The following is a 281,437-nucleotide window of genomic DNA, read 5'->3' on the forward strand; positions in this document are numbered from 1 at the left end:
CCGCCTGCCCCTTTAAGGCCGAGTGAGGGCACGTCTGCTCCTCTCCTCCCTCTTCCGCCCGGACTCTGGGTGCGGAGCTGTGCGCACGCGCGCACCCGCCGAGCGCCCAATCGCCGCGCCCGGTTGGTGAGGGGGTCACGGAGCGAGGGCTGTGATTGGCGCAGCGCAGCGAGGGGGGCGTGGTTTGTGAGGCCCCGCCCCGTCCCGCTCCCAGCGCGCCCCGCGCGGTGAAGAAGCGGCGGCCGCGCGCCGGGGGCATTTTGTGTCGGCGGCGGCGGCTCAGGCACAAGATGGCGGCGGCGGCCGAGTGAGGGGCCGGCGGCCGCCGCGACCCCGAGAGTGCCCCCTTCTCCCCCGCTATTCCCCCCGCCTTTACAAAGCACCTCGCGGGCCGCTTTTCGTCTTTCTGGAGGGCGCCGAGAGCAGGGGAGCGGGGCAGAGCCGCGCAGGGGGGGCGCCCGCCCGAGGGGCCCGGCTGGAGCTGAGAGCAAGGACCGTCCTTGGCTGCGCCGCTCTCCCCCCCCTCCCCTCCCTGGCCCCTTTCCCCTTCTCGGGGGCAGCTGTAGAGGCCTCATTGTCCCGCCGAGCCGGCCGGGAGGGCCTGAGAGCCGCCTCTCGCTATGGCGAGCAGCAGCGGCTCCAAGGCCGAGTTCATTGTCGGAGGCAAATACAAGCTGGTGCGGAAGATCGGGTCAGGCTCCTTCGGGGACATCTACCTGGCGATCAACATCACCAACGGGGAGGTAAGGGCCGCTCGCATTCCTCAGCCGCTCGGGACCAGCCCTGGCCTCTCCGAGCTCCCCCTGCCCCCGGCTGTGCCCCCCATGTCCTCGGGGAAGGGGGCGAGGTGCGGACCCGCCGTTGGGGGACCAACCCCCAGCCCCCCGAGGGTCCTCACCCTTCCCCTTGGGTCTTCACCCACCCCCGAGGGTCTACACGCTCTCGGGAGCGTAGGGAGAGGAAAACCTCCATTGTGGGAAAACATATTTAAACGAATTTTGTGCCTTATGAACGGCCACAGTCGTCCCTCGCCCGCCATTGATCTACTCCCCATTTGCCTTAGCTGGGGAACACTTTGTATCTGGTTTCATCAACACGAATAGAAACAAAGAAGATTCCCCTGTTTCTCCAGCTTTTTCTTTGTTGTTTTTTTTTTCTTTTCTTTCTCCCCCTCACGACTCTTAAGCTGTAAAGAAGAAACACCCACGTATGTTCTTCCTCACTTAAATGGTTCTGAAGACTCCACATCTCCAGCTCAATTGCATGACCTGGGATGGATATTTATGTTACAACTCATCGCGATATGGATTTTATTTGAAGACGCGACAAAATGCAGCACGTCGAGCTCCGCAAAAAAAATAAATAAATATATACCTCAGAGCGTTGTGTGGGGAGTGTTGAAGTGCTTTGGCCCTTAAACCTCAGTGTTTGGTAGACACTGCCCTGACTTCTTGTTCCCTCTCACTGCAGGAAGTTGCTGTGAAGTTAGAGTCTCAGAAGGCTCGGCATCCCCAGCTGCTGTATGAAAGCAAATTGTACAAGATCCTGCAGGGAGGAGTTGGCATCCCACATATACGGTAGGAATCGTCCATGTATGCCAGTGACTTTTCTCTGTGTTAGTACGACTTTTTTTTTTTTTTCTGTCTTGCTTTTTAGGGTGTATAGTTAGTAGTTACATACTTTTTAGTGTGAGATAGGGCAGCTCCATGAAAAGGAAATTTATCTGTGAGGGATTGGGCTGATGGGGAGGAAAATGCTCCGTTCCAAGCTCTCTAACTCGCTGGTTCCTCCCCACTGGTCGCTGTCTTTATCGTACGTACTGTGCTTTGAAAGTGAGATATCCAGCAGTCCCTGAGCCGTGAGAAATTCTTATAGTGATTAGAACAAAGTGTGAGGAGGCTGTTTCTCCGAGACCCCGTGTTCCAGCTGAGGCCGGGAGTTGGGAGCCGGCCCTGGAAATGGCTGCTTTCTTTTGTTGCCTTTTTTTTTTTTTTTTTTTTTTTTTTTTTGTTCCAACATGTCTTCCTGCTCTGCTCAGAAAATGGCGGATGGACGTGATTAACCCTCCCCCTTCTCCTGTTGGGACAAGGGACGTGCTCGGGCTTGTGTCTTTTCCTTTCATAGTTATGAGCCGCGAGCCTTGAGACTGCGGAGAACCTGGAGCAAGAATGAAATGGCAGCTCCTTTCTGGTGCCCGCAACAGATGCGTCACCAGGGTTTCCCGCACGGTTAAAGTGCCAGGATTAATCCGTCCCAATTGGTCATTATGCGGCTCCTCATTTCCTATTCCATCAGGAACTTTCAGTAGGGTTTAATAATTCCCTGATCTGGGAGAAAAATTCTGGCGCAGGACTCCAGGAGGAGTTATTCCTCGTGGGATTATTGAGGTGTTATCCTGGGTTCGTGCCCAGCTCCTGGATCTGGACATCAGAATAGTTACATGAAACTTCAGTTTTCTCCAGAAAGACTTTGTACAAGTTGTTCTTTTTTTGAATCTTTGTTAATAATTATTTTCAAAGTTAGTATTTCTTCCTTTTGCACAATGGCATAAAGGACTTTTGTTCGTTTAGCTGCAGAAACTGTTTCAGTTCATGTTTGTGTCAAACTATGGATTCCATTTCATTTAACCCTTCCTGACTTCGGACATGCACCTGGATCAGTCGTGGCATTTGTGGCTATTTTAAAGTTATAAAGATGACGTAGTCAAGATTCTGTATTATTTTCAACAGAGCATAGAACAAATCTGCATTTCTGAGGTTAATAGCTCCCTCCTCCTTCCCCTAAAACACAACTGGCTCTGATCCTGAGCCAGAGGAGATTCTGTTGTCCTGGCCATCTGTCCTCATTTACTACAGCCTTTTGCAGGGATACAATAAACATACCTGAATTAAACAGAATACTTGCAGCTTCAGCAGAGTTGGTGATGCGAAAACAGATGTAGTCTTTCTTCTAGACTACAATTCCCTTCTTTTCTCAAACGTGGGTGCCTTTATTTCACAACTGGAAGAATAGGAATCGCGTTTTGGAAAGGTCTCACGGTATAGTTACATGCTAAAACAGGGATAACTGGGAAAACAGCCAGAGCAAGGAGATATCAGGTGTTTCATTGCAAAACTGGAAAAACAGGCATCTTTAAACTACTTTTTTTAAAAGTAAATGACTGTTTGGTGTTATAATGAGGCCTAATTTGCAAATTTTTTGACTTTTCCATGTAACAGAAGTGAAATGCTATTTATTTCCTTGTATTTGGTTGAAATGCCCTTTGAAATACTGAAGGTAATCTTACATGCTGAAAAACTTGCTTCTTAAGATGACTGCTGTAGTTGAAGCTAGTTTTCTTTCATTTGTATTTGATGTTCTTGTAACTCCCAAAAATAATACAAGGTTACAAAGAATTAATAAGAATGAACCACTGAGGCAGCACTCAAATTGATTCATAGACTCATTGTGCTGAAGGTGTGTAATGTATTGGATAATGGCAGTCAGTCCCTTCCAGGTTCTCACAGTGTTAATCTTTGTAATATTTTTCTAAAAAAGTGTCTTTTAGGAAATTTTTGAAAATGCCCTTTTTGTTTTCAGAAGCAGCATTAATTTTAAATCTGTTTGTATGTGCGAGATGCTGCTTGACAGCTTCTTTGGGCTGCTGTTCCTGGTTGTCTTCTTGCTGTATGACAGCTGGTGATGTTTGAGGAAATCTAAACCAGTGTTCCTAGGTTTACTTTCTGTAAGAGGAAGCTGAGCAAGGGACTCAGCACAGTTCTTGTGTCAAGTGTTAAAATGTTCTGTGTTTAGTAGAAATAGAATCCGTGGTGCTCTGTATCCAAGTCAGTGTATTACTTGGTACTTAGGTCACTTTGCATATGTCATTGATAATCCATGTGCCACCATTGTTTTATAATAATATGCTGTCACGTTGGAATAAGCTGTTCCTGCCTCAGTGTATTCAGAAGGATGAATCAAACTGAAGGAAAACCAATACATTTGTTAAAATTTCTGTAATGTGACACCTTTAAACAAAAGCAGCACAAAGAGATAATTTGATAGAAAATTAACAAATCATTCTAAGCTTTTCCCATTACCATTTACTTTATAAATGAACTCAGCAGTACTTTTACCTCAGCGCTGCACATCTTGGACACAGAGGCAGAGTTTCCTATTCCTCAGTTAGGAATGAGGGACGACTTCTGTGTTTTTCACGTACTTAAGTGATGAAGTGGCCAAGATCAGCTTCCTGGAAGTTGCATTATGTGACTTTGCCTCACTCGAGTGGTCTCTGCTGTGGTTTTGTGACTCACAAAGCTGAAATAATAGGTGAGTTGTACATTGCTCATTCATTTTGGGCTCCTGTTCTTAAAACTGAGTTCTACCCTTTAGATGTCATTAGAAGTTCTTAGAAATTATAAGGTCACAAGTTACCTAGAACCAAGCCATTTTTTTTATAGCCTTTAAGGTTGATTTGATAGACTTTCTGGCTGATTTTAAAACAGTTAATGAAAAAACATCTGAGTTTTGGAGTTAAAAGTTTTATATTGCTTCTGTGGGGTCAGGGGTGAACCTTCACCCGTGTGGGGGGGTGAACAGGGGACCTTGGTACTTAATTCCACTGTAACAGAACATGTTGTTTGCACAGAAAATAACTATAAATGAGGTTGGAATGTTCTTTGAATATTCTCTGAATATTCCAAACCCTCTTAGATTTGCTAATCTTTTGAGTTTGTTTCTTATTGTTGTGTCCTGGAAGAGTAGCAAAGTTTCTGAACTTGTCTCTGAAGTTTCACAAAACCTTCCATAAATACTCCACAGATTTTTAAAGCTGCGGGTTGTTCTTGATGTACAAATTTTGGTTAATTATTACCTTAATTTTTCACAAAAGACTCTTGAGCCGAGCTTAACGTTGTAACAATCTGATCTGCCTTTAGGACACAATGCACAGCCCCAGCATTCTGCTGGGCTTACTCTCATTGTTCTCACTCGTCAGCTGTCCTTTGCTTTTTTCCTCTGTTTTTCAGTGACAAAGCATTTTGAGCTGTAATCTTGTTAACTGGGCACTGATCCTATTAGTTTGGACTCTCTACCTTTATTCCCGAATTCCTAGTTCTGGCTTGGAGGAATGCAGCAGAGTGTGTTTTGATTTTGGATGTTTGTTCACAGTGTAACTGTAAAACACTCTTGACAAAAGCAATTATTCAAATTACTTTTGACAGCCACCCTCGATTTTTTTGCCATTTATGGTGTTTATCAGCTATTTCTCACATCCTCGAGGAAGATTAGCTTTAAATACTCTTTCAGATGTGCATTTAAAAAGTGGACTTCAGACTTCTGACAGTATCATGGGATAACCTGTTTTTGTTATCAGTTTTAAACGGAAAACAGCTCTGCTGGAACCAGTTGTGGCTGGTGAGGCATTAGAATTGTTGCACTTAACAGGAAGAAAGACTAGTGAGTGTGAAAAAGAGATTGCATGTGGTTTTGCTTGAAAGTTAATCGAGGTGATATTTGAGTTTAGTTATTTGTAAGTTTAAAAACAAACAAAAAAAAAATACTTAGTGGTGTTTTTTCCAGATATTCTCTTGCAAACTGAACAAATTATTCTCCACATTTCTGAATTTTTCAGTGCAGTACTTAGAAATATTTTGATGTTGTGAAGTTCTCAATTGAGTTGAGAAATCTTAAAGTTTCTGGCAAAAAAAAATGTATAAAAGAATCTACAGTTTTTGTGCTTCTGGTTGCTTACTGCCATGCTGCTGAATAATTATTAATAACAGAATCGTCCCTTATTCATCTTCACTAAATAGTACATATAATGGAAAACTGTGGTCAAGTTTGGTAATCTTAAGAGATGTTCTCACAACCGATTTTGCTTTAAGCACTTGTAATCGTGATCTTTTAGCAGTGCTTAAAAGCCTGTATATATACCTCTCAAACACCTTCATTTTAAAGTGTTTTCACAGTAACTTCCTGCAGCATAAAAAAACGCAGAGCAAGCCACCAAAAAAAGCCCCAAACCACCACCAGAAAAACAGAAAAATACCCATGAAACCCACAAACAACCCCACCCCTCAAACAGAAATGAGAAGGAAGGTTCTATCAGTACAGCCTCCTATTATAACTTTCTAATATTACTAAAGGCTGCATATTGAAGGGTAGAACCACTCTGGTAGATAAGGAGAAGCCTCTAGTTCTTGTAGCTCGAAATAAAATGGAAACTAGTATTTTAAATGACTACCTAAAGTGCCTCTACTAAGCAAGTAAATGTATTTAAAAAAAAAAATCTATTTCCTGTTTTCTAACAACCTTAACTTCTGTCTTAATTGGCCTTTGTGGACTCTGTAGAAGCATCCAGGAGAGGTCACAGTTTGAAAGGAAATGGAGCTGTCTTATTTTAATTTTTATTTTTTCTCCTTGCCTTAAATGAGCCTTTGCAGTTTCAGGTCAGTGTTACTCCTGTTTGAAACAGCAGAGGTAACACTAAAACACTCTTTTTCCTCAGCAGTGTGTCTTGTCCCCACTGTGGATTAATGGCTCACCTTCTGAACTGAATTGAAACTTCTGACTTTTGCAGGAGAAACTTGACTCCTCACTTCCTACCAGGTGCTAGTGTACCTTATTAAACAGCTCCACAAAACAGCGAGTCAGCTGCATGTTTGCAACATAAAACTGGGCAGATGAAAGCACCTTATTGCTGAGGAGAGGAGTTGTGCTGACATACTTGATGTGTTCATATTGCTCTCAGAACTGTACAAAAAGTGATACAGAATTTTATTTATAGAGTGTATCCAACTCCATAGCGTAGGGTGTTCATGGCTGTGTCTTTATTTAGTACTTGGGTGGCCTAATTCATGCTCTCCATGGCAACTAACGTTAGGTGACATCTGCTAAGTATTCCACTTCAGTATTTCAGTCATGCCATATTATGCTCATTTATATTACTCCTAGCTGGCTAACAGTTAAGTGCTTTTCCAGTTTCAGGGGAGATAAGTTAGAAATATAAAATATGTGTCAATTTAGACATGAGTCTTTGACGGATTACCTTTCTTTTATGTGTTGCTTCAGTGTCAAAGACTGAAGTTAGTGTATTTTTACAGACATGATATACTTTCCAGTTTGTCTGCAACGTCATTATTTGTCAGGAGATGTCTGTGCTGAGCAGTCTAGAACATGAGAGCAGAAAGGACCACTTTGGTCCAAATCCAGCACCTGTTTTGGGCAGTGGGCTATTCTTTCTGTGAATCAGTCAGGTGCAACATCAAAACTTTCTAGGCCAGCAGGGCAGTGCTCATGGTTGTGTTGTTGGGCAGAGAGAGCTGCTGTACCTAAACATAATGGTTGTACTTGAGCGATTTTATTTGTTAATAACCTTCTCCCTCTTCCTGTCCTCCTGTATGTATAAAGAATAGTTGCATAACTCTGTAACTGCCTTGCTGAACTGTTTAAATACATGATTGCACAGGTCACCACCTTCTCATTTTTCTTGAGGTCTCTTTTCTGTCCTTGTTGAGGTTTGGGTTTCCTTTCCTCAATGTTTGTGACAGAGCTTGCAGCACTGATCCCAATTACTTCAGTTTCTGCTTAGAACAGCTGCACTTTTACTGCTCAGGATTACTTGGTATTTTTCGGTGATATCAGAGCTCTGTGATTATAGGGAGGTCAGTGTTGTCTCTTTAGTCACACCATCTGACTAATGCCTTGTTCAGAGACTTTTGTATAAATGACTTACGGCTTGCAGAACTGGGATACAGTTCCAGAGTGTTCATCAGTTCAGTGTCATTTGGTTTTCTGTAGGATGTCTGAATCCTTTGTGTTCATGAGGCCTTCCAGACTGGCATGTTCCCCTCATGTGCCTGCTGACTTGTCAAACTTGCTAATTAGGTGATCTCAGGTAATTCTAGTAGTTAAGTTCTTTCCCGCTTTCCTGTTCACTGTACATTTTTGTTCTAACAGCTTTTTTATCCACCTTAGTTCTGATAATCTCCGTTTTTGTCACATGAATTCTTCCACTTGTTGCTGGGAAACTAATTACATAGGACTACACAGAGTAATCATAGGGTCACATACCATAATTTATGAAAGTGGCAAAAGTTTATGTGGTGTCAAAGAAGTCAAAATCACCCTTTTTGTAATGTGAGCATCAAGGTTTCTGGAAGTGTAAAGGTTTGAGTTTAAATATTCAAGTGTTAGAAGCATTGCACTTCCCTGCAGTGAGGCACCAGGGGATATTTCTTGTCTCACAAAAGCATGACCTCCTGCAGTTCTGTTTGTAATTCCAGGTTGCCACAGTATCCACTGGAATAGTCAGTGATGGAGTTGACAGAAACCTTTAGTGGAGGATGGGCTGCCTGGCAAAGCAGGTGTTGATCGAGGAGAGCTTTTATTGAGTTGGAACAAAATAGTCTTGTCACACTTGCTCTGGTGGTGAGAAGAGTTTCTTGACACTGAGCTCATGTTCTGTTGTTTTTTTATATGATATACTATATTACATATATTAATACACAACATTATATATTGAATTTTTATATTTTATATTATAACCTGTAGGCAAAGTGAGGTGCCATTATGCTCATAGTGCCTTTACTACCTTCATGGTTTCTGAATGCTGGGAATTGGGGTTTCTTCACCAGTGACTAACAACTGTCATTTAGCAAGTCAGTTAATTTAGTTCATCTTGATCTGAATTTGATTTTTTTTTATGTGAATCTTCTGAATCCTTTTATTTATCGCTAGACCTGTCACACATCTTTGGTAATTGTGCTGGGTTTTAATTACTAGTACCAGTGTAGTGGATGAAACTTCTGGTTATCAACTAAAATTGTGTAAGTGGCACAGTAGTCACATTGAGCCTGTGCCTGCATTCTGTTTGCCCTTCACCCACCTTTCTTTGCTTGTTGACCTATTTCTGACCCTTCCAGAGGAGGATACACTAGATGTGAAGAAAATACTGTAGTAACTAAATAAAATATTTTTGTAGTTAAATAAAAAACACAAACCAAACTATTAACAAACACTTTCTCAAACATTTCTTTTGTTCTTGACATTATTTACCAAATAAACAGTTGCTGAAATGGACATTATAGTATTTTTGAAAGATGCAGCTCTGAAAGCGCAGAAGGATTTTAAGTTCGGGGAGACCTGACTACAGTATTTGCCACCAAGTAGTAGATGTGCTTCAAGACTTCACTTGCTTGTCTCAAGATTGGTTAAGAGAATCAAAAAAACCACCCCCTGTGAGTTAAAGTGAACATCCACTTATGTGATCTGGCATCATACCTGTTGTATATTATTTGGAAACCAAGCAAACCACTGTGTCACGTGACTTAGTTGTTCACTAGGACTACAATACTGAGATGCAAAAGGTTAGAGAATTTCTGCTGCCTGCATGTGCTGGGACCGTAGATCAGCCTCTGAAACCACGTGATTTGGAAGCTTGTTGACGTGGCAGGTGTTGGTCTTTCACATCAGAGAAGTCACTGAAGTCAAATGAAGGTCTCTGTGCTCAGCCTTGAACCATGCTCTGATAGCTTCATAAAGGGTATTTACTGCGTTCTGAGTGATCTGGAGTCATTTGATAAGTAGCTTTAAACGGAGGAGGGAAGGGAGAGTGACGAAGCATTTTCCTGCCTGTGAGCTTGGGCACACCTTGGCAGATGAGTATGGACCAGGGTTCCTAACAGCTGTGTCAGGTGTTCCAGTGTGACACTGCCAGTTAAAGGGTAAACTGAACTATTCCTCATAATTCCGTCCTGTGAATGTTTTGTGTAAAGGAAATATTCCTAATGGGATGTAAAGCACTGTGAGAATCAATTAGAGAAATAATGAATTTTCCTAGTCTAATAAATTAGCTTCTCTTTTTGAAATAATCCATTTTATGTAAGTCTGCCAAACCCAAAGTGAGCTCTCAAGTAGTTAAATCTCTTGCTCCTGCTTTTCTCTCCCCTCCAAAACTCTCCCTGTTTAAATGTGTTGCTGCTGTTGCTTCCTCAACTTCAGTATGAGAGAGTGGACTTCCAAATGTGTGTGGGGAAAAAAAAGGTCCATGGAGTCCCTTATAGGGACATGTGTGTTCTGAAATAGCAGTGTCATCTAATAATTGCCCAGGGCTTTGTATGGATCATTCCCTTGGTAGTTCACTGCAAGTTTCCTTCCTGATGCAGTATTAGGAGTTTCAAGATTTCTCTTTGGGACACCAGCTTTTACATATCATAATATCCAACTTTTCTCAAGAAGAGACAAGACTTTGCTGTTTTTACACTCACAGCTGCCAGTAGTAGCAGTTCCTAGATTTCGAATGGACATGATGTAGCCTTACTTTTTAATCCCATTTTCCCTGGAAATGTTCCAAGGGAAATGAAAACTTACTTGGAGTGTTAGCAAAGTAAATAAAACACAAGTTACTCCAATACTCCGGAAGAAGTTCCAGTTGCCAGTAGTGAAATGAATAGGTGCCACAGTCTTCTGTGAGGAACTACAGGCAGGTAATAATGAAAATGAAATGTTAAGCTCTTCTGTCTTATTTCTTTATCTTGCAGAGCTGAATATGCTTTCCACCAGTGCAGAATGATCAGGAGATTAAAATTTTCTTGTGCCTATGTAGGACAAATGGAGGTTGTGCAATCAACCTGAATTACTGCACTTAACTCAGCAGACAGATCCCTGTAGAGGAACCAAAGGCTTTTTAAACTGTACCTCCCAGGGTGGGCTTACTTTGCATCAGCTCCACTTTTTCTGTGATGCTGTAACTAAATTTTCTTAGCTCAGTTGAAAGCTGATCTTTGATCCTTTTCCCTTACACGGTATCTCTTGGGCCCTGAACCATTACTGTGCTGAACAATTACACTCAGCATCTGACTTGGATTTCCATTTCTTGAAAAAAAATTCTATTTAGATCTTGATTTACTACTTGGAATGCTTCAGTTTAGCTCTTTACTCTCCAGACTTTTTCCTAAACAAACCTAAATTTCATGGGACAGACTCCCTAGGCAGGTAACTTGGTCCAGGTTTTATTATTCCAGATGACCATAATGTTTTGTTTTCAGCTGTGACCTGTGGAGCTGTTTAGAGGGCAGTGTCAAAAGCTGTTTACATTGGTGACTTCGATAGGAACCAAGAAGTAGATTTGTAGGCCTCATTAATAATTCTTGAACTGAAGCTGGTCATTAAGAACTTCTCTCCACAGTATCTCATTTTGACGCTCCATCTTCCAGATTTTAAATTCTCTACTTGGTTGCTCTTGCAGTTGAAAGTAGCTGCTGATCACTCCTTAGGAAGGGTCTAGGCAGGCAGGTCTTCTTAAAATACATAAGTTTCATGGCTTGATATCAGGCTGCAGTGTAAATATTAACCTTTTTTTTGATATTACAAATAATACCATCAGCATTTGTTCCTAGTTGAGTCACTGGTAAGTTTGGGGTCTTTTTGTGCATTGTCGTACATTCAGTGAATTTTTAGAAGGCAAAAACTGATAAATAGCACTTACAGCCTTGGTATGGTCATTAACATGTTGGAGGAAAACTGTTCTGTTGACATTCGGTTTGAATGAGTGCTTGCAAAATATGTATTTTCTGCCTCTCATTTTGATGTAGGGAATGAATAAAGGTCCTAGATTGATCTGTAAAACAAAGAGTGTGAGCCACATATATAACTTTTATCAAGTTTATAACAATGCAGCATGAAGTGCATGGTTTCTGCTAGAATCCTGACAGTGGGAAGATACAGACCTGAAACAAATCCAAATATAGAATCTTTTCTCTGTGCTTTGTAAACATTTTACTTTACTACCCCAACTAAGCTTGGAATCCTATGGGTACCAAGGAATTTGTTGACTTTATCAGTGGTAACTATTTTCATGTTAGACATCTATGCATTAGTCTACTGGAGTCGTTTCCTAAAGTGGAAATACAGTGTCTATACAGATGTTTAAGTCACAGATGCTACTTTGAGCTGAATCCTGATTTTTTTTTTTATTTTTTTTTTTTTTTTAATCTGAATGCTCTTATTATGAGGCGCAGTCTTGATGTATCTTGTCTGTGCCACTGTTGTTGGAAACTTCAGTTCTCTTCCAGGAGGGAGCTAATCAGTGTCTTATCCCTGGGCTACTGGCACTAGACCCTTGTTATAAGGACTAGGTGCTTAGCAAAGGCAAAATTGCAGCCTTTTGATCAATAAGGTGTCATGTCAGCATTATAAACAGCTTTTCATACAACTGTCACTTAACTGGGGATTTGGAACATGCAGAAGGACTGGAGAGGAGAATGTTCAAGTTCTGTCTTTCAGTGCCCATTTAAAATATGGAAATTCACAGCTGAGATGGGCTGGAGTGAAGGCTGTAACTCCAGGTCTTCTCAGTCAGTTTAGGTGGTGAGATACTACCCCCCAGTTGCACATACAAAGCAGTGCTAGCAGTGCTAGACATGGATTGCAAAGAAAAATAAGCATGGAAGGACTTCTGCTTGTCCTCACAGCATTGGCGACCTTTATTTTATGCTCAAAATTGATATATCAGGCACTTAAAGGTGAATATCAGAGTCTGGCTGCAATTAGTGTTTTGTTACATATGTATTTTGCTTTTATGGCACTTAAGTGCTTTTGCCTTTATCATGTTGAAAATATAATGAAGAGCCTTTATATTCTACTTAATTGGACAGTAGAACTTGATTGCCATTTTTTTAATTTGGAAATAAATTAAGGCATAGTATATGAGTTAACTGCATGAGCTGCTTTGGTTTGAGCAGAGAACTGAAACCTGAAAACAAAGCCGAAAGCATGTAAAGATGGTTCTGTGAAGTGAAATGATGCAGGAAACAATGAGTGTAAGGTGTCCTGCAGATGAGTTTCAGTCCAGCTGTTGTACATACACCTCAGGACACTGGCACGTAATGGCTGCTGCTTTGCTTGCATTTTGGTTCTGCTGTTTGGTATTTCAGTTGCCAAAGCCTAGTAGTGGTTTTTCTTGAGGGCGAATTAAATGTGCACACGCACACTGGCCAGCTTGTGTATTCTGGTTTGTGCTCAGACTTCTGTTTCCAGGAAAAATAAGACGCTGCTGGCCTTAGTTTCTCGTTAGCTTTTCAAGACTGAACTTTAGTCAACCATGTGCCCTTGCAGCCAGGAGGGCTGGTGGTATCCTGGGCTGCATTAGGATTCCTGCTAATGCTGGATCATTTTCTTTGTTGCAGGTGGTATGGTCAAGAAAAGGACTACAATGTTCTAGTCATGGATCTTCTTGGGCCCAGCCTGGAAGACCTCTTCAACTTCTGTTCTCGCAGGTTTACGATGAAAACAGTACTTATGCTAGCAGACCAGGTATGTACAGCCTTGCTGGGAGGAAGACAAAAACCCCAAGGGATTTTGTGCGATGTTGTTCTTTTTAAATGGGTTAAATAATGTCTAATGCAGAGTTTTATTCATCGAAGTGAACACTTGATCTATATAGGACAAAATAATGGTGGTTTCTGTGAGCCCTGGCCTACAAAATGTGCATAGTGGGAGGACAGTGCAGCTACCAGCTCCTTCATCTGCAGACCCAACAAGGGTAACTTTGTTAAGGTATCAAGACTAATAAGGGTGGATTAACTCCCAGTATCAGCCATGGAGGTAGAAGGTCTGAAGCAGTCTCCAGTTACGGTCTGATTCAGTGGGACCTGTTACGTGTTGGCCAGCTGTGGGGACATGTGGGGTTTGTTCTTACTGACTGTCCCTGTGCACTCACACTCTCCTGTAACTTCTAGGACCAGACCATGAGCTAATAAATACTGTCTTGCTTGTTTGGTCCTCAAAGACCAGTTCTTAAAGCTGTTAGTGGAGATGCCACTCCTCAGACTTAATCAAGGCTTCTAAAACTGAAGTCTTAAGCCTTTTTTTCTAGCAGTTGATACTTTTCCAACTTCTTCATGAGAATACAGCATTTCAAATGGGCAGCCATATTTATTTCTTGCTACTTAATGAGTAGCTTGATTGTGCTGCTTCAGCTCCTTGAAAAGCAGTGAGTGTTTCTGGAGTTGAATTTTCAATGGTAGTTTAAATTTCATCTAATATTACGTAATTGATGTCAGTACCAAGCTGTCACTTGGCCAGATGCTCGTAGAATCCCAGGCTCTTGGCCAAGGAAGCTCATGGCATTTGTATGGAGACAAGGGGTCAGCTGTCCCTGTTCTCAGCTGCCCCAAGAGAGTGGTGTGCTTGCTTTGGAGAGCCACTTGCCTGCTCACTTAGCTCTAGTCTGGGTGTTCCAGCATCTCCAGGGAATCTGTGAGGATTTTGTGCAGTATTCCTTCGGGTGACAAACACTAATTCTTTGTCACCTGGGAAACATAGAGGGAACGTGTGATATCGGTGCTCACAGCTGGTTTTTAGGGCATAGTCCAGTAGAGCAGCTGTCAGGGTCACTATGTAGCAATTCAGGTGGTTAAAGGCTGCAGGCAGAGCGTGTGAGGAGCTGGGAAGCTGTGCCACATAACCCATGTGACCCCTGTGCTGGGCTCGCACAGGAGGTGGTGTGACCCCGTCTGATGATGCAGATGTTCCAGAGTTCCTCTGCGGCTCCACTGCTGACAGATATTCCAGGATCACAGTAGCCTAGATATGACAGGATGGGCCACAATCAAGTTGTTACTTGCTCCATGAAAACTTACCTGGAAAAGTGACGTTCGATGATAAATGAATAACCAGATGAATGAGTAACTGGGGTGGGGGAGGGAATGAGCTTTAAAATTGTCTTGTGTTTGAAGTAAGAGAAAGAAATGGTTCTTTAATGGGATGCTATAGTTAGAAACATGAACTTCAGTATCTGGGAAATAGTTCAGATATTTCATCTGCCAGTTGCTAACCAAGGTTATGGAATTTTAACATATAAGAAAGATAAATTTATTTGAACAATATTTAAAAAAAAATGGTTTTCATTAAGCAAATACAGAAACTGAAGTTGCACGGGAAGGTAACACTAAAAACTTATGTTTTCATTGGAGGTTTAAGTGAATTGTGTTCTCTCATTGAAATCTTATGTGTTTTGTTGCTGGTTTTTTTTACAGATGATCAGTAGAATTGAATATGTGCACACAAAGAATTTTATACACAGAGACATTAAACCAGATAACTTCCTAATGGGTATTGGGCGTCACTGTAATAAGGTTAGTCTAAAGCTCTTTGTTTAAAAATCCAAAGAGAATGCCTGTGTGATTTGATTCAAGCTGCACAACTTTTGTAAAATTGATTGCTAAAACTTATGTTTTGGATGCTAAACCACAGTTCTTTGAGGTGAGAACTTGGTTTTTTTGGTACCCACTTCTGAATGCAGTGGCATACATGTGGGTCTCTTGACTCATCTAGATGATTTCTGGACTTGCAACAAGATTGTAAACTAACCCTATAGAATACTTAGCTACTCCTTTCACTGCTGGAGTTTTGTTATTGACATGACTGTTGTACTAGAATTTTTTTCCTCAATAATAAAGTCAAATCTTATCTTTGGCTTTGGGCCTGACTTCTGGGATGAAAACAATTTGTGCCAACGTGGGAGCTCCTGACCCACCAGTCATCAAGGCATTAAATCTTGCAATGACAGACTGGTAAAGAGAACACTTCGTCCATCGGAATTGTGGATAAGATTAAGACTCAACATTTAGATGCCTTTATAAATAAAAGAAATTATGCAAATATGTTGATGGAAAACTGTTAAGCTATAAAGTACTTGAATATGTTGTACGACAAACTTTTTTAAAATTTACTTTGTGGGGGGAAAAAAAAAAGCTGGGGGGGCGGGCTGAGGTTGTTGCACTTTTGGGGCTGGGTAAACATAGTCAGAAGTGCATGTTTCCTGTTGAAAATCTTACATAGAGGACAACTTTTTATTTTTAGTTTTCTTGAGTGAAATATGCTTAACCCTGCAATTGATATGTCGAGCTCGGGCAGACAGGCAGCATTGGCAATGCATTAAGCATGCTACTGAATAGCAATTAACTTCAGGACAAATGTATGTGATCAAGCTGTTTATTGGAAGCAAGATTCCCACTTATCTTCTCTATATGCCATCTGAGAATGTCTCATCTCTTTAGGCACTACTAGTATTAAAAATGTTTACCTTTGTTTGCCTGTATGAATGCCAACTTCAGGGCCATGAACATTAGAAGGGGAAAGCTTGAATAACATGAGATAACAGCTTTTGTCTGAAGAGGTGCAATGCACTGAGTGTTTAGATACAACCATTGTTGGAAAAGTTTGTAATTTCAGCTGAAAGACAGTCTTTATGTAATCTTGTTGCTGTTAAACTTTGCTTGTTCCCAAGTTTCATACTTTCACTCTGTACAGCTCTATTTTTCTCTGCTGTGTTGAGCAGTTAGGCTCCTTAGTTTTCTGGCATGACTTATAGTATAACTTGAAAACTTTTATTTTTGTTTTTTCCTAGTTTTCTGATTTCCAATTGTTCTTTTTTGGGCCATTTTTCTATACTTTTGCACAGTCATGCTAGGTTGGCATTACTGCACTGTAGTTCATCTTCGTGTGGATTAATGGCCTAGAAATTGCTGCTGTGCTTACTTTAGAAGAGGAACACATTAGATTTGCATCAACTGAAACAAAGTACAAAATTACCTGTAAACCATTATATTTTTTTCCCCATTAGTAGCTTAGTTAGGGAGTCACACAATGATATGGTGGTAAAACACTGTGGGCATGGGCTTCATTTATGTTTCAGGGGGTTAGAAATTAGGGAGATAGTTCCTGATCCAAGTGCAAATTGATAGTTTTACAGAGCAAAATGAGGAATAGTTTACTTCAGTTTGGAAACAAGTGCTTTATCTAAGAAACACTTGCCACCATACAGTATTTGATGTTTCTTTTTCTAACTAAGTACAGTTTTGGGGTTTTTAGAGATGACTATACACAGTTTAAAGAAAATCAGCCACAGAGTCTAGAATAGCATGGTAATCTTGTTCCAGTAGCTTCCTGTCAGTTATATTTTAAAAAAATTATATTGATTTTTTTCCAAATTCCAATTTGGTGATTGGGAGAAATTTTGCTCCCACCTTAAAAGATGAATTTCCAGCTCTGCTAGTAATAAGCCCTGCATGCTTATGAAAGTAAACTTTAAGGTGACTAAATGCCTTCTACCTCTTCCTTACTGAAGATTTACTTTTTCTAAATGTCTTTTGGGGGAAGGGCAGTTTGTGGAACCAAAGGCTGCTTTTGTAAGCAAAAACTTTAATTTCCTTTTTTAATAGAGCCAAATGTCACCATTGCTATCCCTGGTCAAGGCAGTGCCATTTTGGAGCGGCTCACAGTTGAAATTTACTTTGTCACATCTTTCAAATTTTCTCCTTGGAAAAAAAAAAAATAATAATAACGATGATAATAAAAAAAAGATGGAAATATACATAGTTTTTTTGAAAACTACAGTGCTTGGTGGAAGAAGGATGGCATTTGGCTACCCTGTTCTTTCTCGAACGCCTCGGTGTTGCCTGTCTGCGCCGGCCAATGTTGCAATGTAAGCAATACTGTTTGATGCACTGCCACCCTCTATTGTTTGTTCAGTGTTTAGAATCTCCAGTGGGGAAGAGGAAAAGAAGCATGACTGTTAGTACTTCTCAGGACCCATCTTTCTCAGGATTAAACCAGGTCTGAACTGTCTCCTATTCCAACCTCAACCCCAAATTCATGTGCTTTATTTTGGTTTTGGTTTTTTTTTTTTTTTCCATTTTTTTTTTGTTTTGGTTTTTGTTTTTCTGGAGAATGTAGATCTTGCAAAAGCACCTCTTATGTTGGCATTATTCAGACATACTTGGCAAACATGTAACATTACTAAGATGTTTTCCTGTGGCGCTTGTTTAAATTGTGGAATTGTTTCTGAACTTTGATAGGGCTAAATGTGCGTGCTTGATTTCAGGTGCAGGTTTGATTTTTGGCCTTTAAAACTCAAAGGCAATCTACTGAATGTGTTGAAGGATAGACATGCCACCCTGGTGAAATATCAGGGCTCCTGCTTGCCTTCCCGAAGGGTTCCTGCAATGTCTGTGGATGCACGTGGAAAAATTCTGTTATTGCTTCAGCCAGACTCCTTCCTGTACAGTGTTTGTTCAAAATCTCCCCAAATGTGTAATGAAGACTAATATTTTCATCCATTGTGGTCCTAAAATGAAACTAGTCCAACAAGTTGTGTCTTAGAGAAGCATGAGCTTATCTTGTAGTGTTAAATGTGGTGTTTCTTCTCTTTAAAAGAAGATGAATTGGATAGAAAGGAAGACATACGCCAGTTGATAGCAGGACAGCTGGAAATTGCTGAATATGAATCATAGCTGAGGAGTTTGGTCATAGAATTGTTCCATAGCTTTCCACAATAGTCTCCATGGATTAAATCCCAGGCAGATAGCTGCTGTACACAAGCTGACAGCCTTCTGTTGTCTGCTTCTGAAACTTTCTTATCAGAGGCAGAGACTTTGATCTACTTCTCTAGTTGCTCTTGGCAAAAATTGTGCCCTAATTCTCCAGTTTCCTGCTGATAGTGCAACAAACAGAGTTAAGGTGGTACGAGGTTATCTGCGGGAATACGTCTGTTCCTGCTGACTGGCATCAGGATGCTCTGTGCTCCTCCAAACTGGGCTGTGTCTTCTGATTTAATTCTTACTCCTTTGCCTTCCACCCATCTGGAGGGAAATACAGAATCATCTTAAGCGGGGGAACAGATTAAACCTCCCCAGGGAAATTGGTGCTGTAAAATAATACCCAGTTATTTGACTGGCATAAACCAGGTCTGTGTTCTGGACCAAATCAGTAAATAAGGGATTGCGTTTGAGCTCAGACTTTGCTTCTACAGAAGTCACATTTGCAGTGTTGTAATCACATAAAACTTTGCACTGTCTGCTTTGGGAGTTCCGTATCAGAACTGCTGTGCCTTGTGTTTTCATATAAATCATGGCAAGACTTCAACCCCAGGTTTTCTGCTCCAACACCAGTAGTTAAGAGGTTTTTAGCTTCTCTTCTCCCTGTCTAGACTACTGTCGTCTTACACCAGAATTCTAAAACATAGCTACTGTGTAATTCAGAAACTTTCAGTATCCTGGATACTTCTGTGTTGAGTGTCACTTTGTAATTCACAGCACTTCCAGTGTGCCAGAGTAACTCTTTGTTGCAGCCTTGGTACACCTACATATAGTCTCCAGTTTGCTTTTAAAGCTGCATCTTCTGTTCTCTAATCAGCTTTAAGCTGATACTGAGTTGCTTTTACTGAGACTTTATTGAACCTTAAATGTCTTCTTTCCCTCACATCCTTGCCCCACTCAAGTTACTTTTGCAGCATTCATCAGTCTGTAGGGGTTGTAGTCCTTGATCCTGTAGCATTAATCCAGACTTGGATTCAGGAGCTCATGATGTGGAGCTTGAAGACTAATGCTAATTTGAAACGTTCCTTAGGTACTTCTGCCTCAGCTTTTTTTTGCCTAGTCCTGAAATCTTGTGAGAAGGTACTGTCTGGATTAACCCTTTTATGTGGGCTGGCTGTCAGCTCACTGATAGCACACACTCGGGTGTTGCTAAATATCAAATCATTGGGCAAGCTTGGTTATTAAAAACCCAGATTGGCTTCAATTATGAGGCTTCAGCTTCCTGGCTGTTGCAAAATCATTAGTGACTGTCATGCTGCTGTGATAGTGTCTTGGCAGTCTTACTGAGCTGAGAGCAAGATGTCTTGTTTGCTGTTGAAGGTTTTGGCCTTGGTGCTCTGCAAAATGGTCACTGTTCTTTGAGACAGAAGGTTGCAGGATGTGCATCATGTGCATTAAGCTGCTGAGCTGCCATTAACTCTGTGTGTGTGACCTGCTCCAGTGCCAGTGGGGTTCCTGGTGTGCTTTCACTGTGCCAGTTCCTTCCTCAACTGCACTGTAGTCATCGAGCTCATGTGATAGGAACTGCAATAGTAATATAAAATAATTGTAGAACTAAGCTGCAGATGCTGAGTAGCACAATCTAATCTATTCCAGTGGATTGAGAAAAGGCTTAAACTAATTCACCATTAAGTTTTTAACTGACTAGTTAAAGCTGGTTGCGCCTCTGCACTGTTACTTTGCTTCTTTTAACTGTAGGCTGTTACATTGTCTGGGTGTCTTAAAATGTAGCTAATGCTCACTGAAAGAAATTGGGAATTTCTTGAATTGTATAGGAATATAACCTATTTTCATTTTTCTTTAAGTTATTCCTTATTGACTTTGGTTTGGCCAAAAAGTACCGGGACAACAGGACAAGGCAACACATACCATACAGAGAAGACAAAAATCTCACTGGCACAGCTCGATACGCCAGCATCAATGCACATCTTGGCATTGAGCAGAGGTGAGTGCAGTGTTCATGCTGTGCTTGGGAGGCTGCAAGGTGATCTCTGTAAGCTTCTCAAGTGTCTGAACTAATTTTATATAAATAAGGGTATCCACCCTTTTGTAAGTGTTTTTCTTTTTGGCTGCCTGTGCAAGGGTAGGGGAAAAATCCAAGCACCTCATTTGCTTCTTGAAGAGACTCTGTGTCTTGCAGACATGAGGTGGACACTGTGCATACTGTTTTGGCTTTTTAAAGGCTAAGGCATACTTTGATGTGGATATGTTGGAGGACCTTCACAAAGGTGTACTTTGCTGATGTGTTGGTACCTGTTGACACCACTGTTGCCTGGCTTGAGATGGCTTTCTGTAACTAGAGTGTTCTAAAGCTGATGTCTTGTTTTCTCACTCTCTTCAAGTCAGTTAACTATTATTTCTCCTTTTGCCTGCAAACAAGACTTAAATATCTCCATTTACGCCGTATTTTAGTTTCTGGTATAGTCAAAGTCATGTGTCTGAATGTATGTATGCATGTGTGTGTGTGTCTGTGTGTGTATATATATGTTTGAGCTTTGCTTAATCATAAACACGTTTTTATCATCTAGATCAAAAACATACTGCTCCTTCAGTATCCCAGCAGTGGTTCAGTGGAGAGAGCACTCTGAGTTGGTTGGAAGTGTTAGGTACTGAAGAGATATTAAAGAAATGGCTCTCTTCTCTTCCTTACCTATGTGCCTAAATATTCTAATATAAAAGTGTAATACTGTGGCTTTACCACATGATGCTGAGGTCACTTGTTTGGTTAAAACTTCATGAATGTCTGTGACTCTGACCTTCATTTTAATCAAGATGGGAACAACAGAATTTCTAGTGGTCAACTTCAGCAGAACATGCAATCCACAAATACTTGGTGCTTTAAAATGTTCCATGTTCTTCTTTGCTTTAATTTCCTTAAGGGTATTTTATTGCCTGTCAGTGTCATTATTTAAGCCTACTTGACATGTGGGTCAAGGAGAGTAAATGACAGGTGTAATTTCTGAAGTAAGTGCATTTCATAGATCCCAAGCAGCTCTGGTAAGGGAATAGCTGTGCAAGCACCTGAGACTGAAGGAGGGATTTGCAAAGGGTTGTTGCTTTTGAATTTAATTGGAGTCTTACAGCATATCTGCTGGTAATGGGAAATCTGTTATGATTAGAAACCTAACTTGGTACGTGCTAAAAGCTGCTAAACTGTCTAGATCAAGCTAGTGGTGAGACAAGTAATAAATTCCTGCAATCAGGAGAAACCAGTTCTGAAATTCATGGCAGAATATTACAGCTGTTAGTCCTGTGCTTTTATCTGTTGCAGAACATGTTTTCCTGTAGGTAGTGACGGCTGCGCTCAAGGAGCTGTTTGCTGTGTTATCTGTTTTAGTAATGGAGAGTGTTATCCTGTTTTCCAAAGCCTGAAAATCACTTCTATCAGTATATGCTCAAATTTAATGTACCCCTTAGCGATGTGCAAAACTAAATGTTTCCTACAACAGAATCATGACATTAAACCTTGAAACAATGAGCTGGATGGGGGATGGAAACTATTCACGCCTTTGTTTCTGAATTTATCACTGCCTCCTAAGGAAACGTAATTTTATGTCATGGCCCCATACAGGTTCCATGAATCCTGTTGATGATTAAAATCTGCAATTCTAATAGAATTAGCAAGTTTTGCAGGCTGGAGTTTGTGGTCTCAGTATAATTTCTCGTCCCTCTGTCTTTGTCTGTGGTTTCATGTTGCAGCTGAGATGATCTCAGAGCGAGCTGCTGTCGAGGGGAGAGAACCAATCCTCTCTTCCCTGACCCATTAGTGCTTTTTTGGCCTTGTGATAAAAGCTTTAGAGAGCCAAGGTGATCTTCTGGGATAGCTTCCTGAACTCGTTCCCCAAAGGGTTAGAGAGTTGACTCACCATTTAAATCCTTTTATTGCAGATCTGGATGGCAGAGCAGCAGCAATATCCACCAGATTCTCTCCATAAGGGAGCTGGGAGGAGAAAAATAAGTTATTTTTCTGTCTCATGTTAAATAGATGTCAGCTGCAGAGGGGCAGTCAGGAGGAATCTGATTTTACCACAACTGGGAAGAGGCAACTTTGCCAAGAGGGAAAAAAGTCATGGAGTGTGTTTTCCACTTCAGTGAACTGTACTAGTCTTAGCACTCATGAAAGCTGTGTAGCAAAGTACAGTGGTATTCACGGGGCTGACGTGGGGATCTGGAGCATGTGCAGAAAACATTTGAAACCTTTACATGAGAGTTGGTGTGCAAGTTCTCAGTGAAGTCTCTGGATGGGTCACTTTGGAGTTCTCCAACTGCCCCAAAACAGGCCTCTTATGGGAAGAAAGCAGAGGCACCTCTCAGATTGATACATGCACTTTCAATATTGCTTGTTTTTTAAAAAAAACAAACAAAAAAAAAACCAACCAAACAGAAACAAACAAACAAACAAAACCCCCAAACAAGCAAAACAAAACAAACAAACAAACAAAACAAACCAGAAAATTCAGAGTTTTTTCACAGAAGTGAAGGAAGGAGCCCCCTTTTGGGGCTGGATGTTCAGAATTGATCCCAGACTGAGACAAGGTTCAGGGAAAAATCTTCATTAAGGAAGTGGTGCATTCCATGGTTCCTACAAGAAAAACTTCCATTTCTATCCAAGCTACTTTATAAAGCAGGAAAGACATTTAATTTTTCTTTAATTTTCCAAAGTTTTTCTTTCCCAAATTAATGTAACTGCAGATGAAAAGAACACACAATACTTACTGAGTATTCCTTGCTTGAAAAATGAATAGGATCCCCTTCTGCTGGGGAAGACTTTTTACAGTGGAATCGTGAGCACATCAGTTTTTTAGCTGTACTAGAAAGAGATCTTTGCATCAAAGCTTAGATTTTATCCCTCAATTATTTTTTAATTTAAATTTTTGAACGCTTGCACTATTTGGAATAAAGTGTGAAATGCCAGAATTTGTAATTCATTGTGGTTTTCCTCTTTTCTGCAGTCGTCGGGATGACATGGAGTCTCTAGGCTATGTATTGATGTACTTTAACAGAACCAGTCTGCCTTGGCAAGGATTAAAGGTAAGTTGTGTTGCTTTTTTTTTTTTCTCCCCCCACCTTGCCTTTTTGCTTTTCGTTTTTTTTCATGTTTGGGTATCATGCTTCTGTCTGCTGATCAGGATAGGTGGGTTTATATAATGTTCAGCTTCAGTTATACAAAGCAGCTTTTCCCAAAGCATGATATTTATAGAATGTGGATTCTGCCTCTTGCGCAGCAGGCAAAATGTGCATTGTTTGATTGTCTCAAAATTTATGCTAAACAATAGCTTACGTCATCTTTGCCAATTATTATTGTCCTGTTGTAGTCTGAGTCCCTTCTGGGAAATAGAAAATAACATTTGTTAGTGGCTTTTTGAATTGCTGTAGAGAGCATGGAAATAATCTCTTGCGTGGCAAGTTCAGCCTCAGTGGTATCTTCAGTCCAGGTTATGGCACCACTGAGTGATTATTGGCTGCAACAGGCTTGTTCCAGTATTTCCATGTATGGGAGCCAACTACAAGCATGGCAGATATTTCTGTTATATAGACCTCAGTGATTTATTTCCTCGTTTTAATTGTTTTTCTTCCTCCATATGAGAGTTTTGTAGCTCCAGTGGTGTTGCAGCTGCAAGTTTTCTAAAAAGGCAGCAGCTTGTGAGACACTGGAACTCTTCAGCTGCAAATGAATGTAACGGGTGCTTACTGAAACACCAGGCAGCCCTGAATGGGGCACTGAGTGGGAATTAATACAAATTTGGCAAATGTAAATGCAAGTCTGGTCTGTTTAATGGACAAAAGCAGCAGCTAGAGCTACACGAGCTGTGCCATGTGATGGAAGCATTAGACTGCGACAAATGGTATTAAACTGTGTCCAAATCTTAATACCAGATTGACCTTCATTCTCTTTGCAATAAGTGTGTGGGACTTGGAGATTTCACATAAAATACTTATGGTTGACCAAAGGATTTTTGTCATTTTTTTTTTTTTTTTACTGCTGTCCTTGTTAATCCAGTGTTGCACAATATCTCTTATATTGTGACCTACATGTTCCACAGGCTGCAACAAAGAAGCAAAAGTATGAAAAGATTAGTGAAAAGAAAATGTCCACTCCTGTTGAGGTTTTGTGTAAGGTAAGAGTTTCCAAGTGATGTCATACTGTGAAATGGAAATTCCTTTATTGTTTGTTTTGTTGTTTGTGGATTTTTTTCTAAACTAAAGCCAAAGTATTAGATAGTCTCACATGGTATTTGCTGCTGAATAATATTCTCTGGCAGGCACTGGGTGCCTTGTGTTTGGCCACCCAGCTAGACTGTGAATATGTGTAACAGGGCAGGCATTTTCTGCTGCTTCTTGGCGTAGTTTGTGCCACCATCATTCAGGTCTTGCTGGCTGTTGGCTGTGCAAGCTGTCCAGCTCTCTTAAGTCAGGCTTGTTCAGTTCTTCACCTTCTACAGTGGAAGCTTTACATGTAGAAGTAAATAAATAACCAAGGTAGAGCTGTCTGGCTTGCCCACATACACTTGTTTCTGCTTCAAGATTGTTCATATTGTATACTCTAACACAGGTAGAGGCTGTAGTGGAATTGGATGCAAGTGAGCTTTTAGAGCCCTGCTCCACAATTATGTTTTTCCAGTATTGTCCATTGGATCTTCAGATTTCTCTTGCACTGTGGCAGCTACGTGCTTGTTAACAAAGGTCCTTGAGAACATGGGGTAGTTTCTGCACATCAAGCAGCAGCACCAGGGATTGCACTTTCTACTACTGCACATATCTCTTAGTCTGACAGTATCTTTCAGAGTGTTGAACTGTTCATAGAATCATAGAATGGTTTGGGTTGGAAGGCACCTTAAAGATCACTTTCTTCCACCCCACTGCTGGGACAGGGACACCTTCCACTAGGCCAGGTTGTTCTAAGCCCCTTCCAAACTGGCCTTAAACACTTCCAGGGATGCTATACCCTATATTTTCTTTATCCTACTACCTGTTTTCAGGTAGACTTTAATATAGCATTAAATGTATAAAAATATAAGACAGGAAATCTTTGAAAAAGGTTTTCATGATTTAAGTTTTCACACTTAGTACCATTAACTGATCTTGCCTCTAGTATGCTCAGGTAAATTATCAAGGAAATGACTGGAATCTCATAAGAGACAATTGCCTCTTATTATTTTAGAGACTTCGTTAACAAGAACGAGGTTTAATTAGGATGAACTAAGTGCTTTATAAGTAAGTATTTTGAAGGTTTTGGTAGCAGAGAAGTTGTGATTGCAAAACATGCATCAGGTAACAATTCTGGGGAAGGAATGTGTACCTGGGGGTCTTGCTGATCAAATCCACTTTCTGAAATTCAGAATTAAATCAATAACTAGGGGCAAGGTGGTATTAATTTACAAATTTTCAGCCAGTTTGTCTCTGCCGTTATAGAAAGAAGCACATCTTTTTGCCTTCTTATAGGGTTGTTAGAAGCTTTTTGCTGCAAGCCATGGCTTGATTAACACTGTTGATTTACAGGGATTCCCTGCAGAATTTGCCATGTATCTGAACTACTGTCGTGGCCTGCGCTTTGAAGAGGCACCAGATTACATGTATCTGAGGCAATTATTCCGTATTCTTTTCAGGTCAGTCTCAAGGTGGAAAAGTACAGAAATTTGTCAGGGCTTTAATAGTTGGGAACTGCTCTGTGGGACTTGCACTGTAGAGAGCAGCTCTCTATGTGTGTAGTGTAGGGAGTTCTTCTGCTCCTTTCTTTCAGAGTTTGAAAAGCTGTTTAAATGACCTGAAAAATATGTTCAATGTTAAATATTCAATGTTAAACATAAAGGAAAAAGATTCTCTGGGTTTTGCATTGTGTGATGTAACTACTAATGGTAGAGGGTTGAGCCCATGCTTTAAATTCTGTTGCAAGTAGCTTAAAAAAATTGACCCCTTGTAAAAGTTGGAAGGTTTTTATGTTTGGAAATTGGTCGTGGGACTAGCAGTGGTGCCCAGGAGATGGGTTTCAGTGGAGAGGAATAGTGCTGCTTCACTGAGCTTGTTAGAACAACCAGAACATAAACTCAGCCTTACGGAGTGAAGAGCGTCTGTCCAAAGAAGAGCTGGTACTGATCTCTCAAGTCTCCCTCCAGGTGTCTGGAATCCAAAGCAGTTTCTATTCAGCGATGTACAATACTGCAGTCTCTCCCTTAAAATTACATATATTGAAAAAAGCTCAGAAACTCAGTGCAGGCAGTGGGTAAGCTGGGTTGGGAGGAAGAGCTGCTTCCACAAGTACAGACCTTTGTGTAACCAGTGAAGAAACACTGCTGGATGGTTTTCGGTCTTACTGCAAGAATCCCTTTAAGTTACTAATACTTAGCATTTCTATACCATTCATAATCTCTAAAGCAGCTTATAGAAGGAGTTATCCTCTAGTTCTGGTATTTCAGGGAAGGCTTGGTATTGGCAATAAGGAAGCCACGATGTGTTACAGTAAAATATTTCCCTCTTTTTTAGGACCTTGAACCACCAATATGACTACACATTCGACTGGACAATGTTAAAGCAGAAAGCAGCACAGCAGGCAGCCTCTTCCAGTGGGCAGGGGCAGCAGGCCCAAACCCCCACAGGCAAGCAAACTGACAAATCCAAGAGTAACATGAAAGGTTAGTAGCCAAGAACCAAGTGACGTTACAGGAAAAAAAAAATTACACTAATTTGGACAATGTCGGCAATTTAAGTGTTAGATCAAGGAGGTGGTTTAAAAAACGTATTTGGCTGTTAAATTAAAAAGCAAAACCAAAAGACGTCCTTGGAGAATTTGACTACTAACTTTATACCAAAATGTCCTTGTTATTCATATCATTTCTTCTGGGGATGTTGGGTCATTTTAACCACTGCATCTTTTGCTCCCGCATTAACCACTTTCCAAAAACAAGAAACTGACTTGGTGTTGGGAATGTGACATTTTAATTTATTTTTATTTATATATACATATATACATATATATATATTTATATATATATATAAATATATAATGCAATCCAAAATCCTAGACCTAACACTTCTTAAGGGATAATTCTCATTAACTAGGCAAGGATCTAGAGACTTTGGGTTCTGCTATGTGGCAGCTGGTATAGTGCTGTGGGTTTGCTTCTGTTCTTTATGCATCAAACATGGGAAACAGAAAATTGTGAGTGATCTGGCTTCCTCCAGTGGGTTTGTGTTGAGTCATTTGGTCCAGAGTTAAAAGCAGGGACCAGTGAGCTCAAAATGTCTTGCCTAAATCAAGCAGTAACCCCAAACTGCTGTGGACTGCCAAGTCACAATTTTCTGAGGTATCTGGGTGCTCTGGGGTGGGGCTTAAGGTTTCTTGATGATTTGAAATATTTCTAGGTTATGGTTTCAAAGGGAAATGTTGTGACATGTTCGGGATGTAATTGTGTAATAACTGAAAACTGAGTTCTGAAAAGGCACATACAATTTTTTTTCCACACGATCTAGAAGCTTTTAATATACTTTTTTTTTGTGATGTAAATCTGCTAGTGCTGGTAAGTCACTGGGATAAAACTGCCACAGCTAGTGACTGCTACAGTCTTATAATGAAACCAATTCCTCAAGCTGAGCTGTGGATAAAATTAAAGCTAACAAGATTGTACAAGTGAGACTAGAAAAGCAAGGTCTAAGTTCTATACTGAGGTATTGCTAATACTTGCTGCTCTTCAGTACATCTTGTCTATCATATTTATATATATAAAATTATATATTCAGCTAACATGACAGACTTGGAAGTCAAAGAAACGCAGGAGTGTTTACAATAAACGTATCAAAACATTGTTTTTTGTGTATCGTGGCAGCATTCAAACCTTACCAGGTGTCTTTAGTCAGAATAGCTGTCCAAAAATGTAACACTTCATCCAGAAAAAAATGAAGTAGTAAAATACCTACTGCTCTTCCTGAGGTTAAAAAAAAAAAATAAAAAAAATTTCATGGGCTGCATTAAATGTCTGACTTTCAGCATAAAGAGTCCAGGTTGTTTGGCTGCAGCTGACAGATGTTCCAACACTGAAGGCTGTAAACCAGTTCCCTCAGCTGAAACACCAGGATGTAGCAGACTGGGTGATTAAGCATCTGGGCTTAGTTGCTTGCTGCAATACAGAAGCTCTGACTGAAGTCCAGAACACAGCCCAGTTTGGGTGTGGAGAGGTTGGCTGTTAGAGCAGAAGATAATCTGAGAAAAAAATGCACATTCTTCACAACAGCTCGAGTTTAAAGTGAAGGGCTTGCAGGAGGTGATGATCTGTAAGCAGAAGCTGCCCTGAAAATGAAGTTGGACCCTCGTGAAATACTGTTTCGCTCACGTATTCTGAGGTTTCATGTGCTGCTCTCCTGGCTCAGGCTGTCTCTGACCAAGTGCTGTGTGTAAGTGCAAGGTCATTAAAATGAATATCTGCCTCTGCCTTGTAGTGGTGCTTTGGTGCCAGAGTGCAAAGCTGAGCTGACAGGCAGGAGGAACTGGGAAGCTGCCTTGCCATGGAGCCTTAGAGACCTTTTCTGTTTCCTCATGGACATTCCTTATCACACTGTCCTTTGGGAACGAGACCCATTGCTGTAGCTACAGTGAAGTTCCTGGGTTTTTAGCAGAATTTCATTGGCTCTTGCACGGAGTAGCAGCCTTTTAAGGATATTTTTCCTTTTTTCCTCCCCATCCTAAAGAAAGGCTTGTGACCTTCGAATCGATCAAGCTGTAATGTCAGCAAAGCATTAAAGTATTGCTTGGCAAACATCTGAAGACTTCAGATGCTTAATCTCTTCATCAAAGTAAAGATTCCAGATTTCTAAAATCCTACATGCCATTTTGTGTGGAATGTTGTCTATTAAAGAAGACTGTTTTGAACCCAAAAAAGCTAAGTTTACAGAGGAATCTGCGTGGCTTTTGTGTTGCTATCACATTGGAGATCAATGAAATACCTGGTTATTTTCCAGAGTTCAGTTAAATTCTGTTTTAGTTGTTGCTGTAGCAAAGCCTGCATGGAAATGGCTTAAAAGGCTTCATGGTGTCAGATTCTACCCCTCTAATAACCAAATCCAGTTCAAGAGGAGTCCTAGAAATAGCAATTTACAGATGCATTTCTTTATAAAGTGCAAGTACTATTCAAGATGTGCATCTGGGAATGGTGAGCAGACAATCTCCAGATGTTTACTCATTTGCAGGTACTCCTGGCTTCCTGAACTCAGATCTATGTTAAATAATTTCTGAGTCCTGTAGGTTATTCAGGATGAATATTCTGTCTGGTTCCAGAGTAACCTGTTCTGTCCATGGCATTTTTCTCTTCTGTTTTTTTCCGTGTCCCTCTCTGGAACTCTGTACCATGTCTTTTGTATAACAGCAAGATCAGCTGGTTTTGAACTTGAAAGAGGTGAACTGTTTGAATAAGCTCAGCTTCTTTGCTGACTCAAAGAAGTTTGGCCCTTGCTCTCTTGACAGCGTTGTTCAGGTGTGATTTGTAACAGTGCTCACAGTCAGCTTTCCTCAATCATAAAACTGACTCAGGCAGTCAATCTGCAGGATAAAGTCTCCCAGTTCCATTGTGAGAGGTGTTTTTAGTTCGTGTCAGTGGAGAGTTCTGTGAGCCTGTCATTAACATTTGCTGGACGCCCGTGGTCGTGGCAGGATTTCTCAGCACAGACTGTTAGTTCTCTACTTAAGAATTATTAGCTAGTTGACAACTAAGTATTTTTCACTGCACTGCTTGTCTAGAGAAACAGAATAGACAGAGCTTGAGAGCTTCAAGTTGAGGAGCTTGTTAGGGTATGACAGGACAGTTGCTTTTCCCCATGGATCAGATCTGCAGCTCTGATGGTAATAAAGCAATTTGAGTATCCCTCACGTAGCACAGAGATTATCAAAGTTTTGGGTAACAGCCCAGAGAGGGACAAGGAGTGATGAATGTGCAGGTTTGAGCTGGCCTTGTATGTAGTGAAGATCTGATAAAGAGATGCCAACAAACTCTTCAGCACGCTCTTCATACCAGCAGTGATGCATGTGTTCCATGAGTGTCTCTATTTCATATGACAGCTGTGGTTGGGCTGTGTCTTAACAGGACTTGGAAAGGATGTTGTGAGTTGATTCCAGTTCCCTGTTACTTTCTCTAGCTGTAAATGGATGTTCTCTTGCCTGTAATACCTTGGATTTGAGGTATTCTAACAAATAGCAGCATATAGTTTGTTAGCACATCCTTTGTCCTTGGGTTCAGGGTCCCATTTTTCATTTGAAACGTGCAGGTTTCTAAAGCAATGAGTTAATCTGTTTCTTCCCACACTCTCCTCCTTTGTTGACTTAGTTTTGGCTGCTTGGATGGAGAAAGTGGTTCAAATGATGAATCAGTGTTCACTGCTGAGCACACTAAATGGAAAAACAGCGTAACTCTTGGTTGTATGTATCTAGTAAGGGTTAGGGAACTAAGGAATCTCTGGGGTTTCTGTGTGAATTTGCAGTCAAATGGGAATGGCCGTCTTAATTCTGGTGCAGGATTTTTTTTTTTTTATATGACTACTGCTGGATCAAGAGAATTGTCCTTCAGTGCATTAAGATTCAAACAAAGCTATTGAACCTCTTCTAAATGACCTGTAGCCTGTTCTGGAAGAGTTAAAGCTGTTTTCTGAGTGCTGTCCAGATACATTTGGGATAGAATGTCAGGCTATTAAGACTTGTTTGCACTTGCTTCTCTCTGGATGACAGCACAAGCTATAGCTGAGGTCAGCTTTGTCTGTATTTCACTGTGAAGAGATTTCTGTTGCAAAAACTCAAGAGCTGTTGCTCAGCTGAATTCATCCGTGGACAGACCATCCTTTTTGGAGGGCATCCAGAACGGAAACTCGCTTGGCAAAGTGATCTTCGGTTGAGACTCCCGTTACCTCTGTAAAGCACAGTGCTGCCACCTGAGTCACCAGGAATGAGCACGAAGGGAAGACTGGCTTAGCTTGCAGTAACTGGTTCTTGGAGATCTGTGTGTATTCCTTCACTCTCCGTATCCCACAATGTCTCGAATTTGTCATTTGGAGTGCTGAACATTAAGAGAATTGTTCTTGATGCCCCACCTACCCTGTCATGTGAGTTTTCACATGTCCTTCCAAGGACAGAGGTGTGCTGGGTCCCTGGTCACTGTCACAGGTTCTGGCTTCTGTTTCGTCTGCCCAGAGAATGGTGCATGTGGGCATGTGGTGACACCAGTTACTGTAAGGTAAGTCATGCCCATGCCTCTCCCTTCTGTCCGTGTGACAGTGCCGTGCTGTGTCTCCGAAGAGCACACTGCAGTCAGATGACAGTTTGACATTCAGGGATATAAACATGAGACACTGCCGACAAGTAGAAAACAATCCTATGAAATTACATCCTGTTTCCTAGTGGCAATAACACGTCTTGTTTTCAAACTGTTGGTCTGAATTCCCGCTTGAGGAATGTGGCATCCAGCTGGTGCATAAGCCTGTTTTCCAGTGCCAGCAGTAGGTGTGAGCGAGAGGTGCTTGTTTGAACTAAAGGGTGTTGGTTAAACATCATTACCTTCGGAAATGGACGCCAGGAACTCTGCAATTCCAAGATGGAGCAGCATTTTCCCCTTTGAATGACCATAACTGATGTTTAGTTCTCCTGCTGTGAAGGCTGTTTCTCGTTTTCATCCCGTATCAGTAAGTTGCCCTTGTCTTTATCTTGCAGGTTTCTGAGCATGGCGAGGATGGGACAAAGCAGAGCAGATTGGAGCAGGACTTGTCACTCCCCAAATCCTAGAAATTTTAGTTCATACGTACACTTGCCAGTGGCTGTGGGCAACCATTTACTTGGTGTAAAGAACTTAATATCAGTATAAACTGGCTCTGGGCAGTGTCAGTGATGCTGCACTTTGAGTTGTAGCAGCTGTAATTGTGAATATTACTGAGATAGTGAAACATGGTGTCCAGTTTTCTATTGCATTTTTTTCAAGTGGAAAAGTTAACTAATGATTGACACACAAGTGGAGAAAATTGTGCATATGCCAATTTTTGTTACCTTTTTACTTTGAACTACACTGCTTATGAGATCTCATTGTTTTGGAAGAATGGCATGAACAGTCTTCGGCAACAGTTGTGATAATTGTAAATGCTCACAATTGTGCACTCTTTTCTGGTTATTCCTCCCTGGGTTTTGAAAGTTGTACACTTAAAACATTCTTAAAGTTGTTGGCTTCTATGTGCAACATACCAAGCCAGCTGACATGGTAGTAACCAAAGATTCCAGTTTTTAAGCATATGAAAGACTCTGCCTGCTTACCTGTGCTAGAAATAACAGCATCTAAAGTGAAGACTTAAGAGAAACTTAGCGACTACTAGATAATCTTTAGGACTCTGCATTAACTCTATAATGTTCTTGGTAAAAGGAAAAACAGCATATTTGTCACGAAATTTAGTTAACATCTTACAACTGAACCTGTATGTAAGTTGCTTAGATAAATGTAATCACTGTAAACATCTATATGATCTGGGATTTTGTTTTTATTTTGAAGCGGGAGCTTTTTTGTTTACAAGTTCATTAAAAACTAAAAAACTGTTTCTGTAAGGAAATGAAATTTTTTTAATTTGCCTTGTTAATTCAGTTTAAGAAATTTACATTACCCTGTTTTTAAACCAAGTTTTGAGGCCATTTGTTAAGCAAAAGAAGTCATATTTCTTTCTAAATCATTTTAGATTTAGTGTTGTAACTCTTCCTCATTTTGTTTTTAAATAAATTTTGTATTTTTTCCTTGAGGGGGAAGGGGCAGTCTTGCATTTTTATAACTTGTTGTTTGAGACCAGCCCTCTATTCTAAGATTGGATTTTTTTAAAATGAAGTGGCATCTTTTGCAGACCCGGGATTGGCAGCCTCCGAGCATCGCCATGTCATGCATCGGCTGGACTGACTTGTGATTGCTAGTTTTGAGAAAAATATGAATGGTTTGAAAATTTGGATGGTTTTAAACCAAGGCATTTTCTTTCAAGTTCTTGTGAAGTGGATATGACCAGATTTACTCTTGTTCTTGGGGGCAGCCTCGCACCATGCAGAGTTCACATTGGTTACTGCCCCAGGCTGTCTTCCTTCTCACTCCTATTCTAGCCCAGCTGAAAGAAAGAAATACTTTTATTGCTGGTAATTCTTTAACAGTGTAATTTATTCCTTTATAGCATGTCAGAATAAATTAAAAAAATGTCTGAAAATGATGCTGCCAGACGCCTATTGTGTAAATGTTGTTTGTATATTTGCTTTTCAGACAGTTTTCACGCATGTAGCAGAGTTCCTGCTCACAGTTCATAGTTTTAGTGTTTGAAAAGGTCTTTCTTTCATTTTGGAAACCATTTCTTCAGGATCTTAACACACCATGCACTCTCAGCCATCCCGGAGTGATGATCTGGATCAAGGTTCCCTGTGGTCACTGTGTGCTTCCTTTAGGAGAAGGAGGTGCCCTGAGATGTGAAACTTTAGGTGGAGAACATTATGTGCTAATAAACGTTTGTATAGATAATCTGAGAGTAGAGGGAGGCAGAGAGTCTGCCGGCCTTCAGAGATATCTCTGCACACTTGGAAACTTCGGAGGCACAGTGGGCTCTGTGTTACCTGGAAGGTGGAAGAAGAAATGTAGCTTGTTCCCCTGGCTAGGATGATTTTCTAGGCTGAGTACAGCCCCATCCAAATAAGGATGGTTTTCAAGCAATGCCTCCTGTAACAACTGGTATGTTTCTAAGAACTGGTATCTGGAGTACTCTGTGATGTCCTTATCCGTGATTGCTGCTGTCTAGGCAACATGTCTGACAACACGCCTTGGCAGGAGGGGAAGAAGCTTCAATGAAATGCCTTCTTGGCAGCAGAGTGGCTGCTTGGAATTGTTTTGGCATCGCTTTTCTTGCTTTGACATGAGATACTTGAAAGTTGGAGAAAATCAGTTGGTTTCAGGAGAATAAATAATTTTCTCTGTCCGCTAAATTTGCTCATGACTCTGAGGAGGGTTTTAGAAACAAGACTCCCCTTGATGAGCTCTGTAAGCAAGATTATTCAGTCTACTTGGGGTGTCAAAATGCCTTGGTTTGTAGTTCTTGGACCTGCAAGTCCTGTGGGAGGAGTGTGAAGTCCAGTCTGCCTTTCAGATGTTAGTAGAGTTTACTTCTGCACAGAAGTGTGGGCTTAGTGTCAGCTGTTGTGTTTTGCAGCAGCAGGCTGTGCCAGACATTGTGAGTGGTGAATGAGATGCCCACCTTCCTGAACGAGACACTGTGGTACCAAACACCCATTTGCTCTGCGTTCTCTGGTTTGTCACAAAGACTTCAGCCTGAAAGCATTAAAAACTGTGTGTGGATCTTGACTCCTGGTCGCAGCTCTGCAAAGGTTTGGTGTTGGGAGGTTTACCTGCAAAGTGAAAAACTTCTTCAAGCAGTCACAGGCCCTTTACAAGGAATTGTCGTTGGAACAGAGGCTGTAAAGCAAAGAACTGCGTCCTCGTGCTCCCTGGAAAGTGCCAGAATTTGGGTAATGACATTAGGCTGTGACAACAGGTTCTGAGTCATCTCACTAAGCTGCGTACAGGGTTTCAAAGCAATTTATTAACCTCCTTATACCAACTCTGAGAGGCTTCCTAAGGCCACCTTTTAAAGGATTGCTTAATTGGGAGCACGGAGTGCCCATGTGCGGCGTACTGGTTCATTATTTTTAACCTATTTAAGCCATTCCTTGTTAGAAGCAATTGAGAGCCTTTTTTTCTTCTCCTATAAAGGCCCTGAAAAGAACAGGTTGCTCTGGGTCTCAATTATTAGTAATGGCACTCTCTGCCTTGCCTGCTGTTCTGTGTGGTGTTGGTAACAAGTGACAAACTCACGCCCTGGCTGTTGAAAACACTAGGTATGTTTTTGGTAGGTCTCAAGTCTGTCCAGCATGTGCCACCCTAAGTTTTGGGGGGGGGGGGGGGGGGGGGGGGGGGTGTTTTGCTAATTTCTGTGGAATTCTGTCTGTCTAGGTGTTATTTGTCAAGCTTAACTGTTGCCTTGCTCTGCTCTTGTGGTGTTGTGCCTCTTCTGTCTGTTGGCTTTTTCATGTGTGTTACTTGTTGGGAACTTGGTGCTTTGTGCTGTGATTTTTCCTGCAATGGACTGTTGGCAGAGGTGGAGTTGCTTCAGTTGCAGGAGCAGGAGCTTGGGCTGGTTGCCTCCCTGCAGTCCTTTCCATCTGGATTTTTTCTGTGATCCCGAGCTGGCTTTTTGCATAAGGCTTTAATTTCTCTTGACAGAGTTCTCCAATTTAGAAGATTTGTTGCTTAGCCAGCTCTGTCAGCCCCATCTGCTCCTGACTTAATTGCAGTGAAATCATCATGATTTCATATCAGCTTGATGTCATAATACACGTTTGTGAGCAGGGCAGGCTCCAGACAAAAAGGAAAAGTGGGCTGGGAGGAAGAGCAGTCTGCTCCGAGCACTAATGCCTCTGGAAAGATGCGGCGAGGGATGACACAGAGGAAGTGCCCACCCTCCTAATAGAGCCTGAGTGGAAGGACTGTGTCCGTGGTGTGTTCTAATGTGGAAATGGCTCTTAATGTAATCCTCGTTAGCCAGGGCTAAACAGGAAGGGGGGAGGGCGGTACCGGGTCTGTCTGTGAAGAATTGAGATTGAAGGTTGTGCTGGGACACAGGTCCTTCGTCCTTCCCAGCTGCATTAATGAAGCCTTTCAGAACAGACCCAGGGCTGTGTCCCTGTTTTTAAATGAACCACAGTGGGCTCAGCTGCTTTGCAAAGCTTAGTACCAAAGGTGTAAAATTGACTAAATTAAGATGCTAACTTGACTTTTTGCATTATGTGATATGACTATTGCTAGTGCTGAATTTTGGTAGCTAGAAAGGGGGAGAAGCCAGGGAGTATTCCTGCACTGGACTCGAGGGATTGGGTTTCTAAGCATTTCTGTCCATAAATAACTGTGAAGGTGTGATGTAGCTCCTTTCTCAGAGAACAGCTTGGCATTTTGATACCAAGGACTGCTGCTAAATGTACCTGAGCACAGTCGGTCCTCACTGTTGTGTCTTCCCTACCCAGGAGCCTTTTGTTCCTGTTGACAATGTGGGTTGGTTTTTGTTAAACACAGCTGATTAACTTATTTAACTTATTTCTTTCCCCCTCTGAGTTTAGGAGTCCACTGGTGGGCATGGCTGGCAGAAAAGCTGTTTCCGAGGTGCAGGTCAAGCTATAGAACTCAGTGGTCATCTTCCAACAGCTGCAGGACTCTTAGCTCCTTGTGCTGCTCCCTGGTCACCCTTGAAATAAAGAGTGAGCCTTGAGCTATTTTGCAGGTGGCAGACTTTCTGAACTTTGTTTTAAATAAAAGCAATTTGAGAAGGTTGGAAGACCTTGAAGAAATGTACATGCTGTCATACAGGGTAGACTGGCTTTTGAGCTTTCCTTGTTGCAGTCAAAGCCCCTGTGTGCATGATAAATCCAGGCCTTCCCCTTTACAGCCCTGTGAATGGCCCAGGGCAAGTGCCTGGCTCAGCATAACCTGGTCCCTGGCAAAGGTGGGGCAGTGGTACTTGCGTGACTCAGCTGTGCTTTGTGGGAGGTCATGATCCACCAGATGAGCAAATCCTCCCTTTCCCTTTCTTGTACCTCAGCTGAGTCCTTCGTATGTAGCTGTGGCACACACCAATGCCAAAGCAGTGTGGTGGGACTTTTCCATCATGTGTTTAACTGGGACTCCCCAGAGCTTAAGACTGGGCTCCTGGGCAGAGCTTACCTTGATGTGTCTGGCTCCCCTGAGCTGCTACACTTTCTTCTCACAGTTTTATGTACCAACTGGTAACTGCTTCTCACCACCATGGGGGAATTAAAGATTCCTGAGCCCATTTCTGCAAGGATTCTTCACAAATCCCACTGTCTCCAAGTGCACACAGTGGGCTGACCCCGGGAACAGCCTGGGGATTGCAGCTGGCTCTGGTGTTCAGCAGCTGGACCAGGCTATGTGGCCTCTGCTGATGGCATCTGCCAGATCCTCATCTGGTGGAGCTGCAGGCAGGGCTTTGCCCTGGTTGGGCAGAGAGAAGCAGGAACGGTTTTCCTGCCTTGCCAGCTACAGTCAGAGAGTGGGGGAGGAGAGCAGAGAGGTAAGGCTAGAAACTGGTGCAAGTCCTCTGAGCTGAGAAAAATCACTTAGGCAGCAAATAGATTTGTTCTTGTGCACTGATGGCTTCCCCCCGGCACAGCCCTGACTTGTGCTGAGCTCTGGGATCCTCCTCCTCCTCACTGGCTGGTGTTGGGCCAGGGCTGTTTGCAGCAGGTGCCGCTGGGTCAGGGTCACCTGAGGGGACAAAGGCTGTGAACAGCACCGGGAGTGTGGGCACAGTGGAGTGTGTGTGTTAGTGTTCGTTTTGGGGCTGGAACTTCCATTGTGCCAGTCAAACCTCAGGTAGCTCCTACTGCACGGCACTGTTGGAAGAGCAGGTGTGGCCAGAAATCCCTGCTGACTCACGCCCTGGAAGTGCCAGCCTGCCTTCCCAAGACCCCCTTCTTTGGGAAGGAAAGGTAGGGAATCCAGCTGTGGCCATTCTTCCCTTGGGCTGCCCAGGAAGTGTTCACTCATGGCTTTTACCAGATGGGCCTGTGCTGTGCTGTTTGTGCCTGGGGAGCCGAGCGGGTCGATAACCCCTGTCTGTGCCGCACCCCTGGCGTGGGAAGGTGCTGCTGTGCCGGGGCTGGGCTGATGCGGTCGGAGCGCGTTCCCGCCTGGTTTGCCTGGAGCTGTTAACAAATCCCATAAACTGATTATGGCCGTAAGTCCCTGATGCTCAGTGACTTTTCTCCCTCTCACTGTCAGCTTTTAACATTGTGCCTCCTGACCCTCCCTGTGCCGCTGGCGGGGGGTCCTGGCCGCGGGCATCAAGGTGGGTGTGAGCTGGGCATGGGGCTGGATCGCGTGCCAGCAACCAGCAGGCTCTGCCAGCGAGTTCCCAGGAGATGAAATGCAGGCTTGGGAACTTGATGCTGATTGGAAGTGGCTTGTTTTTGCTTCCCAACATGCAAACAGCTCTGGTCTGATCTGACTGCACTCAACCTTTCCTAGTGAAAGGCTCTCAGGGTTTGTCAGCCTGCTGTTCCCACTCCTGTTCTGTGTCTCCCAAAATCCCAGCTCTTGTGCTGACAGGATGCTGTTGGTGGCCATGGAGAGGTGCAGTCACGGCACTGGACAGACTGGCTCAGTTGTGGCCAGGCAGCTCTTTCCTGGGCTGGCTTTTCTGAGGAGGGAGTTCATCATGTGTGGCAGGGAACACCTGGGCGTCAATGGGACGCGCAGCACAGGGTGTGTTTAAATGTGTTTATGGCCCTTCTTGGGTGGGGAGGAGGGGGAGGAAGCAGTTGATCCAGCACAACCCCTATCCCAGTGTCAAGATTGTGCAGGTATCTGCCTCTTCTTTCCTGGAGCATTCTGGTTTGTGTCCCTCTTTGGGAAGCCCCTGTCCACTGGTGAGGGAAAACCTGGTGCCCCCCTCCTGCTCTCCTCCCACCACCTCCCCTGCCTTGCTGTTCCTGAGGGTTCAGCAGCCGGGCAGGCCATGAAAGCGGAGCCGGTGCCGCTTTCCTCTCCTCGGTTGCTGAGTGACTGGTAAACACAGCAGAGGCAGTGCTGGGGGGGGCTGGGTGCCCTTCACCCCCTACCTGGAACCAGGCACAGCTGTGCCAGGGGAGCCTGGCAGCTGGGGTGGCACTGAGGGACCCTCCTTGAAGGGCAGATGACCCACTGGCCTGGCACAGTGAGGCCCAGTCAGATGAGAACAGCCTCGGCCTGCCTTGCCCCAGCCCGGTGTGTGGGACATGCTGGTGACCCTCTGCAGGAGTCCTTGCCCAGCCTAGGGGGCTGTGGCTGTGGAAGGTGGCTTGTTTCTGATCCCAGCCTTTGTTTTGGCTGCCCAAAGGAGCTCTGCTGCTGGAGTAGCTCTGTGCTGAGGCTCCCTGAGGATGGCCAGAGGGTCCCAGAGCTGTAGCATCCCCGTGGTGGCTGTCAAACACCCAGTTCCAGCAACTTCCCTGTAACCTCTAGGAAGAGGTTTAAATACAAGATACTGGAGCAAGCAGGACACAAACAAGCCTGTTGCCCATTCAGCTCTTCCAGGCCACTTCCTAGGCTTGCATGGGGAGTAATGGTGAGCCTGTGTGGATCCGGTGTGTGTGGGGCTGCAGTGGGGCCATCACTCCCAGGGCTGGCAGGCTGTGCTGCTGGCAGGTAATGGGAGAGGGAAGCTGTGCTTGGAGCAATCCTGCTGCTCTAAATAGCTTGCCAGCTGCTGATGTTTGTTAACATGGCTGAGCCGAGTTCCTGCGGGAATGTGAGGTACTCCCGGATCAGTGTTGCAAGGGGAGCTTTGTGGGATGGGAAGGAATCCCAAATGCCAGGATACACTTTCCAGGAAAGAAGTGTTTATGCCCAAATCCCATTTCTGGAAGGGCAGGGCCACCTCCTCTATGGATCTATGGCTGCTTTTATTTTTGCTGTGGTAATTGAGAGCTGGGGATGAAATCCTGACCTCAGCCATTCTGCCAACATCCTGGGAGCTAAAGGCTGACCCCGCTCCCTGTCTGTTCCCACAGCTCTCCAGCTGCCCTGGAGCTGACTGCTGGCAACTTGAAGGTGTTGCCCTGGTCTGGACACCTGCATGTCTGCTCTGGAGGGGGTTCAGAAGTGTTGGTCCAGCCCAGAGCTCGGTCCCAGCTGCATCTTACTCCCTTCTGCTCTGGATGAGTCCTCACCCTGAAGCAGGGGACCAGCAGGGAGCACCCCGGCTGTGTGTGGGCAGCTGCTGTGGAGGTGCACTGGACCTGGTGTGGCAGCTCTATCTGCTCCCAGCCTGCCTGCCAGCATGCTCAGGAGAGTGGGAAAGCTGGGGATATCCCTGGCAGGGCTTACCCTGCCGTCCTTGGACCTGCAGCTCTGTGCCAGCAGCCTCTGGGAAAAGGTCTGGTTCTGCTAAAAACCCCATGGATGATCTTAGGTGAACACAAAGCAGCTGAAGCCTTGAGGTCATCCTTGTGCCTGGCTGCCAGGGCTGTGGCAGCCCATGGAGCTGCACCCCTAGAGGTACAGTTGCTGGGGAACCTGCCATATCTTTTTTTGCCCCCAAGAAAAAGGTTTTCTGCAGCACTTTGAGTGCAGAGGTGGATCTGGAAGGGCAGCTGTGCCAGGCTACAGCTGCTGAAGTGACTTAACAGCTCCACTGCAAGAGCCCCTGAAGGAGGTGGGTGGCAGCATGGGCAGAACATGGCAGGACCAGGTCAGGGCTTGCATCCTCTCGGGGTCAGCTGTGTGCCTGCCTGACTAACCTGTGGCTGCTGTTTGGGGCGTAGGCAAGTGCCTGTGGTGCTGTGCATGTCAGTTTTAAATGAAGTATTGGAAGTATTTTACATCTGCTCAATAACACAGCTCAGCCTGGCTGCCCTCTCAAACCCACCTACCCACTTTCTGGGCCCCCACTGTTCAGCTCCAGAAAAAAGAAACTTTTCTTTCAGAGGGGGAGAGAATAAGCTGCTCCTTCCTCCAGCTCCCATCAGGAGGAGCGTGATAAATCAGTAGCGTCTAGTCTGGCTTTGCCTGATAGCTGGAGTACGGAGGTGTTGCTGATGGAAAGCTGAGTGCAGCTCAGCTCAGTGTGGGAAGTGCTTTGGCTTAAAACGTGTGAGCTGCCACCCCGTCTCCTTCCTGCAGAGAGGCCTCCAGGTGCAGTGTCAGCTCCTGCCGGGGTTGGTCCGGGACAGCTGGCTTTCCCAGGCTCTGGAGCAGGAGAGGAGGCTGCCAGCTCCGGGAGGCAGTGCTCTCTGGGAGGAGAGATACGCCTCTGACTTGCACGTCCTGTCAGATAAGCACCAACGCCTTCTTTTCAAAGCTGCCAGGGAGCTGAACCACTGCTCCTGCTGTCAGCAGGATTTCATAAGGCAAACGTGTCTTTGGCTCTTCACCCCTTGGGAAAGGTCCCCTCCTGCACTGCTCCCACCTTCCAGCTCAGAGGATCATCGTGGCTCTGGCAGGAGAGGGGCTGGGAGCTCCCTGACCATTGCTGCCCCTTCCCTTGTGCCCACCCTGCACCTCTCTCCTGGTCCCTTCATCTGCTTTTGGGGCCCTGAGGCTGGTTGAGTCCTGGCTGGTGGCAGGGAATGTCCCCTGGCTCGTGGGCTCAGGAAACAATGTGCAATGTGAGGTTCTTTCCAGACTGGGCTTCTCTTCCCCAGCAATAAAAACTTTCAGGGCAGTTCTTAAAAAGCTCTGAACTCTGGAGCTGCTGGGCTCAGCCTGGTTTGTGCTGTGCTACCCCCAAGCAGCCTGTTCAGCTCCTTCATCCCACTTAGCCCAGATTTTCTTCTATATAGGTCACTCATTAATTGAGGGCAAGTACAAAGTTGCTCTGTTACTCCTAGTTCTCCAAAGCCGGACAGACCCACTTTGGGAGCTGCCAGACCTGGGGCAAAGCTGAGTGGTGAAATCCCCTTTGGCTGCTGCAGCTCTGGCTGGATTCAGCAGCTGCAGGACTTTGGTCTCTGGTGTGCAAAGCTGGGCAGGGCAGGTTGGGGCTGACTCTCTCTCAAAGGCCCTGTGAAAGCCCAACCCTGGCTTGTTTGCAGGAAGAGAACAGTAAAAGTCTGGGTTGTGGCTGTTGGGAGGGAGGGAGCAGTCCCGATCTGGCAGGATGGGGTTGTATCCTCCATGGTGGAGGGGAAGCAAGTGCTCTGTGTGTTCCTGCCCCTGAGAACTGCTCAGCTCAGGGCTGCTTGTACCTGACCAGGTGCTGGGGGAGGTGGCAGCAGGGGTGCAGACCCCAGCAAAGACTCAGTGCTGGCGACAGGGAACATTGTGAACTTTGCCATCCCCACCCTCAGAGCGTGCCATCACTGGGCTGTGCAGACCCCAGGGGTGCCCCAGCTGTAAGGGGATCCCACAGGGCCCATCCCAGCAGCTCCTGCCCTGCGCAGGCTCTGACTCCCAGCTCTTTATCTGTGTGTATTTAGCTTTCCTTGCTTGTTTCCATGCAAACAAGTGTGGATCGAGGGAGCCAGCTGCAGCCTCTCCTTCCCTGCTCCATGGACCAAAGTCCAGCTGGGAGCACAGTCACAGCCATCTTGTATCTATGGGACTTTTTGCTGCCCAGGGAGAGGTCTGCTGGAGCAGGACAAGCCATGGACAGAGTCCCACCACCTTGAGCATGTCATTACTCTGCTCTGGATGGTCTGGGGTGGCAGAAAACCAGCCCCAAGCTGCACAGGAGCTGATCCCCAGGCCTGATGTACGGCTTAACAAAGTTTGGGGACCCAGTGCAAGCACTTGGGCTGCTTCCCCAGGGGAGAAGGAGGGATAAAGCCGGAGCCAGGCCCGTGGCGCTGAGGTGGGGGTGTGCCTTGAATCCATATTGGTTCGTGACAACCCCTGGGCGATGGTGACAAGGGGAGCAGGGCTGACAGCTGCTCTCTGGGGCTGAGCCTGTGCAGAGCCTGTGCAAAGTTGTGTGCGGTCTCTGCTCTCAGGGCAGGGCCAGCCAGAGGAGGATCAAAGGCAGTCCTGGTTCCAGGCCCCAAGGGGATGCGGGGAGGAGGGAAACACGTGGGAAACTGCCCTGTTGGTGATGGGCTGGTGCTGCCTCATCCCTTGCTGGGTGCGTTCAGCTTTACTGGGCTGCCAGGAGGGAGTGGGGCCAGGCGAGCCGGCCCGCTGGGTGCTGGGCCAGGCTCAGCAGGTTTGGAGCTGCTCACCACGCAGGGAGAGCCAAGAGCTGCTGATGGAGGGGCTTTTGGTGTGGGATGAGCATGCAGGGCTGTACCTCCCTCCCCAGGGATGGGCTGGGTACCACGGGACCGTGCTGTGGGGGGCTCCCACCGAGACCCTTTGTGCTGCCCCGGCTGGCAGGGCGGGTGCTGGCAGTGCCCTGCCCATGCTTTGCTCAGCCAGGACAAGGCTGCCGAGTTCCTGCCCCGGCGGGTTTGGCACCGCAGGGATGGGGCGCGCCGGGCAGGCCTGGCAAGTGCTGGCTGGGACACGACCTTCCCGGGAGCTGACTCAGCAGAGTGGGTGGCTGCGAGCCCAGGCTGGGAGCTCCTGGGTGCTGGGAAGGATGAGCCCCGTGGCAGGCACAGCCACCCACATCCCCGGCCCTGTGCAGGGCTGGCAGCCGCTGCCACACTTCCCCCCCTCTCCATGACTCCAGGGCTCCTGGGGGGGGCCGTGTCTGTCCCCTCCCTCTCCCCCTCCAGCTTCCCACGCACTTGCTAATCCCACACCACTGCGGCAGCCAGAGCGGCTCAGCTCTGCAGGGCTGGGTTTGTGGGGCAGCTCCTGTCCTGGGGGCCCTGGGGTGCTGGAAGCCCCCCCAGGATCTGAACAACACAATCCTGCTAGGATGGAGCAGCCCAAGCCCAGATCCCCATGTTTCCAGCATAGCTCAGGGAGCTGGGGGACTGGTCTCTGGAGCCCGTGATAGGTGTGGGGCAGGTCAATGCACTGCAGAGGGCCCCTGGAAGGGCCGTGGGTAGCAGGCAGCAGCAGGGATGGACAGGAAGGCCCTGGGGATGCAGGTGGGCTCCACTGCTGCTCTGCTGTGTGCAGGTGTGTGTGCACGCCCTCACCCTGCTCCCAGCCCTGCCGAGCCCTTGGAAAACCTGCGTGTGCAAAAAGCCCTAATCTAGGAGCCTTTCCCCAGCCCAGGGGTGCCTTGCCCTTGGCAGGGGACAAGCTGCGGCACTCCAAACCACCTTGGAGCCCTGCACTGAAGCACAGTGCTGTGAGGGCCGCGATGCTGAGTGTGCTGGATACTCCAGCTGGCACCCGGGCACATTTCACCCATGCCTTGGAGCTTGGAGAAGGGGCACGGGGTGCCCTGCTGTGGGTACCAGTGCGAGCCGATGGGTTCCAGGCATGTGGATGCCAGTGGTCGTCCAAGGGCTGGCACACCAGCACCTACCACCCCCTTACTTAAAATGCCTGTGTTTCCCTGCAGGCCCTGGCAGGGGAGCATTGCTGGCCCCCCCCGGGGGCCCTGTGCCGAGGCCAGCGCAGGACACAGGGATTAGTTTTAAGCCGATTGCTGCAGCCGTTGACGAAGCACTGAGGTACTCACTGGGCTGTGGGCTGGTGGCTCACGGGGGGAGCACAGCCACCATGGGCCTGGGGAGGATTTCCCCCTTCCCCAATCCATTTGGTTTGGCAAACATCGCCCTGATGCCTCTAGGAGTGAGGGTAACCCTCCTCTGTCCTGCCCCAGCTCAGGGGGGACACTCAGGACCCTCCTGCCCACCTCCACCCTGGGCACCCACAGTGACAAAGCTCCCTTCCTGGCACAGGGAAGGCTGCGGGTGCTGGGGTTTGGCTGCCAGCACAGTACTCTCTTTAATTAGGCAGTAAGAGACCCCCAATAGTTTTTTTGGAGGGATATGGAACAGCACACAGATCTGTGAGGAGATGGAGTGCAGGCAGGGAAGCACAAGCAGGCAGTCCCTGTGGGCAGAGGAGGATTTAGGGCTGCCGAGTTTTTGTGAAGACTATGCAGGACTCTTGGAGGGGTGGAAGGGGAAAATCTGCCCAAAAAAGGGAATGTGGCAGCTTGGCCTCCTCTCTTCGGTGCTTTGCAGAGAGCAGGGAACATGGGGGGCTCATCCTGCCAGGAAAAGAGGAAGAATGAGCACATCTGCCTGCAAGAGCAGGGAAAGCAGCCCTGCTCTGCCACTGCTGCCGTTTCCCTGCTCCCTCCTCCGTGTTCAGGCAGGGGCTGTGCCAGGGGGTGCTGCTGCTCCCAGGTGGTGCAGGTTTTGCCGGCTGAGTCAGGACAACACCCTTCCCGGCACAGCAGGCCCGCGGCACGGGGTGGCTGGTCCTGGGCCAGCTGGGGAGGCTGAGCTGAGCTGTGCTGAGTGTCTGAGCCCTCCCCAGGGACCTGTGCCAACGTCGTCTCACCACTGGGGAAACTGAGGCAGGGAGCATGCGGTGCCTGTGATCGGTGCTGGGGTGGCATCTTTCCCAGGGCAGTGGGGCTCCCCTTGCTGTCCGTGCCCACCCTAGCTCAGCTCTGGACTCTGCCAACCCCAGCTGAACCACGGAGAGGGATGAGGCTTTGCTCTCCCATCCCACACTGCCCTGCCATCCTCACCCCCACCAGAGCCCTGGCTGGGTTGTTCTGGAGGCAAAGGACAGGAGATGTGTGCCTCAGTTTCCCTATCAGGTAGCTGGGTCAGCACTCCAGGCTTTATGCCCAGAGCTGCTGGAGCTGTGCGTAACCCTTGTGCTTGGAGCTGGGGATGCACCCGGCAGATAGCAAGGAGCGGGGCTGAAACCACCCAGCTGGAAGCTGGTAGAGGTGGGGAGCTAAACCCCAGCCCAGCTTTGGTGCCTGGGAGGAGACTGGTGTGTCCCTGCAGCGTCTGGGGCAGCTGGTTCACAGGCAAGCTGGGGGCAGGTCAGGAATTCTTTGATTAAAGGGACTTTTTTGGCCAGAAATTGCTAATATTGTCCAAGCCTAAATCTCTCTCAGGGACAGGGTCACCCTTGACAAATTTTCTGGCTGAAAATAAAGGGGGGAAAAGAAAGAAGGAAGCAATCAAAGCTCTCTGAGCTGGCATTTCCTGAACTAAGTGCCGTATTTTTTTAATTTGGGTGTGTGCGAGAGACATGGCTTTCCCTCCTGCACCGGCATGTCGTGTAACCCCCCAACAACCAAAATCAAAACAAACTGCTTGGAAAGGGTTGAAACAGAGCAGTTGGAGCCATGGCAAACCGACAGAGCTGTCAGGGGGAGGAGCGGGGTGTGGATTTTGCCTTGCCATTTCCAGAGAGCTTTTGTGAATTCCACTTTTCCTTCTCATGTGGGGTGTGGAAAGGACTTTCCCCATCCCTGCCCCTCTCTTGGCTGGGTTTGGGGTGGCGTCTTGGGCGGGTTCTCCTAAACCCCACTGGGGTGCCCATTCCGTCTCCCCAAAGGAGCTGCCGGTTTCTGGGTCCCGGCAGAACAGGCAGCGAGCGCCGCAGCCGTGGGATGTGGGAATGGATGGAATGGTGCCCGTGGGGAGGTGCTGGGCACGGGCAGCGCGGGCATCGTGTCCCACCTGCGTCAGCATCCCCCGGGGCGGGCTGGGTGCTGCCGCCTGCGCCCGCTGAGTCAGCGGGACGGGTGTGGAGGCAGTTGGTTGGCCCCGTTGGAGCTGGGAACAGGCTGGGTGGGAACAGGGCTGCGGGGTGTGCCAGGCCGGCGGCATGGTGGGGGTTGTGTCGGCATCCCAGGGCTGTCCCCGGGGTCCTGTCTCTGGGGTGGGTGTCTGCCCACCTCGAGGCGGATGGGGGTGGCTGGAGGACTAAGGCTGGCCCAGGGATAGGCAGGGACGGGCAGGGCAGGGACGGGCAGGGCTGGGCCTGCCTGCTCCCGTCTGGGCAGCAGCGCCACCTGCCGGTCGTCTGAGCGGCCTGCTGCCTGTATCTGCCTGTGCCTGCACCTGCCTGGACCTGCCTGCTGCCTGTGCTTCTCCGACCCTGGGTCTGCCTGCTGCCTGTACATGCCTGCTGCACCTGCCTTCTTTTTCTATCTCTGGCCTGTGCCTGCCCACACCCAGCCCTGTGCAGGCAGGGCCCGATGCAGGCATGACCTGGTGCAGGCAGTGGGGCCCAGTGCTGGCAGGGCATGATCAGTGAAGGGTGCCTGGGGGCTGCAGGGAGATACCCCAGCCCTGGCAGCTGCTGCCTGGGTTACTGTCATTGCCCAACAGGCAACATATCAGTTCCTTTTGTAGGAGCTCAGCAGGGCTGGGAATGGCAGGGATGTGCTGACAGACAGCACAGGAGGGAGAGAGCAGCCCCCCAAGGCCGTGCTCTGCAGGTGGCTCTTGTCCCTCTTTTCTGCCCCAAACTGTGCTGGCACCAGCCTTTTGCCTCCCACCCTCTTCCCAGCCCCAAAGGACCAGCTGGGACAGAGTCACTCAGTATCTGAGACCTTTATTGACCTGGGGTGGCCTGGGCAGGGCAGGAGGGGTGTGTGTGGCTGTCCACCAGCCACATCCTCCTGCAGGATGACCAACGGGGACATCCATCACCCCTCGGTGTGGGGAGCTGGGTTACCCACCTCCCCATGTTTGGGATACCCAGAGAATCCCCCTCCCAGCCGCCCCTCCCCCGTGGTGGCCCTGTACCTCCATTGCTGGCTCTTCTGCAGGCTGTGGCTCCCCACGGGATGGGCTGCCGAGCCGTGGCCCCAAGAACAGTATTTCCAGGAATCCCCAACGTAGCACCTAAGGGATTCCTGGGAAAACTGGACCCTGAGGACACGGCAACCCAGACTCTTTGCCAGCCCTGTGCATCCTCATCGCTGTCCAGGCTCCGCATGTGGCTGACGGGGGGAAACCTCTGCCACATCCCTGCTGTGCCCCCACATTTCTGTGTGACCCTTCCCACTGTGCCCAGTGCCAGGCCAAGGGTCCCAAGCAGACACAGGGGTCCCTCTGCTGCAAGGAGAAACCTCCTCACCCTCCTCTCCCTCCTTGCCTTCTGCAGGGAACTGGAGCTTTGGGATGAGCCCTTTCCTGTAGCCAGGGCTCAGCTCTCCTTGTGTCACTTGTCCCGCTGGGTGGGGCATCCCGGTGGTCCCCAGGGTGCGCAGTTCCTCCCTTCCCGAGCTACAGTGCTTCATCTCAGACTCCCAATTGACCAGAGATGCAGCACTGCACCTTGGGCTGGGAGACATGGAGGTGTTCCGTGGTCACACTCGCTGCGGCCGACGTGTGTCCGTGGGTCGGGACACAGCAAGGCTGTGTGTCTGCCTGCCCGGCTGGGTGCAGGCAAAGGGGTGTCCCTGCCTCCAGAGCTAAGTGCCCGTTCTGCGTCCAGTCTCAACATGATGGCAGGACAGACCTGGGCTTGGTAGCTCAGGCTGGTCCAAGCTGTGCAGGGACAGACAGGGATAGGGACATGAGGCCAGTGCAGAAAGTAAGAGGGTGAGGGTGATGGGAGTTCCCCCAGGGAGGGGAGAACAGGACTTTGGGTATCACATAGCACATTCATCCCTGCCCTCTGCCCCTTCTCCACCTTGGAGGATGAGGAGTATGTGGTAACTCCTGCTGTCCCTCCCCACCCTTGTCCTTGTCCCTGTCCCCAGGAGAGCCTGCAGCTGGCCAGCACCTCGGCCTCCCAAGCTCAGGCCTCGGCCGTTCCCAGGGTGGCAGAGCTGAGCCCACCCCTTTCCATGGGCAAGGACCAGGTGCTGTGGGATGAAAACACCTTGAACCTTCACCCCCGGGTCTGGACCGGCTTCAGCCCATCTGGCCTCAAGGGCGAGGATCCGGGGGGAAGCAGGAGGCGAGGGAGGCTGGAGGGAGCAGCTGAGCCCAGAAACGTCCTTTGCAGGCGAACACTAACATCCTGAGCAGAGCCGGAACGCGATAAACAGACCATCTATCACAGCCGCGGCCCCGGCAGCCGCGGCGCTCCCAGCGGCCTGATGAGAAGCAGATGGTGCCTCTCTGCCGTGAGCCCCTGCATCCGGACCGGCCCCCCTGCCGGGTGCACCCAGCTGGGACCCGGGGCACAAACCACCCCGTGCAATGGGCCGGGCTCTCCCGTCTGATGCCTCTTGTCCTTTGGGGGAAAGAGCCCCGCGAAGCCCCGCGCTTGTGGCATCCATTGCTCAGGAACGAGGGTTGGAAGCAGCCTTGTCCAGCACGAGGTTGTCTCTGTACTAGCCACAGCCAGGCCTGCCCTGAGCCCTGGCCAAGTGTGAGAACAGCCACAGGGACCCAGAACTAGGGGAGGTGCTGCAGGGACCTTCCTGACACCCTGTGCCTTTGCAGAGCCTCTTCCCGGCCCTGTGCAAGCCCCCAGGAAGGGGCAGCTGTGCTATCAGCAGGAGCAATGTGCAGCACTGCAGTGTGCCCTGGGAGCCAGCCCCTGGGAGCCAGCCTTGGGATCCAACGCCTAGGAACCAGGCCCTGGGAGCCAACCCCTGTGAACTAGCCCCTGGGATCCAACCCTGAGATCCAGACCCTGGGAGCCAGTCCCTGGGATTCAGCCCCCTTGGCATGGCTGGGCAGGTTTTCCCACAGCATATCCCTGCCTGTGCCCAGGGAAAGGGCCTGTGGCGATGCCTGTGTTGGGATGCTGGCTCTGCCCATCTCTCGCCACTGGCCATGTTTCTGGAGCTGTACAGTCCTCTTGTGTGTTCAGCAGCTTCAGTGTCCTCAAGGACCCCCACAGCTGAGCCTGTAAGACACAGAGGATATCAGTCAGCACGGCGGTACAGAGCTGAGTGTGGAGCCACAAGCCCTTGGGTCCCACCCTGGGCAGCTGCTGTGGGTCACTTTTGGGTGCCCAGCAACCCCATGGTACTGAAGAGAGCAATGCCAACAACTCTGTGCACACAACAAACCCTACAATAGACACTCAAAGTCCTCCCTTTGTTGCTCAAAGCCCATGGGCGTGGAGCACGTCCTCCTCTCCTGGGGTGGGTGGCTGGTCCCCAGGTGTGTGGGGAGCCCTGCAGTGGGCCTGGGGATAGGCCCTGTCCTCTCCCTGCCACTGTCCCAGCCCTGGTGGGAAAAGACAGGACAAAGCCCCCGTGGTATAGGGCTGGGAGAGCTCAGCTGCCGTCCCCAGGGAGGTGGCGGTGGGGGAAGGAACGCCGAGAGAGGCTGGAGGAATGTGCTGGGCTGCACATCCCGCTGGGTTGGAGGCAAAACATCTGCCGTAGCTCACCCACCCCTGCCTGAGAGTAGGTCTCAGGGCGGAGAGGCACCCCCATCTCCCCTCCAGTCTCCTCCAGATGGGACAAAAAAGCCATCACTGCTGGGCCTGTGCTTTCCCCCTTGTCTCTACTTGCGGTTTTCTCCCAATTTCCCAATGAAAGACAACTGCCACAAACATGCCACGTGGTCACCACACTCACACTGGGCACCACCACCCTGGGGGACACCAATGCCCCCTGAACAGAGCCTGCCGGGAGAGCTACAGCCCCAGGTTGCTCATCCCCTCGCTCGTGTGGGTGCGAACACACCACATGGGTTCGGAAGAATCCGGAATAACAAATGGCTGGATTGTGGTCCTGCCAGTGCTGGGGGTCCACCAGCCACCACACATCCCTGGACTGAGCCTGTCCAGAGGGTGCCCAAGGCATGGTGTGCGTGCCCAGGCCATCCCCCCGCTCCTTCCTCGGTCAGCCCAGCTCAGCTGGCACTGCCCATGCCCCAGCCCTCTGCTCACCTCCAGCCTTTGCCTCTGCCGAGCTGTGTCCCTCTGCCTACCCTGCCGCTGCCGGTGGGTGCCAGGAGGATGGGAGCAGGCGAGTGCTCTGTGGCCACGAGCTGCCTCCCCGGCAGCACTGGGCTGAGTCAGAGCTTGGCCCTCCCCGTGGTTACAACACAGCGCCCTTTCCCCTCTCCAGGCAGGCCGCGGCTGCAGGAAATGTCCTTTTTTAATAGCAGTTGGGATTTTTTCCTCCTCGAAATTCCCCAGCCCTGCAAGGCCAGACTGGGCCTTTTGAGGGACTCATGAGCCCCCAGCCAGGAGGGCTCTGCTACCGGCTCGCTGGCTGGAAGAAGGCACTGGGTGATGCTCAGCCCCTTTCCCCTCCTCTCAGCACCCAAAATCGTGATCTCCACCAGCCATCAGAACTCCATCCCTGCCCCAGATGAGCTTTGACCCATCTCTGGTCATCAGCTTCCCAAACAGCCCTGATGCCACCTCCGGTTGGCTGAGGTAGCACCAGGCAAGGTAAATCCTACCCAAGGACCCCCTTGGGTGCCCCTTCCAGGGTGATGTAGGGGAACGTGCCCTTGCTGGAAGGATTCGACTTAAGGAGAAATTTAAAGAACTGACCCCAGGGCAGCTCCTGCTGCATGTTGGGTCCCTTTCAGGCAGCAATCACACAGGGATGCTGCTCTCTGGCACTTTGCAGCACAAGCTGGTGGCAGAACAGCTCCAATGCTCCTTCCAATGGGCACTGGGGCCTTCCAGCTCTCCCAGCATCTCCATCCTGTCCCCCACAGACCATGGTGGCCTCTGTGGAGGAGAGGTGCCTCCTCTCTCCCTTCCTTCCTCCCTCCCTCCCTCGCCAGCGCTGGTATTAAATCAAAGGTTTATGAGAAAATGGAGGGGCCAGGGGAGATCCTAATCTGGTCACAGGCTGATTAACCCCGAGTTCAGGCTGAGGTCCTGATGCTCAGCTATAAATAGCTCTGCCTTCCCTTTCCCATCCTCCTGCCGGGGCTGCGTGCCTGCCCTTTTATGGTCAAAAAGGCAGATTTGGAGACCGAGCGGCCCCCATCTCCCATGCTGGGGGAGAGCCAAGGGGGCCCAGGGGGATGCTGCTCTTTCTCTCTGGGCTTTGCTGGGATAAATTATAATGCCAAGAACAAAGAAGCAGGTTTGGGGGGCTGAGAGCAGGGGATGGGTGCAGAGGAGAGAGCGCATCTGGTTTGTCCTCCTTCCTCTTGGGGCTGCAGCGAGGGAGAAATCACCTAATTTGGTGTCTCTGAAGAGCTGAGATCCTCCACACCCCATTTGAGGCACAGGGTGGTGGCATGGAATGGATGGATGGAGAGAGCCCAGGGACAAACAAGGCCTCTGTCACCTCCTTGTTGACACCTCCCTGTTTGTCTCCCCAGGGCAGGGGACTGACCTTGCTGTCTCTGTGGGACCACCACTGTGCCCAGTCCTGTGCTACCACGTAGAACCCACTGGTTCTTGCAAAGCCACTGGTGCCAGCACTGTGATGAGAGGCTGAAACCCTCCAGCAACAGAGCCTGGCTTTTGGATGATGAGCCTCCAGAGGGGCAGGAGCAGCAGAATGGGGACTGATGATTGGAAGAAGCCATGGAAGCTAAGGAAGAGCTCAGGCACGCAGGTCATCTCTTTTCTCATGGCCTCAGCTCTTCCCTGCTGCCGCCGGCCCTCAGAGCACCATCTCCCCATGCTTAGCTGGTTTCCTCCTCCCAGAGCTGTCTCTCCCACACTGGGCAGCACAGCCCTGAGCCCCCCACCCCTCCTGTGCTGGAAGGTGTTTTGGGAGTGTGGGGAGCCCTGCTGGTGAGGGCTGGAGCCTGGTGCCGGCCCCGGGGCACACGGAGCGTGGGAGCGGGTGCCGGCACCAGCCCTCCTGCTTTGTTTACACGTCACATTCCCGGTCTGGAGGAAGTGGTGCAGGGGTGAAGTCCCAGCGGGGACAGGCCAGCACGTCACAAACCTCCAGCCCTCGCTGGAAAGGGCTGGTGGGAACCCAGAGCGCTGCAGGGAGAGCTCCCTGTGGACACTGTTCCCAAGCAGTGTGGGATGGCTGCGCCAGCATCCTCCTTGCTCCTGAGTGTGCTCCTCACCTCACTCTTACATGGCTCCCAGGTGGAACTGGCTGAGGGGACACTCAGCATGGAGAGCATGCAGGAGCTCACATGAGGCCAGCAAAGAGCCTGGAGCTGGAGCAGGCAGGGAGCAGCCAGACTCCCTCCCCTCTGGCAGAGGCACAGCCATGGTGTGGCTGGAGCTCATTAAGCTGCCAGAACTTTGGCTGCTTATCCCAATTCTATCATCTTATCTCTGCTCCAGCAAGGGAGAGGGGGAGTGGGGATGTGTGTGCAGCATTGCCTGGACATGAGAGGAGCCCAGTTTGTAATTCATGTCCCCCACAGGCCCCAGCTTTCCCAGCCCTGCCTTCTGCCCACCCAGCTGAGCAGTTAAAGACACTAAAAGAAAATGCCCTAAATGGTTCGAGTTCCCATGACACCAGAGATGAGATGTGGGAAAAGATGGAGCACAAAGTTACATTGGGATTGATGTAACAGGCACTGTAGCCCTGCAGTGCCCGTGCAGCCGGGCTGCCCTGTGCCAGCAGAGCCTCTGGCAGGGCCCATGGACACTGGAGGTGGGGAATAGTAAACATGAAATTTAAAAAATAAGATTGAAAAGGGAGAGGAATAAAAGGAAGGACAGAACTGCAGTGAGGGATCTCAGGTAAGAAGGCCAGGTTGAGAGGGAGAGAGATGTTGCCCTATGTATCAGTGAGCTGGTCCCACAGTGAGCACTAGGGTGGCCTGTTGGCCACCACAGAGCATCTGCCCCACATGTGGCACATTGGATGTCACAGCCCCGTCCCCAGGCCCTGTCTGCTGCTATTCCTTGTCCCAGCGCCTCCCAGGGAGAAGCAGCGCTACCCACAGCCCTGTACTGCCCACCATGCCAGGGATGTCCCTGCAGAGTGGGGAGATGTGCTCCCTCCCAGAGGTCTCAGGGCAAAGACCACACCACCAACCAGCACCCACATATCCTGCTGCCACAGGGTGGGAAGCCTCCAGCATTTCCAGCACATCCCACCTCCCTGCAGCCACTGGGAAAGGGGCTTAAGAGCACTGGTGTACTCCCATCCCAACGTAGGTCCAGCTGGGGCCGAGCCCCACAAGATTCACACTGGGGCAGGTGGCACTGGTGCCCTGCAGGGCTGGCTGTGGCCTGGGCAGCCCCACCAGGATGCTGCCTCCTTCACCCTGACCATCTCCTGCAGCTCTGGTGCTGCATGGCACTGGGCTTCTCAATTTTGGTGACAGTAGGACAGGGAAGATGCTGGAGCTCAGGAGCTCCCATATGTCTCACATGAAGCAGAGCCTGGGCAGGCTGGCTCAGTCCAACCCCACACAAGTCTGTCACCTGCCCAGCTGACAGCCACACAGTGTGCACCCAGTGCAGACACAAGGCTGGCCTGGGGGCCTGCTGGCCCTCCAAAAGCGCCGTCCCTATCCCCACAGGCAGTGAGGCTGTCCCAGCTTGTCCACCAGCACAAAGCAGCTTCATCTCTCACCTTGACCCAGCAATGGGAAAATGCTCACTCACAGCAGCCACCCCCGAGGGGGCTCATCCCCACAGCACTGTCTCTGCAATGGGCTCCCCCCGTGCTGCTCTGCAGAGCCCGGCTCTGCTTCCCCCTGCCCCTGGACAGTGCTGGCACAGCCACATCAGCTCCACACTCAGCTGCACAGGCTGAGTGTGCATTGAGGATTTGGATGTCACTGCTGGGAAGGGTCCCTGTCCATACCTGCATCCCTGTAGCAGCTCAGGTCACCCACTGGCCCCTTTCACTGCCCCAGTCTGGTGTTACTGTGGTGTGGGACAGAAAAGCCCTGATCCCCCCAGGTAACTGTGTCCCTGGCTCTGCATGGGATCTGACTCCAGCCTCTGTCCTTTGTCTCCCTGACCATGCCAGCTTCTGTCCCTGCTGTCCCTGCCCTAAGCCAAAGGGCTGGGTTACCCTGAGGGCTGGGGGAGCACCAGCACCTCCTGGCCAGTGACCCCCTTGGTGGCTATTAGAGGAGGAGGTAGAGGAGACCCCGCTCCTCTGCACACCCTCCGTCAGCCCAGCTGGTGGGTGCTGCTGGTGGGCACACACTGTCCCAGCTCCCCCAAAATCCCCAGGGCAGACTGGCAGCATGTCCCCACTGCCCTGGGGAGGCCAGAGCCAGGCATGGAGCAGGGCTGAGATGAACCCTGTGAATGCACATTGTCCTGGGCAGCCAAAGGGATTTGGGATTCAGCAGCAGCAAGCAGTCCCCAGCACCCACTGGCCTTCAGCCACAGGACATGCATTGGGCTTCATCCCTCCCAGCTGGAGCCTTTCCCTGTGCAGGATCTGCTCCAGTTGCCTCCTCTATGCTCCTGGCCAAGGTCAGAGGATGGTGAAACAGCTCCAGAGCTCAGATTTCCAGCCTCTTGCCTCATCACTAAGCTTTCCCTGCCTCTGCTGCACACAGGCTCAGGTGCTGGGGCCACCCTGGGGAGCATTGGGTCCCCAGTCCAGCACTGCCTGTGCTCCTGCCTGTGGGATGGCTGTGCCATGCCACTGCCCAGCACTCTGCCATGGCATGGCAGTGACCAACAGAGCAGTGCCCACCACAACCAGAGCCCTCACCGGCCAGGAGGCAGCAGTGCCGTGGGCTGAGGATGCAATTCACCATGGCCCTGCTCACCAGGAGCTGCATCAGGATACACCACTGTGCACCAGCTCTCCCCACTCAGCCCTGGGCAAGGAGCAGCAGCAGGATGTCAGGGATGAGCAAAGGGCTTTGGAGGAACAAGCCTTGGAAAAGCCTGATCAAGAACAAGGCTGGTTTTTGGACAGAAAAGTAGACCGAGAGTAAAAAAAGGGCCCTTAATCATCTGCAGACTGCCTCTTGACAAGTGTGGAGGGAAATGCCACTCTATCCAGCAGCCACCCAGAGCTGCAGCCTGTCTAGACACAGCCTTCCCCGAATTCCTACTGATAACTTCTTGGGAAATCTTTGGCGGAAGTGTCTGCCTGTGTTTGTTGGAAGTTAACTTCTCTCCCATCGGCCAGCGGCAGGGAGGCCATGCCATTGCCCTTCCAAGGGCTCCCTGGATGCTACACAGGGGATGGGGAGCGAGGGCAGGCACAGGCGGGGTAGTCCTGTGCCTGGGACGTTGCCACTGGGACAGGGACACAGGTCATGTCACACCAGTGGCTCCCCAACCCCACGTGCAGCATCCCAGTGTCAAGATGCCACAACTTCCCCAGGAGCAGCCAGCAACAACAGGAAGCCCTTAAAGCACAGCGGGATGGGGACAGACTGGGACCATGGTGGCCGTGTCTGCCCTGAGAAGTTGCAGTGCCCTGGTTACTGTCACTGTCCCTTTGCAGAGGGACACATGCCCCCCTAGGGATGGTATCACACCCTGGTTGGACCCAGTGTCCTCGAGCTCAACCTGAATAGAAGCTGGTGGTTGTCCCTGCAGAGGAAGGAGGCAGGGAGACACAGCAGCTTATTGGAATGGCACAGTGTCCCCAGGTGACCCACTGCTGAAACAGCTACTACTGTCCTGCCATCACCTGCTGCCCTCCCCCTGCCCTTCCCTCCTGCCCGGTGTCCAGGCCAGGGCTCAGGGACTGGCTCCTACAGGGTCACACCAGCTGCTGCTGCAGCTCCAGGTGTTTGAGGATGTGGCCACCGTTCCCCCGGTGTGTGATGGAGCCAGGGAAACACCAGCAGCTGGAATAACACCAGTGGGGCCAGCTGGGGCCATGGCCAGGAGGACAGAGCAGGGCAGTGGCACAGGCTGGGCTGCAGTTGGGGTCCCAAAAGCTGCAGACCGTGGGATGCTCTCAGTCGGTGTGAGGGTGCTGCGTAGGGCAGCTCCAACACCCTGCAAACCTCTGGCACTGAGCCCCAGCCCCATCCCAGCTTGTTTTCCTCAGAAAGCGGCAGCAACACAGCCATCCAGAGGAGGTAAGCGAGCAGCCCATTTCCCCACAGTGTGGGGAGCCCACCCGCCTGGGCTTGCCTCCGGCTTCCCCTTTTATTCCATCCTAGACATACACAGAGCAGAAAGCAATTCCTTCCCCAGACCTGGGAGGGCCCTTCCCCACATCTGAAAAGCTGGATGAGACCTGCCAAGCCAAGATGGATCTGTTGGGACAGACTTTGAGGAACCCCTTTGCCTCGGATCACCTAGCTCTGAGGTGGCTTCGGCCATTCCTCACCAGCTCTGTGCCCGGCAGGAGCTCCACTCTCCTCCTGGAGTGGGGGCACCTCAGCCCACCTCCCTGAAGCCAGCTGGGCTGAGAACGCCGGAATGGGCTGGCAGAGGGAGATGCTGGAGGAGCCCTGCCTGTCCCTGCCCACGCCCGGGGCAGGCAGCAGACAGAGCAGGAGCTCCCAGGCTGCCGGGGAGTCTCAGCACCAAGCACCCCCCATTCCCGCCACCCCACGCACCCTCCCATGCACCCTCCCGCTCCCTCCATCCGCGGGCACCCACCTGCAGCCCCGCGCCCGCGGCGGGCACCGCGGGGACACGGCCACGTGCCCGCCACCTCCTCCTGGCACATTATAACCCGCCACTGGGACCCCGGCGCTGCCAGCCGGGGTTTTTTAAGCGGCTGGCATGGGAGCCCTCGGGGAAAAACTCCTTCCAGGCTGCTCAGAAGCTGGAAAACCTTTTTCTTTTTACCTTATATGAGCTGCCGGAGGAGGCCAGGCTGCCGACGGGCACCGCTGTCAGGGGCGCCGAGGGGATCCATTGGCTGGGGTGCCGTCACGTGGCCCCTCCGCCGTGACCCGCCGCCGCACAGCCCAGTGTTGCTTTTACCCCCTAAGGAAGGGCCGCTTGACAATTTTCATATTTCTTCTAAATTTGGAGATTTCAGACAATGCTGGGAGGCTTGGCTTGGGATGCCAGAGGCCCATGTGGAAGTCATTAAGTCGGAGAGGGGGAGCGAGGGAAGGAGGGCTGGGGGGAGAGGGGGGGAGGAGAGCGGCCAGGGCTGCGCTGGCTGCCAGCAACGCGCCTGGGAACCCAGACCATCCCTCCCGGAGAAAGTTGTTTGCAATAACCGACTTCCTCCGGGGACGGTGCACGGGGGGGAACGCACATCCCACCACCGGTGGGGTGGGGGTCCAGCAGGGCTGGCTGTGGGGCCGGGGCGGCGCTGGAGTCCATCCTGCCGGCCGGGCCGAGGGAAGGAAGCGGAGATGCTCCCTGGCCCAGCTGGAGGTGGCTCGTGACTCCCATTACTTTGAAAAGCTCCATCTGGCCTGGGAAAAAAGGCGTTTCGGCAGCCACAGGGCTCTCACAGGGCTGCCCGTGTGTGCAGGGTGAGATCCTCAAGTGCTGGCAGGGTTGGGACCCCCACGGGATGGTGGTGGCGAGGCCAGGGCTGCAGGGCTGGATGCACGTGGCACCTTTCCCGGGTTTCAGCGGCGCAGGGAGCCTGTGTGGGAGCTCCGTCACCACGGGGCTGTGTTGGTCCTGGCCCCTCCCGGCCCTGTGTGGACCACGAGTCCATGTATGGCTTCCAGCCGGCACTGGGGCCCCCTTAATGAGCAGCCAGTTGGCAGTTCAGGCGGGAAACACCCAGCACCAAAGCGCCTTCATCCTCCTACTCTGGCCATCGGCCCCCGGCATGGCAAGGAAGGGATGTCTCTGCTCCGGACACCGCTGCTCTGCATGAGCCCCTCCAGGCAATACAGAGCTGTGCTGAGACCCCCCCCAGGCAGGGAATCCAGAGCAGAGCAGCACACAATAACCGAGGGAGTGTCAGGGAGCAAGGGGAGGCACCACCAGCTTCTCCTCTGTGTCTGCAGGGTGATGACACTCCCTGAGGGAAGCAAAGAGCTGGCCTCTGGGGTCTCATGTCCTGAGAGGATCCTGGTTCCTGCGAAGGAGCTTGATCCTGAGCCATGCACAGGCACAGTGGCAGCTCCTGAGTGCTCCAGGTGCCAGAGGCAAGTGCACGTGTTGTCACAACCTCAGTGGGACAAATGTGGAGTAAGAGTCTGGCAGGGTAGGACTTCTACCAGTAACACATCCCAGAGGTACTGGGAAAGACTCAGGCCCCTGAGTCTGTTGGTACAGTCCCAAAGCCAGGGCCAGGGCCAGGGCCAGGACCCCTCTACCATCATGCCAGGCTTTGTAAAGGGATGGTGTGGAGTGTTTGGCGTCTCCCCAGCTCACTTCTGGACTTACGCACCATGAAAGCCACTGCTACAGGAGCTGAACATCCCTGCAGCACCTCTGTGTGTGTACCTGGGACATCCCTCATCCCAGAGGGTGCTACCCTGCCAGCTGCAGTAAAGGAGAAGCAGCGAACCAGACTGTGCTGGACAAGGCACCAGAAAGAAACCCCGAGGGATGCCCAGCGCCTGTCAGGAGAGCAGGAACAGGAGTGGCAGTGCTTGGACCTGCTGGCAGCATGGCCAGACCCAGGGGGGAGAGGCAGCAGGTGTCCTCCAAAGAGCATGGAACTGGCCAGGAATATGAAGCACTTTCCGGGGGCTGCTGGCAGCAGACTGGGGAAAAAACCCAATCCTTGTTTTGAGTGCTGCACACACACAGGTCCCGTGGCCTCCTGGCAGGACAAGCCTTGGTTTTGCCAGGGCCTAGGGACAGCCAGTCCCCAGCAGGTCTGTCCACTGTCACCAGGGCACGGGAACAAGCCTAGGCTAGGCTGGACATGCAGTGGGAACTGCACAGAACACAACCCACAGCAGGGTTGTCCTTCTCCCTCTGCTGTAGATAATCTTGGTGCGCAGCACAGAGCTAGGACAGTGTGTGTGGCATGTCCCCAGGCCACGATGTGGCTGTCCATGGGCACAGAGCCCTCCCACACCACTTCCAGTCCCCATACCCCTTACCCCTTGCTGTGTCAGGCAAGGGGTATCAAGCTCATCCCCGTCCCATGCCCTGGAAGCCCAGCAGCCTCCCCAGGAGCCGGCATAGAGATCTCCCAGCCCTGCCACCCTCCAGCCCCTCTCCCATCTCCTCTCAGTGGGCTGGCTTTGAGTGAGGCACAACTAACGGCTGTCATTAAACAAACCCTATAATTAGAAAGCAGGTTTCCTAAATGAAGTGAAAAATGTAATGTTAGCCTCTGTTTGTTCGCTGGATGCTGCTCTCTTGTTCCATGACCCAGAGGGGTCGTGCCCTGTGGTTTCTGAGAAGCCTTAATAAGGTAATGTTTAGGAGGTTACTATCTTTACAGCTCTTGTCTTATTACAACTCCATAAGAAAAACATTTGGGGCAAAGCAGGATTCCTTGGCGCGAGTTTGTTTTTGTTACTCCTTCGCTAAGATGCTGCCCAGCCATCCCTCCTCACCACAGATTCAGTTTCAGTATCTTCAGGAAAGTGACTTTTTTTCCCACTTCCCGCTGACCTCCAGGCCCCCTGGCTGGGTGTGAGGGCATGGGTCAAGCAGCAGGTCCCAGGCCGGTTGGGAGGGGACCACTGGCTACCAGTTGCACACACAGTGATGCCACCGGGCAGTGATGGAGAGGGAGTCCCTGGGCAGGCTCTGTATGGCTGCTTCCACCTACAAGCAATACGAGAAACCCTTCTCCTACAAGCCCTGCTAAGACCCAAACCCAACAAGTTTACAGTCTTTTCATCTGCTGCCTGATATCAGAGGAGGCTGCTGGGGGGCAGGAGGACATTTCTCGGCCCGTATATTATTACAGCCACTGCCTCCCTCACCCCCATGTAGGGCAAGACTCTGTGATTTATGGGTGAGCTGGGCTGGAGTGGCTCTGAAGGTGACCTTCAGGACTGGCCTGTGCTGCTCTGTGAATCTCTGCCCACCCTAGACTGCTAAAACAGCAGCATGGAGGAGCAGGGAATGGGGACCAGAGCAGAAGACTGTCTGCCCTTACTTCAAACAACCAGTTCCCGTCTAATGATGATTACCCAGAAGCTCAGGAGACCCTGCATGTGCTGCAGTGGTCCCATGCCCAGGGACACAGGGAGAAGTTTAACATGAGCACAACCAACCAGGACAGTCGTCAGTGTACTGCCAAGCTTTCCATTTACCTCTGCCTTTTGCCTTGCCCTGGGAAACTGGGAACTGGGATGCCTGCCCACAAGCAAAAGTCACCAAAGCCCTAAAAATAAGAGGCTTTCTCCTCATAAACCCAGAGGGCATCACTACCCTGGAAGCATATACCTGGGAGCATCCTCCAGCCTGGTGGCCTTGGAGGGAAGGCCGTGGGGATGGCTCCAGGCTGCTCTATGTACCCAACATGGGGCTGGAGGGTCAGCCCTTCCTGCAGCCAGGAGCTGGGATGCAGAGAGCATCCTGACAAGATTATGTCTCCCCTTTGCAATCCAGCACAAAGTGGAGCCACCCCTTCAGAGCACTCAGGGGTTGGTGTCCAACTCCCTGGCTTAGGTGCAGGAGAAAGGAAAACTGAGCTATTTGGAAACCCTGCGTTGCCCGTCCCTGCTCTGCACTGAGCCCATGAGCCCAAAAGTCTAGGGAGGGTAGGAGGGCAAGCACAGGGGTCATGGAGGGAGCAAGGCATGGGGCCAGGTGCCCGTTGGGCTCAGCAGGCTGATGGGATATGTGCCTGGGTAGCCTTGGTGATCCTTGTAGCCTCCCTGCCCCAGAGGAGACTGTGGCTTTGCCCCACTCCATCCTATGAGGAGCTGGGGCTACCTCACAGAGAGTACCCAAAGGGTCTCGCTGGGACCAAGGTCTGTCCGTGCCTTGCACTCACACCAGCCTCTCCAGTGCCACCATCGGGGAGCCACATGTGGGGCACCAGGGCAGGGAGCCGCTGCCGGCCCCGCTCCAGGAGCTGAGCCGGGCAGAGGTGGAAGGAAGAGGGTGTTTCCAGCACTGGGAGCAAGAGAACAGGCTTTTTCCATCAGGTGCTCTGTCTCCAGGAGCAGAAGGCAAAAGAAAACAAAAGGCAGGAGAGGAGCGGGGCGGGAGGAACCTGCGCGTCTGGATCGTGTAACCAGCGACGTGCTGTAAACGCTGGGCGGCTGATGGATGTGCCGGCGGGGAGCGTCAGGATGTGCTGGATACGCATCTTCCCTCCCTCCCCGCCGTCCCGGCGCTGCCTGCAGCCGCTCTCCTGACGCCTCCGGCCCCCCGAGAGCCTCCTGTCCGGGAGGTGGGCAGCTTGGGGTGCTGCTGACCCCCTGGCCCCAGCCCCAGAGGACAACCCTGCTCAGCTCTGCCGCCCGACGCCGAAGCTTGGCTGTTATCTCCCGAGTGTGATCCAAAGGGCGTGATTTACAGCCAGCCCAGAGCATCACCCAGCTCCCCGCCCGGGGAGGCAGAAGGGCTGCCGGGACAGCTGGATTAGGGCTATATAAATAATATTGTCCACTGATGCAGAGCCCTGGCACGGCGAGACCCCGGGCTGCCAACACGGTCACCCTCCTACCCGCAGCACCTCAGCACTGCATTGGGCAATGCCCCTTTCCTGCCATGGGAAAGCCCTTCCTGCCAGGATGAGGTCGCTGGGAAGAGTGCTGGCATCATGGGGACACAGAAGGGCATGGGTCCTTGTCTCACAACAGCTGCCAGGAGGAGAGGAATGATGAATTCCTGGCCACCCTGTCCAGCCGTGCTGTGTCTCTGTGTTTATGTGGTGGCAGGAGCTGGCAGAATTAAGCACTTTTTGGGGTTTTTTTCCCTTTTTTGAGGACAGGGAGTTTTAATTCCCAACAAACAATGTTCTTTTTCCAGCAAGCTTAAAATAAGCCTTTTTGGCTCGGGCGTCTCCGGAGCTGCTCACGCGCCGAGTGGGCCGTTGTGCAAATATGGATGTGAGCTCCGTGCTGGGCCGGCTCTACCTGCTGGGGGGAGCGGGGGGATGCAGGAGGCCCTCGGCTCTGGCCCTCCTCACGGGGCTGGCTCTGGCCAGGACAGCTCGCTGGAACACACTTTCCTTTGATGAGTGGAAAATGTTGCTCACGTGGAGATAGGATGTGCCGTGGCCGTGCCGGAGCCTCCCGCCAGACCCATCCGTCTGGCCCAGGTGTGGGTGTGTGCTCGGCTGTGCTGGGGCCTCACAAACCCCATGAGGAGCCAGGCTTGGGAGCAGCCTGGTACCCGGAGAAGCTGCTATGCCCTGCAGAGTGGCACCAGCAGTGATGCTACCCACTGTGGGACCACAGACCCCACACCAGAGGCTCCTGCCCAGGCAGGGGCATTCTTGCTTGTGGAAAAAGGCAAAAAGCTATTTTCTGCCAGTGTGGAACTGTGGTCTGATTTCTCCCCTTTCCCTTACCCGTGGTCCCCCGTTGTGTGCTCTACCACATGCTCCCTGCCCAGTGCATCCCTCCCACTGAGCATGGCAGGACAGAGCTGCCCTGCATCCCTCTATCCGAGGACCTCCAGCTGGGCTGGGGCACAGTCGTGGGTTCCATGATGGTTACCCTGGCAAACAAGCACCTGTGTTTCCTTGGGGTAGGTAGAGCCTATCTTCATGACCCCTCCTGCCCATTTTGGGGGGCCTGTTCCCACTCTCCAGGCTCTGCTTTCCACCTAAGTTTCCCATAGCAGTGAGGCAATGTGGTAGGGAGGTCGGAGGGGTGAGCACCTACAACAAAACCAAAAGCACATCTCTCCCCTCCCAGGGAAGCCTTGTGGGGTTTCCAGCCCTTCCCAGCCATCCAACCCCAGCACATTCTGCTCCCACAGGGATGGCATTGCAGCCAGCATGGGCACACAGAGTGCTCCAGCCAGCCTGTCCCAGCCTGGAGGCAGAGGCTGGCCATGACCCAGCCGCCCGCGCATCCCAACCCCTTCCCTCGCGCGAGGCCGGTGGGGAAAAGCCTCCCGCGCCCGCCCCTGCCTCCCCCAGCTTATCAAATTTGGCCATGTCTGAAAAGCCCTGGTTTCCTTTTCACCAAAAAAGATCAAAACTGGGTAATTGGCTGCCGGCACAGATGCCTCTGCGCCTCTCTCATGTGTAAACAGCATTGCCGAGCGCTGACACAACGCAGGCGGCCGCGGCACACGCAGGCGCCCCCGGCCTGGGGCTGCTTCACCAGCCCTTCTGGGGGTCACAGAATAGGGGGTGAAGTCGCTGGGTGCAGGCAGGGGCTGGCTCAGCACCCCAGAAAAGGCTGGTGGCAGAGGGCCGGGTGCTGCTGTATGCCTGGTGAAGCACAGGCGGCTCCTGCGACAGCCAGGTCCCCTCTGCCAGGTCCCAAGGTGACAAACGGGACACTGTGCTCAGTGCACAGCATCAGATTTCACCCCAGGGGACAGCAAAGCCTGCAAAATGCTGTGCTGGGGCTGTCCTTGGGGATGTTAACATGGGTTGGGCTGGGTGGGAGCAGCTGGGCTGTGTTTCCTGGGGCTGGTAGGGGGAGAGGGACAGTGGCTTTTACCCCATTTGCAGAGTTTTCTGGAGGCCCAGTTCATGGACTGGGAAAAGGAAGTGGAAATTTCCCACTGCCCTACAAAGCTCAAGGGCCTTCAAATCCCTGAGGTTGTGCAGTGAGTCGGGAGAAGGAGGGAAACTCATCACCCAGTGCTGCCACCAAAGGAGCAGGGCAGAGCCTGCTGCCCGGGAGCGTGGGGAACAGCGCCGGGTCCCCCGCCTGCGGCTGGGGCTGGGAGGGGAGGAGACCGGGATGCAGGGAGGGATGGAGGGCGGGATGGAGGGGCGGAGGAATGCAGGAAGGGATGGAGAGGAGGAGGGATGCAGACTGAGATGCTGTTGGGTGGCGGACAGCACCATCGCGTGGTACCTGACCGCAGGGACAGCGACAGCCCAGGGCAGCCCCCTCTCCCCCGTCCCTGGGGACGGAGCATTACAGCCGGCACCCCTGTGTCTCACTTTCTCCTCCCGCAGCACCCTGCACCCTGATGCTTGGCCCCAGAAGCCAGAGCATCACCCACCACTAACACCCACTGCCCTGCAGCTCTGGGGACCCGACCCACGGCCAGCTGTGGGCACAGCTGCTGCATTTGCAGGGGCAGGAGTTGAGAACGGGTGTGAGGACAGCAGGAGGGGAAGGGTTTGGGGACAGACAGACCAGGGATGCAGAGAATGATGGGTGTCATCACCTCACTGCTGGGCAGAAGAGTTCCTGAGGACAGAGCTGCTGGTGGTGACACATGGAAGGCAGAGCCCAAACCCCCTCCCCAGGGCAGGTTATTGCCCAGGGAGCCCCTCTGGGCTGCCTGGTCCAGGGGGGACTCATCACCAACCACAGCCACTACCACCACCGTGGAGCCAGTGCCCAGAGCAGCGGAGGGTGGCCAAGTCCCAGACCACACTGGCCCCTTGCCCTGCCGGCGCCGAGCCTCCCTGGCACCTTGGGGACCGGACACACCTCTGGCGGGGCACAGCCAGGGGCTGGGGCTTTCCCTTTTTAGCTCCCCAGCTCTCTGGTGCCAGCCACACTGCAGGACAGCGGCCGGCAGCCCCTCCGCGGCCATGGAGCGGGCTCCAAACCTGGTAGGTGACTCCACAGTGGTTCAGGGCTTGCTCCTCATTTTCCTTCCTTAATATAATTATTTGCATGGTTGTTTACGGGTGGCTAGCTGGGTTTGTTTGCTTTGGAGATGCCTGCTGCAGCCCGCCAGGGCCATCGCCCCCCCATGGCTGGCATGGTGAAGATGCAACAGCCTCGGAGAGCAAAGCTGGGACAGTCCGAACGGACCGTCCGGCACCAGAGGGGGAAAACAGCCCTGGCCAAGTGGTCCTTGTCCCAGGGCACTGCACACCCATGGGCAGGGTGTGGGGCTGCCTCAGCTGACTGCAGGGACACAAATAGCAGGGAGCAGGACTACAGAAAGCAACTTTGTTCACTGTTGGGCAGACTGCCGGGTGTCAGCACACGGCAGCTCGGCCCCGCGAGCCGGAGGGAGAAGGGAAGGAAAAAGCATCTTTTCTCTCTCACCGTCCTCAGAGGACAGAGGGAGGGAGAGGAAGGTTTGGATAAAGATCCCATTCTTGACTGTCTCATCTCTAAAGCTCCTTTTAAACTAAAGGCTGCCCAGGTACAGCCTGAGCTGAGGGTGTACCCATCCCTCCCAGCATGCAGCTGCTGGGTGGGCAGCGAAGGGACTGGGCACATCTTGGGCAGCACAGGGACACTTTTGGCAACACAAATCGCCAGCTGCAGGGCGAGGGTCTTCACAGCGACATGCATCAGCTGGGGTTATCATGACCCTGTGCTCACCATCCCTGCAAACTGCTCTCAATGTTTCCATGGGTTTCACCTGCAGGCCAGCACTCCTTTAGGGGTTGCACGTGCTATCCCAAAGTCAATGCAGTCCTGCCATCACCTGCTGACCCCTGGGAAGTGGGAGAGCTCCCCTTCCATGCCAGTCCTGCAGCCACACACCATCCTCCTTCTTCCTCAGCTTCTCCTCTGCATCTTCACCTTTGCCATGGTCCTGGTCCCTGAGGCAAAGGACCAAAGCAAGGCAGCGAAGGGCAGGAGAAGGGGCCTGGCACGGCCCCCAACAGCCACCCCTGCCCTTGCCTGGGCCCCAGATGACCCTTACACCACCATGGCAGACTACGAGCACAGCATCCAGGACATGGTGCGCCAGCTGAGGAACAGCTCTGAGCCAGGTGACACCAAGTGCCAGGTCAACCTGAGGCTCTGGAGGTCCAACCGGAGGAGCCTGTCCCCCTGGGCCTACAGGTGAGCTTGGGGCAGGGACCCTGGGGACATGCATGCTTTCTGTGCCAGAAAGCACTGCAGCAGCCACCGGTCCAGCATCACGAGTCTGTGGTGGCTGCTGAAGGGTGCAATAGGATGTGATGCAGAACCCCATTTCACCCTGGGGAGGCATTTCCCTCTCCAGCCACCCACTGCTCCCATCTCACCGTTTCTCCAGCCTCATCTCGTTTTCCATTTCCTCCAGCATAAACCATGATGCAACACGGATCCCAGCAGACATCCCCGAGGCCCGATGCCTCTGCACTGGCTGCATCAACCCCTTCACGATGCAGGAGGACCGCACCATGGCCAGCATTCCCATCTACAGCCGGCTCCCTGTCCGCCGGCTGCTCTGCCAGGTGCCAGGAGAGGTGGGGCACAAGCCCTCTGGGAAGAAGAAGTGCAACAAGAAGTACCAGATGGTCATGGAGACCATCGCCGTGGGCTGCACCTGCATCTTCTGAGGTTGCAAAGCTAACCCCTGCAGCTACCCATAGGCATCTAACCAGCTTGCTCTTGCTTCCCGAGCTTGCCCAGCCCTCTGGGAGAGGGTCACCTGGTTGAGCATCAGGGTGGGGGAGCCCCTGCGCAAAGCCATGGCAGCTCCAGGAGCTCCCCGAAATTCCCCTGCAGACTCCATAAGCCTGAGCCCAAGCAGCCACTTTGGGGACACCCAGTGAAGAGGGACCCCCTGCAAGTCCCCCAGCTATGCAGTGGCGTGGCCTTGCAGCGAGACATCCACTGCCCTGAGCCACTGAGCCTCCAGGGCTCAGCAGGACAGGCTAGGGGACAGAGGGATGCAGCTGCCTGCTGGTCCCTCTGGCTGGGCAGGATCAGGCCTCCTCCCTTCCCAAAGTCCCCACTTGCCTTCGTTCCTTCCATCGGTGCAACAGCTCTGGTAGCACCCAGCTCTCCCCAGTCCTCCCACAAGTTCCTCTGCCCCAAGCCAGGCAGTCCAGGGTGAGTGGCCAGTGGTTTGGGCAGTTTCTGAGGTCTTCAATAAAGTGCATTGCTGGCCCCCGTCTCGGCCCTTGACGCTGCCCCTCTGCCCTGCCCGCCCAGGGTCGGGGTGCCCAGCTTCTCCCACCGAGACTCTTCTGTCTCCCCCAGAGCTCAGAGAAGCCTGAACACCCCCAGAAACAGAGAGCACCCGTCAGGACCTGAGACAGCCCACACTGCAGCCCATTCCCGGGGCACCAAGCCCCTGAGCAGGGTTAAGCTCCATGCACGCATGGCATGGCAGAGGCTGTGGGACCTCCTGCCCCAGCCAGGGCCAGCCCTACCACCGAGTTCCACAGGGGCAAAGCCAGGAAGGCAGGAGGGACTGTAGTGGGAGCTAGGTAGCTCATAGGATGCCCTCATCTGCTGCCAATGCCAGCCAGCCTCTCCCCTGGAAGCCCCCTTGAGATACCTCCTAAACACAGATGCACAGTGACCCTTTTTCACAGGAGAAGGCACAGGCTCCTCTCCAGTAAAGCCTGTGGAGGGGGAACAGGGAAACTGAGGCACGTGGCACAGACACAGCAACACTGGGCAGGAACTGTATTCCTGAAGGTGATGCACATTCCAGTCATCTGGGACACAGCCTGTCCCTTATCCCCCAGCCCCAAACCCCTGGTCTCCCCAAGGCAATAAATACTCCCCAGGCTGCCCCACACCGAAGCTCCTGGTCCACTGCCCTCCGGGCGTCACAGCTCCGTCTTCACCTTGTGCATCAAGTCCTTCTGGTCGATTTTCTCCAGGTCCTGATGCCAGCGGTTATAAGCCAGCAGGGCCACGTTTTTGGCCGCCACTGCTATCATCTCCATGGAGCTGGCCACCCACTCCACACCGCTGAGGTAGAAGAGGTTTTCATGGAGCACGATGGGCGGGAGGGACTTGGCGGCGTCGTAGCGGGGATACGTCTGCCACTCTGTCACCTGCACCGAGTAGTAGGACCTGAAGAGGGTCTTCAGCTGGTGCTTGTCCAGTGGTTGCTGGGAGAGGACACGCCACACCGCAGCCTCCTGGGGCTGCTTGCGCCGGAACGCTGCCGAGATGTTGACGGGACAGATGTTATCCATGGCGTTGAAGAAGAGGTCGGGGGTGTCGGTGGTGAGGATGCTGGTGAAAGGGAAGAGCTTGGGGTCGGGGAAGCCAAAGTAGGAGGAGTTGAGGTAGCCGTGCACCACGGAGGTGACGGAGGGCTGGAAGGCTCCGGGGAAGTCAGCAATGGGTGGCTCAAAGTTCTCAAAGGTAAAGTTGCTCCTGCTGGGATGCAGGGGCGTCGTCACAACCACCATGTCGTAGAAAGCTGAGCCCTGGCCTTCGCTGGTCTCATAGTGTACCTGGTACAGGGCTCTCCCCTCTGAAAAGAGACAGTGGACAGTTAGGAGTGGCCCTGAGACTCCAGTGGTATTGCCCTGGCCCTCTCTTTTCTAGCACGGCCTCCATGCTACTGGTTTTCCAGTACACACTAGTGCTCGACCATAGCACCTGATGGTTATGGATGAGTTGCTGACACTTTAGGACAGCAGAAAAACTTGATCAAGACTGTGGGAGAAAGTTTCCAGAGAAGGCCAGCCCACCTCCCAGATCCCAGCTATCCCACTCTTCTTTTGTGCTCGATGGGGGAGCAAGTCTGCAACAAGGATGGTGACATAGGGAGACCTGAAGGACATGAGGGAGGGAGGGAGGGGAACCTCAGGGTTGACTTCTGCACTGCAGGGTCCTCACTGGGTCAGACAAGGAGATGAGACAGACAGACCCCTTCACCCTCGCCCAAATGCCTTACCAGGACCAGGATGCCCTCCAGTCCCAGCATCTCCATGCTGCCACCACCAACCTCCCGCCTTGGTGAACTCAGACCCTCACCCAGACCCACACCCAAGCTGGCGGCACCCAGAGCAGAACCCGTGCCCAGGCTCACCCGAGCTGTGCAGGGAGATGCCCGTCACCCTGGCTGGGATGACGTTGGCTTTGGTCACCTTCAGCAGACCTGAACACACCAGCTTATTCCCTCCTTCCACCGCCCAGGTGCTGCCCTGGGCTCCCGCCAGGGACATGGCTCCTGTGAAGAGGAAGAGGAGGGCGGCTCAACAGCCTGCCCGCAGAGGGGGTGCTGAGGAGAGTCACACAGGGAGGAGAGGGGTCCCTGGCTTCACCTGCGAAGGCGGGCACCAGCACGGACTGGCCGTAGCTGGAGCGCAGGACGGCCGCGATGACGTCGTCCACGAAGCGCTGTGTGACCCCCACCTCCAGCAAGGACTCGGCCACCGAGCGCTGCGTCATGTTGACGAAGGCATCACCCCCCAGCGAGCGCAGCAGCTCCTCCAGGCTGGAGAAGGCGTAGCCATGAGCCTGGTACTTGTAAATCCTGGAGGGGACAGGAGCACAGGGCAACCGGTGATGTGCCAGCGCTGGGAAAAATCCGCTGTGCCTCCCCAGCCCCGCAGGCTCTCCTACCTCATGAACTTCTCCATCACCTCCTCCACCCACATCTGCAGGCGCAGGAAACTGATGCCATAGTGCCACCAGAGCCGGAAGAGGTTGAGCAGGTACCAGTCGGTCTCCTCCAGGACGAAGTGCTCCCCGCTGAATATGGCACTCTTCCCGGCCACCTCACGCCGGTGCTTGAGGCCTGCCAGGAGCAGAGGGACCCCGGCCCCACTGGGCTCGCACAGCTCCATGGGGCTGGCTGGCTGCTGGGAAAGGTCAGTGCCCAACACCTCCACAGCAGGGATATGGGTAAAGATGCTCTTGGAGGAGCATCAGGGAGCGTGAGACCCCAGGGCATTGGGACCCCAGCCGGATCCTGTACATTAGGGCGTCCCATGGAGTTACTGCTGCCTACTGGGAAAAACTGGTGGGATTTTTTGAACAACCCCCTCCACACTAACTCCATCAGACCCCTCACCCTGATGGTCTGCTGGGCTACCCGATCCCTTTCTCCTCAGGGCACAACAGGGCTGGGGTGCACGGACAGCAGGGGGATCACCGCATGCCTGGGGTGTTGGGGGGGACTGGCAGAAACCCTCCCCACTGCCCCAAGCACAGAGCCCAGGGGTCCTGCAGCCCCCCAGCTCAGGGAGGGAGGCCATGCAAGTGCTGGGATGCCCATGCTCACCCAGGATCTTGACGAAGTCCTGCATGTGGAGGCTGAGGGCGTGGATGGAGGCTCCCCGGCTCTCATACTGCTGCTTGTTGACGGTGACGGTGGCCAGCCTTCCGCCCACGCCCGCCGCCTCGTACACGTCCAGCTGCACCTGCGGCCCGAAGTGCTGCTGCAGGAAGTAAGCGGCGGCCGAGCCCCCCAGCCCGGCGCCCACCACGGCTGCGGGCAGAGAGCGGCGAGGGGGCCGGGTCAGCAGGGCCCCGGGGGACCCGCCGCTGCCCCCGGCCGTGCTCTCCGGCCGCGGGGGGAAGGGACCAGCACCGCCTGCGAGGGCGGGGATGCCGCTGGGATGCGCTGGGATGCAGCGGGGACAGGGATGCAGCGGGGACAGGGATGCAGGGCAGCGCGCCCCGCGCCCGCCGCGCAGGGGTGCGGAACCCCCTCTCCCGGCCCCGGCGGGGCAGGCGGGCAGGAGGTGGCCCGGTGCTGCTGCCGGTACCCGGGCCGGGCGCCCCCCTCCCCACCCCGTGCCATTGCCCCGCTCCCCTCGTTACCGATGGATCGCGGCGCGGCGCGGGCGGCGGCGGGCGCGGCCAGGAGCGCGGCCAGGGCCGGCAGGAGCAGCGCGGCGGGCGGCGGGGCCATGGCGCGGAGAGCGGGGCCCGGCAGCGCCCGCCCCGGCCCGCCCCTCACCGCAGGCTCGGCCCCCGCGCCCCCCGCCACCGCCCAGCCCCGCCCGCCCGGAGCCCGGAGCTCGGAGCCCGGAGCCCGTCCCGGCCGGCGGAGGCGGGGCCGGCGGTGTGCCCGAGGAGGGGGGGATGCGGGGCACGGCATCCCCGCGGGCCTTGGGATGACTAATCCCCCCGGCAGACTGGCACTGAGGGGCAGAGAGGACCCTCGCATCCCAAACCGCTGGTTGGGGCACACGGACAACCCCAGGCAAAGCCACGGCGAGCATCCTCCCTGCCCTACGCTCCGGGATGCTCGGCAGCATCCCGCTCGCCATCGAGGGCCCAAGCCCAGGAGCTGCCCCGGCACCACCTCTCTCCTGATGCCAGTGTGCTGGGGATACAGCATAGGGCAGTGTTTAGGCCACGCTGCTGCCAGAGCAGGTTTTCCATGTGCTCCATCTGCACATGGAGGATGCATACAGCGCTCAGTACCCGGAGCAGGCTGGAGCCTGCATGGCTCATGCATCAGCAAGGGCATTTCAAGCTTTTGCTTGTACTTTCTGCCCTGGGCAAAACAATGAGCCTGACAGCAAGCAGCTTGTGCCAAGGGGATCCCACAGGAGCCTGCTGCTACTCAGATTTCAAAGGATAGCAAAGGCTGAGCAAAAACTCCAGAACAGGTTGGACATGTAATCACAAACCCAGAGCCTACTGTAGCCCAGAGTTGGCTCCCTACTAAGGAACAAAATTTTGTTTGAGAATACACCACCTGAACTTTGTCTCAGGAAAGTGCAACACAAGCACAGGCCCCCTCTTTTTCCCAGCCAGGAACCACTTCAGAGTTCCTGCATGGGGGAACACATACAACCCTGAAACTCGAGCATGAACATTTTGGGGGAGCAGAGACAGAAACTACCATTGCTCAGCTCACCTGAGTCGTTACAACTGGCAGAATTGACCCACCAGGATGGGGAGATGATGCTCCCAAAGCAGCTTAAAACACAACACACAAATGTCTTTGCAGCATGCCTCAGGTTTTAACAAGCTCTTACTTAAGCAGCCTGATTTCACCATGGCTGTGGGCGACAAGAAATCTGCTGTGCACACAGCAGGGCTCTGAGGAGCCGGGTCAGCACTGCTCCCAATCCCCTCCCTCTCATGGCAGCCCATGCCCTGCTTGCAGGCATTCTGGAATACTGTGCCATAAGCAAAATGCTCTGCCCCTCGCTCACAAGCTGTGATGCTTTTCTGCAGATGGCAGTGGTTGTGGTTTGAGAACTCCCAACTCTCACTGTTGCTGCAGACAAAAACCAGCAGAGCCAGAAATTACCTAACACAGCAGCAGGATTTCCTGGTCCAGTCTGGTTGCAACAAGCAATGCCATCATGGAGAACACTGAGCATTTCAGGCAGAATGAAGAAAAGGCCCTATAATGGGACATCACCTCTGCATCACATCTGACTTTGCTGGCACAGAAATACAGATCTCACCTCCTAAAGGCCATTTGTAAATGGTCTTTTGCAGATGCTTTTGTACTAGTGAGAAGTGCCCAGGGGCATTCAAAGCTCTGGGAGAACAAGACCCACCCACATGGCACCAACTTTCAAGGCAAAGCCAGGAATTGAGGCCCAGTTATTTTGCAGAGGATGCAGGAAGGGAGAATGTGATCTGTTACACCCCACAGAGAAAGCCTCTTCTTTTCTCCAACAAATCCCCCCAGAGAGGAGCTCTTCATTGCGGACTATAGTGAGTAATGGCTTCAAACTGAGAGTAGGCTTAGATTAGATATTATAAAGAAATTCTTGGTTGTGAGGGTGGTGAGGCCCTGGCACAGGTTGCCCAGAGAAACTGTGGCTGTCCCATCCCTGGAAGTGTCCAAGGCCAGGTTGGACAGGGCTTGGAGCAACCTGCTCTAGTGGAAGGTGTCCCTGAACATGGTGGGGGGGTGGAAGGAGATGATCTTTAAGGTCCCTTCCAACCCAAACCATTCTATGATTCTAAGTGCTGCCATGGACCACAGCCCTTATCACAACTGGATCAGGAATAGAGAGAAACCTTCCAGTGCGCAGTCCCAGATGGTTGGAGTTGGAACTAGCAGCAGTTTGGGACAGGGAAAAAGGAAAGAGAAGCAACTGCAATTCCTTTGTTTTATTTGCAAATGGACAGTATCTGGACATCTAAAGGAAATCAGCCCTTTCCAACATTAACTCAAATGTTGTTGTCAACTACTTGCACCTCTCCCACGTGTCGGTCTCTGTCTTTCATACAGCCAGAACCTTTGGGTAAAAAAAGAGCACAGAAATACACAAAAAAAATACAGTATTTACAGGTTTCCCACCAACTAAATGGATTTAGATTTTTGGAGATTAGCAACGCTTTGTTCATTTGACTTTGCAAGTAATATCAAAACACCTAAAGTTTTAAAATAAAAAAATACTACAATATTCACAATATAAAACTTAAATACTTTTTTTTTTTCTTTTAATTAAGGGACTGCTAATAGCTATTGACTGATCACAGCTCTTTCAACAGAAGCTCTGCTGCTGAAGCACTGAGAAGTCAAGGTTCACGAAGTGACATTCACATTCTGCACTGCTTCTGGTCAGTTGAGACATTGCCATGATCATGACAGTGGCGCTGGAGACTTGTCCAGGGGATCCACTCAAACAGGTCCTGCCGACAGGGCATGGCAAGGCCACAGAAGGTGGCAAATGCCCATATTCAGGGTGGCTGCCCACTTCCCAAGGGTGGAAATGCAGGTCCACAAACCACCACATCTTGTCTAGTAGTCTGCATTCCCAGCTCCAGCTCTTCGTGGCTGGGCAAACTAAGCAGAAATTGCTAAGAAGAACATGACACTTTCTCTCCTCTGATATTCTCTCCCTGCTAATGTATTCCTGTGTTTTATTAAACAGTCAGTCATTGGATAAAGTGACCAGAGAGAAGCAGCTCATGCGTCAATCTCCTCTCTGCAAGAGTTACACAAACAGGGCAGACAAGGCAGCAACGACCTACAGAGGAGAAATTCTTACACCCACCCTTACACAGTCTCATCCATGACAGAAGAGATCATTAAGTGTGCTTGAAAGGCAAGAGAATCAAATTTTGCCTAGGAAATCTGGATTCTGTGATGGAATCCGGGTTTGGTTATTTCATTTTCACTTCACCATCCAAAGGAAGTAGAAACTAGGACCAACAACAGCTACAGGATTTATCTCTTTGGTAATATCTGTGAAAGAGTCTCTCAGCAATGGGTATCATAAAAGCCAGATAGGATCCTGTACAAGTTCCATAGGTTCAACTGGGAAAATAGCTTGCCCAAAATTAAACAGGGCTTCTGTGAGGGCGGGAAAGACTGCACAGGAACTGGATCCCTCAGATTCCTGCTCCACCACACAACAGTGCCTTGGTGAAAGTGGATCCCAGATACACAAGCTGAATCAATATTCTCTTAGTACAGACAGAAGGTCTGGAGTGCATTTTAGGATATTTCTTTAAGGCAAAAATGGATGGGTACTGGCTGAGGAGACAGGCAGGATTTGCAAACAGTCCCACGTTGGACAGAGTAGCTGCAGAATAATTTCAGAGTCTAGTGGTTTCATGGATGAGTTTAAGGAAGATCTGGATCCCATCACTTCTGGTCACACACTACTTTTAAATCTGTCTCAAGTAAGCTGCAGCCTTTCTATGACTGAAACCTACCTGTTGTGTAAAATGCCTTTGTTTTGTTTGGTTCCTTATAACTAAAGTTTCACATTCAAAGTTAGTTTCCATAACCAGCTCTCTCCTCATACTGCAAAAAGACTCAGCTGATATAGCAGAGGCTGAAGAGGCAGCAGACAACCCAATTGCTTCTTCCAGCTGAGGACAGAGTTTCCTCAGAACAGGTTGGAGACAATTTTGAGAGAGAAAAGCAAGACTTGCATTGCCACATTTCATATTTTTTCTATGCCTTTCTGGAGAAACAGCGTACCCTGGTGACCTGGTCAGCACAGACACCAGCAAAACAATGAACAGGAAGTTCTGTTTATCTCTGAAATTCCCAACAATGTGTTAAAACAAGAAGTTAGTTCAAAGTGAGCTAATGCTGCCAGGAAGTAGTTTCAGGGTTGAAATCTCAAGTACCACCCTGAGAACATACTATGCAGAGGCAGAAACCCACACTCCAAAAGGTATCCACTACCAAGTCACTCCACACTTGGCACTAAAACAGGTCGCATGGAGCATGTTAGAAATGTGCATCTTCCTTAAATTTCTGGAATGACAACCCACTAGCTGCACACAGTCTCCGAGATGAAAGACTGTTGATAGCTGCAGTAACCTTGAAGTCCACCACAAAAGGGTTTTGCAACCAAAGCCTGCAAAGAATGGGAGAAGAACAAGCTTTCTTCCAAACCAGTGATGGCATCCACTATAAATAAAACATTTTTGGAAGTGGATCTGTCGTGCCATGGATCCAATTCCAAAAAGTCAAAAGGCAGCAATTAACAAATCAGGCAGAAACAACCTGAAAACAACCATTCCTGGTTTTGTGTAGTGCACACCATAGCTGGCTTATCTGTTCTTCTGTCATTTGACTGCTTGCTGCTCTGCAAAGGGTTAAAACTCTGATCTTCCTCAGTGACTGCATCCTTTCAGCTGAGACAAATGGACTCCCAGGCAATAGGGCCACTGGGAAATACATATGCTGTGACAACAACGTGCCTCCAACTAAGAGGACAGCTCGAGGTCAGCTTTCGCTTCCTCAGCCTTCTGCTTCTCTTGCTTCCTTGTCACCGCTGCTAAAATTGGTTCAAGGGCACTTGAGACTTTTAGCAGAGAAGATTTTCCTCCTCGCATCAAAACCCAAAAGGTTTAATATTTACTGTGACCACGCAAAAGTAGAATCTGAATGGGAACTGGAAGTTAGTGTTATCTGAGGATCATTACTGCAGAGCTGAGAAAATAGAGCAGTCCAGATTTCCTTCTTAAGGGCACATCTCCATTTTGCCAGCGGCTGCAACAAAGAGGACATAGTTTATCATGCTTGAAAGCTGCACAAATACCCATCAGGGAAGAGAAATTACTCTCCTCTAAAATATACATTTTGGTTGGAGAATAAGAGATTTGAGAACAGTTTTTTGCCCCCAACACAAATCACTATTCCCTGTTTTACTTTTGGGCAAGGAGGCAAAGTGAAATTTTACCTGGAGAAGAAATACTAATACGTTAGTCTGACCTAACAACAGAATTCTCTTTAAACACTCATCTCTATTCAACTGTTGTACAACAGAGATTCCATGAATTCAGGATTGTTTTCCTGAAGCGACATAAGAAAAAGCTGCCCCTAAATGTCATTTCAAGTGATCATCTTCATCCCCATCCGAGGGCCTGGGGACAAGGGAAGACACCAAAACCAGCTGATAATGATACTTGTCCCTTTGGACTTTTCCGAGTGCTTTACAAAGGAAAAGCCTCACCACATCCCTGTGAGGTAGGTCAGTAAGTATTATTATAGTCCCTTAATATAGCTATGGAAACCAAGGCAGAGAAGTTACTTCCCTGAAGGCCACTGCAGGAGTCTGTCTCAGAGATGGAGCCGGGAGACAAGATTCCTTAGCTCTCAGGGAATTTCCCTTTCTCTCCCATATCTCTTCCCCATACAAATCTTAATGGAGAAATGAGCAAAGGAGAAAGGGGCTACAGTGCCACGTTTCTGACAAATAGCAGGACTTCTACTACTACTCCATGGACCCCAGAAAGTATTATTAAATACACAAGTACCTTCGAATCAATGGCAAAATGACCGCACACACTATCAAGAAGCCATCAGACGATACAAACCTAGCTCAATAAATAAGTAAATACATGCAGCTGCAGCTCTGAGTGCTGGGGGGGTGGTCCCCAGCTCAGGAAGGTCCCAGACGGCAGTGGGGGAGCCCAGGTCACTCCTGTGACTCCACGGCCACGCCGACGAGCGCGTGTCTGATGGTGCGGCCGTGCAGTTTGTAGCCGTCCTGCGTCACCAGCGCGATCGTGCCCGGCTGCATCCCCTCGGCCGGGACGTGGCAGACGATCTCGTGGTCGTAGGGGTCATATCTGCCACCAACAGGGTTCATCTTCTGAAGGCCGTGCTTGGCAAACACACTTTGCAACTTGGCCTCTATGAGGGAGAGGCCTTCGTAGATCTTCTTCAGGGCTGGGTTTGGGTTACTGGGCTCCGCTTCTCCCGCGGCGCTCTCGGCAGTCTTCTCCAAGATATCTGCTACCTCCACGAGGTCCCTGCAGAAACTCTGGATGCCTACGGGCACAAAGAAGCACTAAGAAAATGGAGGGCAGTTTACAGAACATACAGAGCTACAGTACCAATGACAGACACAAAGTCACAGCAGTTGGAAAGCATCTCTAAAGCTGCTAATTGATTTGAACTGTTAATTTAGTGAGAGCAGACGGTGTCTTCTGTAACCAAAGCTTTAACATTAATAGTAATCTAAGGACTCTCCAAATCAAGACATATGCAGGAAATGTACACCTATACATATAAACATACAGATATCTATATGTCGGGTATTCCTGACAAAGTAGAAAATTAGTATTCCACTCCAAATAGTTTTTTTGCAACTAACACTTGTCATTTAGGACTCTGCTCTGCACCCTCTCATACAGTCCCACTGACTTCACTGTTTTGCCAAGCAGCTCACACAAATGCCACGGGGAACAAACACAATGTGGGGAAGTAAAAACAATACATGTCTATTCAAAAGTACATCCCCAATTTTATTTATAAGTTAAAAGCACTGTGGCTCAAAAAACCCCTCTCAATATCAATTATCCCACTGATTATCCCCAAACTCATCAGCCATTTTGTAGCTCCACAGGTAGAAGGTAAGAAAATACAGTAGCTCTAATTTCAAGGCTACTAGAGTTAACTACCAATAAACCCCATGAGATTCATGCATTATGGAGAAAAACAGTTTCTCGTTCTCAGAGATGGTCCTGACAGAGTCCAAGGATTAAACAGAACCTTTTTCCCCCTTCACCTGCCTCTGTTGCCAAAGCCACAAATTCAGGTCATTTCACCAACAATAAAATACTTCTTTTAGAAATTTTAAATATTTGATACAGGGATTGACAATTGTTGTCCCAGGCAGGATCTACCTCCTAAAAGCTAGAGCAGAAGGGAAGAGGCTGTTAATACAGCAAAGGAGATCACAACCTGATGACACAGCTGAGTGTGAAATACACCCTGCTGGAGCCAATCCTCAGCATACAGCCGAGCCTGTAATTTCAACCAAGTCAGCAGAACTACACTGAGCTGCACTGGGCCTATTTTTTTTTTAAATAGTCACAAAACAGTCCCTGAGGTAAACCTGATAAGACAGGACACAGCTGGACATACAGAGAAAATAGCGAGTAAGCCCAGACACCAAGAGCCCAGGCCAAACATCATGCCAGACTTCACAATGAACAAAGGAGGGCAGGACTGGGGGAGAGAAAAGCTGTTGATCAGCAATTTACACTCAGGCAGGCAGGCCACTGGAGTAAACACAGCCCTTTTGCTTACCAAAGAGCTTGGCATCTTCCACAAACTTCTGTGTTCTCCTCCGGACGTTCTCGGAATCTGCCAAAGCTTTCCGGTATCGCTCCTGTAACCACAACAGCAAGGGGAGACATCAAACAAGGACGTAAAACCCATTTCCTGACAGTGGTGAACCCCTCAGAAATGCTTTAAAAAGAGTCCTTGTCACATCAGAAGGTTGTGCCAGGCTCCTGCATTTTTATAACATGCAAACCCAAGTCCTTCTACTGATTAACCAAAACCTGCAACTCCCTCAAAAGATGCAGGCGAAGGCCAGAAGTATTCTGGGCACTGAATGACTGAATTCAACTGAACATCAGCTCTCAGGTTGCTGCTTTTTTTGTGACTCACTGTGGCTATTGAGACACCTTTTTCTGCAGCAGGCAGCTGATGGTCTCAGCCACAGATCGATGACCACATGATTTATCACTCAGTGCAGGATTCTCAGGGTGATTATGTCAAGAATTGCCCAGTGAAGCAGTATTTAATTCTCTCCTTAGTCACATGTGCTCTTCAATACGTAATGTGATCCCTACTATTTCCCTCACATCACTGTCACTGAAAAGGACATTCCTTCTTGGACAATCTGGACCCAGTGGGACACAAAGCTGTTAGAGAGCATCCAAAGGAAGGACATGAAAATGGTGAAGGGTATAGAGGGACCACGTGAGGAGCAGTTGAGGGCACTGGGCTTGTTCAGCTGGAGGAGACTGAGGTCAGACCTCACCAGGGTTTGCAGCTTCCTCACGAGGGGCAGCTCCGATCTCTGCTCTGTGTGACCCACGACAGGACCTGAGGGAGCGGCTGGAGCTGTGTCAGGGCAGAGTTAGGTTGGATATTAGGAAAAGGTTCTTCCCCCAAAGGGTGGTTAAGCACTGAACAGTCTCCCCAGGGCAGTGGTCACGGCCCCAAGGCTGCCAGAACTCAAGGAATGTTTGGACAACACTCCCAGGCACACGGTGGGATTGTTGGGGTGTCCAGTGCCAGGAGTGGGACTTGGATGATTCCTGTGGGTCCCTTCCAACTCAGGATATTCTGTGGTTCTATGACAATACACAATCCTGATCAGCACAAAAGTACTGCCCCTGGCTCTGTACAGTGCTGTGAAAGAACTGACCAGACCAGCTCCAACACACAGCCTTGCCTGCCAGGATTGTGCTGTCAGTGTCCTGCTGCTGGTACTACTGACAGATGGTGTTTTTGGGGAATGCAGACTGGAGTTTCCCCCTCTCACGCTCAGAGCACAGCTGCTCTGAAGGCTGCCACAGCACAGCAACACTGTTTGTGTGTGTTACAGCATTTATGGAGAAGTCCAGGGCTGAAAGACAGACCAAGTCAAGGGGACTGAACCAAAGACATCATGGTGCCACCAGCACCACACTCACAGTCAAATCTCGGACTTGTTCTTCCAATTTGATGGCTTTGTGCTCCAAGGCACAGTCAGAAAGGGGATGCTTGGGCTCGTCATGGGGATCTTCTGGGCCACACTCATCTCCTGTACTTCTCTGCTGAGCTGCAGTGCTGAAAACACAGGGGGACCCTCTGAAATGCAAACTAGTGACAAAGAAGGAAAGTTAATATCATCAGGGTCATTGAGAATTCTAGTTTAGTGTCGGTACTAAAAACAGGCTCTCTTAAAGAAGATACATAGGATTCTAGACACAATTTTAGCTCTTTTCAGCAAATACAGACAATTAGCACAGAAACACAAAGAGACTGGTGTTTTTAAATTCTTTTATTGTAGACTCACATGGCACTACAGAGGCTGTACACCACTTCTCTGGCATACCTTGAAAAGAGTTAGATTTTCACAGAATCACTGAGGTTGGAAAAGACCTCCAAGGTCATCGAATCCAACCTGTGACTGATCCCCACCTTGTCAACCAGACCAGAGCACTGAGTGCCACATCCAGTCATTCCCTGAACACCTCCAGGGATGGGGACTCCACCACCTCTTGGATCTTTTTCAACCTAAATGATTCTGTGATTCCTTGATTCTGTTTCACTCTCCCTCCTACTACACTTGCTTTTACAAACTGACCTAGACAGGGCCCATTCCTGCCAGCATGAGGCCAAATCCTCAGCCACGCCTCCCTCTCACACCTTACACTAGGAAGAGTCTGCAGAACAAAGTACAATTTATTGCCAAAGCACCTCCACTCAGGAAACATTTCAGCATACACTTTACAAGGGTGTCTCCTTTTTTGGGAACACCTGAGCTCTTCCTCTCAGCAGGGCTTTCAACATCCTCTTTATGCAATGTCCTATAGCCCCTGTATACAATGTTTTGCAAACATTAAATGCACATCCAGTCTGTGAAATTCAGCAAAGCCCAGAAATCCCTGCACTGGCACTGACTCCACCCCTGTGGTTATACAGCACAGTTCCACACCACACAGAGACACTAAGTTAGGTCCCAGAATCGATACAGCTGAGTTCACACTACCAGGCCTGTTCCATTAAGCTTTTTTACATTTTAGCAAGGCTATATTGCTCATGCATGGTGTAACAGAAGTGCACAGTTTATTTTGGGGTCTATCAAACCAAGAGACTTTAGTGTTGTTCAGCAGTCCAGCTGAGCTTACAATTTGCTCCTCTTATTCCAGTACTGGAGTTGAGCAGAATTAAGTTTCAGGGAGTTAAACCAGATGAAAACTAACCCTACAGAACAAAAAGACTTTTCTCTCTGTGTCCCTGAATAGGTTTGCTGACAGATCAGATAGACGAGTGCAAGTGCCAATACCAGAGGAGACAAACACGTGAAGCCTGGTGAGATGTGGGGAACGGATGAGGTGTCCCCCTTTGGGTGGCAGGCAAGTGGTTCAGACTGGCTCATCTATAGGACCAAAGCACAATTCAAGAGATCTGTATCTGCCCAAAGACCACCAAGCACCTCCTACCACCCAGTGTTTAGCAGCCCAGATGCTCCCTCATTTAGTCTTTAACACCAGGTTGTTGAAAGTCCCACAACACTAATGACAAACTTCCTTTTCCCACCTGAAGACATTTGCATACGCATTTTTTATGAAGTGGGTACTTAAAATATGATCTCTATGTTAAACCACTCACTCCTTTTCAACAAATTACTTGCCAAATACAAGTTTGAAAGTGCTTCTGCTACTTACACTTGCTCTAGGATAGGACCTTCCTCAGACTACTCTAAAAAACCAGGTGAGGGGCTGTCCCAGGGCTCCTTTCAAAAAGCTGCCCAGCTATTGTGGGCTCCAGGAATGCTAACACAGGAAAAAACCCCCACATTTTATCCCTGGCTGCAGATAGATCTGTTTGGGGCACAAGACTCCATCTTGAATGATTTTTAAAATGCTTGTCAACTTACTTTGTTGACTGATTAACACAACAGTTCCTCAAATTTACAAAAAGCAGACTAGACTGGAGGGGAGGAGAGAGCAGGACCCCCTTCACCAAGCCTTCACAATCAATCTGTGAAGCTTTCTTTGCACATAAAGGTGTGTCCACACTAAGCACCAACTACAAGCTTTGTCCTTTACGAAATGTCTCACGTTTCATTTAAAGAGCTGCAGGGAAGGAAATCAGCCACGCCACAGATGAACCAAGCAACCTGAAATGCAGCTGAGAAATCTTGCTGGGCCTCTCACAGATTAGACTCTGGTGTCTTAAAAATAGGCTGTGCAACTCAGTTAACTCTTTTGCACCCAAGAAGCAAAGCTTGGTGAGACATTTTCTTCTGTAAGAGAGTTACTCTACAGGAATGGGTGTGTTTTGGAGCGTAGGAGGAGAGGGGCACGGATGAGCCGGTGCCTCAGCTCCAGGGACTTGCCTACGTGGAGCAGGGAGCTCCCTGCATGGACTCCTCTCTCCAGCCTGTGAAACCAACTTAGAGAACACTCCCCCGTGCAGGGACATGCCCCGGGTATCACATGCTGCTCAGATGAGCCTGCCTTAAAAGTTGTAGGCAAGAAACCAGAGCCACAGACTGGCTCCAAAGGGAGTTCCTAGGAAGGATTCTTATGGAGGACTGAAAATGCCACTCAATTTACTTCTTCCTTCAGGATGAAAAAAAATACTCCACAGAAAAGGGCAAGTGCTATTTACAGCCTGTCCACTGACTCTGCTCCATCTCCTAAACACTGCCTTGATCACAGCTGCCCTAAAAGTAGGCAGAAATCCCACGGGAGGAAGTTGACACATCCTTAAGTGACAGACACGTGGAAGTCTCAGGGCGTGTGAAGGGGTTACACAAGTAAGCTGGTGATACCAAAAGATTTACAAAGGGATGTCACAGAAAGCCAAACAGATCAGATGTAGCAGAGAAGTTGATTGCAGCCATATGGTTTAAGCCACTTGGTTATAAAGATTAGAATTTAAATGATGAGAACAGGTCTCTGGTCAGATATACAATAGTATCACCTCCTTCTGGAGCACAGGCAGGATAGCACCATTCCCGAACATCCCAAAGTGACTGTCATGCTCCCTCTAAATGCAAGGGTCCTTCCCCACCCCTCCTAAAACACTCCTTCCTCCTCCCAAATCAGCATGACAAAGCACACAACTGCTGAGACACACAGAAACATCTGCATCAGTGTTTCTTCTCTGATGAGCTTGCTTTGGAAGGAAATCTAATTACTCCCAATTCCTTTGCTCTGTTTCATCAGGGAGTGATACCAAAGACTAACCCAGTCAAGCAGGGATTGTCTTGCTCTGCTCTGCACTGGGGTGGCCTCAGAGTCCTGGGGGCAGTTTTGGGCCCCACAAGGTAAGAAAGATCTAAAGCTGCTAGAGAGCATCCAAAGGAGGGACATGAAGATGGTGAAGGGTCTGGAGGGGCCACATGAGGAGCGACTGAGGGTACTTGGCTTGTTCAGCTGGAGAAGAGGAGACTGAGTGGAGACCTCACCACTGTCTGCAGCTTCCTCACCTATATCTGCTCTCTGTGACCAGCAACAGGACCCAAGGGAACAGCTGGAGCTGTTGACACAGGGAAGGGTTAGGTTGGATATCAGGAAAAGGTTCTTCCCCCCAGAGGGTGGTTGGGCACTGAACAGGCTCCCCAGGGCAGTGGTCACGGCCCCAAGGCTGCCAGAGCTCAAGGAGTGTTTGGGCAATGCTCTTGGGCACATGGTGGGATTGTTGGGGTGTCCTCTGCAGAGCTAGGAGTTGGACTCAATGATCCCTGTGGGTCCCTTGCAACTCAGGATATTCTCTGATTCTATAACACTATGTGGATTCTTCTTCAATAAAGCTGGAGAACAAGCTTTTGCAGTGCACCTCCACACAGGATGGCTGTAAATTGGGCAGGAGGCTCCCTAAGCCAGTCCAGGGTAAGGAGTCCCAAGTTGGGAGCCTGGGCCCCACCACCCCTGCCTTGCTGATGGAGCTGTTCCCATTGGGAGCGACCCAGGCAGGGCCACAAAGAATTTTGTGTACAAAGAGAAGCTTCACATCAACAGCACGTCCCAGGATCCTCCACAACAGAAGCCTGTTGAGCTCCATCAGTCACCTATTTCACACTCGGTGCACATTTTAGGAGGGGCAAAGCAGTTTTCACACATATGACGGAACATGAAAGAGGCAGAATTTCCTGACACACATCTTTCCATTTAGCCCCAAACACATTTACTTCTATTACACGCTGTAGAATTATGTTATTGCATTTAAGTGGTCTTTTGGTGGTGTTTCTTTTCTGAAGAAAAAAAATCTAATAAGCATTTTGACTTTTTTCCTTTTTGCCTGTCCACATTTCACCCAAATACCCAAAGCACCATTATGGATTTCCCTCTAATAAGCCATATACCATGACGTCCAAAAACATGACCGGGCACTGTTTTTCTGCCTAAATATTGACACAATTAAATGGATTCTCTTCCTGTGACCACCCAGAACACGTTGATAGCACGGGTGCTGCCTCACCACCAAAAATAAAAACCAGGGAGCGCATTAAACATGTAGTTCATGAATAAATGGTTCGGATGGGCGAGACACAGAAACCACGCGCAGTGGCAGGAAACCACCACACAACGTGACTCGGCGAGCACGGAAACCTTCTTCCTTGAAAATTAATTTTTTTTTACTCAAAAAGTCATATTTTTCCAGGAAAGAACTCGGTTATTGGAGCCTAATTTTACTCCAGGCCCTGCTGAGTAGCCGGGGGTCGGCAGCGTGTGGGTCCGGGCGGTGATGCGGGGACCTCCCGGGGGATGATGCTCGAGCGGCGGGGTCTGGGTGCGGGTGCGGGTGCGGATGCGGGTCCGGGTCCGGGTCCGAAACCAGATCCGGGTCTGAGTCTGGGTCCGGGTCCGCTCCCGCCCCCGGCGCAGCGCCTGCCCGGGCCCGGCCCCGCGGCGCTGCCACGTCTCGCCCCGAGCCCTCCACGGGAGCGGGACCCCTCGGGTCCCCCCCAGCCCGCCCCATTCCGCCCCACTCCGCCCCACGTACCTGCCCTGCCTCGCCGAGCCGCAGACCGGCAGGAGGGTCCCGAAGCGCCGCAGGGAGCGGGCGGCCATGGCCCCGCAGAGCGCCGGGATGGAGGGATGAGGCGGCCGCGATGCGCCGGCGCCGCCGACAACTACAGATCCCAGAGGGCCCTGCGGGGAGCGGCGGGCGGTGCCTCGGCAGGACCGGTCGGGGATGCGGGGGGTGCCCCGCCCGGCCCCGGGCACGCCGCTCCGGGATGCCGGGAGTGGAGTCAGGGCATACAGCGCTCGTCCCCCTGGACTCGGACCTGGGCCTGGACACGGCTCCTGGACACGGCTTCGGCAGCCCGGGGCTCGGCTCCGGACACAGCTCCGGTCCCCCAGCCCCGGACACACGGCTCCCGCCACTGGCTACGCGGTGTAAGGGGTGATAATGGGACGGGTTTCACCTCTTCAGTAAAGGAGTACGAGAGGCTCGGTGAGACCAGGCCGAGCTGAGGTGGAGGAGACAGCGAGTGGTCCTCACTTGCTGGTGAATAAACATTAACGAAACCCCAAAACCTTGACCAAGGCTGCCTCACAACTGGGGGCTACCCCACGGGGAGCCACCATGAACGATGGGGGGGAACTTTTTACAAGGGTCTGGAGTGACAGGAGAAGGGGGAACGGCTTCCTACTGAGAGAGCAGGGATGGATGGGATACTGGAAAAGAATTCTTCCCTATGAGGATGGTGAGGCCCTGGCACAGGTTGCCCAGAGAAGCTGTGGCTGCCCCATCCCTGGAAGTGTTCAAGGCCAGGTTGGACAGGGCTTGGAGCAACTTGGTCTAGTGGAAGGTATCTCTGCCCATGGCAGGGGTGGAACGAGATGGTCTTCAAGGTCTCTTCCAGCCCAAATCACTCTGAGATTCTCTGGTATGCTTTCATAGGCTGTGGTAGCAGGCAGCTGAGCACAGAGTTCTGAGCTAACAGCAATCACTAATCCTGTATACAAGATTCCCCCAGTCTGCCCATCCAAGCTGCCGCAGGAGTGCTGAACTCACCCCAGACCCACCCTGGCCTGTTTCCCTGTGAGCAGGAGTAGCTTTCCTGCCACACTCCCTCAGCCAGAGGAACCAGCGGGCCAGTGCCAGTGTTTTTATTAAAAGCTGCTTACCTAGTTACTAACACAGGGCTTTGAAAGAGTGAGCTCCAGAGGTTAATTGTGGCAGTGATAGCATGAGTGGGTGATGGTCCGACTCCCTTGTTCCCAGCACAAAAGCCTGGGCCTTTCCTTTTCATTCCTGTCCCTTGTTTCTGCCTGTGCTGAATGACCTTCTTCTATTTCTCTGTTCTGTTCCAATCCCCCCATTTGATAGCACTTCTGTGGTTTTGTTTTTTTTTTTTTTATACTTCCCCTCGCTCCATTTTGACCACATGCCTTGGCAACCTGTGTCTGACTGCGGCAGCAATAGTGTGAATGCACTGTTGGCTAGGACACAGCCCTGCCCCCTTCCCACTCCCCTGAAAGCCACAGGACTAGGGCAGAGAGCAGGGCTGCCTCCAGCCTCAGCCCTTTACAGCACTTCTAAGCTGTTTAGCAAAGGTGAGAGGTGTCCGCTGTTAATTTGCTTTCAGATGCTGACACTTGAGCTTCCTTCATTCCCAAGGGAAAGCAGCATGCCCTCACCCTTACTGCCTGGAAGACAAGGATATATTGGACGAAGGCACTTGGTTGAGGCACAGCAAGGTCGAGACATGAGGAACCCTGAGATGAGACCCTGCAGAGCTGGGAGCAGTGAGCAGGGTGAATGATCAGCATCTCTGAAGTGTCTGGTCCTGAGCAGCTCATGAATTCCAATACTAAGGGAGCTAAAAATCCCCAATGAGTCCATGGTTGCTTTGGAAAGTGTTGGCCTGGACACACGCTGATCCTGATAAATCAGAGCGCCTGCCAGGCAGTGCCAACTGCCAGCTCCCAGGCTCTCCCCTCCTTCCTTATGCACCACCACGGGCACACACACCTTATGTTGAGCTCCTGGCTCTGGGGCAGGCTCTCCCCAGAGATGGGTTTCCCAGTAGTATGTGACCCTGATCCACAAGGGACTCTCCCTTTCCCCACCCGCCTCCCAAATCCCACTCCCGCCCTCTGTCCCCTGGTTTGTAGTGTTGCCCATGAGGCAGACGGTGCCACAGTGGTGGGGTCTGGGAGAATGTCTCTTCCCACCATGCCTTCCCAGAACCCTCCCAGTGTCTTGGAGAAAGGGGGCTTGTAGCTCCTCCTTGAGCTCCAGTGTCCATCAGGGGCTTGGCAGGCTGGCTTAAGTCTGCTTCTTTTCCCATTCCTGCATAAAAAGATAAAATAAAAGCAGGGGATGAGGAGACATTGCTGGAGAAGGAAACACAGAGCCCTTCAAAGGCATCTCTCCCTACTGGGGGCTTTAGACCATCCCAGCATTTTCCAGTGCCGGGGTTGCTGCTGCTGCCCTGGGGATTTTAGAAGCAGTGCTTTCCCAGTGCTCACCCAGCCCTGCACCTCCCAAATTTCCCTGCAATCCGGGCCCATGCCAGCAGTGAGTGTGCTGTACTGAGTCAGCCTGCCTGCAGGGGACCCTGGCAGCTTTGGGGAAGGGAACACTCCCAGTTCCCAAAGCAAGGGGGATGGGACAAAGACTGAGAATTCCCACGGGGCCAGGGAGGAGAGGGAGAGTAAAGCAGGACCTTGGCCTTCCGCAGCACATTTCCCTTGTTGGCAGGGATGATGGAGGGACTTCTCTTCCTCAGCTCAGCTGCACAGTTAACAGGGACCAAGTGCTCAGGGGGGCTCCCATTTGGTTTGTTTGTAGCTTCCTGTGGAAAGGAGGGAGCAAGAAGGAGAAGGGTTTAGGAGACCCAGAAAGCAAGGACAACCAGATTTAAAAAAAAAAAGCACAGACTATCATGAGGTCAAAACTGCTGTGGCCAAACCTAATTGACACACTTCTGTCCACAATGGGACAAAGCCACAGGGATATCCCCTCTTCCCCAAGTGCTGCTCCCCTTACACGCTGTTGGTGGTGGAAGTTGGAGCTGTGACAGAGAGGGACAAGGGATGCATACCCCATTCTCAGCCTTGGTGGTCACGGCCAGCCCCAGGGCCGGCCCTCCTGCCAGCGACTGCTTCAGCTGCTCCTTTACTTCGGTCAGCTTGAGCTCCAGGTCGACGCGGCGCTCCTCCTTCTGCCGGCACTGCTCCTCCAGCGCGGCCACCCGCTGCTCCAGCTCCTGCAGCTTTGTCCCTGCTGGCACAACGCACGCAGCTCAGTGCCTTGGCCTGGGGATGAGGCTACGGGGATGGAGAATCCACCCATCGTCCTGGATGGGGACACTAGATGGGGCTGCCAGCCCAGCAGTGTGCTGCAGCCAGCCCGGCTCACAGCCACATGGTCACTGCCAGCCCAGTGTCCCCGTGCCACCCCAGCTCTGCACCTCCCCGCTGTGCCCGAGCGCCTTCGAGCAGCCGCAGTGCTCGGGCGGCACCAACCTACCCGTGCTGCCCTTCATGGCTTCCCGCAGCTCTCGCTTCTCTTTCCGCAGCAACATCAGCTCGCTGCGGATCGATGCCTTCTCCTTCTCCAGCTTCTCCTTCTCTGTCAGGAATCGCCGGGCATCCTCCTCAGCCCGGTTCTTCCCATACCTGTACTGGTTGGCACCTGCACGCACAAGGGGAGCCCATAGTGAAGGCTGTGACCCCGAATGCACCAGTGCCATCCACAGTCCAGCTGAGCTGGCACGGCAAAACCCATCACCAGTGTGCTGGGGTCGGCTGGCCCCAGCTTGGCTGCAGACCCCTCTGGGAAACAGCCCCCCATACCGGCCAGGGCCCCCCCGGGAGGTTTGTGGCCGAGGACCCCCACTCACTCGAGGCATGTCTCTTCACTTTCACTTGCGGGTCCACCCGCCGTGACTTCTCGCTGCAGGAGGAGGCATGGCGCTTCACCTGGGCTCCCGCTGGCCGCCCTGGCTCCTCCTCGGCCTGTGTGGGGACAGGAGGGAGAGCGTGCTGAAACACCTATGGGGCCATCACAGCCTGGCCAAGGCTCCTCAGGGCACTTTCAGCAGTGGGAGAGGGAGAGACATGAAGTCATGCTCACCTGAACCTTCTCATACGGGACGTCATCGTACACCACACGGGAGGAGTCTGGCTGGTGATCCTGGGAGGAGCTGGCCCACCTGCAGAAGGAGGGATGGGGTCTTCCTTTCCAGGATGTCCTTGCCAGCCCTTCAGGTAGCCCTTCTATCTCAGAGGGATTCCTGCATTGCTCTCCCAGCTTCATTCATGAGCACTCTACCCTGCCCTACCCATCCCAAGTCCTTCATCAGCTTTGATGAAAGACTTTCTGCTTTCCATCCTGCCCAAGGGGAAACTGCCCAAGGGAAACAACCCCTGGGACACTGACTCTCCCCAGGATGACAGCACAAACCACATTCGAGCCTGTGCTTTTTCTAGGGAGCCCACAGGGCTAAGGATTGCTATCTCCAGCCCAACACTCAGGCCCAGGCACAGCAGGAGGACAGCCTTACAGGTAGGAGTGCCTCACAGCCGTCACTATGTTGGCAATCGTCTCCACATCCACGTAGTCATAGTGCAAGGCCTCTGGTGCTGTCTTGGAGCCTGTCTCCACCAAGAGAAGACCCAGCCAGCGACCCAGGTCTTCGGAGCAGCTTGCCTGCAAGAGAGAGAAAGGGTTGGGGTGCATCCCCAGCTCCCAGACCATTGCCCTCGCTCCTGCCTCCTGACGAAAAGTCTTGCTGTGCATGAATCACCCTCTGCACCCAAAGAGTATGTGCAAGACTTGGGAGGTTCAAGAGAAAGCCCACAGGCATATGCAGGAATCCCAAACCCCCAGCCAGCCCCTGCAACCTGCCTGCTTCAGCCCTGCCAGCCTCCTCCCTGCTCCAGCCTGCAAGTACCTGCATGGCTGCTCCGAGCTCACCTAAATGATACCCTGGGATTCCTTAACATACAGGAGAGGGGAAAAGAAGGCACTGCTTACATGGGAGTGTTGATCATCACAAGGGGTGCTCCCCCAGCTTGGCAATCCCCTCCTCACAGGCCTGGCACACCCTGCCCACCTCGCTGTCACTCACCTCCAGCGCGGTCACCTCCTGCCCGTTGCGCAGGATGCGGAAGGCGAAGGGGTGTTTGGGGCCCAGCCCCGGGACCACCTCGCAGCCCCGCAGCACGATGGCGTTCATGTGGGTCCGTAGGTCGGTGCGGTCCTTGTGGAAGTAGAGGGTGTTGCCCTTGAGGCGACACCAGCGCTCCTTCCAGCACTGGTTAACCAGGACACTGAGGTAGCCTGAGAGTGGCAGGGGGAGGGAAGGGTATCAGTGCCTGCTTGGTCGGACCTCAGGCAGGTTTTAATGAGACATAGCTGCCCAGAGATTACAGCATGGCTTCCTTCTCATTCAGTCCTTCTGTTTCCCCACAGAGAACCAGCTGGGACACCCTGAGCCCAGGTGAGGTGCCAGCTTGGTACCACAGAGTCTCACAAGCCTGTTCTCTGGGACATGGGTGACCACTCACCCCTTCCCCACTCACCACAGGAAATGCACAGCATTTCATAGCCTGTGGTACTGTCACAGCCCTCCAGCAGATTGGTGACTTGTCCCCACCCCACTATCCCCTTACCCCCTACAGCCATGCAGGGGAGAAGGATGTCACTCCCCACTGCTCCCACTCCCACCTGACCCGAGCCCTGTCTTTGTCCCTGGCCCACACGAACCGCAGCAGGGGATGTCCTCCTCAGTGGAGGAGGTCTGTGTGTCCTCAGCAGAAGGCTTCTTCTTGGAGAAGCTGATGATCCTGGTGATCTTTTTCCCTGCTGCTCGGCTCATCGAGCCCTTCAGGTCAGCCAAGCCGCTCTTTTTGCCTTTCCCTGGAAGGAAAGGATAGGGTAGCTGTGTGCCCCTGGTGCATGTCCTGGCCTCCCCCCTCACTGGAGAGAGTGCTCCCAGCTGTGGTGCCCCTGGGTGGGGCAGGGGCTATACCGTGCTCGCTGTGCTCCCTGCGGGCCGCTGGGGATCCGGTGTCACCCATGGCCGTGCTGTCCGAGTCCGAGGTGTGCTTCTCCTGGGACAGCCGCTGTGGGGGGAACGGAGCAGAACCCTGTCAGCCATGCCCCCTGTGCAGACCCCAGCAACGGCCACTGTTAGCCTTTCGCTCCCCTCCACAGGGCTGAGATGTCCCCAAGCCCCCTTCTTGCTCCCATTCCCCAGCACAGGAAGTCCCGCAGAGTTGCTGTGAGAATGGGAAGGGCTCCTTGTGCAGCCCCAGGAGTTTGGGGCTCCCCCAGCCCTATGTTCCCCAGGCTTGGCTGCAGCAGCCCCATGCAACATCTTGGTAGGGCCCTTAGAAACCATCACCTTATCCAGATCCATCTTGCACGGCATCACTGGGGAGGTGGGAGCTTCAATCCCGCTCGCTGCTGGGCTGCTGGCTTCCTTTATCACCTGCAGAGACAGCTCCAGCAGTCAATGAAAATGGACCTGAGGGCCAGGGCTGCCCTCCCTGGCTCAACTCCTTCACTGCCAGAGTTAGGCTGAACTGTGGGGTTAGATCCTGATCTCCATGGTACAGGGCAGAGAGCCCTGCTCAGGGCACAAGCCTGGCTTGCCTGTGGGATTGCACACACTTTGGCCCCTTCAAAACTGCAATCAGTTTTGTGGATTTTGTCAGGGATTTTGGAAATGTCAGAGGTGAGAGACTTGGGTCCCAAACCAGAGTCATTCTACCAGCACAGGACACTTAGAGAGCCCCTTGTTTTACAGGCAGACACAGTGTGGCTTGTCCTGGCTGTGTAAAATAACCCTGTTCTCCCACATTTGGGGTAACAGCTGGGTTTGTGCTGTGCTCAGAGGCTCCTTTCCCACCCGTGGCCCCTTCCCCGCAGCCCCCGCTTCCCGCCCCTGAACAAAGGCAGGAAAGGGCCACAGGGAAGAGGAGGGGGAGAGCAAACATCCCCACCCGCGGGGGCTATCAGTGCTGGAGACGCCCAGGCCCTGGGAAGCAGCCGGTCAGCCCCTCCAGCCGATAAGACACAGGAGCAAAGCCCCCTTCCCATTCCAGGGGGGTAAGACCTTTCCCAGGGAAACCCCCTCCCCACTTCAGCCAGGGAGGATGCCAAGGGGAGTCAGTGGCCCCTGGGGAGAAGCCGTGGTACCTTCAGCCACTCCTCAGCCTGCTCCTTGCTCTGCACAGCCAACACCAGCGCCTCGGCCCCCGGCAGCGAGAACCGCAGCTCGTGCTTCTTGCGCCGCCCGTCCTTGGGGACGTAAATGACATTGCAGGTGCCCAGGGGCACCTCCACATGTGGCTGCCGGTCCTTGGAGCTTTTGTAGCACTACGGGAAGCAAAGAGAACTGCTCAGCTCAGAACAGGGCTCAGCTAAAACCTGTCTGTCTGGCTGTCATGCCGGGGGTCCCTCCTGGTCCCTCACAGGTGGTACAGATGAAAGTGGCTCAGGCTATGCAATAGCCTCACTGGTGGAGGCCTGCAGGGTGCCTTCCCACTCCATGGTGTCTCAAAACTGTGAGCCCTCCAAGGGAAGTGAGGGCAGCCCACTGCATGTGCTGCAGGGCAGTGGCAGCCTTGGGGATGGGGCTTGGCTTGGAAAGTGCTATTTTTCTTCAGCTCAAACACTGTCATAACCCACCAAGGGGGTTTCTGTCCCCCCCCAACTCAGGCTCACCAGCAGTTTGCTGTCCCGTATGATGGTGAGTTGCTTGGCCCACTGTCCGAAGCGCTTCTTGCGCAACAGGAAAGCACAAATCCTGCAATCCTTCACCAGGTTCATGGAGGCTTCCTCTGATGGCCACTGGTGTGTCAGCTGCTGGCTCTTCCCCTCCTCCTCCTCCTCGTCATACGACTCGTAAGAGCTGCTCATGGCGTCCGAGTCATTGTCTGGAAGGAAACAGGGGAGTCACCCCAAAAGGTACTCTGGGACCCTGCCTGCCAGGCACCCTCACTGCCAGGGCACTGCCAGCACACTGCCAGGGCTCCCTGCATCCAGTGGACTCCAGCACAGAGCCTGGGCTGGGTGCTAGAATAGGTAGATTCCATGTCAACTTCTGGAAACAGCAGCGTTTGGCCCCAGACATCTCCATTTCCCCTTGAATCTTGGCAGGATGCTCATGGGCCAAGCGCCAGTCCCAGGTGTGTCTATCCAGACCCCTTGGCTGGCTTATTTCTTTCAGAGGCTCAGACTTTGAAAGCCTGGATTAAACTTCTACCTGCAATGGAGTCTGACGTGGGTCTTCTGCCCCACACCTCCCACGCAGGGCACGGAGGAGCGGGGCTGTCCTTCCCCAACCCTCCTCTGCCATGGCAGAGGCTCCTCACGCAGGGCACAAGAGCTGCACAGGCAGGGACATCCCTCCCAGTGCTGGTGACAGACACAGCACCGATTGCATCAGCATGAGGGCTCTGGCCTGTGTGACAAGCAGCACTTCACGCTCCTTGCTTTTTGCCCAGCAGTCTCTAACATGTGAGTGGGTCTTCAGCCTCAACCCCACCAGTGCTCAAGCCCCACCTTAGGGCTGGATTTGTCAAAAAGCTCTCCCCTCCCTGTCGAGGGCACCCAGATACCTACAGGAATTTTTTTGCTCCCCATTTATCCTGGTGACGGGGTAGTTGCTGTCTGCATCCTCGTAATAGCCATCCTCGATGGAGTTGGGGGGGCTGGAGCTGTCTGCAGAGGAAGCAGAGGGAGCTGGGGCTGTTACACTGGTTTCCCATCATAGATGCTCCAAGCAGTGAGCCTGTGAGCTGGGGCAGAGCCAAGCACACCTTCCCAGGTCATCTCAGTCCCCTGTGGCTCTGACCTCTCCCCACCGCCCCATTCCCAGTGGAGCTGAAGCAAACAATTCCTTGCAGTAACAGTGCAGTGGGATGGGAAGGGAGTGGGACAGGAGCGATGCTGGTGGGAGCAGGGACAATTCCTTCCCCAAGATGAGCTGCCTGGTTTTCCAGGGAGGCAGGCAGGTGTGGGGATGCAGTAGGCAGCTTGTGGGGCTTCCCCTACCCTCCTGCTGCCTCAGCACGGAGCAGAACTTACTGCGGGAGGTGATGTACTCAGGGGCCTTGCCGGGGCCCAGGGGAAGGGCTTCCTCGTAGTAATCCTCAGGTGGGGGAGTGGTGGGCAGTGGTGGAGCAGGATCCACAGGAACCTACGGCAGAAACACCACCTGCATTATCTAGGCAGTGGAGAGGGTCATGAATCCCAGCCCTGGCCACCACCACGTCCCCACGCAGGTGCAGAGCAGACCTTGCAGGTGGGCACCCAGGGACTTACAGTTTTTGCTGTCTGGCTCCTTGACAGCTCCAAGCCAACACCATCACTGGCATCCCCCTCCTCCTCCTGCATGTCCTGGAGGTCCTGCAGGTTACAGTCTGCCCAGGGTAAATGGAGAGGGTGAAGGGAGCAGGAAAATAGAGCTGGCCTCCCCAGCCGTGCCCTCCAGGGATCCCCAAGGCAATCACCCATGGCCTGTCACTGGGAAGGTGCTGGGAGATGGGCATCACTGGTAAACACAGCTGGTGCATGGGTTCCCTGTGGTCAGCCCCTAGACAGCTAGAGGGGAGTGGGAGCAAGAGCCTGGGATGATGATGTCCACCCTGGATACAAGGATGCAGCTTTCACTCTTCTTTCCTGGAGGGAAGGGACTTCAAGAGGAACCCCAGGACCAGCACTACATCCACCCATCATGACCCCCTGGGGCATCACTCCAGGTCAGCCACACGTACCAAACTCCTCAAAGAGAGACTCCACGAAGCTGGTGCCATTGCTCAGGGATGCTGTGTTGACATACATGTAGTCCACATCCTTCCCTGGAAACAAGGGGGATGCTCTGAGCCCGGGGCAGGCAGGGTGGCCAGGGCAAACACCGGCACACTCCTCCCCACAAACACCAGCCCAAGGACACGGGACATGGGCACTCCTCCAGTGCAGGCACCCAGGGAGTGGAGGAGCCCCCAGGGATGCTGCTGCCCCTCCAGGAGAACAGGAAGGGGGGAAGGGTGTGAAGCCTCAGGTGCACGGTCCTCCTGGCCTTCCCGAGGAAACCCCTGTGCTCAGCAGAAACTGTGGCAGGAAGAGCTCTGCAGGGCGGTGTTTCCGCAGGGAGCAGCCCCCCTGCAGCCACAACAGGGCTGCTGCCAGGCCCCGCTCCTGGGGCACGGAGGAGCTGGGAAGTGAAAGCAGGGAGCAAAGTGCCCTGAGGGTGCTGAGCAGGCGTTGGGCTCATCCCCCCTTAAGAAAATTTTCCCTGCCCTGCTGGGGCTGTGGTCAGGACCTGCCCCTGGGAACAGCCACTGGGCACCACAGCACAGGGACACAGACCTGCAGGTGGCTGTAGCTTCTGCAGGATGCTGGAGACAGCCAGCTTCTGCTCCTGCGTGGTGGCACTCAGGTACTCATGGTCCAGCAGCTTGAGCAAGATGCTGAGCTCTGGCAGGAGCTGGTCCAGCACTGGGGAGAGCAGGAAAAAGCCCATCAACAAGGGGATATCAGGGTGCTGGCATTAAGACAAGGCAGAAATAGGACCAGGATGAGGGTTTTTCCCAGTTAAGTGCACATATGCTCTTTCCATGCACAAGCTCTTCCACCTGCACGCAGACTCCAGGATGCAGTCTGTGAATGGAAACACCAGCTCCACAGGCTACTGGACCTCTGTCAAAGGGCTTAGCACACATTTTTTTCCATGCAGATAAAACTACACCCCTGTCTTCCTCACCATGTATCATTGCTGCTGGTGCCCCCTCGCTGGGAGGTCACAGAGGGAAAGGATGGAAAGGAAAGCCAGGTGCCATCTCCAGAGCCAACTGGCAGTGCCACCCAGAGATGTTCTCCTCACCCCTCATCTGCTGGGGGATGTTTGTATTCCCCTGCTGTGTTCAAACCATCAGTTTTTACAAAACAAAAGCACACTGCAGCTTGGGGTACCCATGTGGCAAGGCTCCCAAAAGCACTTGGATGTTTCAATGTCAGAGCAGAGCTACAAAAAAAATTCACCACTGAAGGTAAAATTTACTGTGATGACAGCAGCTGACCAACAGCTTTGGGAAAACATGTTGGCCAAGGATGGGAAGGACTTAACAAGGCAAGCTCTGGACTTCAAATCGCTCATAAGCTCCCACACCCTCTCTTCTACACGTGCATCAACATCCTCATCCCAGGTCTTTTCCTGTACCTTATCTCCTCCAAGCAGGATAAGACAAAACTGAGCTGGATCCAAAGCCAAGCCTCTGTTCTACCCAGGACCACACACCCACACAGCTCCACTGGCCTCCAGGGCAGCTCCAGTAGGATCCAGTAACTGAGATGGCCTGAATTGGAGAGGCCAAGCCCAGGAACACAAGCAAACCTGGAGCTCTGGAGGCTACAGAGGGCAGAAAAAGGAGCTGCATTTTCTTCCAGTGTAGGATTCTTTCTTAGCAGCAACTGAAAGTCCTCACAGCACAGCTGAGGTGGCACACAGCTGGATTTGGGTCTCCAGGGACACGAGGAGAGGCCAGGGGTCACCACAGAGGCAGCTTGGATGTGCTGACTTATGGGGATGGCTTGTAGGGAGGGGAGAGCATGTGCCCCAGAAGCCCAGAGCCCCTGCCTGGGCTGTACCTGTCCCCACCACTCCCCTCCAGACTCTGCCAGGAGAAGGGCCTTGGCAGAGCAGAGATGGGCAGCAGGGAGGGCTGGCATTGGGTATATTCCCCAGGGGAAGGGGAGGATGCTGTGTCGCTGATGGGATTCCCCATATTCATGTAAGGAGTATGGAGCGAGTCCGGCATTGTTGCCCAAAGCAGGGACAGTGCAGTAAAACCAACTAGTGATTCAAAGGGTTTTGGCTGAAGAGGAGCCCAGCATGAGCGGGTTGAGGTGGATCAGTGCCCAGCCAAGATGAGCCCCCAGGCAAGGAGACAGTATGTCCAGCCCCAAATTGTCACCTTCCCGGGATGGGAGGCAGGATGTGCCTCACAAGTCTCTTCCTGCCTCCCCAGCTTCTATCTCCACAGACCTTCTGCTTCCTCCTCCCTCCCCAGTGCCAAGCTAAACAGCAGCCTCAGCCGTTTTGGCCAGAGCAGCCTTGCCAGTGCCCATCTCCCAAGGGCAGGCCAATCCAGGACAGGTAGCCTCCCAGGCTCCAGGAGAAACAAGCAAGCCTGGGGAGCTGTAAGCATCCCCCAGACTGTGGGGAAGGAGAGGGCAACCACGAGAAGTGGGACTCCAGCTCCTTGAGCTGGAATAACATCCCACAGCTGACAGGCAGCCACAAGACCCAGGTCCTGCTGATGCTCTGCTCACTGGCCCTCTCCAGCACACACCTCCCACGGTGGGGACCTACTCTGACTATGTGAGAGCCTTGTGCTTAATGTACAAGGGTGAGCACCCAGCTCCCATGGCCCCTCTGCAGAGGTAGGAAGGGAGGGAAGAGGGGCAGATCTTCCCTGGGAGGTTTGCAGAGTGCTGCACAGGCAGGATGGGAGCAGGCTCCTGCTCAATGATGCAGTGGTGGTCTCTAGGCTGGGTGGGACATCCTCCCCTGCAGGGCTTGGAGAGGCAGGGGACCAGTAAGGAAGCAGCTGGGATAAAAAGCAATATATCCCCTGTCCACCCAGCACCTGCAACCATCTAGGGAGTCACCCATCTTCCTGCTGCCCCAGCTCAGCAGGCTCTCACCTGGCCATGAGCTCCCACAGAGGGGATGGGGGCCATGCACGCTCCCTACACTGGCTTCACACAGCACACTGAAGCCCAGCAGGGATGATCACCAGCATCTCCATTCCCACTGCACACAAAAGCCCAGGCAGGGATGTTCACCATCATCCCCATCCCCTGCCACATGTAGGACATCTGCCATCACGGCCACCAGCTCTTGTGTCAGGGCTCTGGGCCAGCCGGGGGCAGAAGGGCAGGCGGGTTTCTATTAATAGTCTCAAAGCAGGCTGTGAGGGGGGTGAGGAGACCCCACAGCACACAGGAGCCGAGGGTGCCCGATAAGCCAGGCCTGTGGCCCGGCATGGCAGGGGGGTGAGCTCACCAGCACCGCCCCGAGCGCCGGCGCTGAGCCGGGCACACGCAGCACGGCAGACGTGGAGCGAGCTCTGAAGGAGCCTTTGTTTCCCCCCAGCTGAGCTGTCCCCTCCGTCTCCCTTGTTAAACATCCTCCAAAATACAAGGGGGAGGGAGGGGGCAGTCAAAGAGGCCTGTGATCCCAGGAGGGCACACAGCCTGCTGAGCAGAGCCTCTGCCTGGGGGAGCGGAGGGAGGGAAGGAATTAATTTCCTATGCTCTTTAGGCTTCCACTCTAAAGAAGGTCAAGGGGGTGCCTGCAGGAAGCAAGGGGAGATTGCTCCAGGGGTGCAACAGTGGATGATGTGACTAACCCAAGCCTGGCAAGCAAGGACCAGAACATCATTCCTGCAATAGCTGGTGGGAGTGAGCACAGACCCTGCACAAATGGCATCTGAGCCCACACCACAGCAGGCAGGGGACCTGAATCCTGAGCTGAGAGTGGGCGCTGGTGTCAGTGCACAACTCTGGCCTTGGGGGCTCTGAGCTCGGGGAGAGAGGCGGCAGCGGGACATCAAAGGGCTCCTGGAGGAGGCGGCGGTCGGATACCAGATCAGCCACAGGCGCTGAGCAGGTGACACGGCCGAAAAGGGACCTCGTGTCCCCCGCCCCCTGAGCCTGGGGACACCTCCGGCCCCGCGCCTGCCTCTGGTGCTGGCAAATGGCTCCCACCTGCTGCTTTCTGCTGGGGTTTCTTTTCGACTGAAATCATGTGGGATCACACCGCTTCTCTGCACTCAGGCTTTGGACACAGCCATGTCAGGATGCCTCCTGGAGGAGCCTGCCCTCCCAAAAACCCACTCCTCTCCACGTTTGCAGCCTGTCCCACTGCCATGGCAGAATGGGGAGATGCCCATGAGATCTCTGAGCCTGGGAAGGCCAGAAGCCATGGCAGCAGATGGCTTTAACATCAGCTAAGAGGGCTGGATGGGCTGGGGGGACCCAGGGCAGCTTTGCTGGGACAGGGTGAGCCGGGGGACCAGCACCAGGACACTGCTGCCATTTAGGACAATGGGGCAGTATTTCCTCTGCTGCTAAATCCTGCCCTAGAAGCAGCACCAAGCACAGTGCTGGCAGAGGAGCTGCATCCCGTCCATCATCCCACCACCTCTCTCCACCCTGCACCCAGGCCAGCTCTATTTTTAGACTCCACAAGTGCTCCCCCTCCTCAGGGACCTGTTTTCACAGCACAGAGATAAGGGTTTGGACATAGCCTGCAGCTGCAGAGCCTGTCACCCCCTCCCTGGCCTCTGCTCCATCACAGAAGCAAAAATTAGGTCTTACTCCAGCAACCTGCGGAGAGGAGGAAGAGGAAGAGGAGGAAGAGTCTCCAGCCAAGCCAAAGCAGGAGTTTCCTGGTGTACAGACTCAGCTTTTGCAGGGGGAGAGATAAGACAATCACATGGAGTTTTCATCCCAAGAAAAGCCAGTCTGTAGCCTGAGAAAACCCCGGGGAGGGGAGATGCTGGAGGAGATGCTGAATCACACCACTGTAATGCAGTGGGAGGTGCACAGGGACCTGCCCCTGGCCATGCTTCCTCCCACACCAGGTGATGGCTGGGGTTGAGGGGGCCTGGGGGGAAATCGGATGCTGGGAGTAACAGCCATTGTTTGTAGCTAAAATAAAAACCAAGCACAAATAAATCCTTCCTGTTGGCATAGGCAGGGCCCTGGGACACTCTGCCTGCCTGCACAGGGCTCCTTACAGCTACCATGGGCAGTAAACAAATGTTTATAGCTCCTGGGATGCCATAAATAGGTGGGGTGTGGGCTGAGGAAGGGTCTATCCCAGCACCCACTGACACCCCAGGAAGAGCCCTGCAGGGAGGTCCCTGTGGGACAAACAGACCCAGCCCTGCCAAAGGAGCTGTTTGTAGCACACAAACCATGCTGACCTCTCCAAGGGCTGATGTTGAGTCACCTGCAAGAGGCACCTAATGCCAGGACATGCCTCCATGTCTCACTTCCTGCCCCAGCACGGGCATCACCAGGGGGGTGTTGCCCAAAGTGGGTGCTGACAGCCCCCTCCAGCCCCAACGTGCTACTTCCCACCCCTGCAGAGCCAGCTGTCCCCTGCTGCTGCTCTCTGAGGAAGCCCATGGCCTGCTGAGCTCTCAGGGCACTTCCTGTTCCCATTCCCATTCCCAAGGAGGTTTTCTTTCCAACAGAGAGGAGGCAGGTGCACAGCCAGCAAGGAAGTGCCTTGGTGGGGGCGTCATGGTGCTCCCAGAATTGTTCCTTTGTGCAGGAGACAGGAGGACAGAGCACTGCCTGCACCCTGCCTGTGGCCACTGCTCCTCTGGTGTGGACAGGAGTGCCCTGCCAAGTGAGCAGGAGAGGGGTAGCATTCAGCCCCCGGAGATGGCAGGGCCGAGCAGGGCACCCTCGCCATCCATCTCTGCTTCCCTGCCAGCCATCACCTGCTGGGTGTGGGGCAGACTGGGATGGGCTGCTGGGGCCAGGAACAGCAGCCTGGAAAGTACCTCCTCCTCCCAGTCTGTGCTGCTATGGAACAACTTGGCCGGAGGGGTTTTAGGGAAAAGCCAACCATTAATGATCACACTTGAGCTCTGGCAACATCCTGTAACAGTGGAAGATTTGCTAAGGGGCCACTCTGTGCACATGAATCATCTCCTCCCTGGAAACAAGGGCCCCTTGAGTGGGGCGGATGGGGGGAGCGCCTCTGACTCGGCATCTGACAATGTCAGCAGGAGCTGAGCGCTTGGGACTGGTTCCTGCATGGCCAGGAGCCCTCCACCCTCCCTGGCTCTCCAACTGCCCCAGCTGGTGCCTCTTCCCACCCCTTGCTGTGATAGCTCCCTGGATTCTGACAGCCATCCCTGCTCCCCCAGCAGCTGTCTCTCAGCTTGGGTGCCACAGCATCCCTGAGCATTGTGGAGCACAAGGTGAGCTCAAATTTTGTTCCCCAAACTCTCAGCACCTCCTTGCTGCCTCCCCACTCCCTTCCCTGCCATGGGTGGGGCACCCCCCACACCCCCCAGGCTGCAGCAGGCAGAGCAGCAATGCACATCTCCTGGGGACCTCGTCATGGTGACCTCACAATAACTCATACCCTTAGCTGATAACCTTGGAAAATCAGTCTTGGGAGATGAACATGAAACCTGGTTGCTCGAGGGGGCAGAAAGTCTCTTGCTGGCTCTGCCTCCCTGTGCAATTGCATGCTGGATTCTCTCCTTACACAGAGGAGCCCACAGGATTTTCAGGGCCTCTCCTCTAGTCCTGGGAGAGGGGTGGATGAGCAAGCAGAGAGGTTAGACAGCACAAGGGGTGGCCTGGCTGTGCCTCCAGAGCCTCCTCATTGGTGGCCCCATCTGCTCCAGACGCACTCCTCAGCACTGACAGCAGCTTGGGGGGTATTCCTTTCCCAGCACAGCTCCAGTGGCACCAGTTTAGCTGCTTTCAGCAGTCCCAGTGCCTTTGCCAGCAGCAGCTCACCTCCCCAGTATAAATAGCCATGCACAAACCCTTATCTCATGGCCTCGCTCCAGCCGCTTGCTCACCCCAGCAGAGACCAGACGAGCAGCAAGTCCAGCCTGGGCCAAGTGGCAGAGCTGCCCTCTCAGCCAGGCTCTTCCCAAGCCCTTCTGCTTCCCTGGCCCTCTGTGCAGAGGGGTTTCTCAGAGTCCTCACCACCTCCCAAAAGGGGGAAAAGAGCAAGGAGAGCTGTAGCTCTACCCAGAGCACCCAGCCAGGCACAAGGGAATTGGACGCAGAAGTGAGACTTCAAATATCCCCATCTGAGTGCACTTTTTCCTGGAGTAGAGACAGTTTCACACCCTCCAGAGTCTTAAACTAGGAAACAGGAGTCCTGAATAGAGGGAAATGTAATTACAGGCTGACAGAGCTTGTAAAGGGCAAAGATTATCGCCTGCATTCATGCCCCTGCCAGCTCACACACTGCAGGAACCATCACTCACTCTGTGGGGCCCAACAAGCCTCTTCTCTATGTAACTGGATTAATGAAGAGACTGAAAAACAAGGGGATCCTGGCAGTTCCCTTCCCACCCAGCCCAGCAGCACACTCCTTGCAGAATGTCCCAAGGGGAGGGTTGTGGACTGCAACTGGACCCCCAGGATGAGTCCAGGCTCTCCTGGTGATACCCACACTCAGCGCATGGCTATGAGAGGAAAATCTCTGCCTCAGCAGCAGCACCTCACCCTGCACACTCCCCTTGGCTCCCCAGTCCTTGGGCAGTGACTCACCAGCAGAGCCGTGGGACATCAGAGGGACTGAGGCTCTCTGCATGGAATCGCTGCTGGAAGAAATCCTTGTTGGGCTGCAGGGTATGTCCTTCCTCACAGCTGCTTCACAAGTGGTGCAGGTAATAATTAACAGGCTGATTAAATTACCCACAAGCATCTCCTGAAACCCAGGCAGGTAATGATCCCCCAGTGCCCTATGCTGTAGCAGGACCCCTTCTCCAGGGGCTGTTCCCCCAGCTTGTCAGCCATTTCTCTGCCTCCTGGAGAAGTCAGTGGCTGTTTGCTTTAGCTCACCAAAAGCAAACTTTATCCCACTGACCCGAAGAGGCTGCAGCTGCCCCCACCCCAGAGGAGGAGTGGGTGGTTTCTGGGTGGCCCCCTTCTTACTGCTGAGCACTGCAAGACATTGAGCAAATAAAAGCACCAAGGTGAGATATCTTGGAGTGACCCTGCTGTGTCCATAGGCAGGGCACGGGCAGCTTCCTCCCTCTGCCTGCTCTGCCCCAGACCCCTGAGCCCTGGGGGGCTCCTAACCCCAGGTACAAGCTGTTTCTAGCCACAGCTCAACACAATCAGCTGTGCAAATTCACATGGACCAGATTCAGTACCTCCAGACTACATTTCAAAACTCGGTGCCAGGCTCAGCAGGCACATGGCAGGACGCTCACCCAGCCAGCCTGGGAGCAGACCTCGGAGGCTCCTGGCTGGAAAACACATTTAAATAATGAATGAAAAAGAAAGGTTTGAGATGCCCTTTAAAGGAATAGTCAGGCAGGGGCAAGACCTGCTGAGTAATGTATAAAAAACAAGCTTCAGGCAGAGGAGAGATGTTAGGATTACTCAGAACCCAGAATAAACTGTGTTTTCTCCAACCAAAATTTTGGTGTCGGCCTTTTCCAAACAAACTCCACAGCGCAAGGAGCAGCAGGTTGGCCTGGGCTCCCCTCCAACACTGGGAGAGGCCCTGGGACGGGTGCCACAACCATTTGCCCACCCCTGTGACCACCCTCCATGGCAGGCAGAGCACTGGGAAGCCTCTGTGGGTCACACCTTCTTGCCTGTGGCTGTCTCGGAGCTGCGGGGACCTGAAGCTCTCAGCTCTGTGTAGTCCTTGGTCTCCACCAAACCTGAGCCTCCAGGACAGCTGGAATTACAGCTGGTTGTAGGCATCGTGGTGGGAAACCCTGTGACTCAGCACCCTGGGGCTGATGCCGGCATGTCCTTCCCACTGCCCTGCACCCAGGCAGGCATGGCCATGCCACCACCCAGGGCCAGATCCAGCCCCCATATCTCTAAAATGGGCACCTCAGCCCCTCTGGTGACGATGGCAAGATTTCTGCATCCCAAAAGACACCTCTTTGTGTCCCATACATCCCTCTTCCCCAAAGCCAAGATCCAAAATGCCTCAGATGCAATACCCAACCTGTGGGAGTGAGACACAGGAAGGCCAGCAGGGCTGACACATCTTCCTAGGAGGAAGAGTCACATGAGGAGGTTGTGGCTGGACCCTCAGAAGGAGAGGAGGGTCCAGGACCCTCACCAAGCAGCTTGATGGGCAGGGCGGGTGTGGGATTTGCAGAAAGGAGCTGGTGGATCAATCATCATCCACCTCCACTTTCCCAAATGCTTTCAACAGCATTGCATGATATGGACACTTATTTTCAGAGGTGGTGGGAGGAGAAACCATAGACTTCCTGTGGGGGAAGTATCTCTGGGGACCTGGGAGGAGGGAGATATACATCCAGCACTCAGCCCCCGATGTTGGCATCCCTGCCCTGACCTCAAAAATGCCCAGGAGTTCTGGAGCTGTGCTGGGCACGAGTCCTCCCTGCATGGCGTGGGGATTGGGACCCTCTCAGTGGCCACCTCAGCCCTGTCCCAATGTTCCCAGGCCGGGGCAGGCAGGGCACAGCAGAGGGTGTCACTGTTTGGGGGCCAGGGCCGTGCTGCTCCAGAGGACCCTCAGAGAGCAGGATAAGCGTATTTTCTCAGCTGAGAACAGCCCTTCCGTTTCCTTCCCTTGCCAAGCTCCGCCGGGAGCATCAGGTGCAGCAGCAAGGCCACCATCCGACAGCACTTCCTACCCGCTTAACCCCTGCGGGGCAGGGCTGGAGGGGCAGGAAAGCCGGTTTATCCCGGCGGGAATGCTGACGAGCTTGAGCACAGGGGAAGATGAGACTGACTACTCTGGTCGTTGCCGATGGCTCCACCAGTGCTGGGACTGGTTCACCCCATACCTGTTTGTAACTCCAGGACACACAGCCAGCTATCAAACCTGTTGCTACATAACTTCTGTTCCTGACTCTGTCCTTCACAACCTTGGATTCCCAAAGTGTTTCCCAAAACTTTGGACCGCATAAAATGGGCACTTGAATACACCGGACAAGGAGCCAAAATGGGGCTGTTCCCCTCCCACAAAGTTGGGTGGGTTTAATGTTCAAAAAACCCCAGAAGAAAGCCAAAGCCATTCTTCAAACTGCTCCTTGCACATCTCCTACTAATTGCCAGTGATCAGAGCATACCAGTGTTGCCCGGAGCTCCCTCTTATCACTTCCAGGATCACATGCACATGAAACCCACTTCAAAAAAAAAAAAAAAAAGTATTTTGAGCATGGAAACCCCTTGCAGCAAAGCTCTGTTTTTGTTCCAAACTGTTACGAAATGTCAGTGTTTTCCCTTGCCTGCCAAAGAGCCGGCTTTGATGCGATGGGAGGCATATCAGCAGCAGAAAGGGAAAGGGCTGCAGCAGCCATGCCGTGGGGGGAGGCCCAAAGAGGTTATTTTCATCCTTTCCCACTGCAGAGGCTGCAGATCGTCAAGCCAGCATCCACAGAGGGACCTGAGCTCCCCAAATGCCACTGCTTTTAGTGCCTTAGGGCGATGACAGGCTGCTGCTGGCTGCCAGGGTGCCCTCCCTGCCCTCTTCACCTCGTGGGTGCCCTGGCAGGGGTGCCAGCTCCTTGTTTGTGCAGAGCTGGCAGAGACTATGCTGAGCTCCTTGGGAGGTTTCCAACCCGATTGTCCTGCTGCTGCCCTGGAAGAGTGATATTTAATAGATATTTTACAGGATGGAGAGTTATGCCATCAATTCTAAGGTTCCTCATATGCAGGAGATGTGTGTTCCTCAGGAGAGAGCGTTAGCTGTGCCAGACTAGGTAGTAGGGAAGGGTTAAGGGGTCTGGGATGCCAGAAACCACTTCAAGCCTCCACTCTGCTGTTATCTTCTGTCCCCAGCAAGTTATTTGGCTACTGAAAAACAGGCAAATCTTGGGTCAAACCCTGTGTTCTCTCTCTGTCCTCCTCTGAGAAGGCTTCCCACTGTTTGGGATGAGACAACTTCTTCAAAACCTTAAACAAAGTTTTCCTGGGCAGGGATAAGAACCTCCTGCCAGCTGCAGGCACATCGGAGCTCAGTTGTGCTCCGTAGCAAAGGGCATGTCAGCCTCGCAGCTCAGCACATTTGCTCCGGAAAAGAGCATTTCCAGGTCAAGAGCAAACGCGGGAAGGAGGCAGGTTTTCCAGACAGCCCAGGCAGATAGGACAGTCCCCAGGGCTCCTGGATGGAGGACACTACTCCCTCAGCAGCCTCCTTCCCCTCTCCAGCAGCTCCTCTGCAGCAGGAGCCCGTGCAGGGCAGGCAGGTCTGTGCCCCTCCAGAGCAGCCAGGCTGGCTTCAGCAGGGACCCAGTACCTCCAGCGAGACCTATTTCCCTGGTTAAACCAAGGCTGCACAAAGGATACTGGAAGAACCAGAGGGGCAAACAGCTCCAGCGCTTCCCTGTTCCACGCGTATCAGCATCCCCGGGGCTGCCCCTCCCACCCCACTTTGCCCAGCATTAAGGGGAAGGGGCAGCCCGAGGGGGGCTCAGCCCCTTCCCCACGCGCTGCCGGGCTATAAACAGGCGGTGGCCCCGGGCAGCTGAGTTTCCAGCGGAAGGAATGGCTGCAATGCGGAGGAGAGCTCGGCACTTGCCTGGCTCGCTAACAGCTGGCCCGGTCAGTGTTTCTCACCCACTCCGCACCCCTTTCACCGGCGCGGGGCCGGCGGGATTCCTGCTGCCAGCTTGAGGAGGCAGGTCAGAAATGATCCGGGCTCCCTCCCACCAGTTCTGCAACCTCCCCATTCCTGTGGGCGAGCTGGAGCCAAGTTTATCCCTGACACATCTCCACCGGCTTTGCTGGATTTAGACCCCAGATAAGTTTGGTGCAGCACCTAAATTCTGGTGGCACAAAAGGTCATGGAAGAGGCACTAATGAGGAGAAGCCATGTGTGAGCACAGGCCTGTTAGAGCAAAGGCTCTGGCACAGATTACCTCCCAAATCACACACTGTGAGCTGTGTTCTCCATCAGCACAACCTGAAACAACTCCCCCAACAGCCCACAGCATCATTTCCCCCATTTAGCCACTGGTGTAGAGCTGAGCCCTGCTTTGGGTGCTGCCCAGCCTGCTGGGGAAGGCAGCAGGCTCAGCTGGCGCATGGAAAGCACTGAAGAAGTTGGCAGATCATAAAGTCAGGATACACCAACTAGAAGTTGGCAGATCATAAAGTCAGGACACCAGGGCCTGAGCAGAGCTCCAGGTGAAGAAAGGGGCTGCCAGACAGCTGGGAATGGGGCACAGAGTTCCTGCCCACCACCCTTTGTATTAGGGAAGGGAGTCTGGAGAGAACCCTCTGCTTTCCCTCCATGCGTCACAGACCCCCAGAGGGATCCAGTGGCTCTGGATGATGAGCAGGAGGATCTGGAGGAGGTTTACATTAGCAAAGAGCCATCCAGGTGCCAACAGCAATTCATCACAAGCACTCAAAACAAAGCAGGCAGGCGCTGCTGCTGCTACCATACCAGGCACCAGCAAGGGGGATGAAACAGCAGAGAGGCTCTTCCCTGGCAAGGCCAACCTGCGGAGAGGCCAAACTGTGCCCAGACATCATGCTTCCACAGTATGCTGGGCATCCTCTGCCACAAGGTCCCAGGATTGATTTTTGGGGTGGACTGCGATGCAAGTAGGGTAACCTCCCATCAGCTTGCACAGCAGGAGAACAGGGAAGCCAAGACCCTCTGCTCTCCCATTGGTGATGTCCTCTGGGACCCTGCAGGACAGCTCTGGCGTCACATGTCATTTGACAACACTCCTTCTGCAACAGCACCCTCCTTCAGAGCTGGCAAAGGCACTCAGGCTGGCAGGCAGGGCGAGCTGCAGCCACAGGGGAAGGTGGAGGAAGGCTGTCCCTGTCACCAGCCCTGTCCCCTCCCGGGCTGCAGGGCACTGACACTGCTCTCTGAGCACCATGAGCTGTGTTTCCACAAGTCTCACACTCCTCATAACTGTGTTTCCACTGCGGAAACACCACCCCATCCTTTTACATCGGGAAGGGGAACTCTTGACCCTTGGGTCTTTCTGGTGCTGACCCACAGCTGCAGACACAGCAGTGCCTGAACTCCCCTGGGATTTCAGCGTGGTCCCAGCCTGCGGAGCCAGATTGTACCTCTCTGTTATCATTTTTGGCTGGTGCTTCTGTAGCACCTCCAAGGACAGGTCAAGGGCCAGGACCCCTGTGCTACATCATGTCACCAGCTGCTCCTCCTCTGCAGCCCCAGGCCCCTGCTCAGCAGCAGCAAACAGCAAGCCCCCTGAAAGTTTTCCTCTGCTCCTTCCAGGGACCTGCCAGCCCTAGCAGAAAGCCAGGACCTTCTCTACAAAGTTGGCCCAAAGCCCCTGGCAGGTTTATACATATCCCAGATCAAAGCCTAACAGCTACGTGAGCCCAATGCCACAAGCTGCAGGCAGGAATCATACACATGTGGGAACGCAGCCACTTCCCAACAGGGTGGGGATCAGGCCCTCCGTGGCTTTATGAGACCACTGACATCTTCCCCAGATAGGGAAACCCTCTAAATCTAATCAGCTCTATCTCGAAATGTCACCTCCCTTTCTATGACCACAATTTCCCCTAACAAGTGCTTACACCCTATAGACTTCCTTGCAGGCTGATGGCTTTTTACCCATCTGACCAGCAAAGGGAAACTGGCACTAGTTTGTGCCCCAACTGGCTCTGCCGCCAGACTGGTGAGGGGTAAAGGCACCCTGGGAGCAGGGTCCCACATCGAGCCGGTGAGACGCACCCGCTTGGTTGGGATGGGATGCGCGATCTCCAGCCTGGAACTGGGATGGGAAACCCTTCTCTCCTCCGCGCCGTGCTCCAGGGAAAGGGGATGCTCGTCCCTTCCCTTCTCGTCCCGTCCCGTCCCGTCCCCTCTTACCACTGAGCCGGTCCATGGTCCCGGAGCCGCGGGCAGCACCGGCCGCCCCGGGAGGCGCGGGCAGGCGAGTGTCACGGGCAGCAGCCGCCCAGCGGGGCCGGGTCTCGGTTCGGAGCGGCCAATCCCTTCGTCCGCCCCTCCCTCGGTGCACGGCAGCGCCGAGCACCGGCACGGCCCGGCACCGCACCGGGACACAGCCCGGGGGAGGGTTCCCCGCCGGCAGCACGGGCGGAAGGGTTGTCTCCAGAGACGGGGACCCTCCGTGTGCAGCCCTGCAGCGCCCACCTCCCACGACCCCCCTTGCGCGGCTGGGGGTGTCCCGGGTCCCCCTCATCCCTACATCCCCACCAGGTGCTGCCGCACACCGGGCGTTGATCATCCCCCGCAGCACCCAGAGACCCCCCTGGGAAGGGCGGGGGTCTAGAGTGGGGCACCTTCACCTGCCCGCGGGGGTTGTTGGGTTGGGCAACTTCGGTTTGGGGAAAACATACCGAATTCCCACACCCAAACACACATGCTGTGAGCAAACACAGCTACCTCAAAACCCCTTCCGTATCTGCTCCTTCCTGGTGCCCCTCATGTGCCCGGCATCTGCCGGGCCACGGTGCTCATGCCACTATCACTGTCCCTCTCCCCTCAAGGGAGATCTGGGCTCGGGAGACTTTTGGGGTGTGAGAGAGTGCCCCACGTGTGGCAGCAAGGACAGTGGCTCCTGACATCCCTCTGGGGATGCAAGGTTGTGACAGAAATATGTAAATCACACATACCCTGTTATCGCTTGGGAAAGCAATAATTGAAATATCAGACGGGCATTAGCAACTGGCCTCGAGAAATTCCCCATTTGGGGCACACTCAGCCCAGGATTGCTGTGAGGCAGCAGCCTCTCTCACCTCTCCATGGCTGGGAGCCAGCTCCTGCCCAGACACTGCTCCCTGCCTGGACGGTGTCTGCTGGTCCCTCCTGTCTGGATCAAGCCCTGATTTTCTCTCATAATGTGGGGTCATCTGTGGTCAGAGGTGCTCATAAGCCAGGGCTGCCAACACTGGCAGGCTCGGGCTGCTTTGTGGCTGGGAATTGCAGAGCAGCCAAATGAGAGGATGGGCTCAGGTAGGGATTGCTTCCAGGGCAGGTGGTGACACCTTCTGCACAACCCATGAGGGACCCACGAGGTGTTTGCTGCCCCAGAATGGTATGAGCCAGAGAGGCTGCCTTGGCTCTGGGAGGGAGCACCGTGTCCTGCCTCAGTTTCCCCACCTTTGTCATGCAGGAGAACAGTCAGTTACTGTCCAAAAAATTATTTCAAAATTAAAAGACTCCTGCAGTTCTGTTATTATTGTTATTAATAACATCCTCCAGGCTTTATCACTGAAACTGCTGCTGGAGATGGAAGTTTCCTGTAGCCACAAACAGTTAAGCTTGATTTAAGGAGCCCTAGTTTATATAAGTAAAACAATTATAAATAAAATTGGTTCAATTAGTGCTGCTCTAAAGCAGACAGGAGTGGTTACCAGGGAAATGGTGCAATCTCCACCTCAGTCCCCAGCCTCTCCCATGTTGGTGCAAAGCTCCCAGAGCTGGGGTTGCTCCTAATGGGAGATCTCCTGTCTTGAGCCCCCTGCACTCTGGCAAACTCCTGCAAGGGGCCCCACATGTCTCTGTTGCCTCACACAGGAACCTTGTGATGGCTTTTTGGGCAACAAGCTGGGCAACATTTTATGGCAAGGAGAGCATTCAATCCACTCGATGGGAGACACCAGGACAGGAGGGGGGACCAGAACAGGCAGAAGCAGACCGTGCCCTTGGCACAGTGAAGGCAAAACCCTTGCTGTACCCTCAGAGGAACCCTGCTGACCTGGCTCCTGCAGAGATATCCTACAGCTTCCTGGCCTGTTTGTAACGGTTCAGTCCTGTCACATGTCTGAAAATTGTGATGGACAAGCAAATAGGAAACCAGAGCACCACAGATACCAGGAAAAATGTTTGTGTGGAAACAACCTTATTAGTTTTATGAAAAAAATAAGCCAACCCCCCCCAACCCAATAGTTTGCAGTGGAGGGAATGCTGAATGGTCCTGGGAATATCCGTCATTCCCAGAGGCTTGCAGAGGGATTCATCAGAGACTCAGGCATCCATGATGGGGTAATTCAGGTAAACCCAGGAGAGGTCCAGCAGTTAGTGGGACTGGCATCCCCACCTCCCTGTCTCTGATCTTTCCCCCAGCTCCCAGCTGGAATACCCCCACCACTCCCCCATGAGTGCTGAGGCCTCAGAGCCACAGAGCTGGGGCCCAGGACTGGGTACCCCAAGGTGTCCCCTCTCGACTCTGGATAACCTCAAGAACAGCAAGAAACAGCACAAGGCAGGAGGTGGCTTTGGCTATTTCATTTAAGAAGAGGTTGGTTTTGGGATGGCCTGGAAAGCTGCCGTTCCGGCACTTTGGGAGGATAAACTGGTAATATGGGGTTTGCAGGGAAAGCCAACAGCCCTGGAGGCATCGGAGCTCAGGCTATCACCTTGGACATGGGGGTGCACCCAGCTCCCCATGGGGTCCTCAACACTTCTCTGTCCCATGCCCCAAGCTCTGCATTTCTGATCCCGAAGGTGCCCCCAGTCATGGCATGTAAAGGCAGGGAGGGCTTTAAGGAGCTCCTACTGAGATCCCACTTTCCCGCAGTTGTGCCCAGTGCCTTTTCCAACCCGTAAGTAAATACACAGAGCAGCTGAGCAGAGGGGGATGGGACACCCCTATCCCAAACCCATCCCAGAGCCCTGCTCTCCCCCAGCCCTGGGTGCTGTGGCTGCAGCAGGAAAATCTTCCCCCACTCCATCATGTGCCTGTGGGGCAGCAGTGACAGACACCAAGTGCTTCAGGAACCATGTGGCTTTAGCCCCTGGGGAGAACCCACAGATTGATACAGAAACAAGGTTGGAAAAGTAAAGGAAACACAGAGCATGAAATGATCTGCAAGACTCCAATTCACTCTCAGGGGAGCAGAGGGCACCTCTGCCCCATACAGCACCGAGAATCATGTAGAGCTGCAATATAGAGATCTCTCTATGTATATATTTATAGGTATGTATATATTTATAGTGCACTGCATTTAAAACAGTCGGGCCTGCTTCTTCAGCTCATTCCTCTTCCACAGGGCCAGGCGGTCGAACTCAGCAATGGTCATGCCGAAGATCTGGTAGAATTCCTCCTGGGAAAGGTGCCGCTGGGGAGAGATAGGATGCTGGGCCAGAGCTGGGGACTCTGGCCACCACCCGGGGCCAACAGCAACCACCCAGGCTGGAGGGGCTCTGAGGGCATCTCCTGCCCACTTGGGGCAATGGAGTGGCACAACTCTCAGCACTTCTCACTCTGGAGAGGGGGAGAACCTGCCTCCCTCCTGCCCCTGCCAAACACAATCGTGCTGTGGGCACGAGGAACAGCTCTGCTCGGCCAGTGGAGCAGCAGGACCACTGTGACAGTGCTCTGGGGGAGACACAGAGATGCTTCTACACATCCATGAGCCCCTCACAGCCACATGCTGCCTGCTGGGGCTAAAGGGACACCCTGTGGGATCAGGTCCCTCTGTGCCCTGAAGAGATTGTCCCCAGTGGAGAAGGCTCTTCTCACCTCTAACCGAGTCCTGTCCACATCTTTGGGCAGCTGGTTCCTCCCCCTTGTCTTCACCAGGAGCAGCTCATAGGGGTATATCTGCACAGGGACAGGAAGACCATGAGGCAGCTCCGGAGCCAGAGGAAGACAACTGAGGCACACTTGGGAATGAGGCCATGGGGGCCACCAGGGCAAAACCTCCTCCTGCCATGTCTAGCAGTGTTTGGGCGGCACAACTGACTCCAGCGACTGGATGGGACAAGGCATAGGAGGGACTTGCTCTCAGGGTGATCCTGATCCACCTTAAATCCCCTTGGTGGCTCTGGAATAGCATGCTCACTTTGCAAAACCAGGAGTGACCCAGGTACAAGTGTGAGTAGGAAATCATAGCACAACCACCTTTCTCTGTTCCTCACCCAGGAGACAGTTCTGCTCATCCGAGTGCTTGGGACCCTGGCAGGAGGGGGTGGACTCTGGTCCAGGCCCCACAGTCCTGGGACGGGGCTGTCATGTAGGGGATGGAGGGGGACGAAGGCAGGGCATTGCAGGAAGAGGGCAAAACTTCCCCCTGAAGAGCCTGGGGACACACAGACACATCTCCGGGACTCCCACCTCTGGCTGACAGCCAAGCCTTGCAGCAGAAGCATCTTAGCATCTTACCTTGTACTCTGTGGGGAGAGAAAAAAGAGAGACATGAGCCATGCTGACCCCTCCGCTGCCGGGATCTCCCACCATCCTCCCTCCAGCCTCATTTTCCAGAACTGCCTGCAGGTGGCAGCCCCACAGGATTTGGCTCTGGAATGCCTACAGGGTCCCTGGCCCCGTGGCCCCTTACCTCGCATCCCCCAGTTGACGGCATTCGTGCTGTCGTAGTGGAAAAGCTCAGCGCTGGGAGGCTGTGGGAGGAACAGAGGGAGGAGGAGTAAGAGGGGGTCTCCTCCAGACACTCAGCATGGCATCTCCCATGTTCCCAGGAGAGAAGGCACCCCACCATGCCAAAGCAGGACCTGCTCCCCACACCTGGCAGGAGGGAAACTGAGGCAGAAGGAGGTAAAGTGACAAGCCTAAGTCATACAGAGGCAGGACCAGAGCTCCTGGTCCCAAGCAATCACTAGCCCAGGATAGGAAGCAAAGCTCTTGTGCTGGAAAGCAACATCAGTATCTCTTTGCAACATGCCTGTGGAAGGTTCAGGGCAGGTACTGCCTGAACAAGGCACTTTGGACCCCAATAAAGGTCATTTTGGATTGGCACAGGGCAACAGTGACAGCAGGGATGCAGAGAAGGGAGAAGCAGGACACCCTAATCTTGGAAGGGCAGCACTGGGGGCTTTAAGGAGCCTGGGAAGAATGACAAACAGCACAGAGGTGCCTGGCGGCAGCTGGATGTGAACAGGAGGCACTTACCCTGTGCAGCCCATTCCTCCTGTAGGCAGGAAGGGAGGCCGACTTAGAAATGAGGGGATCTGCAAAGAAGCCAGCAAGACGTGTAAGAGAAAATGCAGGGATGAGCCTCACATCCCAGGACAGCACCCACTGGGCCACCCTACCTCTGTGCTCCCACAGAGCTGTCACTACCCAGCTCCACAGTCACCCAGCTCTGTCTCCTTCCAGCTCTGTCTCCTTCCAGCTCCAACTCATTTCCAGCCTGGCTTCCTCCTGTGCTGATATTCCTCTCCCTAAAATCCCTTTCCCATGGCAGCCTTCCCTCTTCACCCTTCAGCACAACACATTCTCATCTCTCAGTTTCTCTGACTTATCCTCTCCCAGCACTGCCACCAGCTCTGCCCTGGTTCAGCTCTACCCTCACACAGGCTTTCAAGGGCTCCTTTTTTGCTTCCCTTCTTCCCTCCCTGGTTCCAGCACCTCCTCCAGCTTGGGTTCTGGACCCCCCAGCCATGGGGGACCAGCCGTGGAGGGCTGTAGGGTCACACACTCACCGCTGTCGGCCAGGTAGTGGGTTCTGGGAGCTGCAAGGAGAGCAGAGCCAGGTGTCAGGGAGGACCAAGCACCCCATGCCATGCAGTGCTGCCTGTTCCCAGCCCCATGGGTCCTCCTTGGGGCTCCCTGGAGCCCCACAGGGCTGAGTGGCTCCCTGAGCATCTCCAAACAGCCCCAGCTCCATGAGGGCAGACGTGCCATGAAGATGGAGACCATGGAGCAGGCAGGGCCATCTGTGCTGCCAGGCTCCCAAGCACCCCCAGCCCCATCATAGCCCTAAGGACAGAGGAGCTGGGTGTCCTGGGTGCTGTGTGGTAAGAGCAGTGCAAGCAAGGCAGCCCCGAGGCTGCTCAGCAGGTCTGGGGTGCCAGGAGGTCCCAGAGGTGCCATTAGTGAAGCACACGTGCAGCCAGCCCAAACAGGTCAGACCAACCCCAGCGTGGCTGTGATACCAGATTCTCAAGGGACCCTTCAGCCACCCCACAAGGCACTTCACCAGGTTGCCTGGACACCCACTGGGTGATGCCCCTTCCCAGCTGGGACACAGGGAAGGAATGGAGCTCTCCAGAGACAAAAAGAGCTTTCCTAGGCCAACTCTGTGCCCAGCACCTCTCCTTTCCCCTCCCCTTCCTAGTCTCGTTCTTCCCTCTCCACCCCAGCAAACTTCCCAGAGGGGCTGGGGCCATACTGGGTGGGACAGACAGACAGACAAGGTCATTCTTACAGCCATTGAGGGAGCCCTCATAGCCAGTCGTGTGCAGGGCTTCTCTGCTGCTGGCCGAGCTGCGAGGGGGTGTCCAGGGGTCTGCATAGGAGTTGGACCGAGCCTTCATCTCCTCCCTCAGGATCAGCCTGCCAATGCCACTCTGGATCTGGATAGAGGAGGGAAAGCCACCTCGCACCCCTCCTTTCCCTGCCCAGCCCTCCCTGCCCACTGGCACATCATGACAGGGCATGGCATCTTCTGACATGGGCTCAGCACCTCCCATCTGCTCCCTGACCCCTGGGGATGAGGTGCTGGGGTAGGGTGCCCCAGTAAGGGGGTGTGCTCCCCTTCCTTCAGACCCTGTGCTGGGGGTGGCCAAGGTGGGGAGAGATGGCACAGGACAGCAGGGATAGTGGTGGCCCCTTCTTGGGTGGCAGAACTAGGCTGAGCCTCCTCCCCAAAGCCAACCAGGGGTGGTTTGCTGTCAGCTCTCCGTCACTGGGCTGTGGGCAGGGACATCACTCACCTTGTGCATGCCCCGGTCGTACCCATCCTCCTCACCACCTGACGAGAACCTCCGGGCCCGGGGTGCTGCAAGGAGACATGTGAGGGGGTCAGATGGGACCAAAAGTGAAGGCAGGTAGGGAGGAGACATTCCCAACCACATGGGGACAGTTGAGTCCCAGGGGCTCCCAGGATTTTGGGGTCACTTTGGCAGGTACCTCAGCCCAATGCCACCTTCGGGTCCAGGCACAACTCAGAGCAAGGTTCCCTCCTAGGAAGTGGCTGGGTTTGGAGGTAGGAATGGGTTTCCCTTTCTCACAGTCCAGCAGGCATTTATTACCTTTGGGCGAGCCTTGGAAGGGCCAGTACTCTGACTCGGAGTGGTAGTACGGATCCGGAGAGTAGGCAGGGCTGTACTTGGATGACTGCGCAATGTCTTCACTGGTTTTGCTTTTTGTGGCTGCAGAGGGGTTGTCTGCAAAAGGAGCAGGTAGAGCTATAGCGAGGGCTTGCAAAGATCCACTCTGGGATGAAGGCAAATCCTCTCCCCTCCCCAGTGACTGCCAGCGACTCATGGCTAGGACAGCCTGTAGCAGAGCTGGGAATAATCAAACTGCTGACATCTCCTCGAGACAAGGGTGCTGAGGCAGATGGTGGGGACAGTGACAAGCAGAGGGGCTGTTGCTGACGTGGATGGGAAGGGACCCAAATAGCTGAGAGCCCATGGCACCACAGGCACTGGCTCCTGCATAGTGCTCACCCCAATCCCAGTCCCACCAGTGCCACCAACCTCCCTGTGCTCTCCTGTCACCTGTAAGTGAGAGAGGGGATGGAGGAAAGCTCAGTCCCAGAAGGGAAAGGGCTTGGGTTACTGCCAAGGGAAGGTGGCAGTGGGCTGTGCAGGAGGGAGGGAGCAGAGGGGCTCTGGCAGGGGCTTGGCCCCCATGGCAGGGACACACACAGATTGAGTCTCAGCAGCATAGGTGAGAAACCCTAGTGCCCTAGGGGAGTTCTGCTGCACCAGAGGCCGGGAGACTCACAGGGGAAGGAACACCAAGGACAGGAGGTGTAGCAGGGCCATCCCACCACCTCCAGCAGGCACAGGGGACCCAGCCAACAGCAGGTACTTACAGCAGGAGGAGCAGCCAGCAGCGGGGCAGTGGGAGTTGGGCAGGAGGGAAGGGAAAGTCCAGGGAGAGAGAGGAGACACAGTTACTGCTGGGGGGAGCTGCTGTCCCTCTATGTGCAGAAGCAAGTGGGGACAGTGCAATCCATCCCCACGAGAGACACCAAACACCCTCCCCACCCTGCAACACCTCCCAGGCCTGTTTCACCCTGGAGCATCTATCCAGGATGGGCTGTGACTTTTCTCCAGGGCTCCATGTGAAACTACAAATTACCTTCTTCATCATGTTTCTGAGGCTGCTCTGGCTCCTGGCCTCAGCAGACAACGGCCACCCTTGAACCTTCTGCCACCCCATCATTGCCTTGCTCGCCCTCCCACAGCTACCCTGGTGTTGCTGACAGCTTTCTCCTCCACCCCTCATAGCAGGGATGTGGTCCAAAGTAGCATCTTTCTCCCACTGAACCTTGCACTCTGCTGCCCAGAGGGGAGCCAGGAGCATCAGACCACCAAAGCCCAGCACTCCAACATCTTGTCCTGATGCCTGCCCTCATCTCCCACCCTGCCCCTGGACATGACTCAGCTGGACTGAGCCCCATGCTGGTCCTGTCCCCCTGGGGACATGGGGATGGACACACAGCAGGCAGATCGTACCATGGCGCTTGTAGATGGGGGGCTTCCGGTAGATGTTACTCTCGCCGGCAGCTGGTGGAAGAAGAGAGAAAGAAAAGGAAGAAAGAAGGGAAGAAGGGGAAAGGAGAGATCAGTGTGGGCGTGCCGAGAGTGGGCAGGACAGAGGTCCTGCAGGAGACACTACCCCCACAACCACACTTCCATCGCACGACTGCCTCCGGGCCCACGTGTCCCACGGGAGCGCAGCTCCAGGCCGGCGTGCCGGGCAGCAAGAGCGCGGTCCCGGGCAGCAGGAGGGCGGTCCCGGGCTGCCTGCGGGCAGTGGTGAGCAGAGGCCATGCAGTGAGCACCCAGCGTCAGCATGCACGGGTGCGGCGGGCACAGCCAGAGCCACCGGCCGCCCCTGCCAGCCGGCAGCGAGGCATCACCGCTCACCCCGCGGCGGTTTCTCGGGGTGCCAGCACCTAGAAGAACCGCCTGTGAGCTACCTGGGGTGAGACAACATCAGCCAAAGCCTCTTTCCGCAGCAGAGAGAGAAAAGAGCGAGTTGGGAGGGAAAGCGAACTGGAGCCTGGCGCCGAGAGCTGCAGCCCCCGCGCGGGGGCCAGGCAGCAGAGCTGGCGGAGCAGGGAGGGGGCCATCCATAAACCACTGACCGGCAGCGGGAGGGCAGGGCAGGGCAGGGCGGGCAGCGGGGCCAAACCCTGGCAGGGATGGGATGGGAGCTGGGGACATGGTGGGGAGCCTCTGAGTGTCCTCATGGTGCTATCCCACAGCATCAGCTACGCACTGTGGAGAGTGCCATGCTTTGGAGGAGGACGAGGGCAGTGAGAGATGCTTACAGCTGAGTGGGGTTGTCTGGGGTTCTGACCCCCCTGCATGTGCTGAAGGATGATGGGCAGCTCTGCCTGCTTCCCACCCCACTCTCCGTTTCTGCCCGCTCCGTCCCCGTTCCCGTGGGCTCTGCGTGGCCGGGAGCGGGTGGTGGCCCTTACCTGGTGGCCCCCTGCAATCCCTGCAGAAGGGGAGCAGGCATCTGGCAAGCCCAGAAGATCTGGGGGGAGGGAGCAGCGGGCCCTAGGGGGAGTATAAAATAGTCATCTGTAGCGGGTGGGTGTGGAAAGGCCTCCGGCAGACACGCTTCGGCTGGTGATCCTGGGGGGAGGCAGGGGAGGGGGCAGGCTCTCACCAGGGGACTCATCTTCGAGTGGGGAGTGGAGGAAGGTCAGGGAAGAGGGAGAAGAGGGATGTTGCAAGGATCAAGCAGACTCCGGGTGGCTCTGGGACCTCCGGGTGGTGATGGGGGGGGAGGAGGGTTCAAGCTGCAGGTCCTGTTTATGGATGGCCTCTACCAGGGGTAGATCCTGCTGCCAGCTGGCTCTAGGCAGGCGGCGGAGCTACGCATGCGACACAGCGGGGACGGCACATGCGGGCATGCCACAGACACGGCGCTTCCCCAGGGACTGGGGCGCTCCAGAGCCTACCTGGGATGTGGAAATGCTTGGGTGCTTGGTATGAGGTTGGAGTGGAGGACCTCACATCTAACTGGCTATAGTAGGGGGAGCTGCGCCCACTCTCGGTGCCTACGCGGTGCCGAGCAGAAGCAGCCGTAAGTGACCGAGAGAGAGAACAAGAGGCAGAAGAAAATGGGTGTTAAATGCAGCGGTGTTAGAACAGCAGGGGTGACCCATGTGGTGGGACTGTGTCACAGGGATGTGAGCCGGGCCGTGATCCAGGATAGGGAGTGATGGAGCAGGGGGAGATTTCCCACATCTCCGGAGGAAGACGGGATGCAGAGGAAACCCCGTGTGCAGGTGCTGGTACAGGACAGCCAGCTGCCCCACCGCTGGTGACAGGAAAGCCGAGCGTGCTGCAGAGACAAACGGTGACGGACCCTTGGCGGTGAAGCGCTGGGGTTTGCAGGACCTCTGGACTTACTGACCTCAGGTTTTCCCGGTCATTCCTTCCCAGCTCCAAAGGACAGGAGACATGGCACAGGCACACTCTGCTTCCCCCCGACATGCTCCGGGGTGTGCGTGCATGCACGGGTGCACGTGTAAGGACCTCCCTTACAGCACTGGTTGGGCACAAGCACACTCGTGCACACCCATCCCAGAGCTACCAAGACAGCTGAGGGGCTCTTCACCGGATCTGGAGGTCACCTGCCTCCCCACCCCATCCTCCATGAGCCCCAGCTCAGGTCTGAGCCACAAAGCCTTCTTAGTCTTTCCTTGCTGCTCACAAGACAAGAGTCGGGGGAACCAGAGGATGCACAGATCAGAGTTGGTCACTGCCTCCCTGGTGGATGCCCCCCCCAGGCCTCCTGCTTGCCAGAGGAGAGACCACAGAAGTCTCAGTGGCATTTTGGTGATTCCCACTCCACTTGGGGGTCTGAGCTTAGCTCAGCCTGGGGTTGCAGCTGAAATCCTCACCTGAGCGGTAGAAATGGTGGGGGGACCTGGGGATGGTGGGGGACATGCCCTGGCGGCTGTAGGTGGGGGAGTCGATGTAGCCAGGGCTGGAGGCTCGCCTCTGCCGCGTGTCAAAGCTCTCATAGATGTCCTGGGGATGGGAAAGTTGTGGAGAGAGTGATGTTAGAGCTGGTAGGAGGTGTCCCATGGATAGGGATTCCTGTGCCTGGGGCAGCCCGGGAGGGTGCTCTGCAGTGTGACACTATGGGCAGTGCATGTCCTGGCTAGAGGGGGTCCCCACCCTGCTCTGCCTCCCTTGCTGCTAAAGCACAGGCAGCAAAGCCCAGAGTTTGAGACCAGGGGACAGTGTCCAGCCAGAGGCTCTTTGCCTGGAGATTGTCTCCTTCCCCTGTGCTTGGTTTTGCACCCCGGGTCCATTCTGCCAGGGAGGGATTGCACCCTGTTCTCCTCAGGGCCTGAAGGACAGGGCTCTCCTGGACAGGGGTCCCACCCTGGGGAAGCCAACAGCTGTGGGGGGGATGATCAGCAGACCCCCAGCTGTCCCTGGGCAGAGGGACATCCTGCAGCAGCAGTAGGTGACAGACCTCCCAGTGCCCGCAGGGGCATTACCTGCGAGTATGGGGAGAGGGTCCCCAGGGACTGGAGGCAGCAGGAGGCAAAGTGGGGAGGAAAAGAGAGAGAGACAGCACATGGTTAAGAGGAGCAGTGACAGACCAGGATTCCACAGCAGCTCATTTTCTCCAAGTTACAGCTGCCAGGCATTTAGGGTGGCTGGTGGTACAGGACACTGGGTAGGAAGCCCCTGGCCAAGAGGGGAACTAGCACGAGGAATCAGCAGCCTGCACCCCTTCTCAGAAACCTCAGTGGAGCAGCTGCAAGGGGGGAAGGCAGCTGCTGGCTTCTGGGTGCTCCACAGTGGGCCATGGCCATGCTGCCTGCACCAAGCCTGGGGGGGCTGGAGGAAGCCAGGCTTTGGACAAAACCTTGGGGCTGGTGATGTAAAGAGATGCTCCTCCTGCTGGCCATCACCAAGTCCCCTTCAAAGACTACCTCAGGTGCCCCATCTCTGTGTGAGCTGCTCAGACCTTCTCTTCCATGGACTTACTGAGCTCATCCAGCAGTCCCAGCCTGTGTGGGCAGGCAGGATAGTCCCATGCCACATGCTGCTGGGGCATCATCTCATCACACTCTTGTGGAAATGCACTGACCAAGCCCCTTCTCCTGCCTGCAGGGCCAGCACCAAACAGGGCAGCCCTGCCATGCTCCAGGGGTGCTGGGCTAGGCTGGGTGGCCAGGAGTATTGTGTGCCAGGGGCCAGGCTTTGGGCTGAGCCTGGGGATCGTCTGTCCCTCCACCCTGGAGGGATGCACATGTGCTGCTGTGTGACCTCCTCCTCCCCCGCTGTGGGCTGTGATGGGCTCCTCCCCTGCCACATCACTCCTCCCACGCAGTGCTATCCCTGCAGTCGGGTCTGTGACTGGTAAGGTCACTGGGGACTGGTAAGGTCACTGGTTTCTTTCTTATTGTACAGCAGCAGCATCAACACCCTATTTTCAGCCCAGGCCCTCTTCCTGGTGGCAATGAGTCTCCAGGAGAGATCCTACCCCCACTCCTGCCTCCCTGCAGTATTCCCACTGGAGTGAGTGAACTCACACACAATTCTCCCCCAAACTGGGGCCTGGTCCCTGTGCATCCCAGCACTGGGCATATCAACACTCAGTACCTCCCCATAGCTATATCTCTCCAGTGTCTCATCCGACGTGTATCTGTGATAGGGCTCGTAGGAAATGAGGTCAGGACGCTGCACTTCGTAGATGGCTTTAATCTTGGGAAGAGCTGCCAGGTCTTTGTAATTAAGGATCTCATTATCCACTTTAGCCTAGGGAGAGGGAGAGACAGAGACAGAGAGACAGAAAGGAAGAGGAGGAGAGAAGGAAGGGAAGGCTGGAACGCACAGTGTGGAGCAGGCAGAGCCCACCGTCACCCCAGCAGCAGGAAGAGGTAAGAGGAGATGCCTGAGAGGCAGCAGTGGGTAGGGGCAGAGGAGCTGGGAGGGTAGGACTGTGCCCCTCCGAGTGCTCCTGATCTGTGCCAATTGCACTGGTGGCACAGCACGGCACTGGGGCAAGGGGACACGGCTTGTCCATGCTGTCCCCAAATGCTGGGCTTGTCCCTGGGGGACACCTCACACTGAAGAGCAGCTCTGGAAACTGCTGATGCCCTCCTTGGGGCCCTGGATGAGGGGCAGAGCTGTACTTACGCAGATGACACGGTTTGGGGAGCCAATGCTGGAACCAGGAGGGGAGATGGAGGTTTCCGACGTCCTTCTGTGCTGTGGAGGCAGAAAGGTGGAAGGCAGGTGAGAGCATGGCAAAGAGGGACCCCTGAGGCACATGCTGGGTACAGAAGCCAAATAGTTGGTTTGGGGGCAAAATTTCACTGAAGGTCCAGTTTTTCTGCACTTTCACCTGCTGCCTGTGCCCATGGCTGTTCAGGCTGCCCTGCATCCAGCTCTCAGGGACAGATCTGGAGTGGCCTGCCAAGACCCCGCTGACAGCTGTTCCCATGGCCAGTCAGGTGCAGAGAGGGGTGTGGGCACTGTGAGGGGACTGCTGTGCCCCCTCCCCAGGCAGGTGTCCATTAATAGCCATGGCCACCCACCATCCTCTGGGCAGCCTCGGGAAGCCACTCCAAGCTTAGACACTGCCACAACGTTCCTCTCCTGCAGGGACCTGGGGGCATCCCCTGGGATGTGCCACCTCTTAAGATGCCCCTTACCCTGCTGCCTACCTTCAGCTTCTTCTCTGCTCTGGCCGCCTGCTTGCAGATCGGGTGCCACACTTCAGAGCCTGCAACACAGCAAAGGGAAAGTGTTTCAGCTCCACACACAGCCCACCCCCACTGCCAGGGATCATCCAGGTACCCCTGCCATGGGAGAATCCCATCCTGTCCCTGCCATCTCCAGCAGTGCCATAGGAACATGCCTGGTGGGAAGCCTCAAGACATTGGGGGCTGTGCGTCTGTATTAAGGAATGAAACAGCTCCCGAGCACTGAGGAACAGTGGCCAAACCTACTAAACTGTGACAGGCAAGCAGGAGTTACTGAGAGAAAAGAAATCCTCCCTCTGGAGGTGCTGGAAACAGCCCCTAAAACAGGTCTAAGGGGATAAGCTCCTGCCAAAACCAAACCCAAGCCATCCATCTGTGCTGAGTGAAAGCTTTACCCCTCCAGTGCTGCTTGCCAGCTAACCTGGGCTGGGGGAGCTGGGGATGGACCACCCTCCCCTGGGGCTGGGGAGAGCAGGGAGACAAGCACCCTGCACCCCTCCCAGGCTCTGTTCACTGGGAGAAGTCCAGGGACACATCCAGGCGTGCCCAGCAGTGCTCCCCAGCTGTGCAGGGAGACTCGCAGGGAACAAAAAGCTTCTGATGAGGAACAGTCTCCTCCAGCTCAGTGGCAGGGAAGGTTTCACGGAGAGAAATGATTGCCACCCTAACCAGGAAGAGTGCAGGTGCTGGGGAGCAGTGGAAGGGGGTATTGCTGCACAAAGAGGCCCTTTCAGTGCCATAGCGACCCAAACCCCAAAGTCCCCCCAGCCAGGACACCCACACACACCCATTCTGGTCCACACCCCAACACAGGGCCAGGGGTCTCTCCTCACCCCTACCTGTGAGGTACATCTCCTCTCCTTCTGTGAACATCTGGTGGCAGCGGACACATCTGGCACAGGTGGGGTGGTAGTGCTTCCCTCCTGCCTGCAAGGGTGAGCAGAGAACAGGGACCCCTGAGCAAGGCAGGACATGGTGACCTGCTCGTGTCCCTGAGGGCGAGTGACCCTGACAGCCCTCACTGCTGCAGACAATGACAAGGTGAAGGGGACAAAACTGCCCGCGGTGGCCTCAGAGACCTTCACATCAACATGGAGAAAACCAGAGACCACTTAATCACGAGTGTTTCTGACCTGCTGGACTACGAGTCAGACCGTGAATTTTCTGATCTCCTTGAGATTTCCAACACACAGGAAAGCAGAACCAGGAGATCCCAAACCCCCAGGGAAGGTACCCTACAAACCCTAATCGATCATCCCTGCACTCTGCAAATAGCCCAGGCCCTCTGCAGCAGCACTCAGCTAAGCAGCCATGCTTTGCACTAGCTCCTCCTCTACAGCTTTGAAAAAACCCAGCAAATTTGGCCCAGGATGTCACAACGGGGAAGCAGTAAAGGGAGAAGAAGGACCCCAAAGATAAACCTCCCAAAGCAAAGGTTTCTTCTTGCTGCCAGACCCTCCCTGGCTACCACTGCCAGCTCCTCCCTAAAGACACTTTTCTCTTTTGGTGGAGCGATGCCCAAACTTCAGTGCTAGTGACATGCTCTTCCCCAGCTGAGAGGAAGGTAGGCTGCTCCTTTTGCTTTTTGACAGGGATAACAGCTTAAATTGGGAGCTTGCTCCCCCTCAAAGTGTCTCCTAGCATTTCAATTATAGGCTCGCTTTCTGGGCTGGGAGCCCAGAAAAGAACTTTTTACTCCCATAATAATCCAAGAGACGAAGAAGAAGAATTGAAGGTGGCAGAGGGAAGATGAGGCTCTCACAGACAAAGAAGGGGGGTTATGATAGAGGGGGCTGGAGCCAGTTTGAAACAGGGAGAATCAACAGGGAAATCTGCTGCGAGGATAACTGAGAACCTGCTCATGTGTTGCCCATAGAAATCAGCCTGGAATTCAGTGTCCTTGGGGTGCAAATGGCAGCCAGTGGCCTTCCCCCTCCAGTTTATAACAAAAATGAGCGGAAGGTTTCAGTGCAGGCAGGGGAAATGAGTTTGGACCCCTCTTCCTTTCCTCCTTCCCCCATCCCTCTCTGAATCTGGGAAGGGTTTAGTGCTCTTGCACTCTACCAGTACCCTCAACAGCTTGCTGTGCTGACAGTAAGGAAAAAACCCCATATATATCCACCTTTTCCTAACTGCTGTCACAGGTCAGACTGTGCTAAAAGGGGATGCTTTGCAGATCAGGATGTGGGTGTTCAAGGCCAGGTTGGATGGGTCTAGTGGAAGGTGTCCCTGCCCATGGCAAGTTGTTGGAACGAGATGAGCTTTAAAGTCTCTTCCAACATAAACCATTCTATGATTCTAAGATGCCATGTGGAGGGAGACTGGCTGCTCCCCTGTGGTATGTACCAGCCCAGTCCCAAATTGCTTTTCATCACAGATCTCTCCAAAAGCCACTCAACATCTCAACACCCGCACTCCTCCTGAGCAGTAACCCTCCAAACCATGCACAAACCTTGTTCCTTTTGCATTGTTTAATGCTACAGCTTGTACAAGGCTGGTAGAGGCTGCAAGGGATAACTGCTTGTTATCACTTGGGTCCCTTAAAGACTCATTAATCATCTAAGCCTGGCTGCACAGCTTGGAGCAGTTGGGAATGCCTGAAGGTTGCTGGGATAGCATGAGGAGCCTCCTTAATGCCTAAAATTATTTAAAGGCACCCTTTCCATTTCACACTCTGACAGAAAAGACAATTAAAGCCTCTGGATTTATAGATGATTCAATACTGTGAGCAAGCACATACTAGGGAGGGTAAGGAGAGTGGGCTGCATGGCCCCTGAACCTGGAACAGATGCCCCAACCCTGGAAGAGTTCACGGTCAGGTTGGACAGGGGTTGGAGCAACCACGTCTAGTGGAAGATGCCCCTGCCCATGGCAGGGGGTTGGAACAAGATGATCTTTAAGGTCCCTTCCAACCCAACCCATTCTGTGATTCTATGACAGGGGTCTCAGGTCCCCTCTGATTCCTCTCACCCCCCTCACACACTGAACATCCTATACCACATAACACCCCCCCCTGCTCACACTTCTGGGTGGCTGAGGGTGCTCTATCCCAGCACGGGGCTATTGGGGACCAGACTTCCCAGGGGAGCAGCAGCAGGGATTTGATGTCTGGGGAGCCTCTGGCTTTGCCCTGCTCCATTCAGACATTTGCTGATGAAGTGACCCCGTGATGGGCAGCCAGCCCCTGGCAGCTGCTGCAGTGCTGAGCTCATGCTCCCAGCAGCCAGTGCTGGGACTGCTGCTGAAGCCTGGAGTCAGCAGAAAGCCTTCCCAGGCAGAGGCAGCCCCCCAGAGAGGGGGAAGATGCTGAAAGGTTCCTGCCAACTGGACCCAGCTTCAGAGAGGCTCCTTGGAAGGCTGAGTGTTCCCAGGCCAGCCCAGCTGGTAGGACTTGGTAGACTGTGAGTGAAACAGGCTGGAGATGTCCTGGAACAACCCTCAGCAGGTTGGAGACCTACAGAGTCAGTCACCCAGCCCACAGCACCTGTGACCTCATTGTGGAGTCACGGTACCTCTGATTTTGGGATACAGTTTCCTACTGCTGCAATCTGGGGATGACAGAGATGTGGGAGCCCTTCCATCCTGCTCAACTGTGCAGAAAGGGAGGTCTCAGGAGTGACTGAGAAAGCTTTCAGCACTGCTGCCTCTGTGTCACCACAGCCCAGCTCCAGGGGCTCTAAAAATCACAACAGGCTTCCTTCTGACATCTTTCTCTGAGCCTCCTGAGCCTTTGGGTTACCCTCAGACTGGATTTTTTTCCCCCTTGCATACATTGGGGTATAAACAGAAAGCATGACAGGACATGCCACTTCCAGGAGCAGGAGCCACAGGCAGGAGCCACAGGCAGGAGCCACTGGCAGCCACCTGGCTGCCAGGAAGAACCAGCCCTGATGGACCTCTCTGTCCCTCCCCAACAGCAACCCTTACTCCCCTCACCGGCTGTGCAGCCCCATCATCACCCAAAACACACTGCACAGCCACCTTGCTGTGGGATCCCTGTGGAATCCCTGCATCTCTCCGTGGCTCTGCCAGAGCAGCTCCTACTGTCCAGCAATGCGATGAGCAAAGCCCCCTCTGATTTGGACCACTGAAGGAGACCCCCTGCTCCAACTGCTGCCCTGCAAAGGAGTGTGCCATGGGGACTGCTGCCCATGGGTAGGGTGCTGCAGCCCCTCACCCAGGTTCTGCAGTGGGCAGCCGTGCTGGATATGTTTCCAAGGCAACAGGCAGGCTGCCGGCACACGGATGGGCTCAGAAGGCAGGCTGGGGTGAGTGTGCTGGGGACATCCAGAGCCAGGCATGGCAGCAGCTGTTTAAGGCTAATGTCCCCACATCTTGGGCTCCACATCCAAGCCATTCTGGCTGTTTCCAGAGCTCAGGCATCCAAGCCACCTCTCTTAAGCTCTGGTGCTCCTTCCCCACTCCCACTCTCCAGAGAAGGTGTGTCCACACACCTGCTGCAGGAAGAGCCATGGCCCCCAGCGATGGAGGGTAGCATGACAGGGGGGCAGGATGAGTCAACTCCCACACCTCCCCAAGGCATGTCCCTATCACAGACCAGGATGGGGCGGCTGTGGCCCCAGGACTCACCTCCAGGACCCGGCCACTGATGTACCGGTCACAGGTCTCGCATTTGATGCCGAACTGGGCATGGTAGTCAGACTCACAGTATGGGATGCCATCCCTGTGGGAGAGGGAGGAGAAGGGGTTAGCAGTGGGTGAGTGAACAGTCCCTTGCTGCAGCCCCAGCCCCTCGGGGCAGAGCCTGGCAGTGCTGCCAGGAAGGTGGCACTCACTTGCTGATGTACTCGCCAGTGAGGATGATCCCACACGTTTGGCACTTGAAGCAGCTGACGTGCCACTGCTTCTCCAGGGCCAGGAGGGACTGGCCTTGCTTGATCTCCTCCTTACAGCCAGCACAGTCTGGGGACACAGAAGCGGCGGGGGGGAGTGTGGGACCATGGCAGCACAGCAGGAACACCCAAATCTGCTGGCCCACACCAAGGCACCCCAGTCATCCAACCTGGCACACCCCTCACACCCAGAGGAAAACCCTGCCCCAGAGAACTTCACTAGGGATGATGCTGTTATAAACACCCAGCTCCTGAGACCACTCCAGGGGTAGCCTCTTGGGGATCATTTCTTTATGGAAATACACCACCTCTGCTTATTCCCAGCATATGAACCAGGAGGAAGGCTGGAGCTGGCACCTCTGTGGTACTGCTGGCACCCAGCCACGCACCCACCACAGCACAGAGCTGGGTCTCCCCGCTGGGTGACAAGTTTGAGCCAGGGCCAGGGACTATGCTGTCCTGGCAGGTCCCCAGGGGCTGCCTCGAGGCAGGAGCAGTGGGAAGTGTCTGGCAGCGAGCGCGGCAGAGGAAGGGCTGTGCTCTCCGGCAGCCACGTCCGGCCCCGCTGCAGTATTTACGAGACTCCCTTCCTTCCCTGCTTCCCCTGGCTCCCATCAAGGCTGGGAGCAGGAAGCACATGGGCCTCGGACGCCTGACCTTGACTCTTCCTTGTCCTCTTCTCCCCCTGGGCAGCAGGTCTGCCCGGATGGGATTTCTCCTTAACCCCCTCTGTGCCATGGCACTGCACAGGCAGCGGGAGCAGACAGGGTGTTCCACTCAGCCCATCCCAAGCTACTCTGTGCCAAGTCCCCACCCCCTGGACAAAGCTAAGGGGGGAGGATTTGTGACCCCTAGAAAAAAGCAAGCTGAGCCAGGATCCATTTCCTCTCTCTGGTTTGGAGTTGCTCGCAGGATTGGAGCTGCAGAGAGAGGCTCAACATCCTCCTCCTAGGGATGCCATCCCTGCAGAGTGCACCAGCATGGGCTCCAGCCCACACATCTCCCCTGCCACCCTTCTGGGTGGCACTGCCAGGGCAACTGGGGCTGTGAGTGACACATGCAGTAGGCAGGCTACATCTGCCTGCAGCTGTCCATGAATAAAGCATGATGCCCTCAGGTAACCCCAGCAGGGAGGAGCACTGGTGGGAAGGGGATGGGATGGGAAGGGAGAGGAAGGCGAGGGGCAGAGCGTGTGGCTGCCCTGGCACTGCTACAGGAGATAGTGGCTGCTGTGGGTCAGGCACAGCCTGGCTCTGGGCAGCTCAGGGCGCGATGGAGGAAGGTGGATGGATCCCTGTCCTCTGGCTGAGGCTCATTTGAACCCTGTCACATCTCTTAATTCTGTCAAGGCCGTGGTGAGAGCTGGGGGGAGGCAGCTTGAGGGGGGGGCTCCCAGGGGCACCAACTTGTAAGTCAACCCATGCAGCCACCAGCAGTGCCGCCATGGTGACGGAGTGACCACAGTCCTGGTTCTGGCCCTGGCTGCAGGACTCTGCTTCAGGCACTGATCTCCAGGGCATGCCAAGCATGGCATGAAGGGAAGGTAATCCCAACCTGAGGTCAAAAGCAAGGCCAAATCCACCCAAAAGAGCTTGTCCACTGCTGCAGCTGAGTTTTAGCAGGGGTTCATCACGGCAAGCGGATGAGTGTAAAAAGCCTTTCAGTACTTGTAGAGGCAGCAAGGAATGCCAGCGCTCGGACAGTCAGGTGAGTAGTCCCAGGGTCTGCACTTGGACACAGAACTTGGTGCAGCTGAGCACAAAGCAACTGACTCAGAGCAAACTCAGCTCCAAAACCTTTCCATGACCTCAGACAGCGCCCGCCAGGGTGGCGGCACCTGCCCAGGTCACAAACAGGCCAAGGGAGTTTCCGAAACCAGCAGTGACCTGCAATCCTGGGTGGAGCCACAGGACTACCCTGTTCCTCCTCCTCCGAAACCTCTGTGAACACCAGTGGCCCCTAAGCCTGTTTTGTCACCCTCCCCAAGCATTGTCCACAGGCATGAGGTCCTGCTCCTCGTAGCCATCACATAACAGGAGAGCAGTCAACTTACGGCTCGGCCCGTGGATCTTGATGGGTTTGGTGCTGATGAGAGAGTGGGAGCAGTTTTGGCAGACGCAGTCCTTCCCGCTGAATGTGACCTTGTCTCCGATGGGGAAGGGCTTCCTGTGGCCAAGGAGAGGGGGGGAGGTGTGAGCTGCTCATTCCCATGCACGCAGTGCTTGAGGCTGCCCGGTAGCTCCCACCCCAGGGGCCAGCGGGACCCTCGGTGCCAGGGAGCAGAGGGGCTCCAGGCAAGGGCTACGAGGGGAGGCAGCGAGGGTGCACATGTGCTGGGGTGGGAGGACCAAGGGAGGTCTCCAGGCTGCAAAGGGAACGGCTGGAACCATTTAATTGCCTCCCAAGGGTTTCCACTTAGAGAACACAGAGAAAGTGCCTGCTGTGATGCTGAGCGGGGCACAAGGAGCTGCAGGCTAATGAAGACCCCTCTGTCTGGTGCACAGCCAAGAGCTGCTCAAGGCTTCTCCAAGGGATCATGAAGGCTTGGTGACGATTTCCACTCACCTGCAGGTGCTGCAGACAAAGCACTTGGGGTGGTAGGTCCTCCCCAGGGCGGAGATGACCTCTCCAGTGATGAAGTCCCCACAGCTGTCGCAGCGGGTCCCATAGAGCTGCTGGTAGTCGTGGGTGCAGATGTACTCCTGGTTCTTAAAGAAGAAGCCCGACTGTGCCAGGTCGCAGCCGCACACTGGAGGGGAGGACACGCACCCGTCACGGGGACAGTGGGCAGGTCCAGCCCAGGATCCCTGAGCCCACTTCTGCTGCCTCTCCAGCAGCAGTCCCAGGGCATCCCTGGGGACACAGCTTCCTGCAGGTATCTCAGAGGGTTTCCCTTCCCACCAGAGGGCTGGGGCCTTCTCCCAGCACCACAAGATGTCAGTGTTGGGCTGTGGCGGGGTGCAGGATGGTACTGCCTGGACAGCAGGGCTGGGCGCTCCCAGAGGAAATCTCAGGGCTGGGAGGGAGCCTCTACAGCCCCCCCTGCACCACGAACAAACAGCTCGGCAGGGCCAGTGGCATCCTCTCCTGGACCCACTGCACCTGGCTGAGGCTCAGCCCCTCCTTTTGACCTTCTCATTGTGTCAGGAAGCTGAGAACAGGACTAGCAAAGAGTTGGGAATGCCCTAGGGACAACTAGGGAGAGGTCTTCTCCATGCCCTGGGGCTGCCTCTGTGATGAGCCATCCCCACTCCCTGGCCTGGACATGAAGCTGTGCCCTAATGGGAATAGGTCCTGGGACACACTGGGGTTGGAGCTCTCAGTGCTTGTTTTTCCATAGGTGTCTAGCCCAACCTCGCTTCCTTCCCTGCTGTGGGAACCGTGGGTGGTGCACAGCCCATCACAGTAATCCAAGGAGATGTGGCCAGCCCCAGCCTCAGCATCATTTCCCTCCTACGAGTTCTCCATCCAGAGAGACCTCGAGAGCATCAGACCCTGGAGGGCACATCTGGCCTGGCACAAGGACCAGGTCCTGGGGCCTTTGCACAATGCCCATCACCCATCCTGCAGGGTGATGGGGTGGAGGGGGGACTACAGAGTGACTGAGCACCTGCTGGTACAGCCCATCTTGGTCTCTGTTTTACCCTTCAGGCCTGAGCACCCCTCTGTCCTGTCCCTGCACATCCTGCCTGCACCTGCAGGCCAGCCCACACAGTAGCCACCCTCCCCAGGGTGGCAAGGGACAGCTGGACCCACTGCTGCAGGGCCCATGGGGGCAGAGATGCAGCTCCTTTCCTTTAGAGCATCCCTTGGCCAAGCTGCTCCCTGGTGCTGTGAGTACCCACCTGAGGGGCATAGGGTCAGCACCCACTGCTCTCCAAAACAGCCTGTCAGCAACAAGGGACAGGTCACCAGCTCTGGGACAGCATTAGGAAGCAGCAGCAAGATAAAATGAAGCTGGTTTATGCCCTGTTTGCTTTGGGACCCACAGCACGTCCCAGGGCTGCACTCCCATGCCAAGCTCCAGCAGACATGGCAGGGACAGGCAGCTGTGGGAGCTGGCAGCAGCCAGCCAGAGGTGGCAGGAGGTGAGACAGGAGGATTTCCTCTCATTATATATTCCCTTTCACTTGGAAATCGGGCAGTGAGCACTGCCAGGCTCTCCCTGCTGGCTCCTGGGCCCTTTGAAGCTGGCAGCTGTCTGAGCTCTTTGTCTGGATGCTCAGCTCCTGCTGGATCCTCCATGTCTGAGCTGGGTAAGGGCAGGATGCTCAGCACGGTGCCCTGCAGGTGTAGGTCAGCCCCAAGGGCAGCCTGGGACCCACATCTCTCCCAGAGATCCGGGGCTGCCCATGCCACAGGGGACAGGGCCACAGCAGGAGTGAGGACCATCCAGTGAAGTGTCCCCTGCAGCCAAACCAGCTGTTCTCTGGGAAAGAGCAGCAAAGTATGGCCAAGGGGATGGGGATTTATGTCCTGCTTAGTACAAAGTGTTGGGAGCATGGAAGACCAGAGACCTTTAAAAAGGCCTGAAATGGGATGTTTTACAGCCTACAGAAGCAGCCACTGGCCTGGCTAAGAGCAGTTGCTCTAATAAAGGTGCTGAGGAGCCCTTCACAACAGCTCTGCACCATTGGCTTTACAGTTCTGCAGCTCTCCTCTGGCGCTCAGGGAGGATCCAAGCAACCTCTCTCCTCCCTTTCTGCCAGCCCTGAGGGCCACCGAGTCCCAGCTGCATCCCATGACATCCCACGACACCTCAGTCACGTCTCCCGGGTGGGTGGCAGTGATCTGTCACCCAGCTCCAACCCCATCAGGAGCCACTCCGAGTATGACCTCACTGCCTCTCAGCCAGACTGGCAATACCTCCCTCCTCCTCCTCCTGATTTGGGAGCAGGCAGCTGAAGGAGGTGGTGGCCCAGCCACATCACAGGTGGGCCGTGGGCACATTTGTACCCGCACACTGCTGGCATTGAGGCTGCTCAAGGATAGTGACATCGCTCAGGTCTTGGCCATCCCTTCATAGCCTCTGGCTCTGGCATCAGGCAGGGGCACCGTGCTGTTACCTCCCACCTGTGCCACGCCACTTCCCCTCAGCAGGAGAAGCTGCCACCCCTGGGCATGTGACCACATCTCAGAGGGCCAGGTAAGTCTGTCCCCAGAATTTTGCTTTCCAAACTGCACCCGGGGTTGTGGGGCAAGCTGGCCACCTACCTTGGCAGGTGAAGCAGCGGATGTGGAAGTGATTGCTCTGGACACGCACCACCTCGCCCTTGCAGGTGTCCCCACAGCGGTAGCACTGGATCACGGAGGAGCTGCTCCCAGGGGTGTAGGGGTTTTGCTGATAGGGAACTGCTGGCAGAAAAGAGGGAGGGGAAAGCAAGAGAAGGGAGGGGTCCGTTAGCATTTGGGACACAGCTGGGTGTCACTGCACTGACCTCTGCTGGGCAGCTGCCAAAGACCCCTCTGGTGATAGCGACACGGCTGCCGGACATCGGGCCATCACTAAAGGCAAAGGACAGCACCCAGCGATTCTGAGCGATCCCTGTCTGGATTTGGGATTTTCCTGCCCTACAAAAGAGCCATGTCCCATGTCTGGCTCACTGGCCTGCAGTGCAAGTGCCCAAGCATTGCTCCTTGTCCCTGCATGGACAGCCAGGTCACCTGCAGCATTGCCCCAAAGCCAAGCACGCCTCCCTGGATGCTCTCCTGTCTCCTAAGCAGGTGCAGAAGGACAACACAGGGACCAGCTACCCACTGCTCTGCTCAGCCCTCAGGCAGCCCTGGCTTGATGCTGACCTGCTCAGAAACAGCCCAGCAAGCACCGATTTGGCAGCAGCAGGGGAAGGAACTGCTGTTTTTTTGGAGCTTCCATTTGTTTGGTTAGGAACTGGAAGAAGAAGTAATTTTTCAAGGAGCTTTCAAACATCACGGCAATTGAGTGTTTGGCCCTGGTGGGACTCTCACCTCCTCAGTAAGGAGCAGCATCCCAGCCCCACTGCTCCTTCCGGAACAGCACCATGGCGCGTGCGGGCTCTGTGCTGAGCTGGGGGTCACAGGGGAGGGGAGGGTGGCGTGGCTCCCATAGAACTGTGAGCAAGAGCCATCTTTCTCCTGCTTCAGAGAGTCCACTCACCTCCACTCCTCATCCCCCTCCAGCAGCTCTGCAGAAAACCAGGAAGGTGATGCTCAGCAGCCTCACCCCACGACCCAGGGTAGGATCCATATGGAGCAGGGGATCTTTCTGCTGCCTCAACAAAACCCCCAAACACACACAGAAAACATGGTACCGAGCAGTTCCTGCTTTCCCTGCCCCACCTGCAAGTGCCTGGGCTGTGCAGGAGGTCTGGGCAGGCTGACACCATGCCAGCCCCTGCAGGCAGGGGCCAAGCAGCACAGGGCTTATTTACTGTAAGATTTCCGAGAGGGAGTCACGACTTGTGCAACTCGAGCAGCAAAAGGCAGCATTTCAATGGGCCAGAGATTTTCTGACCCAGTGCTGAACTGCATTCCCAGGAACAAGAGAAGCAGCTGATTGAAAGCCAGTCTGTGAAGTCCCTCCAGAGCTGGGAATAAGGGGCATAGGACAGAGGAGATCACTCATCAGAGGCTCCTCGGTCACTGAGGGGCAGATCAAGTGACAGGGAACAGAAGCAGCCCATTATTAGCTTCAAAAGCAAAGAATGAGAAGTCAAAATGACATTGAGACTGTCTCACAGTAAAATCCCATTCTGTATGCCAACTGCCCAGAGATACACTCTGCAGACATGCACCACTGCTTCCCTCTGGGAAATGGGCTGACCCTCCCTGACCACTGCTCCATCCCCAGGGCTGTGGAGCTGCTGCCTCACCAAGCTCGACCTGAGGGCTGCAAGGGAAGCTGAGGTACATTCCTGTGAGTGCCCTGCTGCAAAGTTCAAGCTCCAGCCTTCCAAGAGCTGCTGGGACTACCCTCCCGATCGTGCTTTTGCAGGCCAAGAGCTCTCAGAGGCCAATACAGGCACTAAAGGATAACAAGTGCCAACAGAGAAGCGACAAATGGGAGTCAGGCCTGGAGCTCAGATCAGTAGAGGCACTAACTAGTCTAAATCTAATCACTTTAAGCTCCCAAACACAATGAAGGGAGCAGGGTACCTCTACTCACGCTTTCACAAGCATGTTTTGCCAAGAGGCACAAGCCCTGGGAGCAGGAATCCAGGACCTCCTGTGGCAGCTGCTGGTGGTGGTGTGTGTCCATGAGCTCTGCAGTAGCCTGGGGAGACCAACAGGATCTCCCGAGGCTGGAATAAATGGGGGATCTTTTCTGTGAGGGTCTCCAGCAGAGCAAGAGTTACAGCACTGAAATTTCCTCCCACGCACCCAGGGCTCACGCCCTGGCCCAGAATGAAGCAGAAGCCAAGCCCTGGACACAGCCATGGAAATCCACAAAGCTCAGTGAGAAAAGCATGACAGAGGTGGGAGGAAAAGCTGGGAATTAATCAACATTTAAACAAACATCGATAATAAAAAAAGGGGAACAAAAAAAAAAAATAACCTATGTCAGAAAATGCAGGCATCACTTATTCCGGGCTTCTGGTCTCTAGGGAAAAACTTCCTGGTGTCCATAGCAACACATTGCCAAGCCCCTGCATCGGCAGGTCTGATGGGAGGAAGGCAGAGGAAAAGGAGCCAAGGATGGAAGAGATGGTTATAGCTGTGTTACACCACAGAAAGAGACGGAACTGATACGGTCGCTCCTGCCTGTGCCCGTGGAGGCGGGGCAGGACCCGGCTTAGGGAACCATCTCCCTCCCGCCCGCTGGCTTTGTTCAGCGCTACACCCAAAGCTCCCTGATTTGTGATTAACCTCCAGCCCATGCTGGAATTTTGTCCGGGAACATTAACGCATTGTGTTGTTGGGGCTCTGCTTGTTTTCCAGCCGGCAGCTGCCCGCCTCGTGGCCTCACGCAGGAAGTATTACACATCACTACAGCCCTGAGCAGAGGGACAGCTGAGCGGGACAAAGCTCATTACACCCAAATAATCCAGTAATAATGTAAGTAGCATTAGTGGCCTTGCAGGCCGAGATGCAGTGGCCAGGGCAAGGGGGTGGGAGCTGCCCAAGGAATGCCTTAATCTCACCCCGGTTTGCTCCTGCTTTTGCTTGTGGAGCGGCTGCTGGGCGAGCTGGCTCCGTCAACAATTAATGCATTTGTGCTCCACACTCAGACAGAAAGGCTGCCCAGGGCCAGGCTCCTGCAGGGCTGTGCCCATGTCCCAGCTGGCTCTTGATCTGCAGAGCCCCAGGAGTGGCAGTGAGCTGCCACAGGGCTGCGTGGGCACTCGACAGATTTCCCACTGATCCGGATTAAGGTGGCACCTCCGGTCAGGGATTGGTGCCCTGTGCAGCCTCAGGGTCAGGCAGCGGCAGCTGCACACAAGTGAGGGAGCAGGTGATCTGGGCAGGGGAGAGACCCCCAAACAACACCCATGGCTGTCTAGAGGAGCTCTGTCACCCAGGAGAGCAGAGCAACCCTACCCAAGGGATCCTCCAAGCCATGCTGCAGTGAGCAAACTGCAAGTTCCTGCTGTGCATCCCTGGGCAATCCCCCTCCTTCACTTCAGAAGGGTCAACAACCTTGTTTGTCTTCCTGTCCTCTTCCTGCACTGAGTCCCAGCCCTCCACTGAGAAGCAGTGGGATGGGGAAATGCTGAACCCTTATGCTGCCTCTGGAACACTCTGAACCCTTCAGGGTTGACAGAGGATAACTCCCATCTATCTTGGAGGGTTTGCAGCTCAACACCAATGCAAATAACAAGGTGGCTCAAAACAAGCTCCACCAGGAGTATGGTCCCCCTCTCTCCTACCCAGGCAGCCCCATGTCCCACAGCCACAGCAATCTAGGAGCAAGTTTCCAGGAGCAGAAGCTGCACAGAGACAGCCAGAGGCAAAAAAGATCCATCCATCCTACCTTGCTGAGACCAAACCAGGTGCTGCTGGTTTCCCACCTATCTCCCCCTCCCAGCCCATTAGCCCTCCAGAAAGGTCTATCAGGTAGAAGCTGCTGCAGGTGGGGTTTGGATCATTAGCAACAGGAACTGGAAGCTCCCACCCAGCTCTGCCTGCCCTGACACTGTGTTTGCTGTCAGCCTCTTTATGAGACAGCATCTCCACAGGGGAATGGGGATGCCTGACTTAATTAATTATCAGTAATTAATATCTGCACAATGCTGGGAGAGCCACAGGTGAAGGGGGACTGTGGAAAAGCAAAGCATTCATCCTGAAATTAATAAGGAGAGGCAGTGCCACTGTGGGAAGCTGAGGGGAACTGCAGGTGCCAGGGGGTGATGCTGGGGCTGAGCGTTGGCACATGCAGTGAGAGGTGAACAAGTGGATGCTGGCTGTGTGCAGGGAAGATGTGGGTGTCAGCATGGGGTCCATGCTGGATGTGAGACCTGAGCTGGGGTGGATGCTGGGAGGGGAGGGGGAGCAGCAGCAGCAGTGCTGCTAGGCAGATGATGTTGGCAGGAGTCCTCACACCTCCACGGGGCTGAGCTCCCTTCCAGAAGCCACTGCCTCCCACTCCTCCCGGCTGCCTCACAGTGAGCGATTCACCACAGTCATCCTCTGCACGCTCCCTGCCCAAACGGGGGCTGTAAATCATCCTCTCACAGAAACCCACTGGGGGTGGTGGGACCACCGTGGCACCCGCTGCGTGTGGGATGGGCTGCCCCGGGGAGGGTGAGGGAAGCTGGGCACCCCTACTGGGTGCCTGAACCCTGGGGTGGGCACAGCTGGCAGGCCCTGTGCCCTCGTGCCCCCAGGAAAGGGCCAATGCCATGGCACTGGGTGAAGGCGAGGAGGGGGTCGGGAGTGTGGCAGGGCTGGGGTGGCTCAGGAAGAGGAAGCCCAGCCCTGCCAGCACACCAGTCCCACAGGCGTCAAGGCTGAGGGGCGGCAATGACTGGCCAGAAAGGAATTTTGCTGGAAGCACTGGAGGCTGAGGGAGAGGCTGGGGTGAAGCACCGGTGATGGGACACAGCGTGCTGGGCTGGGGGCAGAGAGCGAGGGGGCTGTAAAAGAAACCTCCACGGGGATATGGGGACAAAAAGGTGGCACTCTGGGAGCCTGCACCCCAAATCCTCTTGTTGCAGCAGGGATTGAGGGTGACCTGGCTGGCTCCAAGCCCCACGGGAGGTGAGGTCGAGGGGGAGGATTTCCCCTCCAGGCAGGAGCTATGCTTCGTCCCAGGGGTGGCCAGGGAGGAAGGGTGGGACCTCCAGCAGCCACGGGATATGGGTTTCTCATCAGCAGCAGGGCTCAGGGCTCCTGCCTGTTGTCCTGCAGCAGCCAGAGAACTTGGCCACAACCATAAAAATGCCTTGGGAGGAAGGGAAAGACAGGCTTGGAGCCAAATGATGCTGGTTCTTCAGGCAGGCATGGGCAGAGCCTCAGCCTGGGTCCTGTGGGGCTGCCCTTGACCCTGGCATGCGGAAATGTGTCTGCTTCAACCACCGTGGCTGCTTGTTCACCCCAGCTCCCTGCTGAGAAGGTGATGGTGGGGAATAGTTGAGAGCTGGGTAAGGGGCTCAGTTGAAGGATCAGCCTGGAATATGTGAACAGTCCAGCAGTTGGGATGCTCAGCTCTGGTGGTGAATCTGACACCTCCTGTGACATCTGCATGGACATCTTGGTGCTCAGGCAAATGCTTCCATTGAGCTTCCACAGATAAAAGTAATTTTGATCAAGGAGAGAATGATATATTTAACTTTGGACAAAATATTTTCTCTTCTGATCCTTCCCTTAAGTAAAATCCAGAAGCATTGCATGGCTCCTTACTTAATATTTACATTTTTAAGCAGGCCAAGTTCTTCCAATAAAGGCATGGGTTGAGGACAGGTACCACGGATCTGCTGTGGGATAGTTTGAGCCTGGAGCAGCTCCAGCTGCTGCTCGGAACATTTACATTGCACCTATTGCTGTTCCCACGTGTGTGGCACAGGAGTGGGCTGGGACAGGCACTGGCAGGGAGTGGGGCAGTGCAGGGAGCGTGGGCTGGGAGCAGTGGGGACCTCACGCAGAGCAGGCACTGAGATATTTCCAAACCATCAGAAAACAGCTCTGTTAGTCAGCTCGGAGTGTCGTGCAGGCGGGATTACAAACCCCCGTCAAGTCCACGCCAGCCTCTCCTCTCCTCTCCTGGCTCACAGGCAAAGCCATCTGCGGCTTACGGCTAAAAACCTCCAGCGTGTCGCAACTCCTAATCCAGCCCTAGGCTTCCCTAATTAGATCATGACCAATTATTGCTCCCACCTGCCTCACGCTGTCCCCTTGCCCCCCCCTCCACCACTGTCACTCCTGCACTGTGCATCTTCCTTGGCGTGACACAGGACACAAACAAGCTGTGGGTGCTGCGAGGACGCCACCAGTGAGCTGGAGAGGCAGATGCCAGCACAGATGAGGGCACAGGGCTGCCAGCAGCAGGACAAGGCTGGGATGGGGATGCTGGGCCAGTACCGGCATCATATGAGGGAGGGAACTCTCTTTAGCTGGATGTTGCAGGGAGGACCTGAATGAGTGTGGCTGGATATCACAGGGGACAAAGGCAGCTAAGCTCTGTGCAAGTCCTTCCTTTGCAGAGGTAGGTCAAGGATGCAGGGCAGCAGTGCCAGCCCTGCATTCCCATCCCACAGTACCCTCACTGCATCCCATGTGCCACAGCTGGCCCACTGCCTCTTCTGGGAGGGCCATCAGCTGGGCAAAACCCCTGCCACAGGCTTCTGAGGAGCTCAGATGTTTGCTCTGATCCCACTCTAGCCCCCAACTCTTGGGCACACTGCAGATTTGGACCTCAGGATGCTCACAGGCTCACTCCCTGACTTGTCAGGACAGTGGGTGGAAAGGACGGGGATTTGGAGGTGGGCATGGCCCCAAGAGCTGGCAGCACTGTGCTCTGCACCACATGGCCAGTGCTGCCCAGGCAGAGCAGCAGAGTGAGCAGAACCAGCTTCTCTGCTCTGCTATCCAAGCTCCCAGCACTGCTCTGGAAGCAAAATAACCAGTGCTGGGGCGTTCCCCAGAGCTCATGTCCAACTGGAACTGGGACGAGGCAACTGTCACTGTTGCACAGACTCTGTGGCTGGCCAGTGACATGGGAAGGTGCCCAAAGTGATGCCAAAGCTTTGTACATGGGCATGGTAGGACAATGTACCAGGGTGGGAGCTGCTTTGCAGGGGGCCACACTGCTACCACTCCAAAAACAGCGAGGAGGGAGGTCAAAAACACAGTTGGAAGAGACAAAGGAGAAGGGTAAATAGAAACAGAGAAGGAGAAAAATAAAGAGGATAGAAGGAAAAAGGAAAAAAAGATGGAGCAGTGAATAGTGAGGGCCCTGTCTGCACAGCAGAATTCATTTCTGGCTGTGTTCATGGAAATTATCCTCCAAATGTGAGCATGGAGGAAGCAGTGATTGTCTCCTCAGGCTGACCTGGCCACAGGAGCTGCCTGTGCCTGCCTGCAGGATGTTTACTTCCCAGCATGGGCAGCACAGTCAGGGCTAGAACGTGCCAGGGAAACCCAAAGACCCCACTGCTGACTGAGGCTGCAGCAGGTTTCACCTCCTCCCCTGCAGGAACCTGCAAGCCCTCTGGGACCCCCAGTCCCAATTCCAGCAGCACCATGGCCTGTCCTGAGAAAGGGACCCTGGGATCTGCCTGGTTTGCTGAAAGCACTGACTGCTGCAGCTGTGATTTTTTCCAGATTCTCAACAAAAAGAGGAAAAAGTTGCTCTTCTAGTTCTTGGAGCTGCAGGGAAATTTGACAAGCTCAGCGCAGAGCAGCCTGACAACAGAAAACCTTGTGTAGAGTTCACGAGCTTCCTCGGCCTGACAGCTACGCCCTGGGCTGCCCAGAGCCGGTGAGCCAGGAAGCACATTGTGTCCCAACAATTCCCAACCACCCTCCTCAGTAGTGGCCACCACAGGGAACCAGCCCACACATGGCATCCTCATGCACGGGGCTGCAGCGACACTCACACCCAGAGCATTCCTCCAGGGAGAGAGGTCCTTTTGCCACTCACCAGGCAAAGGAGGAGAGTGAGTGCCCTGCCACAGGCTCAACAGCATCCCCAGCCCCACACTGATCCATGCCATGGGAGGGTGCCCAAAGCTGGGCTGCATCCCTTGTTATCCCTGCTCTCATCCCACCAGCAGTGCCTGCTCAGAGGCACCAGGGTTTTCATCAGCATTCACCTCCTGTCGCAGAACCATCCTTTAAAGCTGAATTGTCACTCACCAGTCACAGAAACTAAATAAATGAAGAAGTGGAGGGCTTTATGGCACAAGCCTCCCCTGCCTGGCAAGTGCTGTGGCATCACCTGGGACCTTCACAGAATCATTTAGGTTGGAAAAGACCTCCGAGATCATCAACCTATGACCAATCACCGCCTTGTCAACTAGACCACAGCACTGAGTGCCACATCCAGTCTTTCCCTGAACATGTCCAGGGACAGTGACTCCACCACCTCCCTGGGCAGCCCCTTCCAATTCCTGACAACACTTTCTGTGAAGAAATTCCTCCTGATGTCCAACCTGAACCTGCCCTGGCAGAGCTTCAGGCCATTTCCTCTTGTGCTGTCACTATTTGCCTGGGAGAACTAACACCTTCCCTTTCCTGAAAGGACCCTGCCAGGATGGCTGCATGGAGACTGGAGGAGGGCGAAGGGCCAGGAGTGAGGCTGTGCACCTCACATGTGGGAGCTCGGGGGCACAGAGCTCAGGAGGGGACTGAAGCAAGGGAGGAGGCATTGCAGGTATAACACTGGAAGATAAGTTCAGGTGTGTTTGAATACCTGTGCTTGCAGCCACATCAGTGCATGGCCCCCATGGCATGACATGTGCCCTCCACACCGGCTGCTTTTCTCCCATCTCCAACAAGTGCTGCTGGGATCTTTTTTCCCCACATAATACTTGTACAGCTTGTCATGGCAACGAGATCTCCTTGAACTGCAATTGCAGCCAGGATGCCTGGTGCTCACACTGGCCTGTCTGCAGGCATCATGGAAGCCCCTTCCAGCAGAGCTCTGGGCTCCACAGACCCCCAGACGGGGTGCAACTGCAAGGGAGGCTGCTGCCTGCCTTCCCATGCCAGGCCCAAGCTGCCCCTCAGCCAGGATGGAACTGGGATTTGGGGATTTTCTGCAATGACTACCAGACAGCACCAGGCAATTCCCCCCATTTGACCCCCTCTGAGAAGGGTCTGTGAGATGCTCAGCCCTGCTGTGCTGGGCCAGCTGCTCCCCACCTTGTACATGTTTGTCCCCCCAGCAGCATTTGCAGGAAGCATGAAAGAACTGGGTGATGAGAGGGAAGGAAGGCTGTGATCCAGCTGTATTCCCTGCAGGCAGGACAGGGGCTGGGGCTGCTCCTCCCAGGGTCACCCTCCTGGGCACAGCACTCAGTGCTGCAGCCAAAATCGTGACTGCTGCTCCCTCTGCTCCTGACACAGTGCTTGCACCAGGATCTGCTCTCCATGTTTACAGAATCACAGAATCATTTATGTTGGAAAAGACCTCTGAGATCATCGAGTCCAACCTGTGACTGGTCACCAACTTGTCAACTAGACCACAGCACTGAGTGCCATGTCCAGTTGTTTCTTGGACAACTCAGAGATGGTGACTCCACCACCTCCCTGGGCAGCCCCTTCCAATGCCTGACAACCCCTTCTGTGAAGAAATTCTTCCTGATGTCCAACCTGAACCTGCCCTGGCAGAGCTTTCAGGCCATTTCCTCTTGTCCTGTCCCTTGTTCCCTGGGAGAAGAGGCCAACACCCACCTGTCTATAACCTCCATTCAGGTGGTTGTAGAGAGCGAAAAAGTCTCCTCTCAGTCTCCTTTTCTACAGGATGAGCCCTTCCAGCTTCCTCAGCCACTCCTTATATGACACACATATCCTCATCCTAACATAATATCACATCCAGAGTGCCTGTCTTCCTGGGATCCCAAGTGCTGCAGACAACCACGGAGGGATGAGGGGTTCAGCCCCTCTGAAAGCTTCTGGAAAAGAGAGCCCCCAGCACCTGGTGTACCCTACCCATATGCTGACTGAACATGCCACAGCTGCCTGCACATCCTACCTGGAGAGCCCAGGCTTCCCAGTAGGTGTGGTATTTCCACTGAGTGTGGGGCTGGAGATGTAGTGCTCGAGAGGGAATCACAGGCTCTAGGAACAGCAGTAAATCTCCAAAAGGCAGAGCTCAAATTTCAGAGCAACTATTTAATTCCCCTCCCTATTATCCCTGAGAATATTTTAGTAGTTCTTGGTGTCTTGGGGAGAGGAAGAGAAAGGATAGATTGCATTTTAATTAATAATTGCTGAAATGCATGGCTGCCCAGGGCAGGAGCCACAGTGAGCCCAGAGCAGAGAGCTATGCCAAACAGAAGGGGATGGCATGACAGTCCTCAGGTGCCAGAGGGCTGGTGCCAGGTCCTGCCCCAGTGTGTCCCCAGCAGGACAGCTGAGAACAGCCCCCTGTGCCACTTTCCCAGGCTGGAACGAGGATGCTCTGCACCTCTGCAAGGCAGAAGGCCACTTTCCTTCTTCCTCTTGAAATCTCTGTTTTAGGACTTTGGCTGGTCCCAGCCCTGCCGCTCACATCCTGCTCTGACACGAGGTCAGGCTCACAGAGGAGTCCCAGAACAGCCCAGTGATGGGGGAGCTGCCTCAGTGGTGAGGCTGGGGAGTGGACACCGTGGTGGCACACCAGGCTGCACAGCACAAACTGAGGAGCTGTGCAGAGCCACCCAAGAGCACAGGCAGCTGTCCATTTGCTTTGCTTTCAAGAAAAATGGAGCAGTGAAGCCATGGGGGAGAGGGAGTGAGAGGCATGTGTGTGAAAGCTGAAGGAGAGATGGAGGATGCAGACAGGAAACCAATGTCCCCAGGGGACAAATCCACAGCACATGCACTGCCCAGAGCTCTTCTCTCTCTCCCTCATCCCAGCAGGAGATGATGGAGATGCCGCACCATGGTGGAAGACACACACACTTGTACACCCCGAGCAGATACCTGCACATAAGCACATCAGCTCAGCACTCAGGAGGCTGCTGAGATGCTGGATCTGGGGCCAGGAAGCCAGAAAAGCTCCCTCTTGAAGGGCTGCCTCTTGATTCAAAGGGTCAGCTGCAAATTAGGAAGTCTGATGAAACAATAAGCAGCAGGGGCAAAGCCCAGAGTGACACAGAGATGCGGGACCCAGTGGGGAGCTGCCAAGAACCCCCAGCCACGTGTTGTTTATCCCAGCCCTGCACTGGGCAGGGGGGGGGGTTACAGCCCTCCAGGTCCAGAGCCCTCACAGCACCTGCCAGGAGAGGACAGACTGGGCTCCTGTGGCACTGCACAAAACCCAGCCTTTTACACACAAAGCCAAGGACAACATGGTCAGGAACACAGCTAGAGCCCAAAAACACACTCCTGCCCTCTCGCCCCCACACGCATCCCCCTGGAACATCCCAACCCCAACCTGCAGCCAGAGGTATCCCAAGCCTGCCGTGTGCAGCCGGGCACTGTGCCAGGGCTGCTCCCACTGCCAGCATTTGCCACTGCTCCTACTGGCTGCTGCTGCCCAGCAGATGTGCAGCACTCTCTGAGCTCAGCATTTTGGGCTGCAAAAAGGTTTATTTGAGGCGGGTGAGGAGAAAACCCTGCTGAGAGGCTGAAGATAGGATTTCATCCTTACATCTGGTTCAGCTTAAAAAGTCTTGCCTGAGCTGTTATAGATGCAACAAACAGCGTACAAGTGAGGGGGTGTGAGGCGGATGATGTACATGGGCACGTTGCACATCCATGGGCTTCAGCTCTGCCTGTGTCTCAAAGCAGGGCTGAGGTGGGAATAGAGGTATCCCACCCCGGGAGAGGGATCTGGGTGAGCACAAATCCACCTGAGCAGTCACAGAGACGAATGGCTGCACATGGCAGCCCTCTGTGAATCCAGGTGCAGCAGGACCACCTGAGGACACACTCTGGAGGACACCACACTGCAGTGTACAGCCAAGCCCTAGATAGCAGCTTCCCTCTGTCCATGCTGCTGGACCCTGCCATACCCAGGGTACACATGTCCAGTGGGGTGACACAGTCCCAGCCCCAAATCTCCAGTGCTGCAGAGCAAGAGCAAATATGAAAGGCTTCCCCATGTCCCCTCCTCCACTGAGGTCACCCAGTGGCCAGGTTGGACAGGGTTTTGAGCAACCTGGTCTAGCCCATGGCAGGGAGTTGGAACTAGATGGTTTTTAAGGTCCCTTCCAACCCAAATCATTCCATGATTTTATGACATCCCCCTGCCTCAGTACACACAGCCACTGTATCCCACCCATCCTCTGAGCGTGGGACCAAACTTGAGCTGCCACTCCCAGTAGGAACTTTGGGCCACCCAGGAGTCCCAGCAGTTCTACTGCTGCCCTTGGCCACCCCAGCCTCTCTCCTGCCCACCTAGGGAGAGGACGTGGCAGGGTGGTCTCGAGGGAGACAGCTCACTTGGCAGCCAGGCACCGGCCAAAGCCCATCTCCTCCCCCGGATTTTATTCATGAGGCGTGACAAGTGGGTGAGCCACAGCCAAACAGCTCACCCAGCAGCCTCAGCCTGTGAGAACACAGGAGGAGCGACCTCGACTGTGGGCTGGACCCAGCCCCAGCCCACACAATGCTATTTTCAGCTCTAACTGGGCTGGACAGGTTTGGGGGGGTCCATGCAAGGGATACTCTTGAGTCCTAGTGTTGAGAGGTGCCAGATGTGTGTAGCAGAAGAGTCTAAACTTGAGGTCGTGGCCAAAAGATGAAAATCCTGAGCTCATCGTTTTGCTGAGGCCAGATTTCCTGCTAAATAGAGTCTGTGTTTAGTGCCGGGAGACAGTCCGGGCTGTGTGGGAGTGCTGGGAGCCCAGGGGACTCTCCCCTTGCTGCCAAAGCCCACCCACTGCCACCAGTCAGAGAGGCAGTAGCCTGGGTGAGCTTTAGCAGGAGGGACTCATCCCAGCTGAAAAAAAACCACCCAAAAAAACCCCAAACAGAAAGCAGCAAAGGGGCTTTCTGAGGAAGGGAAAGGGCAAAGGAGCTGTCAGATGGTTTCTGACACGGTGGCATCTCCTGCCGGGCCTTGGAGGGGGCTGTGGAGTCAGTGCCAGGGTGTCCAGGACAGGAGCCGACACAATGGAAACATTCAAGCCCGTTCCTCGCACGCACACGAACGCGCCGGAGACAGCCGGGACAGAAAGGAGCTTATTTCTGGCTGATGCGTGGAGGGATTTTCTGTTTGCTGCTGTGTTTTGTATTTGCAGCTTCCCGTATGGAAATGCTTTTTCCCTTTAACCTCCACCCATGAGCCCAATGGATTTTGTTGCAGTTTCCAAAACATATGGTGCATACATCAAAAACATAAAGGATGCTATATTTAAAATATTACAAAGAAAGCCAGGAGCTGACATTTTTAAACTAGGGCAGCGTCTGAGAGTGAAAAATGTGGGGATTTAGGATTTTCTATGCCAGATCAGAGAGACAGCCCCATTCGATGAGACAGAGCCAGGTTGGCAACCCGCCACCTTGCAGCAGACTGTTGCTTACATAGTCTGGTACCACTTTTGGGAGAGGATCCCCCCGGTCAGTCTGTGCCTGCACCCTGGTACTTCCAAGGGGCCTCAGTGCTGCTGAGTCCAGCACATCCCTGACCGTTGAGTTTAATGTCCAGCCAATACTTGGCAAGGTGGTCTGCACGTGATGCTCTGGAAAGACAGCCCCAAACCATAATGCACTGAGCTCATTTCTTACTGGTTTCTTCTGAGATCGGTTGATTCCCTGATGGGCTGAGAACCTCCTGCATTACTCCACTAATCGCTCTGTGTGCAACATCATTTATCCTGCCAACACAAGCACTGCAAGGGAGGAGAAAAACTCATGCCTTTTGCAAGCACAGGTTAGAAGAGCAGAGGCTTCTCCATGTCATTTCTCCAGGCTGGAGCTTGTTTCTCCTATTCTACAGAGTGCAGAACACTCGCTTGTTTTATTTTAAACCATATTCATGCTGGCATTGTAACTCCAACCTGGGAGACTGCGTCATAGCCAGGGAATGAGGGGTGTTGGATTTGCTATTTTTAACCCTTTCTACTCCAGGGAGTGAACTGAAATCAGATCTCCATCCAGAGACACTGCATAGATATTAATGCAATGAAATGGGAATTCGGACTGGGGGTGACAGCTGGCAAAGCAAGCCCTGGCGTCACAGAGGGGACAATCTCCCCATAAATAGGATGCATGGAAGGGATATACATTACAGAGCAATTTCAATGCCATCAGCACGTGCTCAGAGAGATGGGAGGCTCCAGACCAGCCACCCCCCAGCCAGTCCCATTCCAGAGGATGAATTACAGCTCTGGGCTGGTGGTAAAACACCATCAGGAGCTTCCCTAGCAGGCTCCAAATTCCTCTATCAACTCTTATATCCTGGGAAGGTGATTTCTAAAACAACTGGGATCTCTTTCAGCTGTGCTCCTGGTAGCAGGGGCAACACTGCCCAGGGCTGCAGCAGGAAGGGCACTTACTTTCACATCCCCTGGAGCCCTGCTGAACCGTCAAACCCCCTGCAAACCACGGGGTCAGAAGAGACAAAACACACTCCTGCAGTGCACCAATACAGAGTATCCCACAAAAACTGTGCAAACCCCTTCCAGGGTAGAGCTCTGCACAGCCCCTGTGGCACAGAGTGTGTTTACTGCTTTCCTTAATCTATTGTGATCCCCACTCTAATTATGTTAAAGGTAGCAAATGGAGCCTTTAAGTGGTCATAAAAAGATTGTATTCACCCCCCATGGAGCTTATTTGAGACACCTGGCCATGCATATGGGTGGCAGAGAGGGGAACACGGCAGGCACTGGGGCTCTGCTGGTGGTGGGGTGCAGTGGGGGACAGCCCTGTGCCAGGGAGAGCCCAATGGCTACCAACAAGTTTCACAGAATCACTTAGGTTGGAAAAGACCTCCAAGATCATCGGAGTCCAACCTTTGACCAATCATCACCTTGTCAACTAGACCAGAACAGTGAGTACCATGTTCAGTCATTTCTTGAACACCTCCAGGGATGGTGACTCCACCACCTCCTTTGGCAGTCCTTGTGGTGTTTCAAGGCACCACAAACACTGCAGGACAGCACAAGGCATCAGACAGAGGTGCTGACCCTCAGGACAGTACTAGAAAACACATCACCAGCCCCTTGCTGCCCAATGTCCATCTCACCTACCACATCCTTAGTGCTGGTGGTTGTGGTAAAACCCCTGGGACAGAGAATCTTCTACAACCTCTGAAAAGCACACACTGTGAAGGCCAACAGAAGGGTACCTCAGAGGGGATACTCTCCCTGCAGCAGCACCTGAGCATGGTACACTAACAGCAGTGGCAGCATCCAAGGCTGAGAGCCACTGCCCCAACCCATCTACCAGAGGTAAAAGGTGGGTTTGGAGGGAGGAAACTCCCTCCCCGCCATGCAAGGATGCACTAAGCAGTCCCTGGGACAGAGAAGACGGGAGTAGTTAAGGTCCACCTCAGTGCAGAGCCAGTGTGGGGCTCCTGGCAGCCTGTACCTGCAAGCCCTGCCTGTGCCTGTCTCTAGCACACATAGGTGTGCACAGCCAGACACCACTGCAGACTGGCATCCCCATTCCTCCACTGGCAGCTGCTGCAGGCTCGGGTCCATCCTGCTGCCCTGGAAGGGGCAGATCCCTCCTGAGCTCTGCAAGAGCTCCCGCAGCGGCTGATCTCACCCAAAGCCATTAATGTTTAGCTTCTGCCATGTGTGGGTTTCAGTTGGCCGGAAACAAAAGCTCTTGCTATTAAAAGACAGCAGTTTTTGTTCTTCTTGCCATCTGTATGTTTGTGTATTTCCCCTACCACCATAATTAGCAGCTGGGCTCCAGCCAGGCTCAGGGGGAGATCTTAGTAGATGTCTTCCCAGCAATTTGAACAGCTTCATCGTTTCTTTTATGGCTCCCCTAGTGCAGTCCCCATCACCAAGATCATCACAGCCCAAACTGACACTCCCAGCTCCCCAGCACAGGCAGCAGGGATGGGAGTGCTGTGTTCCAAACAGCATCAGCCTTGGCAGCTGTGAGGGCCAGCACCCTAGCAACACAGGTGAGGACCAAAACCCCATTCCATGAAAGGTAGTGGGAGGTTTTCCATGCTCCCACCAGCTCTCCAGCAGGGACCCACATCACCAGAGCTCAGCCATACTGATCCAGCTCTCTCTGCCCTCCCTGGAGTGCCCTAGCTGCATGCTAGTTGCAAAAACAAGAAGATAAATCAGTGTGGCCCCAAAAACAAACAAAGCCCAGCTGATGTCTGGAATCTCCCTCCAGCTCTGAAGGAAGCTGGTAGCACCATGTCCCACTGGTCTAGGGCCAGCCACGTGCTCCCTGCAGCATGTCTCCACCTCCCCTTTCCCCTTCCACCAACACTAAGGCTTGGAAAGTCACTGCAGCTGGCCCAGGGATGGTCAGGACTCAACCAAGCCCAAGACAACCTCGGTTTCAATCCCAGGCACACACTGTTGAAAGCCCCCACTGCTTCTCTCCTCTTTGCACACCCACAGCCCTGTGCCTTGGGCAAGCCTGGGATGCTCCAGAGGCACAGTCTCCTACAGCTGCTCCTGCTGCCCTCATTGCCACCCCCAGCACAAAGACAAGGGCTGGGAATGGCCAGGCACAGCACTGTTTCTGAAGCACTTGTGTCTGAGCAGCACTGGCAGCAGGAAGCCACGATGTGCCGGGTTGTCCACGTGGGACCACAGGACGGGAACGTCGCTGTTCCTGTAACTGCTCTGCCTTGGCAAACCATATTCTGGTTTCAGGCTGTCTGATAAACAGACTTGAGCTTGCACATACACAGACATCTGCCTGAGGCAAACAGCAGGACAGAAATGAACAAGCACATTTGGCAAGTTTATGTGAATTAAATGTGCATTTAATTGAGATTTATAGTGGGGGTTGCGATAGCAATTGATTATCAAAATCAGATTATTTATGGGGGTTTAGCAGCTATACAGGAGATTAATGTTGTTTCCAGAATAAATCCTCAGTAAATGTATGTTTCCCCAGTAATCAGCTAATAACACGTCATCCTAATTATCTCATGAAAGGGACACAGAAATTCTGACAAATACTGAAAAGATACATTGTCATCTGCAAACTGGCACCAGAAGGCCACAAGCTGCACTCTGCCTCCAAACCACAGCTCCACTGGTGTCTTCCCACACCAGACCATGGGCAGGGGATATAGCCTTAGTCCTCTACATGTCATGGGCAAAGACAAGATCCAGGATCCAGGATCCCAAAGGCACAGGGAGGTTTTCACCCCAGGGGCCTGAGCCCAGCCAAGTCACCAGTCACTTGCATGGTGACAGGTGATGATCTCAAGAGAAGAAACAGCACAGCTCCTAGGATGGAAGAGGAAGCTTATTCCCAAAAGGAAGTACATATCATGCAAGAAAATACAGCTCTGTATTTGTATTTGGAGAGAGATTGTTTACGTGAGCATGTAGTGACAGGACAAGGGGGATGGCTTCAAACTGAAAGAGAGCAGGTTTAGACTGGGTATTGGGAAGAAATTCTTGGCTGTGAGGGTGGTGAGGCCCTGGCACAGGTTGCCCAGGGAAGCTGAGGCTGCCCCATCCCTGGAAGTGTTCAAGGTCAGGTTGGACAGAGCTTGGAGCAACCTGGGCTAGTGGAAGATGTCCCTGCCCATGGCTGAGGATTGGAATGAAATGATCTTTAAGGTCCCTTCCAACCCAATCCATTCTGTGATTCTATGATTCCTACAGTTTTAAACTCACTGCTGGAGGTGGTAGTGTCCTGTTCAACCCAAAGGGACTCTCTATGCTGCAGCAGCTCCTCTATTTTCCTTAATTAGTGTTCATTAAAAAGTATTTATCACTCATTTTATTGAAACATCTCTGGCAGAAAGAAGCTAATAAAGCTGTGCCATGGAGCCAGCTCTGCTAGTTCCTCCCCCAACCCCCTGCACAAGGTGCTGCACAGCCCCATCCTGAGCTGCTGAGGGCCACCCTATGCCCTATGCTTTCCTCTCCATGAGAACATGTCACAGGGATGTCCCTAAGGATCTCCATCCCAGGAAGGAGGCTGCAAGACAGCCCCTCTGAGGGGCAGGAAGGTGCCTTGCCACTCCCCATGGCCAGGGCTAGCACAGGACCACTGCTCTGGGATGCAGAGATGCTCTGGCAGTCACCATGGCAACCACAGTACACAGCCAGGCGAACAAAGCTGACAGGAGAGAAACAGAGAAAGGGAAGAGAAAAGGAAGGTGGGGTGGAGGGGGAAAAAAAGAGAAAAAGCAAACAGTCTAAAGTCATGGAGCAAAGGCTGGGGCAGGAGGGAGTGAGGGAGTGGGAAAACAACTGTTGTGGAAGATGGAGACGCCTTCAGGCTGCTCACCTTGGGGTGACCTCCAGCCAAGTGACCCAGGTGCACTGAGTGCACCACTGAGACATTTTCTGTTGGCCCCACTGTCCCAGCAAAGGATTCCTCCAGGATATGGCATGTCCCCCTACCAGTTCCCAGTTCTGAGGCTGTGCTGTGGATGTCCTCTACAGTGCAGGAGGTGGCACCTGCTAGAGACCCAGGAGGCTGTCAGGAGCCCTTCCACACCCTGAGGCAACTCTCAAGCCTTAAACTGAAGAGACTCTTAAGGTGATGGATGGGTGGATGCCAGGGCCAGGTTATTCAGCACCTTTCTTCTTCCATCAGCACAGATGGATTGGCTCAGCTTTTGGGCCACAGCACACCACATACATCATGCTAGTTCAGGGCTCTCCCACTCTGCCCTGTTTTTAAGGTCCAGGCACATTTCTCAGCCCAGCTGTGCCAGCTCTTTGTCCTGCTACCTTCCAACTGGAGCAGGGCTGCCTGCATCTCCTGAGCCCCCAAGAAGGCATTTTAGGTGTCAGAATACCAAGACCCTTCAGAGTAATAAGCCAGTTCCAAGCCTACAACAGTGGGCCATCTCCATGGCTGGTTGTGAAAGGAGCCTGGAGGCACTGGAGGGCAAAGTACAGGACACTTCATTGCATGGCTTGGGACTCACCTGATCCCCTAACCCAAGGTCAGAGTAGGAGGCAGGGGTGCAACCACAAAGACATTGACACTGGCCCTTGTGCTGCAAGAACACGAGCTGCATCCACATGGTCCACTCTCCTTTCTCTGCCCCACTTCAAAAGCAGAGAATTAAAAAACAGACATCAGGGTTTGGGTCCAAAAGCAGCAACTACAACCTCTCTCAGCTGGAATGGAAAATAACATCCCACTTGGCTGTTTATTCTAATGAAATAACAAATCCCAGAGGGAAGCTCCCCCTCTGCTGAGCTGCCCTGAATGGTAAACACAGCCATTTGCAGGCAGAGAGCAATTGCTGGGGTGGTGCCTCAGCCCACCAGTCATGGGGACAAGAGTGGGTACCCAGGGAGCAGGAAGTGGTCAGTGGGGTTTGCTGTACATGGAAACCTGGCAGGAATAGGAGAAAGACTGAGAAAACTCTCAGGAAAAGCACTGGGTAAACCAGCTCAGCCATTTTAGGAAAATGAGAGGAACCACTGAAGTGATGGACACAGATGCCACAGGAGCTGCTGGTGCCGGTGATGGGCACCCAGAAAGCTGCTGCTGTGGGAGAGGAGGCCCCATCCCCGCTGTGGCATGGGGATATCTCCACAGGTAAAAAGCACACCTCTGCACCAGAGTGACACTCCCAAGAGGGCTTAATACCCCCCTCAGCCACATTCTGAGCCTCAGCTGGTGGGACATGGGGCTGAGTAGCAACAGGGCCAAGAGGTGCCAGTCAGGTCTTGGTGCTGGGCAAGGAAAAACCAATCTGGGGGCAGTGGGGGATGTGGCAGGACAAGGTACACCCAGAACAATAAACTCCCATGAGCGCAGAAGGGGTTTGGCACACACGTAATCCTCTCCCCTCCTCCTTCCCGCACTCGTGCTCTCCTTGGCTCCTGCACACGCCCAGAAACCCGACTTCAAAAGGAGGGGGGCTGCCAGCGCGGGAAGCGTCAGGCAGGCAGACACGGTTGTCTCCTGCTAAAAGCCTTTGGTGCCTTTCATCAGGGCTGGGGGAAAAAACAGCCTTCAGCTGTCAGGCCGGAGGCAAGCGGCCAAGCCCTGGCATCAGGTCCAGCTGCCCAGCAGCCCTTTGCCCCCGACACGGACCAGAGATTTAACCCTCCCTCCTGGACAGGGTGGGTTTAGCCTTCCCCATCCCACCTCCCTGCTCTACAAGCATAAATAAATCCATCTGTGTATAGTAAGCACCAGAGATCCTCTTAACCCTCCATGCTCTCCGTTCCGGAGTCAGGGCTAAGTGCTGTCCTCCCGTGCTGCAGGCACAGGAATTGGAGCATTCCTCGTTAACAAACCCATTCATGCAGCTCAACTCACCCACACCGAGGTCACGGCTCCCTTCCCTGCTGAGATGTCCCTCCCAAGCCGAAGCGACAGTCTGTCCCCAACAGCCTCTGGAAGCCACTTCTCCCAGCTCCTCATTAGCGACAATTAACAGGCAATCAATGGGCCCAGCAGAGCTGGCACTTTCCAGGGAACAAGTCTCTTTTCAACAGGGGAAAATGAACACGTGCTTTGTTGTGCACGCTTTTGGTTAAACGAGCCAAAACCTGCCTGCCAAGGAACAAAATTATTTCTCAAACTGGACTCTTTATGCCACCTGACCAGCCAAGCGGGCAGTGAGGGCTGGGACAGCTGCAGGTTTCCTCTCCTGGCCAGTCCCCTCACTCTGGAGACCTGCAGGATGCTCTCAGCAGCCCAGTAAAGGGCAGGCAAGGTGGGAGCAGGGACCAGGGGTAGACATAGAATGGTTTGGGTTGGAAGGGACCTTAAAGATCATCTCATTCTAATCTCCCTGCCATGGAGAAGACCTTCCACTAGCCCAGGTTGCTCCAAGACCCATCCAACCTGGCCTTGAACACTCCCAGGGATGGGGCAGCCACAGCTTCTCTGGGCAACCTATGCCAGGGCCTCACCACCCTCAGAGCCAAGAATTTCTTCTGATATCTAATCTAAACCTAGTCTCTGCCAGTTTGAAACCATTCCCTCTTGTCCTGTCACTCCAGGCCTTTGTAAATAGTCTCTCTCCATCTTTCCTGAAGGGTCCTACAGGTACTGGAAGGCCACAATTAGGTGTCCCCAAAGCTTCTCTTTTCCAGGCTGAATAACCTCAATTCTCCATCCTTTCCTCACAGCACAGTTGCTTCATCCCTCTAATCATCTTGGTGGCCTCCTCTGGACTCACTGCACCAGGTCCTCCCTGTGCTGAGGACTCCAGAGCTGGGCACAGGACTCATGGTGGGGTGGGTGACAGGCACTCTCCAGCAAGGACTGTGCTGCTGGTTCAAAACCACCCACTGCTCCCCCAGGAGTTATTTCAGACCAGGTGAAAAGCTCCTCAGCCAACCAGGGCAAGAGACACCTTTGCACCTTTCCCAAGGAGGAGGCTGCCCCAGGATTTGGCAAAGGAGGTAGGACAAGACCTCAGCATCCACAGAGTGGGGCTGGACTTGGACTTCAGCTCCTCTGCCACAGTGTTAAAAAAGCTGTGGGCTTGAGAAACACAGCGAGATGAGCACACACAGGAGAATGCTGATCCACCCTTTGCAAGAGGCCAGTGCAAGGATCAGGCAGCACACAATCTTCAGCTTCACCATTGCCCAGACTGGAGCCAGGCAGGGCCAACCCAACCCAGCCTCTGCTTCCCTGGGTTCTTGCCTAGCTGATGAGGAAGGGGAAAAAATAAAAAAAGACAAGAAAGCAAGAGGGAGACAGCCTGGATATGACAGACTGGCGAGTCTGACAGAGGAGTCTTGTTAGCAGCATTTCCCCCTGCAGTTCAAGCAGTGGCAAAGCCAAGGAATGCTTCCCAGGAGCCTGCACCAATGAGTCCATTTGCACAGGGCTTTTATTGCCAGTGGCAGAACAGGGGTGGGCAGCAGCACCCCAGGGGTCCAGGAGGACAGATGGAGCAGTGCTGATGGCTCCTGCCACAGCACAAGCTCCATTCTCATCCCCCAGGATGGGAAGCTCTTGTTATCTCTCCAGACACCCTTCCTGCAGCACAAGGGGTGCATCTGACTCCACACTGTGCCTGCCAAAGGCTGAGCTTGGGGTGTTTCATCCTGAGGCTGCAGCATCCTGAAGAGAGTTCACAGTGCCTTGTGCCACTGGATACTGGGACACAGGTCTGGGCCAGCCAGGGGACAAGAAGGGGCCCAGGGATGTGGGGATCAGCAAGGGCCACCTCAGACCTCCACCAGCTCTCCAGGGGAAGGAGAGGAAGGATCTGGCAGATCTCTAAGCTGACTAAGAGCTCTGAGTGCCCAGTGGCTCTGCTGTACCAACTGCAAGCCAAAACAATTAGCATTTCTTGGAGACACTCTGTGTAATCTTCCCTGAGTGATGGGGAGAGCTGCCACAAGCACAGCAAAGGGCCTGGAGCCGCTTCCCAGGACCGGGAGATGCTGTGCTGGCAGTGATGCACAGCAGAGCTGGGCTGTCCCACTCCAGAGGACTCCTGCCAGCAGCTCTGGGACTGCTGCTCCAGCCAGGCACTGGGGAACTGTGTCCTCACTGAGCCCCAGTCCCACCACCATCAGATCTCACCTCTGGGCCCTGCAAGCTGTCAGGCAGCAGAAAGCCAGAAGACAGAGAGAGAGGCAGCTCTCAGCATCTTTCCTGGAGCACAGCCCAGGTGGGAAAGGCCACTGCAGGGAAATCCAGGGCCAGGACCGACCTCATCCATCAGCTCCCAGGCAAGGCGCTCAGCCTGAGCCTCGAGGCAAGAAAGGAGCACAGATGAGCCTGGAGCTGTTTGGGGAATCACGCAGGAGCAGCAGCTGCAGCCAGCCCTGGCCAGCCATTCAAGAGTCACGGATTATTTTTAACAGCTACTTGTAGAATGTAGTGAGTGCCTGCAGGAGAGACAGCCCAAGCTGATGCTCACCCCATCCCTCTCCCCAGCACGTGCAAGGCACATATCTCACAGCCAGGCTTTTTATAGGGTTTCCTGCTCCCGCTGGGCACGCAGCTCAGCGGCTCGGTATGACCACACCACCCCCTCCCTCAGTAATCACTCACATGCCGTTCACTAAAGTCTTTCCATTCCCTCTCTAGCTGTTTCCTCTGCTCTCCTTATTAGGGATCCACCTACCTATCCATCTTCTCATTCTCTCCCCCTCCGTGGCTATTTTTAAGATGCCATAAAAGCTTTCAACGAGTAGCATCCTCAGGGATGAAAGGGATTTTATATGTAGCCCATCACAAGGAGCCATCACCACATAACTCACCATGCAGGCAGTGACTTTTCTTTTTTCAAAAACAGGGGAGGGGAGAACAGTCCCACTCAGTTCCTCAGCTCTCCCTGGCCAGCTCACCCAGAGCAGCTCTGTCAGGCACCTCCTGTTCCAGAAGGAAAGGATCAGGTCCAGCTCACTCCACTCCCAAGGTGGCAGCTGGGCCAGATGGTGGGGCAACAGTGCAAGTTCTCTCAAGTAGCACCTGGGTGTATGAAGGGATGGTTTTGCTCACTGGTAAAAGGCTCCAAGCTGGAGATCATCCAGCTTCATGCCTCAGCATCTGCCACCAGATGAAGGAGAGCCACCTCGCTGAAATGATGGCTGTGGTTCTCCCTGTATGCGTACATACCTAGAAGCTGCTCTACTGCTTGGTTCACGGTCAAGAGCTGAGGGAAATGTCAGCAAAACTGTCTCCAAAGGCACAGCCTGCCCCAAGTACCAAGTCCTTGGCCACAGTCTGGACAGATTGGGAGGACCAAGGTTTTCCTGATCCATACAGGCACCACACCAACACCACAAATGCCTCTTTTCTCTCCTTGATCTGGTTATTCCCTGCAGAATAGCTGCCTTCCCCTTCTGTCCTAAAAGTCTGGCCAGAAACTTGCACACATACCAAAGACACCCCCTTACCCTGACCCATCCACACCACCTGCACCCCAGCGCAGCCTGGCAGGAGCCACAAGCAGGTTGCTGCGTCTCTGCCGCAGGGGAAGGAAGGCTCCCCGGCGCAAGCTGTCACACTGCCACTGCCAGCGAGGTGTGGGCACACTGACCCAGCCTCAGGACACAGCCTCGGCGGCTGCCAGCTGGGATTAGGCTGTGCATAACCTGAGAGGCGTCCCGCGGCGCGCTAATGCGATGACACGCTCGGTGTCACCGGCGGGACCCGCGGGAGCACTTCTCACCACGGGCTGGGTGTGCCTGCGACGGAGGCACCGGGTCCCCAGGAGCCTGAACTTGGTCACATCCCTCCCAGACGATGCTCGGGTGACGTGGCTATTTATAGCACACGGGAGGTTAGAGGGAGCTCATCTTACCTTGCTCCACCTTCTTCATCCTCTGAGCAGCGGGAGCTGATGCGGAAGGTGCCGAGGCAGAGGGGGAAAGCGGGAGATGGGGAGGGACACCCCAGGGCACAGCACAGGGAAGGAGGGTCTGCAGGGACCAGCGCTGAGCCGTGATCCGAGTGCAGAGGAGCGCCAGGGAAGCCTGTACTCTATCACACTCGAGGGCTGCTGCGATACGAGCAGAGAGAGAGAAAATCCGGAGCAGAGCTCCTGCTCAGGAGGCAGCAGAAGCCGGTGCAGAGCTGCATAGCCATGACCTGTCTCCCGTGGCCCTGCACAGGTTTCTGCCCTACGAGGGCTGCATTTGGGCTGGGTGATGACAGCAAGTGGGGTCTGCACCACCCCTGGAGTGGCTCTGGGACCTCTGCTTGCTCCAGCCTCCACTTCTGTGGGCTTTGGCTTCAAGGAGAGCCTTCCCATGCCTTAGCTGTACTCAGCACCTGACCACTGATCTCTGGATCACCGTGGGGACCTGCTGTAGGTCCTTCTGGGAGCCCAGAGATCTCTTTGCTCCTGTAAAGTCACACACAGGCATCCTGGATGGTGCAGACCTTGCAGCCACCAAAGCCTGCTGAGAAAGTCACTCACTGCCCCAGCCAAGCACTGCTGCAGCCAGCGCAGCCAGAGGTTATTTTACCAGGAAGAGCCCCCCGTGATCCAGTGCAGCAGGAGACAGGCAGGGCAGCAGCAACTGTCCGACAAGCCCTGATCCAGCCCTCCCTCTTGGTCAAGGCAAGGAAGCACCTTTTTTCAGAGAGGAGTTGTTGGTGGGAGGCAGCTGCCTCTCACGCAGCTCTGGGGCATGGATGGGCTGCAGCTCCCAAAGCACAACAGAAACAAGTTTCACAGGCAGCTTCCTTCCCTCCTCCTTTTCTAATGCTTTTAGCAGGGAAAGGTCCTTGGCAGGAGGTGAAGTACAGCCTTGGGCCATCCACCCTGCTGGGGACCCTCTCTGCCTCCACTGAGAAACCAGGTTGGGGAGCAGCTGTGACTGAGAGATTCCCATCACAGTGCTCAACAAGTCCCAGCAGGTGCTGCTGAGCCAGAGAACGACCCAGCCAGTCTTCTACTAACTTTAAAAACAGCTCCCCTTCACCACCAAGTGCATCTGGGCTGGACAGGGCTCCCTAGGACACCTCTGCACAATGGGGTCCCCGGGGTGCAGGAGGTGGATGCCAGCAGAGAAGCAGCAAGATCTTGGAGAAAGATGATTTACAAGAGCACATAGTGACAGGACAAGGGGGATGGTTTCAAACTGAAAGACAGTAGGTTTAAGTTAGGTATTAGGAAGAAATTCCTCCCTGTGACACTGTTGAGGCCCTGGCCCCGGTTGCCCAGAGAAACTGTGGTTGTCCCATCCCTGGAAGTGTTTAAGGCCAGGTTGGATGGGGCTTGGAGCAACCTGGTCTCATGGAAGGTGTCCCTGCCCATGGCAGGGGCTTGGAACAGGATGATCTTTAAGGTCCTTTCCAACTCAAGCCATTCTGTGATTTATGATCTCCGAGGTTGGTAGTACAGTTGGGGTGCTGGGAAGGACAGGCAGGACCTTGCAACGTGCCTTCACAAGCAAGATGCTACAAAAGTGTTTCTGAAGGGGGCTGTACCACAGGGCCTGGCACGTGGACTTTGGAAGCTCACGCTGAGTCCTGGTTTACATTATGCCTGTCTGATCTCTGCAGCCTGGCCATGTGTGCCTGAGAAACAGCCACATAACTCACTGCTGTGAGAACAGGTCAAAACCTGAAACTTAAACTTTGATTGCAACGGACTCAAGCTGGGCTGAGGAAGGGCTCTGGGACTGGCATTGCACCAGCAAAGCCCTTCTTGCCCCAGAGCACTGTAGTGCTCTCCAAGATGTGCCATTTGTTGCCAAGAAAGAACAGAAGCCAACGGGATGGCTTCAAAGCCTCAAGCACCTGCTCCCCTCTTACACTGTCCTGTTCCTTAGAGAAACATTTCCCCAAGGAATTGTCCTTGTCCAAGTTGTCCATTTGTTCAAGTCTCAGAAAGAAGATGATTCAAAATGGAAATGGAGTAAAATGTCCATGAACAGAAAAGCAAATGATGCCTGGGGCTCAGAGGACCTTGCCAGGACAGAAAGGGCAAGAAGAAAGGAAGGTCAGGTGGGCTGTGTAAGGAAACCAGAGTACCAGCTCCTTTTTTTTTTTTACCCCTGATCTCTGCCTCAGGCAATGGAGAAAGCACATCAATTCCCAGGCCAGGGCTTATGGCTGATACTGATAAAGCATTCAGAAAACTATACCTGAGCTGAAAAATGCACATATAAACTGTGGCCAATCAAATACCTGAGCCACCACCAAATAAACAGGAACTGTGCATAGATCAGCTTGGTCCTGTTAATCTTCAAGACAGCCCTTTCCTAGAAAGCAGGACATGTCCACTGGGGCTGTGCAGCAGTGCACTCCAGCTCTTCTACTTCCCCAGTGATGTACTGAGCCCACAGACTCCAGAAGCAGAGGAGCTGGGCACAGGAGGACTTGGGACAGTCTGTCCTCCAAGCAAGAACCACCTTCCCTGCTGCAGGCTGCCAGTCACCCTGCCAGCCTTGCCCTGAATGGCTCATAACCAAACTCCCTGAGCCTGAGGCATCTGGACTTGGGCTCTGCCTTCCCTATACCCACTGTGGTCACTCCTCATTCCCTTTCATCTTTCAAAGATGTCCTTCCCCCATCACTCTCCACCTAAGTTCTTGCCATCACCAGTTTATCCCCAGGATACTTTCTGGAGGTCCTGCAGTGCTCACAACTGAGGCACTGATGTATTTAGACTAAAAAGATCTAATTAGACATTCCAACCACTTCCTTATGGCACCATTATGACAGGACCGCAGGGACTGGCAGCAACTTGGCGGGTTTGCCTTCCCTCCTTCTCAGCTTTGCAGAGAGCAAAGGCAGCACCACACGGACTCCTTGCTGATACCAGGACAGCCTGTCATTAGTCCAGCCTGCTGGCATCACAAATACCATTATCTGGCTAAACCAATCATCACTTTATCACTAGAAAGTGTGCTGTTTATTTTATAAGAGCATGGTAGGCCCTTGAAATAATTCAATTGCTTCAACTGATCTTACAGCACGCACTCCACTGGCCTGCAGGGCCACTTTCCATGGCTTCTGCTCTTCAAAGGGCAAGCTGCCAAGAAAAAGGGTTTGCAGGAGAGCCTGAACGAAGCTTGGGGAGAGAACAGAGTCCATCCACCAGCCCAAGGACAAAGAGATGCTGCCTGGGATCTGAATTTTCTGGCACCTAAGCAAATGCAATGGATGATTGTCCCTTTGTTAGGCTGCCTAAGAGAACCAAGGGGACAATTTGTATCTGATTGTTTGTGGCGGCAGAGTCAGGCTTGGGTATTAATTGAGAGGACCAAAACGTGGGCAGAGAGTTTGGGAGTTTCCCTTGGTGCCCAAATTCTGCAAAACACACTGCTCATCACATCAACAGGCTGATCCCTCTGGATTTACTGCACTTCTGAGCACAGAAAAAAACCCTCTGTGTCCTCCTCAGCAGGTCCTGCCCCACAGGGTGGGGAGACCTGGTGAATCACCTGCCTGCCGAGCAGAGCTGGAGCTCCCAGAGATGTGCAGCACCATGTGATTCCTCTTTAATTACACAGGGACTTAATAGAGTTTGCTGGTAAACACCTTGTAACCACATGTGCCTGGAGATTACCGGGTAATTATGCTTAGTGGATCACGATGTAACAGGGAGCACGATTTAGGAAAGACAGAAATAACCAGGCAAACATGCTGCATTCATCAGTATCTGTCATGCAGCCTTCCTGCCCAAATGCTTAGCTGTCCAGCCTTTCCTCATGTCTCCTTCCCTGGCTTTCTGAGAGTAGGGGAGCCCCTCGGCAGGAATTTGAGAGGTGCCAGGGATTGGGATGGTCTGGGGAAACTTTCCACTTGGCATTCCAAATCCCCTGCAAGAGCTCTCCATGCTCTGACAGGCTGTCAGCTGCTCAGAGGAAGAAGGATGGGGGATAAACGGTACTGGCTCACCCCACCCTGACTTAGTTTGCCATGGAGACAAGATTCTGGCCTTCCTTTCCAAGGGTGCATGCTGGACACAAAAAGGAATCTGGAAGATCTCTGGTTTGTGAGCCAGTCCCAATCACCCACTGCCACACTGATCTAGATCCTGCCAAACCTGGTTCGACCCAGGAGCTCTCCAGGGTTTCATATCTCCAGGAGTTGTGATGCCGTTGTTCAGACCAGTGTGGCCCAGAACAACAAGGGGCACTTTGCTCCTCACAAGATCAGTGCCAAGATTTTCAGCAGCCCCTCTCCCACCCCAACAGAGTTGGAGCAAAAAAGAGATGATGTGTAAATCCCATGGGTCCCACCGGGATGACCCCTTCTCACAGACACCAGTCACTTCGTGGACCTGCAGCACCCAAAACTGATGGCTCCAAAACAGCAAAAGGGATTATTCACACTCACTTCAGAGAGTCTTAAATCCTCTGGGCAATGACAGCTTCAACCCTTTGCCTTTTAATGAGCACAAACACAGCATCAGTCCTTTTAAACTCCCTGCACAGACTCCAAGGGAGGTGTTGAATGCAGACATAGGAGATTTTAGGGGGTGATTTTAAGGGATGTTCTCTTGGGCAAGGGTTTGTACTACAAGCTCCAGCTTCACTGGAAATGCCAAGCAGCACTGATAGGACTGTTTACTAACATATGAATTAATTTGCAACCAATTAGTAGTGCTAACCAGAGTGAGAGGCAGTGATAGCATAGCTAATGTACATACCAGCACTGTGCCCTCCAAATGCTCACTGCACACCCAGCCAGCACCCCCATGCACCCTCAGGGTCATCTGATCTGCTCTGCAGCCTCAGGATATGAGTTTATGCCTGAGATCAAGGGCTTTTTCCTCTTCATCTTAAAAGCAAGATTTCTATATAGCTTTGCCTTCATTATGGGAGAGATGATGATATGGGGCCTCCAACCCTGGTCCCCATACCAAGGTGAAAAGCAAACCTCTGTCCACTCAGCAAGTGTGCTGTGCATGGAGCATCTCCAGAGATACATCTGTAGCCCAGCAAATCCTGCCCAGGGCTCCTGGAGGCTTCACAGATAGCTTTGCTCAAGAACATGGCTTGAGGCCAGCCATGGCCCACAGCCACAGGTTTCCTGCCTCACATCAACCTCAGACAGGAGAGAAGTGTTAACAAAATGCACCAAGCAAAATGGAAAGGAGTGGTGGGAATTCACAGATCAGATGGTGGCATTTTATCCTCAGCTGCAGCATCTCATCAATTTGCCAGCCCCAAAAATTTAGTGCTGCAGCCACAGGTACATCTGTACATCATCAGGCCTTGCACAGTCTGGCTTCATCATCTATCCTCCTCCTCTTCCAGTGCCTCCTTCTCTCCTCCCATCTGCACAGGCAGAGTCCTGTGCACCAGAGGGAGACCAGAGTGGGGAGGCTGGAGTGTCCCTGAGCCTGCTGGTGGATCCCACCACATCCAAACCCTCAGTCACTACAGGACACGGGGGGAAAAACATATAAAAAGTCAAAGAACAGAGCAGCAGAGTTGGCGATGCCTGGGAGGGCTGGCAAGCCTCTGACAACAAGTGACACCAAGCTCACCTGAGCCACTGGTCACTTTTGTACCAAAGGGGTACAAAAGGCATGGCAGGTCACAGCCAGGGAGCATCAGTGGAGTGGAACAGAGATGGCACAGAGAACACTGACACAAGGATCCTAGGCTTTGTTTTTTTTACTCATGGAGAGACAGATTTGAGGGATACAGGCTGGGAAGGGATGTGCAGAGCTCAGCGAGGCAGCATCAAGAGGGGAGAGACAGCTTTTAGCAATGTTCACACCAGCCACAGAACATGCTGACAGAAGAGGTGGCCCCACACCCATGCTCACAGAACCAGCTGGGAGAAGATCGTGCCATTGCTAAGAACAGAGATGAGCCAACATTTGGGTATGGCGAGCCCTGCTTTGAGAACCTTTGAGAATGGGAAAATGTCTGGAAGCCTAACAGGGCAAAGCCCACTGCCTTGCAGCGTTTGCACACCCCTTCTACCTAGTGTGGTCCCAAAGGAACAAGGAGTAATCCATAAATAATCAGCCCACGGCACAGTAAGTGATCAGATGTCACAGAGTTGCCAAATGTTTACTAAAATACATGGCTACTTAGAACGAGGTAATGGCAATATTTAAGTAAAGACTGCAAAGCCATCCAAAGGGCTGGGCAAGAGCCATGGGAGCAGCCTGCTGCTGGTAAATCCAGAAGCTGAGGCACAGCTGAGTGAGGTGCCCAAGGCCACAGAGCAAGGCAGCAGCAGAAGGAGGAGCAGCTCCCAAGGGACTCCCAGCCCTGTGCTCGCTGCCTGCCCAGTGGCCTCCTGCCGTGAGTCACGTCAGAGCAACGGGCAGGCAGCACGTTTAGTTCCCTGGCATCTTGCTGTGTGTGGGAGGACCCAGCTGAAGGAGTTTTGCAGCACAATCAGATAGTTATAACACACCAGTGCCATAAACAGCCCTTATCTCCATCAGCAGCTAAGCCAGCTATTAAGAGCTGGAAAGGAATCCCAAAAGGAACCAACATGCATTTGTCAAAATTGGCTTAGAGGAAGCTTAACAGTCCCACCTGACCACGGTGGTCACGACACTGACACCACAGCCCTCTCAGCACTGGACCAGAGCTCATCACCCAGAGGAGCAGAGGGAGGACCCTTTGTTATCAGGCATCCTGCAGGCTCAGAAAGAATCAATCCCTATTGTTTCCTACCTGGGCAGCGCCAGCCCTGGTCCCCTGGGAAGGGGGCTTGCTCCTGTCCCAGGTGTGGCTCGTGCAAAGGGCACCTGGAAAGTTTTCTTGCCTCTGACACAGCCCAACAGAGCTGGAATCACCTGTTCTGTTGCCTTGCAGCGTGCCAAGGCATTTTTCACGGTGTTTTGCTTGGGAACCACCCCAAGCCCTTGGATTGAGAAACCTCAACACGCCAGTGCAATGGAGAAGTTGCTGCTCTGCTGCTTTCTGCCTGGGGGAGTGCTCCTCTCTTCACACAGCCTCCAGGACCCACAGGAGAGGAGGGGGGCTTCCCTGGACAAGTTATCCCAGGATGAAGCCCCTCAGGTGGCCATCAACATCAACTGCTTTGCCTATGGGCTCACTGCTTTTAAAGGAAGGGATCAAAGCTGTGCCAGCGAGGTGGGTACAGCTGTCACACATCACATCAGCGAGGAAAAAGAAATTGATTGTGACTTGATCAAACCTGATCAATCCTTCCAGACTTTGCAACAAGGACACAAAACCAGAAGTGACCACACTAGTACTAGGTGCCAGTTCTCATCTTATGCAGCACATTTCCAAGCTCTGCTTCTTTAGAAATTCATACATAGCGCATGAGTGTCCCTGTCTCACACGCACAAAAGGAACACCCACATCCCCAGCTGCAGAAGGTTCATGTTTTTCAGTACTGCACCTGTGCTTTGCTCAGGTCCCTGGTTTCTGGGTCCCTCCTTACCCTGCTCCTCCTCCCCATCGGCTCCTTCCAGCATGTCCGTTTGTCCACAGGCACTGGCAGCAGCAAGTGAGCCTGCTGCCTGTCAGAGCGCTCCTGGCTCCCTCTCACCATGTTGCGTATCGACATTTTAGTCGATGATCTGCCCTCCAAACCCCAGAAACACAAGCCAAGAAAAGTACTCAGTGGAGATAAGCACCATGGCTCAGCCCACATGAAAGACAGGCCAGGAAAGCCAGACCCTGTCAGAAAGCAAAACGCAGGCAGGAAAATAAACCAAAATTCCATCCCACTAGGCTTGTCAACGCTGTTATGACATTTTCTTTCCAATTCCTCCCAGCCAGATCGGCGCGGTATCAGCCCCATTCCCACAGCGAAGGCAAGAGGAAGCCGTACTCACTGCTAGTGCTCATCCTGCCGGTCCTCCCCTGTCCTTCTCATCCAACAAAGGGGCAAAGATGCTCTTTAAATCCGCTTTTCTTGACGGCCCCCGACCGCGGGAGGAGGCTGCCTCTCTCCTTCCCAGGAGAAATATTCCCGTGCGATCCGCCGGCTATCACATCCCACGGCGGCTCCCCGATCCAGCGCGGCTGTCCCCAGGGCTGTCCCCAAGGCTGCGGGATGGCAAGGTCACGGCTGCCGGCGGCGGGGCGGGGGCGCGGCGGGGAAGGAGGGAGGGGGCGCCCGGGACCGGCCCGGGCGGGAGCCCCGGCGGAGCCGCGGGTGCCGGGCGAGGCTCGGCCATGCACTGCGGAGCGCGGCCGCGGCCGCTCCGCTTATAGCGGGTGTGGAGCGGCGGCGGGGCCGCGCAGCGCCGGCACCGCCCCGCCCCGCCCCGCCCCGGCGGCACCGCCCGCGCCCGCGACCGGGCCGGGGGAGCGGGGCACTGCGGGGACGGCGGCTGCCGGGACACGGAGCGGGACACGGAGCGGGACACGGACCGGGACATGGAGCCGAGCACGGACCCGGGGTCGCACTGCCTGTCCTGTCTACAGTCTTGCCCGCTGCGCTGCCCGATGTCCTGCCCTGTCCTGCCTGCAGTCCTGCCCACTGCCGTGTTTTGCCTTGCTCTGCCATGCCCTGCCCGCTACCCTGCCTGCAATCCTGCCTGTTGCCCTGCCTGCTGCCCTACCTGCAGTCCTGCCCACTACCATGCTTTGCCATGCCCTGCCTGATGCCCTGCCTGCTGCCTTGCCCTTCCTGCAGTTCTGCCCGCTGCCCTGCCCTGCTCTGTCCTGCCCACAGTCCAGCCCTGCCTGCTTCCCTGCCCTTCCAGTTGCCCTGTTTTCAATCCTGCCCGCTGCCCTGCCATCAGTGCTGCCTGTGGTTCTGCCTGTGCCTTTACCTGCAGCTCTTAAGCCCCTTGGCTGGTCCCTCCATGTCACAGGGCTCCCACCCAGCCCTGGGTGACACCTGCTGCCGGCCCCATACTGCTCACTCTCCCTCTTGGCCCTGCAGTGCCTCAGCATCCAAGAAATTCCGTTCCAGGACAGAGGCGGGGGGCGGAGGGATACAGTTTATGAAGAAAACTGGTTTCCTCTAGTGCAAAGGTTCCCTCCCGCAGCTGTCCAGGCTGGCACTCATGGCTTTCCTGGCAGCCTGAGTGTCTGTCCCACGCCAGGACCAGAGAGGGAGCTGTGGGTGTCTGTATGGCTGCAGGATGGAGAGGGGGCTTTCCTCTCGATATCAGCAAGCAGCCTTCTCTGCTGGCATCAGGATTCCTGGAAGGGCTTCAAAGCCCTCAGCTCCTTGTTCTGTCGGTGAGACGCTCTCTATCAGTATAAAGCCATACCCAGGCTGCTCCCCAGGCGCCTGCGGAGATGGGGCTGTGCCCGCCTGCCTGTGGAGCCCCCGAGAAGCTGTGCTGTGATTCCAAGATGTGAGCTAATGAAAGAGGTTTTTCATGCAGCATGACAGGCGCCGCATCTCTCCCGCTCCTGGGGCTGGAATGCCGCTCAGAGAGGGCCTTTTGCTTTCCCTTTCTCTTGCTGTTTTATTTGCGGCAGCAGATGTTCGCGGTGACGTGACAAGACAGGTAGCTGGTCGTGTGAGCTACGCCTGTGCTGCCAGTGATGCAGCCTGCTCTCTGCAAGCCTTGCTGGCTGTCCCCTTCGGCTGTCCCCTCCCCAGCGGTGTCAGGTGGCTGAAAAGAGCAGGACTAGCAGTGGGGGTGGGAGCCTGGAAGTTCCTGTAGGGCTGGGGGGAACAGAGCTGCTGATACAAGAAGGGTGGAGCATGTAGTGACAGGACAAGGGGGAATGGCTTCAAACTGAAAGAGTAGTTTTAGATTAGATATTGGGAAGAAATTCTTCCCTGTGAGGGTGGTGAGGCACTGGCACAGGTTGCCCAGGGAATCTGTGGCTGCCCCATCCCTGTGAGTGTGCAAGACCAGGATGGGGCTTGGACCAACCTTGGATAGTGAAAGATGTTTTTGCCCATGGCAGAGGGGTTGGAACAAGATGATCTGTAAGTCCCTTCCAACCCAGGCCAGTCTATAATTCTATGATGATTCTATGATACAGCCCAGTGGGATGGCTTGAGCTGTCTCACAGTGCTGATTTGGAGCCCTTTGTGAAGTTTCCCTGTGCCTGAGGACTGTCCAGGTGTCCCCTTCTCGAGGGGAGAGCTCAGGACCCCCCGCTCACGTGTCTCATATCAATAACGCCCATTTGAGGAGTCAATAAAGCAGACACGATGTGAGCTGGTCCCCACGGTTCAGCAAACTAATTGAGCTTCTTCCGCTGACCTGGTTTCCAAATCTTGTTAACTTGCTGCCTTCAGAACAACTTGAAATTTCAAGCACAGACAGGCTGGGATTGCAGAGGCCTTCAGAGGAGGACAGGGTGCTTTGGTGGAGCTCAGGGAGCCGTGCAGAACCTCTTCTCCTTTGTCCCCTCCCAGCTGGGTGGTCCTGGCTCTGCAGAGCTGCACCGTGGGGAAAGGGGAGTGGGCACTCCCAGCAGGGCCAGTGGGCAGGGTCTCAGGTGCTCCCCGTGGTGAGATCTTTGAGTTTTGGTACTGGTGAGATGGCAACAAGGAGCTCTAATCCTCATCACCTCCCCACCTCAGCCAGAAGCTCTAGAGAAGGGAGTTGGCCCTGTCCATGCTGTGGGGCAATGGCTGGAGCCCCTCACCACCAGCACTGTCCCAGGGTGTTTTGGAAATCCCATTTCCTTTTCTTTGTTTGAGGAAACTGGCCGCAAAAGCTGCCATAAAAGGATGTTAGGGATGCCTGAGACAAGAATTCAGAAGCGAGGAAATGTCAGGATGTTAACGCAGCCTCCTTTCATCCCTTTGTGTCTGTGCACTGCAACACACTTTTTCACAGCAATTATTAGATGCGTATTTTTCCCACAAAGCGCCTGCTTCATTCAGCACCTGGCATGTCCCACAGAGCTCAGGCTGGGAAGAGGAAGGTGCTGCCTGCAGGACCCCACATCATTCAGTGAAAACAGATACAGTAGTGATGAGAGTAAGAGGACAGAAGGGAAAAAAGTGCTAATTTCATTTCATTTTGCTGATGGCGTCCCTGGGCACTGGGTTTCTTATCCCTGCCTCTGTGCCCTTGTGAGATACTGAGACTCACCTGAACCAAACCTTCCCCCCCAGGTCGATAACTCTGTTCCTTCTTTTCCTGATGCCTGACTGGAACACCAGCTGGCTGACTGTTGGAAGAGGTGGAAGTTTCTGACTGCATGTGGAATCACCAGGAGTTGGGCTCAAAATGTATCTTTTGCTACACCAGCAGCAGGAATTCTGAGAAATCAGACTCACCGCCTGTCCCGCTGGAGGCTTGGGAAGCCACCAACTGTGTGTTTCCGTGTGAGGCTGTGCTCAGCCACTGTCCCTGTGAAGGGATGTTGGTCCCCAGGGCTGGAGGGCAGCCCCCATCCTGCCCCCTCAGAGCAAGGTGTCTGAAGAAAACCCCCAGGGAAGGGGCTCTCTCCTCGCTCCTGTGTAACTTGGGGACCAGGTGAGGAATGGTGAGGCTACAAGGGAAATATCAGATAGCAGGTCCCAAGGCCAGGAGAGACAGGGTTAGGAGAGGTCAGAGTGTTAAAAAATCACATAAGATCTCTGTCCTCAAGGTGCACGGGGGGATAGTCCATCAGCAGCCTTAGCTCTGGCTTTTCTGGTTCATTTGAAGCCGTAGCATCCCTTCCAGCATACCTGGGTACAGACACACTCACATGCATGTTTGCAAACACGCAGTCACATAGACCAGCTTTCAGAGGTCTACCTGTAGGAGCCCCAGGCTTTCCACCCACTTTCTTTCCCCTTCAACTGGAAGTTATTTTGGTACATAAGCTTTGCTGCTGGGCACTGAGAATCACTGGAGGAGTGGAAATGCCTTGGCCAGAGATCCCAGCTGCAGCCCTTGCCCCGGGGTGCTGTAGCACAAATGTGTCTGTCTGTCCCTGAAGCACCAGCTGGCCAAACACATCCCTGCCAGCCTGAGCCCCCGGCAGACCTCCTGCATGTGCACTGGCAGCAAAAGGCTCTCCTTTCTCAGCAAGAAGATTTAAGTCCAAACAACAGCAGTGAGACGCCCGTGGGGACCCCGGCGCGGCACAGCCCAACGCCTCGCACGAAGCAGTGGGCAGGCTGCAGAGAAGGACTCTGACTCATCACAAGCTGGTGACATTTTCCAAAAACAGCCTTTAAGTCCAGGGCTGTAATGTTCCCAAAAGGCAGCAGAGAAGCCTAAGGGATCTGGAGACCCCATTATAGCACAGCATAATGGGTATGGTCTGTGTCAAGGGATGGAGGCAATTCTGCCTCGCTGGGCAGCTCCCCATCCATGTTTCTCTTCTCTCCTGCCTCCCCCATGAGGTGAGATCTGGTAGAGGTAAAGTCAGGAGTGGTCAGATGCTGCTGCCTGCTGCCCCAGTGCAAAGCCAGCCTCACTCTTCTGGTGATGACAGAATTACTTTCCACATGATGGAGATGAGCATTTTACTTTGTGAGTCCCTGGACCACATAGTGACTGAGACCAGAGGCAGTGAACTAGGCAGTGAGTGTTTTAAGAGGGGACCCTGATGCCTCATCCAGTACAGGACCCCCCTCCTCCTTCTCAGTCACAACAACCACCAAGTCATTTGCCAATAGTTTGGCTTTCTTCCAGTTTACAAAGCAGCACAACAGCCCTTCCCAGCAATTCCCTGCATCGGCAGGAGGAGACACAGACTGGCAGAGGCAGATGTTCCCCAGGCTGCCTGCATTAAAGTGATAATCAAATGATAGATTATTTTCAAGCAAACTCACATTTTCAGTCATTAATTTTAGTGCTGTACAAATAGTTTCAGCAAAAAAAATAAATACCCAGACAGTGGATAATGGTTGGGATCTGGATCTGGTCCAGGCAACGCTGATGCACCACAGCCCATCTGTAACCTGTAGCAATCCTGCAAAGCCAGGAAGGGATGGTCACATCCTTTGGCTACATCCTCCTGCACATGAGGGGCTACATGCCCTCTGGCATTATCCATCTTATCATCATGAAGGCTGAGTCTCTAGGTCAAATGCAACAAATTTCCCAAACCAACAGCCGATGAGTGAAAACAAGTGCTGAAGAAGCTCTAGAGTGACTCGTCCTGCACGTTAGGAGTGTTCTCCTCCCCTCCTGGAAATCAGGACAGCAGGAGAGGGGAGGTGCTGCATGACCTAGACTAATGGAGTGATGGCAAAGGCCTTAGGGCATTGAAAGTTGGTGTCTGTCCTAAAAGCTGCAAGTCTTTCACCCTCCAGCCCTTTGGAAGAGCTCATGTTCCTGTGCAGGAAAAGTCAAGGAGCAGGCTGTTGTGGCATGCAGCAAGGCTGGGGCTCCTAGGCAATATCTGGGCTTATTGCCCGAGGCTGGGCATCTCAGAGCTGCTTTGGTTCCCTTTCACATCTGCATGGGTTGTTTTCCCTTTTGCATGGGAAGCTGAGTCTGTGTGCACTGAGGGGACACACCAGGGACGGCCACCCTGTAAAGCCCAGCTGGCAGCTCCTGCCAAGCAGCATCAGCAAAGCAATGCAAAGGGAGTTCTATACCAGCTGCAGCTCTGGCCCCGAGGTACCTGACCTGCTTTCCCATTGCCAACTATGTTTCAACCCATTAAAGGTCATGGGAAGTTGGGTTTATTTTTAGTTTTCCCTTTTAAGTTGCCCTGAAGCAGCAAGAACTGATGGAAGAAGAAATTTCCTCCCTTCAGTCAGCAGTTTGGTCAGGATCACGAGATGTTGTTAATGGACAGCCTTGCCCATCATGAGCCACCTGTGAGAAGCCCAGCCCTGGGACCTTGGCACTCATGGAAGCTTCCTGGCACACCTCCCATCTTCCCAGAGCTCCCTGGGGAGCTCAGAAGTAGCAATTCACATTGGCAAATGCTGTTTCTTTCTTATTGCTGGAGTAGCATTATCACAATAGTTTGGTTTTCCTTTTGTTCCTCATATTTTTTTCATGGGAAAACTAACAATTGGGTTGATTCCGGGAGAATTTAGGGGACCTTCAGCCTGGAACATGGTACTCCTTGCTCTAGGGACTGGCCAGGTCTCCAGACCTTGGAGGAGACCAAACGATGTAATTAAGGAGAGATAATTTCTTTTTGCAATTCTAAGCTGCAGAATGGCTTGCCCCAGGTAAGCAGCAGGTTATCTCTTTTCTAGGAAATATCTCTTTTTTTTTCTCCACAGCCTAAAAATGGAATGCAGATGCTTAAAATAAATTCCCGGAGAACACCACTGAGCAAACACAACAGGCTTTGAATCAAAGTGTTTGGATTAATTAGCTTAAACTGAAAGCTTTCATTCTGATTTCAGCCTCAGCTTTATGAACAAAAAATTAAAGCAGCAAAGCTTTGAAAGTTGAAAAATCAAAATGTTCCACACTGAAAATATCAAAACAAGATACTTAGCCTTACTGAGCTGCTTTGTTGCTTTCTGAAAGGAAATGGCATCGAGACCAACACCTTTACAAGCAGCTTGGATCATTAAGAGCTTCAGAAAAACCCCTAGATCAGCATAAGCAATTAATTTCTTAATTAGTTTTTCTCGTTTTCTTCCAGAGGGAAGCCTAAAAATATTGATTTTTTTTTCCAATTTATCAAAAGATTTCTTTAAATATGATCTCCTCACTGTATGGTTAAGCTTGAGCTTGAGCTGTGGGAATTAGATGTGGTGGTTCATGTGAATTCACTTTGTCATGTTTCATTCTCCTTCCTTGTCCTGTTTATTTCTGTTTCAATGGCAAAATGGGAAGAGGGTAAAAGCAGAGGCAGGGGAGGATAATAAAGGCAAAGAGAGACTAGAAGGGAGAAATACAAGGAAATTGAAAATTAAAATGAAATACTTTGAAAGTCTCATTTTCTAGAGACATTTCCAAGCGAAATGCATTTCCTTTGGAAAACTCTCTGAGGAGAACAACTTTGATGTTTTGAGCAGTTTTTCCTTCTGATTTTCAATCAGCTCTGAGGCAGCACCTGAATGAACCTTGGCTGCATGTTCCTGGCAGGCTTTGCCTGATGTGTTACCTGACCCGGGGTGTCTTTAACGCAGGAACAATAAAATCACCTCTGGAATTGCGTGTGGCCTCACTGACTGCTCACTACCGAGTCAGCTCCCAGCTGTGAGCTCCCAGCAGTCCTTTGCAGATGGGCTCCACAAAGTCATCTTCACTGGAGATGTCCTCCTGACCTGGCTCTTGTGTCCCCGTTGCTGCTTCTGATGCTGGTCCCCTATTTCGGAGCCTGCCCTCGTTTTTCCTGGCAAGCCCAGCTCGGCAGCCCCACAGCGCTTGGGGTTCTTTTCCCACCCCGTGCTCCAGCCTGCGGAGCAGGTGCAGCTGCTGGTGCAGAGGTTTGGGGGCAGCAGGGCTGGGAACTGGCTCCAAACCCGTTTTTGCGATGCTGGGATGCTGGTGGCACGGTTCCTGCTGCCATCTAATGGCTCTGACAGTTAATATCCAGGAGGGAGCGTCCGGCTGCACTGTGCACTCCCGGCAGGGTAGTGTCAACCCGTGAGCTCTCCCCAGGGCTGCTGGAGGGAACACCGAGCCCAAAACACAGCATGACGTCCCTGCGGTGACACTGGGCATAGAGGGGAGAGCAGGAGTCAGGCATTCCTATTGCAAAGCTTAGGACAAGCTTCTCAGAGGTGATGTTTGCTGGTCCTAGCACCTCTGCCCTTCCTGGTGGAGGATGAATGCACCATCACACCCTGCAAACCCATGAATCAGAGAATATCCTGAGTTGGAAGGGACTACAGGGATCATCCAGTCCAATTCCTGGCCCTGCACAGGACACCCCAACAATCCCACCATGTGCCCAAGAGCGTTGTCCAAACAGTCCTTGATCTCTGTCAGCCTTGGGGCCGTGACCACTGCCCTGGGGAGCCTCTTCAGTGCCCGACCACCCTCTGGGGGAAGAACCTTTTCCTGATATCTGGCCTAACCCTGCCCTTCATGCTGCATCATGCTGTCTATGGAAGCAGCAGAATTTGCATGAAGGTCTGCATCCCAAACTTACCTTAGGGGATGTAGTGGGAGTCTCCTGCCTGGCCACATTCAGTGCCCTTTAGAGGCTGGTAGCTGCCTACAAGCTGCCTGCCATCAATTCTCCTGCATTATTGATATACTTAAGGACATTCAGTGTTCTGGCCAGTGCTGGGCAGCAATACTTCCAGTCTGGGAGAAAAGCAAGGATGAGAGGCCAAGGAGAGAAGCCAAGGATAGGGAAGCAGGAAGGGTGGAGCTGAGGGACTTTTTACATCAGCTCTTCCATCAGCCAAGGGAGATCAGGTGGCCAGGAGACACTTTTCGTCACCGGGGGACCCTCCTCTGCTTTGAAGACCGAGTGGAGCTGGCTGCCAGCTGTGAGTGTACTCATGTGGGGCTGATTCCTGGGATGGGTGGGCATCTACTCAGGGTGCACAACAGGACCAGGCTCCATGGCAGTGGGAGAGCTGAAAAAGTGGTGTTGGGGGTAAAAGGGAAGGCACTGGTTAGAGGGATGATGGAAAGGGCTCCTCTTCTGCAGGTGATGTAGAAAGCAGCCACTGCTCCATCCCAGGAGAGTCAGGGGCTGGGGCTGGGCTGCCTGGGGATGTGTGATGTTCTTAGACAAGCTGTGAGCGTCAGAAGCTCATGACACATCTTCTTGTGTCCCTTTGTGCCTTCTGCCAGGGCTCAGGCATCCTTGAGCAGGATGGAGTTGCTGTGGGGCAGGGAGCCTGGCAGCCCACCCCTCAACCCTGCAACCTTGTCATAGTGCAGGCAGGAGAGAGCTGACAGGAATCAGAGGGAGCTGGGAGGAGTATCCTGAGGGTGCACAGCAGTTTCATGAGCTGTTAGCTCAGATCTTGCAGAGGACACGAGGTCCAGGCTAGCTCTGCAACCTTGGAAGAAGCTGTTCTAGAGGCAGAAAGATTTTCACTGGTAGTCCTCTTCCTAAAACCTGCTGTGACATGTGATGCTGTGACTGTTCCCCCTGCAACCGTTGCCAAAGCAGTGGTGGTGCTGGATGGGGTTGTAACTCTGCCTGTGCCTGGGTGAGGGTATCCAAGGAAAGCAGCAGTGCTGAAGTAGTGACTATGCAATGATCAAGAGAGCTCAAAATGCCTGTAAGAGGCTTGTGACTGCTATTCCTTGCTGTTCTCCTACACCTTATCATGAGCATGTAGTGACAGGACAAGGGGGAATGGCTTACAAGTGAAAGAGAGTAAGTTTAGATTGGATATTGGGAAGAAATTCTCCCCTGTGAGGGTGGTAAGGCACTGGTACAGGTTGCCCGGAGAAGCTGTTGCTGTCCCATCCCTGTGACTGTTAAAGGCCAGGTTGGATATGGCTTGGAGCAACCTGCACTAGTGGGAGGTGTCCCTACCCATGGCAGGGAGGTTGGAAATAGATGATCCTTAAGGTCCCTTCCAACCCAAACCATTTCATCATTCTATGATCAGTAAACTCTCTACAGTGAAATCAGTGTCTCTGAGACAGCTGTACATGGAGTATCACAGTGGGGCTTTCCCTGACACCTTCAAACCTTCCTGCAAGCTGAACTGGAAAAAAACCAGGAGTGAACTAGAAGGCTCCTTTCAGGAATATAGTTCCAGGCAGGGACCGCAGCGATCTTCCAACCCTGGAGCTCAGCTGACTGGCTCTGGTCCTTCCTTCTTCCTTCCCATGCCTTATCTGTGGCCTCCACTTCCCTGGCTCTGTCTCCATACAGTCTGGAGGCTCCCCTGGGTGGTGACGCTGTGCTGCTCCCTTTGAAGCGGTGGTTGGAGGCAGGAGCGGGGAGGATGCTCGGGATTCACACCCAAGTGCCAGGGAGGAGACCTCATAGTGCCAGCCTGGGTGCTCCTTCACAGCTCCCCGTGTGCCGAAGGGTGGGCTCAGCCTCCTGACCCACCCGGGCACGGCTGACACACGCGGCCGGTTTTCCAGTTTTCCAAGAGCGCTTACTTCCTCCAGCTCTGGCTGAAAACAATGCAAGAGGAGCAGGCCTCAGCATTTCTGAAAATGAAGCGCTGAGTTCAGCTTAGTTCAGGCCCGGAGCCCTTTTAACCCTTTACTTGCGGGATGGACCAAATTTCCCGCTGCAGCTGCAGCTTTGGATTGTCATGTGTGGAGGAAAGTAACAGAAGTCTTGGAGGTGGGAGAAAATTCCTGAGTGAGGGCCATCAATGCAAAGAAATATCTTAAAGCCAGGCCAGTCTGGCTGCATTCAGGGACTCACCACACCAGTTTGGCTGCAAAACCCTTGAGCTTCCCATGTCCTGCAGCCATGCATGAACCCCCCCTTCCACAGCTGCCCCCAGCTGCCAGCACAGCAGGGAAGATGCTGTCCCAAGGCTACCCTCGGGTATGCAAAGATGTGAGTGGAGGTATGTGGGACAGGTCCCTGTGCCCCATGCTCCTGTCCCCAAGGTATGATCCCAGCCTGAGGGGTCCTGGATTGCCAGAGAGTTGGAAGCATGGGGTAGGCAGGTGCTTATCATTGCTCTGTCCTTTTGCAGAGGGTGAAAGTAAAAGCAGAGAGTGCAGGAATGAGGAAATGTCCCTGAGGAAATGTCCCCAAGGAAATGCCCCCACTGACCCTCATGTTCCTGCCAGTGTCCCAGTGCCCCCCACCAACACCCCCACTGCAGTGGGTGCTGCGCTGTGGGTGGGCTTTCAGATGTGGAGAGAAGGAAAGCTCTGCTCCATTTCACACCAAAATGGGTCCCCCCCCATACCAGAGAATCAAACCCATGAAACAGGAGGGTTTTTGGCCTGAAACAAAATGTTTCATCTTGTTTGTTTGCTTTTTTCCTTGAGCGAAGTCGAGTTTAGGCTGACTTCCTTTTCTTTCAGGTTCATTTTTAAATAACAAGCTGAAAAGCAATGAGACTTCATTTTGAACCTGCCAAGGAACGGCCAGCTTCTGAGCATTCCCAGAAGGAAACAAATATTGGGAAAGCTTGATATTAACTAATTGTTTCCAACAGAAAAAAAAAAAAAATCCCTGTATTTTCCTCTGTTGGGGAGTTTAGCCAGGAAGCACAAATACTGCTGGGTCCACAGATCCCTTGTTCAGTGTGCCTGTATTTGCATTCCGTCAGGGAAGAAGGGGGGTTCAGAGCTGGGCGCCTCTGCCCCCTCGCCAGGATCACCCGGGAATGCCTCTCCCCGGATTTTGCTGTCGCAGAGGCAGTCGGAGCACAGCGAGGACGGAAGGTCACCAGCCCCAAGGACGCGGCGCCGGGGGTGGGAGCAGGGGACAGGTGAGTCCAGGAGAGGCTGCTCATGCAAAGCAGCCGCTGGGAGTGGGAGAGAGCTGTGTCCGAGGTGGTCACGCCGGGGCTGAGCCAAGCGCTGACACCGTGCCCCGACGCTGTGCCCACGGGCATCCCGCTCTCCAGCCCTTGTTTACTGCAGAGCCAGAGTGGTGCCTGGGCGTTCGGGAGCCGGCAGTCCGCCGGAGTGCCGGGCTGTTTATAGCATAACTCTGGGTAACTCATTGACCTCCGCGCCGGCAGCTCTGCTGGGAAGCGGAGGTTCCCAAGATGATAAGCCGCTCTTGGAAGAAATTCCTTTCCTCGTGTGAGGGAGTGGCGGTGCAGGGCACGCTCGCCCGCCTCGCAAACACGTACACAGCCCTGTGCACTCGCACGGGTGCGCGCTGCGTCCCGGCACCGGCAGCATTCCCCTGGGGAAACCGGCTTGGAGAGGCTGGAGTTTCGTGGCCGAGAGTTCTCCATGAGGGAAGCGGTGCTGGGAAGCAGAGCAAGGGGCGTGTGTGCAGGAGCAGGTCAGTACAGCCGCCGTGCCGGGTCTCTCGCTGGGTGCTGGTCGCCTGCCCGTACCCTTCGTCCCCAGCTGAGCAAACACAGCCCGGACGTGGAGGTTGCAAATGTCCGGAGAGATCCAGTGCAGGGACACGGCTGTGGAAATCCAGGTTGGGGCAGAGAGTTTGTGGTTTTGTCCCGGCTGAATTTGAGGCTCGAGTGCAACTGTGATGAGCACACTGGGGAAGGACAGGTTTGGTTTGGGTCCTTTGTACCCAGGAACTGACAGGAGAAATCAGAGCAGACATGCTGGATTTAGGAACGTGGATTTGGTCCCAGGGATGGGCTGTGCTGTGTGACAGGCCTGCAGACCTGCTGTGTCTGTGGCAGCTCTGTCCCCCAGCCAAAGGGTGCCTGGACAGTCACACTCCTCCTGTTTCATGCCATGGGTAGGGAAGTGTGGCCGGCTGGCACTCTGCCTGCAGAGCCTGCCCAGGTTTACAAAGGGATCAGAGACCCTGGAGAGCTGGCACAAGCAGAGACCCCCGAGCTGGAACAGGCTGAGACCCCAGGAAACTGCTTCCATACTTATCAGGAAGTATTTTCAGGGAGGCCAGGCTGACAGGTTTCAGCAGCAGCAGTGGGGGCTCTCCAGGGTAGATCCAGGATTGGTATGGTGAGAGGTAGGAAGTAGAACGGGAGGTTTTCAGGTTACTGGCCAAAAGGCAAATTCCAGTTCAGGTCAAACAGGAGGTGATACCTTTGCTTGTATAAGGATGGGTTTGGTTGCTAGGTTATTAAGGTAAACTTTAAAGCAAAAAGAAATTTCAAAACCACGAAGGAAGACATTTTTGTTTAGAAAATGAAAAAAAAAATTCTGGTTCTGTAAAATAATATTTTCTCCTGTGTAGGAGAATTTGCTGCTAATTGGTGAGCAGGTATTGCTAAAACCAAGAGCCTTCTGAAGGAAGCAAAAAGCTTTGTTTGAAAGCACTTTGCCCTACTCAGGCACTGACCACTTTGACAAACTGGGCCCAGAACTGCAATGTCTTTTGTGTAAAGGTGACTGACTCCATCACAAAACTCCATCTGTGTGCTCTGAGCACAAGCAGGCTGACACCTGCATCTGGATCTGAATTCCCCCTCCAGTTCTGCACCTTCAGAGCATGCCTAGGTCAGCTGGGGGAGTTTTCTAAATGTGGAGCTTTCCAGGGCCAGTGAGCAATGGGAACAGACAGTGTCTTTGCCACAGGGAGAGCAGAGCCGGCCCGTCCCAGCACTCACCTTTGTGCAGGTCCCGGCAGCTGCACAGCTTTGCAGGAGAGCCAGAAGAGCACTGCAGCTCCCTGACACCTGGGGCTCAGGAGGAGGGTCAAGAGGATGGTCCCTTCTCCAGGCAACCCCAATATTTTGACATCTAGTTTCTCCTGTTAAGGCCTAGGAATCCCCACTCTTTCAGTCTTCTCCTCTGCAGGCATATGGTGGCCAGGGCTGCACAGGAGCATCGCTTAGTGCAACCTTCCCTGCAGAGCCTTTTGGTTTGACTTCACTTCTGTCTGAAATTTCCCAACCAGCTCCATGAAGATGGACTCCATCCTGCCACAGCTGTCCCACAGCTGGGTACTCCTTATGCTTTGCACACCCTAAAGGGATATCACAGTGGTGCCAGGCAGCCCCTGTCACGGCATGGAAATGTGGTGAGAAATACCCTCTCTGGATTATAGAATCACAGAATGGTTTAGGGGAAGGGACGTTAAATCTCATCTTGTTCCACCCCTCTACCATGGGCAGGGACACCTTCCACTAGACCAGGTTGCTCAGAGATGCATCCAATCTGGCCTAAATTACTCACTGAAGTAATTACTCACTACTCTGGATAAATTCAAGGCATTGTCATGCACTGGGATGCAGCCTGGCGATCTGGAAAGCCGTCCATGCTCCTGGAGAAGGATGGGAAACAAATCACTGCTGTGGTGGCACTGGCTGGTTGCTGATGTAAAGGTCCATCAGTAAAAGACCTCCCCACCTGCCACTTCTCTCCCTAGACCTTTTGGGTTTTATTTTGCAGGAGCTGTGTTGCTTTTCCCCAGAGATGCTCTGCAGACATCTGCCACCCACAGCACAGTGAGACAACACAGCCAGCACTGAGTCCTGGTCCTGGGAAGGGGGAAGGTCAAAGCATGTGAGCGAGGAGGGAATGAGACTCATCCTGTGTAGCCCAGGGGATCCTGCACAGCAGCCAAACCAGTCCCTCCTGGTGTTTGGATCCAGGGTTCAGATAGCCCTGATCTCGGAGATGAGGTGAGCCCTGCCAGCCCCACCGGAGTTCACAGTGTCTGGGCTTGCAGAGAACCCACCTGTGGCTTGCCTGGATGTAGCTCTGCTCTGCTGAGGTTGGTGAGGAGTGGGCAGTGCTGCCAGCTGCCCCCACAGTGAAATAGGGAAAGCATCGGGCAGGAAGGTGGCCCAGGAACACGGCCAGCTCTGGATGGAGGATGCTGGATGGGCCTCACTGGGGCATCCATGCAGGTGAGGCAGGTGCTTGCAGTGGTGTGAGGAATAAGGTTTCCTTTGGAAGTTGACACCAGCTGGAAGCTCGATCAGGCTTGGCAGACTGAGGGGCTCTCCATGCTGCAGCTCGTGGGAGGAATGAGAGGAATGTGCCATGTGGGCTGGGCAATGGGATCCCAAAGGCAAGGGCTAGAGTGGAGCCCAGGGTAACTGGGGGCCAGGACAGGGCAGCAGTGCCAGTGGATGGGGTAAGAGCCCCCCAGAGTGCTGCATCCAGCTCTGTGGACTCCAGCACAAGAACGACATGAACCTGTCAGAGGGGATCCAGACCAGAGCCATGAAAATGACTGGAGGGCTGGAACCTCTCTGCTAGGAAGAAAGGCTAATAAGGCTCTGGGGAGACCTTATTGCAGCCTTTTAATAGCTAAAGGGGGCTAATAAGAAGGATGAAGCAGTGTGCCCAGGTGGGCAAGAAGATTAATGTCATCCTGGCTTGTAGCAGCAGTATTGTGAGCAGGCACAGTACTGGGCACTGGTGAAGCACCTCAAGTGCTGTGTCCAGTTCTGGGCCCCCCATAGCAAGAAAGAAATTGAGAGGATGGAGTGTGTCCAGAGATGGGAATGGAGCTGGGGAAAGGTCTAGAGAGTCAGTCCTATAAGGAGAGCTGAGAGAGCTGGGGGGTCTCTCTCAGCCTGGAGAAAAGGAGGCTCAAGAGGGGATCTTTTCGCTCTCTGCAACTCCCTGACAGGAGGAGGGAGCCTGGTGGGGGTCAGGCTCTGCTCCCAGGGAACAAGAGAATGAGAGGAAGTGGCCTCAAGTTGTACCAGGGGAGGTTTAGATTGGATACTAAGAAAAATTTCTTCATGGAAAGGGTTGTCAAGCATTGAAATAGGCTGCCCAGGGGAGTGGTGGAGTCACCATCCCTGAAAGGATTTAGAAGACATGTACATGTGGCACGTGGGGACATGATTTGGTGGTGAACTTGGCACTGTTAGGCTTAGGGTCAGACTGGATGATTTTAAAGGCCTTTTCTACCCTAAATGATGCTCTGACTCTATGACTCCAACCCAAACCATTCCCTGACTCCGTGCCCATCGCCCCCGCTCTGCTGGCAGCCGGTGCCCGGTCAAAAGGCGCATTGTGCATTGTGGCCGGGCCGCGGTGCTGGCCAGGCAGGAGCAGCAGCAGCAGCAGCAGCCCACTGCCCCGGGGCTGGCGGTGCCACTGGACACATGGGCTGCTGCCTGGGGACCCCCTGGCACCAGGACCTGTCCCTGGGATGCACAGGTAAGCTGTCCATGGGGATGCCACAGCCCTGCTCTGTCTGAGCTGGGCTGCGAGACCTGTGGCTGCGGGGCTCGTCCTGCTGGACGGGTCCTCTGGGGAGACACCAGTGCTGAGCATGGGCCCCTTTGGCTGTTTGCCTGCCCTTCCTGAGGCGGCTTCTGGTGCCACCTTCTCTTGCCCACTGGATTAGGGTGTGCAGGGAATGAGGCAGGACATTTTGGCTGGGGAGGAGAAAGGATGACTCAGGAGGTTTCCACATCATTGGCTTTTCAGGAGCCCTTTGCCACCCCTGTCTGGCTGCCACTGCTGCCCACGATTCCCCCAAGCATTGCAAGGCTTGCAGAGCCCAAGGGGTGCTGCCGGCCCCCAAGACACGATTCCTGTACCAGCGTGTCCAAATGAGGTCATGGGGCTGTGCTAAAGGGCTGGAGGAAGGAGGTGGCTCAGGGCCAACTGCTGTGGCCACGTGTCCCCCAGGAGAGCCAGTGCCAGAGGGTGCCATGAGCACTCAGCTGTGGCTGCCAGGAGTGCAGCCCCAAGTGCTGGGACCTGCACTCGGCTCTGGGCTGGGGCTGTTTCCTGCCCACTGTTACAAAATATTTCAGCACCAGGGAGGTAAATGACTCATTGGCACGACTGGGAAGGACTCCTCACCAGCAGTTTCAATTGGTCTCTTGAAAACAGTTCCCAGTTCCTTTTCTGAGCCTGGCCCAAACAAAAATAAACACTGAATCTGTGAGAGCAAACCCATTTCTCTGCTCACCCGAGTAAGTCCTCATCCCTGCTTGGCTCTGGAGACCCACAGTCATGTTCTGTCCTGCCACTGACAGAGGTGGCAAGAGCAGTGTCCAATCTGCCACCTCCACTGGCACGTCCGATGGAGACCTCTCAGGCAGGGAGCATCTTGCCAGGGATCCGAACATCTCTGCCCACCCTCCATCTTCCCCAGGCGAAGAGTGTGACTCCTGCTGTCCCCACTCACCCGTGCTCCTGCCCCGCTGGGACCATCTGCACCAAACAGCAGCTGAACACCAGGGAAAATGGTGTCAGGAGAGGACCATGGCATCAGGTACCCATGCCCAGGGAACTGGGACCCGGTCCTGCCCAGTGGAGCCTGGCAGGGTATGCTGGGACACAGGGAAGGGAGGAGGAGAGGGAGGAGTGGTAATGGGTAGGCAAGCCCAGCCTGGCAGGAGCCAGTTTGGATTTAGTTCTGCCTGTGTCTCCTTTCACTTCCCCTTCTCTGTTTCCCCCATGTGTGGAAGAGGATGGCGCTGCTAGATGAGGTCCTTTGTTAAGTGTGTTCAAATCAACTGCTGAGAAATGTAGAGCCTTTTCTTTCAAAGAAAAGCTCATTCATGACATGTGCAGCCTTTGGCCATTCTTTTTTACTTGCTAACTATAAATAAGGATTATAATTCTGCTTGCAAATAACAGTTTATTTGACTAGCTTGCAAAACTGGCTGAATTAAAAGAACTGTAGAGTATAGTTATGGTCACAGAAGTGACTTACAGAAGTTGCTGCATGATCCAGCTCCAGATCTCTGGGTCCTTGTTTGTCTTACAAGTCCAATCTGATTACTGACAAAAATTGGGTTTTAATCTTGTTATCCCTCCACAGCCAATACAGCTGTGGAAGAGCAAGCTGGATTTTTGTGTGCCTCAGCTTTCATTAACATAATTACCAGCTAAAGTTTCAGTTCCTGAATCCTTTATGGCAATAGTTGACAATGTGTGAAGCAGAGAGAATGCATCTTGGATATCAGTTACCAACCAGGCAGGGGAGAAAATCTCATTTTGACTGTCAGAATTGATGAGTAAAGAATTTTGCAAGGCCTTGACTCTCCTGTGCTTGGGAATTGCTCTTGCTCTGAGGTCTCCTCTAAAACATCCTTCTAAGAGATCTGCTCAGTGAGGAGGAGGGAAAGCAAGGAGGGAAAGCTCTTGGACACTCCAAAGCCCCCCCAGCGCTGGAAAGAAGCCCATCATCAAGGGTATCATGTAGTTAAGACACATCAATCCCATGGATCTTTCCTCCAACCTGGAGCATGATTGTAGAGTGGTACCAGATTCACCTAATCCCAGCCAGATCTGCAGTGCAACCCCTGGGCTGAGCCCTCAGGTGCTCTCAGGTTAGACAGGATATCCTAAACCTCTGCCACAATATTTGTCACCAGCTCTTCTGTGTGTTCCCTCCTCGCTAGGTAAGGCTGGGATGTCGGAGCCAAGCAGCCCCACTACTGAGGCAGGAGATGGCTCCCTGGACACCTCCTTGGTGCTGCTGGCTGTCAGAGAGGGCTTTCCACCAGGTAAGATGCCTGTGGGATCTCCCAAACGTAGCAGAGCCCCTGCCATCCCTCGAGTCTCTTATCTGGGTGGCTGAAGGGGGAGGATGAGCTGGGTTTGTGTTCTTTGAGCATGACAGCCAGGCTGGAGGCACTGCTGGGCCTGGCACAGGCAGCTCTGGGTGCCACAGAGCTCCTTCTACCCCTTAACCCCCTTAACTTTTTTGTTTCAAGAGATATCACTCTTCTTCTCCATTGAGAGTCGCTCCTCCGGCTGCCTCAATTCCCAGCTCCAGGAAGCAGCCAGAAAGAAGCTGTGGGCCCTGGAGAGTGACGACAGAGGTGTCTGTGCCCTGTTCAAGGTAGAAGCCCCAGCCTGGCAGAGCAGACCATATGCTGGGATGCTCCTGTCGGGATGGGATGTGTGATGGGATACCAAACCTAGCTGAGAAAGAGAAGTTCCTCCAAGGCCACTGCAGGGTGTGTGCCTGCACACGGGGACTCTGGAGGGGACTGGAAGGATGGGGGAAATGAGCTGGTAACAGGTGAGAGGCAAATCTGAGCCTCGTGGTAGGAGCCTTGTATTGGGGGCTCTGAGCTGCCTGAGGGATCATGAAGATTGCCCTGGAGTGAGTTAGGAAGGACTCAGCTGGCTGGAACAACCTTAACCCCCGGGGCAAACAACTCACACAGCTTCAGTCTCAACTATGCTGATACATGAGTGCTAGTCTCATTCCACGATCTAATATCATTAGATCCCCTGTCAGAGTCCCAGACTGTCCCTGAATCCTGCTTTGTCTCCCCTGTGTAGGAGCTGTCAGCCAGGCTGGTCTGTATGCAAGCACAGGAGGATCGGTTCCTCCTCACCTTCAAAACCCTGGAAGAAGTCTGGAAGTTTTCCACGTATCTGACTTTAGGTAATGTTTTCAAGGTGTTGGGAGGTCTAAACAGACAGTGTGAGAAGCATTTTTGAAGAAGGTACTGTAATGTAACAGGCTGGACAGGTGAAGAATATAAATTAGAAAACCTTGCAGTCTTTTGACTGTTTATGAAACTACTGTGTGGATCAGTGAAGGAGACCCAGGAGGATGCCTTCTGGATAATCCTTCTATTGCATTTTGAGTATGGAGACAAAATTGGAGGCTTTTGCCTCACAGCATGGTTGCAGATGGCAGACTAGGAAATATCCAAAGAGCCCTTCATGCTGCCCAGTGAAGGACGACAGTAACATTGATTTCCCTCTTGATTCCTTAGGATACGTGGGCAGCTGCCTGGAGCAGCTTCTATTTGACCAGGAGTATTGGCTAAACTGTGCCCTGATGGAGGACACGGAGATCAGAGTCACTATGGATGAGGATCATTTGGCCACCATATATACGGATCTGCTCCTCCAGGAAGGTGTGAGGGGACCTCACTTGTGGGGAGTTCCTCAAAATTGTCCCAGCAGGGCTGAGTTGCAGCCCTCTGCTGGGCCATGCCTTGCACTGGTGCCATTGACCCCAGCATGACTCTTTCTACCTGCAGGTAACTTTTTCTCCAGAGTAATGCCAGGTGCCTGGAAGACAGAGCAGGAGGGAGAGGAAGGCCTGCAGCTCTGCAAGAATGAGCTGATCCATGTGAAGAATGTTGGAGAGGACTCAAAATGGGAAGGGATGTCCTTACTGACAGGTCAACGAGGTGTGGTGCCCATGACAGCTCTAGAGCCAATTCCTCACCCATTTTACCAGTAAGTAAACTGGTGAATTAATAGGGCTCAAACCAAGAGGCTTTCCTGATCCTGATGCATGAGCTGGCACCAAAGCCTGGTATGGGAAACTGCTCTTGCCTCTGGCAATGGGAAAGAGCCTCACAATTCCATGAGGATGTACATTATGCATAAAGACAACTACTGGAACCAATTCAGGTCCTGTTAATGAGACAGAGCAAGGACATACTTCTACTTCAAATATCATTCCTATATGATACTCGTTTAGGTCATACATGAGATTATCTGTCATTTACAGATGAATAAGTGGAGAAAAAATTTAGGCAATGCCTGCCAAAGTGGGGCTTCACATTGTCACCTGGCTGAACCTCAGAGACACCTGCAGCTCCTCTTACATGGTGAAATCCTCCTTACAGCCTAGCAAATTTATCCTGCTCTTACCATGGTGTGGTGCAAACTGCCCTCTGTGCCCAGTAAAACCATTACAAGGAATTACTGGGCTGGCTGTGCTGGCCATGCTGGCACTCCCAGGGAACAGAACATGTGTCCTGCTTGTGTGACACCATCCCTGGTGCTGGCCTGAGGACAGGACTGCTCAGAGAGGACCAGTGTGATTTCCTTTTGCCTTGCAGGTGGTTCCTGAAGAATTATGCTGTGAGTTTTGGCATGTCCCAGGAGATCAGCGGGACAACCTCTCAGCCAATTGGTGAGTGATACCTGTAAGGCAGCATCCCAGGGAAGGCCACGGCTCTCACAAGACTGGTTTTGACCACAAATGCAAAGAGTTCATTTCTTGTTCTGGCAATGGCACACCATTTCTGGGTGCTCTAAGGGAATACAGCATCTCTGGACCCTCTGGAATGGAGAACAGAGCTTGCAAACTGTGTGTACTTCAAAGGATGATACAAGGAACATAGGGTACAGCGGGCTGCTGGTGGCATCTTTCTGCCACTGGGTTTTCCTATTCCACTACAATTTTATGTCTCCTTTCATCCTTTCAGGATTGAAGTTTTAAATAATGAGGGTCCCACAAGTGTGCACATGAAATCTGTGCCCACCATACACCAGTTAGCCCCAGACCAGTCCTGTTCAGAGTATGCTGGACATGGGAGATCCCTGCAGGTGTGAGTTTGGCATGTAGTGTGATGGACATTTGTGCTGTTCAAGATTTCACTCCTGGCAGAGTTGAGACAGTGCAGCTTCTGTGAAGCTCCATGTTTCCAGTCACCTTCCAGACTGCAGCTCTCAGAGGCTTCAGCCTTCAGCTGTGTGGAGTTTATCCCTCCCTCCTGTATATTTTATTATAATCCATTTCTCAAGAAGAAATGGAAGAGCACAATAAATCTTAGGGGAGAGAGAGGCAGCCTTCTCAAGCTGAAATCATGGTCTCTCCTTGCCCAAGTCTTTTCTAGCATGAAAGTTTAAGCAGTGGCCTCACACTAAAATGGCCTTGTTTGCTTTGGTTTCGCAGTCAAAGGCAGGTGCACCGCCACCGAGGACCACAGAGGAGCAGCATGGGATGAACTGAGTTTCTCCAAAGGAGACAGCATAGAAGTCATAGGCTTCTTCATTCCAGGACTCCCGTGGTTTGTGGGCAAATCCCTCAGCAGTGGGAGCACTGGCTTTGTTCCAACCCGCTACATAAGTCCCGAGGCTTGTGAACCTCTGTAAGTTTACTTATCACATTAAATTCAGGAGAAAATGGAGGGAAGATTCCAAGTCCCAACTCAAGGCTGTATGAAAGTCTAGGGCAGATAATTTGCTTTGCAAGACCTTCACAGAGAATCCATTTGAGGTCTGACCAGAAGCCTTGGCCAGGCTCTGCTGCCAACAGGCTGCACCAATCTCTGCCCAGACAAAGCAATCGTATTTCACTTGCCTCAGGTGATTCTTGGAGAGGAACAGATCTGGCCCCAGGCTAACCTGGCTCCATGCTAACCTGGCTCCATGCTAAGGCAGCCCAGGACATCTGTGTACCAGACAAACTGGCTTCACTCCACCTAGAAACGTCTTCAGTTTGTAGCTTTGTCTGAGGTGCTATGAGTCTGGCAAGGGCGGGATGAGCAATCCCTGATGAGAAAACCAAGGCATGCTTGTCTTCCTTCTGCCTCTTTACTTTCTGTAGGATTGCTGTCAAGGCAGAAGGACCACTGGCACAGTTTCTCTCTGAGCAGCATTCAATACTCTCTCAAGGACAAAGCTAGAGTTATCTAGGGAAGAAGGGTGACACAACCCCACTCTGACAACTTGGGCAGTTGTCTCTATGGGTGGCTTAAAAAGATAGCTCCAGTTCAGTGCCCATCCAAACAGGCTTCTCCTCCAGGAGTGTGTGTGGGAGGACAAGGTCTTAACCTGTTACTAGGTCTGTTGGGCTTTCCTTACTCACTTACCCAAGGTAAGCTGCAAGCACTTTTCTCTGACACTCCAGAGAACAGAGAGATCAGATGTTGTCCTGGCCTCAGAAAGGGATTCTGGATTAAATAAAAATACCAATAGCTCCTTTCCTCTGGTATCCATTGGTTCCTTCATGGAGAACCTGGATGGGGAAGATGTCCAAAATCCTGTGTTCATCTGCAGCAGAGCTTTTATGGTGGGAGGAAGAGGAGGGATGGAAAATCCCATCCTACAGGACAGCTGTAGCACCAGGGAGACACTGACTGTCTTCTCCTGACATCTGCCTCACCCCAGGGGAAAGGGCTTGGTGTTTCTGAGCGAAGAAGAAAAGTCCCCCCTCTTGCATATCCCTTGCAATGGTGACGAGCAGCACTTCACCACCCTCCTTGGGGACCTGGCACGCACTGACATCACCTCTGTGTACCGCCTGGGTGAGTGTCCCCTCTCCTTACGTGCCCAGACCTGTGGATCCCCATGGAGAATGATGCTGGACAGTGCCTAGAGAGCTCCTTGCTTGGGCTTTGCAGTGGAGAGAACTGCTGTGACAGAGCCAACCTCCAAAGCCTGGTCATAGAGGTTGTAGATACCCTCAAGAGGTGACCCCTGACACACTGCAGTTTGTAGGGGTCTTCTCTGCTCCCAGGGCAGCTTTTCAGATGTGGGGAACCCTGGTAGGTTCTGCTCTCCACTGATTCTGGCTTTAAGTCCCTGCCTACATGAGTCAGGGCTCCTGGGTGCTCAGTTTCTCTGTGCTTCCAGTGTGGCTTTTGGACTTCAGCTGGTTTCTGTGTCTCTATTCCTTGCTTTCTCGCTACCTGGAAGCACAATGGCCATGCAGGGCTGAGCCTGGGTCTCCTGGGATTCAGGAGAACTCTCTCAGAGGAGCCAGATGAGGGGCAATGAGCCTGAGGTACAGACACACACATACCTGGAAACCTCTGAATAGACACCACAAGGCTCTTGAGAGAGCTGATAAAACCTTACCTGTGAAAAGTAAGACCTGCTTGTTCCCAGGTAACTATCACCTGGGATATTACCTCACCTCACCACCAGCTAAAAGCTGTTCTCTGTGGTCTTACACAGCACCAAACCCCAGCAGATCCCAGGGATTTGAACTGCAGCTGCCTGTGGTGTCTGCAACTAGAAGCCACACAAGGGTCTGGAGTTTAGCAGCAGCAGCAGATGTCTGTAAGGTTTGGGGGACCGTGTCTGCACATTAACACTGACCAAGGCTTTGGACTTTTTGTTTTCTGTTTGTCTTTCTGTATAGATGGTTTTGAACCTGCAGCCATGTTCCCAAAAGTGCCATCAGGTGAGTATGAGGAGGGGACAGAATGGGATGCTTTTGTGTTGAGTTCTGAGGGTGAATTTTGACATGAGGAATGGCTTGTTTTGGAAGGGACCTTAAAGATCATCTCACTCCACCTTCCCACCATGGGCAGGGACATCTTCCGCTAGAGTAGGTTGCTCCAAGCCCCATCCAACCTGGCCTTGAACACTTTCAGGGATGGGGCAGCCACAGCTTCTCTGGGCAACCTGTGGCAGGGCCTCACCACCCTCACAGTAAGGAATTTCTTCCTAACCTTGCTATGATTTTCCTATCCCTTCCAGAGGCTGTTCTCCATGCCAGTAGAGATATCCAACTGCTCCAGTCTTGGGAGGAAATAAATGAATTGGCTACAACTAGCACCTCTGAGCTGTCCAGCCCAGGGAGTGAATCAGCCCCTTCTATGTTAGAAGATGTTCTCCTGGAGAAGATGGACGACTTTGATTATCCCAAGTTCTTTATTGACCTGAATGCTGGACACATGGATGATGCTGATGTCTTTGACCCCATATTGACCTTCCTTAACCAAGATAGTTATGTATCCAGTTTTCAAAGCCTCTATGATCTCAGCTTTTCCTTTCTCCACTCCACTTTTTATGGTTTCTCCGATGAGGATGAACTGGTCCTGTACCTTGAGACATCCAGGAATTGGGCCAAGAGGACTCGTTCAGTTTGGGCTCATGTCAGGCTCTGTTTCCTCTTGGGTAAGCTCTGCATCAAAAAGGTCAAATTCTCCCAGGCTCGAGTCTACTTTGAAGAAGCCATGAGTGTCCTGGACAGGGGATTTCAGGACCTGCCTCTGTTGGCAGCGTTGCATGTGACCCTTGCCTCCATCTACTTGAAACAGAACATGAAGCACAAGTTCTCCTCCCTACTGGGGAAAATGGTGACCTTGCTTGTCTGCTTGCCTGGGCGCTCTTTCAGCTCTGAAAACGAGCTGGAAGTCATGACGTACGTCTTGAGGGAAGCCATTGCTGTGGGCAATGCTCCCTTGGAGGCACGGGTCTGCTTCCTCATTGTCAAGCTCTTCCTACAACTGGGAAAAACTGATGAAGTGCTGCCCTTTATGGAGCATCTTCAGTGTCTCACCACCACTTTGCTCGGCCCAGACACTAGTTCTGGGCCACTGGATGCCCCTGCCATCTTGAGCTACCTGTATGACAAGAAGTACTTGCCAAATATTGCACTGGCCTCCGCCAGGTTGTTTGTTCCCAGTGGCACCAAGGGAGCACCGACACCCATTTGGAGAGCTGGCTTCATCCTCCAAAATACTTCCAAACTACTGGGAAGCCAACTGGAGAGAAGCAGCATCCCAGCACTGGCTTGTTTCTATCTCAAGCAAGCACTGCAGTTCTGCTGTGAGAGCAGAGCTGTGCCCACCCAGAGGATGCTGTGTGCCATCTTGTCCAGGATGTACCTCCAGCACGGGGTGTTGGACGGGGCGGTTTGTTATGCAGCCAGGGCTGTAGCCCTCAGCAGACTGATGGGCGAGGAGGAGGCTTTTGAGTCTTCCCTCTCTTTGGGGTGGATGTACCTCCTGCAGGGCCAGCCAAGTCCAGCTGCAGACATCCTGTGGCAGCTCCTGCGGTCCCTGAGTGGGACGGACAGTGTGACTCAGGGCGGAGCCGTGCACAACCTCCTGGCCATTGCCCTCAAGGGAGAAGGGCGGGTGCAGGCAGCTGCAGAGAACTTCCTCTGGGCCCTGCACAAGGCCAAGGAGACCGGAAACAAGAGGAATCAGGCCATTGCCCTGGCTAACCTGGGGCAGCTGAGCTTGGGGTGTGGGGCCAGCCAGCTGTCCGAGCTCTACCTGCTCCAGTCAGTCCAGCTCTACGCTGAGCTCCAGGGCAGCCAAGACCTGGAGATGGAGCTGGTGCAGGTGCTGCTGGGGCTGGCTCAGGCCATGGTGGACAGGCAGAGGATGGAAGATGGCAAACTCTGTTATGAACTGGCATTGGTTTTTGCCCTGAAGTGGCATAATGTGAGGAGTGAGTACAGTGGGGACCAGGGTAGCATTCACCTCTGAGCAGCACCCTGCCAGCTCCCTAAAACAACCCCTTGACCTGTCCTTTTCCCTTTCCCTGTACCATGCAGGTCAGCTTCACATCACTGAGTCTCTCTGCCATTTCTACAACAAAGTGTCCCCCGATCTCCAGGCCTGCATCACCTACCATGAGCACTGGGTGTCCTTGGCACAACAGCTGCAGGACAGAGAGCTGGAAGGCAATGCCCGACAGGCTCTCAGTCAGCTCTACCAGGCTTTGGGCACACCTGAGTAAGTCCTGTCTGTGCCTGCTGGATGCTGTTAGAGCGGGGTCCCTGCTCACCCAGAGCAAGAGCAGTGGCTTTCTTGGGGCATCCCTCGAGTGAGGTGGGAAGGTGTGTGGTGGCTCCAGCTGCCCTGCAGACTCTGGTTCTGAGATTTATGAGCTGTCACTGTGCTGTGAAGAGGGAACAGTTCAATGTCAACCAGAGTGTCACGACAGCCAGGCAAAAGTTGTCCCAGACAGAACTGGGGTCTGGCCAAACACAGTTTTCCAGAGCGACATCCAGCCTTCATCAGAGGGGACCCAGTGACAGGGAATTCATTACTTCCTTTGGAGGCTTATTCCAGTGATTAATCACCATTCACCAGTAAAAATAGGCTCCTTATCTGTTATTTGAATAAGTCTGGTTTTAGCCTCCAGCTGCTGAGCCTGACCTTCCTATATCTGCTGGGATATTTTCCTCAGGGAGGTGCTTAAGGTCCCGTAGGAGGTACTTAAGACTCCATATCAGCTCACCTTTCAATCTCCTGCTTGACACCTTCAGGTGACTGATTAGATTAGGCAGGAGAGAAGAGAAAGAGACTTGGACAGACCACAGACTTCAGTCCTTGAAGACAAATGTGTCAAACAGCAGAGAGCTGGTTGCCATGTCCCAGAAGGACAAATGGGCAAGGGCTATCCCTAACTGGGATGTTCATGTCCCCTATCAGGTCACAGTGAGTTCAGAGGGAAGGTATTTAGGAAGCAGATGCCTGTCATGTGGATGGTGCTATTTAAGATCACAAAGCACCCCATTCCCTGGACTCACAGGACAGCTGGAGCCTGGTTGCCAGCAGGAGAGACACCAAGCAAACAAAATGCCCTGGGCACTGCCTGGCTCTCCCTTCCCCACAGCTGACTTCATGTCCAAGCCACTGGCTCATCCTGCTGCTTATCCCTATGTCCTCCAGTGACCACAGGCTTGAAAAGGAGCTGTAAGGTCTTGCATAGGTACATACAGATCTGTCTCTTTGACTATGCAAGGGACAAACAAAGCTTGTGGGTTTGGGTGCCAGATTCTGTCTGGGAGATGAAGGTACAAGAATTCCCTGCCTGTACTCCCATGTGGAGCTGGGGGCGACTTTGGGGATTAGTGTAGGGGGGCAAATAGTGTTTGCAGGTGACCTGGACAAACCCCTATTTATCAGGGGAACCATGCAGGGGTTCTCCTGTGGGAACACTGGGGTCCTGGACTGCTCTAAGGTTGCCAGATGATACACACACACACGTGCATTAAAGCCTGGAGACATCCATGACCTTACCAGGACACATTGCTCAGAGCTGTGGCTCCCCATTTGTCTCTGAACTTTGACAACTATAGGAGGAGAGGACAGGTTTGCCATGAGGAGGTGGTGGGAGCTTTGCAGCTGATGGCTGGAAGTGTCCTGTGATTCCTCTGTAATGGCTTTTTGCCTGTTACCATCACAGGGCTTTGAGACAGTCCCTGGATTGCACCAAACAAAGTCTAAGGATCTTCATTGACCTTGAAGAGACTGTGAAAGCAGCAGAGACCTGGCTGCAGGCAGGAAGGCTCTACTATCTTATGCAGGAGGATGAGCTGGTGGAAATGTACTTTCAGGTATGGATGAGGTGGCTGGAGCAGTCCCATTCCCATCACTGCTTCTGGGTCAGAGACTTTTGGGGCTGGAAGACCTGGAAGGGGAAGTTCTTATGAGTGGTGTAAACCTGCTGCTGGAAGGAGGAGCTGTTGCCTTACATTCAGGCACTATCTGGCCCTGAATTTCCCATCTTTCTTTCCATGCACTGGGTTTAGAGTATTTTTGAGTGAAATTAAGTGAATTCATTGAGTAAGAAAGCAATGTAGGAGTGCCAAAGGAAGCTGGAGGTGCCAAGTGACCAGTTCCCATTGAAATATACATAGATAAGGGGTAAGTGCCAGGGAAGTCATTGGAGACTTCTTGAAGTAGAAGACTACTGGCTTCTCTCCATCTCTAGCATTATTTTATCAGCTGAGCTGCAAAGTGGAAGAGCAGCTCATAAAATATTGCTTTTATTTAATCACATTAATGTCTATGTGCAAATGTCTCTTTCCAACTCTCACTCCAGTTCCTTTTCCTTCTAGGCAGCCATTCAGACTGCTCTGAAGTGGGAGAACTTCTCCTTGGCCATGGATCTTTATGAGAAAGCAGGTGATACCTTTTTTAATGGCAACCGGAACAGAGATCGAGCGGTGGAGTTTTACAGGGTACTGACCCCCCAGAGCATTTCTGTGCTTGTGTCCCCACAAGGTGGTGGCTGTGGGGGGCTTTGCCCCGAGGCTGACTGAAGCACTGTGTGGCCAGGCAGGAGGGATGGAGGGTGGAGGGGGATGGCATAGTCCTGAGTGTGCCATAGTGGGAAGCCTGGAGCACAACATGTTTTGCAACAGCTGCAGCTCTCCCGGGAGATTGTCTGAGGGGTGGGAACAGGGTCCTTACATTACAAATCCTGGTGGTGTTAAGTGTGACCTAGTCACTCCTGTGGACTTTCAAGCACCTAAGGAAGGGCAGAGATGTGAGGTTCAGGTTTTGAGAACCACGCTCTGGGATATGAATCTCATTTTCAGGGGAAAGAAGGGACTAGAACCTAAACCTGCAGTGCTCAACTATCCCATCCTCTCCCTGCCATGCCAAGTACTTGGTCCCTGTCCTGCTGCTCTGTCACCCCTCTGCAGGCATTGATGATACCTTCAGGAACATCCTGGACTCACTGTTCTCTCTCCTTAGGGAGGTGCTGTGCCCTTGGCCAGGAAACTAAAGGCCACTAAGACAGAGCTACGGCTGTTCAACAAGCTGGCAGAGCTGCAGATCAGGCTGCAGGGCTACGAGAAGGCACTGGAGTTTGCTACCCTGGCAGCCAGGCTGAGCCTCAGGGTTGGTGAGTGCTGCACATCCACGGGGTACTGTGAGTCACTGACTCCCGCGGATGAGAACAGTGTGCCTGTAAAAGGGGCATCTCCTTCTTCCATAACACTGCTGGACCCATTCTTACCCTACGTGGTAACATCTTTTTAAGGCCACTTCCCCTCTTAAGCTGTGTGACAACGTAGGGTTGTTGCTACACTGGAGCATGGGAAGTCTGATGAAAGCACAGGACTGAGCAGTTCCTCTCTGCCCTGACTCTTCTAATAAATTCACCCCTTCCCATTACAGAAATAGTTTGAATGGGCAAAATGCCAGCATGAATGTCTGATATGAAACCACTCTTGTAATAGCCCCATCCAGCACTCAAGAAATCATGATGTACTCCCGGGTCAATCTGTCCAGCTGTGGTATCAGCAACCCCACCCACAGCTCAGTTTTCTCCACCTCACTGGCTCCTTATAAAGGTACCCATGCCCCAAGACTGTTGAGAAAATGCATCCAAAGTGTCTCAGCAGGCCGGGTGGGGGGGATGGACTGAGAGTGCTGCAGGCTGACTGTATCAGCGACTCTTTTCCAGGAGATCAGTTGCAGGAGCTGGTTGCATTCCACCGCCTGGCTACAGTCTACTATTTTCTGCACATGTATGAGATGGCAGAAGATTGCTACCTGAAGACACTTGCCATGCGTCCCCCCATGCTGCAGTGCTCAGGAGAGGCCCTGTACTACTGCAAGGTGTATTGCCACCTTGGAAACCTGACCCTACACAAGCTGAAGGTAAGAAATGATGTTTTCCATGGTGCTGTGTTGAGCACTCTGGCCTTGATGGAGAGCTGAAGGTGAAGTGTCACCTCTCCTGGCAGAGCAGACACGTGTCGATGGCTGCAACCTGTGACTCTCCCTCCTATCTGCAGATTTAGAATAAATGCTCCCAGTGCTGGCACAACCAGGTTTTTAAGGGGGAAAGGCAATTTGGAAAGAAGTGCTGGCACTTAGCTGAGATTACACAGAGCCCATTTCAATGAAATCAGGTGTCACTGGGTTCTGCCTGGAACCACTGGGCTCTGCTCCAGTTCCCTTCAGCCCTGTGACCTTCAATCAAACCACTTCCTAACACCTTCCCCGTCCTTTATGGTTAGGATGAACAGGATGCAGCAGCCTACTTCCTCCTGGCCCTCGCCGCAGCGACCGAGCTGGGAGACCAGGACCTGCAGGCCCTCATCCGTGCCAAGCTGGGAGCCATGCCCAGTGCCCCACAGGGGCCTGAGGGCACACCAGGCTGTGCCACGTACCGACCCAGGTGGCTGAGCGAAGGAGGCCACGTCGTCTGACCCATCTGCCATCCTGGGGACTCTGGTGCGAGCCGTCGAGGAGCGTCCTGCACAGGTCCTGTGCTCTCCAGGACCACTGGCCCAGAAGGGGTCCTGCACCACATCCTAAGGAGCTGGCAGCGTTTGGCCTCCTTGTCCCCAACAGGCACTTGGGACGCTGACCTTATTTTTCAGGAGCAGGGCTGTGCACCATAGTCGAGGTGGTACATCAAGGCTGGGCATCTGGGCAGGATGAGGCCCCAGCAGTGGTGCTGGAGCACGTGGTGCAGTGGAACTGAGCTACTGATGGTGTTTCAGAAGTGTCCTGTCAAGGATGTGGACAGGAGAGTGCTGCCATGTGCCTGCCTGTGCCCTTAACTGCCCCACACACCCGGGGTCCTGTGGGGCAGCTCAGCTCAGCCCAAATGTGTTTTAACTTGAATAGCACCTCCTGTATTTATTCCTGTCTGGCTTCTCTCCTGTGTTCTCCACAGAGGTCTGTGACCCATACCTCTGCCAAACCCCTGTTTTGTAAGAAGCACCACCAAAGCTTTTGTCAGTGAGAGACAGAATTAGGGAAATGAGGAGCAGCCGGTCAAACCTTGCATGGGGACCACACCCATACGCAGAGAAACAGCTGGTCTGGGGGAGGCAGAGCCCTCCCATGCCCCAGGCCTGTCGCTGAGCCTCAGCTCTTGCAATGGAGCAGCCAGGTGGCCTCTTCTACCTCACAGCCCATCTGCATTTTCAACCTCTAAAGCAGGAGCACAGGAAAAGAGCACCGGAACAGGCTACCCAGGCAAGTGGTGGAATCACCATCCCTGGAGGTGTTTAAAAGATATGTAGATGTGTCACTTAGGGACATGGTTTAGTGGTGGCCTTGGGTGGTGGGCTGGGTTAATGGTTGGACTCGATGATCTTAAAGGTCTGTTCCAACCTAAATGACAGTGATTCTGAGAGCTGTCAGTCCTGACCTGGCCCGGGCTTTGCAGCCCTGTACCCTCCCCAGTCTCCCTTCTCCTGGCTGCAGAGCCCCTCGGGATGCAGGAGCACCAAGGAGCAGATGGTGAGGCTGGACACAGTGGCCTGCACTGTGGCACATCCAGCCCTTGGGCAGGGGTGCTGATGGGGCACAGGGGGGCTTTTGGTGAGGAGAGGCAGCTGCACTGCCCTTGCCTGGGCTGTTGGCAGCCCAAGGAGATCCTACTGCCCAGCAGGCAGCAAGTTGCCTTCAAGTACCCCGAGCTACGTGGCTGGAAGAGAAACAAAACTCTGTGGAGTGATCAGAGGCAGTAGAAGGCTCCAAGGAGGCTTCTCTCAGGCACCCTGGCACAGTACAGCTCTCCTCCACAGCCCATCTCACCACCAGAGAGCAATAAATGCCCATTTTTCAGTGAGAGCTGCTTCCTGGCCAACACCGAGCTCAGCTCTCAGTCTGGGCTGGTGCACAGGGAAGTAGGAGCAGTTTTTCCAAGAGCTCTCTTTGCTTTGACAACCAGTGGCCAGACACCCATCTGGGTCTTCACAGACAGACCCTGTTCCAAGTTCTTCCCCTTCCCTGACCATGCTCCCCTGCACGGGATTGCTAAATGCAGAACATTTATTTCCTCCCTGCTCTTTGCAAATGCTGAGCTCATCTTCCTCTTCTAATCCCTTCGAGGCATCCATCACCGGGGCAATGAATAGTTTACTGCTTGTTTACCGAGCATTCCTGCAATGCTCCTGGGGAGCCTCAGCCCCGAGTTCAGAGGAGGTAAATCTTCATCCTATTTGAAATACTGCAAGCTCCGGGGAGAACCGGTCCCCAAAACCTTTCTGCCCCCTCCGTGGGGCTGCCTGTTCTCAGTACACATGGCTGGTGCTCACCGTGCCAGGGAAGGATCTTTTCAGCAGTTTTTCAGGTCAATTCCACACCCCCCCTTTTTTTTTTTTTATCTAGATGATCTTTAAGGTCCGTTCCAACCCCTTAACATTCTATGATTCTGTGATTCTTTTCATACATGAGGAAAAGCACAGTCTCACCTCTTTGTACCAGAAGGCAGATTGTCAAGTGGACACCAGGCTATCAAGGGGAGGAAGCTCTGATGGCTCTGGAAGACCTGAGGGTCTGCCTGGTGCAGAATTGAGCACCAAGATCTCCACCCATTTCTCTGGCCATCCACAGCACCTCACTTAGGGATGCTGTATGGCCCCATAGAAGTGTCCCTGCACTCAGACTGTCTGCGCCCCAGCAGATGGGGCCCAAGACATCCCAGAAGGGCTTTTCTAAGCAGTGGTTGCAGCAGCTGGTGCTGTGCCACTGGCCAGGCTCTGCACTTTGGGGCTGGGATCCAGGTGACTGTGCCTCTACCTGTGGCCCACAGACCCACCACAGTGACCAGTTCTTGTCAAAGTTCAGCCTAGTGAAGGATGAATCATGTAGAGAGCATCCCTGCTGAAATATCCTTTCCAGAGCCAAAGCCGAGGCGGTTCTGCCTGGCACTAGTGAGAAAAAATGAGCTTTGTTTAAACACAGAGGGTCAGTGTCTCAGCTGGTCTAAATCAGCAAAGCTCCATGAGTCAAACAGAGATGTTCTGATTTGCAGGGGCTGTGGAGCTGGCCCATGGTTTGAAACCAAATGTGTCCTCCTTAAATGGCAGCAAACAAATTTGTGGTGCCTGTGGGACAAAAAAGTCTTGCTCCTTGAGAACAACCCATAAAACACCATTTCCCCTCTCCCTCATCTGCCTGCCTGCTCCCACATGCTGTGACAAAGCTGGGCTGTTTTCCTAGTGGGATGAGAGCTCAGGGTGGCCAGGGCTAATTAGACTCCATAATAATACTTTGAAATAAAGTGAATCTTAGCGTGGTTGGTGTTCCTGGGCTCCTGGGCCTGTGTCCAAAGGAGGATGAGGATACTCCATCCCTCCAGACACCAGCAGAGTTTTGTGGGCAGAGAAACTCTGGGGACTTTGTGCCAGAGGAGGTCACCATGTGATGGCTCGGGTCCTGGGGCAGCCAGGCTGGGGGTTGTCATCCTCCACCCTGTCCAGAATAGGGGGATCATGTCCATCATTCCCGGGGCATGTCTGGGAGCTGTCAGTATTTTAGACACAGCAGGGAGCATCCATGTGTGTATGGAGGGAGAGAGCACAGGGATGCCCTCAAGGTGCTGCGGGGTGCAGAGCCTGGCCATAGTTGTGATGTTGCTCCAAGAGAAGGTTGGAAGAGAAGGAATGTGGAAGAGCAGGAGTTATCCTGCAGAAGGCATTGAGCACCAGTGTCCAGCCCTCCTTTGCTACAGAGGAGGAGGAAGAAATAGGGGAAAGGGAAAGGATGGATCAAGTCTCCTCTGACGCCAGGGGTCATCATCTTGCTGTGGCTTGTGACTTTTTCTGGGCTGCATGTGACTGTCTGTTCCATGCCCAGTACAGGAGTTTTCCTTTCTCCGGTCCTCAGCCAGCAGTGCTGGAAATAGGACTGGTGGGGACCACGTGCAGCAGCACACACTTTCACACAGCTGCTAAAAGCAGCATCTTCCTTTCTCGTACTTCCAGAGGGTGAAGGTGCTCTAGGAACCTCCTGACTTTGGCTTTGGAGCTTCTGCATCCCAGTGTCTGAGCCGATGCTGACCCATCTTGCTCCAATCTTTCATCAGTGTGGCCATCTGGGCACCAGCTCTCTCAGTCCTGACGTAAGCCCACCTAAGAGCCAATACTGCCTCTCTTACGTCACATTTGTTTAATGCCTCAGGGGGCCATTTAAGACCTGGAATAAAGAGGGACTAGGTTTCTCTAACATATGGTCATTCTTGGACAGTGGAAATACCATGACAAGAATAATTCTTGGATCCTCTTAGCTCTGGTGTGAGCCTCCCGTGGTGTTAAGAGAAAGGAAGTGCTGATAACTGTAAATACAGATACAGGCAGAAGGGTAGAGATAGCTGGATTTATTTGGGTTTACATGGAAACCATGTAAAACCACTTCCTGCAGAAATACAGTACCCTACAATAATAATTATTATCAGCAGACATTTTTCATCATTCCTTCTTGGTACAGTGGTGCAAATGTCCACTGGGCTGAGGTGGATGGAGGCTGAGCTGGATGGAGAGACCTGATGTGGAGGAGCAGAGGGTCTGAGGCAGAGGTAAACCTTGAGCTCATCTTATTTCAGAGGTGGCTGCTCCTCTCCGGGCATCATCTTCTTGTGTTGCTTGGAACAGTAACGAAGAGTTGGTAAACACCAGCTGTTCTGCTAAGCAGAGGTGGGTGAAGTATGTAAACCGGGTAATTTAGATTAAAAATAATTTATTTTCACAGCAACCTGGGTTGTTGTTCAGTGATAATTGGGATCATAAATATGTATGCCAGGAGGCGTATGGGGGTTGATGCCGGGAGGCTGAGCCAAAGCCAAGAGTCACTAACTGTGACTGCATGTGCTTAAATAAACTTTCCCTGCCCTGCACTGCAGTGAGGCAGGAGCACAGTGTGTGTCTGGGTGTGCTGAGGTGGGGATACCTGGAATGGGCCTGGAATGTCTGCACTGCTGGTGTCCCTGCCCTGAGAACCTGCCATGTCCCTGCAGGAGGGGTGAAGAGGAAGGAGAGTGAAGCTGGTAAGGGTGAGTGACTCTGGACAGGGAACAGTGAGGCCAGATGTAAAAATAATTCCCAGTGGGGATTTAATGCTTCTTGTGCTGAGATGGCATCAGTCCTGGAGCTGTCACCTCTGCTGTCACTGCCCACAGGACATCTGAGTGCCCCTGGGACTTCCCAGCATGGAATCCAGAGCCCTTTGCTGTTCTCATGGGCACTTATTCAGCAGGACTGGTGGAAGACAGGTCTGTGCTCAGTATTTCCAGGGAAAACATCTCTTTGGGATTGGAGGGGACAGAGAGGGTGAAATGGTAAACATGGTGGAGAAAATATAATCCCTTCCAAGCATACAGCTGGTAGAAACTATGTGTGTCAGTGACAGGGACACCGTGGAAGAGCAACTGGCTCTCCTGGGTACCAGTTGATGGGAGAGGAGCTCCATGTTCCTGCCTTGTCCCAGCTCTGCGGACAACACAGTGGTGCCAGGGTGCACTAAGGGTCCAGATAAGCTGCTTAGAGCTCCCCAGCTCCCATGTGCTGTGCCAGCAGCAACAGCTCCTTGCAGAGGGAAACAGAGGCAGGAAACCTGGCAGCAAGAGGCTCCTCTTTCTGCAGCACTGGAGACAAGTGTAGGAAACACAAACAGCACAAGTGCCAGCAATTCCTGTCACACTGCAGGAGAGGGGAGAAAAATTAAAAAGACTCTGCATTTGGCTGCCATGCAGACTGTTGGAATACAGTCCAGGAATCAGGTTGAATACAAAGAAATGAGCTCCTGAGCACCAGATGGTTTTTGAGAAAGGAAGAATAAATCCTTACATAACCAAATTCCCTTTGCACACTGGTTATGGGGTGGTTGTTTTATTTTGCTATTTTGATTTGGCCTTTTCTTTCTTTTGCACCTGCTCTGACAGTGGCATTTGGGCCACACAAGGACGTAAACATGCATTGGTGTGTAGGGGGCAACAACTGCAGCATTTATGTCCTGGTTCTAAGATTTAATTCTCCCTGGAACACCTTCAGTTCCTTGCAGCTGGTTGTTTAATTGCATCATGACTTTTTCTTACCGCTGTCCAAGATTTAAGCCATGCTTGATCCCAAAGTATTAGTACAATATTAATCATGTTAAAAAAACCCCCTTGCTCCAGTGCTTTGGGAAGGATTTTTGTTAGTTCCTATATGAATTCAGAGCATCAGGCTTGTGTTCTGAAGTCTCTCCCAGACATCCCTAACCCATCAGCTGGGCTTTCCCATCTTGTCTCTCATGATCTGACAGAAGAATACACTGAGTGCTCTGGTGATGTCTACACTTGCAGTAGAGCACCTGAGCTGCAAGGTACCTGTAGGGACATATACCTGGAAAGTCAAACTTGGCAGAAGTGTCACTGCCTCCTGAGTCATCTCTCTGTCTTCTGCATCTGTACCATGTCTATTTTGGGAGCTATTCGATGCCCCAGAAGCTCCAGTATTTGAGGATGACAGAAACTGCTTTGTACGTGTTCTGGCTTCTGTCAGTCCTTTCCTCTTGTGTTTGCTGAACTCCTCCTCAAAGTACCTTTGTCTAGGATTGACATATTTTCTTCTTAAATCTTCTTGATGCTGCCTTGATAAACTAGCAGGCATGAGCATGGTTTGTTCTTTCTGAGCCTGCCGTGTGTCCCTCTGCACTCTTCATATTCATCTCGGATTGGAAATCTCTTGATCTTGCTAATCTGTTGTATTTTCATGTGGAAGCATACAATGGCTAAAGGGACACTTAGGAAAGAATGTCTATTAGATACTTTGCAAATCCTAGCAGACATCTAGTGATTTGTCTTTTGGAAGGAAGGCTGTTGCCTGTGGAATTCAGCAGATGTCCCTTCGGTAGTGTCACAGTGGCTGGAAATTTCAGCAAGTTCTGTCCATGATGAAACCTGCTCCTGCCTCCTGTTGCACCTTTCTGGGTGACTGAGATGTTGCCAACGCCCCCTTGCCCAAACCTGTGTTAGTGCACATGTGCAGGGTGTGCATGTGGGAGAGAGAGCTCAGGAATAATTAACAGCTCATTAATATTTCCTGCTCTCCAGGCTACAGGTCATTGCCTTGAGCAGCCTCACAGACAGCTCCACTCTCACAGGCATTCTGAACTTATCTCTGCCAAACCACAGCTGCCATTCCTGTGGGATTTAGGGAAATGAGCCCTTTCCTTTTCCTTGCCTTCAAACAAGGGTGAGAGGCCTTGGCTGATACAAAAAATAAACACAAACCATGATCAGGACAAAAGCAAGTTGCTGGGCCAACTGCTGTTGTGAACGGTGCCTTTCCTCCCCTCCTGAAGCACCAGGCTTCCCTGGAGGTCGTCTCCATCCCCTGGCAAACCGGCTCTTCTCCCAACATCTGGCTTCCTGCCTTGTTTTGGGTGTCACTTTTCAGAAATCTCACAGGTGGGCTGGCATGCAGAGCAGTGCTGTCCAGCATATGTGTGAGAAGACATTGGAGGCAGCAGAGAAGGGGGACTGGAGTCACTCCTGAGTCCTGGGAGCTGCAGGGATGTGCTGCATTGCTCTGGCATCCACCTGCCACTCCAACCCTTCCTGGGCGTCCCAGGAGCAACCCATCTGTCTCCCACCTGTGAACACAGGGAGCTGCCTGGGAGATGTGCACTGCAAGCCCATTCACGCTCGTGTTCCTATTCTGTCCTGTCTTACTCCCAAGCAGCAGAAGACAAGGAAGAGATTGTACTTGGAGACTGATCCTGGCCTGGAATCAAGCACAAGCAAGATGAAACATCCTTAGTGGGGAGATACTTTTCAGCTCTCTTTTAGTATGGAGGATCCCTTGGTCACTCTCCAGTGGTGCTCCAGTGGGGAAAAGATGCAGCATGAGTCACGTCCAGAAGGCTGCTGGGAGCTGCCCTTGATGTCACCCTATGTCTGAGTGTTGGTGGCTGCCTAAGAGGGGCAACAAGATGAATGACAGGGGCCAGAGCTGTAGGTGACCAGCTCATCACCCTGAGCCTCTCATGGTGAGACAGGTCGTCTGATCTCAGTCCACAGTGGCCTGTGGATGCAGAGATGAGCGAGCACTCACTTGGGAATGTGGCATGCAGCCAGCTTTGTCTCTTGCTCTTCTAAGAAGAAGCATTAGTTAAGCTGGATTTACTCAGCTAAGGGGCACCTGGAGTCAAAACGTGTCCTGGGTAATTATGCATTGCTTCTTGTACAATTAGACTGCAGTAAGTTACATTTTCAGGTTCTGACACTGAGACTGTGTAAACACCTATATTACCCTCCTGGACCTCAAAGAGGTCATCCAGTGAGGCTCAGGGAGCATCTCTGCTCCCACCAAGCCCAGACACTTCTGTTCTCGCTCCTGGAGAATGGCTGGCAACTCCTGATGGCAGGAGGCTGGTGGAGGGGCTCTGAACCTTGGAGGACTTACCCAGCCCATCAACTCACCCTGTGAGCAAGCAAGGGCCAGCCTTGATGGACTGTAATGTGTGTGGGGATGTGTTCTGTAATTTATGCACATGTATGTGCTAATATCATAGAATCAGAGAATGGCTTGTGTTGGAAAGGACCTTAAAGATCATCTTATTCCAACTCCTCCCAGGGGCAGGGACACCTTCCACTAGACCAGGTTGCTCCAAGACCCACCCAACCTGATCTTAAACACTTCCAGGGATGGAGCAGCCACAAGTTCTCTGGGCAACTTGTGCCAGGGCCTCACCATCCTCACAGTATAGAATTTTTTCCTAATGTCTAATCTAATTACTTGCCTTCCACCAGATCAATACCAAAAGCTTTGCTCTGAAGAGGCTATTCTGCATTTTCTCCATGTTCCCAGGATCCAGGCAGGCTTTCATGGGAAGGCTGGGGCTGTGCCCAGCAGGTCGGCCCGGAGGATGGGTTTGTGAGGGACAGCATGTAAAACACAGAGCCTGCCTGAGAAAAACACAAGCCAGGGCTGGCAGGTGGAAAGGGGTTACCATGGCAAGGAGCACTGGCTGCTCTGAAGCCCTGGACATCTTCCAGCCCAAGCTGCAGCCCACAGAAATCGCTGTCACCAGCCAGAGCTACTTCGCATACAGTCACACATCAGCTGAATTTGTTAATTCGGTTTTAGTAAGATAATAATTGCATGTTTATAAAAAACAACAGATTTTTTTTTTATTATTACTATTCAGTGACTGCCCAGGAGACATGGATTGATTTCCTGCTCGTCAGCTAATCTCTAATTATTATTATTATTATTATTATTATTATTATGCATCATTGTACTTAGCTTCATAAACAAAAGGCAATGAAACCCAAAGAGATTAACATGAGATACCTATAACTTAATTTACGTATAATAGCTTTATTAACTCAAAGCCTGGAACATTCCAGGAGAGTTTTAGCCAAGATCCTCAAGATGTGAGTGCTCACAACTGTACAGTGGCTTTGAAAAAGTATCACACTGCTTTGAGGAGGCACAGACTCCCAGAGAAGCCAGGACCTTCTCCCACCCTTCCTGCCTATGTCTTGCAGCACTGGAGAGTCAGGGGCACCCCGGGATTAAAGAACCTTCGAATTTCTCGAAGTGTGGTTTATTCTCACTTTAAAAGTGCTCATATTTCAGTGTTTATTAGTACATCCTCTCTGAAAGCCTGTTACATGCCTGCTGCTCCACAGGGTGCCCGAGGGGAATGCCACACTGGAACACTTGGTGGCCCTGTCATTTCTTGTGCATGTCACGGCTTCGTCATGTCTCATTAGTTAATTAGAGGACAGAAGAGCAAGTGGCAGAAATCGGAGCAGCCCTACAAAATGTGTGAAAATGTTAAACGAGCTTAGAAAGCAAAGCCCAAGGTACTGCCCTTTGTGGAAGCCACACTTTGGGCATCTTGTTCCTGTCATTGAGGATGAGCAGGGTGCACTGGCGGATGCTTGTGCCACACCAGGACAGCTCTATTAGTGGAAAAACGCACTTAAGCGAAGCTCCTCACTGCTGCTCTGGGCCCAGAGGTCACCTCCTGCACAAGGGTGACCTGTTTTGCTTTTTTCTGAACTTCTTTCTCATGAAACTATTAGCAGAAAAATCAGATAAGGGTTACAACTGTTTGGCTGCACTTTTGTACTGTCATACCTCAAAACGATGAGCAGGATCATGTAAAAATAATTTTACATGAATAAAATAACATTTTCCAGCAAATGGAATATTAATGCAATCTCAGTTACTACTAAGAGTATATTTTGCAGCATTGGAATTTTACCAATGTCCTTAAGTTCATCTGGTGACTTTTTAGTGTGGTTTGGGTATTTTTACTTTACATTATAGAAATACTGTACCCACATTCTTGACACACTAAACACGGGAATGCAAAAATCTTTGTGTACTTGAGTATACACTTACTACACAGGGAGACTTATGCTTGGTGTAAGCTAGCAAAGGTGTCAGAAAAATAATTCTGGTGTTATTACTAATTTGTGGCTAATAAATGAGTAAATTTGATCATCTAAGTGAATGAAACAAACGTCTGCCAGGCCTCAAAATCATGTTTGCAGAGCGTGGCAGGATAAAGCAAACTGTAATACCGTACAAAGGGTAGTGAAATAGGGCTTTGGACTCAGGAATTGGACACGATGATCCTTGTGGGTCCCTTCCAACCCTTCCAGCCCAGGAGATTCCATGATTCTGTGACTGTTGGCATCGTGCACAGCCCCAGCCCTCAGCAGGGACCCCCTCACTGCAGAGCAGGGTAAAGAGAACATCCCCAGAGTGTCCCTGCTGGCATACCCTGGCTGCCTGGGGCTATCCTCCAGCATTCCAGGGCGATTTCCAGCATTGCATCATTTTTACACCACCCGATCTGGGTTGTGCTTCCCTGGGGAAGGTGAGGTGCCTGTTAGTCATGCAGTGGGGGGTGACTGCTCTGCTCCTGTTTTGCTGAGGGCACTCTCTACCAGTCTGATCTCTTCCATTAATTTATTATGCCCAGTAAATGGCATTTCCCAAGCTCTGCAGTGATGCAGACACTCAGCCCTCTACCACAGCTAGTCAGGGATGCACCAGCTCTCAGTCCCACTGGTGCTGGAGGAAGATTTGAGGAGATCCTCTGCCCAAGGGACAAGAGCAGACAGCACTGAATTTGCCTCTATACAAACCAATTTGAAAAGTGAAAGCACTTGCTTTAGATGTTCCACCAGTGCTCCCCTTCTGCAGCCCGTGCCATGGGCAGTGTGTACATGGTGCTGTACCAGGCTCGCAGGGAGCAAGGGAAGGCAGGAGTAAGCCCTCCATGGCCAAATGCACACTGCTTCCTGGAATTTGCTTTTCCATGTGGCCTGCAACATTGATTTTTAAACCCACTCTGCTGGTTATTTACTTCTGAAATTGAGCAGTGTGCCTTTGAGCTCTAAATTTTAGGGACTATATTGTACCTGACTAATGTTATGGTCTGTGTTACCTTTTATCTTGGTTTGCTATTAATTTAACAGCAAATCTCTGTGTTTGTCAGTTTTGATTCCTGGGGTACCATATAACTTGGTTTGTAAATTGATTTGTGCTTTCTGATACTTCAATAAAGCCATAAACACAGCTCTTCATTTCCCTGTGAGTTCGTGGTGAACAAGCAGAAGCTGAGCACAAAAATAGACATTTATTTAACCAATGAGTATAACAAGGGGAGGGCAACAGGAACTGGCTGGCAGCCTGCTGATAGTCTCTAAACTAGGTGCAGGTTGCAGTGCAAATGAATGGTTTTATCCTCAGACAGGACCTACTGAAAGCAATGTCCTGTTTGTTTGTTGTCTGCTGTGCACAGATGAGAAGCTCTGGGCCCTGCTGAGCTCCCCCAGCCCATCACCTTGAGCTCCCAGGGCATGCACTGCCTGAGATGTCCTGGTTTTTCCCAGCCCTGACACCTGTCTGGGTGTGCAACACAGTGGAGTGGTTGAGAGTGGGTGCTTGATCAGGAATCTAGAGAAACCAAGGCAAAACTGGGGAGGTGCTTGGTCCCTCATCTCTGGGAGTTCCCTGCTTCTTCTCCCCACCACATGAATCCCTATTCTCTGTGCTCATTCTCTCCATTCCCTTCTCATGCCTGATTTCTTACCAGCCTCATGGCTGTGTAAGGACACCCCAGATACTACTTCCAGTGTGGCAGGAGAGGACATTTGTGGTTAATTTTAATTTCTTTTGTGCCAGCAACTTTTCCTCTGTGTCACCCTGCACAATGCCAAGGCCACAGCACAGAGGGCTCGTCATTCTCACCCTGCTCACATTTCCCACAGGGACATGCAGGTTGAGGCTCAGCCAGGTGGCTGCAGGCAATGGAAACCACCTCTAAAAGCTGCTTTTTAGTGTGTTAAATTGATATAATCATAAAATCATAGAATGGCCTGGCTTGGAAGGGACCTTAACCATCATCTAGTTCCAAACACCTTCAAATGAGACGCTGAAAATGTAAGGTATTGTGAAGCTGAAGAGAAGCTGAACAGAGAAGGAAGCTCAAGTGGTTGCTTTAACAGAATGGTTCATTTTTCTTTGAAATTAATTAGCTGAATCCTGACAAAACCTGTTATTAAAAGAGCACTCTTGTCTTTTTAATCATCAGAGTTGTTTGCAAAGCGCTCCCAGAAGTTGGAAATCATACCCTCTCCTCCGGCTCTTTTGTTCATTTTCATCAGGGGGAAATTCATGAGAATTCATTAAAAAATTATTGGCACCCCAGAGCCAAAGGCAACAAACCTCTCAAAATGTCCAAATAAAAAAATCTGTAATGAATAACCACTGTCAAATGGCCCAGCAAAATGGAAAAATAGGACAGCAAACAAAACTAGACAAAAACTTCAGCATTGCAGTGGGGGCTGCAATTAGGAGTTCTGTGATTCATACTCCAACACTCGCCCACCACTGCTCTCTACAGAATGAGTCAAGGCTGATTGCATCACTAATTCCCTGGGACTTTCCTTTTGGCAGTGGAAAGAAAGGGCTGAAGGCAGTTGGGTTACTCTGAACCTACAAACACAAATTGTGAGATGGAACTTGTCATCGTGCTCATTGCACAGTCCCACCAGGACTAGTCACAGGTCAAAGTCTGCTGGAGTTATCTCTCTGCCACTGTGGGGTGGGCAGCAGGTCCAGAGGAGGTCACTGCCTGATCCTGGAGCTGAGACTGCAGAAGGATGGGGAGAACATCACTTGGTCCTGGATGAGGAGGGCCACCAAGATGATTAGAGGGATAGTTTCCTCTCCTACAAATAAATGCTGAGAGAATTGGGATTGTTCAGCCTGGAGAAGAGAAGGCTGAGGGTGACCTGCTTGTGGCCTTCCAATACCTGAGTGGAGCCTGCAAGAAAGATAGAGAGAGACTTTGTACAAGGGTTTGGAGTGACAGGACAAGGAGGAATGGCTTCAGACTGACAGAGAGCAGGGTTAGATTGGATATGAGGAAAAAAAATCTTTACTGTGAGAGTGGTGAAGCCCTGGCACAGGTTGCCCAGAGAAGCTGTGGCTGCCCCATCTCTGGAAGTGATCAGGGCCAGGTTGGATGGGTCTTGGAGCAACCTGGTCTAGTGGAAGGTGTCCCTGTCCATGATAGGGAGTTGGAACTACATGATCTTTAAGGTCCCTTCCAACCCAAACCATTCTATGATTCTCTGGTGCTGCAATGTCTGTTATCAGCCAGAGCAGCAGCAGAAGACATGGAAAACCTGTGTGTTGGGCTTTATGACGCAGCAGAGCATCCTGGCTCTACGTCTGGCAGTGAACAGCCTGCCACATAATTTCAGTGCACTTTTCCAACCTGCTTTCAGCTGACACACTTTGGGAACCCTTCCCCAGTGACCCATGTCCTCTGTCACCACCCCCATGTGAGGACTATGGCAGGAGTGGGTGTTGCAGCATTCAGCTGCACCTGCAATGGCTGCATCAATATTCATCTCTTTGTAAACATATACTGACCCTGCTGCTCAGAGTCACTTCAGTTTATTCATATTGATTCAGGACTGTTAATGATTAAATACAATGTTCTCCAAAGCCTGTGTTTAACAGGAAAGCTTGATTGGATTTGCTGTTTGAAATTGGGTTGTTTTCAGTTACATTGCTGGTCTTTTTTCTTTTTTCCTTGTGGAACATCATGTCATTTTACAAATGAACAATTAACCTCTCACCTTTTAATAAAAACTTCCATCTCTGAAGGATTCACATCCTCCCATGTAATCAGACATCTGATACACTGCACGTCCCACTGTCATCTCTGGGGTCCCCACAGCCATCACAGGCAGAGCTGCTCCTGCAGGTCCAGCAGCCTGAGCTGACCCTGCCCAGGAGCCACAGGCTGGAGGAGAGGGGGCAGAAAGTCCCAGAGAAGGCAGATGATGGCAAAGTCCCCATCTCTAGGCATCCCTAGGGCTCCCCTGGACAGAGAGTATAACAATTGCAAAACCTGGCACTTGTCCTGGAGACAACTTTGAGCCTTTACAGAAAAAAAATCAGAAGACAAAATGCAGGAGGTGATTTAGTTGATGTTCCAGATTTCCTCTTGGCAGCACTGGGAAGAAATCCCCAAAACCCCAGTGCAATGCACTGTGTAGCTTTGCCTGCCAATAACTCTTCAGGAATCCGTCCGTCCAAACGCTGTCCATCCATCACGGAGTCCCAGCCTCCAAAGGAAATGTCCAGACTTCAGTCTGCAGGAGGAACATGTTTGCGGGTAGGACCAGCAGGATACAAAAAATCCCTGCATGTATCTGGGGCAGTAGCTGTAGGTGAACTAGGGCAGAGTTTTACTGACAGTTGACATTGTATTTATTTCTCATCTTGCCTTTAAGTGAGATGGCACATGAGGGCTCAACCACGCAAGTTAAGAAAGTAAAACAAGGGCAGAACACCACAGTGAAACTGCTGAGTTGCTATGAATTAGTGACAGTTTAAAAAGAAGATGTGAAATCAAAGATTCAGGAAAAAACCCTGACCTGAGAAAGCACAGAAGCCCCGTGAGAAGGAGCAGAGGGAAGACTGAGTGCAACTCAGCAAGTCAGATCCATCACAGGCAGCAGCACAGACTGGCATTTTCTGGGGCAGGGACTGGCACTGTGATGGGTCAGGATGGGACCACAGCTTGACCAGCCCCGAGTTATGTGCGTGAGCAACCAGATGATTGCTGTGTGCACGTGGGCATGGACGTGTTTCTGCTTTCACACCTCTGTGCTTGAGAGAAGATGGACAAATAAAAGTGACTCAGAGGTCCAGGGTTACACCTGGTTAGACTGAATGAGGTGAAATCCATTTTGGGATCTCCAGTGGCCCTCACTCAGTGGTGTCACACTGGTTCCAGGATATTAAGGGCACCTGTCAGGGCTATTTTAGGAAACAGAAGCTTCCTGCCTGGTGCCCCCCTCTTCTCTGCACTGAGCTCCATGTCAGATGAGGTCTGCTGGAGCAAGGCTCACAGAAAGTTGTGGTTTTAGTGGAAAGACTTGATGAGAAAGTGCCTGAGCTCCCTTGTCACACACAGATTGAGCCCAGACTCTTTGCGTTTGGTTTTGGCATCTTCTGTGAAATTTCCACCTGCAGGTTTTGGCCCTGGCAGCACTTTGCCCATCCCCAGGGGCAGGAAAGGGATTAGGGCTTCTCCCAGAGATCTGCCTTGTGAAGCTGAGCTGATGTCTCCTCCCATGAGAAGAACCAGCCAGGGTGAGAAGGGAAATGAGTTCAGCATCTGCACATGGACACTTCTCTTCACACACCGAAACAGTTCATGTGCTGGTCACATACAAATGGGCAAAGCTGGGTTCTGACCTGCCAAAATGCAACGGTTTGAGTCTCAGATCTTGACATCAAGTTCACAGAGAGACTGAAACCCATAAGCCTTCATGGCCTGGGGGTCTAGCCTGGCTCTGCCCCATTGCACCAGGGTAAAGATTGGTTTTTAAACTCAGATGACTGGATTTGCTCTTCCAGAAGAGCTATTTCTGGAACTACTTCACTTTTTATCTACCTTAATTACTGCTATAGGTTGCAATTCCCCTGTTTTTGAGTGGCATGACCAAAACTGACCACAGGTGCCTTTACATGGGCAGTTGGGCTTTGGCTCCATGCAGAGCCAGAGGTGGCTGGGAGCAGCACAGACGTAGTGTGCTTTGCTTGATCCAGGGTAATGTGGGGAAAAGACACGTAACAGAGGGACAGAGTGTGTTTTAAAACAGAGACTACAATGCAAACACGTGAAGTAGTCTGTATGCAAAGGCAAGAGGAATCTTCCAGCTGAAGGAAGACCCTGCTGTGATTTGCATGTGAAATGAACTCCTGGTGAAGAGACTGTGGGTGTGCAGTTGCTCATCAAATGAGTAAGTCTGGCAGCCAAGGACACATTTTCAAGATTATGTTGCAATTAATATGATTTAATATCAGAGCCTCTTTTTTGTTCTTATCCCGCTATCTCTCCCCAAGGCTTCATCAGACTCAAACTTTCTCTTTACAAATCATAGAATCATAGGATGGTTTGGTTCAGAAGGGACCTTAAAGATCACTTTGTTCCAACTCCCTGCCATGTGCAGGGACACTTTCCACTAGACCAGGTTGCTCAGAGCCCCATTCAACCTGGCCCTGAACACTTCCAGAGACGGGGCAGCCACAGCTTCTCTTGGCAACCTGTACCAGGGCCTCACCACCCTCACAGGGAATAATTTTCTCCTGATATCTGACCTAAACTTACTCTCAGTTTGAAATCCTGCTTTCTGGCACAAGGGAAATCACCATCACACTGCCAGCTACCCTAGTAACAAGTTACAGAGGCAAGGGCTGTATTTCACTTGTTAGCCTTAAAATCCAAAGGTGAGAAGGAAATAAACTGCGGCAAAGAAAGAAATGGACAAAGGAAGAAGTTTGTGCTTCATTTAGGAGAAACCTGACCAGCTCAGTTAACCCCAAATGCTGCTGCAGCCATTCCAAGACCTAGGTTTGGATATATTATCCATCTTCTGCTTTCAGCCTCCATCACTGTCATTGCAAATTCAGGCTTTTTCTCCTTTACTCAGACTAGATACAGGGAAGATGTTCCAGCGAGCTTTGCGTGCCAAGGAGTGGGATATTTTGAAACCTCTGGTGGTTTTGGATAGGAAGTTCAAGCCCACAGTCAGTCACACACTGATGATTCTCCGACAAAGCTACTCCCAGAGGTAGCTTAATGGACAAGAGCTCCCACAGAGCCCGGCCTGCCAGCAAGTGCATCTCCAGCCACCCCTCATGGTGTCACTCAACCTGGATTTTGGGCTCTCTAAAGGCACTTGGAGATGAGCAGGCAACAAAGGCACCCAGAAACCACTTCTGGCCCCTGACAAGACACCTCTTATTGTGAGGCTCCAGCCCTCTGCCCCACCACTCAGCATGATACTCCCGGGAGAAAAGAAAATAGGTCTCATTTTTCTTCACTGCTGCCAATACAAGAGTTGGCTGCTTAGAAATCCTCCCTGTTTCTTCCACCTGTCTTTCTTTCCCCTATCCAAGCACATTTTCTCTGAAGGACTAAGAACAACCATCACAGCCAGTGTGAGTCCCACAAACACCAGCAGTAGGTACATTCCCATAACATCCCCTACTTCAGGCATTCAGTGCCTCTCTTCTGACTCTTCTCCTGGCTTTCATATGCCAACCTAATCACTGGAGTATCGTTGTGGGTGATGTTGCTTCAGGAATTAATCTCTCCTGAAATTTCTGCTTTAAGATGTCTGTCCCCATCCCTGCTGCTGTGGAGAAACTCTCGGGGAGTCCCTGACATGGGGAGAATGACCACTTACATTGATTTAATTTAATTCTGGGGAGAGTTGAAAGACCTGTGAAAGACCTAATGTAGCAAATGAACCTGCTTGTAAATTCTCTTGCATCAGCAGAAGCATTTTATGTTGCTGAAGACTGCACTAATCACTAAAAGACAGAAATACATCTTCCACTCGGATTTATCCCTGCACTTGAGCAGGGAATACAAATACAGCTTAACCCTCTGCACCCCAGACTAGAAGGAAATTTCCCAGCTCCTGTTGATTTTCCTTGCTTTTGCTTCAAAACTGCTGAGGATGGAGGGAAACGGAAGAAAACAGGGACATCTATATGGGTGAAACTCCTGGAACTCCCTGCTACCTGCCCCAGGTGCAGGAGGGAGCAGGTGGCAGCAGATGAAGGTTACAGGCCATGGTGAAGGGCACTTCTGTCATCAGACAGACGCCTGCCCACAGCAGGAGTCAGGGAGCCTCCTCCAGCAAGCACTGCCCTGGAGAGATTAACCCCAAAAAGGGGATGGAAAAAGAGCCCTGACATGAACCTGCATTCCCCGAGAGCGAATATGGAGGGAAACTCAGCTGCAGGTGCAGAACACGGTGAGTCAGGCTCTTTTTTCTCCCCTCTAATAATACCACACTGAGAAGGGTCCCTGGGAGCTGGGTTGTATGAGGTCATGGGGGAGGTTTCCAGGAAAAAGTGGAGCTTTAGTAGCTCTGGAGGACCTGGCTGTGTTAGAGTCCTGCAGGAGCTGGAGTGATGTTGGATTTACAACTGTCTAAATGAGAGGTGAGGTTAAGTTTGGATGTGGCTTATCAAGAAACACCACCCCAAAACCCAGGCACATACATACATATGGGTACAGCCTCCCTGGAAGGGGCACTTTACCAGCCCACAGAGCTGCTGTAGAAATTCCCACATCAGAGTTTTTCTGTTCCCGAAGAAGACAAGCCAAGCAACAAATACTGAGAAAACTCATGAAGGATAAATTGCTGCTGCAAAAAGAAATCCCTCCTGCCTGGCAGAAGCTCTATTTATCTCCCAAAAACTGTAGTCTCAGTCTCTCCCAGGGGAACATTAACAGAGCTTGTTAAGAGCTTCCATGACAAACAAACCTTTGTCACATGCCAAGAGGACAGGTAAAGCTTTGAGGTCCCAGGTCCCCTCCTAGAGACCCGAGGGGATGCTTCATGCTGGAAATGCCATGCCAGGGGACACTGACAGTGCCACTGAGAGACCCGTCTGCATAGGAGCTGTACAGCAGAGCTGCTGTGAAGACAAGGCCTTTTCCCTTGAGGTGCCATGGGCTTGCCACCCACCTCCTTGCCTCAGGAAGAGGGCTGGAGGTGGCAGCCGTGCTCCCAGGGCTCCATCTGTGCTCTGCATCCACAGGAGCACCACAGCTTTGGGCTGATGCTGGTGCATTGCCTTGTCCTCACCTTGTTAATCCCCTTGTGGACAGCCCCCAGCTCCGAGTTCAGCTAATCTCAACACCCACTTTATGGAGTCACCTTGGGTGAAAAGCTGGAACAGCAGCTGTCACTTGTCCCATCAGGCTGGTCCTGCTCCCTTGCCCTCTGAGCACTTCTGTTCATGGGAGACCGTCTTTCTGTGGCAGGGTCACACTCTTGGCAGGTGAAGTTACTCAGCTATTGACTACATTCATTAGTCAGATATTGACACATCATGCTGGAGAAAATGAGAAGGGCTACTCCAGTGACTGCTCAGGCTCTTAAAAGAAACCTGCTCCCCATTTGCTTCTCCCCAAAAAGCTGAATATTCAAAAGGTCAGAAGGACGTCTCAGGATGAATCAGCCAAGAGACACGTATCTAAGATCAAAGGGATTGTCAATCCAATTAACAGCCTGGGTTCCTGTGGCATTTTACGTATAAAATACACACTCCTCAGTGTTTCATCTCCAAGTCCAAGTCTCTCTGGAAGTCTTTCTTCCCAAGCGTTTCTTCTTGTCTCCCCACTGTCACAGACATCCCTCAGCTGGTAGGAGACATTTTGTAACCAAGAGTGCAAATTCTCTCTTTTCTCTCTTTTCCCAGAGATACTGTCTGTCTCTTTTTGGGAGTTTAATTAAAACTACCTCATTTTCCCATTGCAGCTCCTGCCCAACTCAGAGTGAGGAAGCTCCGTATGTTGGGTTGTGGGAGAGACCCAGATCCTGGGTTTCAGGCCATAGAGAGGGCATTGACCTGAGCAACCAGGGGGTGAACCTCCCTTCCTCAGCCTGGGAACTGGGATCCATGCTGCTGGCTGTGCTTTGCAGGTGGGAGAGCAGAGTTTTGCCTGACTGCACAAAATGCATCATGGATTGATTTAAGCAAAGCAGGGGATTAGCACTGGGGAACCTGGGAAGAGATGGGGGAGTGTTGTTGGATGTGTGCAGGGGGCTGTACAAACACCATCTGCGAGATCTCTTCCCTATCTGACTGGGGAAAAGGAGGCTCAGGGGAGACTTTATTGCTCTCTACAACTCCCTGACAGGAGGTTGGAGCCAGGTGGGAGCCAGCCTTTTCTCCCAGGCAACAAGTGACAGGACAAGAGGAAATGGCCTCAAGCTGTGCCAGAGGAGGTTAGCATTGGACATCAGAAGGAATTTCTTCATGGAAAGAATTGTCAAACATTGGAACAGGCTGGGCTGCCCAGGGAGGTGGTGGAATCACCATCCCTGGAGGTGTTCAAGGAACCATTAGGTGTGGCACTCAGTCTAGTTGACAAGGCAGTGATTGGTCACGGGTTGGATTCAATGATCTTGGAGGTCTTTTCCAACCTAAATGATTCTGTTAATCAGGCATCTGCTGCTCCAGGAGTGAATGGTTCCAGCATGCCCATGGTCCCCTCCATGCCAGGCTCCCTGTGGGACTGTAGCAGCCAATCCCAACCACTGGCAGGAAGAAAGCAGCCTGGCAGAATTTCTTGTTCAGAGTGGGGTGAAGTCAGGAGACACCACATGGAACAACTTCTCAGTGGAAATGAAGATGGGCTGTTAACACTGCAGCAGTGCCACCTCCACAGGGACCCCCAGGGCACCCACATTAATGCCCTATCAACATATTAGGATTCATGTGGGCACTGAAAGAAGGAATAGTGATGAGGCCATTGTTTTGCTGGAGTTTCTGGAAGTGCCAACTGGCTATGCAGTATTAGCATAGCCAGCAGCACTGCTGCAGGAAGGCCAGGAGAACTCAATGGGATGCTGGGATCTCCAAGCATCCAGCCTCTGTGGATAAAGGCTCCTACAGCCTGAATCTCTGTGCAATGGGAAGTAGGAAACCACCCTGGTTTCCTGCTGTGGTACTGCATTGAGGCCAAGATTGTGATGTCTCAGAGGAAGATGAGGAACACACAAAGCAAGCAAGCCCTGGTAAAATAGAGCGGGATTCAAACCCAGAGAGGCATACTGTGTTTTAAACTGATCCCAGTTCATTCTGGAGAGCCCTTAGGCTGCACAAACAGGTTGGTTCTCTGGCCATGGGAAGGTGAGAAAGCTACAGAAAGACTGTACAGGCAGAGGAAAGCTGAACCTGGAAGCTCAACCTCCCAATGGCCAGGACAAACCAACCCCAAATTGGTCCTCATCAGCTTTTAGGGCAAATATGTGGAGTTTGGGACCAGGAGTGCCTAAGCTGTTGTTTGATGGGCAGGAGAGGACATGAAATGTCCTGGAAGGCATGCCCATGGATAGATGGAGATTCTATTTCTTCTCATCAGCCATGCAAAAGGCTGCAGGGATCAACACTGAGCTGGAAGGCTCCTGCTGCAGCCTGTGGCAGAGGAATAGAGATGTGTGTGGGCTTTGAGGAAATACGTCCCCCACTAGAAGGAGAAGATCAAGCAGACAAAACAGTCTTAGAAAGGGAGGGGCCGCTCAGGGAATTGTTCCATCAGGCAGGTACAGAGTGCTGAGCTAAGGGGAATTCACAGTAAAGAAAAAAAAAGACTTTAAAAATGTGTTTCCTTCCTTCAAAGTTATCCAGCAAGCGGTTCCCTGTTAAAAGTACCCTTGGAGATGCAGCTGCCTGGTTGACACTGCATCGCCCCCTCGGCTGCGCAGTTCCCAGCTGTGCCGCGGCGGTGCCGCTCCAGTACGTTCTGTAATTGCTCATCAGCGCTTCACAGTGCACAACCACCCCAGGAATCGATGCCTGAATAAGCACAGGGAAGTCTTAGCTAATGAACTGGGAGTTCATTTCTATTCTGGGGACAAGCTCGTTCCCTTGTTGCTGAGAAATATCCTGCATCTCTCCATGTGCTGACGTTGAAGCGTGGTAGTTGTGACTCCTCAGCTCTGCCTCTGCTGGAATCTTCCCTGTGACATATTTGCAGTGTCATCAGGCAGATAAAAGTTGCTTTTTAAGCAATCCTTTTTACAGAATCAAAGAATCATTTAGTTTGGAAAAAACCTCCAAGATCATCAAGTCCAACCTGTGACCAATCCCCACCTTGTCAACCAGACCAGAGCACTGAGTGCCACGTCCAGTCATTCTTCAAACACCTCCAGGGATGGTGATTCCACCACCTCCCTGGGTAGGAGAGATCGTGGAGTCACCACATCTTTTTCTGACTGTTTTGGCTGGGAGGGAAACACCTCAGCTGCTGCAGGGCCAAGAGGTGGAGATTGCTCTGTCCACATGGAAAGAAGCACTGATGAGGCTTCATGACTTGGCAAGAACATCCTGTGGGCTAAAGGTCTCCCCTCCCTGCAGGGGAGGCTGCAGGCAAAGAGTCAGGGCTCCAGGTGGCAGAAGAAGTTGGGTGTTTGTTTGCAGAAGGATGAAAACAACACCTTTGAAAGCTTTCCAGGGACTTGCCCTGCTGGTGTATCTTTATGTAGAGTGTCAGCTTTGGAACTCCTCTGGCATCCATGGGTGCCACCACATGATCTGACTCCTATCAGCAAGAAAATCCTCCCCTGTGAAGTTCCTCTGTTGTTTATTCTGATCTATGCAATGGCTGTCCCTTTTCCTAGACTGTCCTCTGATCCCAGAAAAAGCATCTTTTCCTCCTGCTTCCCTCCTCTAAGCCCCTTTCTAGGGGCTGTTTTCTCTGTTGTATCCCACCCGGTGTAGACACAGAACGCTTTGCTCAGCATCATGTGGGTAGAGAAGCTTTGGCTTCTGACCAGCAGCTTCCAGCTGCAACCCAAGATTGCTGCAAACTTCCCCTCATTGTCCCCATTGCTGTCAGTGGTGAGTTCTGAGCATCTTGCTCTGGACCTGTTCCATTCACACCCAAGGAGTCTGAGTTAGCCCTTTCTTTCTCCAGCTGGGGCAGAGCTTGTTGCTGAGCAAATCAGAGCCCTCTCTGCTGCATTTGGGGCATGCTAATCCTTCCTGCCCTCAAGCACACTCCAAAAATAGCACCAAGCCCCCACCGAGTGCAGCCTCAACAGCAACAGGTGCCATCCTGGAGCCATCACAGCTCGGCTGCTCAGAGCCCACTGAGTCGCTGGCAAATGCCACGTAATTTCTCGTGCCATTATCCTGTGACTCACTGCCAGGAGCACCTGGGATGCATCTGAGGCTGGGGTAGAGGTGGCAGGGTGGGGGATCAAGCAGGGGCTCCCCCTCTTCCACCTGTCCTGACAAAATTCATACTGTGCCCACCTTCCCACAGGGCATGGGATGTCTGTGAGGCACAAGGGCTCGATTGCCAAGTTGGATTCTCGACTGCCAAGTAAACAAGGCTGTTTACCAAAACCATCCGGAGTTTGTACAAGGATCAGCAGGAAGTACTCAGCTACAGCCACAGGATGGAGAGCTGGAAGCACCATTCAACTCTGCTTAGCTACAGTTTGGGGATCAAGAAATCAGCTTCCATCAATCAAAACCATATTTTCCTCAAAAAAACTTGTTCTTTCTGATTGCACTTTCATCGTGGGGGTCTCTGAAACATGACAAGCTTCATTTTGGATTGGCGCATGCATTTTACTTTGGTTTTGACGATAAAAGAAAACTGAAAAATTTAATTTCCTCCTTGTTTGCTTTGTCCCCGAATGCACTTGTTCAGGGTGTTCACATATTTTCCCATCCCCCTCCTTTGTTGTTTAAAAACCATAAAAATCACAAACTTTCTCCAGCTGAAGGAGTGTAGAAGGAAGTGGAACAGTCCCTGGGTCAGTGCACTCTACTCGGCATTAGAAAGGGGAACAGTGTGGTGATGAAGATGTGACTTACTTGTTTTCTAGAAAGAAACATCTGAAATTATTTTTCAAAGATGAAAATTGTTGCCTTTAAACAAACACAGAACCATTCCCAAAATCTGCCTTTGCATGTTTGGTGCTTGTTGTGCAATTGTTTTCTGGTGCTACAGTTTTTGCACAGGTTTCTTTCAAGAAGCAGCATCTGATGCTCTTGCTGGGCTCGTGCAGCTATCTGGCACGTGCAGGGATGGAAACAGGAATGTGCTGCTCCCCAGTGCAGTGGCACTGCTGTATTCCCTGCCCTGGGAAGACTGGCAGCAGGGGAAAAACACACTTCTGCCAGAGAGCCAGGTCCCTGTGTCTGTACCAAGGCAGGGCCATGGAAAAGGCTGTGGAGAGTAGAGTGAGTGGCCAGGATTTGCCTGGCTGAATGTAGATGTCTCCAGCTGAGCTACTCCACAGCAATTTTGTAACCTTGCAGGACAATGGCCCATCTAGAGAAGTAGTGTATCCTACCATAGGATAGTCATAGAATCATGGAATGGATTGAGTTGGAAGGGACCTTAAAGATCACCTTGTTCCAACCCCTCCCAGGGGCAGGGACACCTTCCACTAGACCAGGTTGCTCCAAGACCCATCCAACCTGGCTTTGAACACTTCCAGGGATGGGGCAGCCACAGTTTCTCTAGGCAACCTGTGCCAGAGCCTCACCACCCTCACAGTAAAGAATTTTTTCCTAATACTTGACTTATATTTCCCCTCTTCCAGTTTGAGTCCATTACTCCTTGTCTATCACCACAGTTCCTGATAAGAGTTATCATTTCCTTTGATCATCATTTCCCGATGTTTTGCCAACCTCAGCTTAACCAGGGAGTTCACTTGGATCCTGTTTGCTGCCCCTGGGATATCTCCCCTGCCTGTCTTTATTCTCCTGTTTAACCCCTCTCACCTGTTTAGATCCTGCGCTTTGCAGGACTAGACCCTTTCCCACATGGCTGGTGTGACACCTGGAGCTGTGGAGCTCCCTGCTTAGGTTGCCTGGTTGCTATTGCCATTGCAAACACAGCTAATAGTCATCTGCATCCCTGGACACCCATACAGCCTTTCCATTGGCCTGGATGGGCTTTCAGAGAAGATTAGCTCTTAAAAACGTGGGCTCCCCATGCAGGCTGCAGTGAAGACTTGCAGCAAAATAGTTAATGGTTAAAAACAGCATTAGTTATTTCTCTTCTTTTTCAGTTTCCAGTCGCAACAAGCTTTAGAGAAGCAGCATGGATAAACCAGCCTGGCATTTGTATATATTTTTATGTTATTTTTTGTGCTTTAATGACCGTAATTTCCATTTTTTTAACACCTCTTCTTCCTCTTTTTCCTTTCATCCTTTCAGATGACAGCCTGGTCTGGGCAGATCCACATTTCATTATGAATTTCACTGACATGTACAAAAAAAAAAGGCAGGCGAATAACCCAGCCCTCATCACTTCCTCAATTGATGAGGCAAACCCATCCCTTCAGCATCAGGATTCTGCAATCCAAAGGTGACCCCTTCTACCAATTTCCACTGAGACCAAAACAGAGCACCTGGGAATTAAACATTCTACCATAGTAATCAAAATGATGGTGAATTACCATCTTGGAATTTTTTAATCCAACATTTACTGAGATTTGTGCCTATAGGATTGAAAGTAAATGTGTGTGTGAGACCCAGAAATCAGCTTGTGTCCCAGGAAGGTGCCAGCTTGGGCTGGGGGAAGAGGATCAGGAATAATATAAGTGCCATGGTAACAGCAGGACTCTTTGAGGTGGTGTCAGGCCAGGGAAAGGGACACATCCACCAGAAGGCATACAAGGAAAGCAGGGAAAGTACCTGCTGCTTATGCCCAGCTGTGCGGTTCTTAAAAGGATACTGAGAGAGGGAGGATCATTAAATGAGGGGATGTGGCCATGGCTGGGGGAACTGTTGCTCTTGGATCGGGTCTTGAGGGCACAGTCCCCTCTATCATCCTCCATCCTTCAGGAAAATCTACGCCCAGAAGCAACAGGGCACCGTAGGAAGGCGTCCTACTTGCTGGGGACTGTCAGCCTTGCTTGCATGACAGCTGACAAAATGACCCTAAAAGCTGCAGCAGTCACTGCTGGCTGCACATGAGAAGACCCTGACTTCTCTGCAGCCTCTGCTATGTGCCAGGTAGCCTAAAATCTGGCCAAATGTGGGGGGTTTATTAGCCTGTTTACATTTGGGAGTTATGACGTGTCTCATCTGCTGCAAGAGGTGATGGTACCAGAGCCTCAAATGAACAAACGAGTCAGAAAACAAGGGCAAAGAGTGAATCTGCTGCTTGGTGAGGGTGGAAAGGGGTTGTTTAATTCCTGGAAGGATTAAACTGACTTGTAAAATAGCCTCATTCAGGCAGAAGCATTTGTGAGTACTGACATCCTGGGTTAACAATGCTCTTTACCAGACATTTGAGAAAGCAATTTTACACGCTGCTCTCAAGAGGTTTAAGTTGCCATAATTCATGTTCATACCTCTAACCATGAAAGGACAAAGAAAAGCTTTATTGCAGTTATGTGCTGCAATAATATTTTCACAGCTCTTTTCTCTGGATTGTTTTAAAGCTTTAGGAACTTTGGAAAGATATTTGGACACATCCTGGGATGTCTGGAGGCACTGGGGTGGTGTGTGCTCTTGGCAAATAAGGCTCATGGTTTATCCAGTCCCAAAACCCAGGGCTGACCCCAGAGCTCTGTAAATCCAGATGCAAAGCCTGGAAGATGGAGAAGATCCATCCTTTTAGTTAGATAAGCCTCTCTAGTGTGGATGGATGGGTACTCGCGGCTGGAACAGAAGTGTCTAAGTCAAATGTGACTTTGGAAATGTTCTTGGAGAGCTTCTGAATTTTTGTTGTTCCCAGTCACACTGAAAAGCAGAGGTATGGCACCACAGGGATCTGTGCACAGTTATGCATCATTTCCAGGCTGTTCTGTGATGGAAGGCACATCAAAATCTCAAATTACCCTGCAAGTGCTGCATACAGGTCCCATTGGAACACTGTGGACCCAGAGTGTGCTGCTGCCTGAAGCCCTGTGCCTGCTGGCAGCCAGAGAATGGGTTGCAGACACTTAGCACAACCACTGTCTGAAGCATCTTTATGTATTAGGGCACTCCAGGATCTCCACTCTTTTAAATTGGGATGATTAATTGTCTCATCATGAATTCAGTTGGAAATGTGTCAGTTTTGATTCTTTCGTTGTTTGGGGACCAAAATTTCCCCTGACAAATGCTTCTGAAAAGCTGTAACACTGTCACTGTCACCCTGCTCTGGTTCACCGGGGAGAACAGCTGGGGATTGAGAGGAGGAGTTAAGGAGCTTTCTGCTCCATCACTGATCTGAAGTGTGCCTAAGGAACCAGCCCATGATGACACACTGCCATGCAGGAGACTTCAGATTCCTCTGTTGTCATTCTGCTAAACCCTTGGGAGACTCAGCACTCTTTCATCTGTCTTTTTTCCTTCTCCTTGATTTCTTTGACCAGACCTCCTCCTGCTCAGCCCCACAACACCTGCAGCCCCACACCCACTGCCTTGCTGTTGCTCAGCTCCTCCCTAGCTTGGTCCCACAGCCCATTCCCACAGCACCCAAAGATATTGCAACCCATCACCCAACAGCACCAGGAAGCTTAAAGGAAAAGCCCTACCACCTGCTCTGGTGCGTTTTGTGTTTTGGATTCCCCTGGCTATCCTGACTGCCTCCAACCTCTCCTCCTTGTCAGCCCCAGCACCTCCTGGGCTGCCCTGGCATCTTTCTGTTCCCACCATCGAGGTACAGTCCCCTCCTCTGGCACCAGCTGATGAATAGGGTAAAAAAAAAAGAAGAGTGGGAAGAGCAGGACTTTTCATTCTTTATTTGTCAGAACAATTTGTTCAGTGAGAAGAACAGAGCTCTTACAATGACAATGGTGCTCCAGCTGAGTTCTGCACACACAGGATCCCCACGCAAGCTCTCCACGTGCACTGAGTCTGCCAACCCCCCACACACACACTCACAGGGCGTGGGGCTCCCTCCTTGCAGAGAGCTGTTGTTGAGATGGGGGCTTGGCTGTGCGCTGTCCCTAACAGGGGTCACTTCCCATGGGATCATAGAGTCACAGAATGGTTTGGCTTGGAAGGGACCTTAAACATCATTTCATTCCACCCCCTGCCATGGGCAGGGATGCCTTCCACTAGACCAGGTTACTTAGATCCCTGTCCAAACTGGCCTTGAACACTTCCAGGGATGGGGCAGCCACAGCTTCTCTGGGCTACCCGTGCCAGCGCCTCACCACCCTCACAGGGAAGAATTTCTTCCGTATATCTTGGGAAACAAGTGCTCACTGCCAACACTGATCGGCTTTTGGACACATCTCTGTGTCTGCCCCTTCCTTGCACCCCACAAGCCTCTCAATGAGGGAGAGAGAAGCACCACAGCTGCTGGGGAGACTGGGTGTTGCCAGAACTCCTGGCTACTCCAGTGGTGGGTACATATCCCTGACAAACTCAGCATGGCTGAATTAATGAACAGGCTCATCCTGTGCCAAGCCATGGGGAGGACAGGGAGCAGCAGCAATCAGGGAGCCAGAGATGTTCTTGGAAGGGAAAGAAGAGTGCAGGTCAAGTTGCAGAACATAATGAACAGCAGGTATTTGAAGAGCATCACCAGGAATAATGGAATGAAGTTTTCAAGAGAAAATGCAGGTGGAAAACTAACAGCAGCTCCTGACTTGGAGCACAGAGCAGTCTCCCAAAGGACAGCACAATAACCCTGGTGTCAGGGCATTTAAAAATAGACCCAGCACACCACCAGTAAGTAATATATGGAACAAGCCTGAAGGGTCAGAGGCAGATGGATTTGTAATACACCTCTTCTGTCTCCAACTCCTACAACTCTGCAAGGCAGTGATCAGCAATGAGCAGGTCACTGCTTTTGGGCCATGCTGGCAAATGATCAGAGCAAGTGCATCCATTCCACTTGCTGCAACCTGCTCTTGCACATCAGGGGATTTGTGAGAAAAAGAACTACATGCACGTCTCTAACCTGAAAACTAATCCCACGGATAGTGTTTCCAGTACATAATAAGTGACTAGAACCAGCCAAGAATCTTAAGAGGAACAGGTTTTGTTGGGAAATATTTCCAGTCAGCAACCACACAGGTTTGGACAAAGCCTTGCTGGGGCGTCTCAGAGGGAAGGGTATGGGAGAAGCCAGGCTTTCCTGGAGCAGCTGGGAGATGCACCAAGGGATGTCAGGGTAGCCTGGTCCCTCCTGAGTGTGGGAGCTGTGGGAGAGTAGCAGGGCACTGGAGAGCTGCCCTCTCCCAGAGAAATTTTTCCCTCTGCAGTGAGACAGACAGACTTTCCATAAAATGGGATACCTGACCATGAGTGGATGCTGCTGGTGTGCCAGTTTTTAGGCAAAAAGGGTAGGAACAGCCAAGGCTGAGCATGAACCGCTACAGCACAGCTACAGCCCTGCCTTGAGAGGCTGGTCTCAAACTGGCTGTGTCAAATGGGTCTGTGACGGACGTCTAGAGCACAAAAAGCTGCCAGGTTAACACCTGGTTTAATAACCTCAGTGAACACAATGGTGGGAATTTGCCTGGCTGGGGATATGTCCTCCTGTGAGTGTAGAAACCAAGTTTGCTTCAGGGAGTGCTGGGAAGGCGCAACCTGGGTGAGCAACTCACATAGAGACATGTCCTGCACAAGCACAGATGCACGGAGGACATTTGGCTACAGGGACATTCCCAAGCTTATGCAGGCTGCAGCTGTCCTGCTGTCCTTCCCAACAAAGCTTTACCCAGCTTGCCCTTGGTTCTTGACAGAGCAAAATGGCACCCTCACCCCTCCTGCCTTCTATGCTCCCTCCGTAGGCATGGCCACATCATAGAATCATACAATGGACACCTTCTGCTACACCAGGTTGTTCAGAGCTCCATCCAACCTGGCCTTGAACACCTCCAGGGATGAGGCATCTCGTTCAAGGCTTATCATAGAATCACAGAATGGTTTGGGTTGGAAGGGACCTTAAAGATCATCTAGTCCAACCTCTCCACCATTGGCAAGGACAGCTTCCACTAGAGGGTTGCTCCTGGAAGGTGTCCCTCTCTCCTGCCCCTCTGCCCAGTCCCCTTGCACAGACACACCACACGCCCCCTCCCTCCATCCTCTCTTGGCTGAGGGTGTTTGTGGGGAGGCGGCTCATTTAGCAGCTTCACATCAAGCAGCAAAAAAATAAATAAATAAATACAATTGCACATGAGGGAAGGGGTTTGCAGCTGGAAGCCCAGGAGAGAAGGTCTGAGATGGGGCTCCCGGCACAGTTTGGTACCAGCATGTTTTGCCCAGGCCTCTGGCAGCAGCTCAGTGACCAGACATCTGCAGCTGCCCAGCTGGGCATGACAGTCCACAGCTGGGGCACCACCTGCAAGTCAAAGGTGCACATTTTCCTGTGGTTTTGAGTCAGTTTTTCCAACTTTTTTCTGCCTGAGATCCATCACTCCCTCCACGTCTGTCTCTTTCACTGCTTAATGAGTTTTTCCCAATCCAAGAAGCAGGAGCTGAGTGTGCAGCCTGCCTGTATGCTCCTCCCCACAGCTGCAGGAGAGGGTCAGATGCTCTATGATGTTTTGAGGCTCAGGTGTTACAACTTGGCTCCCAAGGGTGGCTGGTCTTGCTAGAATGTGACTGCTTGCAAGTGAAACGACTGCCAGGTTCCAGCCTTTCTCCTGTCTGAAGTCCAGGCATGACAGTTGCACATTTGTTGACACAAGGAGCAAACAAACGCCACATTGCATCTGCACTGGGCAGGATTTGCCCTGTGCCAATCCTTCTGCTTGTTTGTGAGAGTCTGGGCCCCACATGATGTATATGGGCCTACAGAGAAGAAGAGGTAGACAGAGAAGACACCAGAAGGAGAAACAAGTACAGAATAAGTCAAAGCAATCTTCCACACTCCTTCTCTCTTGGTCTTGGACAGATTCCTGTTTCATCTGGATCCCCAACCAGCACGTGAACAGGCATCCTACTGGTCTCCTGACCTGACCATAAGGCAGTGACCTTGCTGTGCCTCTTCCAAATCAGACATTGGAGATGACCACGTGGTCCTGATACTCCCCTTTTGAAAGTGCTTTCCAAGGCTGCTGTGCCCGGGAAACCTCTCTACCCCTTTTATCATGATTTAGACATTCCTCTCCGTCAGTTCACAGGGCTCCTGTAGCCTCTTTCCAGAGCTGGTTCCACAGGCAGTGACTCCTGCAAAGTGCCTCTCGTGTTGCCAGTCCCCCAGTGGTGTCCTCCAAGGCTAGCAGAGCCTTTCCTGGTCCCCTGGTTATCTTTCACCAGCTTCTTCTTCAGGTGATGCACGATGGGCTATGGGTTAGGATGAAGACATTTGCCAAGGCAATCACTTCCCACAGCATCCCCAGGCTCAGGGAAGCAAGGCTGTGCTCCCACTCAATCTCTTCAGAGCCCTCATGAGCTCAGGATGGTGAGGAAGAGAGGTTGGTCCATTCAGCTCTTGACCATTCCTGGACACCCAGGGATCTCTGCGGGACAGAGAAGAAAGAAAAAAACCATTAGTTTAGCACAGAAGAGGTTGGGGTTTAAACACTTTCATGGATAAGGCAGCCACAGCTTCTCTGGGCAACCCGTGCCAGGGCCTCATCACCCTCATGCTGAAGATAAATAGATACATCTCTACAAACATGTCAGCTGCCCAGGAGATGAGAACACATTTCTTTCTGCTTTTAATATCAGTGAATCTACAAAAGGGAAAAAAATGGGCTTTTTCTTGATTGTGGAGATACTCAAATGACAGACTTGTCAGATGGGAAAATGGGAAATTAATCATGAGGTAAAGAAAGGAACAAGTACAGAATATGCCTGTGTTTTTAATTTTTGAAAGTGATATTTTTTAATAAGTATATGTAAAAGATTATCATCTGTGCATGTGAGAAGAAAGCAGGTTTAAAGCCAGAATGGATCTGCACAAAGGAAAAAAAACATATCTGTTCTTTGGGAACACAATGCCTCTCTCAGAAGAATTCTGGGTATCTAAAATGAAGCTATATTTCTTGGGCAAATAGAAGATGAAGTTCCAACATGACAGAGATAATTCACAACAGTGTTAGTTGCCAGCATCTCTTTAAAAGGACTACTCACACTCCATCTGCCCTGCAAAGTATATCCTTCCTTCCTTTCTTCCTTCCATCCATCCTTTTTCAGACATTCACAGCCCCAGTCTGTACCTCACCTTGATGGCAAGGATTGTACTGTGCACAAAAGGAAGAAAAGTCTTTCACTTTTTGTGTTTTCTCCTCCTAAAAACAGCTCCCATGGACTGCAATTAGCTCTGCAGGTGCAGCCTGTGCAGAGAAGTGTGGGCTGGGGCTGACAACTATGAAATACGAGGTTGAGGAGAAACCGATTTGCTAAATCAGCTGGATTTAGATGATTTGAACATGTCAGTCACTGCTGTTTAGTTTTCTACATGGGGCACTGTGGGCTATCAGAACCTAAAGGGATGACAACTCTATCACAGAAACATGGAATGTTTTAAGATCATCTCATTCCAGCCCCTGCCATGGGCGGGGACACCTCCCACTAGACCAGATTGCTCCAAGCCCTATCCAACCTGGCCTTGAACACTTTCAGGGATGGGACAGCCACAGCTTCTCTGGGCAACCTCTGTCAGTGCCTCACCATCCTCACAGTAAAGAATTTCTTCCTAATATCTAGTCTAACCCTACTCTCTTACAGCCTGAAGCCATTCCACCTTGTCCTGTCACTACAATTCTTTATGAGAACTGTTACCCAGAAGTCTTTCAGCTCATGATCTATCTAGAATATTGCTGAGTTTTCCTGTGTGAAATAATACCAGCTCCACCATTCCAGAGACAACAGCCTCAGCCCCACATTCATGCAGCACAGGACCAAGGACCAGCAGTTTAACCAGGGTGGAAAGCTCTCCCCAAATATGAAGGACAGATGATGAAATCAAGTGTCTTTCTGCAGTGTGGTATGCTAAGCATGCTGGAGTTTTTCCAGAACAAATCTGGAAACTCAGAGTGAAGCTTCTCTGCCCTTTTCCATCAGCTTGAAGCCAGAGAGCTCTTCTTCAACAATCCTACAGATGGAGCTTGTAAGCTTGCAAGAAAACCAGAACCATACCATGAGCTCCCAGGGCAAAGCCACTTGTGAAGTTCAAATGAGAAGGAAGAGGGAATACTCTAAAATAATTGATTGTTTGCATTCAGGAAGTAGAGCCACAAAGCACAGCAAGATTATGTTTGCAACTCTGCATCCCTCAGCCACTGTGGTTTAATTGCTGCCTGTCATAATTGGAAAGGGTTTTGCTCTTTAGAGTGGTGCTGCTAAGAAACCCCATCATTCATAGGCCAGTCCCCATGAGCCTGGTTTAGTTCTTCCCAGGAATACAAAGGTAACCAATGCTTCTTGATATCTCATGACAAAGTTATTATAATAGTGACGGTCTGGTGTTCCAAATCCAAGGCACACACAGTTTGATAGGAGACAGAAGTCCAGTGTCCTCTTCCTGTTGCCCCATTGGATGAGCTTCACATTCAGGCTCTGGTTTCCATGACAGTAATCACAGTTTTGTTTCACTTCTGGCAAACTCCACCACTCCCTACCAGCGAAGGCATCGGTCAAGTTGTCCACCTCTAGTGAGAACAAAATGGGTGGTAAAACTGGAGCTGTGCTCTGTTAGCTCTCACTCCATCTCCATGGGGCCACCTTCTGAGTGTGGGACAGGGAGGTCACTGTCAATGGGGTCACAGAATCAGGCTGGGCTCCTGAAACCCATGTCCTGCTCTGTGGCAGCCCCAGGTTACCTGGTGGTTCACATGGACCTTGTTTCAACCTGCTGCTTTAAAGCAGCTACGCCACACATGACTGCACTTCACCGTGGGTAAACAAAGCCACTGAGAGCAAACGTGTGCTATTAAAAAAGTCACTTATGAACAATTAAGAGATTGGCCAGATGCCAGCAGAAGAGGGGTGTAAATCAGCTTGTCTCCAGTGGCATTCGTGGAGCAAGGCCGGTGGACTTTGAGGTGACAACTGGGCTCTCTAACTTCTATAGAGCAGCCACCAGAAATCCAGGCACTCTTTGCCAAAGTCTCTTTAAGCAGCAAGGTTGTTTGGGAAGCCCTACAGCTTCAAGAAGAAATATCTAGTTCGTGTCTCCTTCTGCTTAAACCCACAGTCTGAAGGGTGAAGCCACTGCAGAGAGAGGGACCAGCATCTCTTTTATAAATTCTCACTTCTAACCATTAGAAACAAAACAGGAAAATCTAGAGAAACAAGTGAGTAAGGATTAACACCCTGAATGCTGCCAGGGCAGGGTGCCTACATCTCTTTGTGTCCTCTTGGAGGAGAAAAGTGCAGCCAGCATTCCCACCCCTACAGACCAGCTCTTGGTACCAGTTGCAAGGGCAGTTTCTCCACGCACATGCCCCTCTGCCTTCAGCTGGAACCAGCAGTTCCTCCATAAACTTCTGCCTGGTTTTCATCAAGATATGAGGGTACTGCTGCCTTGCTGTCCATCATCACTACACAAGCCAAATGGTTGGATTCATCCCTGTATGACACTCCTGGAATAGTGTCAGACAATGGGACTAATCACTTTACACAGGAGCATTGTTTTATCCTTTCTTTTCATTAATGACCTGCTACATGGAGCTCTTTGAGGTCCAAACTGTGGTGAAGTTATGGCTCATTTTCATCAATTTAATGCCAGCAAAATCCATAGAACTGATCTCTGTTGTCATCACTGTACCCCAGAGCAAATTCTGGCCTGCTGTTCAGTAACACAGTGCTAGAACATGCTGAGCCCAAGTTCTTTTGCTCTTGTCCTGGTGTAAATCAGCAACATTCTGAAGTCAAGGAGCCTAACTCTCCTTTACACTGCCATCAGCTGACGTCAGCGGAGCAATTTCAGATTTATGCTCATGTCATTGAGAAAGGATTTAGACCTAATTGATTTATGCTACAGTAAAACTGATGTGCAGGGGGAACAGGGTTTGCAGCACACAGCCCTGTCCAGGCACTGATGGAAGACAGGGCCAGCTACCCAAATAGCGGCATAATCTGAAGAATCCTTATTTATGGTCTCCGAATGTGTGCGCGCACGTAGGAAAGAGGTTTGGAAGATGGCAATTAAAATAAACAGCAGATCACTTTCTCCTAAACATCTGCCTTGTAAAAGCAGAAAATCAGATGTTGCCGTGGAATGCAGGCTGTTTGCTGCTCCAAGTGACACGAAGAAAGCACGGCTCGCTTGACCTCTTCCAACATTTCCTCTGCCTTGAGATCTGAATTCCTCAGGGTTCACAAATGAAAGCATAATATTCAAAACAGAAGTTGGCTGAAGAAACCTTGCAGCCTCTGTTCTTGACCTGTGCCTGTTCACCTGTGGGAATCTCAGATTTGCTCACCAGAGAAGCACAACGAGACGGATGGACCACCCGCATCCCACAGGGTCAGGCCACATGCTTCCATCTTGTTAACTACTTACCCAGATGGATATCACTAATTTACATTCCCTTCTTTTGTTTCATTACAGCCTTAGAAGAGGTGGAAGCCTGATGATGAAATCATTTTTGGTCATTACTCCCAAGATATCCCAGGCTCAAGGACAGCTACTCTGAAGGGTGAAGATCCGATGAGAAAGTAAAAATGACCTTTGCAGTCAATGGGAATGGACTAGTGCCCACATAGTCGCCGTGGGAGTTTGAAATGCCTCCCATGGCGCATTTCCCAAGGGGTCAAGGAAAGGATGAAGAGGGAATAAATTCCCACCCTGGCCCTAGGCTGTAGATTAGCATCAGATTGTCTTAGTGCTTTGCTAAGTGGTTTTGCAAATCAGAGACTTGAGTGATAGGAGAAGGGAGAGTGAACTCAAACTGAAAGACAGTAGGTTTAGATTGGATATTAGGAAGAAATTCTCTCCTGTGAGGGTGGTGAGGCCCTGGCACAGGTTGCCCAGAGAACCTGTGGCTGCCCCATCCCTGGAAGTGTTCAAGGCCATGTTGGATGTGGCTTAGAAAAGCCTGTTCTAGTGGAAGGTGTCTCTGCCTACGGGAGGGGGTTGGAAATAGATGATCTTTAAGGTCTGTTCCAACCCAAACCATTCTGTTATTCTGTGATTCCCTGAATCTTAGATTTGTTTCACTCCATTTGAAATGTACACTGTGGAAATCTTCACTGAGAGCTGGATTTCCAGAGCAATGGAGCCCAGTCCTCAGACCAATGTAGGTGCCTACAAGGCAGCTGAGCAGCTCTTCCCTAAGCATCCATCAGACTCAGGGTGGAGTGAGGAAGATCGAATTTCACTCTACAGTCCTCCAGTACTCTAGAAAACAGAACAGTCTGTCAGCTTTGCAATGCACAGTCTCTGCATCTAAACAGGTCTCACAACCTAGTCAAGACTGGCACAGATTGTCTAAAGACTCTCCCCTCTTTCCTTTCCTGTCTCTTTAATCTCTCCTTGGAAACTCTTGCTATTTTATCATGTTTCAGCAACCTGTCATCTGCCATTTGCCAACAATTTCTCCTATAACCTTTAAACAGCATATGTTAAAAGTGCAGGGTGTGAAAAGAATCCTAGGGCACAGCAACAGGAAATGAAGCATCAGTTGCTTCTTCACAAATCAAGGTAAAAGAAGAACCTGTTAATGCATGATAAGAAGCCAAAGTGTAACATAAGGGCACAAGGAACCCCAGAGGGTACCAATCCCAGACTTAGGCTTATTTATGATCACATTTACTTAGGAGAGGAAAAAAATTCCATCTCATCCCTTTCAGTTTGCTGGAACCCAAACCTGTGTTTTAGAGCATCTCTGTACTTGTCTCTCTGATGTGATGTTCCAAGTGACACATGGTGATGCCCCTTGTTTTATGACAGGGCTCTGACACAGCATCTTTCCTCCACAGAGTTTATCCACGACTCCTAGGTCACAGCCTCAGGAATGGCTGGAAGTCCCTCTGGACACTTTATAATCTATCCATCAGCTCAGGGTTAGCATTTCTTCCCTGCCGTTCTCCCCTGCACCAGTTTGTCCTCCTTCCCCATGAGCTCTCCTATGGGAGAGGATCCAGCAGCCAGTGCCACAAGCCCAAACTTGGACACAACTTTCCAGTTAGTGTCAGTTCTTAGCACATGTCCAGCTTGCTCCCCACCACGCAAGCACTAAATTAACTCAACTTCTCCACTTGTTGGATCTGGTATCAAACCCACCTGAAGACCCAAGTTCTCTGTGTCCTTTATGACCACTCGAAGAACACAGATCTCCCAAGATCAGGGTATTCCTCAACTCTGCCAGGCTCTTGGTGAAGATCACTGGCTCCTACATTGGTGCAGATGTCAGTTCCATTGCTGAATCCCAAACCTGGATCTTCACTTACTTTGCTAAGAAATAATGTCCTCATCAAATTCTAGGTTTGAAGGACTACTTTTTTTTTTTTTCCTGGCAGAGGCTCACCAAAGTAACTCTGGAAAGCAGCCAGAATGCGAACAGCTGCAAAGCAACAGGCTATGTTATCCTATTTCTCTTGCCCCAGCTTTTCTAAGAGGATTGTTTGTTTATTTTGTTGAATTTTGGGGAAGTGGGAAGGACATTGTTTGCTTTGGGGTTTTTTCAGTCACTGAACTGATTGAACGTTGTTCCCAACAGAGCAACAGCTCTCTTTGAAACTATTAAAACTGTAAAATCCTGCAATATCCAGCAGGAGCTCTTGATTGTTGGAGTATTGGGAGACTTGTGCAATGCTTTTCTGGGGTTTTATGTTTGGGGGTTTTTTGGCAAACAGTGATTTTCCTCACTGTGTTTTCCTGTCAATAGTGCAATGCATTAGGTCATGTACCTCTATTACACACTCAGCTCTTTGGAGCTGATAGAATTCCCTCAAATGTAGTAACTGTGGGCAAGTGGGAGGACTGTAGGAAGGGAAGATACTTTCTGAAGCCTTAACGGAAGACAGTTACTTTGAAGCAAATTTAAGGGCCACTACGACAGAGATTATGCCCAGGTACCTTCCCTGCCCTGCTTTTAGATGCAAATCCTCATATGAAAATAGCAAACAATTGTCCTTTGGATGAGGAAGGGCCAGGGATCTGAAGAACTGGAATATCAGCAGATGCCTGTGAATGCCTGGAGAGGATTCACACTAAAAGGCTCCCACGTTTCAAGAAAGAAATATTTGTGGACATTTGGCTTCAAGCAATGAAAATCATTCCCCAGATTTAGCGCCATCACATGTGGAATTCAGGTCTGAACTCTGATTTCCTACAGTTGTTCCAAGGATTTCTTGGAAAACTTGTAAATTGATTTTGGGTGGTCTGTTTAATTGTTTTATGCAAAATAACTTGGGGTCAGGGGAAAATGCTAAGTGAATTTTTATTTTAGAAAGTCCATTAATGTCATGGGACAGCTGTCTGGTGACACAGTGAGAGCTCAGCCAGGGTTCTGTTTCCTACCACAAAAAGCAGAGATATCCTGTGGCATGGGGAGATGCCTACATGAGAGGATCCCTCTCAGCTCAGTTGAGGGACTCCATGAGCTGGCAGCAGCCACCACAATGCTCCAGTGAGAAATTGTTCTTAAAGGTCTGATTTGAAAGACCAAACACAGAAAATTTGGAGTAAAGCTGTCAAGGCTTAACAGAAACCATCATGAAGCCATCAGAGTCCCTCAAAGCTGTATATCCCATGACAGGGTCCCTCAAGGCTATGTCCATGCTCTACTGGTGCAAGGATCCCACAGGTAACAAGCAAAAGCAAATCTACTCCTTTTCCCTGTAAATGCCTTCGTTTTTGCTGAATAAAGTGGGAAGAATGAGCTTTTCTCATGCCCAGCATATCATTGCTAGTAAAGAGGAACTGACCAGAGTCAGAGATCCAACACAAAACCAGTGAGCCAGCTGGAAATAAGGGAATGGAGAAGAACTCTGGAGAATACAGACCTCTGCTTCCAGTTCACTGGCATGCATCCAAACCTGCATCCAGCTGTCCCGTGGCTGATCAGAGCACAGAATCTCTCTTTTTAGAGGAATATGGTACATCTCCTACATTCATACACCCATAACTGGCAGTCACAGCTCCCCACACTGTTCTAACCTAAATTCTGCCTACTGAACTGAGCACTTCCAGCATGGCTGTCACCTTGAACAAGGGACAGGGACACAGGTGGAATTCAGGCCAGGAGAAACCAAGCACTGTCATCCCTCCCTTTGGAAACACAGAGACTTAACATCCCTGTTTGTGCTTTGCTGTGAGCTTTTGTGATGCTGCTGTGGTTCCCTTGAGACTCTTCCTTGGAGGAAGAGGCAGCAAGAGTGCAGAGAACACCCTCATTCCATCTCTCACATGCTGCTCTGTGGCTGCCTCTCCTCACAGGCAACGTTCCCATGCAAGGCTCCAGTGAGGATGATCTCTGACCCCGAGGGCACCAGTGCAACTGCACTGGATGTGGGAAATGGCTTGTGTCTGAGTTCCTTATCCTCAGGCAGCCTAAGAACCCCACACAGAGCCCATGGAGGCTGAACAAGCTGCTTCCACCACAGTCACTAATTGCTGTGCCCTGCTGAGCCTGCTCCACACACCCCGAGCTGGTGGCTGCTGAGTTTTCCTTTCCTACTGGAAAGGAACGGAGCCTCTCCAGGGAAGGACACGGGTGGTTTGTGTCCATCCACCTCAGACACTCCTGCTGCCCAGCCCGTCTCTGCACTGCTCTCCTTCCTCTGTCACAGCCAGAGTGTGACGTGCAGCAGCACTGGCCCCACGTGGTGCCAGAAAGGATCTGAAGCGAGGCCAGACAGAGGAAATGGCTCCTCTGACCTTCCCTGAGAAGGAAGGAGGTTCTCCTGCCTGCAGCCCCACCACTGTGGTGTGTGGCTGGCGGTTGGTGTTGGAGCGTGGTCCCACTGGTGGCTCGGAGGAAGGAGGAAGGAAAGGCATTGGCCTGTTTACATCAGCACAAAAGCATTTCCCTCATTTTCAAAATGGTGCATTTCATCTGCTGATCTCAAAGCAGTCGGCCAAGAAGCATTGTCTCTCCCACCCAGCAGATAAGGGGTTAGGATCTGATCCAGGGCAATTAGCCAGCCAGCACCACTAGTGACATAAATCTAGTTTCCAAATCTCCAGTCCTCAGCCAACTCTGCACAGCTCTAACATCTTCTGATGAACATGTGAGCTAACACTGGGGCTAAGTTTATGACTAGCAAGTCTAATGAGGTAATATGAATACTAATTTAGACTCAGAGACATCTCAGATGCCATTTTACTCACAAAAAAAAAAATCTTTATTCTAGTAAATTCTTTTCTAACCCTTAGAAGAACTTACTCTCCAAAACTGTGCATTATCCACCTGCTTAACTTCTTGGGATGTGGAAAAGAGGACAAGGGATGGGGCAGCAGCTGCCCATGAGGGGTGATTATGGGAGAAATTCAGTTCTTGCGATTTCCAGTCCCTCCGTTGCAGCTTCATATTTGACAGGACAATCCAGGCCATGGGACAGCTCAAAAACAGCTGTTCCCAAATGTAACTTTGGTGATGTTTTTTAAGCATCACAGCTTGGGAAGGAAGGAGGAAATCACCAGTTTCTGTTCCACTACCATCCTGCTGCTGCAGAGGTCTGCACCCAGAGAGGTGAAAGATCTCAGGGGCTGCCCTGGACAGACTGGTTTGTTCAAGGCCTCAGGTGCATTTCAGCCAGACTGCAGCAGGTGCTTGGGGTGAAAGGAAAGTTGCTTTGGTGAACAGGAATCAAAGGAGAAAGAGAAACTGGTGAAATGTTAATGCTCAGTTTAATGTTAATGCAGGGTAGGAAGCGCTCTCTCTTCGCAGGAGGGGCTAAGGCTCATAAAGGTCAGGGTTTCTTTTTTAGAGCCTTAAATTCTGACAATGTTTGACCTGTTAAGGTATTGCTGCTGCCACTGGGAAGTAAGAGATACGCTGATGCCCCTTGAGATAGCTGAGGGAAGCTTGAAAATTTGTCACTCCCACAAACATTAATGGCTCAGAAGGGAGCAGGCAAAGAACAAGGGAAGCAAAGGAAAAAGAGAGAAGAAAGGAAAGCCACGGTTTTTTGAAGTTTTCTTAAGACAGACTTTGGGAGCCCATACAGTTTGCTAATGCGTGGGGAAAGGCAGTTGCTTAAGTGATTCAGCACAAAGGAACCATCTGGAGACTTCGAGTCCTTCCCCTCCGGTGGCAGCAGCAACTCTGACTAGTTACAGAAATAACACAAAAGGAGTATAAACAGCATGGCCATCCCCGTGACAGCCCTTTCTCCACAGCTAGGCTGCACAGTGACTGTCCTGCAGGACACACGTGGCTCTGGGGAGGTGGGTGTGGCATTAACCCTTTCTTAGCTGGCACTGTGTCAGGGGGGTTGGGACTAGATGATCTTTAAGGTTCATTCCAATCCCTCAACATTCTGTGATTCTGTGAACACCCCTGCAGACAATCCTAACCTGTATCTAGCATGGCAAAAAGCAGCTCCCCCCTTTTATAGGGGCTCTCAGCAGAAATTTCTCACCTCTGCTTTCTAAGACTAAAAAGAGCCTGGAGAATCCTGAGCTGCAATGCCAGCAGCCTCCTCTCAAACAGCCAGAGTGCAGTGAGGCATAAGATAAGATTGTGAATGTGGCAGAGCCATGCAGGGCTGCAGGGCACAGCACTGAGGTCAGACCTGAGGTGGTGTGTCGCCACATGATGCTGTCTCCCATCTAAGGACAAGAGGAAAATCTTTTGAAGACTGAACAATGTATTATGCCCCTCAGACATTCTCTACCCACATGCATGTGGAGTGTCTATCAGCACTCCTTCCCACGCCCTCCTCACAGTACTTCATTTATTAAAAATGAACCTATTTTCCACCTCACACAGAAATAACCTAATAGCAAACACATTCATTTCACACTGTGTATGCTGGAGTCACACAAACAACCTGAAGGAGAGTCTAAGTGGCAATTACCTGCACTCATGGTTATATCCATGTATGTTTGGAGGACACTGCTCTTGAGGAGTCCTATGGATCCATCATCCCATTAAATCAGTGACAACTATATTAGCAATGCATAATTGCAAGGGGCAGGGAGAGAGACAGAGCCTTAGCTGTCCTTGTGCAACACATCACTAACAGTTTCAAAAGCAGCTCAGGAGCTTAAGTCTCATTTCCAAAATTGCCTTGGGTAATCGTTCACTCAGGAGTAGCTGCTACTTGATGAGAGTAAGTCCAATTCTTTTTCCCTCATCCTGCTCACCCACATCAAAGGGTGAGGCACAGTGGTTTGTGCCAAAGATGATTAATACTCCCAGGGTTTACAGGGCCAAACCTGTGTGGAAAACACTCAGCCTCACCACAGCTGAGTTCACACTACGCTTTGGTTCTCTTCATCAAAGCGAAGTGAAGCTGCCTGAGCAGGGGCTGGCACGCAGCGATGCTGATGGTATCACTGGCAGACACAACACAGCCCTGCAGCGGGCACAGCGTGAAGGCAGGGCCAGGAATCCATGGGTGGAGCAAGCATCACACCTGGGTAAACACAATCCATTTTCCCAGAGCCCAGCTTCGATCTGGTTACTGCACCACGGGCAGCTCAGCCCTCAGGGGCTTTTCTGCTTCACTCTCTGGCAAGCACCTTCTTCAGTGAATGAGCAAATGGTTGGCATCTGCCATTGAGGTATAAAAAGATTTCCCTGCGGGGTGGAGCTCAATATGTTGATGATCTCATGGTTTCAGTCACGGTGACCTGCTGCACTTGATGGATGCATCCCTTCCTCCAGTGCCCCTGCCCTTGCCCTCCGTCAGCAGCAGCTACTTCTGTCTTCAGCTGAGTTTTCAGCCAAGGAGGCTGGAATCACCTTACCCACACTTTCCAGGGCAAATCTCAGTTGCACACAACACAACAGCAAACCCTGTCCTCCTGACCCATTCTGGGCTCAAAGTGAGACAACCCTTGCAGAAGAAAAAGCCCAGGAACTTGCAGAAATGGCAGAGGTAAAATGTTAAAGGGACACAAGGTTCTAATTTCAGTCACTTATTTACTGTAATTTCCCTCCTATTTAGGAAGATCCAAATCTTACCTAACAGCATCCTGACCCCGCTGGGAAGCCCAGCTGTAACCTTAAACCCCATTTAAAAATAGGTGGTCCTAAGAATTCTGCAGGCATGAGAGCCCTGGTATTCATGAGGGGTTCAAGTAACTCGTCTGCAGCCCTCCGATGGTTTGATATGGAAGGCTTTCAGGTGTATTATATTTTAAATCAGTTTCATTGTTAAGACAGCACTGAAATCTGAAGGACTTCAACTGCTTATAGAGAGTGACTAGCAGCTATGGGACATTGTCTGATTCCTCCACATTTGGCCCTGTCATACAAGGGCTCACTACAATGATAGGAGGACAGAGTAGGGATCAGAATCACAGAAGTTTCCAGCTGCCAGCTAAAATGGCCAATAAAGAATCTCTGATGTGCAATTAAAGAGTGCTTTCTGTGACACAGAAATCCATCCAGAGGGGTGTGGAAATTATAACTGAACTTCTCATAAATTACTGGAAGTCAAACGTTAACAATTTCCATGTAAGGAAGATGAAAGGCGGAGCGGGTGGAATGCATACATATATTCAGCTCCATTATTCTCGCCTCAAAAACCAGCCCAGCGTCCCTTTAATCACTCAGCAGCTCATCTCTAAGTTGTCTCTATTATTAACAACAAAGTGCTTGTTATTTCCATGGCCATCCTTTGAAGAAGCCAGGGATGGGGGTGAGGATGCCTGTGGTGAGAAACACGGCACAGCACGGACACGGGATGAGCAGTGTGGGCAAGGCCGCGGCGTGCCAGCTCAGGAGGAGTGATCAGAACAGAGCAGCTGTGAGCCAAGGGGCAAAACAGGAATGAAGGAGATGGTGAGACTCTTCTATCCAGGGAAAGGGTGGGCACCTCGTAATTCTGCAAATGGCAAACACAGCCTGAAAAACTTTCAGGCAACTTCTAAGCAGGATATACCCATCCCTACCTTTGCACTGCAGCAGAGAAATCTTTCACAAATGCACGTGACCTAACAGGTCTAGTTTCTCTTAGTAATTTTAACAAACAGTAATTGGAACTCCTGGCTGAAACCACAGGGGATTTCCTCATGCAAAGCTACAGCGTGGACCTGGCTCTGCTGTTGCTATAATTAGCATGTGTACATAAAAGTACCATTATCATCCTGTGACTTCTCTGGCCCAATTTGCACTGATATTCATGATGAAATTGCCTCCTTAGCCTGGCTTCTCCTATCACTCCACCGAGAAATGAGGTATCTGTGGATGAATCACACAAGATGGGAGGGGGAAGGAAGAAAGTTCTTCATACTCAAACCTTTTTTATCAGCAGTTGAAGGAAAGGAAATTAACGGGTACTTAGGTTAATGAAAACGGGAAGCTTGCAGGGATGCAGTCACTTTTAGAACAGTCAGGATTACTCAAGGCTAACAAATATAACACAAAATGGCTTTTTACTACTACTAGGTAAGGTTGTCCTTTTGGTGCAAAGGGTTGCATATTATCCTTCAGTGGTCTAGCCCTGGTGTCTCATCTCCTCTGTGGTGAGGCTGAATGATAGTTGTCTTACAGCCATCCTCACAGCTCTGGCAAAGTAATAAAAGGGTTTCATCGTTAGGTGAATCTGCATCAGGCAGAGTTCAGATTCCTGCTGCGGAAGCCAAGAAAGGACAATATCTGGTAGTTGTGAAGCATCTTCTCTCCAAATTCCTGGACACAGTGTGCAGGCTCCATGTCACAGGCGGCACCGAGATGTGAGATGAGTCACCTCAGTGGAGCGCAGACTCAGCGCTCCATTTCTAATCTAGGCCCTGCGTTGTAGATGTTTGTCACTGCAGCACAGGGTGATATCTTCACGCTGTATTGCTTTCTTCCTGCAACTCAACGAACATCTCATAATAAAGCCTTTGTGCTTCAGAGAGGATTGAGGTCTCCAGGAATTACTTACAAAGCCTGAATGAACATTTCAGGCTGTACCAATTCCTATGTGTTTCTGTAACAGCACAATCTCTACCCAGTGACTACAGACCCAGGCTGCTGCTTTTCAGGGATGGCTATGAACACTGGTGACTAGGGGTATCTCCATGTTACTGCAAGGGCACCTTTCACAGCAAGAAGACTCTTGTCTAGATTTGGACCATGCATAGTTTTACATCCCTAATACAGCCAGGGTCCTGCCCAGGTCCCCATCCTGTGGGCTCCCACCTCCCTGCTTTTCTTGGAGCACAGTGCAGCTGCAGGTCACACTGCACATCCTCTGGGGCTGCTCAGGGCAAAACCACCTCAGCAAAGCAGAACTGACACCAGACACATACCAGGCACTCAAATTCCCACAGGCACTGGAAATAGCACGGCCACAGCCCCGCAGCCCCGTTCACCACAGGGACAAGTGTGCAGGATGGACAGACCAGGAGCGGTGAGCCATGCTGACCTGTCCCTTCCAAACAAACCACAGCTGCTGGCTGGCATGGCCCACATCGTGGAGACACCCCAAGATTATAAACAAAGAGCAAACTAAGAGCAGCAAAAACTTCTGGGAGCAATGCTGATTCCAAAGCCCAAACAGCATCCCTGGTGTCACCAAGTACCCAACCTCTTCCCATGGCTCTTCTCCAGGGAAAACCCCATCTCCCCTTCAACTTTTCTAGCTGACAAAGTGGTGATTAGTTGGACTCGATGATCTTAGAGGTCTTTGCCAACCTAAATGATTCTTTGATTCAGTGATTCCCCACTCACACCTGCTTATCACCAAGGCCATCGCCTCTCCAGGGGGATGGTTGTCCTGATTTGTCTCCATACCTGTCAGACACTCACTGCAAAGGCATTCATGCCTCAAGAATGACAGGAATGCCTGCTCCACACCCTCCAAGTTGTGCCTTGGCAGGCAGCAGAGCGGCCTCTGAGAAGGAAGAGAGCTTGCTGCTCATTCCAGAAGTAGTCATCCTCTACACAAAGGGAAGGAACCTGGAGGGGCTCAGAGGAAACCATGAATTATTGCTTTACATAATCTTGTCCTGTGCCAAGGATTGGGAGGGGATTTCCCAAAGACATTGGCTTGTCTTTGTGGCTTCTGCAAGGAAGAGGAGGAAGAAGATGCTCCAGAAGAGAACCAGGTTGTATGACTCAAATACCCCAGCTCCAGAAGGGGCTAAGGGAAAGAAAGGTGGTATATTAAGGTAGATGGTACATTTTTGGAAATGGATACTAAGCTTTTTTCATCTCTTGTCCACCACTGGTTTTCTCTGGGCACCTCTATCTACATGTGAAGGCTCCTAATAGAAAACACATTTAAAAATGCCTTTTTAAGCCACCTCCTAATTCTTTCAGCCCTCATGGGCATCGGAAGTTAGGAACACCAGCTAATGCCAGCCAGAGAACAAGCAGGCACTATGCAAGCATGTCTGCCCCAGTTTCCATATCTTGGCACTGCTCTCCCCAGCTGCAGCTTTTATTCAAGAAACAGTAAATTTGGCAAAGGCTCTGCTTGGCCATTTGATCTGTGGCACTTTGGGGGAGACTCACAAGTGCTGCGTCCCATTCATAGGAGCTCTGTCTTTAACAAATGTCACGTTTGTTCCCCTAACTCCACTGGATTCTACTGGAAAACTCTAATTGCCCTGTGTGCTGGTGTGGCACAGCTCTCCCCAGGCCCCCAGCCTGCCCAGTGAAACCCTTCTTCTTCTCTCCATCACTCCCCAGCCAAGGTGCTTTGCTGGCAACTGCCCCAACCCCGCTCCAGTTGCAGTTAAAATAAGAGTGAGGTCCCAAATTTATCTGCAGCTATTTGTCTTATACAGTCATCTCCCTCTTTCTCCATCACACACCCCCACACCAGTGCTTTAGCAGGGTTGGATGACCCAAGGTCAGCTTTAGGTCACCTCATTACTGTCATTGCATTTACACTGACTGGAAGGGGAAACAGGAGAGAGAAATGTTGGAATCAAGGCTGTAATATCAGTACAGAGAAGGGATATCTCCATCCAAAACTAAGGCACAGGACAGTCTGATCCTGTGGGTGATGTTGGAGTGAACAGTTCAGCAGCAGGGACATCTCAGAATGTTTTCATTTGGTTGGAGTTGCTTTTTCCCTGCTTTTCCCAGAACTGGAACCCTACTGCAGGAGGTCACATGGCACAAGGCAGAGGAGACTTATTAAAAATACAACAACATTCACCTTCCTTGCTCTCAGAGTGTAAATTAGGCTGGCCACTTGTCTTGGACAGCCTTCTTGACACTGAGAACAAACCATGCCTGCATTGCCTCTCTAATGGCCACCCCTGCTCACCCACGGGTCCCCAGCAATTCTGTGTCACCAAGAGACTGCCCTGCCCACTCTCCCTGTGTCCTGCCACATTCCCCTGCCACATCTGCTGCATCAATCTCCCACTGCCTGAGAGCAGACAAGGAAACTACTAATGTAGGAGGGAAGAGGCACCACTGGGGCTGCCTGCACGGAAATGCAGATCCTACTTTCATAGCATTTTCCAGCCCATTTGTACCTTCTCCCTCCTTTTCCATGGAATCCAGCCTCTCGCTATCCAACTTGAGTTTCCTGCTGATGCTTGACTCATTGTCCCTCTTAGGACCAATTTTTCATCTCCAGTCATTTCATCTTTTTACACTCTTCTTGGGCATATAGCCTCTCTTATTTGGTTGCCTCCATCTATCCCTTCAACCATTTCCTTAGAGTCCTTCTCTTTCCGTCACTGGTGTTTGCTGTATTTATGACTTTAATGGCAGAGCTGACAGGAGCCTCCTTAGACATAGGCCATCAGTAAGCTGCAGTTGTTCAAACCTATGCTAAAAGAGTTGGCCCTGTCCAGTTTTATCATTATGTTTCCCCTCCTGAGTTTTGAGTGTTAAAGAGGATTCTTAGGCAGAGAAAGAAACCATTCGTGAATTCGCTCTGACTTTGCTACAAGCCTTTGGCTTTGCAAATCGTATCAGAAAGGAAAATCCCCAAAGCTGTGTCCTGTAGCTGTAGCAATCTGAAATCCTACCCTGCAGCCAGATAAGTGAATCCAAGCGTGGTTTTCAGCAGTGGTTTGCCCCTGGAATGGAGAGTTGGGGCCAGCCCAGCCTGAGGCCAAGCCCGAGCAAATCCAATGCTAGGCCCCATCCTGGGTCTCTCTAAGATGCAAGGGGGCTTTGCAGACTGGTAGGGATCACTCATCATGCCCCAGGCCACCAGTTCTGCAGCACCCCATGCTTCACTTCAAATCAACAATCCTTTCCCTTCTCCCCAGTTCATTTCTGTCTCTCCTGGCCAACATCCACAAGTCATGCCTAGAAACCACAACTTCACCCCCAAGCCCCTCCTGCTACCACTGGCTCTGCCTTGGAGGCTCATCACACACAGCTCTGCACCCTGACCTTTCCTTTCTGGGAACAGCACGCACTGCTCGCCTCCCATCACTTCCAAGGAAGGGGCAGCCCAGCGGGAGTACCCTGCCCCTCTCCCTGCCTCCTCCTGCCTCTGCCAGCCCAACGTGGCAGCAGCCAATGTGTCATCACCTCCGGCACCAGGGAGAGAAGCCGGCAACTGTCCCTTACAGTCTGATAGCAAATGTCAGAGGGAGGGGCTGGGACTGCAGGAGAACAGCCTGTACATCACTCTGCTGCCGGGGATGGGGAGGTGTTCATTCAAGGCTGGATGACTCTCCTGGAGCAGTTTACATGCTATAAATAGGTACCTCGAGGATCCCCTTTTAAGAAGGGTCTTTCTCTACAGCGGGGAGCCCCTGAGGGACAGGGAACCACATAGTCAGCTTTAAATGAGCTGTACAAAACATGCTATGCAGTTACTGAGGAATGACCTTCTTGTTCTGAGTCACCAAATGTCTTTCCGTGGTTCTGCTCTCCCTTTATCCTCCCACAGGTCTCACCTCTACAGTGCCCCTTTGCCTCAGCTGCTGAGCCAAAGTGATTTTGTCTACAAAGCTGCTGGTGCATCCCTTCTGTGGGTTTGATCCCCATATGGGCCATTCCCTTAAGAGTTGGACTCGATGATTCTTGTGGGTCCCTTCCAACTTAGAATATTCTGTCATTCTGATTCTGACTCAACTTCACACCCAGTAGCTCTGCACTAGAGCTGTTCAGCCTGACTTGTGTAAAGAAGGTCCTGTGCTCAACCAGACTCGTGTCAAGGCAAAGTATCACAGTAGTATTTGGGTTACAGAGAGGTCTCACCATCAGTCAAGGCTGATACAGATGTATCTCAGCATCATTCTCTTGCTACCCACAGTTATAATTACACTTCCTCTCAGAAACCACGAACAGCAACAGCATCTTATTCTCATGAGATACAGACCTGAGCTGTGACCCTAACAAAGGACTGGAAAGAAATGGTGACAGCCTACACCTGATCCCACCCATTCCCAAGCAGGACTGCCAGGTGAGGTCAGTGGAGATTGAGAAAACATCTGAACAGTGAGAACAGATTCCCCAGTGAACAGGTACCAACCCAGCTCCCCCACCCTGCTCCCCTGAACAGAGATATTTTGGGGCTCCCACAATCTTTACCATGTGCAGACACACTTCCTTTCTCTACCAAGAGTGTATCGGAAAATCAGCACATCTACCACTGAGCCATTTGCTTTTGGGGACAGGCAGCGAGAAACTTATCTAGGGCTCTAGTTTCTCTCAGGAGAAAGTACCCTGCATTTCCAGCTATGAGTCCAATACAACAGAATAGGACTTTCAGCCTTTGGAGCAGGGACCCTGTAACCCCAGGGGTATTTTGCATCCAACAGACACTAAGGAGTGTCATGTCCTGACAGGCACCATCATGGGAGGCACCATTTAATCTGATTCCAGTGGGCTTGGGAGGCAGGAAGAGCATTATGGCTTTGGGGATGATAAGAAATGTTTTCAGCCCTGTGGTTCTTGCTTCAGCTGCGAAGTATCAAGATGAAGGCAGTTCTCACCCAGGGGTGAACAAGAATTTCCTTCAGCCAGAGAGAAAAAGAAAAAAAGATTAGGGAGAGGTTTTTCACACTTGCATACACTTAAGAGGAAAAAATATTTACATGAGGGAAAAAGGACTTGGCAGGGGCTTCCCAGAGGCCATTTGCTGTTTATGCATTTCTCAGGACTGGGCTGAGGCCACAGAGCTTGGTGGTGGCGCCTGAACCTCCCTGAGCAGCTGAGAGGACTGTCTTTAGGGCTGGGGAGATCCTCTCAATGCTCCTACTGTGCCTCCACATGCAGAGAAGTTGTGTCTGTGAGACCACAGGCAGCTCTGACAGTGGCTGCTGTGGTTTCCTAATGCCTTTCCTTTGTCATCCCTGAGGGACCAGAGCCAAGAGAAGCTGTTGGAAGCCTCAGGGTAACATCACATGTGCTGGGAAGCAGGAACTGGGCTCTAAGAATCTCTTAATACCAACAAACCTTTCCAGGATGGGATGAGAAATATTCTCCAATTGAAATGTCCTGTTTTAACAGGAGTGAGGGGGAGCTGGATGGCAGCTGAGGCTCCCACCACAGAGGCTGAAGGTCTGACTGATTCTTTCATCAGGACCCCTGCAGTCAGCAATGGCTTGTGCTTATAGCTGTGGCTCTCTATCTCTTGAAAGCACAAAGCCACAAATTATTATAATTTGGGCATCTGCCGTGCTTTGGAATTGCCTAGTGCAATCCCTCCCTGTCCAAGCTGCACGACAGCTCCCTGCTGTTGTTTCTGGAAGGAAGAAGCCTCAAAATGTTCCAGGCACACTGGCCTCTGCTGCCAAGACTTTCACCATGGTCTTAAGTGGCATAAAGAATGCAAAATACTTGTCACTGCAACATGCTGGGCTGGGATCCTACTTTACATTACCAGTGCTCTTTCTTCACCCTCACTTGAAGCAACAGGAATATCAGGACAACAGGTAACAGAGAACAGGCCAGGAGACTTTCCCAGAGACACACCCCCATGAGCTTTTCCAATCCTATCTAGGAGATAAAACAACCTGGGACAGACAGCAGTGTCCTACCACCACACCGTGCTTCTGTCACCCCAGGGCAGGGGCAATTCGTTCCATCACCTGCTTCCAGCCCAAGCTCCAAACCAGCCCAGCTGAAGAAGCTGCAGCACAATGTTTGGTGCTAAGTCAACACTCAGAAGCCCTGTGAGGTGTGAGGTAAGACCTTGCCCAGACAGCCGAGAAGGGAGCAGAGCCACCACTCCCTCCTGCTGTGAGCCAGCGTGGGGGCTCTGGGGTGGAGCAGAGCAGGGACAGCATTGGGCTCTATAGATCAGTGCCAACCACGTTTTGCAGTGTTTCATGTTTCCCATCCCAGCAGTCTCAGCACTGGACATCTGTGTTTCCTCCCAGTCCCAGGGAACGCTGGCACTGGTGACCAGCAACAGAGGATTAAAGCCCCCATCTGTACTGGTCCATGTTTCTGCAGCAGCATGGGAAGTGCTGCCATGGCAGTGCAGGAGCCATCCAAGACTGCCATTGTTTCCAGTCCAAACAGGCAGGAAAGCAGGTGGACTTTTAAAACTCTGTTTGCAGATCCCGGCATAAGATGTGAAAATCAGATAAGCCCTTTTACATGTGAAAACCAGATAAGCCCTTTTACAGCGAGGTTTTGAGCACTCACAGCTCCTTCACCATTTCCAGTGCTCAAAGCACTGAATAAATTAACGAAATTCTTGTCCACACTATGTTTGCCTCCCTGCCAGCGCCCACATCTTGAGGTGCTGGTTTTCTTTAATGAGCCCTGAATGATTCACTGGAAGAGTCTTGGAGAGTACGGGGGAAATAGAGCCAGCAAAACAGCTTTAAGCAAGGACACTTGACTACAAGCATACCATAATTACTCTTTATTTAAACACAACATCGATAGGATGTGCAATAAATACTCCAAGTTTTAAACATACAGATCTTCATCTATGTATGTATCTAGCACAGCAAAACACCTTTAGATTTCCTTGTCTATATACAGATCTATATATTGCTGGATATGGATAATGGAGATATATATACACACATATACATCTATCTATAATGAACTTGTGCAAAAATGACCTTTCCAACGACAGTAAACAATTAAGTATTTCCCAGTCCACTCTCACTGGCACTGGCAATATTGCACAGAAATTGAATTGTATGCTCCTGCCATTGGGAGGGTGAGAAAATGGGAAAAACTGAAATTGCAGGCACAGAGAAGCAACAAATCCACTTTTTGCACGATGAAGAAAGTTTATAAAAGCCCGGTGCCCACTAAAATACTCTGCTTGATTCATCACCTTTACACAAAGCAATTCCAGCAAACACCCACTGCCAGATCCAGAGGAATCAGGGTTGTGTTCTGCTCTTACAAGGCTTACCACTTACCACTTTACTTCCAAGTTGTGTAAACCCCAGTTTCCAGCATGCACTGCTCTGTCTAGACCCAGGCTGTGCCACTGGAGAAGTGACTGTGCTCCCAGCCCAGCTGGCTGTACTTTGTTCTGTGGCAGGCAAATACAAGCCTCAGTCCTCTGGCTGAGGGAGCAGTGGTGCCACAGGACCTGCCCGTGCCACCAGCTGCAGCTGGAGCCCTTGAGGAACAGCTTTAGTGCATCTCCCAAGAGTCAGTGCTGGGTGGAATGTTGCTGCCCTACTCTGGAATGTGACAAAAAGCACCTACAGGTTCCCCTGGGTGCCCCATGTCACTGGTGACCCACAGAAATGTCTTAGCAAGAGGGCAGCATCCTCACAGCCCAGGGTGTGTGTTCATTGCAAAATGTTCTCTTCGCCCCCAGGAAGAAAGATTAGTACTAATGTTTGCTTTCAAAATAGCTCCAATAAAAGTACAACAAGGGGAAGAAATGCTGGGGCTGCTCAGAAAAAGCCAAGCTTTCACACTGGAAGAGACTGCTGCACAGGGAGGAGATGCCAAAGTGGCTGTGATCCTACTGTGGAGCTGAGAAACCAAGTGAAGTGTAAAAACAGCGATGAAAGGAACCTTAATCTTGCAAAACACTAATCTCAGGGAGCCTGGAGTCACACTGCCTCTCTGCTGAGAACAACGACCAAGGCCAGGACAGCTTTTCACAACAGCTCTTGCTCACCTGAACCTGCAGAACCGCTCTGGGTACCACATACATTGCACACCTGAAGTGCAGGCACAAGTTAGCAAACATTGTGGGTCAGCCAAGGTATGAGGTGCTTCACCAGGACTGGATGCCTCTGCAAAGTCATCTGGGGAGAGGAAGACTGGGGTAATGCTGGTGAGAAGACCAGTGTACACCTTCCCCAGCTTCCCCTTCAATCCTCACAGCCCAGGGACACAGCCAGGCAGTGCCATGGTAGGTCAGGAAACCTTTGTTTCCCTGCTACTTTGAGGATGGCACTTTGTATCCACTGACAGAGAGCAGAGAAGGGAACACACAAGACAGGCCATCCTCCCTCCTGCCAGAGGAATGAATGTGCTCATAAACCCATCTCCTTGGGAAATGGATTCATCATAGAGTGAAAATAAACACTCAGAGGCAGAGGACTGGCAAAGGGAGGGACAAAGCCCTTCCCTCAGACAGTGTGGGTGTTTGAGACTCCTGGCAGCAGGAGCTGTAATTAAAGGTGCAGGAGCAGACTGTCCCCATGCGCCGGACGAGTCGGCAGGGAAGAGAACGAGCCTGGCAGAACCAAGAGTTTTGGCTGAAACTCAGGGGAAAGGGGAGAGTTTAGGACCTCTGGAAAAAGGGCAGGCAACTCAGGCAACAACAAGGATGTTGCGAGATGATGCAGGGAGAAAAGTCAGAAGGACCAGAGCCCAACTAGAGTTTAATCTGGCTGCTGCCATAAAAGACAATTAAAAATGTTTTTATATAAGCAATAGAAGGAGGGCTAAGGAGAATTTCCATACTTTATTTGGAAAACACAGTGACAAAGGATGAGGAAAAGGCTGAGGTACTTAATGCCTTCTTGGTCTCAGTCTTCATTAATCAGACCAGTTATGCTCCAGGCACCCAACACCTTGACCTGGAAGACAGGGACCTGATGTCCTGTATCAAGGTGACCTGCTTAGTAGATGAGGGAAAGACTGTGAATGATGTCTACCTGGACTTTAGTTAAGCCTTTAACACCTCCTTCCCACAGCATTCTCCTGGAGAAACTGTTTTCCCATGGCTTGGATGGGTACACTATTTGCTGGGTACAAAAATGACTGGATGGCTGGGCCTAGAGAGTGGTGAGGAATAGAGCTGAATCCAGCTATGGGCCAGTAACCAGTGGTATTTCCCAGGGCTCAGTTTTGGGCCAGTTCTGTTTAATATCTTTATTGATGATCTGGACAAGAGGATCAAATGCACCCCCAGTAAGGTTACAGATGATGCCAATTTGGGAGAAGTGTTAATTTGCTGGAGGGTAGGAAGGCTCTGCAGATGGATCTGGACAGTCTGGATCGATGGTAGTGCCAGGTTAACAGTTGTACTTGACCTTAAAGATCAAGTCCAATCTAAAAGATTCCATGATCCTATACCAGAAGGGCGAGAGATGCTGGGAGATAGACTGCAGCCTGCTCTTTACAGCCAGCTCTGACAACACCTTCCCCTCGATGACAAAAGCATGTCCCTTATAGTAAATAAACTCTTAAATGGGCCCTTTGCAAAGCCCAGCAGCTGTGACATGTGGGAGAGCTGAAGAGCACGTTGTGTGACTGCTCACACATCCGCTCCCTCTCTGGAGAAGCAGGGCTTTCCTTTCTACTCTATTAATCCCTGACCTATTTTCAAACATTTTGGTGCATTTTGTAACTTAAGTCTCTTCCCTCTCTCTCTGCTGTACCACTGTCCTTCAGCAGGGGCCTCACCTTGACCCCAGGGGAGGTTGCACGGTCTGGACACAGTTTCAGAGGCAAGGTTGAGGCAGGCACAGCCCTGACACCCCACAGCAACATGATATGCACCCATAGGCGATGCTGCCCAGTGGGAATTGCTGAACAACTCGGGACATGGAGTGCTTTGGGAACAATCAGTCCTCAAAAGATGCTTGAGTCTCATTTCCTGGTGGGGATCTGCACCCAGACCCCATTCCCTCTGCCAGCTCCCCATGCACTTCCACATCTCCCTAGTGCCAGAGCAAGCTGAAGGTTATATTTCCAGGCCTGCCTACCCAGAAACCAAAAGCTCTCCAGGAATGCTCCCAAGAGGCAAAGGACTAGCATAACTCAGGAGCTTTCAATTCTCTGGCTGTTTTGGAGGATGAAGCAAAGACAGCTCCTGATGTGAAAGCTGCAGCTGCCCAGATCACAAGCAAGACCTACAGCGAGGGCAGTATTTTGTAACAACACAAAAGCTGTGTTTGTGATCTCCATCTCAACTAAGACTTTAACAATTGCAATCTCTTTGGCCGAAGTGGCTAAAAGCAGTGAACATACTGCCAAACTCCAGTCAGCTGCACACACAGATACCTGGGGGTCGTATCCCACCCGTGTCCCCACTGACATGGGTGGGCAGTATCCCTCTCATGCTCTACCCACCTTTGTGGCAGTGGCACAAGGTACAAGCCAGCAGCACAGCAGGTAGACTGCTCTGTTTGCAATAACAATTTGGTGTTTATCACTGTGTGTTTTATCAGATGTATTTAACCTGAGCCAACTCTCTGCTGGTGTAAATCCTAAGTACCCTAAAATCCAATTTAACAGCTACTTCTGACTTCAATGCTACATTTTTTAACGCCTAGCATGTATCTATAAAACTATCTTTGTAGTGTAAAATATTCTAACAGGCCAAAGCTTTTCTTTTCCAACCACAGACAGGAAAGATTTGTCAGGTTTGGTTTTGGTTATGCCATAATATCTTTTCTCTCTTTCAGTTCCAGCTGCCCCCAGAACTACACAGTTTATATTTTAATAGTTTTACTAATGTTACCTTAGAGGAGAAAAATCAGTTCTTCAACACTCAGACTCCACTGCAAGCCTGAGGTTTCCTAACACTGTAGCTGAGCTTTGTAGTACCAAGGTCAACTGCCCAGTGCAAACAGCCCAACATCCCCTGTCCCTTACACATCCACGTGCTCTGGATGCTGGAGTGGATTTACATTCAGTCACTTGCTCATCTCTCAGTTTTGGCTACACAGAGCCACAACATCTGAAGTATAAACAGAGGCAGCCAAACAAACAGAGAGATTATTTGGACAACAAAGTCCTGGTCCACAACATGTGTTACTGAAGTGCCAGTAATTAATAACAGTGAAAATACAGACCCCAAGTTGCGGACAAGGGATTTCTTTGTGCCAGAGGGTCCTGTCCCAAAGCTGGTGAGAGCCTGTTTGACCACTGAGCCTGTTGGAGGCTGGCTAACCCCTCAACACTGTGGGGCATCTCCTCCCTGTGTGCCCTTGCTACCTGCCAACCCACACTGCCCCCAGGTATTGCAAAATAAAAGTGACTGGCAAGATTCAAAATGCAGGAGACAGAACAACACAGGAGATATTGATCTCTACAATCAAGAGGTTAATTGTCACTTCCCCTCAATGCTACATAATAATCATGGCCTGCACTGTTGTAAAGTGCATCTCCAGTTCCAGTGTGAGTACCTACACTGTGTGTACCTACACCGACTCCACATCACACCAGCCTGTCACCTTTCAGTCCTTGTGCAGTATGAAGCAAACAGCACCTGACTGGCAGTCCTGGTCCTGTGCTGGGTCTCCCCTACTCGGGTAGCCTGTTAATGTTTATCTGAGGAGGTGACCTGGGGCCTCACACACCACACCGTTAGATCACACCCTTCCTTTGCCCGACTGGCTCACACTCAGAGCTTGGGGCACTGCTGACATCCCTCCCAAGGCAGCAGGTGAGGGCACAGACAGGTGCAGGCAACAAAGCAGAGAGGCAGGAGGGAAGGACTCAGACACATTCCCTGCCTCTGCTGTAGTGCTGAGCTGCAAAGGCAGCAAGTGGGGTTGAGTCGGAGAAGAAGAGGGTTTTTACAACTGTTCCTCCTTCCTAACACCCTTTTCAAGCAGGATCAGTACCACTCTGGGAAAAAAAAGAAGGGAGCACTAGGAGTTTCCAGACCCCAGCCCTGCACAAGCCAGGTGGGGTTTTACCACGAGGGATGTGAGAGCTCATGGAGCTTGTCCCCACACCTTGCAGCAGCATCAGAGACCATCAGTAATGACACCCCCTCCTGCTCCCTGCCGTTCGGGGAGGGGGGGCAGGATTCCCCTCCATCATTCCCTGGGGTTGCCCCTGGCGGCACCAGCGCTTGGGGCAAGTCCTTCTCAGAGCAGCCAAGAGAGCCAAGGCCACACGGGGACTGCAAAAAGGTGTCGGTAACCAGAAACCCTGCTCCACCCCCCTCCCAGCCTCCAGCCTCCCCAGGACAGCGCACAGCGCTGCTCCGAAGCCCCTCTGCCTTCTGCACCGGGGGGGTACCAGCCTGGGGTCTCAGCTCCGGGCTGGTCACCCCACTGCGTTTGCAAAGCTAGTTCTGCCACGGACCCAGCGACACCCAGACCCACCCACTGACCACGGCACGGCCCAAGTAGCAACGCAACGAACACCCCCGTAGTGCGGGGAAAGCGCGTGGAAATGCGGGGGATCCACACACGGGCAGTGCCCGAGCGTTCCCCCGCGGGACACCACGGTCCCACGGAGCGCCGGCAGGACCCGTGGGCACCGTTTCCCCGCACCGCTCCCGAGTGTTTCTAAAAGGACCCCGCGCTTGCACAACCTCCCGGCCCGCGGGTCCAGCCTGTCACACAGCACCGCGATTGCAGATAGGTAGGGAGCTCCATTCCCCCCTTCCCCAGCCCAAACCGCTGCTTCCCTCCAGCTAGGGACTCCCAGAGAGCCAGCCCTCGATAGCAGTGCGGTCCTGTCCTGCCGCCCAAACCTGCCCGCCCGTGTCTGCCGTGCCCCACCAGCCCTCCCCGCCCGCCGCCAGCTCCGCAGCGCGGGGACACCAAGGCAGCGCCTGTTACACGGGGAAAAAAACCTCCACAACCAACCCCACAGACCTGCAGCCGTCCCACGGTCGGAGATGAGCTGGATGCCATGGAAAATAAAAACCCTCCTCCCCTCCTCTCGGGCTCACTGTCATGTGAGACTTGTAGTTAAACAAACTGGGTGCTTTAAAAGCTTTCGGTTGGATGCAAAACGATGGTCTGTGGTTGCAGACTTCCCAGTACAACATTCCTGAGTCCCACAGTCACAGGCTCACGTTTTAGGCAAATAGTCCATTTACTCCTATTATTATTTCAGCAGAAAGTCCTATAGCGCTTGGTAAAAAAAGCATTCGCAGTTTCTGGACGTTGATAAAACTGTCCCACTGCCGGCCACAGCCGAGGCCGTGACCCAGCCCTGCGACCCGCGCTCAGCCCCATTCCCAGCATCCCTTCCCCGCTATTTTGTCGCAGAGTGCCACCTCCGCACAGTCCCCCGGGCTGGACAGCACCGGCACCACCGCCCGAGATGCCCACCTGGCCGGGGGGGCTTCCCACGGCCACCGACTCGGTCAAGAGAAGAGAATTAGGAGGAGTCCCGGGAGGCGCCCGGCTCCTCAGCGGGGCTGCCGCCGGGGCAGGGGGTGTCCAGCCCCAGCCCTGCTCCCGCCGCCCCGCACGGCTCTCCCGCAGCAGCCACCGGCTGTTCACAGCAAGGTCATGAGGTAGTTCAACACCGGCCGCGGCCAGAAACTCCTTCCGAGAACGTGCATTCTGCACAGCCTCAAATCCCCCCGACCCCACTTAAGGGACCCTCGGTCGTGCCCCTAACCAGGGAGGCCGCCAGCAGCCCACCTGCCCTAGCCGGAGCCAGCCCCCACTTGCATAAGGCTTGAGTTTGGGGTTTCTCGCAGCCATTAGATTTTGGGGGCACTCTAGAAGAGGATCACTATTATTATTAAGGGAGGAAGTTGATTTTCCTTAGAAAGACTCCTCTGTACAACCACTGTGTGCCACATCAGAGCCCACAGTACCCTACCCGCTAGGCACAGTACCTTTGCAGTGCAAAAAGTCCTCGGGGTGAGGGAAGGAACCCTCTTCACAGAGCAAGTCACAGGTTTTATCCGGTTCCAGGGGGTAGCCGTTTTCCTCCTCATTGTAGTCGCCCCTGCCGTTGCTGTTGGAGTAGCCGTTGGCATACATCTTCAGGGCAGACCTGCGGAAGCACAGGAGCTCCTGGAAGGCGTACCTGAAGTCCGGGCTCCGGCAGTAGATCAATGGGTTGAAGGCAGAGTTGACATAGCCCAGCCAGTTCAAGAGGATGTACACGTACTTGGGAATGATGTTGTCCTGGATGACGTGCACGATGTTGACAATGAAGAAGGGCAGCCAGCACAGCGTGAAAGTGCCCATGATGATGCCCAAGGTCTTGAGGGCCTTGTGCTCCTTCAAGAACTTGGAGGCACGGCGGTACCCGGCTCCCCCTTTCTGCTCCTGCTCCTTGTTCTGGGTGTGAAACCTCCCCTCACTCCTGTCTATCTTCTGCAACTGCTTCTTGGCCACCTGGAAGACCCTGGCATACACGAATACCATGACGACGAGTGGCAGGTAGAAGGAGATGATGGAGGAGGCAATGGCATAGGCTTGGTTGGTGAAAAAGTCACAACATGTGTCCTTCTCATAGCACCGGATGGCTTCTTCATGGTCTGCCCGGTACCAGTGCATTTGGATGGGCAAGAAGGAGGTGAGGGCTGAGACCACCCACACGATGAGGACGACCACGCGCGCCTTGCTCTTAGTCAGCAGGCTCTGGTACTTGAAAGGGGAGGTGATGGCGAAGTACCGGTCCACAGCAATGACACAGAGGGTCTCAATGCTGGCCGTGACACAGAGCACATCCACGGAGGTCCAGAACTCACACCAGAAGTTCCCAAACTGCCACATCTCCATGATGATGTGGCAGGCGCCGAAGGGCACCACGGCCAGCCCCATCACCAGGTCAGCGCAGGCCAGCGAGGTGATGAAGTAGTTGGTGACAGTCTGCAGGCGCTGGAACCGGGCGATGGCAGTGATCACCAGCACGTTGCCGAAGACGATGGCCAGGACGATCAGCGACATGAGGATCCCCATGCCCACCATCCACACGTCCCGCGACACCGTGGGGTCGGCGGCGCTCTGGTTGGCGCTGACGTTGCCGCCGGGCAGCTCGGTGCCTGCCACCGCCATGGCCCGCCAGCAGCCCCCCGGGGGCGGCGGGGGGGGGGCTCGGCTTTGCTTAGGGCTCCGCAGCGGCAGCGCTGCTCTGGGTGCCGCGCATACGGGATAGCAGGTGCGGGGACGCTCCCGCGGTGCGAACCTGGGACCGCTCCCGTCCCGTCCTGTCTGCCTCGTCCCGTCCCGTCCCGTCCCGTCCCGTCCCGTCCCGTCCCGTCCCGTCCCGTCCCGTCCCGCGGCAACCGCCCGCCCTCCCGTCTCCCAGCCCGTTCGGCGCCGCGGAGCTTATAAAGTGACACCCGCCCGTGACATCAGCCCGCCGCAGCCAATGGCAGCCGGCACCCGCACCCCGAGCCCCCCCCGCACCCCCTGAGCTCCCCCTCCGTCTGCCCCACGCGTGTCACCGCTCCCCCCGACCACGCGTGCTGCATCCCTGCGGTGTACAGCGCTTCTCGCACCGTGGGCTCCCCCTGCTCCAGGTGTGATCTCTCCCCTCGCGGTGTCCTCACGCTCTCCCGTGCCCACGCGTGTCCCCCAAGCACCCCCACGTGCAGCCTGATGTGCCCTGTCCCCGTGCCTCCCACCTACACTGTCAAGCAAGCACTCCCTACCTCAGCAGTGTCCTTGCACCCCTGGCACCACAAATGCCCCCACACTCCCTGCCCCAAAGTGTCCCCACACCTCTCACCCCACCCACACACTCTGCACGCTCCTGGAGTGTCACCAGGACACACGGCACCAGGAAAATCCTGAGGATGCTGAAGCTCACGGAGGTTTTGTCCCTGGCTGGGCACTGGAGTTTGGCTTTCCCGAGAACCCCCATCTTCACTGGTGACACCTCATGCCAGGTTGTCACCCGTGTCCCCATCCCCAACAGCCCCCAGCACAGCACTGTTACTGTAGCTTCACCCCCAGCTCAGCACCCCAGCTGGCACCCAGGGTGGTGCGGTGCATCCAAATGCACCATCCAGCCCCCAAAACCCCAGAGATGGTCAAAGGCACAGACATCTCTCAACTGTCCGGGGGGCACTGACAAGGCAGGGAGCTGTGTGACTGCTGCAGCCAGGCATGTGGTCAGACCCAGACTCTATCACAAGTATTTCCCTCCAAAATAAACAAATTTGCTAAGTAAGGACTAAGGAATCCTTAAAACTTCCTTTTAGCCTAATGGCAGATAACACCACCCCTGGAGTTTCATTTCTGCCCATGGCTCTGAAGTGGCACTGCCCAGCCTTGTGCTGCTCTCCCAGAGATAAATCATGCTGCCCACTGGGCCTGGGGTGCTTGTGGAGGTGACAGCACAGCCTGAAACCTGTGGTTCTAGAATTGCCCTGTGCCATGGAAAGGTAGTAAAGAAAGAGTTGCTTTTGCCCAGATCTGCCCCAATGCCACCATCTGCACCATCAGCAGCTGCAGGTCGGTGCCTCATTGGGTACAGAACTGTGACTCCCTCACGGCACAGGCACTGGCAGGCTCCTGCCTTCAAATTAAACACTTACCAATGTAGAATTCTATTTGAAACACATCAGCTGCTGGGGTCTGCTGGGTTTTCATAATTCTACCTCATTTTTCCCACACGGTAAGGTGGTACCATGGTGCCAAGGGCCAGGTGCCAGCTGTGGCAGTGGGGCTGCACTGGGGAGCATCCTTCACCCTGACAGCCCCAATTGCACTGGGGATATTTATAGAGAAGAGTTGCATGTACAGAGAGGAAGTTTTGTGTTTTAAGACAGAGGGGCAAATGAGGTACTGGAATCAGGAAATGAAAGGCAGTTTCAGTGGCATGAGGTGTCTGTCTAGGCAGGGACCTTCCTGAACAAGTGGTTTCCCGCTCTTTCCACACACCAGCATTGCATCCACCATTTCAGAGGTTTTAAAAAGGCAGAGACTTGAACAGAGGATCCACAGGGCACCCCTTCCCACTGCAGACATCTGCAGCCTTTGGGAAAACACTGAGAGGAGCCACTGGTTTGGTGCAAATGACCTGAACTAATTACCAGGAGCTTCCTCTGCCCAAAGGATAAATGAGATAAATAGGGCTGTCCTCTCCCCCACACACCAACAGGTACAACTGTAACCCACTGGTGTTAGTCTGTAGAACTCCACTGGCTTTCACAGACCTCACACCAGCTGAGTGTGTGGCCTAGAGGCAGACACAGGCTCCAAGAGCACTTCCTGGGTGTCATGTCCATTCTCAGCTCTGATGAACACAGGTTTCTAGACACTCTCTGCTCAGGGCCAGCAGCATTCACCTTTCAGGGGTAGCACGCCAAAAAGCTGCTGGAAAAGCAGAGGTGCAGATGAGATGCAATAGTGAGAGTGTGGAGCAGAAGGGGGAAGAAAAGCAGAAGATGTGGGAATTAGACATCATCCTGAGCTCCCTGTTCCCCCTTCTATTTTAATAACTGATCTGAAAGCTATAGAAAACACTCGAGGTAAGTGTCTGGTAGTGACCCAATGAGTTTGCTGTGCTGTTTCTGTGGATTAGCCTAACAAATGGGAATACTCAGACACCAAATCAAAGCATCCAGGAAGCATTAGGTCCCCTATCCTAACAGACATACATATATTCCTCCTGAGTCCTGACAGGAGGAGAAGCAGGTTTGGGGACTTGGTGGGAAAAAACAGCTCTGGGAGAATCAAAATTGAGTTCTCTGCTTCATGACAAGTGCTTTACCAAAAGCATCTCTATGTCCTACAGGTCTCTGGTAACAGTCCTGCATCTCTCTCCAGAAGCTCTGAAGGACTCTGGTAGTTTTTGTGGCCCGGGGTGCAGAAATCAGCCAGCCCAGTTTACAGCTAAATATATTTTCTTTGTTGTACTGTATCAAAAGAAACCTCAACCTCTGGTTAACAGGCTGTGGTGGAGTAAGAAGAGAAAGGCTGATTTTTCTTCCTTGATTTTGAAGCTCTTGCACGTGTTGGCAGTTCTTTCTCACCTGTGTGAGGTGTGTTGGGGTGGACCCATGTCTTGAGCTGATTTCTGCCCACAAAAAGTGGGACAAGTGGCCACAGATTCAAAATAAAGCCAGGAATTTGCCACACACGAAAGCAAATTTCATCACCGGAAGTCTGAGTTGCTTTTGAGGTTTGCATGACTATCTGTGCTTTTGAGCAGTTCTTAACTTTCCAGCATTTTCAGCACATCTGCACCACTGACCCCGCTGCTTTGTCATCACACCGATCTCTTCGCTTTTCATAATTGGATGTGTGCTCCCTCCTCACTGAGTGACATTTGAAGAACAGCCTGTGGGATCAATGAGAAAGCAGGGTTGGTAGAAGGAGGTAATCACTTTTATTAGCCCAGCTGACATAACTGGAAAAAACAGCCAGGCTTTTGGGCATGGAAGACCTTCCTGAGGACTGTGACTAGCAGGATGCTGCCCTTAACCCCGCCTGCCCAGATGCTTATCACAAGCTGGAAAGCACAAAGCACTCTGATATTAAGCAGCTGGCCAGACCGGGCTCTTGGCAAGCGCTCGGAAGTGACAGTCTCCAACACAGTGTTTGGCAGGACAGGAATTCGTAAAATTCCTTGCGGAGAACTGATAACTCACAGTGTTTGTCTGGTGTGTCACTGTGGGGATGGTTGTAAGGTGTCAGCACCAGCCTGAAGGAGGGAAAGGTCCCCTCCTGACTCCAGCCCCAGCCCCAGCTGCACGTGGACTGCTGCCCACCCTGGCTTGAGCCACACCGGGCACCCTTCAGACAACCTGGCACTGCCTGCTCAGAGGGGATTCACTCTATTTTCCCCCTTTTTACTTCTGCATTCCTTTGCCTGTGTGTAGCTGTGGCTGTCAGCACTCAGCAGTGCTGGGGCAGCTCACCAGCCCACAGAAGGAGGGACGGGAACACTTTCTGTGGATCACCTCTGCCTTCCCCTGGTGACCTAACTGCAGCCTTCCAGTGCCTGAGTGGATCCCACAAAGAAGATGGAGACTATTTACACGGATCTGGAGTGACAGGACAAGGGAGAATGGCTTTAAACTGAAAGAGTAGGTTTAGATTAGATATCAGAAAAAATTCTTCCCTGTGGGGGTGGTGAGGCCCCAGCACAGTTGCTTAGAGAACCTGTGGCTGCACTATCCCTGGGAGTGTTCAAGGCCAGGTTGGATGGGGCTTGGAGAAACCTGGGCTGGTGGAAGGTGTCCCTGCCCATGGCAGGGGAGTGGAACGAGATGATCTTTAATATCCCTTCCAAACTATTCTGTGATTCTATGATTCTTTTGGCTTCCTCATGCTGCTTCAGAACAGCCTGGCAGGGGTCAGGTGGCTCTGGGCATTTTAGCTGTGGCAGCAGAGTGCAAGCTCCTGGCTCCTGATTTCTTTTCCTCTTTTACTCTCTAAGCCATGAGAGGGAGCCACCTCTGACTCACAGCTCCTCGTTAGTCTCTCCTTTGTGCTTGTTTGGAGCAATGGTGCAATCAGAAATTAGGGTTTGAGTGATAAAGTGGGGGTGTTTTTTTTCTCATTTCTCTCCTCTGGCTCTTTGCACGATCAGGTAGGAGTCCTGGGGTGTCTTCTTGCTCCAGGAGACCGCAGCAGTAAGGAGTAGTCCAGGGCTCTCTTTTGACACTCACCTGCATCAGGAGGGACAGCAGAATGGACAGAAACACTCCTGACTCTTTTGAAGAGGGAGATGCTGCCACCTCTACCCTCGGGCATCCACCCCCAGGGACTGTGCCCATACTGTGCCCCACAGGGGAAGGGACAGTGAAGAGGGTCTCCTCCACTCTGAGGGCTGCAGGTAGTTGTGAAATGCCTGAGACAACACCTGTCAGGAGCAACCCTAACGCTTCCACAGATGCAACCATCCCTCCATCATCCCAGGTGAGGGTGCTGTGAAAGTGGGAAGGGAAAGTGAGCAAGGAAGAACCCCCTGCACCAAGGCAGGAGGATGCTCTGGTCCTCTCTGTACATCTCCCAGAGCATCTGCTGAGTGTGGGAGACCATAGCTATTAACCTCTGGAATACCAGGACTTGTAGGGAGGCAGGGTTTTTTTCAGACTAGAGGGAGGGAAAAGGAAACTGCTGAACATGAGCAATGACCCCGGCAAAAACTGAGGCACTTTATATGGAACATGACACTGGCTGGAACAGCTGAACACCAGAGATTCATTGTCTCTGGGCCAAATAGTGAACTGCTCTCCTGTAAATCAACACTGATGGTGAATACAGGTTACAAAATGACACAACATGGGGGCAGCAGAGGAAACAGAAGAGAGCATCAGAATAACAGCCAGAGATAAAAAGATTCCTATCAAGACCTTTTTCTTCTTATTACTGTTTTTCCCATAATGGAACATTGTTTTAACAAGCAGAGGAGATCACTGTCTCTAACCCACACCTCCCTCTTGGTTTATCCCTGGCAATGACCTCTGAGCCCAGTAGTCTTTTCTTGTCCTCTCCCCAGGATCTTGTTTCCTTGCATGGTGTAGAGCTGAGGTGTGAGGCTGAAACAGGGGAGTTTGCCACACGGTGGAGGATTTTTGAGTGCTCCAGACTTCAGCATCAAGGTATCTTCTGCTCCATTACCCCCAGCAGATCAGAGGGGACACCAGTCAGGTGCAATGGGCACCTGGGGCCACAGAGCTGATAAGGTATAAATGCAGCCATAATTTCATGGGACCCCGGGCTGGAGTCACAATGAACTGCATACTCATAGTGTGAGGCAAAGTCTGATTCAAAGACAAATGCACTGAGTTGTGGCCAAACTAAAGGTGCCTTTTAATTTTAACCTCTTCCCTGCCTTTGTTCTTGCAAGGTGTCCTGAGGTCCTCAGATCATGCTCAGTATCCTTAGGCACGAGGTAATTTGTGACAGACCCAGTGTAAAGCTCTGACTCGTGTAAATAATGGGTATGGATAAAGAAGGGACACCAGGGAAGAACATGAGAAAGCACAGAGTGTTTTGCGCTCTCCATTTCTCCATCAATGAAGGTCTACTGACCTGGTCTTGAGGATACAGGTCCCTATTTGCAGTGGGGACAGTCCTCCACCTCATTCCTAATTTTAGAAGGCTACTTCATGAGCTTATAGGAAAAGGAACTCTATGTGCTGGAATATGTGCCCAGTTCTACTGAGTCCAAGAGGAAATTTGTTTTTTCCTGAGAGCTTTCTTATCAAATCTGCCGCATATCAAACCCAAAATAGCTTGTGTGGCGGCTGCTCAGAGCAAGTTTTCCCTCAGCTCCAAGGGATGGTTTGAGAGCTGGAGGAGGATTTGCTGCAGGGTGACATGGCCGTGGTGGGTGCTGCAGGGATGTGCTTCATCTGGACCAAACCCAGGGGTGGGGTTAATTTTTTTCGATCACCATTTCCACTGGGCATGGCCCTTGGTGTGGTTGAAAAGCAGCTACACCAACATGGGCAGTGCAATCCCTGCAAAGCAACAAGGTCTGAGCCCTTGGGTGAGTGCATTGGTGCCTCCAGAGCTGGAGTGTCAATATGCATATGGAGAAAATACTCCAGTGCTTGGCATTTGCTTTCTAGATCACATGGACCTTTGCAGTCCTTGTATCCTTAATTTTCTGTTTTCCCTTACTGAGTCAGAATCAATTAATCCTTATTTCTCCAGATACTTAAAGAGGACATCCAGTAATGTCTGTCAGGTTTTTTGGAGCAAACTTCACAGGATAATGCTAAAATATTTGTTGTTCTCTGTGGTTACAACATATAGGGCCACTCATCCTTACCCTAAATACATTGTTGGAAAAAGACAATCACAATTCAAAAGTGGCTTAGGTTAAGTCAGGCTTGTCTCATTTCTTTGTAATGCTTCAGCCTGGCTGTAGCCATCAGTCTTCCTGATTTACACAGAAAATGGACATTTGCAATGGTAATTGTCATAGAGATTTTGCTCTTAGCCTTGAAGTGAATTGATGTCCTGAAAGAAAGTCAGTAGTTGTGTTATGTGAGGTTTGGGGGGCAGAAAGATTGTTTAGAAGTGAATGTGTTTGAGGAAAATGATTAAACTGAGAGTCCTGGACAAAACCACCTCCAGAACATGCAAAGATATTTATTTTACTGGTTTCCATCAGCCAGTATTCCTAATGGAGGACCGTGTCTAGTCGCAAGATGGGTAGTAAGAGCTAAGGTATCGAGGTGAGGTGTACAACAGGCAGAATTCAGTCTCCATAGTTCACACATCGTTTGCCCCCTCTCAGCCTGATCCCTACATCTGATTTGAACCCTGTTTAAATTATGCTCCCTCGGGGAGAACCTTGCAGCACATTTCCAGTTCGTATCGCGGATCCCGCCAACTCTATACCATTCTCATTTCTTTAGAACTCGGGCTAAATGCAGAGAAACCCATGAAAATGAAAGGCACCGTGTTTCCTCACCATCCAGGATCTTTACCCACCCTAGACAGCTCTGGAATGTCAGACAAACAGTGTTTAACTCCTTAAACAATGTCAGTAATTGCTTTTAGATGGGCTATTGTGTGTGGCATTCACCTCGGAGATGGTATCTGTGAATGATGCTTTGTATGTTACTGCGTTTTAATAGCACGTGCGATTACATCTCTGGCTACTATTTTTATTTGCTATAGTATGGTAATTGGGTGATTTTAATCTGTGGTTGATTTTATTTTTAATTTTTTTTTTTTGTGTTGCTAGCCCTGGGGGAAACGGTGTAAGGCTGTCTCTTACTAAAATTAGCCTTGGCAAGCTCAAATTCACCCCTTCTGCCAGCTCATGGCAGAACACTTGGGATAAAAAATGGTTGTATGTCTGACCAGATAAACAGAGAACCCGCAAGCCTGGCTTTTCTATCCTGCTCTCGCTAGTAATCTTTTCAATGGAGGCACAGACTCAACATTTTGAGAACCTTGTATCCTCCAGAAGTCTTCCCCATTCTCCAGAGAACAGGAATGCTGTCCCTCAGTTCACCAGCAAAGTATCAAAGGCTCAGCTTTTTGCCTCACACCCCCCCCCCCCACACACACACCCACACCTGATGTGTGAGGACTTTTTGATTGCATCCCTGGAGATGCTGGTGCAGCGATGGTCCAGCCCTGGTAGTCAGCACAGAAAGCGGAGAATTTCTCCAGGAAACCAATCCCTGTGCCTGCACTTCTCTTGCACAGTCACCTGTGTCCAACTCTTTGAGTCCCTGGGGACATTAGAGGCCCCCAGGAGGAGTTTTCTGCACTTGTGTTTCCAGTTCTAGTACCTTCTTTCCCCAAAAAATCTCTGACTTCCATACTGCAGCTGAGCTGCTCCTCAGGGCACAGCAGAAGGCCAGGGCAGGTAAACCAAAAGTAATAATGAAGATCTTAATGTGTGAGTGGAGCATAACACGTGCTGGCTCCCTGCCTTCTGCCCAGAATGAAAGAAATTAATACAACGTTCCTGGTGTGCCTATAAATATTTCTGCAGTGAACTGAGCCCTGCCCAGCCATTGATTTCCCACTTCAAAGGTCAAAGCCATTTGGTTTCATAATCACTTGTGTAACCAACCTTCTGATGGAAGTGGGAAGTAGGGAAAGGTGTCCCAGAGACCTGGAGGAGTAGGTGGGGCAATGAAGGAGATCCTGCTTTTCCAAAATGCAAAGATAGATGTAAACATAGGTTGAGAATTAGGGAGGGGAAGAGACAGAAATGCCATTATCCTGTCATGAGGCAGAATTCCTCACTCTAGGCCATCTCAGTTTCATCCATGGGGTTTCTAGGAGCCTGCCTAGACTCCTCTCCTGAGGTGCTTGTTATCCTGAAAATCACTCTGAGCTCTTCTCCCCAACACTGCCAGATCCCTCGGAGTCAGAGGTTGAAGGCTCTTGCCTGTGCCTGGCAGCTCTGCTGCCCACCCACAGAAGAGCAGCACACATGAAGTTCATGGAAAGGTACATTATTTTTTTGGGTCCTATAAATGCAGATGGAAACAAATCAACTTCATCCTTAAAATAAAACAGTCTTGGTGATGTGGTAGCTGAAGGGCCTGTGTGCTTTCCTCCAGCATACCCCAATGCCATCAGAGAGCTGGTGTGCTGTGTTGGCCTTGTCCATCTCCTTCACTTAGGAGGAACCCATCTGTTTCCCAGCAGGAGCACAAGGGCCTTTCATTCCAGTTTTTAACCTCTCTGCAAGTCACCTCAGCTCCCCATAGTCCCCGTTGTCCCCGTTGTCCCTGTCAGTGATGAATTCATTAATCATCACAGTTTTATTTGTGATGTAACCACAGGAAACCAGCAGGATGCATGAGTTCTGTGGGTACAGCACTCACATCCTTGTGGGAGCCAGAGGCTCCCTCCATGAAGGATTAGCCAGGAGGGTGGTGGGGCAGGACCCCAGGGATTTCCCAGCTCTCTGTGGGAGCACAGTCCCTGCCTACTGAGGGCACACAGGGAAGGTGTGCGTCCCTTTACTGCCTTTACAGCAGCTGCTTCAGCTTCTCAAGTCTGAAGTGTAGTACAGCAGCAGCATCTCCATCCCAGAGCTGACAACACAGGGCTGTGCACTTCAGGGAACAAGAAGCAGGAACTTTTGTCTGTCAGCTGTTTACAAACCCCTTGTTTCTCACCAGATATTTGCAGCAGATCCTTAGTTTCATCTCCTAAACTGTTCTTGCACAGCTGAAAGAAAGAGACTGAGGAGATCACAGCAATCCAAGCACAGTATCCTCGTTAGGGCTGGGGGCACAGTGTTTGTGGGTGGCTTGGACAATCAGTTGCAGATTCAGATGGGTCAGGAGATGTTGCCACCAGCAATTGAATGTAGCACTGGGCTTTCTCCCACGAAAAACCAAGAGGTGACTGAGCTGAAGGCTACCTTTTGAGATTGTCTCCTTTAGTTTCCATACCAACTTTAACAGCTTCCAAAAGATCGGCTAAGGTTAAAAGACCTTGGGTGATTTTACAGGCACAGCAGAGATGTGGAAGAGACCTGGTGTCTGGCCATGTCTGATGTCGCTGCACCAGCTCTAACTGTGCTGTGCAGTGTATCCCAGACTTTTCATCTGGAAAAAAAAGCTGTGTTCCTTTCCAGATTTAGAGGTTTAGGGCAGTTGATAGACTGTGGTTGATAGACCCTAATAAAAAGAAACATCTAATAGGAAGGTATGCATTCCCTTTCCTTGTAAATATCAGTTCATTCCTATTGCATGAGTTAAAGCAGCTGCTGAGTTCAAATGGGTGCAGTTTTAAAAGGGAAAATCCTGCTTGAAGTCCAAAATAAATAATAATGAATATAGCCATATGAAAAGCAATTATAAGGCTTTAAATAAGCTGAACTAAACCAAACAGCACTCCTGTCCTTTATCTGCTAGCAACTTGGGTTCAGCAGCAGCATTTCCCAGCCAGGATAGATGTGGATGGTTTATTGGAGCAGGTAAAGTAGCTCAGAGCACACAGAGTGGCTGTGTCTCACTGGCCTCTGGTGCCAAGGATAACAACCTCCTCCTTCAGACCAAGTGTGGGACCAGGAGGTCATGGGCCCTGGCTCCATCACCCCTGTCACCAGCCAAGTCACCGATCCTTTCTTTTCCCCCAGAGATTTAAAGCTCATTAATTAAACAATCGTCATAGTCTATGTTATTATTGTCATTTTGAATGTAGTCAGCAGTTTTTGTGGGAGATGTGGGAGACCCCAGTTCACAGGAGCTTTGATGTGTGGGGAGGAATGAAGGCATCTGGCTCAGCCCTGTGAGACCCAGCTCCTGACTCTTTCATGCCTGGTCACTGCTTCTCTGAAGCTCAAATCCTTCAGAATTTGTGCAGGGTCTGGAGGGGAGGACTCAACATGCTCAATGCTCAGGGCGAAAGGGCAGCCACCAGGGAGGGCAAGAAATAAAATATTCCTGGTATAAAGGATGTACAGACATATATATGTATATATAAAGCAGTTATAACTATAAAGCATCTCTACCATCCTTTATATAGCAGAGGAACAGTTAAAATCCTGGTGGTCTCAAAAGCTGCCTTGTAAGCAGGGAGTTCCCTGCATGTTCTGGACTTTTCCAGTTTATTCATCCACTTCTTCACATCTCAGTGCTTAATGTAAGCAATTCCCTCTGTGAGACAGACATCATAACCAGTGCTGGGAAACAGAATAGGACAGGAACTTGGTTATGAGCCCTTCAACAACCACGGGGGAAACATCTCATTAGCAGCTCTGGCTGCAGGAGGGTTCTCTGTGCCATGTGCACTTGGTTATCCCCTCGACAGGAAATGTTCCCATTAATCCCCAGTTTCCTGCTCTTGTGCCACCAGTGGTTACTTTACAGATGATGTGGATGCACAGGCTAACACAGCCAGGGAGCTGGGAGAGCTATGGGGCAGGAGCAGGAAAAGGACTGGAAGGAACCTCTGCCATCCTTTATGCAGCAGGGGAATGGGTGAAATCCCACTGGTCTCAAAAGCTGCCTTCTAGGCAGTGGGTTTTCTGCATGGTTGGGACTTTCCTGGTTCACTCATCCACTTCTTCACATCTAATGCCTTATTGTAAGCAAATATGTATCTGCCTGAATCCAAATTAACGTCACCCCTTTGCATCTGGTCTCTGCACCTCTTTTTGCCCCATGCTGTGAGATATTGACTAAAACCCCTTTTGCTTTTGTCCCTTTCAGGACATCAAAGAACTAAAAAGGGCAGTCAGGTACCATAAAGGGCCTTTCTTGGAAGCAATGGCTTTTGGAGTAGCCAGGATCTGGAGTGTAAATAGACAAGATTTAGGAAAATGAGGAATCCACCTGAGGGTGAGCATTAATGTAGAGCTCCAGTCATTTAATCTGAAGAGGCAAATGGAATGGGTGAGGGTGTTAAGCACCTCAGCCTGGGTGGCTGCATAGGAGTAGCTGCTGTGTGTGTTAATGAACCTCCTCCACACAACAAGGAAAGCCTCTGTGCGTGGAGATGACTCAGAACTGCTGATGTGAAGTAAAATTTTAATGCACTCTCTGTAGGAACAGTGTAGGGAGGAAAGATCTTTTATTATCCCTGCAGTGCTTCAGGAGAGAAGGGAAGCCCTTGTAAAACTGGCCTTAGCATGGACCAGAGACTCTCTACTGAGTCCCTTCTAGAGTCTTGCTGACATGCTGTCAACAGGCTACTGAATATTGTAGTTAATTTTAAAACATGCTAGTGGAGTAGACAATGAAAGAGGAAAGAAACTAAATGGCTGCTGAAGAAATGTTTTCACCTACTTCCGCAATAGGAACACTTCTTTCCCTGTTGTTTTGGAAGTAGTTTCTTTCTCTCAGATTAAAGATTCATTTTCCTGTGCACTGTGATGGAGTGGAATAGAGGGAGCATGAGCACACAGGGATGGAATTGGGGGAATAAATTCCCCATGGATACAGGCAGAGGAAAAGGTGGAATGAGAGGAAAGAAGAAATGTGCAATTAGAGGAAATTTTTGCATTGTTGACAAGCCAGGGTTGTCTAATAATTAGTTTAATATCTTAGTGCCCAGTGAGCACCTAAATTATTATTCCTGTCATACAGCATGAAAAGATGTCTTTCTAGTTAATCTCCAAGGGATATTCTTAAAATCCCACTCACAGTGGAACTCTACTTGGCTCTACACTCAGAATAATTCAGAGCTGGATTTTGAAAGTCCTCAGGGTAGAGGTACTGCAATTCAGCTCATCCTTTTGGATTTCCATACTGTACTCCATCTGCAAGGGATGGAATACACTGTAACAGAGGAACGATTAGGACATCAGCTGGCAGTGCTCCTAGTAGTGAATTGTCTTCATATCTGACCATATAGGGTATTAAGGTTGAGAGTCCAAAACTGTTTTAATAAGAAAACAACATGAAATCTATATTCTGCATCCAGTGAAGTGCATTTGCAAGCACTGAAATGAGCTTGTGGCTGTGCAGTGTACTGAGAAATTGCTCCTTGCATTTTACATATTACCATATTTGAGAGTTATGACTTGGAGTATCGCATGGAAATGCTAACTGGGCTCTGTGGTTATAGGTAATGAGGAGAGCTGTGCATTGAGAAATGCAAGGGAAGGACCTTTCAGATGTGTCTCTACTTTTCCAGAAGATAAAGCACTTAATGTAAAAGAAAAAACCCTTCAATTATGGCAGGGATGATATCACTTCTTGTTTGCAGCAGGAAAAGCAAAACTGAATGGGTTTCTAAGAGCCAGGAGTAATATTTCATAATCTGAAAGGTAAATCCATAAAAACTGGGTACTTCCTACTTTAAACACAAACCGGAGAAAGGTTAAAACTGCAGCATTAAAATAAGTCTACTCTAGATGGCACAAATAGGATTATTTTCCATGTAAAGGCAAGATTAAGAAGCATTTATTGATGCCTGGTTCTGATAAGACCATGTCTGACTAACAAGTGGATGAAGATTATTAGTGCTCACCTCCTCTGCCCAAAGCCCATTTTAAAGGAGATGGAAGCAACTTTGTGAACAAAGCACAGACAAAAAAGATAGTTTTCTCCTCTTTCAGGTGTGCAGTGCACATGAAAAAACTTACATATTGTCTGTGGAGGTAAAAGTTTATTCACCTACATGAATGCCTCTTTGACATCCTTCTTTATGTGCCTCCAGAGAATATTCTTTCTGCTGACAAGTTCTTTCTGGAATTTTCTTTTTTCTTTTCAACTGAAGGAAGATCAGAAGATTAGCAACGTAAGACTTTGTAACTACTCAGATTATAAGAAAATAAAGTGTCAGTTCAGTGTCAAGGACCTTTACATATCATATTTCTGCTTTTCTTCTACCAGATTAAGGAAGGGTGAGAACAGGATCAGTGCTTATGACAGCAGCTGCAACAGGGTTATTAAGACTGAAACCACGAACAAGGAGCTTCTGGAGGTTTTCCCCTCTGTTATTTGTTGGCAACATCTGGGAATACATTATGAACTCCTCATGGAGAGTGAAGGTTCCACTGATATTATAGGAGATCATCCATAGCATAGTGCCCATTTCCACATGTCCTCAGTTTTAGACATTTTAGGCTAGTCTGGAGATGCTTTGAACGTGCAGAAAACTCTGGGATTTGTACAGTACATTTGGCCAAGACACTGGACAATATTAGCCTCATCTCAGGATTTTGTTGCAAGCTTCTCAGCCTGGTGCAGAAAGTCGGAAGATTCTTTAGAGTCTGTACATGCTGACGTAAACAGAGCCTCTCACTGTGGAAATAAAACTAAGGGGAATTTCTGGCACAGTTCAGTGTGATACATAATTTTGTCATGACCTCTCCAAGCTCTATCTCTTTGCTTAGCACCGATGTTAAACATTTGACACATGAATTTGAATTTATTTCTATCTACAGGACTCAGAAGACCCCGTGGGCCAAAGCATATGAACCACCTCGCAAGGTCCTTGTCCTTACTGCTCCCTGCAGAAGCAGAGAAACAGTACCAATAGTATTTTTGCAATCCAAGAGAAGATGAAATATGGGAAAGATTAAGTGAGTTGTTCAGCGACACGCAGGAAATCGGTAGCGGAGCAAATCCCGTTTCCCAGATGCTCCGTGTGTGCCCTTAAGGAAGGTTTTCTCCCACTGCCACGTGGCCTGGAGCAGTGAGAAAGTTACATCCCACTCCAGCCCTATGTCTAATCTGCACCTCTGCCAACTGCAGCTCTGCCCTGTTGGTTCAGCATCTCTCCCAGACTGGAGAAGAAAGAAAATGCTATAATTTAGCAGTGGGCTGACAGCAGTTGACCTTTACATGACAAGCAGGGCTCCTCAGCAGCACATGAGAGGTTTGTTTTCATTTACATTTATTTTATTCAACTTCATCTCTCACAGGCATCCAAAGTGAAGCCAATTAGATTAGACATGCAGGATCTCTCAGCATCTTGAAGTAATCTGTGAGGAACCAGCAGCATGATAGCCATTAGGCAGCAGTTACTGCAAACAGCTTTGGGGAATTTGTCTCCACTAAAGAGAGTTCTGGTGTCAGAGGGAGAATTGGGAAAGCCTCAGCAAACAGGGTTTTGTTTGTCTTGGGAGAACTTTGGGGAATCACAGGGAAAGTTGGAAGTGACTGGTAGAAATGACCCCATCCAGCTTTTTGCATGAGCCCTTTGGAGACTGTCACTCTTCCAGCCTTTCTGTATCTCTTCTAACTAACCCTCTGCTAAAATAGAAAGTCCTGGCTCCATTCTTGCTGCATTTATCAGAGCACAAAGCATGTTTCCTGCTGAAAAAAGATGAAATTCCACCAAAACCAGAGCACAATTAGGCACAGGGATGCAACTGAAAAGCTTTATCCATGCATTTTGCACACGTACATTGACTTGTTCAGACAAGGACAACTAAATTGTCTTTAAAAGTCCTTAAAGGGCTCCTACATCTTCAGAGGGTCAGAAAGGCTCATCAAACCTGGTCTTGAAGCATGAAACATCACAGAGGGATTTGAAAAAGTTCGCAAAACTTTGGGATATGGTGTTTGGAACATCCTTGCCCCCATCCACTGTATGAGATCTGTTCTTCAACTGGTTCCTGCTGGCAGGACTTTTCCTACAGAGCTTTTCCCAACAGGAGCCATGACACATAGGCAAAAGTTTATACCCAGCAGGAAGGAGAGCTGAAGCTCCAGCCCTGACTCATGCCCAGGTGGACTTTCAGTGGCAGTGCCCTGGAGGGATCTGCGCTTCCAGGCAGACACAGAGAGGCTCTGACAGTGATCTGAGCCTTGGCCCAGCCTTATCAGCCTCTTTACCCAGATGACTCAAAGGAAATACCAGCAGGCTTTGAAGCTGCTGAACCAGGCAGCAAAATCCTGCCAACTCGGCACCCTTCCAGTCCCAGCAGGAAGAGAGTGAGAGCACTGCTCCATACCCAGGGTAACACGCTCTTCCAGGCAATAGCCTGTGCATTTGTGTTTGTTTGCTGGTGTCAGCGCAGGACAGCGGGATCTGGCCATTTGTCAGAGATGTTGGCCATGTTTTATAATATTCCAGGCCTTTTCACAGCCTCCTGACGTCAGGAATCTGTCATGTAATGATCCGGTTCCACAGGGAAACCTCTGAAGAGAGTCAGTTCATCATCACAGCCTCCTGCCTTCTCAACACATTGTCCAGGTGGGAGAGCTGGATCAGAAGAATATTTTGAGTAGATTGCTTAAGAACAGTGTCACTGTTGGGAACAGAACCAGAACACTTCATTGCCACGTTACCACTTTTATGTCTGGTGCAGCAGCAGGTAAACTACTTTGGAAATGTCAGGAATACATTCTTTCACATCCTTAAAGCAGAAACTTCTGTAGATCCTGGAGACCAAATAATGAAGAGATGAAGCAGAACTTTTTTTTAAAAAAATTTTATTATTATTTCAAGTTAGATTGGGCAGTATCCAGTGGGTTTTGGCATTAAAAGGAAAATGAGCAGAAAGACCATGCAAATAAAATTTGTCCTGGGGTTTTTTGGTTTAGATCTGAATTAGAACTCACTAATTACAGTCAGAATATGAGGTGTATTTGTGTGTTCACATTAAATGGTACCAAGGCAATGCCAACATGTGTGTGCTGTCTGCAGTGGGTATACATGCACCCAGGTTCATATTCATGACCATATCACCTAGACAGTCTCACCAGAAATGTCTGGATTCACAGTCCAGCCTAGCCCCAGTCTGCAAGTTCTGATCATTTGCTGGGTGTTTTCCCAAGTCAGCCAGTATCCACAAGATCAGCATCACCAGCATTGCAACACACCTGTAACTGGAGGCCTGGAGTACAAGTGATCCCCTGCTCTCTTCCCTGACACTGTAACACCATTTACCCCAGCTCATGAGCCTTCCAGCCTCTCTGTCCATCACCGCCCATGCGACATTAACTCACTCCTTGCAGTTTCCCCACTCTGGCAGCACAGTTCATATTGATCTCCCTTGGATGTCAGTCCATTTCCTTGAATTTCTGCTGGTGTTCTCACTGTGAAACAGTTTTGCACGTAAGCACTCAGCTGCTTTTGACCTGACAAGGCTGAACTACCATGAACCCAAAAGCATACAGAGCAGCTCTGGAAAATGGCAAACTCGTTTTACTGTGTGAAGCAGGATGCAGTATTCAGCATTACAAGCAATAAAGCCGTCATCTCCCCTGCCCTGCTCCCATAACAAGGTACTTGCTTTCCAAGAAGCAGAAGAACAGTGGGTGTGGCAGGGCAGTCACAGGGATCAGAGGTGGGCCATTTCAGCCCGTGGAGTAGGTCAGCATCACCAAACTGCCCCTTGGGATATCCTATTCAGCTGTCACCCCATAGTCTTCCCACAGCAGAAGTTACCAAGGGCTGACCACCAAGTCTCTATAGATATGTACAGCAGGATAAAGGTCATGCTTGGAACTCAGTAACTGCAATGCTGGATCATTTTTTCCTTCCCTCCGAGCTCAGTTGGCTTCCCTTTATCTAAAGATCTCCCAAGGGATTTGTACAGGGGAGCTCTCAGTGTGCCTCCACCTCACCACTGAACACTTTGCAACACGTCAAATGAAGGGTTAGAGACAACCTGCCAAGTGAGAGAGGTCTCAGCATCTCTGTTGTGATGGCAACCACCATAATATGGGGACATAATTTCCACTGAGTAGATTTGACAGCAGCAGAAGTGAATACTTGATTGTTGACACACTGCATGACAAATCCCAGAAGATTTTGTCCTTCCTGCCCTGTGGGCACTCAGCAGTGGGAGGACAGCTGGGCCACAGACCCTCTGCAAACAAGCTGTTGCTCCTGCAGCCACTTCATGATCCTCTTGATCTTCTTCATCCCTAAGGGGAAAATTGCCAGCTCTTGGAGTAGAAATTCAAGAGAGTTGGACAAGTGTGTCAGTGGGGAAAACTTCGTGGAAGCTCAGCATTAGCTGATAAAATAGTTATAGTTGGGCAAGCCACTGGACCTTTGAAAAGCTCCTCATTTTCAGAAATGGACCTTTCATCCTTGAGGTCCCCTCTGTTTCCTCACTGCTTAACTGCATGCTGTCTCCTAGTCCCCAACACATAGTCTGTCCCAAAAGAAAAAAATCCCAGGCTCTGCCTTGTCCAACAGCATCCGTATGGTCTCATTAAGAAAGCAATTTTCTCCTGTGGGAAATTCAACATCCCTTAGGGAAACACAAGAATGACTGAACTGCTCAGAGAAAAAGTTCAGCTTGACCAGTGTTCTGGCTCCAGCTGTGACCAGTTGAGGATGATCAGGGAGAGATAATAGGAGTAGCAGAACAAAACTTGTACGAACCCTTCCCTCAGAGGCACTCCCAGTTCTGGCAATCAGCAGCTGAAGGTCTTCCTGAGCCAGAGTTTGCATCCAAATCACAGACACACCAGAAATAACAAGATCTCCAAACTTCACTTTTAATTTAGTATAATTGCAGAGAAGAACTATCTGTTCTTAAAGGAAGCAAAATTGTCTCTGGACAGCCCCTCCAGAGACCCTGGACATGAGACCCTGGACATGAGACCCTGACATTTGGTGTCTCCCTATATGTGCCATGGCACTTGCTTGATAATCTTTATCTAGAAGGAGGAAACACATTCATAAGGGCTCTGTGCTTTTGGGTGTTTTGCTCTGCATTTCATCTTACTTGGGTTTTGTGTCCTTCACGTTCGCTCCTGGCACAGGTTCTGCGGGTTTACTGAAGCTTCATTTTTGTTGAACTGGTTATTACTGCTCACAGGGAAGAATTTCTTCCTAATATCCAATCTAAACCAACTCTCTGTCAGTGGGAAGCCATTCCCCCTTATCCTGTCACTCCAGGTCCTTGTAAACAGATACACTCCCTCTATCTTTCTTGCAGGCTCACTTCAGGTATTGGAAGGCCACAGTTATGTCACCCTGAAGCCTTCTCTTTTCCAGGCTGAACAATCCCAATTCTCCCAGCCTTTCCTCACAGCCTCTCTCTAATCAACTTGGTGACCTTCTCTGGGCTTGCTGCAACTCAGGAAGCCAAGGGAGAGGACTTCATTCAGAGCATGAGTAGCTCACCAGCAAGGTATTCACCATCAGCCATAAAGTACTGTGCAGCCAATATTTGCATAACTAGACCTCTCTCAACTCAGGGGCATAAAAGAAAGTATAACTTGCATTGCCAACACTGAAACATGCTAGAAATTGCAGCATGTGATGTGCAGGTGCTTGGCTGTTGCAGTGCCATGAGTGTCAGTACAGACCACAAATCCACATTTCCCTACTATTCACTGACATCCTGCCCCTGCTACGTATTTCATAGGCAGTTACTGAGTCCATTAGTACCAAAGTTCATCTGCAAGCAAAACCTTCATCCCTAAAGACATCAGGAGCCTCATGTAGCCCTGCAGCTACAGTGTGAAAGGCATGAGGAATGTTAGCAACTCCATGAAAGCAGCACTCTCTTGTTTTCAGCTCTTCAGTGCTGAATGAGCTGCAAAAAACCTCTCCAAGGCTCTTAGTTCCCAGGGCAGGCTCTTGTTTTTATTAGAACATCTTGGACAGGATCTTGTCTCAGTTACATTGATAAAAATCCGGTTATGCTACTACAGAAAACTGAAGTATTTCAGACACATCCTGGTGTGGCTCAGAGCAGAAAGTGTGCATGAACTCACAAGGGACTCGCCAGGGAAGTTGATAAACAGCATCTGGGAGCACGGGAATCCACAGTTTGGATAAAATACTGTGTACAAGTACCATATGTCAAGCCGTTCACATCACTCTGTTAACAGATGATGACAAGATTAGGTAGACCTTTTCCAGTTCATGTTTGTGTTTCTCTTGCTTCTGAAACACAGTGTTTTGGCTGGGGAACCATGATAGAAAACGATAGGGGATTCCAAGCTGAAAATAACTGAGCAGTCACATATTCAAGCTCTGGCCAGAGTCCAGAATTGGTAAAGTAGGTTCATCACTGTGACTTTAATTCATTTTTAGAGGAAGGAAGAGAGGCAAAGCAACTAAAGGTTAATGTAGTTCCCAGGATGGGCTACAGTAGCTCATCAAACTGTAGCATGAGTGTTGCTACCACCGCTTTTATCCTTTCTTGATAGAAACAAGTGAAAACTGAGGGATAGACCATAACTCAACACAGGCTGCAGTCTTTACCTGAACTTCATCGTGTGTCCAGGATACTGGAACACTCAGGAATTTAGAAGCCATCAGACACTCTGACCCTTGTCTCTGTGAGCTGTATGATCAGAAACAGGGATACCCTGAGCTGCTCTTGTTGCTGCTGTGTCATGTAATTGTGGCTTAGCTGAGACATGGTGAGTCCCTGTAGACTTCTCAAGATGCTGTCAGAGACCAGTGAGAGCCCAATGGGACAAGATAAGGCCAAGATAAAATGACATTGCAGTTTCAAAAGCTAAATGCAGTTTTAGGATGCTTGATGGGATTAGAGATCCTATAACCTACTACTTCAGACCCTGTAACCATCACAGGTCTGTGCTGCCAACTTAAGTTTGTTCCTGGCCCTGAGAAACGGGGAGATGTTTATCCTGGTGAACTCTCTGCTCTATCAGTTTTCCCTCAGCTGGCACACTGTATTTTATGCTCTGGGTAGTTCAGCAGCAGCACACTTGAACACAGCCTGGTCCTGCTCCAAGCTCGGCATCGCGCTGAGGCAGTGGGTAATGATCACACCATCATGGGCTGCCAGGGCAAGACTCCCAGGGATCCCTCTCCATATTTTCTTGAGGATCGTGTACATGCTGTACTGATCCTCAGCTGTGGAAGACAAAAACTGACATCTTGCCGAGGACACAGTACTAAAACCTAAAAGCATTTGAAGGCAAAAATAGCAGACCAAAAATTGAGCATTTATTTTTCTTTTCATGATTGAGTGCCAGTAGATCAGGGCCTGTGATTTTTGAACAGATACACACAATTATGGTAACAGAGCAGCTGGACAGATAGTTCAGCCAGCTGTTTCTTGGATATTGGTGCCCACGTGACACCTGGAAATCAGTCCCTTGATGATTCCAGCAAGGCCTTTCCAGGAACAGTACTTCCAGGCACAGATACAATACCAGGAAAGCTGAGGTTTGGGAATAAAGCAGGGGAGAAGGAATTTGAAATAACCACAGTGTTTCAGAGAGAGTAGGTGAAGATTTCTAAGGTGAGACCAGAGATGGGTCCCTGCAGAGCCCAGCTCTGTGCCCGCACCTGCAGCAATTTTGGGTTGTTCTCCTGCTGAGCAACTTCTCCTGCTGCAGGTGAAATTTGGATACCAAGCTCCAGCTGAGGTAAGAACTGAAGCAACAGCTTCAGAGAATTCCTGAGTCAGTGGTGTCCCACAGCCTTGGCCTCATCCTCCAGGGACCTGTTGCAGGGCACACGGCTCTTCTCCCCAGATCCCCTTACACTCATGGATCAACAGATATGGTTATACTTCTCTAACAGCTGAATTTAGGACAGGAGCAAGGAGCAAGACACAGTTCATCACCTGGGAGCCTTGTCTGGAAGTGCCATTCCTGTGACACCAGGAGAGAAAGGCAGTTTATCCTTGGCCAAGGCACCATGGCAGGTCCCAAGAGGAAGCCCAAAGAATTGACTGGTTTAGGCAGAAGAGCTTGTTGAAAGATCAGTTGGACAGATAACCTGCTTCCTGCTGAAGGGCTGTTTGCTCTGCAAATGTGTTTGTGAAGGGCTTTATGTTTATTCTGGGCTATCAAGATGGGACAAACTACAGATTCAAAGAGGACAGAAAGTTCAAGGCCACTTAAGCATAACAACCTCTCATTTATCGAGGGCTCAGCTCTTTGGTGAGCTCAGTGTAGCCCTCACCCACTGCAGTGAAAAACCATGCCCAGATGGAGGGTGACATGGCACTGACACACAGGCAGAGGTGGGTGAACTGCTGAGCACTGGTGTTGAGTGTCAAGAATATTTTAACACCCAGGAGACAAAATGTTGAACAGACATTTGTCACGTGCCACTCACCTCTACTTTCTACTAATGTGAATTGCTTTCACCTGAAGTCTTTGTAACTGTCTTGCACATGCTATTGCATTAGTAGCATCCAAAAGGGGATGTAATTGTCCCATCCTCCCACTTTCAGTCAGGGATCTCCTGCTCTATCAGTGTAACATATCTCATTTGTAACCTACAGAATCTCTGACTCATTTACATCCTCAAGTTATACCTTTTCTATTCAAAACCAGAGTTAAATTTTACAACATTATGCCATATATCACTGACATCAGAAACAACAAATTTAAACTCCGAGGTTATAAAAAACTAACTCTGCATTAAAAAGGAGAATAATAACAGCAAAACAGTTTGAGAGACCTGGCAGGAACTACAGATCAAAAGTCAGAGGAAGGTCCATGTCCGGCATTGGGCCAGTGATCTTTTTCTGTTTCTACACTGGCTGATTGGAAACCTTTAACCTTTCCAAAGCAGTTATGCTGCTACCAAACGTGTCAACAACATCAAATTTGGAAAAAACAGCCAAATGTTAAGTAATATTAATTGCCTCTTTCTATCACATGTGGTGAACAGAGCAAAGTTCACCAGAGCATTGAGGGAATTCTCCCTGGGTAATTGTTGAAGGCTCGTGTGTGTGTCTGTGCTCACACACACCTTCCCCAGACAGCCTCCCTTGTCTCTGCTGATTTGTATTTCCACCTTGGCAGCATTGGGAAATTCACAGTGTTGTGTAAATCAGTCCTACAAACAGTGACACCTCCATGTGCCTCTCAGACACTTCTCAGTCAACCTTTACCACTGCTCCAAAGTCACCACAGAAGTTCAAACATCCCACAGACAGCTGTGTTCAGCAGGCTGGGAAGGAATTTCCATTCAGGGAAACAGTCCATCTTCTCCTTCCCATCCCAAGATCTCAAAGCAAGAAAGCTTTCAAAACCATGGAATCACTGAGGTTGGAAAAGACTTCCAAGATCACCCAGTCCAACCCTTGACTGATCACCACCTTGTCAACCACACCAGAGCTGTGAAGTGGGACAGAGGTTGCACAGCAAGGAAAGTAAGGACCAGGATAGGCTAAATTTTCAGGGAAGTTTCCTCCCAGTGTGCTCTGCAAGACTGAGGAGATGGTGAGAACTATTGGCAAGCAGAGCAGTCCTGTGTTTATATGGGGATGGAAGGAAAGATTAGCAAGTGTTGTTTATCTCTTGATATCAAGAATTCAGGCACCACAAGCATCATTATATTTTCTTCATTTTTTTTCTGATCTTGGCCCTTTTGATACATATATGATGGAATCTGTGTGATGCACACTCTCCTTTAACCAGCTCCCAGTGCTTCTCCACATCACCCCTTTACCTAACAGTGACACTGCACAGAGCTGGGCAGGGATGATCACTATCCTTAAACTGTTTTCCTGAGAGCTGTATCCTTTTTTTTTTAATTTTTTTTTTTAAATTTTTTTTTAAAGTTCAGCCCTTCTCAAGAGGCTGGAGAAAATTCAAGGTCAACACAAACTGCACACGCTGAACTGCCTTTGTTTATCACCAATTCTGTTATTTTCTTCCCCTTAGAATTTCACAAGAGCAAGTTTTTTTGAGAGGCCACCTCTTTTGCTTTCCTATTCCTATGGCACACTGTGGTCACTGAGGGTGGGTGGGACTGTCAGCACCACAGGGAACATTGAGAAAGGAATGGCAAGTGGAAGTCAGCACTGTCAGAGCTGGAAAACACCAACCGGACAGGCAGCAGCTTCCTAGAGAGGCAATTTCAGAGCTCAAGTTGGCACTGGTCATAGGAGTAAATGAATCAGAAAACGAATGTGCCTTCCCAGGTGGACAATAAAGATAAAATCATGATTTCAGGATGTTTAGCTTTTTGTTGAACTTCAAGAGAAGGAAGGGTTCAAGGCAAATGCATTCAATCAGTGTTAGAGATCTTTCTGTTGCTGTTTTATGGAACCAAAGGTCTGTGTCTGACCAGGAGTTCCAAGAAATGAAGGATTCCTGTGGTGAAGGCTGAGAGGAAATTTAACTGTGTTTTGTGGACATTAACATATTTTTTGCTTTTAAAACAACTCAGACAAAACCGGCTCAGGGGCTGGTCTGTTGTCAGGTCAATAGTGGGTTCAGAGTCTGAGTGTTTGATTCAGTGTAGTACAGCTCAGGAAATCACATTTCCATTCTTCTTATGAGCTTGTTCCACAGACCTGCACAGCTCCCTGTTAGGAATTATTTCATGACCAGTTCTCACAGGTAGGTACCATTCACAGAAGCAGCTCCCTGATGCCCTGGAGTCAGCTGCAGGAGCTGATCTCAGCTAATCCCTAAATCCAGCTACACCCAGATACCAATGCACGGTCTTTTTTTCTGCTCTCGCACCATTGACTGGTTTCTATTAGGCTGGATTTAGTGTGGAGAGTCCTTGGTCTTGATTTTGAAAAGTTTCACATCCGAGCAGTTCATAATATAAGAATTACACTCTAGAAGCTGGCAAATCCTGTGGGGATCTGCACTGCTGCATAAATATGAACCCAGGGTCAGCCTGGGCACACACAGCCTGTCTACCAGGGACATTAGGAACCCAAACACACTTTTGGAGCTGGCTTTTAACCTGGGATGTTCCAGAGCCTGTGGCTGATGCATTACCATAGCCAGCATTTTTCCAGGGAGGTCGTTTGCCACTCTCTCTACATTGCCTCTTGCACCCACTCCACTTCTCTTTTGCAGTGTTCTCTCTTAATCCCATAATAATCTGCCTCTAAAGTCCAGTACCATTTAAAGACATGTGTCCTTGTCCCATTTTTCCAGGGTGTAAATAAATGTCCCCTCCACCCAGGGCCAGAGGTGATGTGGGGGCTAGTGTGACACAGTGACAGATGCCAGCTGAAGGCTGGTGACACAGACAGCACAGCTGCCTGCTCTGAGCATCCAGTCTTCTTCCCTCTCCATGAGGAGAGCTAAGAACTGGGGGACAGATTTGGGTGCTGAAGCCTGAATATTTATTTAAGATCTGCACAGTCTTTCCCTCTGAAGCAGATGGTGCCATTATTACTTCAGAAACATTCACCTACTTTTCTCCTTGCAACTCCCCCCACAACTCTTTCTTCCTCCCTCACTTGTTGAGAAAAGTGTGCAAGTGCAGCCACATCATGCAAAAAAACACATATTCCCATTAAGAAAATTACTTATATTCACTTCACCCGGACCTGTACCATGGGCAAAGCTGCAGAAGAGTAGAGGTGTGAGAGAAAGGTAGGAAGCACATGGGCAAATAAATTCCTTGGCTGTTGCTCATACTATATTCCATTCATTTAGATTTTATTAAAAATAGTGTCACCTCCGAAGCGTGTGAAAGAGGGAGTGTTTCCATTAGAGGAGCTGTGCTCACAGAGTGTTCTCACATTTACTCACACCTCTGACTCATGAGCTCTCCAAGCATTAGCTGTGCTGATTTCAGTGGTTGCCACCTCCCCTGGAGAACCCGCAGGTGGGAGCACCTCGTGGAGACATTGAAACCTCTTCACCTAAAACTGGCAGGGCTGAGAGTCAGATCCCCCAGCTGAGACTTCCCTGAACCCCACTTAGACATCCCACTTGGGCAAGGGTAGGCAGAGAAGGTTGCCAGCCTTGGCTGCACTCGAGGCCGGGCTATTTGGGTTTTCACCATCCTTGTAGCCCTCCTTTGTATGCTCTTCAATAGCTTTATATCTTTTTTTTATATTGTGGTGCCAAAAACTGCCCACAGCGGGGAGGCAGAGCCAGCCCCACACTGCCTGAGTTGCCACGGTACCTGCACTGGCTGAGCTGCAGTTGCTGCCCAGGTGATGAATCACGGCTGAAAGAGGAGGTTCCATAGTCCCAGACCAAGCAGGGGTGGACAGGTAGCTGGGAACAGTTACATCTCTCACTGCTCCCACGTGCACAGCCCATACTTGAGGATTTGGGAACACTGGGGTGCGGGGGCAAGTCGCAGCATCTCAACAAGTTGCTGCACATCAACTGGGTGTTGATAGCCCGCCGTGAAAGAGCATGTGGCAAACTGCATGGCCATGGCAAACAACCCCAGCTTCACCTGTGCTTTGCTTCTCTACTGGTTGATTCATAGAACTATAGAATCACAGAATAGTTTGGGTTGGAATGGACCTTAAAGATCATCTCGTTCAAACCCCCTGCCATGGGCAGGAACACCTTCCACCAGATCAAGTTGGTCAAAGCCTTTCTTAAAACACTGCAGTCAGCAGTTCCTAAGTGCCATTCTGTAGGGACATATTTTGAGAAAATTAATATTTTATGCCATCATTAATAAACTTATCATAACAGTTTCCATGTGACTCCCTTTGGGACTCCTGGAAAAGTGTCAGCAGTTTAATTTTATTCATTTGTGAACATGAGTCAGACTTTTTTTTTTAATATTTAACCAACTCTGGACTCCCAATTTCTCTCCCAACAAGCACATTCTGTCACTGCAACTTTTCACCTGTTCTCCAAACTATCCTGCCCTGCGTTCAGCTCCAGTGATGCCACAGAATGGCTGTGAGGTACCATTTTCTGTGAGGCATCAGCAGTCTGGGAGCTCACAGATTAGAATTTTAATGGATTTGGGTGCTAAATGCTGACATCTAGGTGACTTCATTACTTGCTGAACAGTGATGCAGAAAACAAAGGATCACATAGATGTGCTTTTAAAGTGGACCTATGTTCCTAAGAGATGCTGCTGCATTTGGAGACACAACTCTGAGTCTTTCTCCTCTCTCCAGACTCCAGTTTCTCAGGTGCTCACTTTGCAGCACTGACACAGGTTTTTAGCAGAACAGGATAATGCAGTTTTCCCCTTCTTAATTCTCAGACCTGGCTCCCAGCCACAGGCAGCAACAAACGGGCTGGGTGTAACGCAGAGCTTTGAAGTCCCGAATCCCAATGACTTTGTTTTTGCAAAAGGCTCGTTTCCTTTTTTGCTGTTAGTGGGTTGCCTGGCGTCTTCCTGCAAGGGAGTGCAGTGCCCCTCACCCTGCAGGTCTCACTGCAGCCTGCATGCCCTCCCTTCCAGTCCTGGGAATATGATGGATCTCTGGGCTGCTCTTTACTGCAACCAACTCACTTGAATGGAGTCTGCGTTTTGCATCTTTTGGATGCTGCCATTCCCAGTCAATCCTTGTTGGTTGTGGCAGTGTCCAAGGGGACTCCGGGTCAGATGACTCATTTCTCCCTCTGCGTTCCCCTAAGCTATCCCTTCCTTGGCTCTTGATATTCCACCCTTCCATTGAGAACATTTTTCATCTGGTCCTGGCTCTGCTCCTTCCCCTCTTTGCCACTGCTCTTTATAGTCCTGTTCCTGGATAATACTCTCTCCTGCTCACCAACATGTTCTCTCTCAAGCTCTCTCCCTCCAATTGTAACTCGCCCCTGCCTTTTCAAATCCTTTCTGTGCAGCTTCCCTCATGAACTGTCCTCCCATCAGTCACTACCTCTGCTGCCAGTTTGTGTATAGGGAAAAAAAAACAAACAAAAATTTGAAGTGGAAATTCCTCTGCATTATAGTGAGGGTTTTCACAACTCCTGCTTTCTCTCTGGTCAAACAGATTGCTCCTCTCATCCTCCCA

General features: G+C 51.6%; 8 protein-coding genes across 27 annotated transcripts; 3 read left to right on the plus strand and 5 right to left on the minus strand.

The window, feature by feature from the left end:
* Positions 1–223: 223 nt before the first annotated feature.
* On the plus strand, positions 224–36,661 carry CSNK1A1 (casein kinase 1 alpha 1). 8 transcript variants are annotated; one of them, XM_032702681.1, is made up of 11 exons: positions 224–743; positions 1,471–1,577; positions 13,170–13,296; positions 15,021–15,119; positions 17,518–17,601; positions 20,168–20,307; positions 23,315–23,393; positions 24,407–24,481; positions 25,863–25,969; positions 26,844–26,992; positions 36,502–36,661. In XM_032702681.1, exons 1-11 carry the CDS (start codon positions 621–623, stop codon positions 36,648–36,650), a joined length of 1,239 nt encoding a protein of 412 aa, XP_032558572.1. In that variant the 5' UTR covers positions 224–620; the 3' UTR covers positions 36,651–36,661. The 8 variants fall into 8 exon arrangements, with proteins under 8 accessions (XP_032558572.1, XP_032558573.1, XP_032558575.1 ...); XM_032702682.1 differs by having other exon boundaries at positions 26,844–26,956; XM_032702684.1 differs by lacking the exon at positions 36,502–36,661 and adding an exon at positions 32,044–33,557.
* IL17B (interleukin 17B) lies at positions 27,001–66,803 on the plus strand. 2 transcript variants are annotated; one of them, XM_032702690.1, is made up of 3 exons: positions 27,001–32,015; positions 65,966–66,252; positions 66,476–66,803. In XM_032702690.1, exons 1-3 carry the CDS (start codon positions 31,965–31,967, stop codon positions 66,732–66,734), a joined length of 597 nt encoding a protein of 198 aa, XP_032558581.1. In that variant the 5' UTR covers positions 27,001–31,964; the 3' UTR covers positions 66,735–66,803. The 2 variants fall into 2 exon arrangements, with proteins under 2 accessions (XP_032558581.1, XP_032558582.1); XM_032702691.1 differs by lacking the exon at positions 27,001–32,015 and adding an exon at positions 37,790–37,887.
* A 994-nt stretch (positions 66,804–67,797) lies between these two features.
* On the minus strand, positions 67,798–71,008 carry PCYOX1L (prenylcysteine oxidase 1 like). Its single transcript, XM_032702893.1, has 6 exons — positions 70,918–71,008; positions 70,376–70,582; positions 69,715–69,889; positions 69,414–69,625; positions 69,179–69,319; positions 67,798–68,617 (listed from the first exon to the last, which is right to left on the minus strand). Exons 1-6 carry the CDS (start codon positions 71,006–71,008, stop codon positions 67,959–67,961), a joined length of 1,485 nt encoding a protein of 494 aa, XP_032558784.1. The 3' UTR covers positions 67,798–67,958.
* A 2,161-nt stretch (positions 71,009–73,169) lies between these two features.
* GRPEL2 (GrpE like 2, mitochondrial) lies at positions 73,170–85,118 on the minus strand. Its single transcript, XM_032703237.1, has 4 exons — positions 85,007–85,118; positions 79,978–80,146; positions 78,578–78,659; positions 73,170–77,314 (listed from the first exon to the last, which is right to left on the minus strand). Exons 1-4 carry the CDS (start codon positions 85,072–85,074, stop codon positions 76,959–76,961), a joined length of 675 nt encoding a protein of 224 aa, XP_032559128.1. The 5' UTR covers positions 85,075–85,118; the 3' UTR covers positions 73,170–76,958.
* A 1,188-nt stretch (positions 85,119–86,306) lies between these two features.
* On the minus strand, positions 86,307–108,615 carry AFAP1L1 (actin filament associated protein 1 like 1). 2 transcript variants are annotated; one of them, XM_032703313.1, is made up of 19 exons: positions 108,561–108,615; positions 95,345–95,473; positions 94,750–94,833; positions 94,298–94,395; positions 94,061–94,172; positions 93,596–93,694; positions 92,696–92,907; positions 92,168–92,347; positions 91,371–91,457; positions 90,996–91,089; positions 90,731–90,883; positions 90,093–90,304; positions 89,526–89,671; positions 89,096–89,174; positions 88,863–88,977; positions 88,490–88,654; positions 88,062–88,240; positions 87,684–87,812; positions 86,307–87,307 (listed from the first exon to the last, which is right to left on the minus strand). In XM_032703313.1, the coding sequence occupies exons 1-19, from the start codon at positions 108,574–108,576 to the stop codon at positions 87,284–87,286; spliced, it is 2,313 nt and encodes a 770-aa protein (XP_032559204.1). In that variant the 5' UTR covers positions 108,577–108,615; the 3' UTR covers positions 86,307–87,283. The 2 variants fall into 2 exon arrangements, with proteins under 2 accessions (XP_032559204.1, XP_032559203.1); XM_032703312.1 differs by having other exon boundaries at positions 88,062–88,243.
* Positions 108,616–111,422: 2,807 nt separating this feature from the next.
* ABLIM3 (actin binding LIM protein family member 3) lies at positions 111,423–164,847 on the minus strand. Of its 9 annotated transcripts, none has more exons than XM_032703191.1 (23): positions 164,543–164,847; positions 132,394–132,531; positions 129,745–129,928; positions 129,233–129,345; positions 127,123–127,249; positions 126,917–127,010; positions 123,166–123,253; positions 122,288–122,346; positions 121,758–121,829; positions 121,221–121,376; positions 120,107–120,136; positions 119,498–119,627; positions 118,550–118,648; positions 117,087–117,137; positions 115,650–115,784; positions 115,332–115,396; positions 114,824–114,971; positions 114,099–114,128; positions 113,566–113,624; positions 112,997–113,057; positions 112,822–112,829; positions 112,180–112,260; positions 111,423–111,775 (listed from the first exon to the last, which is right to left on the minus strand). In XM_032703191.1, the coding sequence occupies exons 1-23, from the start codon at positions 164,553–164,555 to the stop codon at positions 111,662–111,664; spliced, it is 2,055 nt and encodes a 684-aa protein (XP_032559082.1). In that variant the 5' UTR covers positions 164,556–164,847; the 3' UTR covers positions 111,423–111,661. The 9 variants fall into 9 exon arrangements, with proteins under 9 accessions (XP_032559082.1, XP_032559081.1, XP_032559080.1 ...); XM_032703190.1 differs by having other exon boundaries at positions 132,394–132,534; XM_032703189.1 differs by lacking the exon at positions 164,543–164,847 and adding an exon at positions 134,714–134,789.
* An 11,425-nt stretch (positions 164,848–176,272) lies between these two features.
* On the plus strand, positions 176,273–196,295 carry SH3TC2 (SH3 domain and tetratricopeptide repeats 2). Of its 3 annotated transcripts, XM_032703289.1 has the most exons (18): positions 176,273–176,411; positions 181,137–181,256; positions 182,392–182,496; positions 182,707–182,834; positions 183,284–183,389; positions 183,727–183,870; positions 183,997–184,198; positions 184,810–184,883; positions 185,649–185,844; positions 186,866–187,002; positions 187,842–187,883; positions 188,183–189,886; positions 189,993–190,173; positions 191,633–191,783; positions 192,288–192,410; positions 192,931–193,081; positions 193,646–193,842; positions 194,205–196,295. In XM_032703289.1, exons 1-18 carry the CDS (start codon positions 176,360–176,362, stop codon positions 194,394–194,396), a joined length of 4,005 nt encoding a protein of 1,334 aa, XP_032559180.1. In that variant the 5' UTR covers positions 176,273–176,359; the 3' UTR covers positions 194,397–196,295. The 3 variants fall into 3 exon arrangements, with proteins under 3 accessions (XP_032559180.1, XP_032559181.1, XP_032559178.1); XM_032703290.1 differs by lacking the exon at positions 181,137–181,256; XM_032703287.1 differs by lacking the exon at positions 176,273–176,411 and having other exon boundaries at positions 180,958–181,256.
* Positions 196,296–223,907: 27,612 nt separating this feature from the next.
* On the minus strand, positions 223,908–254,185 carry ADRB2 (adrenoceptor beta 2). The gene is made up of 2 exons (XM_032703048.1): positions 252,873–254,185; positions 223,908–225,427 (listed from the first exon to the last, which is right to left on the minus strand). Exons 1-2 carry the CDS (start codon positions 254,041–254,043, stop codon positions 225,393–225,395), a joined length of 1,206 nt encoding a protein of 401 aa, XP_032558939.1. The 5' UTR covers positions 254,044–254,185; the 3' UTR covers positions 223,908–225,392.
* Positions 254,186–281,437: the final 27,252 nt, after the last annotated feature.

This window comes from Chiroxiphia lanceolata, chromosome 15, assembly GCF_009829145.1.
Source record: "Chiroxiphia lanceolata isolate bChiLan1 chromosome 15, bChiLan1.pri, whole genome shotgun sequence".
In the NCBI taxonomy this organism is placed as follows: Eukaryota; Metazoa; Chordata; class Aves; order Passeriformes; family Pipridae; genus Chiroxiphia; species Chiroxiphia lanceolata.

Coding starts and splice junctions, on each gene's coding strand:
- CSNK1A1 (XM_032702681.1), top strand. CDS start 621: ATGGCGAGCAGCAGCGGCTCCAAGGCCGAGTTCATTGTCGGAGGCAAA. Junction 1,578..13,169: donor GTTGGCATCCCACATATACG/GTAGGAATCGTC, acceptor TCTTTGTTGCAG/GTGGTATGGTCAAGAAAAGG. Junction 23,394..24,406: donor TGCCTTGGCAAGGATTAAAG/GTAAGTTGTGTT, acceptor CATGTTCCACAG/GCTGCAACAAAGAAGCAAAA.
- IL17B (XM_032702690.1), top strand. CDS start 31,965: ATGTTTAGTTCTCCTGCTGTGAAGGCTGTTTCTCGTTTTCATCCCGTA. Junction 32,016..65,965: donor CTCGTTTTCATCCCGTATCA/GTAAGTTGCCCT, acceptor CTTCTTCCTCAG/CTTCTCCTCTGCATCTTCAC. Junction 66,253..66,475: donor CTGTCCCCCTGGGCCTACAG/GTGAGCTTGGGG, acceptor CATTTCCTCCAG/CATAAACCATGATGCAACAC.
- PCYOX1L (XM_032702893.1), bottom strand. CDS start 71,008: ATGGCCCCGCCGCCCGCCGCGCTGCTCCTGCCGGCCCTGGCCGCGCTC. Junction 69,890..70,375: donor GGACTTCGTCAAGATCCTGG/GTGAGCATGGGC, acceptor TGCTCCTGGCAG/GCCTCAAGCACCGGCGTGAG. Junction 69,626..69,714: donor GTGATGGAGAAGTTCATGAG/GTAGGAGAGCCT, acceptor TGTCCCCTCCAG/GATTTACAAGTACCAGGCTC.
- GRPEL2 (XM_032703237.1), bottom strand. CDS start 85,074: ATGGCCGCCCGCTCCCTGCGGCGCTTCGGGACCCTCCTGCCGGTCTGC. Junction 80,147..85,006: donor GGCTCGGCGAGGCAGGGCAG/GTACGTGGGGCG, acceptor CTTTGTCACTAG/TTTGCATTTCAGAGGGTCCC. Junction 78,660..79,977: donor AACAAGTCCGAGATTTGACT/GTGAGTGTGGTG, acceptor TTGTGGTTACAG/GAGCGATACCGGAAAGCTTT.
- AFAP1L1 (XM_032703312.1), bottom strand. Junction 94,396..94,749: donor GTCTCTCTTTGAGGAGTTTG/GTACGTGTGGCT, acceptor TACCCTGGGCAG/ACTGTAACCTGCAGGACCTC. Junction 92,348..92,695: donor TACGGGACAGCAAACTGCTG/GTGAGCCTGAGT, acceptor TGCTTCCCGTAG/TGCTACAAAAGCTCCAAGGA.
- ABLIM3 (XM_032703189.1), bottom strand. CDS start 134,735: ATGCCTGCATTTTCTGACATAG. Junction 129,346..129,744: donor TTTGTCTGCAGCACCTGCAG/GTGAGTGGAAAT, acceptor CCTTGGCCACAG/GAAGCCCTTCCCCATCGGAG. Junction 114,972..115,331: donor ACGACCGGGGCATGCACAAG/GTGAGTGATGTC, acceptor TCCTCTATCCAG/ATCCAGAGTGGCATTGGCAG.
- SH3TC2 (XM_032703287.1), top strand. CDS start 180,995: ATGTTCTGTCCTGCCACTGACAGAGGTGGCAAGAGCAGTGTCCAATCT. Junction 183,390..183,726: donor TTCCACGTATCTGACTTTAG/GTAATGTTTTCA, acceptor TTGATTCCTTAG/GATACGTGGGCAGCTGCCTG. Junction 184,199..184,809: donor ATTCCTCACCCATTTTACCA/GTAAGTAAACTG, acceptor TTTGCCTTGCAG/GTGGTTCCTGAAGAATTATG.
- ADRB2 (XM_032703048.1), bottom strand. CDS start 254,043: ATGGCGGTGGCAGGCACCGAGCTGCCCGGCGGCAACGTCAGCGCCAAC. Junction 225,428..252,872: donor GGACTTTTTGCACTGCAAAG/GTACTGTGCCTA, acceptor TCTGTCCCGCAG/AGATCCCTGGGTGTCCAGGA.